At 42.2% G+C, this 288,358-nt stretch overlaps 1 protein-coding gene and 1 non-coding gene across 2 annotated transcripts; both read left to right on the top strand.

The window, feature by feature from the left end:
• The first annotated feature begins 13,831 nt into the window (after positions 1 to 13,831).
• On the top strand, positions 13,832 to 185,234 carry LOC126176347 (diuretic hormone receptor-like). The gene is made up of 9 exons (XM_049923499.1): positions 13,832 to 14,042; positions 29,083 to 29,272; positions 49,039 to 49,132; positions 63,405 to 63,498; positions 85,495 to 85,575; positions 138,927 to 138,997; positions 147,833 to 147,961; positions 179,062 to 179,247; positions 184,854 to 185,234. Exons 1-9 carry the CDS (start codon positions 13,832 to 13,834, stop codon positions 185,232 to 185,234), a joined length of 1,437 nt encoding a protein of 478 aa, XP_049779456.1.
• An 80,667-nt stretch (positions 185,235 to 265,901) lies between these two features.
• Trnal-caa (transfer RNA leucine (anticodon CAA)) lies at positions 265,902 to 265,976 on the top strand. Its single transcript has one exon. It is a non-coding gene; the product is annotated as a tRNA-Leu (tRNA).
• Positions 265,977 to 288,358: the final 22,382 nt, after the last annotated feature.

Below are 288,358 nucleotides of genomic sequence, written 5' to 3' on the forward strand. Positions count from 1 at the left end.
CCATGGAATTTTAGATAGCTTCTAACAATTACGTTTCACTGCTTCCTTATGGACACTGTTTCCAAATATACTCACAAAAGTATCATGAAATAATTTAAGTTCCAAATCCACATCTGGTTCCCTGTACACCTCGTCCAAATCTAACTGTTCCAAACTTTCCCCAAAATATGGAATTCTTAAATTGTTGATTGAACGCACTATTTTGGAGGACTATTTTGCATTAATGTGTGCCGTAGTGTCATATACTGTAAGTTGTACAGTAACTTAGTACGAACCAAGAATCATCTGAACAAATGACTTTCCTCCATTGCTCCAAAGTCCAGATTTTATGGCTTAGGCACCACGTTTTCCTGTTGCGGGCATTTTCATCATTGGTTCTCTTCTTATGGAAATCCCTTCGTCTTGTTTGGATACTGACAGGATGCGACATTCAATTCTGGTGTGACTTTTTCAGCTGTCTTTTCTTATATTATTCAATGATCGTCTGTCATGTTTAATCGAGACACACTTTTGTCCTCGTTGTGACGAAGCGGAACGGTATTTATTATCTGTTCTTGTTTTAAGTTCTTCGATACGATGCCTCTTGAAATACCAGGTGCTTCGGCTATCTTACGTTACGAAAGCATCAACTATTTGCCGACGTTCGAATTCACATAGGTCCAACATAACGCACGCACAACTAGGCAGAAAACTATTCCGACCACAACTGAGTCCAGCACCATAATGAGGACATTGCACAGCTGGTGTCTGTGGTCAAAAGCAATAGCGTCACCGCTATCCGACTTGGCTAGCATCTGCATTTATATTCAAGTATGCATTCCTCGCTGGTTTCTTCTCACATTTTTGATCAGCCTCTAAATTTTAGGAATTAATATTTAATTTAAATTTTCCCTACAGGGAGCAGAAGAGACCAGACTCTATTATCTCTATTTCTATAACGATTCAACATATGTCGTTACTTGTACAGAGCGGCTTAAATTTTACTTTTCTAGACTGTATGATAAAAAGCAAGACAAAAACGTCTGCAGAAATGGCACACAGTATCGTCATAACATTCAATGATTCAGTACATGCTCGTCGCTACGTTCGAGACTCTTCCTGTCCACTTATTAAACTCACGCGCCAGTTTCGTGTCCGGACGCCCAGTAACAGCCGCAATATTGAAAAATGAGAGACTCATTTACTTGGGATTGATCATTTTGTCCCATTCAAATTGACATGTTGAATATAAGAACATAAAGCGCAAGCTAGCAATGTAAAACAACGGAGCAATTCGTATGCTGGATGTGGTGGTGTATACAACAACTAGCAGCAAATTAGGACATAGAAGTCTGCAGGAAATCGACGCACACCAACAGGTAACTGTACGGGGACTCGAACCACTAACCAGCCCAAAAGAACGCTGGACTACGTGCGCTGACAGCCCGACATCACTAGATTTGTGACCCATACTTCATTCAGCATGAATTAAAACACCTCAAGACAACATTTCGAGCGAATGGATACATCAACAGAGACATATAATTAGGTCTCAGGTGCAGTGAAGACAAAAGAGACAAACGTACTGAAGGAACTCTTCCTGTTGTTCGCTTAACTTATGCTAGGGGCGTCAACAATTGCGTAGGCAAGCTTTTGAGTCGCGGAGGAATCAAACCGATATTCCAGAGAGGCCGCAATATCTAAGATCAGTCGTGGCCCACAAAGGATCCCATGGGTGTTCTCCACACCTTCAGGCGTCCACGGACTTTGATGTGAATAATGCGAAGTCTACATTGGAGAAACCGGGAGATCCATTAGCACTCACTGTCGAAGCATGAATGTTACGTTTGACTGGGGCAGAACAAGAAGTCAGTTATTGCTGAATACCGTCACAGATATGACCGAACTATTAATTTTCGGCAACCCTGGGTACAGCAAAGAAAAATAAGAGAGGCTCTGAAAATTAAAAAATAAAAGCCTAGCAGCCTTAACAGGAGGATGGCTACAAGTTACCTACCGCCTGGCAGTAGAGATTACAGCCCGGCGGACCCATTGTGTTCACCAGACAACAGCTACACTTCACTCGGATTTAACTGTATAAACAGCGGCCACGAGAGAACTGCCGTGGAACCTTAACGCTTCGCTGCAGGAAAACAATATCCCATGGATACTAGTTGCTGATTTGCTATTGCATACCAATCAGCAACGAGAGATGCCCACTAATCACCCACTAGAGAGCCATAGGCGACAACTTGCCGGTGCGGTGTTTCCTACCAATCACCTACCAGAGTTGGCTTTCTATCAGGCACCAGAGCAGCCCAGGCAACAGCCTACCGTACAGCCATCCCGTTCCTTAGCAACGTCTCCTCAATTTGTAAAGCGACGTCGCAGATAGATCACTGGATAAACGAATTAGAGAATATATAGGGGAAGACATTTAACGGTATCCAGTAGTTGTCCTCTAAAGAATACCACAGCAAGTCGGTCGAAAGGTCGATGCTTTCCTTAGGTTTTATAACGACGCGAACTATTCAAATATGCTCTTGTTAACATAGTCTAACATCACAGGCTCTTACTTTTATGTATATACCTAGTTTTGTGTAAATGAGCATGGTACAAAAACTATTTTAGTAGCACGTAAGGGAACAGTCCTATACAGGACGCCGAAAAAGTTATGGGCAGAACAGCGATCGAGAGACACAGATACAAGAAAAAAAATCTGCATTCATTTCATTGATAAGGTCTACACTGGGAGCCTCCAAGAAATGTGGAGTTATATCGAGTACCTGTCTCATGAGCAACAAGATTGGATGGCAGCAGAAATTTGCAGGAAGCAGTGATATATCCAGTGCGAATTCTGAATGAAACAACAAAGGCTGACGGTCTCTCTCTTCTATGTCAGAATCAAAGATGAAGAGCAGGATGGAGGGAGACCCAAAATACGATAGAAAGGGAGAGGCAGACGGTCAAATGCCGTCTGCTGCCCTGCAGCGCCAAAGCACAAGTGAACCGTAGCAAATGTCCTAAATTATACATTCTGAAGCATATTTAAAATACAAGAGAGCCATTCTCACATGCGTAGCTCTGTAGACAGGCATGAGTGGCAGTCAGGTGGTCTCTCTCTCACGCGTGATGATTGTGTAATGAAACAACGCCGGGCTTTCGTATATCTTGGTACACTGCCTGTATTCAATGATTTTTTTCAGTCATTCGAGCACATTTATAGCGACAGGTTTACCTGAAATGATAAAAAATATTAATTTCCAGCGATCCATATTGAGATTGCCAACAGAGGTTATATAATGCTGAGGTATTCACGTTTCAGTAACCTTATAAAAACAGGTCCGCCCATGCGGCAGACACATATTACGAAGAGCTATGCAAACTAGCCCTGGCCACTGAAAGTAACTCCCGTGGTATGGTTCCAATCAACTACGATTCCGTTCCTCCGCCCCCCCCCTGCAAAAAAAAAAAAAAAAAAAAAAAAAGTGCAAAGTGCGCTTTTATTATGTGTATGGTGCCTGCAACCAAACAGTTTCTGAGAAATCCAAGAATTACTTATCTCTATCCATTGCACAATTATAAATTCCTGTTATGGTCTTCAAGGGGTTTTAGAGAGGAAGTTTTCGTAACGAACCTAGGTTCGGAAATGTACCGTTTGGATATAAAGTAAGTTTGACGATCACAACACACTCAAATCTTCCATTTCTCGGTATGTACACGAGCTCGGAAGAGGGCGCCTTCGTCAGCCCTGTTGTAGTTATGAAATTGCATAACATCTTCGACAGATTACAACAACGGCAGGGTGAAATTGGTATGTTCGAAACTAGGAAGGTTCGTTCGCTGTGGTGCTTCACTGATGCGCAGCCCACTCGGCTTTGAAGAGAACGTTCTTCGTTAAATAGAAGAGAACCCTTGGACAAATACTGGGAACACTGCCCATGCCATGTGCTCCTACAGCACACAGGCCAGAGCTCAATGTCTCCACTTGGTTCCTACTATGAAGTAGGAGATTTGAAAGTGATCAGATCCTCATACCGATTTTACATCCAAGTGGTACATTTCCGTACACGAGTTCCTTATCACAACTTCGTCTGCTAAGTTTCCTCTACAACCCTTGGAACGCTGTAATAGGAATTTTGAATCATCCTGTATAAGTGGAGCAGAAACGAATGGGGATATGGCCCGCAAATAGGAAAACAGAATGATATTTGACAAAAGGCAGATTGTTAAGGCCCGTCACCTAGCAACAAATATGATGGATACGGTAAAGCTGGTCTTCTGTTCTCGTGTAACTGTAGTGAGCATCTGTGAGAACTAGTTGACCCAATGTAAAACAAAGAGTCGGTGACGATGAATTGAGCGTCCACGGCTCCGCGCAGAACCTCGAAGTCGGCGGCTTGCCAGCTTTGTGAAGCAGGATAGGCGGCGACCTGAGGTGGATCTAACGACAGAGCGTAACGCTGGTGGAGGTGCATCGCTACTCGAAGCTCACCAGTCAGCACAAACTGTGGAACGTTGGACTCTGTAACAGACGACACTTGCTTTTTACTATATTGATTCAAAGACGTCTTCAATTAATGAACTGAAATGTGTCACCTGATCGGATGAATCACTGTCTGGTTACAAATCGGTGTCAGGTCACGCCGTTATGTAGGCGAACGGCTGCCCGAGACAAGCACTGCACCACTGACGCAGGTCATTGAAGGCAATATTATGCTACATGGACATTCATCTGCGCTACCATGGGACCTGTGGTAGTAATCGATTGCACCTTGACATGTGGACTAAGTGTACAATATGGCGGTGTACCTGTATTCCAGACGGATGGTTGTGGGGAAGATGTAATTTCAATTAGAAATGCGTATTTGAAATGGAATTTCATGAGAACTTGGAGATGTGATCTTTTGTGATTCACAGATGAATAATATGAAAGCCTAGTATACGTGATGATTTATTTGCTTATCTGTAACGGAAGATGCCCCAGTAGTGGACAATCAAGCCTTTTTGAATTCTTGGTTGGAATATTCTGAAGGAAACTTTGTAAACGTACGATATTAATACTAAAATAACACAAAACTTCAATATCATTAATTAAATTTTAAAAACGTGTTTAAAGTGATATGCTCTAACAAACTGTTCCCAGGGCCGGTCATACTGTATGAGAAACACATTGAAAATGTGAACACAAAAATAAAATTTAATGGAACAGTAACATCGATGTTGATGCAGGCTTTCAAAATAACTTGTAACTGACCTCCTTTGTTTTTAGAACGCCAATAGCCGTGCATATAGTAAATAAAATTCTTAATGCATTTTCCCGAAAAAAGGAAAAATGAACAGCTAAGCCATAAACTACATTTAAATATTTTGTTTTGGTTGCAGGCAAAAAGAGATGTCTAAACGGTTAAGATTTTTGGATTAGATCATTATTCAATTTGTCAGTGAAAATGTTTTTAACTGTGCCATATGAAGGTACCATTGTTATATATCGAATATTTCAAGGGCGCTTGGCGACAGTAAAACATCCCACTGCTTCCCTGACGCCGAACTTTCCACCTAGTACACCATCGACAGTTGTATTTGTTGCCTCGTCCACCAATTTTGATTTCCTTGAAACTGTCATTCCGATAATAATGCCGCGAAAAGGGAAGCTTCAGAAAGTATAACTTTCTCTCTGCGCAGGGGGGGAGGGGGGGGGGACACAAACGTTTTGTCGGAGGCATGGACAAATACACTCCTGGAAATTGAAATAAGAACACCGTGAATTCATTGTCCCAGGAAGGGGAAACTTTATTGACACATTCCTGGGGTCAGATACATCACATGATCACACTGACAGAACCACAGGCACATAGACACAGGCAACAGAGCATGCACAATGTCGGCACTAGTACAGTGTATATCCACCTTTCGCAGCAATGCAGGCTGCTATTCTCCCATGGAGACGATCGTAGAGATGCTGGATGTAGTCCTGTGGAACGGCTTGCCATGCCATTTCCACCTGGCGCCTCAGTTGGACCAGCGTTCGTGCTGGACGTGCAGACCGCGTGAGACGACGCTTCATCCAGTCCCAACCATGCTCAATGGGGGACAGATCCGGAGATCTTGCTGGCCAGGGTAGTTGACTTACACCTTCTAGAGCACGTTGGGTGGCACGGGATACATGCGGACGTGCATTGTCCTGTTGGAACAGCAAGTTCCCTTGCCGGTCTAGGAATGGTAGAACGATGGGTTCGATGACGGTTTGGATGTACCGTGCACTATTCAGTGTCCCCTCGACGATCACCAGTGGTGTACGGCCAGTGTAGGAGATCGCTCCCCACACCATGATGCCGGGTGTTGGCCCTGTGTGCCTCGGTCGTATGCAGTCCTGATTGTGGCGCTTACCTGCACGGTGCCAAACACGCATACGACCATCATTGGCACCAAGGCAGAAGCGACTCTCATCGCTGAAGACAACACGTCTCCATTCGTCCCTCCATTCACGCCTGTCACGACACCACTGGAGGCGGGCTGCACGATGTTGGGGCGTGAGCGGAAGACGGCCTAACGGTGTGCGGGACCGTAGCCCAGCTTCATGGAGACGGTTGCGAATGGTCCTCGCCGATACCCCAGGAGCAACAGTGTCCCTAATTTGCTGGGAAGTGGCGGTGCGGTCCCCTACGGCACTGCGTAGGATCCTACGGTCTTGGCGTGCATCCGTGCGTCGCTGCGGTCCGGTCCCAGGTCGACGGGCACGTGCACCTTCCGCCAACCACTGGCGACAACATCGATGTACTGTGGAGACCTCACGCCCCACGTGTTGAGCAATTCGGCGGTACGTCCACCCGGCCTCCCGCATGCCCACTATACGCCCTCGCTCAAAGTCCGTCAACTGCACATACGGTTCACGTCCACGCTGTCGCGGCATGCTACCAGTGTTAAAGACTGCGATGGAGCTCCGTATGCCAGGGCAAACTGGCTGACACTGACGGCGGCGGTGCACAAATGCTGCGCAGCTAGCGCCATTCGACGGCCAACACCGCGGTTCCTGGTGTGTCCGCTGTGCCGTGCGTGTGATCATTGCTTGTACAGCCCTCTCGCAGTGTCCGGAGCAAGTATGGTGGGTCTGACACACGTGTCAATGTGTTCTTTTTTCCATTTCCAGGAGTGTATGATGAGTTTAAAAATTACTTACTGCTGGTCGATTACAGTTAAGGCTCCTAACAAAGGTATTCTTACTCTTAATTTATGCAATTTTAGCCAACAGTAGAATAAAGTTATTATTTAGAGGTGATGCACGTAGAGAACAAAGAAACAAAACTTGACCTACATTAAATATTCGAAACGCAATTTATTAATGTAGTTTTGATAGTGTACTTAATTTACAAACGGGAGAGACGGGAAATGCTTTCTCCAACGGTTTCATAAATATTTTTTAAGGTGAGCGTCAGTACGATGTATGTAAGCTGTTTGCATACACAACCCCGATGATATTGGTATTTTGTTTCATCATGTCCCCTACAACATCTCAGTGATACTACGAAACGGACGATGGTTCATTGCAGTCTGTTGGAGCCTTATACTTGTTTGCAGCACCAGAAAGTGCAGGGGAAAGCAGCTGGTGGGAGTTGAAGTTGATGTGATCGATATTACAGCCTTGGGAAAGGAAAGCTTTGGTGAATGGGAGGTAATTTGGATAAGTGGAACACAAAATAAGGTGATGCTGGTTTTAGGGGTAAGACCAAGATTTAATGTCTGAATAACTTTACTTGTTCATTTTATATCGTAGTGTGCTTTGTAAGTACATGTTTATGAAAGATTAACTCGGCAATGCTTAACTAAGTATTACATTCCTAACATTTGTGTGTTGTATGTTAAATTAACTGTAACATTATATTCACAACCGATGTCATCGGTCCTTAAGATCGACGGTATTATATATTATAATACAATGATACGCAAAACTAACGGACAAAAGTAACTTATGTATGACGCATCACTACCAAGTAACACAGATGGACGAAACTTGGATCATAACAAAGAAAGAACTGCTGCAGTGTATCATGGAATTTAATGGAACAAAGGAACAGAAGTGACATATTTACTGAAAGACAATTATTACACTCAAGTCACAGCGAAAGACAATCGATATTACAACAGAAGAGGCTCTTTTTTTGATACGGTGTGTGACCACCATGAGTGGCGATGAATGTTCTGCAACGTGCTCCCTTGCTTAGTGAGGAGTTTTTGTGCTAAGGTGCTCCATTCCTCTACCAGCGTGGTTGACAACCACTGAAAGATCCAACGTACGTCCAGCATGTGGACATGGATGTGTTGAAATACACTCATGTTCATAAAAACAACAGAACACCTTGAACGACTAGAGATAGGACGTTCATATTCAAAGGACGTGTACATTACTATGTTCTGCAGAAATGTTTAGCATATGTACCAAGTCGGCGAAGGTCAACATCGATACCGCAACGCGACACCACCTACAGGGAAAAAGTGCCTCCGGCTCTCGTTGTCGCTGTAACCCGAAGGTAATGAATCAGCGTGACTTGATCAGGTGCATAATATGCCTCACAGACGCATGCGCGAATCGTACCGTCAAATCAGAAAGTTTGAAAGGGGGCGAATTTTTGCATGAGAGAATGTGATACATCCATCCGATAAATTGCTGCTCGTGTGGGACGAAGTGTTCAAACAATGCAAAGCATATATGCTGAATGGTTCAAGGAAGTCCGTGGAACACGAGAAGATGGGTCAGTCGCACCACCCGGGCATCCTCCAGAGAAGATCGATACCTCATCCGAATGGCATTGCAGGACAGGTCTGCGTCTTCCTCGGCTCTGGCGCAACAGTCGAACAGTGTAACCCACCGTACATTATCGGGGGTGACAGTCCACCGCCGTTTATTAAGGCACGTGCTTCGTGCGCAACGTCCACTTCTCCGCCTACCTGTGACGAATTGTGTATGGAACGACGTCACTGGGGACAAGAATGGCATCGGACAATGTTTTCGGACGATTCCACGTTCTGTTTGTTTGAAAATAATGGCCGCATTTTGGTTCACCATAGTCAAGGTGAGCGGCATCAAAGTGACTGCATGCGCTCAAGACATATAGCGCAAACTAAAGGCTTTAGAGTGCTATTGGGGACAATCATAAATTACAGCTGATACGTGTCCAGGGCACTGCCATCAGTGAGATCTACATGAAACGCATTCTGCGGCCCGTAGCTGTACCCTCTGTACACAACATCCCAGATGCCATTTTTCAGCAAGAAAACGCTCGATCACCTTTTGCTGTGCAACAAGTGCCTTCTTGGTGTCACAGGATGTTAGCCTTTTGCCTTGGCACGCCGGATCACTAGAAAATGTATGGCATATGGTGAAACGGCGTGACCAAATGTCAACCGCCACAGACGAAGTTTGGAACTAGGTAAATGCAGAATTGACGGCTGTATCACAGGACGCCATTCGCTCCTTATCCGCGTCGATGCCTTCACACATGGAACACGTTATGAGCCTGCTAGGCAACATGACACTTGCTGAATCGAGGTGACTGAAATGCTAATCATTTCTGCAGAACATGCTAATGTATATGTCCTGTGAATATGAATTTCCTATCTCTAGTCGTTGTAGCTGCTCTGTATTTTCTGAAGAGTGTGCAGCTCCCCAGCGGATCCACACGTGCTCGATGGGTTTTAAATAGGGGCAACGGTCAGGCCAGTCAATTCGCCGAATATGCTCTCACTCCAAAAGCTCCTCTATCTGCGCTGTTCAGTGCGGTCGCATTGTCATCCATAATAACGAACTCAAAGTCGAAAGCAACCATGGGAAGGTACAAATGGGGAAGAAGCGCATCGTCAAAACAACGTTGACCGGTGAGAGTAAAATGTTCAAAGATTTGGAATCAGTACGTCCATGCCTCACCAGACCATAGCAACTGCATTAACAAAACGATGACCGAGCGAGGTGGCAATGTGGTTAGCATACTGGACTCGCATTCGGGAGGATGACTGTTCAATCCCGCGTCCGGCCATCCTAATTTAGGTTTTCCGTGACTTCCCTTAATCCTCTCAGGCAAATGCCGGGTTTGTTCCTTGGAAAGGGCACGGCCGACTTCCTTCCCCATCCTTCCCTATCCGAAGAGACCGATGACCTTGCAGTTTGGTCTCCTCCCTCAAAATCAACCCAACCCAACCAAAACGATGACGTTCGGTACTGTTCCTGCGTGCGTTACGTGTTCCAACCTCTCGCCGTATGAGTTCATACAGAATCACTACTCAGACTGAATCTGCTCTCATCCAATATGAGCCCGGGACCCTACTCCCGGTTTGTCACTCTCTAAGCTCTTGGCACCATTGCAGACGAAGTCGCTGAAGTGAATTAGACAACGGAACGCACCGCACTGTTTCTCAGGTAAGGAGATCGCATCCGTACAGGCGCCGTGCAACTGTGGAGCTCGAAATGGCGTGCCTTTTAGTCGTGTTACATCTAGTTACAACTGCGACTGCAGTTCAGCGTGACTCTCTTCATGCATGTTGTACAGTTTAGCCGTCATCTGATGCTGTAGCGGAAAATGATCGACCATCTCCTTGGGGCAGCAATGTCTGTGGTTCTGAACGCTCCCAATGTACATGAAACAATGCTGTAAGCAACCCAAATTCTTGCGCTACACTCGTTGTACTTCGTCCTTTATCCAGTTTCTCGATGATTCCCCCCATGCGACTTCATCTAAATGTTGTCTCCGGCCTTCGTTATAATGAAAACATCGCCATAGTGCGCCGGAACTGGTAGGACAGTCAAAAGAAATAGAGGCAGATGGAAAAGAAGTTAGTATACTGTTTTACTTGTAAAGTAATCACCGTAACTGTTATTACATTTATCCCACTGTGAGACAAAATGGTCGCTTCTCCCTTTCCTTCAACTGCCGGCCGGAGGGGCCGAGCGGTTCTAGGCACTACAGTCTGGAACCGCGCGACCGCTTCGGTCCCAGGTTCGAATCCTGCCTCGGGCATGGATGTTTGTGATGTCGGTAGGATAGTTAGGTTTAAGTGGTTCTAAGTTCTAGGGGAGTGATGACTTCAGACATTAGCCCCATAGTGCTCAGAGCCATTTAACCCATTTTTTCCTTCAACTGCCTCGTGTTGCTGGGAAGACTCATTTGCCTCTATAGGCATAGTGACCTCAAACCATATGGCGTCCAGCTATCTATACATGACTATCAACATGCTTCCAGATTTTAATTCCTTTCCAACTATTAGTTATTATGTTACGTTACTTTATCTATCTAGTCCTTAAATTTCGCCTAGCAGTGTAGTTTCGTCACTACAAGAGGGTCCAGAACTTCTTTGAAACTTTACTCCGCAACACAAGTAACTACCGAAGTTCAGTTAGCAGTAGATTTCTTATCAGTGAGAATGAAAAAAGTAAAGCTGTGTTAGAAACAACGCGCAGCTGCGTTCCTCTACAGCTGCTTAAGTGACAGCTTATGTAATCAAGTTGGCAAATTGATAAACAAAACAACTGGTCTGGCCCTGGGGATTCTCCACTACCGCGCAAGTTCCCCTATACGTGGTACAATCGATGACTTGATCAACATGTGCCGAGTAACTCCGTGTATGACACTATAGTTTTGTTGCAACTTGCGCGCGTGCACACACACACACACACACACACACACACACACACACATTGCGACAAATAAGCAATAAGTACCACTGAAAAAATCCCCTTTGAAAACGCGGTTACTTTTCGAAAACAGAAAATACCCCTCAGGTGCCAAATCAGGAGATGGTTGGTTTGTTGGTTTGAGGATTAAAGGGACCAAACTGCAGAGGTCATCGGTCCCTCAGGAGAATAGCATTGATATTCGAGTACGTAGATCCATTTTGCTGATAAATGCTGTATTACAAGTTCCACTGTTATGGAGAAGAGCCACACTCTTACTTTAGAAAAGATTTGTGTCGATACTACACACGCGAGCAAAGTGGCATTGCATAACTCCTAAGTAGTGCTTTCCGGTCACACTTGTGCCCGCCGGAAGATATTAACAATGAATCATTCCAGAAACGTAGCAAACACAATCACTTTTGTTTGATAGGTGTTTTCTGCAACCTGTGTTTCCTCTGTGACGATATTTCACGCCATTCCATTTTCTGACGTTTTGTCTCTGGGTCGAAGTGAAAACACCAAGAAGTGGGGATGAAGATCCCCATTTACAGTTCGTTTGAACAGATTAGAGTCTTCGTGAGCTGCGGAAATGGAACTGATGCAATATGCCGTTCATGCTCTCTCTGTTATTCTGTCAATAAATGTGGCAGAAACCGGGAACAAATCTTTCTCTAAAATGGACGTACCCATTCCTTACTGACATGAAGTTCACTACAAGCGTTCTGGTATTTCTTTGTCTTCCACTGACAACAGTTTCCTCCGCTTTTCAACGTTTTCATCCATCCGATCAGACGCAGGACGTCCGAGGGATGGTTCACCTTCCAAGTATCCATTCGTATACGCTGACAACCAGCGGAACGCTTGTCTGCGATTAAGTCTCTCATCCTTGTAAGCACGTAGCATGTCTTCGTAAATTTCTGATGCAGTTTTTCATAATTTGCACGAAAACTCTATCACAACTCTGTGAGATGCTTACCTTTGGTCGCCGCTACTTGCACGATGTTACTTTCTCGGCACCTGTGCGTGCGCTTGCTGAATAATCGACACGATCAAAGCTGTTGCGTGCTCATCACCATTTAGCGGCGGATGAAACGGCAACCAAATTAGACGTCTTTCTTGGAAGTTTTCCTGGAAACGTTATTTATTTGGCTTACTGTCCTCTACAGAGAGAGAGAGAGACAGACAGACGAAGAGAGAGAGAGAGAGAGAGAGAGAGAAAGGGAGAGAGAGTAGGGTGGAGGGGCAGGGGGCAGAGAGATATATATGAGGGTCAGACTTTAATAATGGCAACTATTTATTTACAATGCGTACAAGTTAGATACGTGTTTCAATGTTTTACTGATCTTCAAAGTATTCACCGACATTGTGTATAACCCGTGGCCAGCGATGTGGAAGTCAAAGGATACTCTTAGCAGTGCCAGTTGTGTTGACAGTTCGAGCGGCGCAGTCTATTTCCCGACGAATTTGTAGCAGTTTGATGCGAATGCCATTAAGTGCTACTTTCAGTTTAGAAATCGAGTTGAACTCACGAGGGCTTAAATCAGGGGAGTGCATTAGGTGGTATAGCACTTTGGACCCCCATCAGTCAAACAAATAAGTAACAGCTTGCACTGTACGTGTTTGAGCGTTGTCCTGCAATTTCTGTCTCTATGTTGTTCATTTTTGGGACACAACCTACGACCAGCTAAGAGACAGAAGTGATGACACTTTCTACAGGACCTGACCATCATTTTGCAAGACAATGCTCAAGCACGTACAGTGCAAGCTCTTACTGATTTGTGTGATTGATGGGGCTGTGAAGTGCTATACCACCTACTGCCCTCCTTGACTTAAGCCCTCGTGATTTCAACTCGATTTCTGAACTGAAGGAAACACTTCACGGCATTCGTTCCGAACTGCTACAAATTCGTCGGGCAATAGTCCGCACCGCTCGAACTGTCACACAACTGGCACTGCTAAGAGTATCCTCCGACTTCCACATCGCTGGCAACGGGTTATACACAATGCTGGCCACTACTCTGAAGGTCAGTAAGACTTTGAAACACGTATCTATTTTGTACGAGCTGTAAATAAATTGCTGCCACTATTGAAGTAGCAACTCTCGTGTGAGGAAGGAGGTAGTGATATTAATGTGTGAGAGTAAGACGAGTTTGTGCTGACAGTGTGCGCAGGAGGAGCGGCGCAGCAATGCAGCTGCGCTCGGACAGCGACAACGGCAGCATGCTGCGCGAGCTGGAGTGCCTGCTCGGCGGCGCTGGCGCTGGAGACGCGGCCGTAGACGGGCCGCGGTGCGCGCGCTCCTGGGACCGCCTGCTCTGCTGGCCAGACACCGAGCCCGCCACGCTCGCCACCCAGCCCTGCTTCTCCGAGCTCAACGGCATCCCCTACGACACCACCCGTAAGTCAGACGAGAAACGCTGCGCCAACTCACACACACGGTCCCTCTCTGTATTTGACTCATCAGTCTGCTCACTGGTTTGACGCTGCCCGTCACGAATTTCTCTACTGCGCGAACCCTTTCGTCTCACACCCACACCTCCACATGTCAGTCACTCAGATCGGTGCCAAGCGTATGTCGACAGAGCATCAATCAAACTACCGATTTAGTTCGTGCTGTGTGCTGTATGCAGTAGACCTTATCTAAACGATAATTAAAAGTAACGCCAGAGCTACGAAGCACAGGAAAAGCGCAACTGTAGTGGTTGTATTGTAGATCTCGGGTCGGTGAGAAGGTAGAGCGTTAACTGTTTACGCGTGAAACTGCTGTATGGAAGAACGTTCTCCTGTCATGTAACAGGAAATTTCGAAGTTTGTAGCAATGTTCTTTGAAAGTTATGTACCCATTATTGACATTATTCTTTTGTTTATTTTTGATTATTGTTATTACTATTGCCGGCCGGTGTGGCCGAGCGGTTCTAGGCGCTACAGTTTGGAACCGCGCGACCGCTACGGTCGCAGGTCCGAATCCTGCCTCGGGCGTGAATGTGTTTGATGTCCTTAGTTTAGTTAGGTTTAAGTAGTTCTAAGTTCTAGGGGACTGATGACCTCTGAAGTTAAGTCCCATAACGCTCAGAGCCATTTGAACCATTTGTTATTACTATTACCTCCGCCGAAATTGTTTCTTTATGTTCTGATTGTATATTCTGTGAAACTACATATGTGCTCTGTAGGTTCATTACTTTCAAAGAAACTAAGCAAAGCATACTGCCAGGACAACATTGCTGTGAACTGCAAACAAACATTTTACTTGTCGTAAAAGTTGTCCTATATAAAACTTTCAAGAACTATACAATAAAAGGAATTGTTGTCATTTGAGTTTTAACCCAGGACGCTTGGTATTAGTATACAACGCTCTACCAACTTCGCCACGGAAGCAAGAAGTATTATTTACTCACAGTTATGCTCTTGACGTATTTCGTAGTTACGATGTTACTTTGAATCAGCGTTTACGCCCGTTCCACTGGACGACAACACTTAGTACGAACTAAATCGGAGTTTTGGTTGATACTCTGTTGACATACAACGTATGGTACCTATCTGAATGTCTGACATCTGGAGGTTTGGGTGTCAAGCAACAATTGCAAACCACGACCACCTTCCCCTATATTTTAACAGGTGTCGTATCATCCAGTCCCTTCTGCTTGTCAATATTTTACATATATTCCTTTCCTCGTCGATTCTCTGGAGAATCTCCTCTTTCCTTAGTTTATCAGTCTAGCTAATTTTAGACATTATTGTGTAGTACCACACCTCAAATGCTTTGATTATCTTCTGTTCCGGTTTTCCTATTGTCCATGTTTCACTAACGTACAGTTCTGTGCTCCGAACGTATTCTCACAAATTTTTTTCTCAAATTAAGACCTATATTTGACGTTAGTAGACTTGTCTTGGCCAGGAATGCTATTTATGACATTGGTAATGTGCTTTTTATGTTCTCCTTGCTCCGTCCGTCATGGGTTATTTAGCTACTTTGGCAGCAGAGTTCTGTCACTTCATCTACATCATAATCCCCAATTCTGATGTTATGTTTCTCGATATTCTCATTTGAGCTACTTGTCATTACTTTCAGCTTTCTTTGATTTACTCTCAGTCCATATTCTGTGCCCATTAGGTTGTCCATTACATTCTACACTCCCTGTGAGTCTTCTTTTTTTTCCCCTGAGTATAACAATATCAGCCGCGCTTCTTATCATTGAGGTCCTTCCACCTTGAATTTCAATCCCGCGCTTGCATCTTCCTGTTATTTCCGTCACTGCTTCTTCGTTGTATAGATTGAACAGTAGAGTCGAAAGACTGGATCCCTGTCTTACACCCTTCTTTAATCTGAGCACTTCGTTCTTTGTCTCTCACTCTTATTGTTCCATCCCTGCTTATTTACGAACTAATTCACACGTAGCAAAGACAGTCACATTATTCCCTATTTACACAGTGTAACGGCCACCCCAGACTACATGCGTTGTGGACTGGTAGATAGTCTTGCTTAAGATGCTATAACATTTTAACTTCTGAAGACGCCCATTGCGCTGTAGCAACCAGTAGCAGTGAATACAGGTTTATTCGCAACTACCTATGGAGTTTCAGAAAACAAATGTGTGGAAACTAAAAGACAAACGTAAAATGACACATAACAGTGGACAAAAGATCTCTCCTAGTTTCGCCTCGTACCACGTGCCATGGCGAACAACCAGTAGCTGACAAGCGCGTCGGAATAATGGAACAAGTGGACATATCGTCTACTTCATTCTGTGGCTTAGACTTAGTTCACGCCTGCAAATAGGGAAACTCTGTGTACAGATTAGCAAAGCATGCTGCTGGTGCCCCATCCCAACCAATGCGAATCAGTGACTTCAATGAACCGCCTACACATATTGAAGTTTGATGCGTTAAAAATGGCGCTCATATTGAGGAGTCGTAAAATACTGGGAGGGATGCTCTGTCCACTGATAAGTATTACTTTGTGAGTGTCTTGTAGTTAATGTGCAGTCGTCTCTTGTAATCCTTGAGGTACTCATGAACAAACGTGTATATCTAATCAACACTTCAGTAAAAATGAGACAGATGGATAAAAAAGAAAACTGTCTATTACTTCAAAAGTAATCGCCATAACTGTTAAAACACCTATCCCACACTGAGACAAGGTGGTCAGTGCCTTCATCAAAAATGTTTGCAGTTGACTACAGAACCATGATTGTACCCGAGCACCTCTTCCTCCCATGCAAATGGCTGGCTCTGAGCACTATGGGACTTAACTTCTGAGGTCATCAGTCCCCTAGCACTTAGAATTACTTAAACCTAACTAACCTAAGGACATCACACACATCCATGGCCGAGGCAGGATTCGAACCTGCGACCGTAGTGGTCGCGCGGTTCGAGACTGTAGCGCCTAGAACCGCTCGGCCACCCCGGCCGGCCCCATGCAAATCTACGGTGACGAATATCCTTCTTCAGGGCTCTAAAAATGCGTAAATCGCACTAGGGAGATTTCGGAATTGTAATGTGTGAATTCTTAAGAGACCAAACTACTGAGGTCATCGGTCCCTAGACTTACACACTACTTAAACTAACTTATGCTAAGAACAACACACACACACACACACACACACACACACACACGCCCGAGGGAGGACTCGAACCTCTGGCGGGAGAGGCCACGCAATCCATGACATCGGAATTGTATGGAGGATGTGTAAGGGTTTCCCAGCGAAACTGCTACAGCTTAGTAGAGACCACCTTGGCAACATGTGGGCCCTTATGCATCCTATTCCTATGCGATTTCCACGTTTTTGGAACCCTGAAAAAAGCCATCCGTGGCCGTTGATTTACTTCGGACGAAGATGCGCATACTTCGGTACACTCATGTTTCCCCAGGCAACCACAAATATTTTTTCATGAAGGCAGTGACCATTTTGTCTCACAGTGGGATAAATGTAATAACAGTTACGGCGATTACTTTTCAAGTAAAACAGTATACTAACTTCGTTCCTATCTGCCTCTATTTCTTTTGACTGTCCTTTGTACCGGAGGGTTATAAATAAACTTTCCCTATTTAACACGTTATAACACGGAAACTAACTACCATAAGAGTATCAAAGCTGGTATAATTAATGCCAAGGACGTGGGGGAGAGAACCAATGCAGAATCAATTCAACAGAAATACTATTAATGTGCTGCTACGGTGCATCATGCATACCGGTGCCATTACTGTTAAAAAGGGGGGCTCAATATAGCACGCATCTGTGTCCAGAAGAGTCTCAAGGCGCAGAATTGCATTCTGCACAGCATAACGAAGCAAGTCCGTAGGTACGCTGGCTACCTCTCTTGATATGCTGCGCTTCAGATTAGCACATGTGTGAATGTTCCCCTGGTAAACCCTGTCCATCAGGTAGCCCCACAACCAGAAATCACAGGGAGTGAGATGGTGAATTCAATGCGTCTCTCTCCTGTAGGGCGGGTATGACATGCTGACGAAGCATATCGCAGGAACGCTGGCCAGTCACACTGTACGTCTTTGGTCCTTGAGCGCCAGCCTATTCAAAAAAGAATGGGCCAATGATGAACATAGCTGTGAAGCCACATCGTACGGCGACACGTTCACCATACAGAGAAACATCATGCACAGTGAATGGAGATGAACACGCAGTTCTGATTGTTCACCTCACACGTCAGAGGGAAGTGAGATTCGTCTGTCCACAGGACGGTCCACGGCCAGCTCTCGTCAACTTCAATCCTTGCGATGAAGTGGAGACCGAAGTGATCACGTCGTTGTGCGTCCTGTGATTGAAACTGCTGTACGATACGGATTTTGTGCGAATACAATTTGAGACTGGTTCGAAGCACCTTCCGTACAGTGGACAATGGGTTGTTCGACTGTCGTGACACAGCACGAGCACCACCCAACGACCGGGAATTGCGCGCATCGTTGTCTGCCACTGCTATAGCGATTTCATCAACCACCTGTGGGGCAACCGATCGTCGGTCTCTTCGTGGAGCGACAGCCAGTTCTCCAGTTGATTCGAACTTCTTCATCACGCTCCGCACAGCAGGTGGAGAAAGAGGTCTCTTCCGTGATCCTTTCGGAAGGCGATATTCTCGAAGTACAGCTGCAGCATTACTGTTTTTTTGATAACAAAGCTGCACCAATAATGCCCTGCTCCTTTATTCCAAGCTCATGTTGACACGTCAACAAGTGCACTGCGACTGGTCATGTGTGCGAGACTACGAATCACGATAAACTGGTCACGGTACCTGGTGGCCTTGGTACTGGACGGTGGTGCTGTGCCCTTGGTAATCCCCCCTACTCTGGACATTAATGTTACCAAGTTTGGTAGTCGTACGGTAATTAGTTTCCTTGTTATAACGTGTTACATAGGGAAAGTTTAATTATAATCACCCCTTATTTACTTTGTCAAGGTGACCACCGTTAAGTTACATCATATTATTAAATTAAGTTTCGAGACATTATTACTTCTTTACTTTTACTACTCCATTACTTATCTTTATTTTGGTGGCAAATCTGCATTTGCAGCACACGTATAAAGTGGCGGCCGTAGATCCATCGTAATATTCAAATGTTCAAGCTCCTTTGCTGTTGGTTTAAACACTGTATCAATACTGTGTTTTCTGGCTACTTTGCTGATGCGATCTATGACAGTTTTTACAAAACATCCGCCGCTTGCCACACCAGGAGTACACGAATATCCCTTGCAGTTGCGGCAAAACGTACAAATGAACTACAGGTAGAAACATTTACAGCCGACTTAAGGGAACAAGAGTAATTGTCGCCTGGGCAAGACGAATAATAAGCAGTAGTAGATCATGCGCTAGGACCGGAAAACCACCAAATTCGTTTCTCTGACACTGTGGTTTCAGCAAGCTCTAATAATTATCACACTATGATGTACAAGGAGGTTACAGAAATTCAATAATACGAAGATAACTTTAATAAGAAAGAAGGGCTGAAACAAGACAGTTTGTGAGCCTTAGTGCTAAATAAAACAAACAGCTCCAGCACTACAAGCTCCGTACAGCACGCGTAGGCGCGACTCTGCGATCTTACGCAGTGGTCTGATGGTGTCACGCTTCGACCGTTTCGTGGATGGATATAAACAGTTCTGCAGCCTCTTTCTGAGTCGTTGAAGCCACTGATGATGTCTCGAACATTTGAAGGCGAAAGGTTAGGCAGAGAATTATGCACTGGACAACGGCCTTATGTGCATAAAATAAATATCAGCAATCACGCAAATACAGACCGTGAAAACCTGCGTTCTGTAAACACTAACGCACTATTCTGGCCATTCTGCAGCTCTAACACACCCATAGTGTGTACGTCTGTAAAGTTACGGTCACATCTTACCATATCATCCGCTTCACTTTTTATTAGGCAGTGACTTCCTCAGCATTCTTCCAATGAATCTAAGCCGCGCTTATGCTGTTACCAGGATTTGATGTGATCGTTCCACACTATCTATTTATTTAACATGGCAAGATTAGGGCCATCAGACCCTCTCTTACATCTTTCCCGTTGTTCTACACGTATCACCTGATAAGTAACACCGGTACGTAAGGCGGAACTGGTCACTAGATGTCACGAGAGGAGGACCTTCTAGTGTAAGAGGAGGCAGAGAGTGTTGTGTTATGAGTAGGGAAGCAGTAACAGCAGAATGGATAGGTCAGGAGAGCACAGTGACTCCGAACTGGGATAGTCATTGGATATCACTTGAGTAAACATTCCATCAGGGAGATATTAGCCTATGTAAAGCCAGCCTACACTACTGCAGGTGAGATGATTGTGAAATGGAAAAGCAAAGGAATAGCCATAGCTAAGTCAATAACAGGCAGATCTCAAGTACTGATGCCAGAGACCACAGAGCATTGCGGTGAGTGATTGTAAAAAATAGCATGAGATCAGTGGAAGGAATCTTTCTTGAGCAGCAGTCCGGATGTCACAATGACTTTAGGCAGGAAGTTAAAAAAGAGTGCGATACAATGATGGAGCATCTATTCATAACCAACTTACTTCTGTAGTCAGTGGTAAGTGACGGCTGAGGTGGCTTAAACAACAACCACACTGGACATTGGATAATTGTAAACGAATGATTTCGAGCGATGTATCCCTCTATACGCCGTGATATTCCAATGAAATGGTTTGGGTTTGGTGAATGCCTGGGAATGTCATCTGCCTTGACATGTATTCCCAGCAGTGAAATATCGAATAGCTGCTGCTAATTGTGTGGGGGTGTTTTGCGTGGTCTGTGTGCACTAGAGGAACAGTTCGGAGACGGTGGTTATTTGTATCAGCATGACAATGCACCCAGTCTGTGAGACAGTGATTTGTGGACAATAACATTTCCGAAATCTAAAAGAAAACAGTAGGCTGTAGTATTCTTAATTAATTGTGTAGTCAGCCGATTTCGAAGTTTCTCATTGTCAAGCATGTGGATTTAAACTTGTTTAGGCTGTGCCCCGTAACAAAACTAAAGTGGGACATCTTTGGGACGAGTCAAGACGCCGACCTCGTTCCAGACTCCAGCGCCCAAAATCACTACCGCCTCTTGTTTCGGCTCTGCAGGGAGAATGGGCTGGCATTCCTACACAGACATTGAGACACCTCACTAAAAGTGTCCCTTGCAGAGTTAAAGCTGTTGTAAAGAACACACCTCATATTAATGTCTACTAATAGGTATCAGAATACTTTTGATCAGATAGTGTATTTTGCTTTAATACGGTATACTTAGCATGTTATTCGTTTCTTCTAATAGAATCCATCATTTGAGAGTTACTCCAACATAAACAGAGCACAGAAATCAGAGTTTCTATTCATTCATAAATAGTACAAAAATAACGACGGATTACTGGCAAGTAGTTTTAAACTGTGAGAGTTAATAGGAATTGGCACAAGAGAGGGGGTGGAAGAGGAGGAGGAACGTGATAAAACGTAATGAATGTAGGCACGATAAGGAACATGGCGTGACTGATTGAGAAGTGGTAACAAAAATGAGTGTTACTGGAAGTAGATGGTAGTAAAAAATTGCTGTTAGTCGGACATCCATAAGTGTTTCATAGAATGTTCGTAATTGAAACTCCCTGTACAGTTGACAAAACTATTGTTACTGAAGCCTTGTATAACGCAGTTTCGGGGTCTCAGCTCCATCTTCAGATCCAACGAAAACCAGCACAATGTGTAAACGTCCCAGTTAAATTAAAAGGTGATATATCTGCACGCATGACTCATCGTACTCCTTCTGATAGGCCACGGAAGGCAGATATGCTGCCTTTTAAGTTATCTGGGACATGTGCACTTTGCACTTGTTTTCGTGGGGTCTGAAGAGGAGCTGAGACCCCGGAAGTTTTAATAATCAACAATGTAGTTGGTAGCGTTTGATAGCGGATTAACTGAGCATATACGTAAATTTTGAGTAAACGTTTTGAAATTGGCGAAAGGAACTGCTTCAGTTTTTTCATAAAAGCAGCAGGGCATAGAACTGTGAGCCAAATACACGCTCGCAATGAATTAGGATGACAGCAGTGTCAGAGAAACAGTTGTCAATTGTTTTTTGTACATTGTTAGGAGCACCTAGTTTACAAGACAAATGAGATATTGTGTACCGATAATGATACGATGACATTTACCTCGTATACTGGATCTTGTGGCGTGTGTACGCCGAGGAACCTATGAAGTGGGCATTGCATAATCTCGTAACTTAGCTGTCGTCAGTATTGCGAGAGACATAATAATGTAGAAGGCAATAATATTGTAAAAAAAATCCCCTTGACGAGGGGATTAATCGTAAAGGGAAATCAGTAGACGTCATGTATATGTACAAGCAAATAAACGATTATAATTGAAGCATTTCAGTAACGCGTTGGTCCACCTCTGGTTTTTATGCAAGCAATAATTCAGCAGATTGACAGAACTGTTATGTCCTTCTGGAGGTCCTTGTGCCAAACTCTGTCCAACTGGCCGTTAGACCGTCAAAATCCCGACGTGGTTGGAGGGCCTGCCCATTATGCTCTAAACATCTACGTTTGAGCAAGGTAATGTCCGTCTATTGCTTGTCTTCGTGTGTGCCAAAGGATAACTTGGTCATCATGGTCGCCGGGTCTCTCCCAGAGTGAGGATTTTTGGCGCATGGTGGGCAAGGCTTTCCAGCCAGCTCGGGATTTAGATGATCTAACATGCCATTCGGACAGAATTTGGCACGATATCCTTCAGGTGCACATCCAACAGCTCTATTAATCAACGCCCAGCCGAATAACTTCTTGTACAGGGGCAATAAGTGGATCAACGCAGTACTGACTCGCTCAGATTATGAAGCCCTTGCCTGCAGCTCTTGCGGTTAGCGATGGTGACTCTCGACTTCGCGAGCCGGGTTCTATTCCAGGCCTCGTCAGGGATTTTCTCCGCTCGAGGTTGGGTGTATGTAGTTCTCATTATCATTTCATCGTCATCAACGCTCAAGTCACCGAAGTGGCTTCTACTAAAAAAAGACTTCCACCAGGTGGCCGAATTCTCTGGAAAGGGGTATCCTGCCACAAGTGTCATATGCACGTTTCATTTCATTTGTGAAGCTCTTTCTCTTGAATGAATCTTTCAACTTTTCTGAAATTGTGATCGTTTGTTTGTCTATAAATGTACATCACATATACCGATTTCCGTTCCCCGTCCCATTCAGGTAATTCCTTCGCGAGGCATTTTTTGTTCCTTTTTTTTATTAGTACATATTGCCAGGTTCCTTCTGGTGCCTATTGTACCTGAGGTATGAAGAGTTGGCAAGATCAAATAGACGGGTGTTGCTGACGTAAGTCACACAAGCTTTCCTAGTTAGTTCAGAGCGTCTTCACTTTTCACGAATCGTACCATTAATAACAGATATTAGATAGAACAATTGGTTACGCAATGAATTTCCTCACTGAAGTCCCTTCGAACGATTATTTGCATGTATTATTTTAATTCTTTATTCAGAAAACTACATGATACGTATTTAACTCACTACTTAAATACATTAGTGGGTCTTAATTTTATATTTGTATTACAAATACTGCAGCTTTTCTTATTATTACTACTGTATGTTAGTGCTACTACTATTTCCACTATGGGCATTGCTAAGTTTTACAGTTATCTTATGCTCCAAGTTTCTTTTACTACTGTGTTACTTGGGATTAGTTCACTACTGCTATTTCTAATTTATATGTTATCTATGCTTAAACTAATCTACGCTACCTGCAGCGTTACAGGTGTGCCAGCATGTTACAAACCTACGTTGTCGGCTGTGCCCACAAAGCTTTGGGTCTTTATCTGGACCTTTCTTAATTATTACAACATTTGCCTTTTACCAGATGAAGGGGAATTTCCTGAGCTGTAGGCACTCGTTGTATAACTTAGTGAGAGGTGCCACCAGCGACGGTGCCAGGAATTGTACCACCTCTGCTGTGATGCCGTCTGGGCCAGAAACTTTGGCCTTCTTAAGCGCCTTTATCTGGGCACGACCTCCTCTTCGGAGAAGGGATAAACTATGCTATTATCTTCGTAAGCCTGTTGGTTTTCTGTCCTGATTCGTCATTGTTCCTCTGAATCACCTTCTTCACTCTCGTCAGGCAACAGGACCCAGAGGAGGACCTTGGCAGTCTCCGTCCAAGATTCCATCATCCAGTCTGAGTGCTTAGCTGAGTGGTAAAGTGCTCGCCTCCCATGCAAGTGGACCTGGCTTCGATTGCCGGCCAGGTTGGCGATTTTCTCCACTCGGGGACTTCGCTTTGTGTTGTCTTCATTATTTCATCCTCATGACCGGTGCGGAAGTCACCCAATGTGGCGTCGACTGAAATAAGACGCACTTGGCCGCCGTGCTTCCCCAGATGAGGCCTCCCGGCCAACGAAGCCATAAGCTCATTTCCATTTCCGTCATCCAGCCCCCATTCCTGACGGTGGACAACACCTTATCTTTTCACGTAATAGCTTGTATGGGATACCCCATAGGTCTGTAGCCAATTGGCTTTGAACGTATTATGGCCAACTCTTCACCCTGACTGCCCTTAGCTCCTGTTGAAACTGTTCTTTCGCTTCCCTGTAAACATTTGCTTTTTTTTTTCAGTAGATACTTCACTGGTAGTACCTCCTCGCCCTCCTTACAAACTGGCGAATCTGTCTCAGTTCGGCTGACCATGGTGATGGAGAAGCTGCCTTTATCGCCCTGATGACTGCTTTCACCAGTTCCTCGGCATATTTCTCTACGTTCTCGTCACCTTGTGGTAATGTCTGTACGTCACACTCCCTCGCCAAGCGCTCCCAATCGGTCCTGTTGTAGCTGAATTGTATCTCACACCCCATCTCCCAGTGGCACACCCTACCACTCAATGAGAATGTTATTACTTTGTGGTTGCTAATAGTAATTTGGTCCCAGACAGTCCAATCAATTATCTTGGTTACGAGATGAGACGTTATCAAAGTAACGTCAATATTTGTGCCCTCACCTCCACCACCAGTTTAGGTAGGGGGGTGCCTTTGTTTATTGGCTACCCTTAACTGCAGCGCCATGATAGTTTCTTCGGTGTTTCTCCTCGGTCCTCTCGAGTGCCACGGAACCATAGTGGGGAGTTTGCGTTTATCCCCGCTGTCATGACGAATCTGCGCCCCTGCAACGCTGTGGCCACATCAGTTAGTTTGTCTAGAAATTCATCACTTCATCTACCATACCGGAGGTACTTATTGCCGAGGTACGCGCTCCAATAGGCGGCTGTAGTTCCACGACATTGCAGTGGTCATCGGAGAGCTGTGTGAAAACAGTAGCTCTCAGCACCTTATTTGTAACTATGGCTGCAATTCTTGGTTCCACTTCACTGTGGATTACTTGCCAGTTGGCTGCTACAAAGGATATCCGCCCAGCATGGGTGTACAGCTCCTGTGCAGAGCCCTTCCAGACTCCTCTCCTCCACCACCCTTCGGAGTTCCTGCATTACTAGTTGACTGTTGTGCGCATTTATTGTCCTATGTTTAACGGGCTCGTGGAAAGTATGTTCGGATGTGAGTATCTGGCCAGTTCTTCCACCATTCATGCGCTATCCTCTCATTTGTAACAACAGATTGGTTGTATAACTCGTCCAAATCAAATTTTTCATTTCGTATTTCGAACACTTTTTTGATTGAGTCTCGCAGGGCCCCAAAGTCAGTGGGGAGATTCATCGTCTTGACCTGTATCCTATCCACAGCCTCCATCACCAGGAAGGTGACGTCCCTACTGTACCCGTGACCGACAGGCCCCACATGCCTCAGAGCTGTAGTGAGGACAGCTGGCTCCTCCTACACCCTAGTGGGACCACACCCAATCCTCTCTGGAAAAGTGGGTCTATTGGCGAATTTGTACTACTCATAACGTTAACCTGCACTCGCTCTTTAGTGACCATATCATTGTGTCTTATCATCGGAAGACTCCCTACCACAGGATGCCCTTTCGGTCATTCATGTTCTTCAGGCTACCTTAGTCCCCGGCTTGAAGGAGAGGGAACATCTTTCTGACCACAAGGGTCTGTTTGAATACATACATCTTTCATTACCACTCTTTGACTTTTCTTCATGTTGAACTTTTGCATAAATTCCCTAAATCTGCTGGCTCTTAGTCCATCATTCAACCTTTTGCTTGGTGACTTTCTCTTAGGCTTCCTGTGTACGGGTATCGGCTCAGCCCTAATCAGTTCTGGCAATGAGCTTAGCTTCCTGTAAGTATGGCAGTTTCTTCTGGTGGTGTTGCGGGTTTTCTTCCCTCTTCGCGTGCAGGGGATGCATATCCCAGTTCTGCTGCAGTTTTTCCTTACATGGTCTTCAGCTCCACATCTGGAGCAAGGTGGCTTCCTTTCGCAGTCCTTATGAATATGGTCTAGGTCACCACAATTGTGGCATCGGCTGACTATTAAGTAATCCCTCACATTGAAGGCATGAAAGTCCATGTATATCCTGCCCGTAGTGGTGAGCCTGCACCACATTTTTCAGAGAACCAGGCAACGTGATGTACATCTCGTTCCCTGGGTCCGGTTTTAAAACGCACCTTAAACTAGTTTTTGAATGTTTCCAGGTTCATGTCCTCAAAATTCTGTTGACAGATTGTTTCGTAAATGTCAATTTATTTTTCGTGTGACTGGTGCATCATAAAAGATTACCAAAGGGTTCTGGTTCTTGGGCGGTTCGAACTTCATTGATTTGTTTAATTTTGAATGATTTAAGATTTTATTCCGATCTTCTTCAACGGCGAAATCCATTGTAACTACGTTTTTTGTCGCCTTTATTTTATTTATTTTGATTTTGTCTTTTGCAGTGTTTACGGTGGTTGTAAGAATCTTTTGCACTTTTTTAATGTCTTGACAGGAGAAGACCTCCGTGTCAGATATTTTTCATACTTTAGCCATTGTTTTTTTTGTAGACTGTGTCTTGGTGGCTAGTTGCACGGCCACTCCAGCCCCTTGTTTTTATTGGTTGCTTACGCAGTCGCTCGTTCTCTTTCTCAAATTCCTCCACTCGCCCCTCGAGCTTCGCACTAGCGATGGTCCAGGCAGTGAATTCATTTTTGATTGCCAGGACTGCTGCCTAACTAATTTTCCCATTCTTAACACTAGAATCTAGTATTTGATTAATTCTACTATGCCTTTCAATAACAGTTTCCTCATTCAGCCCCAGGCCTTCTTCTGAGGTATGAACAGTAAGCATCAAAGACCTCGAAAATGCACTCATGTCACTCGCCTCCTGATCAGCCATTGTGAAGTGTAGACGAATGAAAATATGGGAGCCCGTCTCTTACCCCAAACCAGCTTCTCTCGCAGGGGGGAAGGAGTGGGTGGGGGACTGCTGCAGCTTCCCCCCCCCCTCCCGTAGGAGAAGGGCATTCCTAAGATGCTGGGTGCAGCACACCGTCGCCAACGGACTGGTCCGCCTCAGTGGCCCCGTCATCGATGATTTCACTCAGTGCTCCTTGGCAGGTACACCCTGCACTCTGGAGAAGCAGATGCACTTCTCGCCCTTAGCCGTCTACTATCCCAAGCTTCATCTTACCGGCCAACGATCACTCCTGCTCAGATGGTGGGCCAGTCACCTAGTCGCTCAGCGATCTGGACCCAGCTAACCTGGCCCAGGTGATGTTGCCACCTCATGGGTTTGGCGGATCACGCCCCAGTTACCCACAGGCGCGTGGAAGCGTCTTTGCCGACTCGTTCCGAGGTTCTACGCCAACAAACGAGGTCGCTGGCATGCAAGGCACCTGGTGTTCGGCGCTCTGCTCAAGGACAGAAGGGTGCTGCAGCCACCCAGCACAGAGGAGTCGCACACAGGGTGAGCAACATCCTCCAGCGTAGCAGTCCAGCTCAATCCTCCCTCCCCCCCCCCCCCCAAGGGACCCATCTTCTGGTCCCTTGGGACAACAGCTCTCCCTGCTTCACGCACCCTTCGCTTTCACATCGGACTGAGTTGCAGCTCTCCTTTCTGACGCAGGCAGAATCAGGGCGGGCCCAGGAAATGCCGAGCATAACTTTTGGACCTCAGGAAGGCGGAAATAGCCACTTGTGAAGGAGAGGCTGTATGTGAGGCCCGTCGCCGGCATGCTCGACCAAGAAGCGATACGCTCTGTGCGAGATTCCGTACCTTACGACGCGCCGGCGGTGGGCGGGCCCGTACCAAGTGCACCGTACAAGTGACCGAGGAACTGCGAGCCTGCGCCCATGCTCAACTCATCCGATCTCACGCCATGTATTTTTTTAAAATCTTTATTCAATCCAATAATATCATGCATAATAACCCACCACCTTATACATTAGTGGGTCTTATCATCTACAATACAATTCAATGATGTTAGCAGATTTTTTTTTTAAATTCTAGTTCTAGTCTACTTACATGCTACAGGAAATTATGAGTTAATTACTTAATGGGTAAGATCTAGTCTCTACTCTAATCTAACTATTCTAAAAGCTACTTCCTGCACCGTTACAGCCGTACCTGTTGTATAAACCTACTATGTGGCCGTGCCCACCGAGCTAATCCCAGTGGGCATACCCCTGGCACCGGGCAGGTTCTATGTGGAGACGTCCTTTCTATTTCCTACTGAGAATTATCTATCTACTAGGCCGCTATCGGTGTGCAATTGTCAAGTTCGTGTGTTAGCGCACCTTTCCCCCTGTTCCTGAACGTGGCGGATTCCTACCGCCACGGTGATTGGCCAGTCCACGCCCTGGCGGAATGGGATAGGTCGCATTGAGTCAAGGCATGATCAATAGTTCATGTGTTTTCCCTACGATATTCTCGCAGGACTTTTGCCGATACCTCACTGGCAAGGCGGTTTATGGTGTCAAATGTAGTCGGTTTTCTGATTAAGTGATAGGTGCCATGTATTTTACTGCAGGTACAGTTTCCAGTGATTTGTCGCCAGTAGCGTAATCGAACCTGTACCGTAGCCGGTGTGTTGCAGAGAACGCGTCGCGGTGGTGCCACGCGAACGGCACGTGGTCCAGCTACAGCAACTACTCGCTGTGCCGCGACCTCAGCCCGCTGGCGGCCGACGAGCCCGGCGTCGAGGTGACGACGACGCTCTACTTCAGCGGCTACGCCCTCTCGCTGGCAGCGCTCGCCGTCGCCGTCGCCGTCTTCCTGCACTTCAAGTAAGCGAACTACGGGCACGATAGCTGTGGCAACTGGAGTCATAGTTTAGAGTCAGCCTACAGACAGAAAGTCGCGAAAGAAATTACAAATGAACAAGATCATATTCTACAAGGGGCGACCAAAAGAGTTACAGTTTTAAGGCGTTGCTCCAAGTTACATAATGGGGTAAATAAAAGTGGCCAGGACGAACGGATAAGATTGGACGTGAATTTGTGGCAGCATTGACGAAGGAGCAAAAGTCTTACAGTTACTTCCAATAGGATGGAGCAACTTCCCATACAGCCAGAACGAACCCTGGAGCACGTTTACCCAATCTCCACGCGTGACAGAACTGTTAGTAGAGGTCAGTCTGGCCGCGGCGCTAGCGGACCCTCCAGGTCATTTGATTTGTCGGTGTGCGACTCCTTTGTGTGGGGAGTCCTCAAGTCTAAGGTGTATCGCAACAGCCCACACGGTCTTAAACAACTGCAGCACAACGTTTCGGACGAGACTGAAGCAGTTTCAACAGTTCAGCTTCGATCTGCCTTCAGCAAATTGCTAACCAGACACAAAAGTGCCAAGAGATGAATGGTAGTCACTATCTACGTCTCGTGTAGTAAGGTTAGCACTGTACTTCATTTCCTGTGCTATGTTTCTTTGTACCCGGGAACCCTGTTCTCCGGGCCTATTTTATTTGTCCCGCCATGTATATGCAACATATCGCGATTTCGATGCGGCTACGTAAGCACCAACATGTCGTCAGTGGATTAGTGTGGCACTCGTGTCTTCCCGACGCGCGTGCGGTAAATGCGGAAACGTGAACTATGGCGAAGTCTTTATCAAACGCGTCCAAAACGGACCAACGTGATGTTATTCTTCTCATGGCTGCCGAAGGACGAACAGATTTAGACACCCTTCGGAGAATGTAGAATGTATATGGGACGGCATGTCTGTCGAAAACCACCGCCCAGAGAAACTGCGACAACGGGTGCTGCAGCTTCATGATAACGCACGTCCCTGTAATACCAATGTCGTAATCCAGAAGTAATGCCAACTCAAGTGTGAGGCATTCCATACCCATCCTGTAATCTTACCCCTCCCTACGCGATTTTCACGCCTTCGGAGCTTAGAAAAGCCTCGAAAGGTCGCCGAATCCATTCGGACACGCATGTGCAGCAAGCAGTTGCAGACTTCTTCAGTAGTGCAGGACACGGCGTTTTACCAGAAGTGTATCTTCAACCTGGTGCGTCCGTAGGATGATTGTCTCAATCTTCATGGCGATTTTGCCTTATTCGCGTACCTATTCTGGACTGTACAGCCTTCTATGGGGATCTTTTTGATCGACACTTGTGTGTACCTCTGTCCAGAAACGTAGAATTAATTTGTGTCATCACAACATGAGGGAGCTGAAAAACAAGGTAGGTGAGCTTGTATCCGTTAAAGATGTTGGAAGTTTTGATGTGATATGTGTTCTGTGCCTCTCTGGTTGCAATATAGCCACAGGGATAGAGAAGTTAATACCAGAGATTATACTTTAGCATGATTTTCATCTAGAATTTATATGCAAATATGAGAAGTCGCAATATATGTAAAACTTGAATATAAAGTCAAAATTATTATAACAAGCGGGTTTTCTGTAGATCACAATTTAGAAGCAGTTCTTACTAAGTATTCTGCAACAAAAATAACACTAGCGGACACGAAATGCCTTATATTCCACATACCGGTTTCAAGCTATATGTTATCCTTCATTTCATTCCTTTCCTGGAGAAACTTCGTCTCAAATGTATATACATTATCGTCTTCTAGTCTCAACATCTCACTCGTTATAGAGAGACGCTGACTCAGGTTTTCAGGCTACCAAATGGGAACGTGTTGTGCACAAAATGGTCCTAATATCACCTGATTGTGAGTGTTGCGAGCGTTGCAGTATGCCACAATGTGTGTATAGTGTGTGAGCGTTTAGATTGACTGGGAGTGAGAAATGAATAAGCAGCGCAGATTATCCATTAATCACTGTTAAATAGCTTATTTGTAAAACAGTATTGTACACTGGGTCTAAACAGTATGCGACAGCGCTGTTTTGAACAGAGTGGCTTTGCATTCTGGAAGGTGGTGGCTCCAATCTTTATCCACCACCTTGATTTCTTTTCCGTGGTTTCCCTAAATTATTTCAGGCAAATTCCGGGATGGGTTCCACTATAAGGGCTACCGACTAACTGTCCCAACACTGTCATTCTAGACAGGTAATAACAAGACATATACAGTATCTTTACAAAAGACATCTCCGGATAAATAAAGCTACTGCTACTACTACTACTACTACTACTACTACTACTAGTAGTAGTAGTAGTAGTAGTAGTATTTAAAATGTGCTGCTAAGGACTGTCAAGGATTACAACATCCATGATGTGTACGGGCTGGCCTGTTGTTCAATCGAAGGCAAAGAAAATACCTCTTGGTACAATGCGAAGAAGATACCAAGGTTGGTGATGGGGCGGAGATGGAGTAACGAGAGTACAGAAACTTTCAGTAAATGCATATTACACAGGGAGGGGATAACCGAACATAGAGACGCCAGTTAATGCCAGTAGATGAAGTGGCAACGGAGTCAGAGGTTAACTTGCAACCTGCAATATATTCTGTCTTGATATGGCTAGGAGCCAGACTTAAGTACAAGACGAGTGACTATTACCATATCATGTATCAAATATCCGGACAGAAATCTTACAGGCGGAGAATTGATATTTCATACAAGAGAGAAGCATTTAATGACAGAAACTGTGCAACTGTATGTGGTGTGCGACACGTACTACAGGAAGTAGTCAACTAAACACAGAACAGAACAGATCCGCAACAGATTTATGAAGTGGAGGATGTGAAGTAACTCATTAAGCTGGAACAGACGATAACGCTTATTACAGCATTAAGGCGTCTAATAAGGAACAAGCACCAAAATGTGAATAACTTTTCCTACAATTTATTTCGTAGACTGAATCCATCTAAAAGTGAATCGTCGGCGAATAGATCTGTTGAAACAGGTTTTCTGCCAGAAGAAACGTATGTAAGCATTTTGTGACGATGACTGATTGTATAGCATGGATTTATACACGAGGATGGCCAGATTGTGTAACATTTACTCAAAATCCCTAATGGATATAAAATAGGACAGCCTAATGCCATGGGAAAAGCCAACGTAGTGCATGAGACTTCATGAACGGTAACTAAAAACACAAAGAACCCAATATAACAGCTGCCCAAATGGTCACCTTGGAATTACGTCCGATGACAACAATAATGATATTTTACACGGAAATTACAGAGACACAAAAATAACAGTGTTGTTAACAATACGTAAATTGTATGAAAACATAATCTGGTTGCCACAGACTTTCAATTTATTGATGATATCGACTTATAGCTACTGAGGCTAAGGTATATTACTTCGTTGCAAACGCTATCGATGCACAACACGAAATCATTGATGCCGCATAGCCGTCTGACTGAGTCCGTGGAAGGCAACTAGAAGAGACTGTAATGGAACTCCAAATAGAGGTACTGAAAACGTCTCGCAATCCGCCAAACCATGGAGGGCTTGTGAAAGGCGAGACGATTGAGAGTGGAATGATATCGAGTGATCGTAGTATCATACGCTATACCATCACTAAGAGGGAAATCCAAGGAACCACAGAAAACCGGAGTATAAGAGCGAAATGCAACGTGAAGTAAGCTACGTGCGAAGAATATAGACAAGTATGTTTCATTGTCTACGAACTCCATCGCTGGCTGATAATGCAGGCTTTCAAGCGCAATTACTAACAGTGACTAGGCATAGAGAAATGGAGGCCTGGATACTTGTTATGAAAGGTCTTCTAGGCTATCATGCTGCCATTCCGGAAAGGCAGTATTCTCTACGAATGGAGAAAATGTATCTGAGATCGGCGACTACTGAATAAAAGAGTTTTCAGGATTTTCCATTGCGTTGATGGCTATGATTACAGCAAGGTGAGGTCTAAATACACTGATGGAAACGAAATCGCTACACCAAAAAATGGTTAATGTAGACTATGGAAATTTCTGGAATACTTAAGAATCATAGATTAACGTAATTGCAAGGTGCGTGCATTGTATTGTATAGCTGCCAGACGTCAGTTTATGGGATGAAATTGAATGTCTGTTCCACTTCGTCGGTTAGGACAGTGGCGGTTAATGCTGTTTGTGGAGTTGTCGTCCGGTGATGTCCCGTATGTTCTCCATTAGAGGCAGATTTGGTGATGGAGCAGGCCAAGGCAACATGCCGACATTCTGTAGAACATATTGGGTTTCGAAGCCCTATGTGAGCGAGCGTTTATCCTGTAGCAAATCACCTCCTGGAATGCTGTTCATTAAAGGTCGAACCACTATACTGACATACAAATTTGCAGTCAGTGTGTGTGGCTTAGCCACTAGAGTGCTCCTCCTGTCTTAAGAAATCGCACCCTTCACAACCCACAACTCCACAGACATGTCCACTATGTGTAGCTAGCAGACATGTTGGTTGCAGGCCATCAATTGGCCTCCTTCTAACCAACACACGGCCGCCACTGGCACCGAGGCAGGATCAGCTTTCATCAGAAAACACAAGAAACTTCCACCCTGCCCAACAGTCAACTCTCGCTTATCGCCATTGAAGTCGCAAATGGTGGTGGTTTGAGGTCAGTGGAAAGCATTCTACAGGGCTTCCGGCCCTGAGCTGTCGTTGAATAAACCATCTGCTACAGTTCATTGTGTCACTATTGTGCCACTTGATTGCTGCCATATTCCAAATACGATGCTCTTCCCTCTCGATAGCAACTCGTGGCCGTCTGGTGTCAGCCGGCCGCGGTGGCCGTGCCGTTCTGGCGCTGCAGTCCGGAACCGCGGGACTGCTACGGTCGCAGGTTCGAATCCTGCCTCGGGCATGGGATGTGTGTGATGTCCTTAGGTTAGTTAGGTTTAAGTAGTTCTAAGTTCTAGGGGACTTATGACCTAAGATGTTGAGTCCCATAGTGCTCAGAGCCATTTGATCCGTCTGGTGTCATGTCTTGTTGTGAAGGTACACTGTCGTAACCACCGCTGCCAGAAGTCCTGTACATTGGCTACATTCATGCCAAATTTTTCTGCAATATCGCTGAAGGAACATGCAGCTTCTCGTAGCCATATTACACGACCTCGTTCAAACTCAGTAGGATGCTGATAATGGCGTCTTTGTCACCTTAAAGGTATTCTTCAGTCATGCGAGCTCACTGTGTCCTATCCCTCAAAGGTAACCAACGCTCACGACCATCGCAGCGTGTGTTTAAAGCAAACGTGATTTACAACCTCATAGTGGTGTCAGTAAGGCCAGTCTTATGCGAATGGTGCGAAATTTGAACAGATATCATCTTTCAGATGTAGAAAAACATACAAGCTTTCGTTTATGTTGCACAATTCGTTGTTGTTGCGGTTTTTTTCCGTCACTGTACGGGTAGCCAATCGTGGAAAAGATTGTCGAGATGTTAACGTTGCTGACTCGCTCTCCTGTGCCCCACGATCCATCGGATAATGGCTGCAGTTCGATGTAGTTTGAGGGAGGATCCAGTAGCGGAAACTACCTTCCATATCATAATGTAGAAAACCGTACTGGAGAAACGGATACAGTGGCTTTCTTGTGGGTGTACTGGGTCCACAAGACCAAGAATTAGGCCACTGTAACCATGACCGGAACGTTGGGTTTTCCCGAGTTTTTACATTATGACACAGTACGCTACTCAGGAAGAAAAGTGTCATCTGACTCTAGCCGGGAAAGACCAGGCAATTATACCTTCCATAGTTTTTACGTAACCCCAAGGCATGAACAAAAACAGAATTCAGAATTTTATCGAAGATTTGTGGTACCAACAAGAGTATTAGTATTGGGTAGTTGTTTAAAGGGTCAATAGTAGTAGTCTGCATTGGTATCAATTAGTTTTTTCGTAGTATCCTGTGTTTTGCAGTTTTAGAAACTTTTCTGTAATGCTTCTAACTACCAGGTAAAGGTAATTTATCTATACCCATTCTATTATATGAAAAGAAATTGAACTGTGTACGTTTTTCAGATAATAGGCTGCAGTTGTGAATGATAACAAATAACATTGGTTAGTGACACGTTAAATAGTTAAGTACTCTGTATTTGGAGTCGTATTCTCGTAGTTTGACTTAAAGTTCGTCATATCATTCGAGCATTATTTGAATCAGGCTTTGTAGGAATGACGTTCTCCATGGTTATAGTTGTCCTTATGCATGAGCAACAAGTGACTGTTGTTTGTACTCCCAGACGAAAATGCTCGCCGCGACAGATCACATATTGCGAAAGCAGATCACCCACAGAAGATATTTTAACATCTTCCATGTCAGTTTCAATTATCAAGAACTGATTTGGGGATAGCAGTCCTTCTCGTGACATCATTTGTATGATGAAAACAGTTTAACCAGATAAATGACACTGTCATTCTATAACGGGCGCAGTCTGCAGAATCATGAGCATCTAACGTCTCTGTATGTGTTGTAAATGCTTTTCCATTGGATCTAAACAAAACATGTAATGGAAAGGATCTCAAGAGAGTGCTTTGAGGTATAAACGTGTGTCAAGAGACTATCTGGAAGAAGAGTTCCGTTGAAGCATTGTGTTTCGTTCGGCGTCCATCCAAGTACGAAGTGTGGCGTTACGAAATGCAGAACAAGGAGTAACTTTAGGAACATACATAATTTGGAGCTACAGTATATTGGAAAGAAAGCACACATGGAACTGTGTTTATAACAGATTCCCAATCGCCGGTGTCAGCTGAGCTGGACAGTTGAAGACCTGATAAATTAAAGCAAGAGACAAATCCTTCTCACTGTTGGACAGTAACCTGGCTTAAATTGACAATACCGCGCTGTTCTTACGAAAATGAAGCGAAAAATCCACCAGATCACAAACTACGACACGTGAGTTCACTAGCTTGTGATGTTGCAAGCGAAGTTTTCATATTACTATGACGGTAAGTGGAACTGGTGATGCCTTGTTGAGAGGTGTGCGCAACAACATTCCAGAAAGAAAAGCAATGTTTCACAATCCGCACAAATGCATGCACTTCACACAAATCAAGAGAGAAAGCCCAAGTTACCCTTACAATTTTATTACCACGCCAACGCACAATCATTTAAAAAATAGAAGGTTTGCACCACTTATACGAGTGAGTACCGAATTTACAATAATTTGAACTCTCACAATTCTTTACTGGCATGACAAAGATCAACGGAATTATTCTTGCGATCACAGGTTCATAACTTTATCTACGTATATTTCTTTTAAAACAACATCTGTATCAAAAACTCTCATATATATTCTCAAATACAGGTTACAAAAAACCAACTATAAACCGTAACAGTTAAGGCTGGAAGGAACACTTTACTTCCGGTAGGGGCTCAAAAAATACATAACAGTCAAAACAGTAACCCATAACTATAAACATTTTTCAAACAACCCACAGCGAGGGTCATTCAGTAGGTCGCGAAAATAAACACAGTATCTCCCACTGTCAATTAGTAATGAATAGGAGGCGCTAGTACCAAACACAATCACATTTTTGAACAAGACAAAAGCGAAGTTCACCAAATGTCTGTAACCTAGAGCACCTTGTAACGCTCTGGGCTACAGAGTACCTTGTAACGCAACAGGTTTCTAGCGAGTCCAGAATCCAATACAATTGGAAACCAAACAAATCAGGCCACGCCTGAAAATCTCATGCGACTGTAAAATCCGTTGAGGAGTCCCAATTGACGTCGAGACGAGACACGTAGCAATCTGAGTTGACGCGGCGCAGGTTGTCTGCCAGTCATTTGTTTGCTGGCCTTCAGGCAGGAACTGAGACCGCCACTGGTAGCGGCACCGCCAAAGCAGGCCACCAGAGTGCCCTCTCAGCAGTTGCGGCCAATGTCAACACTTCATTGGCGGTCACACCGGAACCATTTGGTGGGTATTCAAAGTGGCTAGGCGAAATGACGAAACTGAAGCGTCATACTAAGACTAGAAAACTTCCTCATTGCTTTACACACCACAATGTACCAATAAGTAGATAACATACAGAGTGATTATAATTAAAGTTAAACTTTCAAACCGTTGTAGAAATAACACCACCGGTAAGAATGACATGAAACTGTGATGTAATATTTTCAGAGAAGCGGCAAAATATATGGCAGAAGTAAAGTAAATAGTTACAAAATGTAGCAACAGATGGCACTGTAAGCATCATAATTAAATAGTGATCGGCTACAAATGACAAATGAATCATGTAACAATGCCTAAGGTGTAAGTTTGATGCTAAAAAACTGTACTACTCAGTGTACGTGGGTCTACAGGTGTGATACTTTTGGTTCGTAAGTCTATCCATGATAGCAAGGTCATATCATATCTGATGAAAAAAATCGGTTTTTAATTGTCCTGAGGCCAAAAAAGGGCAGAAAAACCATCACTTATAACAATTTTTAATTATCCTGAGACCAAAAACTGCATACATAGCATCAATCACGTTGGTTTTTAATTGCCCTGAGACCAAGAACCTCATAAACGGCAACAATCACATCGGTTTTATTTGTCCTGAGGCCAAAAAAACGCATGAAATGAAATGTGTGACGATGGCCTCCCGTCGGGTAGACCGTCCGTCTGGTGCAAGTCTTTCGATTTGACGCCATTTCGGCGACTTGCGCGTCGATGGGGATGAAATGATGATGATGATTAGGACAACACAACACCCAGTCCCTGAGCGGAGAAAATCTCCGACCCAGCCGGGAATCGAACCCGGGCCCTTTGGATTGACAGTCTGTCGCGCTGACCACTCAGCTACCGGGTGCATGATAAGCATCTATCGAAATCAAATCAGATTATTAATTTCTGTGTGGCTGGCGGAAAACATATTCAATACACTTTACACCGTTTCCTGCAACAAAATGAAACGTAGAAGTAGCATCTTCCACAACTGATCGCATTGTTTCCAGGGTCTCGTTCAGAATGTGGTGCACAATGCGTGCCTTCAGTGCATGTCAGTTTGCAGTTGGTATGCTGAACACAACATCTTTCAGATGGCCCCGCAGCCAGAAGTCACACGGATTAAGATCAGGTGATTGGGATGGCCAGGCTATAGGGAAATGGTGGCTGTTTAATTCTAGCATTTCCGAAATGGTGCTGCAGCAGCTGCTTAACTGGATTTTTGATGTGCAAAAGTGCGCCATCTTGGATACAAGTGACCCAATCCACATGTCCATGCTCTTGGAGACCTGGACTGATGTGATTGCACAAAAGACCCTCAGAGTGCTTACCACTGACGGTAGAGGTAACAGTACCAGAAGCACCTGTCTCTTCAAATAAATATGGCCCTATGATAAATGATGCCATAAACCAGCACCACACAGTGACCTTGTCAGGATGAAGTGGTACTGGTTGATTTGTGTGTAGATTTGAGAAATTGCAGAGCACTCTCAATTCTGATTGGGTGACATGTTGCTTAACGTTCTTAGGGAAGATGATTTTTATTACGATCTGACTTCATCCATATGGTGGGCAGTACTTGACGCTGTTCCTTGTGTGCTCTAGTGAAGGAATACCTTTACCTGCGTTCAACGAATAGGGTGCCGATTCAAACGAGTGCAGTAAAACCGTTCGGCGACTGAGGGCCGAGGGAAGTGCGTTTTTTTTCTGTGGAGCCCGGATGAAGACATTTCCAGACCGCCGAGTTCTGTTGTTTCATTCTGCAGACATGTAGGATGGCACTGGTTGGTTTTCGGTCGCGTCCAGGTAGGCTTACTAGCGCCGAGGAAACTCCGCTGCAGTAGGCAAAGCATTGAAGATTGGCAATAAAGCAGAGGATCGGCCCTTGTTAGGCAGGAAGCCAACAAGACAACTGTGGGATAGTTCACTGGCAGCCAGGCGTACAGACTCTGCTACAAAACATATTTGTGAAGGCACCAGGCATTTAGAAAGTTAGTGGCCAGTCTTCGGAAGCTTCGAAATGGATGCAACATGGGAGGTAACAATCTTTTTGTGGAGGGCTGTGGTTCCATCCTGATCATGTTGTTAGCACAAGACATGGCGTAAATGCGTGGGAAAGAGGCCACGAAGCTGAATTTTTCTTTTCTTTTCCTTTTTCTCCCAATCAACTTAGCGTAGCGATTGGTCAAATCTGTGTATGCAGCGCAAGGAGCAGTCTCCCAACTTCGAATGCGGTGCTCCAGCTCGTGATTGGCTTGTGCTAAAGTGGGAGTAGTCTAAGTTGTAAATGGGCTTTGCTACCGAGCTGGCTAGGAAAGCGGGGGGAAAGAGAAGAAGTCACTCTTGTACTGGCACTTCGCTAGTAAAGAACTGCAGGTCACTACCTAAACGGTGAGAGTTGTGTCCTTTGCTAGTGTGTCACGGCGCTGGCTCCAGTATATGTTTTTCAGCACCCTGTTCTTACAAACCATATTTTTCTTTTCGGAATAGTAGAGTATCGATCTTTGATAGTAGGGTAGTTTTTGTGCCATACCCAGCCCAGGATTCACGTGTATGAAGTCAGATAAAGCGATTAGTAATGTGGTTGGTGTCGTGTTTCAATCCCCAGCTGATCAGTCTGTCCACCATAGACCCCACATTAGTGAAAGCGTTTGTCAAATATAAATGTTTGTGTGAGGTTTCTTTATCGTTTTTTTTTTTTTTTTTTTTTTTGTCTTGAGATAGTATGAATGGATATGGAAATACCGTGTGGCTAGGGCCTCCCGTCGGGTAGACTGTTCGCCTGGTGCAAGTCTTTCGAGTTGACGCCACTTCGGCGACTTGCGTGTCTATGGGGATGAAATGATGATGATGATGAGGGCAACACAACACCCAGTCCCTGAACGGAGAAAATCCCAACCCAGCTGGGAATCGAACCCAGGCCGTTAGGTATGACATTTCGTCGCACTGACTTCTCAACTACCAGGGGCGGACAAGGTATGAATGAATAAATCTATTTTTAATTAGTTCACAACTACTCCCTGTGTTCTAATGAACATTACCTTTGCCATTTTTATTAAAGTCCTGATTACAAAAGGAAGTAGCACGCTTGCATATTTTCCATAGCCCATATTAGACAATTCTGCGTATTGATATATCCTGTCAGCTGGAAGTGGGCTTCAACTGTCCACAAAATCTTCCACGGCCAATTATTTTCCACTGCCATGCGAGCAAGAGTTTCTAAAGCGAAGGTCTCTCTTGCTGTTGGGGCAACAGAAAGCAACAGGAGGCTTATGGGTAATTTTGAATGGGTAACATAGAAGGATGATTCGTAGTATTTTACGTACCGTGCTCACGGGTATGTCCAATGTTCGGGCATTTCTCCGTGCACTCCCAGTTTGCACACCACCACTCGTCTCCGCCTGCATTGCTGTGGCCACTGCTTCCACTGACGTCACATGAATTCAATTCCTTTGCACACCCACTGAACTTGTCTCTTTGAATTTTCGAATCATTTTCTCCAGACCCACAGCAGTCATCGGACCAACGCCTTTTTTCAACCCTGTCAGTGTCCGAAACTTCTGCAGAGCGACGTGTGCACAGTCATCATCCTTGCGACACAGGTTTACTAGCAGAGCGCGATCCTGCATTGAGAAAGTAATGGCGAACGTCGCAGACGCGAAAGAAGGAAAAGCCGTATACTCGGCGTGTTTATACCCACTTCAATAGATCGTGCACGTGACACGTGTTTTCATTTACGTAGTCTGACACATACAGTGCCATCTATTGATCAATTTTCACACTTTTTTTTTTCTTCTGCCATACAATTCCCCCTTCTCCGATAACATTCCGTCGCCTTTTGACATCATTCTTTCCATTGGTGTCATTTCTACAGCGTTTTGAAACTATAATTATAGTCACCCTGCACATCTTCAGGTGACACACTGCATGCAGTTCCGTGTTTTATGCTTTATGCTAGAAGAATACCGTGGCAAAAATACGAAGGTGTTTGATCACCGAAGTACAGGGAACCAATTGATATTGTGCTGTAGTACCGCACTGGGCGCTCATCCTGGGTGCTCGTGGTTCAGATCCACTTTTAGATTTCCCACAATTCACGTTAATTGCTTCAGGAGAATTACAAGGCGTTTTTGTTGTAAAGAACTCACCCGGTTACGTCGTCTAGTATTTCCTAGTCAGAGCATGCGCTCCAAATTTAATGACTTCATTGGAGAAAAACTTGTACAGATTGACGCCTCTAATAAAGATCGTAAGGAATTACCGCGTCCAAGGCATAAATTACCCTCACCTTTTACACAAACGGAAGATGACCCACCTATATACCGCCTAAGAGCAAGATAACAAACCGTAACATTCCATTGTCGTTTTTCTCTCTAATAATCTTTTCTACCTCACAGTGTCTTTATAGCAAAAGGGGGGAATGGATGGCTCTATGGTGGTTGGTGTAATTGTAAAGTTGGTTTCAGGAAGCTGACAGTGCACCACTCTTGGCGGGGTAGCAGTGGAGCGAAGGGTGGTTGTATGGGTTCATTTCGACGTATCATGGAACATTATATTAATTTTATTAGTGATTAAAGTACAACAGACTTAGCGTCACTTGGCAATGGCAACGCCCACAAGGATGTTTCCCGTAGACAGTGGTTATGGAGGTGCTGAGGGAAGTATGCGCCCTGCAGCCTCTGTCAGCTTTTGGTGTCACAGAAGAACAATGACGTCAGCGAGGTACGTGCAGCTGCCTGGGCGACGTACGCCATAACTGGAAGTAGCTTCACAGCTAATGGCAGGCTGCACCTGAAGTGCGTGTACCTCGCACGGGAAGACACGTCTGCCGGCCGCTGTGGCCGAGCGATTCTAGGCGCTTCAGTCCGAAACCGCGCTGCTGCTACAGTCGCGGGTTCGAATTGTGCCTCGGGCATGGATGTGTGTGAGATCCTTAGGTTTGTTAGGTTTAAGTAGTTCTATGTCTAGGGGACTGATGACCTCAAATGTTAAATCCCACAGTGCTTACAGCGATTTCAACCATTTGAAGACAGCTCTGATTAGTAGTGGATGGTCCTGGAAACGGCGGCGGACACCACAGTGTGCCCGCACTGCAGTGGTTGGCCGAACTTCTGCCAACACCTGACCGCAAACAGCAATTCTTCAGGGTAGAAGGCGGGCAGCGATTGGAAGTAAGCTCGGAGGTGACCCCCACAGCTGGGAAGTGTTAAGCCCACAACCTCGGACTCAGAGCCAACAGTAGGGCTGCAGCATAAGGAATGTCATGTAGATTCATGTCGACTCGTGGACTCGCATAGATCTCCCCTCGAAGCTTTTGGCTGCCATATTGCATCCATCTGTGGAAAAATGAAGGTTATTTATACGGGATTGTGCGTATTTGTTTTGTAAGGGCATCGATCCACATCGTATGTCTGAACAAAGCCCACAGCTCAGATGTGGAACAGTGATGTAGTGGCTCTGCTTCTTTGCAGATTTTACAAATCGGCTCTTTCGGCTGGGCGGCGATGTGGTGATTGCTCTGCATCATAGAGGCACTTCATGTTGTATCAGCAGCCAGCCCCTGATGTAACAGCATCTGTTCGGCTCCGGTCTCACCTGCTTCCTCAACTTCTTGTATTGGCTATGGCAGCATCGCTACGTCATTCAGTCATGCCATTTTTGGCAACAAATCATGAACATCATAAATTCTTCATTTTCTCTTCCTTTTGAACTGATGTTAGCCAGTAAGGCCTGGTGATCAGCTACCGCTTTTTCTAATATTTCAGTGCAAGGTATTTCTTTTATTATGTAAGTTTAAATCTTTGTTGCAAATACGTTAAAATTATAGGGTCAACAGCAAGTAAATTAAATTTAGACTAATAACCACGGGGAAGGCTGTTCTTTAACTAGCGAAAATTTAACAATGCGTTACTATCGGCTGACAATACCAAAGTGAAGGCCTCCTTATAAAATCAGAAACGATGGATCAGAGCGCACTGTAAGAATGACACTACCGCTGCTCAAGAAATATTAACATGAAAATGTCAGTTTCTGACGATTTCTGTGACTAAATTGAAAAATAGTACGGTAACTTACAGTGAGGTGACAAAATTCATAGATTGCTATCGGACGTATACAGTTGGCAGCAGTATCGCGCACGCACGGTATAAAACAGTGTATTGGTGGAGCTGTAATTTGTACTCAGGTCATTCATGTGAAAAGGTTTCTGACGTCATTATGGCCTCTCGACGGGAATTAACAGACTCTGAATGAGGAGCTACACGAATGCAGAATTAGATTTCGGAAATCGTTGGGAAACTCAGTATTCCGAGATCCACAATGTCAAGAGTGTTCCGAGAATACCAAATTTCAGGAATTATCTATCACCACGTCAACACAGTGGCACACCGCCGTCACTTAACGATCGACCAAAAATGTTGAAATGTGTGTGAATTCCTAAGGGACCAAAGTGCTCAGGTCATCGAGCCCTAGACTTACGCACTACTTGAACTAACTTATGCTAAGAACAACACACACAAACACCCATGCCCGAGGAAGGACTCGAACCTCCGGCTGGTAGAGCTGCGCAATCCGTTATAAGGCGCCTCAAACCGTGTGGCCACAACGCGCGGGTAACGATTGACAGCAACGGCGTTTGCGTAGAATGTCAGTGCTAACAGACAAACAACACTACGTGAAACACCTGCAGAAATCTATGTGGTACGTACAATAAACGTACCAGTTAGGACAAAGCGAAATTTGGGGTAACAGACGACCGATTCGAGTGCCTTTACTTTCAGCATGAGATCGTGTGCAGCGCCTCTCCTGGGTTCTTCAGGATGTCGGTTTCACCCTACATGACTGGAAAACCGTGGTCTGGTCAGATGAGTCCGAATCTCAGTTGGTAAAATCAGATGGTACAGTAAGTGTGTCATGCAGACCTCACGAGGTCATGGATTCAAGTTTTGAATGAGCAATTGGGCATGCTGCTTGTGACGACGTAATGGTGTGGGTTGTGGGGTCCTCCATTAAGTTCGACTACTTGGAGACCACTGGCAGCCATTCATGGACTACGTGTTCCCAATAACGATGGATTCTTTATAAACGACAATAGGCCATGTCACCGGTCCACGATTGGTTGACGATTCATTGTTTACAATGACTGATTTGGCCACCCAGATCGCCCGAGATGTAATATATCGAGTATTTATTGGACCTATCGAGAGGTCCATCCTGCACTGGAAGCACTTCAGCAGTTATGGAGTACTGTAGAGGCATCATAACTCAATATATGTGCAAGAGACTTCCATCGACTTGTTGAGTCCATGCCTCTCCAGGTGATGCACTACTCCAGGCTATCGGAGGTCCAACACGATATGACGAGGTATTCCATGACTTCCGTTACAGTGTATAATGAAGGAAGAGAAGAATGATTCGAATAAAAGGAGCGATTTATTAAACATTCTGTATGGAAGTTACTGACAGCAAGCAACAGCATTTATTTACGTAGAATGGTCCTCTCCTCTCACCCGCACCCACTCTATCCCCGCCAAAAAGAGAACTTGTTATTACCAGAAGCGTTCCTGCGATGCTAGCCATAATCATTTAGCAGGAAACTTTGTTAATTAATCGGGACTTGGGTTGTAGGTACGTTAATGACCCAGCAGTTTCCTCGACGCGCCGTTCATTACCCCATTCCCTTTCATTCACCCTCCACCTGCTCGCCGGGCGGCGCTTTCAGCTGATACACTTTGGGCACGGAGTCTGCGAGATCATATCGTCAGCGCTGGCCCTATGGGGCCATTCTCACTAGGGGTGCGCCCTTTTGGAGGCCTGAAGGAAGCGCGGAGGAGGCTACAGGCGTGGCCGGGCGGAGGCGGGCAGCACCTGCAAGAGACGCGGAAGGGGTTTTCTCATTAAGGCGGCGGCGCCCGAAAACTCGGGCAATTACTCCGGTGAGCAGCGCTAATCAGCGCTCCTTATCTGGCGACGCGGCCGGCGCGAGTTGTTGGGAAATTAGGTTCCGATTGATTTCCCGACCTTGCCCTCCTGTGCGACCGCGCTGATTACGGCAGGGATGTGCCAGGGAGGCCGGTGGCGGTGGGCGGTGTGTGCACGGAGTGGGGGTGGAGGCGGAGGCGGAGGTTGGAGGCAGGGGTTGGACCCCGCAAAGGCCCTTCTGGAAGGACGCGGCCCAGCCGCAGACGCGCGGTTGCCCATTAAGGGCAGCCAGCAGACGGGCAGAGCGGACCGCCGAAGACCCCACATCTTAACCGCCATGCTAAATTCACCCTCCGGTGCGTCTTTGTTGCTCCTCTGCGATTCTCATCTTTGGGAACTTCACTAATTAGGACGCTCCCTTAGGTGGTAATCTGAATAACACAGTGAGCTGAACAAGCTTATCCGCTACGACAGAAGTCTCTTTGCAATTAAAGTAGACATGAGATTGCATAGTCTTAACTTTAGACGAACGCAAGCAGTGTCACATGCCCTTTCTCGTTGGAAAACTGCGCAGAAGTTTGAAATTAAACTCAGAAATCTTCCTTTTTTACGAAATTCCACTTTATTAAATTATTTTGGTCTCAGATTAGAGTCTATAACAGTTTACTCGTTTGGAGTGAACTGAATTACTATCACAACTATTACTTTCTTACGAAATAACAGGCCAAAAGGGCACATAAATGACTTGATTTCAAGTGACCAGGAATTGCGTTAGGTGCCTATTTGTCGTGTTACTCTCATAACAAGATACTTCACCTGACGGTGACACATAAGAGTCAAAAGCGATAAACGTTTGCGAGGTGCTGGGGTGGAGAAGAGATTGTACCTCTTTAATTTTCATGAAAACGAGCCATGCACTCGACCCCCTCCTTACCTACCAACTTATTAATTATGCACACAGTGGTAACGAAGGGAAATGATGGTCGACCCTGCTACTAGGAAAAATAAGGAGTGCACACACAATAATTTAATAAAAATCGTAATCTAATCAGAGAAAAAAGAGAGAACTTTATCATAATAAATAGGAAATGGTCTTCTGCAGATATCTACGAAATGACATGCAGAACAAAATATTACAATGAGATTTATTATACATCAGAACATAAATTCAGATAATTAACGACACAAAGAGTAGGTTAAAGGATAGGGTATATTAAGGGATAGGATATACTGAACTATTATGAGAATAAGAGTTGGCTCGAGAACAAGGGACTCCTACTCTCTGTGATGCAATAGATTGACGATAATGACTGAAGGTCCTAATGAATGAAATATTGATCTCCTGACTATATAGCAGTATCACAATTAGTGATACAAATGGGATCACATGGAGAAACAAGCAAGGTGGACTTGTAGCAAAGCGAGCGCGCGTGCTGCTGAGGGATTCAGTGTAAAATTGATAAGATCCTACAATGTCGGAGCCGCAAGATACTGTCCAGTACTGAAGTCTGCAGCACGTCCGCGGTAGGCAGCGTCCTGATCACGTGGGCGCCGACTTCTACCGTGCAGTAACTCTGTGTCAACCCCTGGCCTCGAAGGATGTCGGAGAATTCTAAGTTCTTCCGAAAAAGAGTGACCAAGTCGCAAGACTGTCCGACTCTGACGAAGATCAGATCCCGAATCCCCATTGCCCGCGCAACGCAAGAGCGACGCCAACATTGCTCAACTCCCTGCTCTCCTAGGAAACCGCGAATCAGCATTCAGTGCTGATTCCAGAATTCCCTCACACTGTCTCAGAACATAATTCGCGCCAATACGATCGTTCCCTCCAGTTTCGAGCAGGGCATTATGTTGTCATGTAGCCTCAGTTTTAAGTTGACCAATCATGCTTCTGCTATTCAGCCGAGGGCACTGAACTTGCCATTTGACCGGCTACGAAAACAACCTACCAGCGGCCATCCAGCGCCAGACAGTCGCACCCAGCTAGGCACGGTCCACAAGTATTTTCAGAATCAAGAGGACAGAGCAGTCAGTCAGTGCCAGGAGTCTTCGTTCCGGACGCGCTGGAACGGTAAACATATACACGGCGGCGACACTCGGACGTCTCTTAGGTCGTTTCGCCCTGCATACAATAGGCGAAACTCGACCGACGTCAGTCGTTCCGCCAGGCACTTAAACCCAGTGTACGAACCCCTCAGAATTCGGGGAAGTGCAGCCCCCAACTGGAAATGCAGTGTGCCGCGTCCTCCGATGCTCGCCTTGCACAGGCCACAGAGGGAAGTAACTCAACATGCATAGGAATCAAGTGAAAAGTAATTTTGAACCCTCAGTACAAATACTCTCATCAATAACCTTATTTGGTCTGTTACCACCGTGCAATGACATAGAACATTAATAAAATTGATGAAAATGAGAGGTGACATGCAAAAGAGGACATGGAAACTCTCACGCCTACAATTCATATACCCTGATATGGGATAAGTCTTGAGTAGTATTACAGAGTGTGAAACTCTGCTACAGGCCTGTGGTAGTGCTTTCAGATTACTTCACCCTTGGAATCCAGTGGGTCGACATCTATTTCGCAATGGTCTAGCACAGCTGTTCCCAATCTATAGTTCCCCTCTGAGTCCTGTCACACAGTGAATACACTTGACACTCCATATACATTAGGTGCAATAGCATCAACAGGAACTAATAAAACACAAAGATCGCTATCGGGTCGCGATCCGAAGTAAACAAAGTTAAGCCAAAATAAGTAAAAAATTAACTTTGTTACGATACTCACAGTCCATTTCAACACAGTACCTTATGTTAATGATTTAACATCTGCCGGCCTTGTGGCTCAGCGGTTCTAGGCGCTTCAGTCTGGAACCTCGCTACCGCTACGGTCGCAGGTTCGAATTCTGCCTCGGATATAGGTGTGTGTGATGTCCTTCGGTTAGTTAGGTTTAAGTAGCTCTACGTTCTAGGGGACTGATGACCTCAGATGTTAAGTCCCATAGTGCTCAGAGCCATTTGAACCATTTTTGTTAAATCCCATAGTGGTCAAAGCCATTTGAACCATTTAACATCCAACACTAAATGAGCTATACCAAGAACCGATTTTGGGAAGGAAAACACAATGCCAACCGAGCAAGGTCACTGATACAAAACATCGGACCAATGTTTTGCGTCACTATACTCACATGTGTCACGACTGCTAAAAACATAGTCTTGCGCGTCTGCTGATAACGAAGGCCTAGGAACAAATGTTTTTCCAACGGTATCGTCTCCAGACTGGCTCGCAGAATAAGTGCTCGAGCCAGCCATTTAACAGCTGGAACTTCTCTCCGTACTACCCTATGTTTTAGTATTATTTTTATAGTAATTGAGACTTTGAAAAGTAATTAACTCCACAGATAACTTGTAGGGAGTCACATTACTTTTACCTATATGCTTTTCATATTTTATTTGATGTTTATAGTAAACAGCACATACACAATTTAAATCCAGGTCTGTGATTCGTTGATTTCGTTTCCCGACGGATACCAGCTTTTTAGGCAGGCAAGGCAGCATGAAATGTTGCGGCCATTGCACCCGGCATCGTGGTAAGCCACCGGCTTTTATTGGCGTCAATCAGGCTGTAGAATTTGATCGAGTCGCCTTCTTTTTCGTCGTTTTACTTAGGACTTTTATGCTTCTGCATCCACTTCAACTATAGCTGGCGTTTTTCACTGATATCCATCGATTTCAACGTTTTCACAGCACCTGACATTACACTGACTGTCTCCTTATTTACTTTTTCTGGCCCATTACAACCAGTAATCATCCCTTAAAGCTCTGATGTGATAGATGATGACTCTTCATTTATGTGTGTTACAGGGAGCTGAGGTGTTTACGAAATACCATCCACACGAACCTCATGTGCACCTACATCCTAGCGGATTTCATGTGGATACTCACGACCACGCTACAGGTACGACAGACATTCACTTGAGCGCAAGCAGATAGGTGTAGCTCTAAGAATAGAACCTCGTCGTGAAATATTAGCGAAGTTCGTGGAATTAATTTTATGTTTCACTGTTGTGGATTCGAAGAACACTGGTTCACATCTAACAGTTCAAATTATCCTTCTAAGTTTACCGTGTGAGCGTTGCAAAATAACAGAAATTTTGCTGCCTGATTGCCGTACAAAGACCTCGATGGCTTCAGTGATTGTTGCATACTGATGTAAATTTCGATAATTATTGTATTTATGTTTTGATCTGTCTCTTCCGGTAATTATTTCTAAAAGTATTTGGTTATGAGTAATTTTTTACTATTATATACCGGTTTCGGAAGACTTTCCGGCATTGTCAGATGTCCAGTTTCCACGATTCCCTATCGTCCCATCAATATTATCTTAAATCTCTTGATCTCTGCTTTTACAGATCCCTCTACCCGAGTTTTTCTTTCTCGACTTTCCAAGCTTTCTGCGGTTCGATGATACCGACAGATTAGTCGCCTTAGGTAGCCTGGATCCGTGCATCGGCTGGACATGAGGTTACCATAGTAATGGTTTATATGCGATATCGGTAGTCAGTGTGTCTTCTACATCCATGTGGCATGTACTTGGGAGTTTTTTAAGACAGAACAACCATCACTTGTCTGCAAGATCGAAGATACATCTGCCACAATGTTCTCAGAGAATACCTGTCCTCGCAGATCCGATATAGAAACGATTAATATTATTTTAGCAAACTGCAAGAAAGGGACACCACCTTGTCGGAGACATCTTCAGTGCCGGCCGGGAGGGTTTACGTGCTTCATCGGAGCCAAGGGCTGTGCCGGCGGTAGCATAGCTGCCCCCACGATCACCGAAGCTGGGGTGGTCTTTACAGAGCAGCCAGATAAAGTGTCCCACAAGACAAAGCAGGGGGCCTTCGGAGGCGCGGTCAAGCCAATTTCCCTACAGAAATAAACCTGATACAATTTTTATCTGACCAAATATCTTCGAGGATAAGAAGATATCCTATACCAAATGTCAGGAGGCTTCTTGGAGATGGATCATGGAGTAGATGTTAGGACACGCTGTTGCCCTTGGGGCATGCAGGGGATGATCCCAGAAGTCGGTCCCAAGAGGAGCAACTATGTACAGAACATGAAGTTTTATTTTTTTCAAACTTCTTCCTAGAAGGCTTTACGCATGGACATCACCCACTGATAGCGAGGAGAAGAGCATCAGAAATCAGAATGATTTTATTCCATGAAGCTTCTCGTATTGAGAATTGAGGAGCGGTCTGTATGTTCTTTGAATAAATTTTTATAGCAAAACACGAGTTCGAAACTACAATTTTATTGACAGTCTCCACAAATACAATGTGATTTTTTGATCTTGAAAACCTTTTCTGGTTGTACGCCATATTCAACTGTGCGTTCATTACTTAAGCCATATTAATATTTTTGTAGAGAGTACGTTTCCCATTTTCGATAATCTTGTGTGAAACGTGAAATATAAAAGTTTCTGAATATCTGAAGATGATCGTTGTATCTGTAGGATACGGGCAGTAAAAAATTGTTATGAAAGAGAACTGAGCTACAAAAGAAATTTTTTTAATGATTTTTACCGGTTAAACAAAAACTAAGAAAATACGTGGAATCCATTAAAACATATCCTGATGCCAATATCAGTAATGACTATAGCCCTTAAGTAATTGAATTAAATGAATCATCTTAGGAACACTAGAAGGGGCATATAGACTTAAGGAATTAGAAAGTTCTGAAGTGAGAACAAATGTTGGCGATGTTCTTGAGGAAAAAATGAAATCAATAGAAGAGACTCGGCCTACAGAAGCAGAATCCACTTGGAACTATTTGAAAGACAACATCTCAGGTCCAGGAAAATTGAATTGCCCATAAAGTACAAAAAAACTGCACGGAGACATAAGCAGAAAATGCAGAGAAGTGAGGGAATTATGGGCTACTGAGAAATATAATGAAACTGAGGTACGTCAGGAGAAACAAAGTGAGCACATGGCTACCGAGGAACAGCTACGATTGGATGGCAGATGATCTCTACCAATCGACTAGCTATAAAGTGAGTCACAAAGTAATTTTAATTAGGATATAGTATCGTGCTGTGGCAGTTTTGGATGAGCACAACTCTCTTCAGTACGGGAGAATTGTGGTGTCAGCGCATTATACGCTTCGCGGTCTGTTCGTGATGTGGACGTCCACAGGCCCAGTGTCTGTTTGCACAAATCGTCATATACCTTTAAAATTAAATGGGAACGACAGAAGAGAGCTTGAGAAATCTCAAAATCTATTATGCAGTTGCATAGTAGGCGGTTACTGTAAACTTGATATGAATTGACCTTATAGTACCATGCAGACAGAATTTAGCAATGAAAGAACAGTAAATTAAAACGATCGGAAGATGATAATCATTGTTGTGTACATGAAGAAGCACTTCGTGTTAAATTAGCATGTATGGAGAACGTGAACAGCAACATATCTGAAGTCGTACGCAGTTACAACACCTTTCGTTAGAACTGAACGAAGAGTTTGGACATTTTATTGTACTGAAAAGTTCGCTGCTTAAGGCAATGGGAGTGCCTGAAATAATTTTTTGATTTAAGACCCCTATTGTGGAATTTATGAAGGAAAATGAAGTGTAGAAACGAGATTTAGAAAATTTGGAAGGGACAGCTCATTGATTTCAACAGATCTCCGTGAAAGCCTGGAGAATTGCTTTAGTTACTGAAATTTCGGTCATGCTTTAAGAGGGTATACAGCGTTTGTGTAGCAACGTCAATCCGTTCAATGTGACCATCTCTCCAGTGGCTTCTGGCCACTATGTGTAGGGGAAAACGTAAAGGCAGTGGTCGAAAGATGGGTTCCACAGAGATACTTAGAGCAAGCTATTACAAAAGTGACTTAGAAGCAGGAAATAAAAAAAGGAGAAGAAAAGTAAAGAAAAAAGAAGGAATAACGGAAAGCGGCCGTAGAGCGGAAAAGCAGTAAAAAGAAGAGTGCGAAGAGCAGGAAACCAAGCTTAGAAGTTTTTTTTATGACAACGATGAAGACACTTTGCACTTCGAAGAAAAATTTCAAATTTAAAGCAGGAAGTGCAATGTATCGATTGCCAACTATGCTCCCTCTGCGCTCATGATCTCTGTACAGAGAGTTCTTTGATAAAACAGTTCTTTAACCTGTTATTTTTTAGATTAGATCTAAGAGGCCATTTTCACACTTACGTGAGGTAAAATATTCGTTTTGGCATAACGTGGAAATTCAGTTGTTTGAAGTACTCAGTCCGATCCTAAACATATGGGTTGACTCCTCCACAGAAGATTACAGCAACCAGACACTTTTTACAATGCCAGTTATTTCTTTAAATAGCGCCGTTACCGGTTTCGAACCGCCAGGTACATCTTCAGACGGCTAGTTCACGTTTTACATCAGATTTCACTTTTATTTCCCCACCTGACGAAATTTCCTTCGGATAATGGTGTCCTACAATGAAAACAAGATTGAGGCAACCTCTTTTTAACTGTGACTGTGCTTCACGACAATTTTAAGTGATGTACACAAATTGTTATTACTAAAGGGAAGATGTGTCGGTTACTTACGATGAAGACTCCGCGCCATTACGTTCCACTGCAGGTTTCTCATCATCTTGCAGCAGCGAAAACTGTATAATGCACTTTTTGTGTATATACAGGGTGGTCTAATGAGCGTGACCGGGACAAATATCTCATGAAATAAGCGTCAAACGAAAAATCTACAAAGAACGTAACTTGTCTAGCTTTAAGGGGGAAACCAGATGGCGCTATGGTTGGCCAGCTAGATGGCGCTGCCGTAGGTCAAACGGGTTTTTTAAAATAGGAACGACCATTTTTTATTACATATTCGTTTAGTACGTGAAGAAATATGAATGTTTTAGTTGAACCCCTTTTTTCGCATTGTGATAGATGGCGCTGTAACAGTCACAAACTTATGGCTGACAATTTTAAACGAACAGTTGGTAACAGGTAGGATTTTTAAATTAAAATACGGAACATAAGTACGTTTGAACATTTCATTTCGGTTGTTCCAATGTGATACATGTACCTTTGTGAACTTATCATTTCTGAGAACACATCCTGTTTCAGCGTGATTACCTATAAATACCACATTAGTGCAATAAATGCTCAAAATGATGTCCGTCAACCTCAATGCATTTGGCAATACGTATAACGACATTCCTCTCAACAGCGAATAGTTCGCCTCCCGTAATGTTCGCACATGCATTGACAATGCGCTGACGCATGTTGTCAGGCGTTGTCGGTGGATCACGATAGCAAATATCCTTCAACTTTCCCCACAGAAAGAAATCCGGGGACGTCAGTTCCGGTGAACGTGCGGGCCATGCTATTCAATACCGCTTCAACCGCACGCGAGCTGTGTGCCGGACATCCATCTTATTGGAAGTACATGGCCATTCTGTCATGCAGTAAAACATCTTGTAGTAACATCGGTAGAACATTACGTAGGAAATCAGCATACATTGCAACATTGAGATTTCCATCGCTAAAATGGGGGCCAGTTATCCTTCCTCCCATAATTCCGCACCATACATTAACCCGCCAATGTCGCTGATGTTCCACTTATCACAGCCATTGTGGATTTTCCGTTGCCAAATAGTGCATATTATGCCGGTTTAAGTTACCGCTGTTGGTGAATGACGCCTAGTCGCTAAATAGAAATCTGCCATCGTCCCGTAATTTCTCTTGTGCCCAGTGGCAGAACTGTACACTACGTTCAAAATTGTCGCCATGCAATTTCTGGTGCATAGAAGTATGGTACGGCTTCAATCGATGCTGATGTAGCATTCTCAACACCGACGTTTTTGAGATTCCCGATTCTCGCGCAATTTGTCAGCTACTGATGTGCGGATTAGCCACGACACCAGCTAAAGCACCTACTTGGGCATCATCATTTGTTGCAGGTCGTGGTTGACGTTTCACATATGGCTAAACATCTCCTATTTCTTTAAATAACGTAACTATCCGGCGAACGGTCCGGACACTTGGATGATGTCGTCCAGGATACCGAGCAGCATACATACCACACGCCCGTTGGGCATTTTGATCACAATAGCCATACATCAACACGATATCGACATTTTCCGCAATTGGTAAACGGTCCATTTTAACGCGGGTAATGTATCACGAAGCAAATACCGTCCTCACTGGCGGAGTGTTACGTGATACCACGTACTTACACGTTTGTGACTATTACAGCGCCATCTATCACAAAGCGAAAAAAGTGGTCCAACTAAAACATTCTTATTTCTTTACGTACTACACGAATATGTTATAAAAATGGGGGTTCCTATTTAAAAAAATATCAGTTTGACATATGGCAGTGCCATCTAGCGGGCCAACCAGAGCGACATCTGGTTTCCCGCTTCAATCTAGACGAGTTTTGTTCTATGTAGTTTTTTCATTTGATGCTTATTTCGTGAGATATTTGGCCCAGTCACTATCACTATCACACTAAGAGGTTTCATCACATAGAGGTATGTATACAAAGATGACGATATTACAACCATAACAATACCAAAGACTTTCACTCTCAGAGCTATTTCATTATGTACATGTATGTGACAGTAGAAAATTACAAATTGCTAATTTTACATAACTTACTACTTACACTGAAAGAGAACTGATGAAATTAATATAAACAAATAAAGCAGTCAGTTATAAAGTGTTACTGCAGTGACATTACGTAAATATTATGGTATACAGAGAAACAAATGTAAATGATAAGGGCCAGCTGTACGTAAGTAAATATTACAACAGTACACGTATTATGGCGTACATGAAAGCGCAGTAGGTGGGTTGGGATGGAGGTGGACATACAAATATTACAACAGTGGACTTTTTGCTTTACTTTAAATTGGAATGTAGGTGAAAGAAATTTTGAAGAAAGGCTGCATTGGCTAACTCGGTTTGTTCATTGAGGAGATTTTGTGGTGATTTGCTTTTGTGTAAATACATTTCAATCTCATTTCATTTCCTCAAGCCAATTCTTATGGCTACCTTTCTCAGCATGGTGCAATACTTGTACGTGGTCTTCAATGTTCTTTATGCCATGACAGTTCGTAGTTGTGTGCACGTCAAATGTGGATTTTGAAATGTTGTTCACACGTATGGCATCTATATGCTCTTTAAACCATGTCTCAATGCTTCTTCCAGTTTGTCGTATATAGTAAGTGAGGTAACTTTGACAGCTGAGTTTGTGTATGCCAGATTTTTTGTATGGGGGGGGGGGGCTGTTATTCTTTAAGTTGTGAAGTGCTGACTGCTGGAGTTTGTTGTTTGTGTGGAAACTAATTTTAATGTTTGTGTTTCAAATAGCTTACATATTTTATAGGATATGCTCCCTAGGGAAGATAGTGCTATATATTTTCTGCTATTTTCTACTGTGACTTGTGTAAGTTGCATGTTTGTCTGGTATGCATCTTTGTTGGCGAATGGTTTTTGTTTTTTTGTAATAGTTTCTCTATTGGGAGAGGGCTGTATTCATTGTTTGAAGCTATAGTTTTAATGATACTGATTTATTTTTCTTTTTTAACTGGTTCAAGAGAACTTTGTGTAGGTGGTTCAGCGTGGATCTGGATAACAAGATGAGCTGTTGATACATATGTCAGTGAATGTTGGTTTTCTATAAATCTCAAAATCGTGCTTATGGTTTTTGCTGGTGATTTTTACTTCTAAGAAATTGATGCTGTTGTGCTTCTGATGTTCAATACTAAATTTGATGTTTTTGTGCATGCTACTCAGATTTTTTGCTAATGTGTCTAATTCCTCATTGGTGACATCAAAAAGTACAATTTTATCATCAACACATCTTTGTAGTAGATGATTTTTCTGTTGATGTGACTGTCAGCTTCAAAAAGTGGTTTATGTAAATATCTCTTAACATCCTAGCTAGACTCTACCCATTGCCGACCCATCTTTCTGTTTGTATATTATGTTATTGACACTGACGTAATTCTAAGACAGTACCAAGGTGAGTAACTCAACGAGCTCACAGATCTCTGCCACGGTTAGTTTCTTATGTTTCAGTAGATTGTTTCATGGTATCCTCTATATGGGTGTTAGAATAAAAGTTTACAGTGTCAAGTGATGTAAATGTGTCTGTTGGGGGAATGTAAACATCTATAATATTGTCAATAAGTTCGTATGTGTTGTTAGCTGAGAACTTGTTTTCAAATGTATGGTACGTATTAAGCAGATCAAGCAGTTTTTTTATTTATCCTACATGAAGAGCTGTTCCTAAAGTTCATGATTGGTCTGATAGGACAGCTATCCTTGTGGGTCTTAGACGGTGACCGGAGCCAAGGTGCAGTAGGGTTCATGGAAATGCAGTCACGCACGTCTCAATTAGTTAGCAGAAAGTTAAAATTCTTAAGTGTTTTCTTAATTTTTGTCTGAAATTTAGAAGTAGGATCGGAATGTAATTCCGTTATGTTGTTACTATTGAAGAATAGCATGGTTTTGTCAACATAATCTTTTTCACACATTATCACTGCGCAATTACTTTTATCAGCTTTCATTATTGAAGCTTTATTCTTAGATAGTTTGGAACTGATGTAATTTAGAACGTTTAGGTCACTGTTTCTGCGTGAACTGTTGTTTTTGAGGTGTCTTGTTGTTATGTTATTGCTTTGAAGGCCAAAACATTGACTTCCGTGGAATTTAATTTAGCAGCATCACATGCAAGTTTAGTAGATGCAGTAAGGCTCTTCAAGTTATTGGCATTAAGTCTTGGCTCTATGTTATGCTTTAGACCTTTGTTTATGAGAGCAAGCTCATTGTTTGTAAAACTGATGTTAGTTGAGTTAATAGTTCTGTCATGAAGCTGATGTAAGCTATCATATGAGTTTTGGAGGGGAGGTTCGCATTCTTCATTTTCAAACTATCTAGTTTTTTTTCTTATGCCTACACAATACTTTCTGCTGTTCTTTTTCAGTAATGTTCTCTGTGTTTTGTAATATGTAGGAGGATTGAAGGCTGGAGAGGCAATTTCCAAGTTGCAAGTGTAGACTGTACTCCTGCAGTTAAAAAGACGTTGCCTCGCGTCTTGTTTTGGTTGTAGGCCACCACCACCCGAAGCAAATTTCGTCAGATGGAGAAACAAAAGGCGAAATCTAATGTAAAACGTGAAATAGCCGTCTAAAGATGAACCTGGCGGTTCGGAACCGGTAACGGCGCTGTTTAAATAAATAAACAGCATTGTAAAATGTGGCTGGTTGCTCTAATCTTCTGTGTAGGAGTCAACCCATATTCTACACACAGCCGCAGGCTCAAAATGTCAGTTATTGACAAAATAGCGTGATCCTTAAGAGCTTAAACTATTCTATAGTGAGGCGACGAAAGTCATGGGATGCCTCGTAATATCGTGTCGGACCTACATTTCCCCGGCGTACTGTAGCATCTCGATATGGCATGGACTCATCAAATCGATGGAAGGCCCTGCAGAAATATTGAGCCAAGCTGCCTATATAGGCATACATAATTGCGAAAGTGTATTGCTGGGTATTGCAGGGTTTTCTGCCCGAATTGATCTCTCAATTATGCCCCATAAATGCTCAACGAGATTCATGTCGGGCAATCTTGATGGCCAAAACTTTCGCTCTAATTGTCCAGACTGTTCTTCGAACGAATCGCGAACACTTGCGGTCCGGTGACATGGCGCATTGTCAACCATAAAAATTACTTATTTGTTTGGTAACATGAAGTTCAAGAAAGGCTAGAAATGGCCTCCAAGTAGCCGAACATAACCATTTCCACTCAATGATCGGTTCAGTTGGACCAGAGGATGCAGTCCATTCCATGTAAACTACCATTATGGAGCCACCACCAGTTCGCACAGTGCCTTGTTGACAACATGGTGCATGGCTTTGTATGGTCTGCGCGCCACTCGAACCCCCACCATCAGCTCTCACCAACTAAAATCGGGACTCGTCTGACCAGGCGACGGTTTCCGGTCGTCTAGGGTCCAACCGACATGGTCACGAGGCCGGGAGAGGCACTGCAGGCCATGTGTTGTCAACAAAGCCTCTCGCATCGGATGGCTGCTCTCATAGCCCATTAACTCCAAATTTCGCCCCACTGTCCAAACGGATACGTTCGTCATACGTGCGACACTGATTTCCGCGGCTGTTTCACGCAGTGTTGCTCGTCTGTTAGCACTGGCAACTTCACGCAAACGCTGCTGCCCTCTGTAGTTAAGTGAAGGCCTTCGACCACTGCGTTGTCCGTAGTGAAAGATAATGCATGAGATCTGGCATTCTCGATACACTTATGACACTGTGGGTGTCTGAATGTCGCATTCCCTAACGATTTCCGAAATGAATGTCCCACGCGTTTAGCTCCAATTACCATTCCGCGTTCAAAGACTGTTAATTCTCGTCATGCGGGCATAACCAAGTCGCAAACCTTTTCACATGAATCACCTGAGTACAAATGACAGATCCGCATATGCAGTTCCCTTTTGGGCTTGTGTATACGATTGATTCTACCGCCCTCTGTATATGTATATAACACTATCCCATGACTTTTGTTACCTCACTGTATAGTATACTTTAGTAGTTGTAGATTATCATCCTGGTTTCTTTGCATATCTTCCTACTAATAATCAGGTAAAAATGGGAATACATTATGTTGGCCAATTTGGGCAGCTCTCTTCTACATGCTATAGATGTCACGTCAAGGAGGTGCTCTTAACTGCGTAGACAGGGCATATTCCTATGTGAGACAGTGTTACGCTATTAAGGCAATGGAAGTCGACAGGAATGTTGATGAATTTATGCCCTAAATAAACTTCCTTATTTAGCTGTACATATGAAATGTAACATTGTCAATCCAGATGTATTGGACGAACAATTTCGATATCGCGCTGCAGCGCTGAACAGAGTTAACGTTTTCAGCCTTCGCAGAATACCTCTTCCGCTACTACATAATTCAGTTTTAATCATTTAAAACTAATGGATCTGACTAATCGAAATCGAGCAGCGCGGCAGGCAAAAGCTGTTATAAATAACCCGCTTCGTGCGAAATGATGAGATTTTCAGTCTGCAGCAATCAATTTGCCACGCACAGAGCGCCGGCCTCCTGCAATGGCGTTCGCATGCGCGTGTGACCCGGTGGTATTTTTAGTTTTTTTTTTTTTGTCCTCTGCAGTGCTGTCGTTTTGTCTGCGGCCGGTTTCGGGATTCGAGCACACAGCCATTTGTCAGGGGCGACCGGAGACGTAATCTGGTCGGCGCCGGCGTCGCCCTAATTGGTTTACCCGGGGCGCTGCGAATGGCCACCTCGCCGCCCTAATTACAGCGCAATCCGTCCCGCGGGCAAACAGGTGCGAACCGGACCCTGCACATGGCTCATTTTCATTCGCCGCGAAAGGGGCATGATTTTCAAAGATCATCGCACCCACGTTAATATTCCTTTTTATGTTATTTCTTATATTATAAGGTATGAAAGGGAAATAGAGATTGACAAGGGAATGAAACAGAGTTGTGGCCTATCCTAGATGTTATTCAGTCTGTGCACCGATCAAGCAGTAAAGGCAACTAAAGTAAAGAATGGAGTAGAAATTTAAGTTCAGGGAGAAGAAGTAAAAACTTTTAGCTTTGCTGATGACATTCTAATTCTGTCAGAGACAGCAAAAGACTTGGAAGAGCAGTTTAACGGAGTGCGCAGTGTCTTGAAAGGAGGATGTCAGACGGACAAAAGTAATACAGTATAGTCGGATATAGTCGAATTAAATCAGGTGATGCTGAGGGAATCAGATTAGGAAACGAGACACTTGAAGTAACAGAAGGGTTATGCTATTTGGGCAGCAAAGTAGATAATGATGGCTGAAGTAGGGAGGAAATAAAAAGTAGACTGACAATGGCAAGAAAAGTGTTTCTGAAGAAGAAAGTTTGGCAGTATCGAATATAAAATTAAGTTTAGGAAGTCTTGTCCGAAAGTTTTTGTATGGAGAGTAACGGTGTATGGAACTGAAACATGGACGATAAGAGAAGATTTTGAAATGTTGTGCTCCAGAAGAATGGTGACGATTGGATGGGTGGATCACGTAATCAATGAGGAGACGAAAGAAGGGAAGGGATCGGTTGGTGTGACACATTCTTAAACATCAAAGGATGGAAGGAGGTAAATGTGGGGGGTTCAAATGGCTCGGAGCACTATGGGACTTAACATCTGAGGTCATCAGTCCCCTAGAACTTAGAACTACTTAAACCTAACTAATCTAAGGACATCACACACATCCATGCCCGCGGCAGGATTCGAACCTGCGACCGTAGCGGTCGCACGGTTCCAGACTGAAGCGCCTAGAACCGATCCACCACACCGGCCGGCTAAGTGTGGGGAGTAAAAATCGTAGGGGAAGACCAAGAGATGAATACAGTAAGCAGATTCAGAAGGATGTGGGTTGCAGTAGCTATTCGGAGATGTATAGGCTTGTACAGGACAGAGTAGCATCAAACAGGTCTTCGGACTGAAGACCACAACAAAAACAACAACGTATTGTAATTGTACTCGTTACTGTACCAATGTGGGCGCTACACTAACCGCCCAGGCGACGATTTTTAAGAGCGGGAACCTATTCGAGCATCGTTTACGAATATTGATACAACCAAGAACGTATACTGGATTACAGCTGAAGACACTGGAGAGGGGAATCGTAGAGGTTTCGTGGAAAGAGCAGAGTTTGAGAAAATGAAGCACAATCTCTTACAAAAATAAAACTTGTGAGAAACTGTGTTTATTAATCACTAAATGTATTAATGTGACCAGATTATAACTGGCGTCCTGCATAGCTGAGCGACGAGCTCGACTGACTACTGTTAGGGGGATTCATTTCAGTTACCGGTACTGTCAGGCGTTTTTATTTGCTGGGAGGGCTGGCAGGAGACCCATTCAGCCTTGTGATGTCCGTTTAGGAGCTACTAGAGTGATAAGTAGCAGCTCAAATATTTGGGAAGATGAGAACAGCCGGAAATTTCATGACCTTAGCAGTTAAGTCCCATAAGATTTCACACACATTTGAACATTTATTTTTTGCTCTATGCAGTATCTCATACTGCACGACTGATAACGCCTCTTACCACATCTGCTGACATAATGACTGGTTTTTGTGTATTTTTTAGTTATAAAATGTCACTTCCCCACACTACTTGAATATGAGACAAGACATAAAGTAAACACAGACACTTTTGAAGTTCAGCTTGAGTAATATCTTATTCATCCATGCCATTTAGGCGTGATCATATTACATATGCTTTATATTTTATAGAAACAGATATCTGTTGTGAAGTTATCGTCTTAAATTGTATTTCATTTGTATTATTACATTGTATGTATTAATAGTGTTTTCCTATTGGTATATTGAGCACAGAAGTACACTTAAAAGTGGAATTAATCATAAACAATACATTCTCTCACATTATCTAAAACATTCTGACAATGTTGAAGTGGTTAACCGATTCCACGCCTGTAGAAACCTACTGGTACTTAGTTAAAGACATCGTCATACCAAGTTTGATGTGCATTTTCATCCGGAAGGCAATTTTCCTGCCGGTTTCTCGGTAAGGATCCGCAAAGAACTTTTGATGGCTTACGGTTAGAGTTAAAAGTGTGTGAGGAATGGCTTCCCAAGCAAACTGCGGATGATGTTTTTATGAATTCAGCAGAATACATTATAGTGTACTTGCAACATGTGATGCAGTTTTGTTGGTCGTTTTACTTACATTGCAACTGTAAGGTGTCTCAGGTGTTGCAAAAGATACCAGATGCGATGGACACTTCCCATTTGGAGCGAGCAGATGCAAAAAATTATGTTCAAACTGCCGGTTGCTAGAGTGTGTGTCTTTTCATACGGATCAGCCATTAATACATTTTTAAGAAGCTAATATAAAGGTATCATAACTCGTCGCCAGTAACAATCTTGTGACGGAATGCTCAATGAGTGAACTGATGACAGTCACACAAAAGGCAGTAATAGTCACCCTTTTGATTTTTGGACTTGGCTGGACTTAGAATTCTGAGGGGTGCACAGCCTTATCGACCACCTAAACCGAACGTCTCAGAATTAGTCCCAACGGTCGTAGGTAGGTGGCCAGGTATTACGTCTAAGACGGTGTGTATGGTGTATTGAAACGAAGACGTTTACTGTCAAGTTAAAGATTAATTCTTCTGGTATGTTATTCTAATATTATCAACAATGTTCAAATGTATGTGGATTCCTAAGGGACAAAACTGATGAGGTCATCGGTCCCTAGACTTACATACTACTTAAAGTAACTTATGCTAAGAACAAGACACACACCAATGACCGAGGGAGGACTCGAACCTCCAGCGGGAGGGGCCGCGAAATCCGTGACATGGCGCCTCAAACAGCATGGCCACTCCGTGCGGCCTAATATAATTTTCGACCAGTGTTGCATCGCCTAGAAGAAATGTCTCACTTATTAGTACACTTTGATGCTGATTCGACTTCTACAGAGTTTTTAAGCTCTACTGATACTCTGTTAAGATCACATCGGACAGTGGTTGTAGAAACACGTTATCCGACATCTAATTCTGTGTCGTATTGGATCGTTACGTTTAACAGAACTAGCCTCTCGAATATTAGGCAAGAAATGAATATTGGTTATTTTATCCAAGTGGGATCTTGTGAAATCCGCGGCCGTTAATGATAGCTGGTGAATGGCGCAACCAGCCACAAATAAGTTTTGAAGTTTATTTTAGTGGCATAACCGGTTTCGGGCTACCATGCCCATCTTCAGATAGCCAATATTTTCGTTAGATAGATGTTTTCATCAACAGCATGTCGTCGGCTCCATTGGTTTGTTTTCTCACACATTTAATCTTGTCCAATCTGTTGCCACGAGTTACGTAAGCAGTATATCCCTCTAGATCTAAAGCTGCATTTCTTTGTTGGTGCTGCTGTTCCAACTAGTAATCGTCGAACAAACGGCTTTCGAATGTCAGGCATATTTCGCCTTGTGTCACCTTTGTCGAGCCAAATCAAAATTAGAAAAAGTAAAAACGAGTTTATGTTGTAATAAATTTTTTTTTTTGGCGGTAGCAAACCATAGCTGCTGTGAGTTCTTCCATCGTCATAGTGGTACCATTCCTCATAAACGTGTCAGCTTGAAATATTATCATAACAAACAACACAACGATAACTAATGTTTCGGTTCTTCTCAGATCGCTGTGCAGACTGATGCCACATCATGCGTCGCGCTCATCTTGCTGCTCCACTATTTCCATCTCACCAACTTCTTCTGGATGTTCGTGGAAGGTGAGTACTGCTAAATGAAGATCTAGTTTGCCTCGTAATAGAAAAAGAAATATACAGATTTCTTACAGAACAAGGTAGGTGATTCAATACGTCACACGCGAATGGCGCTTCATTCCAAAATAGACCAGTAAATGCATCTTAAACTTGGTGGATAGCAGTAAATCTAAAATGTTTTCAGACAGTAATATCGTAGGGGGAAACATATAACGCCATAATAGGCTCTGGAAATAGGAGTGTTTAATATGGCAAGCAGCTTACTTCGGAACGAACTTTTTCTCATGGATTTAACATGTATCCTATATTAGATATCTGTTTGTCTCACTCCTCTCTTTTAATGTAGATGGCCTTTCTTTTTTCAGAAAATGTATCATTGTGTCCCCCTGATAGATCTTCCTTTTTAGTTTACATGCGGGTGAATATTTCCTGTCGAGTAATCGATAACTATTTAAATATCTGGCTGTTCAAGTCAACAACACTGCCAGTTCAGCTGTGGAAATGCACATCCACGATGACTCACAGGCAGATAGTATGTGGGACATTCCTCCTCCTAGGTTCATATAACGTTGTAACACGAAAAGATACCATCGTCGAAATGAGAAGAGGTTCCCTATAAACTAGGATTACTCAAGTGCGAACTCTGTAATGAAAGGGCGAAAAATATCTAAATAGAAGAGGCTATGTGGCGGAAACATATATTTTAAATAATGAAACATTCTTCTGAAAATTATTTACGTAATTTAGCTTTCACTGAACATACCGAAAACATTGAAGAACTTAGTTACGTGTGTTTTCAGTGGATTATGCAACAACCGAACAAATATCAAGAACACCACAGCAGCAGCGAATGCCATACTTCCCTCGTCTGGTAAATTCATTCTGCTCCAAACGCTATACCCTTGAGGTTAACAGTGAGAACATTAATAAATATTAAAATCATTGCGATTATTACATGCAAATGAACAGGATATTCACAGTGTGACGTTAATACCACTGCTATTGCTACTATTTCGGTACTGACAAACATAATAATCAAGTGCAATAGGTATGTACTTGAGTATGTAAAATGCACTCTACTTGAATTTGAAACTGGCCAACGTAACAAAATTATATGACTGAATGTGTGCAATTTATCCTTTTGTGTTTGTTGACTATTAATGTTTGTTATCATTCTATTTTATGATTTACCTCACAGGAGTAATGATGCAGCATAGACTGTCATAACAATTCCTGTTATGCCTAATGAATAAAGAGATTCAGAAACGTAGATAGAAAGACTTGTAGACTTAGAGAGAGCTTTTGGCAATGTTGACTGGAATACTCTCTTTCAAATTCTGAAGGTGGCAGAGGTAGAATACAGGAAGGGAATGGCTATTTTCATTTTGTACAGAAACTAGATGGCAGTTATAAGAGTCGAGGGGCATGAAAGGGAAGCAGTGGTCTGGAGAATCCTATCCAAAATGCTCCAAACTTTCTCAATTGGAAGAGATCCGGCTACCTTTAGAAAGCACCAAGACAAGTAATAGAAACTCTCCTCGTGCGGGTGTGGGTATTATCTTACTGAAATGTAAACCTGTGGTGGCTTGCCATGAAGGACCACAGAACAGTGTATCGAATATCGTCGACGTACCGCAATGATGTAAGGGTGCCGCGGATGACAACCAAAGGGGTCGTGCTACGGAAAGAAGTGGCACCCCAGACGATTACTCCTGGTTGTCAGGCCTTATGGCGGGCAACAGTCAGGTTGGTATCCCGCCGTTGTCTGTGACGTCTCCCAATACATCGTCGCTGGTCGTCGGATTACAGTTTGAAGCGGTGTGACTGTGAACCATTCTACTCCAATCAGCAAGCTCCCAGGCCGAAGACGTCTCTGGAAACACCCAGGACAGTGGTGGAGTACTAACCTGACTGCCGCCATCTGTGCTGCCCGACTATCAGGAGTGATAGTCTGGGCTGCCATTCCATTTCATAGCAGGACCCCGCTGGTTGTCATCCTCGGCACCCTAAAAGCACAGCGGTACGTCGATGATATTTTACGCTCCGTTTTGTTTCCCTTCATGGAAAAGAACATGAGCTTGCATTTCAGCAAGATAATGCTCCCCCGCTCAGAGGGAGAGTTTTTACTGCATGTCTTCATGCTAGATAAACCATACCTTGAGCACCACAATAGCGGGATCTGTTAGCATTACAGTAAGTTCGGAGCACTGCGGCCAGGGCCTTCGAACCGTCTCGGGATTTTGTCGATCTCATGCGCCGGAGGACATCCAACACCTCCATCAATTAATTCCAAGCCGAATAATTGTTTGCATAGGGGCAGATGTAGACCAACGCGTTATTGACTTGTTGAACTTGTGGGGCTCATTTTCTTCAATAAATCATCCAATTTTTCTTGAAGTGTAATCACATCTCTGTCTGTACATGAACATCGTATCTACAAATGTCGGTCCCATTCCAAAGATTTCTTCCCGTGCATCGATTTTTTCTTTTCTGCGTTAGAGTGTGCATAAAGACGGAAAGAAATCATTGGCTGTCGACTAGTAATCACTGTTGGAGTCTCGTCTGCGTCATTACATTTTTCGTACTTTTCTTTCAATTTGGATACGAACGTCACAGAAACATGACGTTCATCTAATATATGCAGATTAACAAAAATCTCATTGTAATTTTTATGAATAATGTAAGTTTTATTACTTTTAATTACATTGTTGTTGTTGCGGTCTTCAGTCCTGAGACTGGTTTGATGCAGCTCTCCATGCTACTCTATCCTGTGCGAGCTTCTTCATCTCCCAGTACCTACTGCAACCTTCATCCTTCTGAATGTGTTTAGTGTATTCATATCTCTGTCCCCGTCTACAATTTGTACCCTCCACGCTGCCCTCCAATACTAAACTGGTGATCCCTTGATGCCTCAGAATATGCCCTACCAACCGATCCATTCTTCAAGTCAAGTTCTGCCACAAATTTCTCTTCTCTCCAGTTCTGTTCAATACCTCCTCATTAGTTATGTGATCTGCCCATCTAATTTTCAGCATTCATCTGTAGCACCACATTTCGAAAGCTTCTATTCTCTTCTTCTCTAAACTGTTTATCGTCCATGTTTCACTTCCATATATGGCTACACTCCATACAAATACTTTCAGAAAGAACTTCCTGACACTTAAATCTATACTCGATGTTAACAAATTTCTCTTCTTCAGTAACGCTTTCCTTGCCATTGCCAGTCTTCATTTTATATCCTCTCTACTTCGACCATCATCAGTTATTTTGCTCCCCAAATAGCAAAACTCACATACTACTTTAAGCCTCTTATTTCCTAATCTAATCCCCACAGCATCACCTGACTTAATCCGACCACATTCCATTATCCTCGTTTTGCTTCTGTTGATGTTCATCTAATATCATCCTTTCAAGGCACTGTCCATTCCATTCAACTGCTCTTCCAAGTCCTATGCTGTCTCTGGCAGAATTACAATGTCATCCACGATCCTCAAAGTTTTTAATTCTCCTCCATGGATTTAATTTCTACTCCGTATTTTTCTTTTGTTTCCTTTACTACATACTCAATATATAGAATGCATAACATCGGGGATAGGCTACAAACCTGCCTCACTCCCTTCCTAACCACTGTCTTCCTTTCATGCCCCTTGACTTTTATAACTGCCATCTGGTTTCTGTACATATTGTAAACATCCTTTCGCTCCCTGTGTTTTACCCCTGACACCTCCAGAACATGAAAGAGAGTATTCCAGTCAAAATTGTTAAAAGCTTTCTCAGAGTCTACTAATGCCAGAAACGTAGGTTTGCCTTTCCTTAATCTATTTTCTGAGATAGGTCGTGGGGTCTGTATTGCCTCACGTGTTCCAACATTTCTACGGAATCCAAAGTGATCTTCCCCGAGGTTGGCTTCTACCAGTTTTTCCATTCGTCTGTAAAGAATTCGTGTTAGTATTTTGCAGCCGTGACTTATTAAACTGATAGTTCGGTAATTTTCACATCTGTCAACATCTGCTTTCTTTGGGATTGGAATTATTATATTATTCTTGAAGTCTGAGGGTATTTCGCATTTCTCATACATCTTGCTCACTAGATGGTAGAGTTTTGCCAAGCCTTGTTCTCCCAAGGCTGTCAGTAGTTCTAATGGAATGTTGTCTACTGCCGGGGCCTTGTTTCGCCTTAGGCCTTTCAGTGTTCTGTCAGACTCTTCATGCAGTATCATGTCTCCTATTTAACTTTCATCTACATTCTCTTCCATTTCTATAATATTGTCCTCAAGAACTTCGTCCTTGTATAGACCCTCTATATACTCCTTCCACCTTTCTGCTTTCCTTTGTTTGCTTAGAACTGGATTTCCATCTGAGCTCTTGATATTCATGCATGTGGTTCTCTTTCCTCCAAAGGTCTCTTTAATTTTCCTGTATGCAGTATCTATCTTACCCCTAGTGAGATAAGCCTCTACATCCTTACATTTGTCCTCTAGCCATTCCTGCTTAGCAATTTTGCACTTTCTGGCAATTTCATTCTTTAGACGGTTGTATTCCTTTTTGCCTGCTTAATTTACTGCATTTTTATATCTTCTCTTTTCATGAATTACATTCAATATCTCTTCTGTTACCCAAGGATTTCAATTAGCCCTAGTCTTTTTACCACTGCTACCTTCACTATTTCATCTCTCAAAGCTACCCATTCTTCTTCTACTGTATTTCTTTCCCCCCATTCTTGTCAATTGTTCCCTAATGCTCTCACTGAAATTCTCTATTACCTCTGGATCTTTCAGTTTATCCAGGTCCTATCTCCTCAAATTCCCACCTTTTTGCAGTTTCTTCAGTTTTAATATACAGTTCATAACGAATAGATTGTGATCAGAGTCCACATCTCTCCCTGGAATTGTCTTACAATTTTAAACCTGGTTCCTAAATCTCTGACTTACCATTATATAATCTATCTGAGACCTTCCAGTATCTCCATGCTTCTTCCATGTATACAACCTTATTTTATGTTTCTTGAACCAAGTGTTGGCTTTGATTAAGTTATGCTCTGTGCAAAATTCTACTAGGCGGCTTGCTCTTTCATTCCTTAATCCCATTCCATATTCACCTACTACGTTTCCTTCTCTTCCTTTTCCTACTATCGAGTTCGAGTCACCCATTACTATTAAATTTTCGTCTCTCTTCACTACCTGGATAATTTCTTTTATCTCATCATACATTTCTTCAATCTCTTCATCATCTGCGGAGCTAGTTGGCATATAAACTTGTACTACTGTGGTAGGCGTGGGCTTCGTATGTATCTTGGCCACAATAATGCGTTCACTATGCTGTTTGTAGTAGCTTACCCGCATTTCTATTTTACTATTCATGATTAAAACTACTCCTGCACTTCCCCTATTTGATTTTGTGTTTATAACCATGTTGACACCTGACCAGAAGTCTTGTTCCTCCTGTGCCGGCCGGAGTGGCTGTGCGGTTCTGGGCGCTACAGTCTGGAGCCGGGCGACCGCTACGGTCGCAGGTTCGAATCCTGCCTCGGGCATGGATGTGTGTGATGTCCTTAGGTTAGTTAGGTTTAATTAGTTCTACGTTCTAGGCGACTGATGACCTCAGAAGTTAAGTCGCATAGTGCTCAGAGCCATTTGTTCCTCCTGCCTTCGAACTTCACTAATTCCCACTATATCTAAATTTAACTTATCCATTTCCCTTTTTAAATTTTCTAATCCACCTACCCGATTATGGGATCTGACATTCCACTCTTCGATCCGTAGAACGCCAGTTTTCTTTCTCCTGATAATAACGTCCTCCTGAGTAGTCCCCGCCCGGAGATCCGAATGGGGGACTATTTTACCTCCAGAATATCTTACCCAAGAGGACGCCATCATCATTTAACCACACAGTAAAGCTGCATGCGTTCGGGAAAAAGTACGGCTGTAGTTTCCCCTTGCTTTCAGCCGTTCGCAATACCAGCACAGCAAGGCCGTTTTGGTTAGTGTTACAAGGCCAGATCAGTCAATCATCCAGACTGTTGGCCCTGCAACTACTGGAAAGGCTGCTGCCCCTCTTCAGGAACCACACGTTTGTCTGGCCTCTCAACAGATCCTCCCGTTGTGGTTGCACCTGCGGTACGGCTATCTGTATCACGCAAGCCTCCCCACCAACGGCAAGGTCCATGGTTCATGGACCTACTTCAAATTGTACGCAAGAATCCTGTTTCCATTGAAACTATTATTTCTTAATTAGAGCTCTTTTGTACAAAGATTGCAAGTTCATGTTTCTTCTCCATTCCGTGTTTTCGCGTCATAGTAATGTTCATGGAACATGCACATAGTATTAAAATTTTACCATGGATCAGCATAGTGGGTTCGTTATAGGTCAACGTTTTACCACATAATCGTACGGCTCATCGGAAAGATGACTTTGCTGTAGTGTATTAAGGTAGATCGGAATCCTTCAAAGTCGATTTTCTCGTGAATTTTTTTTTTTAAAGTCGCATTAAACATCTTTGACATATTGAAATTTGCGTTCTGAACATCATGTACTATAAATATAAAAATATACAAGAAAACGATTGCCCTATGGTCTCCTAAGTCAAACACAGCGTTGTCCTGCTAATGGCTGCCTCAGTATGGGAACGCTACACTAGTACCAGTGATCGGTCTGGCTATTTTTGTGAGTCTGTGTTCGCGCTTTGAGAGACAGCGCACTCTACAGAGAATGCAAATTTATTTCTACCTCCATTACACAGGTTACTGTACGTGGTGATTGCCTGTGATCAAGTGACTAATTGAAAAAAAGATTTACGATAAAAAAATCACAAACTATGACTGTTATGAATATGGTAAAAAAGCATTTTGGAGCAATTTATGTCTTCAACTACTCACGTAGCATAGTACCGTCCACTGATGCTTAATGTGGTTTTTTGTAGTGCAGGTTTGATGCTAGGAATGGCAATCTTGTTACCAACGTCGATATGATACAGCGACAAACGTAAATCATTTTCTAAATCTGTTCGCCTCGATTACTCAGGTGCAACTTGTAGGAGTGATGTTCATATCACAAACCTGATACTCTAGTTTCGCCGAAGCTGCAATGGCTGTGTACTAGACGGGGCTTGTTCTTTTCCTTAGCCTCGTCCGTTCCAAGCTAGTGCTCGTCCGTATATTCGGATGTTTATTGCTTAAACGATAACACATAAATTTCCGCTGCCATTACAAACATAACTGGCGGTGCAGTAGGTTCGGTCCAGATGTATCTATGGCTCAAATACTGCGGGACCTCATTTGAAACAATTGACGAAGAATATAATGCTTTGAAATAGTGTGGTCAGCCATATGGTTGTGATCTGTGTTCTACTAGGATACATATTGCAGCCTGTGGCGTTGCACACGGTGGAACAGTCACTGTCACACATATTCCTGGGACGAATTTTCGATCTTTCAACTGTTTGCCTTCATTCAGTCGTTTTCGCTGATATTTACATGTACATCCGACGTTCCCCATCATTTAACTAGTGACGATGTACATGCATGACACTGTTAGTATATAGGATGTAACTTTTATAAGTGTAGATATTTTTCTTGGTGACTGAGGACATTGTACTAAACAACATTACTTCAGTATTTACATCATTTGCAGACTAATAACTACAGCTTTTAGGAGTAGTATGTTTTCAAAGTTAGTTAGTATCTCCAAGTACATGTGGTAATAACAGGCCAATAATGCTTATTTTCCCCTGGCTAAAACGTCAGGTACTGAAGTGTGAACAACGGTTAATCAACGCTGAATGCGTAGTCCACTTGAAAGTGCAGTTACGACTGTGTGGAAAACATCAGATTGTAAATTATATGACGTGTTTGCAAGAAGACTGTTTGATGCAAAGGAAAAACAATCAACACGTTGATGTGTGTAGTTGTATAAAAATATCTGCAATTATAACCATTACATTTTGTATACACTTTTCGAAAACTTGTCGAAATGATATAGTTGATGAAAATATATAAGAGGTTAAAAATAATCGATATATTCGATATGTCCGATGTATTATATATCAGAGAAAGTGACTTCGATTTTCTAGAAGTTATAGGGCTGTGCACAGGGAACTTTCTCATTTCAATTTGCTTTGTGAGATAGATACAAAATTTGTCGAAAAGATTTTTGTAGAAAGAGACACTAGTCCTTAAGAACAGGAACATGAATTCCGAAAAGGAAGTTGGAGAAAGTGAAGAGTGCAGTGTAAATTCATTCACTCTAAAGTGCAACAGTTTCTCACTGAATACGTAGCTCCTTAAACCGTCTGCGTCTATTGGTGACACATCATGGGGTAGGAAGTTGCGTAACAAGAACTGTCTGATTTTATAATTCTACATCTACGTGATTACTCTGCTGTTCACAATAAAGTGACTGGCAGAGGGTTCAATCAACCACCTTCAAGCTCTCTACCGTTCCACTCTCTAACGGCACGCGGAAAAAAGAGCACTTAAATTTTTCTGTGCTAGCCCTGATCTCTCTTATTTTATCGTGATGATCATTTCTCATTATGTAGGTGGGTGCCAACAGAATGTTTTCGCAATCAGAGGAGAAAACTGCTGATTGAAATTTCATGAGAAGGTCTCGTCGCAACGAAAAACGCCTTTGTTTTAATGATTGGCACTCCAATTCACGTATCATGTCTGTGACACTATCTCCCCTACTTCGCGATAATACAAAACGAGTTGCCCTTCTTTGTAATTTTTCGATGTCATCCGTCAGTCTCACCTGATGCGGATCCCGCACTGCACAGCAATATTCCAGAATCGAGCGCACAAGCGTGGTGTAAGCAGTCTCTTTAGTAGACCTGTTGCACCTTCTAAGTTTTCTGCCAATGAATCGCAGTCTTTGGTTTGCTCTACCCACAATATTATCTATGTGATCGTTCCAATTTATGTTATTTGTAATTGTAATCCCTAAGTATTTAGTTGAACTGACAGCCTTCAGATTTGTGTGACCTATCGCGTAATCGACATTTAGCTGATTTCTTTTAGTACTCATGTGAACAACTTCACACTTTTCCTTATTCAGGGTCAATTACCACTTTTCTGACCATACAGATATCTTATCTAAATCATTTTGCAAGTTGTTTTGAACATCTGATGACTTTAGAAGACGATAAATGACAGCATCATCTGCAAACAATCTAAGACGGCTACTCAGATTGTCTCCTATGTCGTTATATAGATGAGGAACAATAGAGGGCCTATAACACTTCCTTGGGGAACGCCGGATATTACTTCTATTTTACTCGATGACTTTCCATCTATTACTACGAACTGTGGTCTTTCTGACAGGAAATCACGAATCCAGTCGCACGACTGAGGCGGTATTCCGTAGGCACGCAGTTTGGTTAGAAGACGCTTGTGAGGAACAGTGTCGAAAGCCTTCTGGAAATATAAAAATATGGGATCAATTTGGCATCCCCTGTCGATAGCACCTACTACTTTATGAGTATAAAGAGGTACCGTAGCTGTGTTTCACAAGAACGATATTTTCTGAAACCGTGCTGATTATGTGTCAATATATCGTTTTCTTCGAGGTATTTCATGATGTTCGGATACAGTATATGTTCCAAAATCTCCGTTAGTATAAAGGCCTGTAATTCAGCGGTTTATTCCTACTTCCATTTTTGGGTTTTGGTGTGACTTGAGCAGTTCTTCAGTTAGTCTTGATAGTACAGCTAGGATGTTAACATGATGTGTACGGACGCAGAAGGAGCTGGCCGCAGTTTACAAACAGCTGAATGTCCTTTTGGCTACGTCATTCGCCTTCAGGCTGCTGCCTCGGAGTGTAGTGGTGGCGGAGAATATGGCACGTCGTATGGGACGCCTCAGGTGTTGCTTGTTTTGCCCATGGGCTCTTCTTCCAAGACGTCCCCTAGAGAACCCGACGTGACGGATCCGCCCTCACAGCAAAGTGAGTGGCGGGTGGTAACGCGTTCGCGTCGCACGAGGTGGAGGGCCAATGTGGAGACTGGCCACCTGGTCTCGCCCATTCACCCTTCAGCAGCGTCCGAGCAGGCACACGGGGGAGGGTTATTCGGAGCTACAACGTTAATGTGCGTAATGGAGCACCTCAGGCAGATAGCGATCAGGGCTAGAAAGAAAGCCAATGTGTAGTCCGTATGTTTGCCGGGGCCTAGCCCAAGATATGGAGGCGGCCTTCACTGTCGTTATCGAGCGTGCAGGGTGCAGTCATCGGGATGTTGTGGCTCACGTCGGCACCAACGACGCCTGTCGCTTGGGTTCTGAGGCGATTTACAGTTCGTACAGGCGGCTGGCGGAGGTGGTGAAAACTGCTGTCCTCGCGCCTGCAGTGCAAGCAGAGCTCACAATTTGCAGTGTAATTCTCAGAGTTGATTGGGGTCCTGTGATTTGGAGCTGAGTGGAGGGTCTCAACCAAAGGCTTCGTCTACTCTGTGAGGGTCCTGGCTGCGGATTTCTAGACCTGAGTTATCATGTGAGCATTTGTATGTCTCCCCTTGATAGGTCATGGATTCACTACACAAAGTAAGCAGCTACTCGGGTAGCCAAGTAGTTGTGTAGTGCACATGAGGGATTTTAGGCTAGACAGTAGGTTCTCTGACGAACACTCACAAGACGATATGCAGCAAGGGAGGTCAGAATAAAGACACTTAGTTTGTCACAATTTTATCAGTAAACTGCCGAAGTATTTGTATGTAATAAAGTTCCCGAATTTACTGCCCTCCAGAAAAGTTCTCACGTTCCAATTATTCTTGGGAGCGAGAGCTGATCGAAACGCGAGTTGGAAAGGTCTGAGATATTCAGAGAGTTGAACGTATATAGGAAATACAGATTAGAGGCAGTAAGAGTGGGAGTGTTCATTGCAGTTGACAAAAGTATTGTATCTATTGATATCTAAGTAGAGTGTGACATTGAAGTCACCTGGTGACATGTAACTGGTGTAGATGAAACCAAATTAATTGTTGGATGTATTTTACCGGCCAACCGACTCTGCTGCGACAGCTCTAGAGCCATTCATAGAAAGTCTATGGTCAATTGCTCGTATATAAACTGAGGCATTCAGTGCCAGATGCAGACGACTTTAACCATCCGAATATAGACTGCGATGTGTCTGGATTCATTGCGGAGGTACACACAGATAGTCATGTGAAATACTTTTGAACCCGTTTTCTGAAGATTGTGTTGAGCAGCTAGGTTGTCAACCCACACACAACGAAAATATCTTAGACCTTGTAGCTACGAACAGGCCAGACGTTATCGACAATGCCATTATAGCAACTATAAGAAAGTTAATAAATCAGTCACGAAGACTAGGAGATTGTGTTCGCTAGGCTGAGCAGATAATCAGTTATTAGCAGCTCAGTTAAACAGTGAATTTGCCCAACTTAGTTCCAGTAAAATGGGAGTAGAGGAATTATGTCCAGTAAAATGGGTGTAGAGGAATTACGGTCTAAGTTTAAAAGATAGTAAATAGTGGTCTGGAGAGTCACGTGTTATGGAAAAGACCCACCATGGTTAAGTACCGAAATTAGGTGGATACTGAGGAACCAGTGGCTGTTGCCCTCTCGGATCAAGAGGGAACGCCCAAACGCTGACAAACGAAGGTCAGTAGAGATTCGTGCGTCTGTGGAAAGGTCTATGCGCGAAGCATACAACTACCACCGTCACACCTTAACAAAAGACCTGGCACATAACCCGAAAAAAATTCTGGTCTTACGTAAAATCTCTGAGTGGTTCTAAGGCTTCCATTCAGTCCCTTGTTGACCAGTCTGGTGTGGGAGCTGAAGATAGCATAACGAAAGCCGAAGTTTTACATTTCACGTTCAAGAAATCGTCCACACAGGATATTCGTACAAACATACCGTTATTTGACTATCGGACACCATATTAGTAAGCATATCTGGCGTAGAGAAAAGACTGGAGGACTTTAAAGCAAATAAATCACCAGTTCCGGATGGAATCCCAGTTCGATTTTACATAGAGTACTCTACGGCACTGGGCCCTTATCTAACTTGCATTCATCGTGAATCTTTCACCCTGCACAAAGTCCCTAGCGACTGCAAAATACCGCTGGTGACTCCAGCGTATAAGAAGGGTAAAGCAACGGACCAACAAAATTATTGATCAATATCCCCAACTTCTGTTTGCTACAGAATCTTTGAACTTACTCTCAGTTCGAATATAATAAACTTTCTTTAGACTTAGAAGCTTATGTCCATGAATCAGCACGGTTTTAGAAAGCATTGCTCGTGCGAAACTCAGCTTGAACTTTTCTCAAATGATATACTGGGAATAATGGATGAATGGCAACAGGCAAATTCCATATTTCTGGATTTCCGGATAGCAATTGACAGGTGCTCCATTGCAGTCGGTTAACGAAGGCACGAGCACATGGAATAAGTTTACAGAAATGTGAGTGGCTAGAAGACTTGTTAAATAATGAAACCCATTATGTTGTCCTCAGCGGCGAGTGTTCATCAGAGGAGGGCCCAGGGTAGTGTTCAAATGTTCAAATGTGTATGAATTCCTAAGGGACCAAACAGCTGAGGTCATCGGTCCCTCGACTTACACACTACTTAAACTAACTTATGCTAAGAACAACACACACACACACACACACACACACACACACACCCTTGCCCGAGGGAGGACTCGAACCTCCTCCGGGAGAGGCTGGGCCATCAGTGACATGGCGTCCTAGACCGCGTCAACACTCCGCACGGCCAGGGAAGTGTGAGAGGACCGCTGTTGTCTCTATATACATAAATGGTTTGGCAGACAGAGTGGGCAGCAACCTGCGGTTTTTTTGCTGATGATACCATGGTGTACGGTAAGGTGTGGAAGTTGAGTAACTGTAGGAAGATACCAGACGTCTCAGACGAAATTTTCAGTTGGTGTGACGAATAGCAGTTGGCTATAAATGTGGAAAAAATTTAGTTAACGCGGATGAGTAGGAAGATCAAACCTGTAATATTCGGATACAGTATTACTAGTGTCCTGGTTGACACAGTTAGGTCGTTTAAAAATCTGGGCGTATCGTTGCAAAGCGATATGAGGTGTATCGAGCACGTGAGAATTGTGGTAGGGAAAGCAAATGGTCAGTTACGGTTTATTGGGAGAATTTTAGGAAAGAGTAGTTCAACTGTAAAGGAGACCGCATATAGGAGGCTGGTGTGACCTATTTTTGAGTACTGTTCATAAGTTCGGGATCCGTACCAGATCTGATTGAAGGAAGACATCAAAGCAGTTCAAATGCGTGCTGCTAGAATCGTTACCGTTTGGTTCGAACATGTCAGGTGTTACGGACATGCATGGGGAGCTCAAATGGGAATCCCTGGAAGAAAGGCGACGTTCTTTTCGAGAAAAACTATTGAGAAAATTCAGAGAACAGGTGTCTGAAGCTGTCTGCCAAACGGTTCTACTGCCGCCAGCTTACATGACAAGAAGTGGTACAGCGTACCAAGCCCCGAACGGTGGCTTGTGGAGTCTCTGTGTAGATGTAGATGTAGACGAAACACACTGGATATTATGAGGATTGCTGAAATAAGATAGGAACAGAGTGGACAAATTGTAAGTGACGAATTCCGAGCATCTTAAAATATATTTTTGGGTGGGTTCCGCCTTTAGTAAAACACAATTTTGTTTTTTGTCCAGACATTTTTCACTGCAGTTGTAGCATGATCAGCGGCTATTTTATAATTATGGCTTCTTACCACATGGTGTGGTATTATTGCTGTAGTACGTTTTTACAGTGTCTGTTTTTCATTACAGTTTGACACCTGCAATGTTTGCTTTTTCGTCATCTTCTTCATTGACAAGTTCTGTGTATTGAGTTGTCACTGTCACTGTCACTGTTTACCAGCTGTAATCATGTCTGGGACCAAAACAAAATTGTGTTTTGCTAAAGACGGACCCCATCCAGAAACATATGTTATTGTTAAAGCAAACACAGATAAATGAGCTTCAACCTCAATATGATTAGCCGAGCATCTTATCCTGGAACAGTATGTAACATTCGTGGCGTTGGCATAATATTAGGACTGAATGTCAAGGATAAAGTGATATCCCTCAGATATTTATGTACATACCAAACAGTAATCATAAGCCGTTCTAAAATGGTGATCGCATACCCTTCTTCACTGACAAGTATGTCCAGTTTCTCATTCGCTACAGTAGGTAACATTGGTACGCCCCTCCACATGAACGACGGCTAGTCCTGATTTTGGGTATATCAGAATCTGAACGCATAGTACTACAATCTCAGTTATCTCCATGTTTGTTAACGCTGTAATTTTGTAATATTATCTGCGCACGCGGTAATGAGTGGGAGGAAAGTAATATCGTGTGCAACTACATTGTCAGATTATAAGAACATTCGTGAAAAATTTGCACGAAATGTGATCTTAGAACAAATCAGTCCTGACAGTCGTAACAGTCTCTCACCAGTAATATGAAATAAGTAATGTCGTCCGAAGAAGTGACAGTGAAGGAAACGGTAACAATTCGGAAATATCTGCCCATTGAATTTGCAAAAGTGACGACAGGAACAAGAAAAACCTGGAATAAAGACAATACATGCCAGCTGACGCACAGAGGAAATTAAATTTCAGCATCTAATATGCTCTGAAACCGTTATCCTGCTGCATTTCGCAAAACCAGGCACGTTTTAAGTTTTGTGTCACGTCTGATAATACTTTGACGGGGCATCAGATTCACAGCGTGCTGATGACAGATGAATGACGGTTGCGAATGGATGTTGAATGAGTGTGCTGCGAATCAGTTCTGAAAACGGAAGCACCAGAAAAACATTTATCACCAGACTAAAGAGAAAGGAAATCGTGTAGTATTAATGGAACTAGAATCTTCGCAATTGCAGTTGTCATCAATAATTGCACATATCATTACAGACACGATAGATATCCGAGAGATGTGGGACATGTACATGCATGTTATTAGCGTGACAAACTTTCCGTCTTAATTGAGCAAACATGTTATCCGCTCCCTTCACATCCGGTTATCATGCATTTCTCGGAGATATGAAGAGTCACTTCATCGGAAAAACGAACTGTATTAAGGTAGTCACTGTCTACATCTGGCTCCAGCATGTTCCTAGTATCTGGCTGCAAAGCTTCTAGGAGGTGCATTTTGTACGGGTGGAAATGCAGCCGGATGTGGAAATATTCATCACAATGCTCTGAGGTACACCTCTTTCTCTGGAAGCACGACCCGCTGACCTCCACAGACTCCCTTGAAATGGCGTACGCACCATGTCAACGGTGTCGTCACTCACTTCAGGATTACCACGTCTTGCCTTGTTACCAAAATTGCCGGTAATTTGAAACTTTTCGTACTGTCTTTTGATGTTTCTCACATCTGGCGGATTTTGACCATACGCACATCGGAACATTCGCTGAATTATAATAGGCGACTGTATTTCATGAAACCACAACATTGAGCTTTCTTCTGCTTGGAAGACACTGTGACGTCAGCATTCGTAAACTACGCTGCTTGTAACAAGCGAGATAGAAAAAAAAATACTTTCGTTACACATTTAGCAATGTATCCACAAGAACTTTATGAATTAAGCTAAATTTTGTTGAAAAACCGGAAAGACGTGTGGAAGAGTGACCGTAAAAACGATATAAGTTAAGGTACCATTTATAGCACAGATTAGAGCTGTATGTAGCATGGTTTATTAGAATTAAAATTTTGTTACCAGAGACAGAGATCCTGCTCATGATCGCGTCACTCCATTGCCAGACTGCCACGTGTCACTTGCTGTTAATAACTGATGTAAAACCATCACTATCTGCACTTCATTCCAGTCAATTAACGAAATAGTCAACGCTTTGTAATTAATAACGTCAGTGGTTGCCACGACTAATCTGTAAGCGACCATATTAATTCCTTCTCTTCCCTGACGACTGTTTTGCGCGTAGTTTTCTCTGCAGTTTATGTGAAGCTATGTTAACGTAGCGTGGCGAAACACCTACACTCGTGGAGAGCCTCCGTTTTTACAAGCAGAACTATCAGGTCAAAACACGCTTCAAAGGAATCTTGACTTCTGCCGAAAAGTCGAAAAGTCACCTTCCTGGAATGCTATGCCAGCGGCAGTCAGTGATAGATAAAAGACTTCGGGGTTCTATGAGAAGCGATCGGCCCGCATTGTGAACGGTAATTATTTTCTGCCTGTAAATAGTCCAGAAAAATTAGCCCGAAATAAGGCCGCGCTGCCCAATAAATATGCACAATCTGGAAGTAATTTTAAACGACGTTAGGTATCCTAAATAACAGTTAAATGAGTCTACAACAGTTTCTGGCTGATGCTAAAACTTTGAAGGTCGAAAAACCGCTGAATTTTAGGAAGTTTTTCTGTTTTTCGATTATTACTCGACAACGATACATACTACAGACAATTTCCAAGACACCAAAATGAGTGACCACTAACTTACGAGTAAAATTAACTGCTTCGAACTTAAAATTGGGTCAGACGTTTAGTCACAACAAGGGGGTAATATTTACCAACTTGGCGGAAAAGGGAGTCATGCTCACGTTCCAGCGCCTCTAACTCAAAGATGGCTACTCTAAATGAAAAATGTCGTCAAGTAAGGTTGAAGAGTATCAAATTCTGTGTAAATAGCTCTCGTAATTCAGTGACTCCTTTCCAAAGCTACAAATAAATACGCGAAAGTATTCGTAGCCTTAATTTCTGGTAAGACTTTTATGTGAAGTCAGATTACTTTTGAATCCAAAATAATCCACATTCACATTTATGAGCAATGTTGTTCGGTACGTACCTATCTGTGTAGTTAGCTCTATTTGTTAATTTAATTATTCAAGTGCTTAATTTATAGTTTTTCCGTTAATAACTTGTGTTTGGATTAATCATAGAAGTAGTATCTAAAAATGGGAAAAAGTATGAAAAATATTCACGGGAAAGACTTTGGAGACGTGCACTGCCACTACGAGCCGTGATGCGTAGGGCAGAGGTGAATGGTGAACCAGATCCTGTTAGTTCAGAAACAATATTATGTCGAATCTCTTCTCACCACAACAATTCGAGTCACACTTGGCCTTTGCGTTAGCCCCATAACCATTAACTCTTTCTGATGCGACAGAGTAAGGTGCGAGACAAGAAAATCAGACCTCTCTAACTATTCAATCCAGCCAGTGTTAAAATAAGAAGCAACACATACTTCGTCCTTAACGGTGGGTTCCTCTTACACCGAGTTGTGTGAGAACTGACGATGTGTTTTCCTCCATCCATGAAAAGTACGTGAACGACATCAAAAATTCGATCCTGGTGATCTGACGGTAAAGTCCATGTACCTGGAAACCGTGATGTCGCGGGACTGAATATCGATCGAACGATGGGTTTTTCGGTTTTCTTCTTAACCTAGCCAGTACCTCTCAACTATGTAAGGAGTCCCCAAAAACAATGAATGATTTGGATACCTCGTTAAACTATGGATCCCCATTACGCGGTTGGATAACTGGGGTAGATTAGGGACACACAAGTCGCCAAAGTGCGGTCGAGTAGAAAAACCTACACCAAGCTACTGAGTCATACGAAATTATTGCCTCAAAAAACACTTTGTGTTCAGTTACACGATAGTGCTTGATGGATCCCTTGGAAGGGTGCTGAGTAAAGGATAAAATCTGTGAACACTGCCAGAGAGCGCAGGCTGTGTCATCCGCTTCTGAATTATTGAATGAGACACTGCTACATATTACGTCAAAAGGACGTTTCTTACTAATCGAACTTAATAAGAAATATGTTATCTCGATGCTGGCAGAAAAAAATTATTCGGTTAATACTACCAAGTCAAGCAGGCCATTGACAGCACAGACCATTAAACTCGAGTCAGGGAGTCAGCTTCTTCATTGACGGGAAAGATACTGATTTGTTGGTCCTGCTGACAGATCACGCAGGTGACAGTACTGAGCTGTATTAGCCCGTAGCCAGTATCTTCCTTATGAAGCCTGGAAACACAAGTCACATTCATCTACACCGACCACAGTTCCAAGCTCTCTGAACAAACCAAAGATCAACTGTTTTGTCTTCGGTGGCTGTGATCCCACCTCTATATTTTTCCGGCAGGGAAAAAAGTCAAATTTGTAAATATATTTCAAAAGAATGCAAACCTCCCACAAGCCACCTCGGAATTAGTGGATTCCAGCAGCAATCCGGTTAAGGACGCTGATGCGGGAGTGAAGTTTATTGTGTGCTTGCACACGGGTGGTGGCTCGGAGCATTTGTATGAAATTCGTCTGCAACTGATCCAGATAGCTCTATAGAAAAGTAATAACATCAGCTTGGAATCTTTGCCTCCCACCGCAGCTGCCGCTCGTCAGCACTCCTTCAGGGTCAACTTGAGGGTTCAGATCTGGAGAAACCATCAGCTGGATCCACTGAAATGCGGATGGAAGACCACCAAACACGACCTGTCCACTATTGCAACCAATAAACCACAGCGGTCCTGGAACTGCTCACGACAATATGCTGCACGTGCTGGAAGGTATGACCAGCAGCTTGTTCAGGCAGGAAAATGTCTATGAAATGACTGGCTGCATTTACCGATTCCAAGGGCGCTTACATGCTTTACGTCTCAAACAAAAGAGGTCATCTTTCTCGATTCGACCTAAATCGATGATGAGACTGACGTCGAGGAGATAATCAGTTTAGATCCTGTGCCAGAAGAAGACGAAGAATTGGAAGACGACGTTTCCTCCTTGGACCATTTTCCCCAAAATTCAGGGAAACGTCAAAACAATAAATTGTAAACAAATGTAAATAAAGAATGATTACTGGTAAAAATAAAGTCTTCAATTGAAGTATTTTTCCATCAATAAAAACTTTCATTTAAATGCTCTCTTTTTCATTTTTAAATCCATTTGTTATCATCTACGAGTGGTATGGTAATCAGTAAATATTAATTCACAGAGCAAATTCCTACGTAAGTACCTAACTAAACTACCCTCAGATTTAAATATTTAGACAAATTTAGATGATTTTGGGCTGAAAACTAAGTTGAGTTCGCAATAAAGCCTGTAATGGAATAGTAGTGGATATCTTCGAATACCTACACGCCATGTGTTACATTTATTTATGTTCAGAGACAAATGCAAGCCATGCCCCAATCATCGATCCTCCGTAGAAAAACCAAATATTAATGTGCTATTGATAAGGTGTAGGAGCGTCAGTCGTAAGGGACCAGAATTAGTCTTCGTTCGTAAAAATTATAAAAAACACTGTAATAGAAATCCGAAGTGAATAACTGTGAAATCGTCAAGTCAGACTGGAATAAGTACGGAAAGGATACATTATATGCCAGTGGTCGCTGCTTATTTTTTCTGTTAAGTGGTCGATATTATATAGTGAAGTTGTTATACATTCTGAATGTGAAGTAATACTAGCGAAGGTAAGCATAAAAGGTGAGTCAACGATAGTAATCGGATGCTTTTATAGACCACCTGCCACATGGACCACAGTAGAACGGAAGGGTCATCACGGATTTGAATGAAATTGGGCTGAACATTTTCTCTGAAAAAGACTTACAGTTTCAGGGAGCCGACTCGAGAGAAGAACGTTTTAGACTCCCTAGAAACTAATAGACCTGAGGGTTTCGAATTAGTTAACGCAGGTAAAGAAAACAGTGAGCATAAGGCTGTCAAATCATCAGTAGTAAGGTGAATGTTACGAAAGGAAAGAGACAGGAAACTAACTGTAGAGCACCTGAGCATCATCAATGGATAAATATAAAATACAGGGCCCGTATGTGCCAAATCAAAAACGAAAAAGAAAAAAAAAAAGGCCGCGCGGGGTAGCCCCGCGGTCTTAGGAGCCTTGCACGGACCGTGCGTCTCCCCCGTCGGAGGTTCGAGTCCTCCCTGGGGCATGGATGTGTGTGTGTTGTCCATAGTGTAGGTCATCGATCCCTAAGCGTACACACTACTAAACCTAACTTAAACTACAAGTTAGGTTAAGTAGTGTGTAGGCTTAGGGATCGATGACTTCTGCAGTTTGGTCCTATAAGACCTTACCATGAATTTCCAGTTTGCCGAAAAAATTTTGTACAATGGGAAACACCCATCGCTGTTCATTAGCCACGTCAGAAAGTTGGTACACAAGAAAACAGCGGTTCATCCAAAATTTAAGCTATGTAAAAGCGTTGGTGATAAACGGAAGTATACTGATATACAAAATGAGTCTAAGGAGAGTAATATGAGAACCGTTCAGTGAACTGAAAATTGTTATATTGCGACCACTGCGGTTAAGGATCACACGAACGTCACTAATCACATGGAAATCATCTACATAGTCTCTCACTGAAAATACCGGCACAGTACCTCAGAATGGGAGAATGATGGCCAAAATTTCGATGTTGGTTTTACGAAATTGTTTCTGAGCAGGAAATCGTAGAATTCTTAATCAGTCTTTGCAGCAAGCCGAATTGTCAGATACTGAAATCAGAGATGGCTGAATAGAAAATCATGAAATCACTCAATACCGAAAGGTATATACGCCGGATGAGAATGCACAGATATTACTTGTATCAGCTTCCTTTCGTAATAGGAGCAGTGATTGTAGCACCGAAGGATGCGAAGCCACTGAAAAAAGCGTCAGTCCCGTTTCCAAGAACTGTCAGACAAGTGCCCACAATTATAGATCTGTTATGGTGGTGCCAAACAGATGTAGAATTGTGGAACAAGTTTTATGCTCATGCCCTATACTATTCAAAGAAACCGAAAATCCCCTATGTATAATAATCAATGTTGGCTATTCATAGATCTTACGAAAACCAACTTGATGTGTTCGCCAGTGTAAAACGGGGCTCTGGTTGATGCTACGATCCTGTCAATCCAGAAGGAATTCGATACAATTCCGCTGTGTAATTTGGAGAGTAGGGAACATGTATACTATTTAGAACAAGCATATTATCTTATAGTCAGCTTCTTCCTCTCGTCACCAGTTATTTTCTCCATGTAACATAGTATCTGTTTCAGTATACACTTGGGTGCTGTATCGGATTACAGATTCTTATACGTTTAATCTTTTACTCTAACGTAATATAAGGTTGATTTGCTCATAGCTTCTTTGTGTATGTCAATGTGCTTGATTCTCATGAAGATACAACGGCGTATGCTGGTCACACATTTTTAGATAATCTGTCTTTGTACAACTATATTCTCTCACTGTTGTGTAGGCAAGGCATTCTGTTTACTCTGAAATTGTCTGAGGACAGTATGTTCTTAACGAAACATAAAATAAATAATATTGTTGAACATTAACACAGTGGATATCAAATTCTTATACATCTATGTTACACCAATGACCAACCGAATATTCCGCAAACGGTAACTATCTCAGTTCACAGAGTAATTCCATTACTCTAACAATATGAAGAATGACGTTTAACATATTTGAAACGAATTCGGTACAGAGAACGACGCAAAAGATGCAAAAACGTTTTATTTACTTAACAAAAGTTTCGGTACAAATTGATCCAAAGTTCTTCAAATTAATACTCCATGAGACACTGAAAAAAATACCAACGCAGCAAACATACAATATCAGACATACAAGACAATACCTGACAACGCATGTTTGCTGCTTACATATTAGTTTTTACTGTTCCTAATGGAATATTAGTTTTAAGAACTTGATAATGCCATCACGTAGTCCTGAAACAACTTGTTAAATAATTCAGACATATAGACAACTAGCACGTCTCACCCTGTGCTGATATCATGAGAGAGTTGTAGTATGGCATCACAACAGATTATGTGAAAACACCTTTATTCTCTAATGACAATGTAGATTGTATATGTATATTATTCTGTTCTTTTGTAATATAATATTGGTATATTAACTTATGACGCTTAGACCTTTTGGATGCAGACATAAGTTTCATTGAACAATGTCGCTTTGCAAATTTTGCCACCTAATTCTATTTTGGGTGTCTCTCACATTATGCACGTTGTGTAATTTGCAGGCCTCTACCTATACATCCTCGTGGTGGAGACCTTCACAGTGAAGAACATTGAGCTTAGTGCCTACGTGGCCATCGGATGGGGTAAGTAAGTAACATAAGTACTGGAGTGCATCGGAATTGATCTATTAAGCAAATTAGAAATTTTGTGTCAGTGTTGTATTTGGTGTGGGTTCTCCAGCAAGGATCAGAAAACCTGACCGATTAAAACCTGTATCGATGTTTTAATTCTGAATACCCGGCATTTTTCGGTATTTATTTGCTCTCTGTTATAATAACTGTTTTTGATTTTTTACTAATAATGTAAAATTTGTGCTATTTTGAAACATAGCGTCATAACAGAAAATGGGAAAAACGATCAGTGCTATTTTAGTAACACTACAGGCAGAAACGATCAACAGTCACATGGTGAAAGGTTTGGTACATCATTACTGAGACAATAACGTCCCTGTTGCCGTGTTCCCTAGCTTAAAGTACGTGTGTACGAGCAATGTAAGACTTGTTCTCACCTGAAACTGTACGGTAGTTTCTCGTTGCCGTCGTCGGACATCCGCTGTATTGCACAATGAAACCAGCCCTAAAGTGGAAATGTGTGACGTAACGATGAATTCCAACGCTTTATTTACTTAAAAAGACTAAAGATTTGGCTGCCTTTTCTGTGAAATAATAAAAGAAGATTGTGGCAACAGCAATAAGAGGAATAAGATTGTTGCAACAGCAATAAATTAAGAAGTTGACAAGTATTCATTCATAATGCACAATAAAAATAGAAGGCAGCTAATGTGCTGGCAGTGTCCACATAATATGCCTATATCTGCTTGTAGCTCTTGGAAACGGACAAATTAGCACAAAAAACAGACTTTCTTCAACCTCAGTTTTCACCCCCTATCACTGACTATTCGCCGTGCCCAAACTCTGATATAATCCCTGATTGCAAAATAACTCATGAGCAGAGTTTCAAAAGATGAAAACCAGTACGAGAATGCTGAAGATTTTTTTTTTTCTAGTATTCAACCACTTACGACTTTCGTTTGTTCGATTTGTGCATTTATTACAGGAGATAATATGGACAAAATACCAATAATCGGTTATTTCAGAACCCGGATATTCTGAGCAGATTTAACAATCAGGTTAATGTGTCGTGGAAAGAATAGATATAAACTAAAATCTATTGTTTCAGCGATAGACGCCGTCCGTATTCTGTATTACAGCGGCGGTTGCGGAGCTAACAATGCAAGAGCAATTTTACTTATTTATTGACCTGTGACACTATACATGCACACAGCTTTGCTGCCGTGGCGCGAGCTGTGTCCCACATGCTGTATGTGACGTCCGTAAGATGGACTGCAAAGGCAGTGCATCAGCAATTGGCGGCCGCTGCACCCTTGCCGGACAAATACAGGGTGGGAAGTATTTAAACCGACAAACTCTGGGAGGTTGTACGGGACATCAAAATAAATGTTTTTCCCTAATGTCATTTTTTCCTACGAGGATTATTTAAACCGGTGAAGACCATATCACGCTCTTCAGTTGCTCTAGGCCGTATTATGATTTTCAGTTGTTAGAGGGCGTATTACGCTCTTCAGTTGTAGGCAACGGCTGTCCACCCGTGTAGTAGTGCATTGATTCTGTTTACTAATGGAGCGATACACCTGCAGTGAGTACACTGATATGGTTGGTGCGTACTACGTAGCACACCACAACAGACGAGCTGCACAACGGGTTTATCGACAACAATATCCTAATCGCCGTACCCGCATCATATGACCTCCGCCGCTGTGTACCAACGTCTGCGTGAGACCGGGTCATTTAGCAGATTACCTGGACAGGGATGCCGTCGCACGGTAAGAATGCTGCAGTTTGATGAAGCTGTCTTGCAGCATGTGGAAGGGGATCCTTGAATCAGCACTCGTGCAATTGCACGTAACATGGGGACGAATCAGACGAATGTAAGAACAGTCCTCCGAGAGCAATTGTTAAGTCCATTTCACGTACAGAGTGTCCACAACCTGGAACCAGTTGATTATCCACCCAGAGCACAGTTTTCGCAGTTGTACCTGGAACAGTGTGAAATGCATCCTACATTTCCATCCTCTGTGTTGTTTACCGATGAAGCAACCTTCGGGCGTGATGGAGTCTACAACATGCACAATTCGGATGTTTGGAGTGAGGATAACCCACAGTTACTAACACTCATCAAGTGCGGCTCTTCGTTAGTGTGTGGGTCAGTGTTGTTAGGGACTGTTTAATTGGGCCGTATCTGCTACCTAGGCCATTAAATGGCAGACACTGTTACAATTTTCTCGCCAGAGCATTGCCAGAATTGCTGGAAGACGCCCCGCCCCCTACAAGACAACGCATGTGGTTCCAACATGAGTTAGCGCCGGCATATTTCAGTCGTCGTGTGCGTCGATTCCTGAATCGACTGTTCCCAGAAACGTGGATTGGCAGAGGTCGTCCTGCACCATGGCCTGCTCGATCCCCAGATATGTCCCCTCTGGACTTTTTTGTGTGGAGAGAGATGTGCAACCTTGTTTACGGAACTCCTCTTGCATCAGAAGAGGATCTGGTTGCCCGGATAGTAGCAGCAGCAGGAAAAATTCAGAATACTCCTGGGGTTTTTGCCCGCGTCAGACAGAACATGATCTGAGAGTGTAACTGCCGGCCGGAGTGGCCGTGCGGTTCTAGGCGCTACAGTCTGGAGCCGAGCGACCACTACGGTCGCAGGTTCGAATCCTGCCTCGGGTATGGATGTGTGTGATGTCCTTAGGTTAGTTAGGTTTAATTAGTTAGGCATAGGCGACCGCTGAGTTGCCTCTAACCATCGAATCCCGTTTGAAGCCCGGGAACGAGACCAGCTCCAACTAGTAGACGCAGCTGCTTGGTGAGGCCATGTGTTGACTATAACAGCACTTTGTCAGATAATTAACCTTCAGTACATCCAATGCGACAATTTTAAATTGTTTTCGCATGTCTTCGCACCCTCTACGCAGGCCCTTGCTTCTGTATTTCGTTCCCTAACAAAACACGTCAATGCGCTATTCCATGGAACACTGAAGCCACACGTGAACACACAATATCGGATGGGAACCATGACGCTGATGTACTTTACTGCCAACATTATGGCAACGAATCTCTGAGGCGGGCGAATCCCAGCTCTTACCCCTGTGAACTGCAGGCAGCGGGTGCGACTTTGACGTATCTAAATCGTGACGGCCACTCTAACTGTACATTTGACAGATGACAGACGGGGAAACTGCATCGTTAGAACACAAGATGCCGAATAATTCTGCCCTCTGACACAGGAGTATTTATACTTAATCTGGCTGCGTCTTTTGTCACAGCAGGCGGGGTTCCTATTACGTATTCGGCTCTGGAAATGTCAGGCTGTGCTACACTTGTAGCAATATGGCACGCCACCAACGGTAGAACGCCGCACAGCCGATTTTTCGGCGTACTAAAGTTTCTGCCACCATTAACAGCGTCCAGCTGTGGAACTGCCACTGTGGCTTACCTGCATGTAAATCCACTCGTTGCAAAGGCATACTTCCTGCTTTAGCTGCGACAAAAGAATGAAACTTCTTCAGTACTCTATTCATGTTTCTTTCCGCATATGTAATGAGTGTCTCCTCATTGCGGAACCAATATCTGGGTATGGGGTCAGAACCTGTTGCTGTCACGGTTGTAAAAATAGAGAATGGAGGTGGAAATGATAGAGATTTGTTTCTCGAGTTTCCACAACATGATCTTTACCAGTCGGACAGTTCCTTGTAGAGTGTGGAGTGTCACTTGTCCATCTAGATTAGGCTTTTACAACGCTGTCCGTGGGGCAAGGGCTTCATTGCCCGGGTGGGCAGGTGTAGCTAGTGTAGGCAACCCTCATAATGCCCTATTACGCGCATTCTGTACATCATCGTGCTGTTTGGCCACCGATGACCTAGTGTGCTCGCTCTGTGGAATAAAATCGGGTATAATACAGCCTAGCTGCATGTCCATCCACTTGTAAAACATTTGCCAACCCATGTCCACCTGTACATCTGCCCACGCGGCCGCCCTGGGCAGGCACATGAGCTGAAACGATAGCAACTAGATACATTAAACGACTGTGATTAGATAAAATTAAGTTTTCCACCTGCAATATCATGAGTGTCAGAAAATAAGGGATGTTCAGGGACAAACTCGATAGTGGCATACTTTATATTCTTGTATCGAAGGATCCAAAAGAGCCTACAAAAGATATCCTTTCAGTGACCAAGTTATCACAAAGACAGAACTGAAACTGAAATTCCGACACTGGTACACAACTTCATACCAATCAACAATTTTCAACTTTCTCTGTAGGTAGAATGATATTTATCAATGCCAAAGTGACGCTAGTATTCTAATAAGAAAAAAGTATTAACTCACAGTGGCGTTGATCACACTTGGCAGACTTTAACCGTTTACTTGGTTCCATTATTATGAACCATCATCGTAACTAACAATCGAGAACAGACAAAGTGAAAAGTTACAGTTAAATATAAAAAAATAGTTAAAATGTAGAACTGTAAGGGAGGACAAATGAAAACGGACCCAGAATCTGGTTACGAAATCAGTACATCAAACGGCCAGCTGACATGCATCATGCTCACTGAGAACTGAGCTGCCATCCGTGCTCGTGCATTGTGCATGGTGCATTGTACATGTAAAATGGGACAGTTATGTTCACAGAGGGAACGTGACACATTTTAATAGTGTGAGTGAGAACTGAAATTTAAACCATTATTTCTGTTTAAAAAATTGTAATTTACAAATTATTTTTCGTTTGTAGAAGTATAATCCAGTCATCCTGAGTAGTAGTCTCCGTTTAACTAAGTTTCTTTAAGAACTCTAAATTGTAGGTATACCACTGAAGTATCCGCAACAATATTAATCATAAACTCATAGAATTTCCTTTAGTCTCAAATGGCCTTAAATTTCCCTTTTTACCGCTTCAAATAATACCCTTTTTCCATAATTTGTAATTCTGTTCCCTTCTTCATGATTATGAATCTGTGAACATTATCTATTTTGACAGGGGATTTTCCTTCCGGTATGTGACTTCTAGATAATTTTTCCTCCCTGTTCTACTGTAACTGTTATCTTCGTATCCCTCACTTTATCTCACGTTGGTGTATTTTTTTGTTGGACTGGGTGAGGGCTGTTTTCCTCAACCGGTTGCAACCTGCTGGAAATCATTAAGTGCCTCTCGTTCTTTCCCCGCAATTAGTGCCCTCTAATTATTCTGACTCCTTTTGTTTTCCTTATTGTCCTTCCCTATCACGTAAGTTCACTTAAATTCCACAGGTATTCTACTTCTCCCTCATCAGCTGATATTATGCACATGAGTAATACGTGTGTACATCGACTGGGTTGCCTACAGGAACCAACTTCGTTAACTACGCGTATAATGATGACAACTACTGTTATTACCCCATCGTCAGTGGATCAGATATATGAATACTCTTTCCACGTCACCGTTTTCTTTTTTCTTTGTTTTTTCTTTGAGCCGTCAGTCTTCTGATTGGTTTGATGCGGCCCGCCACGAAATCCACTCCTGTCCCGACATTTTCAAGACCAGAGTAGCGCTTGCAACCTACGTCCTCAATCTGCTGGATGTATTCCAGTATCTGCCTTCCTCAACAGGTTTTGCGCTCTTCAGCTCCCTCTGATATCATGGAAAGTCATTCCCTGATGTCTTAACGAATGTCCTGTCATCCTGTCCCTTCTCCTTGTCAGTGTTTTTCACATATTCCTTTCCTCTCCGATTCTGCGCAGAACCTCCTGATTCCTTACCGTAACACTCCACCTAATTTTCAACATTCGTCTGTAGAACCACATCTCAAATGCTTCGATTCTCTTGTGTTCCGATTTTCCCACAGTCCATGTTTCACTGGCATACAATGCTCACCTCCAAATGTACGTTCTCAGAAATTTCTTCCTCAAATTATGGTGTATGTTTGATACTAGTAGACTTCTCTTGGCCAGGAATACCCTTTCTGACAGTGCTAGTCTGCTTTTGATGTCCTCCTTGCTCCGACCGTCATTGGTTATTTTGCTGCCTAGGTAGCAGAATTCCTTAACTTCATGTACTTCGTGACCATCAATCCTGAAGTTAAGTTCCTCGCTGTTCACATTTCTGCTATTTCTCATTACTTTCGTCTTCCATCGATTTAACATCAACCCATATTCTGTACTCACTAGAATGTTCATTCCATTCAGCAGATTATGTAATTCTTTCTACATTTTCACTCGGGACGGCAATGTCATTAGCGAAATGTAGCACTGATATCCTTTCCCCTCGAATTTTATTTCCACTCCTGAACCTTTCTTTTATTTCCATTATTGTTTCTTAGATGTACAGATTCAGCAGTAGGAGCGAAAAACTACTGCCATGTCTTACACCCTTTTTAAACCCAACACTTCGTTCTAGGTCGTCCACTCTTATTATTCCCTCCTGGCTCTTACACTTATTGTATATCACCCGTCTCTCCCTGTAGCTTACCGGTATTTTCCTCAGAATTTTGAACATTTAGCCCTATTTTGCATTGTCGAATGTTTTTTCCAGGTTGAGAAATCCTGTGAACATGTCTTGCTTCCATTAACAACCTCAACGACAGAATTGCCTCTCTGGTGCCTTTAGCTTTCATAAAGCCAAACTGATCATCACCTAGCACATCCCCAATTTTCTTTTCCATTCTTCTGTCTTTTATTCATGTCAGCAACTTGGAGGCTTGAGCTATGAAGCTCATTGTGCGATAATACTAGCACTTGTCACATCTTGCAGTCTTCAGGATTGTGTTGATGATATTTTTCCGAAAGTCAGATGATATGTCACCAGCCTCATACATTGTACACGTCAACGTGAATAATCGTTCCATTAACACTTCCCCCAATTATTTTAGAAATTCTGATGGAATGTTATCTCTCCCTTCTATCTTATTCGATCTTAAGTCCTCCACAGCTGTTTTAAATTCTTATTCTAACACTAACTGCCCTATTTCTTCTAAATTGACTCTTGTTTCTTCTTCTATCACACAAGACAAGTATTCCCCTTCATAGACGCTTTCAATGTACTCTTTCGACCTATCCGTTCTCTCCTCTGCATTTAACACTGGAATTCCTGTTGCACTATTAATGTTACCACCCTTGCTTTTAATGTCACCGAAAGTAGTTTTGATTTTTCTGTAAGCTGAGTCTGTCCTTCCGACGATCATTTCTTTCTCTGTTTCTGCATATTTTTCATGTAGCCATATCATCTTGGCTTCCCTGCTCTTCCCATATATTTTATTTCTCGGCGACTTGTATTTCTGTATTCCCCGGTTTCCCGGAACATTTTTACACTTCCTCCTTTCATCGATCAACTGAAGTATATCTTCTGTTACCTATGGTTTCTTCGAAGTTACCATCTTTGTATCTATGTTTTTCTTTGCTACTTCTGTGATGACCATCCATTCCTCTTCAACCATACTGTCTACTGAGTTATTCTTTATTGCCGTATCTATAGCCGTAGAGAACTACAAGTGTATCTCGTCATTCCTTAGTACTTCCCACTTCTTTGCATTTGGATTCTTCCTTATTAATGTCTCAAACTTCATCCTACTCTTCATCACTACAACAATGTGTTTTGAGTCTATATCTGGCCCTGGAGACCCCTTACAATCCAGTACCTGATTTCGGAATCCCTGACTAACCATGATGTAATCTAACTAAAATCTTCCCGTATCACCCGGCCTTTTCCAAGTATACCTCCCCCTCTTGTGATTCTTGAACAGAGTATTCGCTGTTACTAGCTTAAATTTATCACAGAACTCAATTAGTCTTTCTCTACTCTCATTCCTTGTACCATACCCATATTCCCCTGTAACCTATACTCCTACTCCCTCCCCAAAATTGCATTCTAATCCCGCTTGACTATTAGATTTTCATCTTCCTCTACGTACTACATTACTCTTTCAAAATCCTCATGTACCTTCTCCATCCCTTCATCTTCAGCTTGCAACTTCGGTATGTATACCTGAACTACCGTTGTCTGTGTTTGTTTGCTGTCGATTCTAATAAGGACAACCGTATCACTGAACTGTTCACAGTAACACAATCTTTGCCCTGCCTTACTATTCATAACGAATCCTACTCCCGTTACACGATTTTCTGCTGCTGTTGATATTACTCTGTACTCATCTGACTAGAAATCTTTGCCTTCCTTCTCATTTCACTACACTGACCTCTACTATATCTAGATTGAGCCTTTGCATTTCCATTTTCAGATATTCTAGGTTCCCTACCACGTTCAAGTTTATAACGTACCACGCCCTGACTCGTAGAGCATTATCCTTTAGTTGATACTGAATCTTTTTCTCATGGTCACCTCTCCTTGGCCATCCCCTCCCGGAGATCTGAATGGTGAACTATTCTGGAATCTTTCGCCAATGGAGATATCATCATTACACTGCCTAGGTAGCAGAATCATCTACTTCGAAATCAACGATCTTGATGTCAAGTTTCTCATTGTTCTCATTTCTACTACTTCTCATTACATTCGTCTTTCTTCGATTTGCTCTCAGTGCATATTCTGTACTCATTAGACTGTTCATTCCGTTCAGCAGATCCTGTAATTCATCTTCACTTTTACTGAGGACATCAATGCCAGCAGTGAATCTTTTCGTTGGTATCCTTTCATCATGAATTTTAATTACTCTCTTGAGTATTTCTTTTATTTCCACTAATATCTGTTTAATATAATATCAGCCTGTATGAATTACTAGTTTCCCGGTAGTTTCATGACTTTGTTACATTCTGCCGTTATCCATAGTTGCCTGCGAGAAGATTAACCTCTAACTGCCGTCTTTATACTGGCCGTTGGTGGACTGAGAGTGATTTCTAGTACAACTCGCAAGATTTTGGCCTTCATCGTCCATTATTTTTGTTCAGAAACTAAGCAGTAGCTGAAAGCTAACCTAGGGTCGGTTACATCACTAGACCTTGGTGTCACTGAATCTCGCAACTGAATAGAAAGTATATTACTCTTACAGGACTACAGTTGGTGTTTAGCATATTCCCCCTCTTTCATTTTCTCTCTCTCCGTCACTCTTTTCCAGATGCTCTCTCATTCTCTCCCTCGCTTCCTCAATCTCTGTCATTTTAGAACCATTTCAAACTCTTACATCAGCCTAATTCTCGTTTCGTGATCTCTCATAAGGGAAGTGCATCTCACCATTTAGTACAAAAGGAGTTGTTTCATCCGATGTGTATCTAAAATATTGCAGTATTGACCACACAGCTCTCTTCGTAAAATCACTTTCTTGAAACTGAAATGATGACTAAAAAGTTGCTAAAAAGTTATTTACTAGTATGAAAACCTTATTCTGCTTTTTCGGAAATTGGATAGACCATGGTACATGAAAGTTTTTTGTATCGTCAATGCTTACACGGAACTACATCTACATCTACATCTACATTTATACTCCGCAAGCCACCCAACGGTGTGTGGCGGAGGGCACTTTACGTGCCACTATCATTATCTCCCTTTCCTGTTCCAGTCGCGTATGGTTCGCGGGAAGAACGACTGTCTGAAAGCCTCTGTGCGCGCTCTAATCTCTCTAATTTTACATTCGTGATCTCCTCGGGAGGTATAAGTAGGGGGAAGCAATATATTCGATACCTCATCCAGAAACGCACCCTCTCGAAACCTGGCGAGCAAGCTACACCGCGATGCAGAGCGCCTCTCTTGCAGAGTCTGCCACTTGAGTTTGTTAAACATCTCCGTAACGCTATCACGGTTACCAAATAACCCTGTGACGAAACGCGCCGCTCTTCTTTGGATCTTCTCTATCTCCTCCGTCAACCCGATCTGGTACGGATCCCACACTGATGAGCAATACTCAAGTATAGGTCGAACGAGTGTTTTGTAAGCCACCTCCTTTGTTGATGGACTACATTTTCTAAGGACTCTCCCAATGAATCTCAACCTGGTACCCGCCTTACCAACAATTAATTTTATATGATCATTCCACTTCAAATCGTTCCGCACGCATACTCCCAGATATTTTACAGAAGTAACTGCTACCAGTGTTTGTTCCGCTATCATATAATCATACAATAAAGGATCCTTCTTTCTATGTATTCGCAATACATTACATTTGTCTATGTTAAGGGTCAGTTGCCACTCCCTGCACCAAGTGCCTATCCGCTGCAGATCTTCCTGCATTTCGCTACAATTTTCTAATGCTGCAACTTCTCTGTATACTACAGCATCATCCGCGAAAAGCCGCATGGAACTTCCGACACTATCTACTAGGTCATTTATATATATTGTGAAAAGCAATGGTCCCATAACACTCCCCTGTCGCACGCCAGAGGTTACTTTAACGTCTGTAGATGTCTCTCCATTGAGAACAACATGCTGTGTTCTGTTTGCTAAAAACTCTTCAATCCAGCCACACAGCTGGTCTGATATTCCGTAGGCTCTTACTTTGTTTATCAGGCGACAGTGCGGAACTGTATCGAACGCCTTCCGGAAGTCAAGGAAAATGGCATCTACCTGGGAGCCTGTATCTAATATTTTCTGGGTTTCATGAACAAATAAAGCGAGTTGGGTTTCACACGATCGCTGTTTCCGGAATCCATGTTGATTCCTACATAGTAGATTCTGAGTTTCCAAAAACGACATGATACTCGAGCAAAAGACATGTTCTAAAATTCTACAACAGATCGACGTCAGAGAGATAGGTCTATAGTTTTGCGCATCTGCTCGACGACCCTTCTTGAAGACTGGGACTACCTGTGCTCTTTTCCAATCATTTGGAACCTTCTGTTCCTCTAGAGACTTGCGGTACACGGCTGTTAGAAGGGGGGCAAGTTCTTTCGCGTACTCTGTGTAGAATCGAATTGGTATCCCGTCAGGTCCAGTGGACTTTCCTCTGTTGAGTGATTCCAGTTGCTTTTCTATTCCTTGGACACTTATTTCAATGTCAGCCATTTTTTCGTTGGTGCGAGGATTTAGAGAAGGAACTGCAGTGCGGTCTTCCTCTGTGAAACAGCTTTGGAAAAAGGTGTTTAGTATTTCAGCTTTACGCTTGTCATCCTCTGTTTCAATGCCATCATCATCCCGGAGTGTCTGGACATGATGTTTCGAGCCACTTACTGATTTAACGTAAGACCAGAACTTCCTAGGATTTTCTGTCAAGTCGGTACCTAGTATTTTACTTTCGAATTCACTGAACGCTTCACGCATAGCCCTCCTTACGCTAACTTTGACATCGTTTAGCTTCTGTTTGTCTGAGAGGTTTTGGCTGCGTTTAAACTTGGAGTGAAGCTCTCTTTGCTTTCGCAGTAGTTTCCTAACTTTGTGCATGTGAAAATGCAGCAGTACTCCACTAGTTCCACTTTCAGCAGTACATTCCCTCATTAGCGATGGTTTGAACCTATTTACAAAGGGAACGAACAGGACTGTGGTCTTAAAAATTACATTAAGATTGATGATTGCTTTACTTTACTTGCAAGTGACTACTCTACGTAAACATAATCTCTATAAGATGACAATATTTGCAGTTTTAATCACCATAACGATTTTTAGTACTGGTGGTGTTGTGCTGTAGTTGTGTTCAGTTATATGCAGAAAACTGGCACCGAAATATAAACAGATTTTACAAAGAATATGGGAAGTGGTACCGGCTGTTTTGACCTCTTGTCCGCCACGAGTATCGATCCTCTGCGGTCATCAGCTTCGGTCCACCGCATCCCCTGTACACAGGATGACGCATACGTCTGTGTATTTAAGGCTGAATTTTTGACGTGTAATGTTCCCTGTTTGACAACATGTCGATCATAGAGACTGTAATTTTACTGTGATATGAATCAAAGTTTAACACTGAATCCCATGAGACACGTATTTCCAGAGAGACAAGTGTTGTTGCTGCCCAACGTTACTGAGACCCGCTGGTAAGCGATTCCGTGTGTCTCAAGCCCTGGCTGTTATTGGTTCATCTTCGCTTTGATCAACTAAGACGCAGAGTGGCTTACGTTGCAAGATGAAAGCACTAGCACCTGTGGCTATTCTCTGTATCTCTCGTTTGTGTTTTCAGTGGAAAGATCTTGGGAACTACATTCATCAGATATCAAATCTTATCAAAGGAAGACAAAATAAGTGCTCTTGATTTATAATTTTGTAAGCAAAGCAGTCTAGATCAGAGCTTTCGTAATGGTGCATTTCTTCTCACGTGTCACTCACTGCTGTAAATGTAATTTGTACAAACGGGACTTTTATTACGCATATTTGCTTGTGTAGACACTATGACCACAGTCCTTGTGATGATTCCCTGATGAAGTCGATACTCAAGCAAAAATAATGATTGAACTAGATAAATAAGATATTAAAGAACAAGATTAGAATGGTGATGAAAACACCAACAATGGAAAGAAACAGAAAGAAGTGAAAAACAAAAAAATTCACTATTAATCTCAATCTGAATGTAACAAAGGATATATTACCGAAGGATGGAGAAAGGAAATTTTTTTGCAATAAGGTGGATGTGCAACAAAATAGGTCGTAACATCGCTTAATTTCCGTCAATAGTTTTTCCACAGCATTCCCAGAGCTCTGAAGACTTGGGCGACATTTTCATTTAATGGCCATCACTGTTGAAAATAACGACTGAAACGAATAAGAGGAAGCAAATAGAGTAAGATTCTTCGTTGCTAAAGCCAGCAATATCAAAATTCAATGTTGAAGTCAAGCCCAGCATATATCTTCAATTATTTGAGCATTTTACATAGTGATTGACGTGGGAATGAGAAAAACCGATATCGGTATTTGTTCTAAATAACCGGTATTTTTTCGTTAGTTGATTGGTTTCGGATATTTTCTTTAATTATAAAAATCAAAATATCTGTTACCCAAAGCAACAGTGCTAAAATTTTTCATATTTAAATAAATCGTTTTTAAAAACAAATAGTTTTTATTCGTGGGATATAGATTGGTTTGAAGTATAAATGGTAAAAGAGTGCAGTGCTTTTTTAATGACAGTCCTGGCAGATCCTAGGACTGAACACATGTCATAAGAAATGATACAGCATTGCTGAGACAATGACGTCTCTGTTGCCTTATGTCGTAGCTCACGGTGGCCTGTACGTGCAGTGTGCAAGACTTGCTCCCATCTAGTCTACACAGTAGTCTCTCGTTGTCCTCGCTGACATCCATTGTATTGCAGAATGGCATCTACCCTAATCTGGAAATACTTTTGCGAAGTGACGTAGCAATGAAGTACGGTGCTTCTTGTAATTTGAAAGATTAAAGATTTGTCTAGCATTTATACGAAACAATAGAAGAGGAAAGAAATTATGGTAACAGTAATAAACTAAAAACTTAAGAAAGCGCAAAAGAAACTGGCATAGGCATGCGCAGTGAAATACAGAAATATGTAAACGGGCAGAATACGGCGCTGCGGTCAGCAGTGCCCATACAAAACAACAAGTGTTTGGCACAGTTGTCAGATCGGTTACTGCTGCTGCAATGTCAGGTTACTAATATTTTAGTTATTTTTTTATAGTCGGCACACGAGCGATGGGTCACAGCATCTGCGAGGTAGCGATGAAGTGGTACTATCCCGTATGACTATTTCATAAGTGTACCGAGAATGTCAGTAATACGGTAAAACATCAAATCTGCGACATGGCTGTAGCCGGAAAAAGATCCTGCAAGAATGGGACCAACGACGACTGAAGAGAATCGTTCAACGTGACAGAAGCGCAACCCTTCCGCAAATTGCTACAGATTTTAATGCTGAGCCATAAACAAGTGTCAGCGTGCGGACCATGCAACGAAACATCATAGATAAGAGCTTTCGGAGCCGAAGGTCCACTCGTGCACCCTTGATAACTGCACGACACAAAACTTTACTCTTGAAAGACTTCTTGTTTACGCCAGTGACTGTTAAACTTTTTATCTCCATTGTTGCAATTTCGGCCTTAGGCCATTATCAAGTGCAGATGTTTTGGCTTTAAGCCATGTCTACTTTGTACAAGCTGACACATTTATATGTCGTTGTCATTTGCTGTTATATACAGTACACCTGGCACTTGATTCAGAGCAAGACGTTGTTGAATGTGGGGCTCCGCAGCAGGTAATCGCTGCCTCCTCCCATATTGGCTGAACGACTCCGTCAATTAAGACTGCAGTGGACACAGGACCATTGAGGCTGGACCGTCGATCAATGTAAACTTATTCCTTGGTATGATAAATCAGGTTTCTTGTTACACCAAGCATACGGTCTGGTTTGAACACGCGGTCATCCAGGTGCATCGCAGTTCGAAACATGCACCGCGCCAAGTACGTAGGCCAGTAGTTGCAGTATTATGGTTCAAATGGCACGAAGCACCATGGGACTCAACATATGAGGCCATCAGATCCCCTCGCATTCGGGAGGACGACGGTTCAATCCCGCGTCCGACCATCCAGATTTAGGTTTTCCGTGATTTCCCTAAATCGCTCCAGGAAAATGCCGGGATGGTTCCTTTCAAAGGGCACGGCCGACCTCCTTACCCGTCCTTCCCTAATCCGATGAGACCTATGACCACGCTGTCTGGTAAACCTTCCCCAAAACAACCCAACCCATCAGACCCCTAGACTTAGAGCTACTTAAACATAACTAACCTAAGGACATCACACACAACCACGCCCGAGGCAGGATTCGAACCTGAGACCGTAGCAGCAGCGCGGTTCCGGACTGAAGCGCCTAGAACCGCTCGGCCTCAGCGGCCGGCGTAATATTACGCTGTAGGACTATTCAGCTGAGTCCTCACGAGCCTGAGATAATAATCACATGCAAAATGACTGTTATGGACTATGTGAATGTTATTGCAGACCACCTACACCCTTTCATGCTTGACGTCTAACCCGACGGCTATAGCATCTTCCAGCAGGATAACTGTCCGTGTCACAAGGCCAGAATCGCGCTACAGTGGTTCGAGGTACATGTTGTGAACTCGTGATGAAGTCTCGGCCACTAAATTTGCCTGATCTGAAAGCAAGGAAATAAGCTATCAGGCGACAGCCAGCTTAAGGAAATTTCGTAATGTGTGCGTAGACATCTGATGCTACATACCTCTGAAAATCTACCAAGGATTCGTCGAACCCATGCGACGCAAAACTTACGCTGTATTGCGTTCGAACACACAATTAAACAGGTGGTCATAATCTTTTGCTTCGTCAGTACGTGTTTGTACGTAAAAGTTTTGCTTCTCGAGTTTCTCGAATATATCTAACAGGTAGCATAATTTCCACAGCCAATTTTTTCTGTGGAAGAAACCGACCTATTCTTAGTTAATCTGACAAAAATAATATTTCCATTTCTTTCCTATAAGAACCAGTTCAGAGCTTATTTCCTTGAAAACCATTGCACTCGATGATGACCTCGATGTTGAGCGCCCATAAGCCCCAACCTTTGCACTTTTGAATCTACTAATTTTGTTTTGAAATTGTATTCCATTTCATCAAATAAGTTTGCGAAAAGAAGAAAGCTAAGTACGTGTCGTCTAAGCTGGTAACTTTAACTACAGTTTGTAATACAGCATCAGACCTGAAGATTTTCTGGTTGCTAAGGGCTTACGACGAACCATCCAGTGAACAAAAGTAGGACCACTGGTTGCAGATCAACTTTAATAACGTGAAATCCTGTTCTTTTACTGTCATTGCCACAGCGCCGTTGGTTTGTACTCCAACACATTTATTCAGTAGAAAGAGCATTATTCGAAAGCTTCATAGGTTTTGAAAAGCCTCACCTTCAATAACAATTTACAATAATGGCCGACAAAATAGTAAATCTTCGTTCGCAGTATCGGAATGTCGATAACTGACACATATCACAAGAGGCGTGAAATTTTAAGTATCAGTCGATTCATTCTAAATTGACCACACCTATTTTTTATTTTACTTGATTCCAATAGCCGTTCAAAAACTTTTACATGTTTATTGGAATAGAAACCCTGATGTCTTGTAAGTAAACATCTTTTTATGTTTTAGGTTTCATGCCTTCACTAGCTAAGCTTTCACTACAAGTTAAGACATTCAGTAGTTACTGAAATAAATGTAAATCTACTAATGGCCTATTTTCTAGAGTTCAGCCGAGTTGTCGTTTTTATTTTTGTACGCGACATTTTGACCTCAGGTACTGAGAGCAATATATGTACTTCTTGCCGTGACTCAAACCAGCATTTGAAGTATCGCTAGCGTCGCCAACCTGCTTGCAGTGGAGTTCGACATCCGGCAACTGCTGCGGCCTTTGATGCTCGTATGTTTCTCGGAACCCGCAGTGTTAATGCGTGAAACGTAACGTTCTTTCAGCGATTTCCAGCTGTGATAGATGAGAAGTCTGACGAGATATTAATAAATCTAGTTCCGGATCCCAAGCTTTGCGTTACTTGAAATGTCCGTCCAGGTTTATTATGTTCCCAACAGCTTTATTTTTATGGCCTTCTTAATTACCTTGTCCAAGGTATGTAACATTTCTACCACAGTTCTGATGTCGTCACATTACGTTTCATGATTATAATCTAGGCAGCGCTCGGAGACAGTTGGTTTGCTTCGCTGCTTTAGTCGGATGTGTCATTGATGTTTCTTGCACCTCTCGTCAACTGCCCTAAAGTCTGCCCCACATGCGACATCTCATTTTCGCATGGAAAACAGTACGCAGCCGGCTTTCGGAGACCTTGTTATTCTTTGAAATCACAAAGAATTCTTTTTATCATTGTCAACAGGAGCTAAATACATTGAATGTCATGTTTTCGTAGAAGCCTACAGATCTTTCTGGATACTCGTCCAAATAACGAAAAAAGAAGAAAAAGGAAAATAAAACACTCTGGGCTTTTTTTCTTTGTTTCTCAGTCTCAGCCTCTTCCTCAGTCGTTGATTTTACTACTCTTTCCTTCGGCACACATTTCATAAGTCTTAAAATTCTTCGGTGATAATTTCTTTGTCAAACAATGATCGAGACCTGTAAAGCAAAGCCTCTAGCATGGAATTTCTTGGTGACCCATCATCATCCAGTCTTCTTGATAACGACTCGAAACACTGGAATAATACAAAGGAATAGGTTATACTAGCCGCTTTCGTTAACAGATACTCTGAATGTTTTTCTCAAGACATGTAGTCTTGCGTTTCCTTTCCCTGCTGCTACTGATATCACGCTTTCCAACTTACAACATATAGACATTCATCCGATGTGAAGATGATCCAGATGCTTGTAATCGAATACTCTTAAGTTATTTCCCCCTGCTGTGGGGAATTATCAACATTTATAGTTAGCTGGCATTCAGTTCATTAAGTGGAAACGATATCAAAGTGATTCTGCACTGTCTTATTGAAACCAACCAGCGACGATTCCTTCCGTTAGATAGAAGCACAATGCCTTAACAGTGTGAGAACATTTGATGCATGACTTTCAAATGCGTGGACTTTAGGAATTTTCATCCACCAGTCTGTGAACCCTCCCGTCTGATCTAGTCACCAGCAACGACCTGCATTCCTTTCCAGTTGCACAACACTATGCCTACTGTAAGACTCGTAACATCTATGAGCGACGAAAGGCGTGAATTCCTCAGTATATTCCTTATAAAATTTCCTGTGTATCTAGTTGGAGCCAAATACCTTATTCACATAGAGTAATTTGCGTTTTTCTTCACTAGTACGAGTACTTGTACCTGTATCTGATAATTGTGATTTTGTAAGAGGTTCAGTCGCTCATCGCGTATCAGAAACCTCATACACAAATGCATTATCAAAAGTAGAATTTCATATGTAACCTTTCTGTTCATTGCCTTGAGTTTCAAGACAGCTTTGATACAAGAGAGAAATATTGTGGTTCCGATCAGTTAACCGTATTTATAAGATCTATATAAGATTAATTGCCTACAGCTGTAAGATAACTGAGGTAAAGTATCTTTAGCCTTCGGCTGTACATGAGAAAATTTATTTCTCAGCCGGCTTTACTTATTACAAGTATCATCACTGGAGGAATAGTTGTACAGTGAAAAATTGTTGTTAACATCGTTTCGATTTTTCGATGTGTAGCTGAAGTGATGATGCTTGTAATAAGTGAAACCGACTGAGGAATAAAGGTTCACGTGTACAGACGAGGACTCGGAATGCTTTACTTCAAGCAATCACATTTATTTATTTGTTTGAAGGGCATATTTACCGTGAATTTCTGAAAGATATTTCGATAGAAAAAGCCTGTGGAACTTGTTCTTTATTTATTTGTTTGAAGGGCATATTTACCGTGAATTTCTGAAAGATCTTTCGATAGAAAAAGCCTGTGGAACTTGTTCTGAGGATGACGCACAGCCCTGTACAGGCAGTACAGGTTGTCTAACAGTTTCCTTTTTTCATTGCACTTCTTTTCCTTAAATATTCTTTCCTGAAGGCTTCACACAGCGATTGTGCACGCATTGTTCGGATATCCGAAGCAGGTGCGCATATAATACATGTTTCAATTTCGACGGTTTACAAGTCCCTCATTACTGCCCTTCTACCGGAATTCAGTGCTGTTGGCCTTGGAGGACAGTGATTTATTATTCACTAAATCTGCATATAATTTCAGCAACAAGTTATCTTCCCATCATCACCGGTCGGATTCAGGTCATAAGAGGATGCAGTAGTTCACTCACTGTATCAGGTGCTCTCAACGTGTTTGTGAGGAAAGTACTGTTTTGATGTTGATGTGACCGATGACTGCCGAAACCGCAAAATTTTTTGATGAACATTGGAGTGGTCATGCCGGAGAATAAATAATTTTTACGGTTCCGTGTCTCAATCGGTGAAAACAGAATCCTCATAGGATCACTTTGTTGTCCGTCTGTCTCTCTGGCCTTCTGTTAGAAACCATTTATTCTCTGGAAATTACGAATGTATCACGTTGACATGTATTCCACATACTAAGGTCTACGGCTCCTTGGTGGTGTAAAAAGCTGAAGCTCCTAAGACAATGTAATCAGAAGATACAGCGGTTTATATCACATATATTTAAAGTCGCCAAATCACTCACCAAAATCTGCAGCGTACTTCCTGTTGACCTGGGACCATGAAATTTGGCAAGAAGCAAAAATTCACAGCACAAGTAAGACAAAAAATCAGAGAACTGTTAATATCTAGCCATACAACACAAAAATATTTTTTTCGTTTATTATCCGACTTCCTGCAACTCCGTCTGTTAAGACACCTTTTTTCTCATGAACCGGTAGACGTACCAACTTCTTATTTATGTCACATACGATGGGTTATGGTATGTTGGCGCGGTGTAAAAAGTTCAATCTTACGTGTCAATGCACTCGAAGGATACATCCATTTGCCGGCCGGGATGGCCGAACGGTTCTAGGCGCTACAGTCTGGAACCGCGCGACCGCTACGGTCGCAGGTTCGAATCCTGCCTCGGCCATGGATGTGTGTGATGTCCTTAGGTTAGTTAGGTTGAAGTAGTTCTAAGTTCTAGGGGGCTGATGACCTCAGAAGTTAAGTCCCATACTGCTCAGAGCCGTTTGAACCATTTGGTACAGCCATTTATGTCACATATTTTGACCCCTTGCGAGTATCGATCTCGATAACAGGCAAAAAAGTCCAAGTTCCCGATTTCCGGAATGGATGAACTACCTGTAAACAGAATTAAGTTTGTGTGGAACCCTCGGTGCGTGAGACCTACTCGCAAGTCTGTAATGTCTGTAGAGACGTTCTGGTGTTGCGAAGTCAAACTCCCTCCCCGTTTCTATCCTTGGAGACTTTTTAGCTCGGGAGTCACTGATACACTATCGCTTGCATAGCCATCGACCTCGTGAAAGCGCGCAAGCACTCCGGCACTCCGCGGTGATCTTGAAGGTGTCCTGTGGGAAAAAGAATGTTATGCGTGCAGTTTCCGAAAGGATCGCTAAAGATTCGTGGCGTCAGAACGCACAAACTTATGGGTAGAAATTAAATGAATATCTTATATGATTGTGACAGAATTTTGAACGGATGTTGGAAATGAAGAGTGGAGGAATATATATAGAAACAAACATTAAATATGCTTTCAAGGGGACCGCGACTGTTCGACGTCACTAATATCGTCCGAATTTATTGTATGTATCGGGCTTCTTGGTCATAAATAAATGCAACAGTGGTGCGAGCTCCAGGGGGCCAAGTGCTTATGAAAAAATGCATTTCAGCGGCGATTGTCAAGGCATGAGTCATGTATGCTAGCATAGCTTTCTGGTAGCGATTAGCGCAGCGGGAAGAATGCAGAACGATAATCAGAGGAGCGTGGAATCGAATCACTAAACAAACACTTTTTTAATTCTTGTATTTTAGATTTTTACGTTACTTACACTACAGGTAAATAATGTCCAGTACCCTGTATTCATTAATATTTCCATAAAAGGTATGAAAAGAGAAGCCATAGAAAAGTTTGTAATTACAAATAAAAATTAGGTACTTTTATTATTTTACTGAGGCGATATCGGACAACCAGGCCTTGCAGTAATGTTTTGTAAACCGCCGGATTTTTACAATTGCATTGTTCATATAAGTTTCTACAGAATAACAAATTTGGTTTAAATTCATAAAATATTCTCTATCATTACACAGTTTGACAGCATGAAACTTACCCTTTGTATGTAAAAAAATGACAGTGATTGAAAATCTCTTACGTTACTTGATTTTCAAACAGCTGAGCAAAAGTGAACGTACTCAGACAGTTTTCTCTTTACTTATTCTGATCATCACTAAACTGTCACACAATATTTTAGCGCATTACAGACTTTTTGACATTTAGTTTCGGTGTTAAGTAACTCAGCAGTTAAATCTTCGCGTGTTTTTTCAAGTGTTGTGTCTAATTTTTGAAGCTGTTTATGTGTTTGTCTCTGATTTTGTTCCATTGTGTCTATCTTTTGAAGCTTTGTCCCATTTGTTTCTGATTTTGTTCAAGTGTTGTGTCTAACTTTTGAAGCCTTTGTCCTATTTGTTGAATTAATTCTAATAACAACCCACTGGTGTCTAAAGCATGTTCCTCAGTGCTATTCGGCAGTGCACTTGAACAGGCTACATTCGCATTTTGAAAAGCAGAAAATGTATCTAGACTTGATTGAGAAACGGGTAATGATGCAAAACCAGATTCTACAGTATTAGCAACATTTTCTCCTGTCATTTCGGACTCCTGAGGCGAGCTTTTGCCTACCGATCGATGGATAATACTACCCTGTTCACTATCTGTTTCACTGTTTACACCATTATTTATCGCCTGGTCCATTTCCCTATGAACAAATACCAAATTACTATTTTGAATGTCTGTTAATTCATTACACGGTGATGCTGATAAGCTACGCTCGTCGTTACTATCATTTCTCAATTTACTTTGCAGCCTAGTGTTACGTTTTTCACACGCCCTAACTGTCACGTATTTCACACAATAACAGAGAAAAGCACAATCTGAAGAGCAAAATAAGAAAACAAATTAAAATAACACTGAAAATAATATGAAATTAATTGCAAGCGCGTCTGCGAAATACTTTGTGAAAATCTACACGCATACCACAACCGTTTTACTGTACAACAATGATAAACTACAGCTACAAAGGAGATTCTCTCTACAATTACGCGCTAGCAATAAATAAAAACTACACCAATTACTGAAATTACAAGAAAAAAATCAGGTTATTCCAGTGAGGTATCGTCGGCTAAGGGTCGACATATGAAACTTCTCATTCGCATGTAAAAAAGTGATAGTGCTGGAAAAACTCTTACGTTATTTGATTTTCAAACAGCTGAGGAAACTGAACGTACTCAGACAGTTCTCTCTTTAATTATTCTGATGATCACTAAACTGACTCGATATTTTAGCGCAACGCAGTCTGACTTTCAGTAATCCCTACAAAAGAATGGCCCTGACTAATAAAACCTATACCCTTGATGAATCACTTACCTCACAAAAATATTCGTTACTCGAACTACTGCAATACAGCGAACGCCAACACTGCCAGCTAAATAAAAGCTTCTAACTAATGAAGGCACTAACTACTGATACACATAGTTGATAGAGAACAAACAATGTATTTACCTTAACAGTGTTGAAAAGTCGTAATATATATATTAATATATGACATGCAGTGTCACAAATTTCCTTTTTCTGACGGACACACGTCCAGATAGTCTGCTCATAGTAACCTTTCAAAACTCTGGCATCTCTCTCTCCATTATCCACCACTGCTGGCGGCTCACCTCGAACTGCCCAAGGCTATGCGCTGTTGACATCCAACTGCCCAACACTACACAAGCGAATATTCCAACAATGAGTCCAACCAGCCACAGACTGCACACAACACAGTCAGCGATTTTCATACAGAGCGTTACCAACATAAAAACCTAAACAGCCTACTTACAGGCAAAACATGCATAACGCATTATCTCTCCAAATATCGGCGAGGATAGTTGGAGATGGACAATGGGACGTGTTTTGATGCAGTATCGCCGGAAAATGATTTCTTTTAATCTCTCGATGAGATAACAGTAGCTTTGAAGACTTTGGGTAAAATTATTTACCTGGGGAACGTTACCCACGTGTGTTGGAACATGACATAAACGGTGAAATTGGCCGATCGCAAAATTAATAAAGAATATTACAGCCCACTATAGACCATGTTTACCTTTACACAATTTTTGAGCCTGTGGGCCACGCAAATCAAAATTATGATAAAATCCGATATCACGGTGTTACTGAGAATTATTTCGATTTCTTTGCTGTGTAAGTAACGCAAAAAGTGAAAGCAAACAAGGAAAAGAAAGTTTTCAGCTAGGAACTCGACCTCACGACCTTCAGATTACCGTTCTGTACTCTTTCCGCTGCTCCAACTACTGCGTGGAGTCTACACTAACGTAACTGGCTCATGCCTCTCCCGACCCGCGCCGAAAAATGTAACTATTTATAAACGCTAGATCGCCTGGTGCGCCACTTCCGTTCCTTTCACTTCTGGCCAAGCCCTGCACGTGCCAAAAATCTGAATGAAGTCGACGATGACAAGTACGTGCAGTGTCCTTGTTAGGTGTTGCATATTTATTGTTAAACGGGTATTATTTGTAATCTGGCCTTCGACCTTGTCCTATTCTTTTGTCTCGTTTGTATATCACCTGAACAGTTATGTGGCCTTATAAACTGCGGATGTGTGGTAGAGATTTCTCCCCGCTAAATGTTTATACACTAGAAATGAGGGGCACAAAAGTATTCTGAAACTTAGCGACTACTGTTGCTATACTGTTATTTCATTTTGCAGCTTTGCACCTCTAATGAATTTTGATTTAAACTCATTATGACAGCCCGTTACCATTTAGTATACTGTAGATGAATATTGTTTACAGTTACAAATAAACTGAAACCAAACCATGGAACACAAGGCATATTTTTCTCTGGCTGCAATTTCTAAGGAATCTAGTTCTCATAAAAGTATCGGTAAACTTTAAATTCTAGCTAACATAGGCATAAATTGATGCGTGTGTGAATACGTGCGTATGTGGCGGTGGGGGGGGGGGGGGAGGGAGGAGTAGAGGGACCAGGTATTCGGCCAGAGACTAACATGAGAAAAGTGATGTTGACAGACACAAACGCAATTTTGGAAATTTGGAAATTTGTGGTAAGTTCCTATGGGACCAAACTGCTGAGGTCATCGGTCCCTAGGCTCACAAACTACTTAATCTAACTTAAACTAACTGACGCTAAGGACAACGCACACATCCATACGCGAGAGACGACTCGAACCTCCGACAGGGAGAGCAGCGCAAACCGTGGCAACAAACGCAATTAGAAGGACATTCTGAACGTGAAGAATTCTAGGATATCATAAAAAATCGATCTCTAATTCGACGTGTTGTTGTGGTTTTAATGTACGTTTGTATTACACAATATGCGATTAAGTTAATTTACAATCAAATCTTCTTTTCTTACTCTGTTTAGGTAGAAAACAGTTTATGATCGTTCGCCCTCATGCTAACGCATAGACCGGTGAGACATACAGGCGAACAGGCTGTTCCTGTGGTCGACGAAGGTGAAGTTCATGAAGCGAACGGCTAGCCAGAAGCAATGCTCAGAGTGAACCAAAAGTCGTCGTAGGCGTGCACAAACAGTCCACGGGGATATACAAATCGAGAAACGTAAACACAGACAAGGTCAATCAATCTGCTCCAAATAGCTCTTATCGAAGACTTCAGAGAATTGTGAGGAAATGAGCGGCAAGTTCGGGCTTGCGTTACTTAATAGCACTGGCCGAACGCAAGTGACATGTCCGCGGCCGCACTTTGAGTCGATACACGGGATGTGCGGGGATTCTGAATCATTGTCGGATACTAAAGAAGTACCAGCGTTACATTCGTTTGGCTAATGTTATGATCTCAACCCATGGAAAGTTAATGTTTCGTACATGTGGATTTCTGTCTTTGCAAAAACATGAAAGCAGGCTCTTTGCCTTCGCTTCTACTCTCCTGGAGTATCACTTCACATATTTGAAGTAACCATTCCTGCTTACTGGAGGGTAACGAGACATCAAAGACGGAGCATCTCCCTTTCATAATTCTGAAATACCTACAGTGCAGATCTTGACCTGGCATCTTTCAGTTTGGCAAACATAGGGGCAGATAACAGATCATTGTGCATCATTTAATCTCGAAACTCCCTTACTCATTAAATCAAAACTTATACAATTTCTTATGCTAGAGAAAGTACTACAAAAGCTAAGAGGTTATCTTCCAACGAGGACGGTAATATTCACTTTTTTAAACTGCGTCTACAGAGCAGCCGGGACTGCTTAGAACATTATGTTATGTCACGTGCGAAGACTAAAACCCGGGCCCTGAATTCCCACGGACAGAACTTGGAAGGTAACAGCGAACTAGTTCAAGTTTTTTTCAGTCCTTCGGGAGAGCTCAGACAGTGAAAGTAGTAGCGTCCTGTCGAAACAATCTTTCTTCATTCAGTTACGTCTTTCGTTACATAACCTGATTATTATACATTAGGAGGAAGAATATGTACTACATCCTAATGAGCGAAGTCAGTCTGTTTAAAAAGATAAAACGGTAACACCATGTGAACCTAATGCCAATAAGCATATGTAAAGAGTGATCGCAGTAGTACTGAACATTGTATGAAACTTCCTGGCAGATTACAACTGTGTGCCGGACCGAGACTCGAACTCTGGACCGAGTTCCAGTCGCGGTCCGGCTCACAGTTATAATCTGCATGGAAATTTCATATCAGCGCACACTCCGCTGCGGAGAGAAAATTTCATTCTGTACTTATGTATGTTCCCATAAACTTTCTGTGAAATATATAACAAATCCTGAACGCTACCTCCTTTCGAATACAGTAAATTTCTTCCAGAGGAAAGAGCTACTCTTAAAAAAATCAGCGTGAATTTGGAAAACACCACTAGTTCGAAAGTCGGCTCGCCCTTTCGTCGCGCGATGTCCTATAAATAACGAATGAAAAGCAATGTGCAAATTCCGTGCTCTTAGATTTCTTGAAAGCTGTTGACTCAGTGCCAAACGGTAGATTTTTAATGGAAGTCCGAGCAAACGGTATGGGTTCTCCGTTAAGTGAGTGACTCGAAGGCTGTTCGAGAAATGGAAAGCAGTATGTTGTCCAGGACACCTAGCGTTCATCAGAGAGAAGGCTATCGTCAGAGATGTCCCAGGAAAATGTGTTGTCTGTTGTCGTCCACACACATAAACGACCTAACGGATAAGAAGATGAGCAACCAGCAATTGTTTGCTGATTGAGGTGATGAGTGGGAGCTCGTTCTAAATGTGGAAAACTGTAAGTTAATGCTCATGAGTAGGAAAATCGATCATGTAATTTTCTATTACAATATTAGTGGTGTGCTGGGTGACACTGTCACGTCAATAATTATCTAGACATAAAGTTGCAAAGCGACAAGAAATAGAACGAGCGCCTACTGTTGGCTTTAGGGGAGGCCTATGGTGGACTTTTGCAAATTGGGAGAATTCTATGAAAATGAAGATCAACAAGTATAAAGGAGACCACGTGGACAACACTTGCGCTACTTATTATTGAGTACCGGTCCAGGGTTTAGGATCTTCGCTGGCCGCGTTAAACGAAGACATGGAAGCAATTGACATGCGTACAGATCTGTTACCGATAGGTTATATTAACACGTGTTTCTGAAATTGATGAACTCTAATGGAAAGTTTTTCATGGAAGACGACGGTGTTTTCACGAAATATAATTTGAAAATGTAGAGAAATTTCTTTTCCAACAGACGTGAGAATGATTCTGCTCCCTACAACGCAGATGTAACTTAATGACAAACGAAGACAAGATAGAAGGAATCGTGACTAGTTCGGAAGTATACAGTCACTTTTCCGTGCCTCCGTTTGCTTATGGAACAGCAAAGGGAATGACTTGAAGTAGATCAAGGTACCCCTCCATCGTTCGTTAGGTGGTGGCTTTCGGAGTATAAATGTAGATGTAGTTACGTTTAAGAGAGCAATAAGCCTAGAATTTTCACAGAAAGAAACCTAAAGAATGGATCTTAGAACACCGAACAGGACTGGCATCGAATCAAGATGTTCTCATTCTCTAACGTTTCAGTTACTTCACTGATTCTAATAACTACGAAGTGTACCGAGGTTGCGCTCATAGAGCTTCCTTATCGCAAGGTGCCTGTCACAGGTTATCTCGCACTTTATTGCTGTCCAAAGCCATACTGCAGCTGAATGGACCTAGTGCGTATACAACCTTCCCCTCCACGTAACCTCCCCCTTATGACTCTACTACCACTATGCATTCCTCGCGCTGCGTCAAGCGTTTGGTGTGAATGGCGATGGAACTGGGAGAAAGAGACAGGGCTAATTCTGATGAAGAACAGCGTAAGCGACTATTAAGACAGTCTTATTCCCTCATTTCACAATGTAAGTAGGAGTATTGTGAAATATATAAAGAAACCTCGGACAGATACTCTACACCGTATCATTTCAAGCGTTTGACGCCAAAATTCCTTTCACCACAGCATTCTAACTGGCTGTCTCGCTGAGAAGAGACTGATAGTCACTTACAGATAGGAAACTAGAATTTTGAGCTTGAATCTCTCGTTTACACAAAATACCCTAGGAGAGAAATCGCGTTTTTTAAAATTAAAAGTTTATATATTTTGGCCTTAGACCACTCAAACGGTATCATTACGGGTTTTTGACCCGCTACCAAGTCATCGTGAGATGACCAGTTTTCTAAGGAAAGGAAAGAAAAAGTAGGAAATTAAATTACAAATTATACTGACTTGTATACAAAACCATGCATACTTGAATATGTTAACCTAGTAAATCGCAAGTATAAGACAAGACATTCTCGGATAAAACTCACTGTGTGAGAAAGCCTTCTCAAAATTAAAGCAAGTCAAAAATTACTGAATTACTTCTGAATGTGCACTATACATCGAGAATGGGACAACTATAAAATCAAGCCTCTGTTGAAGGTCGTAGCATTATGATGTAAATATTGTTTCAGTCCAAACAGATGCGTCAGAAAATCTAATTCCTTACTTAATGTGATTCTACGTACGTAAATTGCAGTAATTCCTCTGATGCTCACTTAGTAATAGTTCTGAAGCCCTAATGATACCATCTGAGCAACCTCAGTTTGAAATATATATTTCACAAAAACATTACACAGAAATTGTCACGAAAGGAGAATCGAGTGAAGCAGGGTTCGACCAGAGCAACACGTAGATCCATCCACTTCATGTCGGTGTGCAGCAAAACGTTGTCGTAATAACATAAGTCTTTCAGCCACCAGCTGTCTCTATTTTCAACGTACAGTGATCCTCAAACGAAAGCGAGTTGGCCTGGCGCGGTGCGTCCAGCCTGCAACTGAGAGCGCTGCTGACGGCGGAGCGCCGACGTCGTGCAGTCTGCAGGCCGACAGGCGACAGTTTTTTCCAGTCTCCCTCCCTCCTCGGAAACAAATTGGCTGGACTTGGCCCCCTGACACTCGTGACGCTTTCCGCTTGGCCGGCTGGAATTAATCAGATCGCGCGCCGTCCGCGCCGGAAACGTGCCGCCCTTATAAAGGCGATACGCGAGGCTGCAGCCACTTTGCGTTCCGACCGGTGGTAGTCGCTGTATTTCACGTTCAAGCCAATGTTGTGCTTGTGTATTATGTTGTTCTGCAGTACCATTCCACTCTTGTTTCCTATAACATGTTTGAAAAGTTACATCAGGGAGAAATATTTCTCCCCTCTCTCTCTTTCTGTCTCTCCTGTACCAATGACGGTGTTACCATTACCTTGACCAATAACACTGAAGATAGCTTATTTACAGTCATAACTGACATCTGTAGCCCACATACGGGCCAAAAATAAAGAACAGAGTTCAGCTGTTCATTACAAACTACGAGGCCAATTCGGAAAGTAAGGTCCGATCTGGGGCGAAATGGAAAAAACTCTGAATATCCGATGAAGTTTTGCACAGTTTTGTTTCGCAGTATTTCCAGTATTCCCGTCGATGGCATCAAGTCGCTCCTTTCAGTTCTGAGCGCACAGTGAGCACGTAGAGATGCCTAAAAAATTGAGTCTCCCACCAAGTATGGGTACCCGTTGAGAGGTTTCGCTTCAACCTATGCAGCAGACGTAACATAACTGTCATGTGTTTGCTTCATCATGGCAGTTCTAGGCCGCACACTGCAGGGGCAGTGAAGACGTCCCTGCAGCGTTTTTGTAGGGATGTCTTTGATTGCCCACCGTGCAGCCCTGACTTGGAATCCTCTGATGTTCAGCTCTTCTCACATGAATCGCTGGCTATGACTACAAGACTTTGGCACAGACAACGAGCTGCAGACGAGCACAGAGAAGTGGCGCAAAGCACAGGTGGCTGCTTTCTATGACGACGGTACTGGAATGTTGCTACAACTCAGCGACAACTGTCTACGTCGGAGCGCCAACTGTGTGGAGAAGTAGCTGTATGATGTAGCTAACTGTTCCACATTAAACATTTTTTATTGTTACACTGGTTTCTAATCGTATATCATGACCGATCGAACATAGCCGAATAGCCGTCGTATAAAACGTTTGAAGACATTGCTCCTGTCACCGGAAAGAAGAAGATTAAACGTTTTGACACATCTGCGCTGTTATTTGCTTTGTAGCAACGTGGCGACCACACCATAAAAGAAATGATTTTATGTGTTGGAATTTGCTCGAACTCAATCCAGTGTTTAATGAGCTTTCCGCTGTCGATTCAGCAAGAAGCCAAGCTCTGCACAAGCAGATTTCCGATCGACATGCAAAGTTTTTGAAATGGTTGCATATGCGAAGAGATGAGGACTGGTCGGCCCCGCATGTCCGATGAAGAAGTCCAGCGTATCAGAGATGCGTTCACACAGAGCCCTCGGAAGTCCACATGACGGGCAGGCAGGGGACTTCAGCCTCCGAAATCGGCGGTGCGGCCTGTTCTGAAACGAAGCCTGCTTATGAAGGCTTAAAAGTGCAGTTACTGCAGCAATTGCGGCCCGGCGACCGTATTATAAGGCATGAACGTTGCATTTCAATTCCTCCGGGGTATGGCAAAGGACACTTTCACTGAATGACTCATCTTTACGGACGATTCTTCTATCGACTAAAGTAAATGGCCGTAATGTAGACATTTGAAGGTCACAAAGTCCTGGCGTCGTCGACTAACATAGAACAGACTCATTGTCACCGAATATGTCTTGTGACGTTTCTGTTCACAGTGTTTATGGATATCCCGTTTTTGTGGAGAAAACTGTGATGGGAATGTGGTATCTGGACTTGCTGCCAAATTGGTAGTTTCCACAACTTTACGAAGGTTCCAATGTTTCCATTTTTATGTAAGTCGTAGCTCCGACGCAGTTTTACTATGAAGTGCGGCGTTATTTCAAAAACAATGTTAACAATACTATCGCACAGCTTTCGACTGGAAAGGGGACCACAGTATCTTGATCATTGCTTTCGGCCTCTTAGGTCACCAGACCACAGAGCCTTGCGATTTTTTTTCTGTGGGGGTACATAAAAGACATAGTTTTTGTCCTACCAATGACAACTATTCTTCAAGAGCCGAGAAACTGAACTACTGAACCTGTCGATTCAACAGACAGGGACTTATTGATTCGTGTGTGGTATGAAATGGACCAAATCTTTGATATTTCTCAAGCAACGCATGTTACTTATGTTGAGTGTATGGTATAGGTATCTACGAAAAAAATCTTCCTCTGTCTAGTGATATGCGCAATGTGTTTCTATCTTTCATAGTTTCTATGTAATGTACAATCGAAATCCTCTCTTTTTGAATAACCTTGTACATTGCGAGATAAATCAGCAACTTAACTGGTATTAAAAAACTATTTCAATACATCGTTTATTGTTCAGTTCCAGTTGCACATCTTTCTTACTGCGTGACTGGTATCGATGTCGCTGTATCATCACCTTTATATCTGTGTAGTTACGTCAGCAACCTGTCGTGTATGTATCAGGACAACACATCTGAATACTCTATTGCAATCATTCGTTACACGGAAACTGCACTACAACGACAAAATCGAACACGACATGAGTACTGAAAACATAATAGGGCTATAGCTGGCCATGAATGGTTTTGTCCATACATCTGCAGAATCCATATTTTAATCACCTAAGAATTAATGATTTCGTGCGCCCAGTTACGATGATTTGGGCCAGAGAAGTTGCGTAACTCTCTGGCTTGAGTGCACTTCAGTACCACATACAGGGGACTCGACAACTGTCATTACATCATTACCGCAACAGAAAGTCTCGCTTGTCTAACGTCCTAGCTGAGGGTATCCATAAAGCAAAAACACCAGCCTCTGGAACAAGATATTCTCGCATAATTCAGTGCCCTATGGCATACAAGAAAAAGCTGTTTCGTCAACGTCCTATGTGTTAACATATGGCTAGCTTTATCTGTGCCAAGGAGTAAAGCAAATATCTACATCTTCTTCCAACTATATTTCTTTCACTTTTCGTTTGTCAGTCATTTACGCCACTTCTTTTTCGATTCTCTTCATTTCGTTTGTTTTTATCACGTACCTCTTTTTCTCTTTTTCCACCCTTCCTCATGTCCATTGCTGCCAATGAACTCTGCTTAAATCTACGTGACTGTGACCAACCTGTATTACTCTATTATTGTGATTGACTAACGCAAACTTCGTTCTTTTTCTTTTCTGCTGTAGCAGCTACTTATCTTCCCCGATTTACATTATAGTTACTTCTGTTGCATGCTGCCTGAAATGAAGAACTTGTACAACATCTGTGCAGATACGTGTATATGATTTGGAACATGAAGAATACCTGTTAGGATGTAAGGGACTGATGACGCTGATCTTCCAAGGGTAAACAAAGAAATAAAATATGTCGATCGACATTAGGTACAGAATTCATACCTGTTTGAACTCATTAAGATTTAATGGCGTACTCACCAAGAGATGCAGAAATAATCTTACGGTGTATGTACATGGTGTTTCAAAGTCTGTACGATAAACCTCTAAGGATGACAGATATCGTCGTGAGGATCAATTTTTGTTGGAGGTACAATGTTTGCTGACACTTCCCGGCGACGTTACTTGTCCTTTTATATTGGTTATGTCTCTTAAACGTGGCAGGAAGTAAGTTCATGTGTGTTGACTATAATCTACTCATCTGCACCGTGGGTGCCCCACAAAAATTCTCATTCGTTTCTAAAATATCGGTCTCAACTTAGAGACACTAATTGACAGGTCTTTTTGTTGAAACTCGATGGTTTTAGTGGTGTAGTTAAGATGTAGCAGACACTGCTAGCTCGGTGAAATCTCGTTGCCGCAGTGCAGGAGTATGCTAAAGGGCGCCTAGCTTCGCCAGGAACTTACTGGCTCTCAGAAAAGTTGTTCCGCATGAAGTGATCTATCACCACCAGACGTTTGATGCAAACACTCTGAAACTCCAAGAACATAATCTGAAGTGAGCTAATACTTATTTCAGTAAATTTCTTCTGGGTGTGTGACCTCAGTGTCAGTGAGTAAAACTTCCGCTTTTCGACCGCTATTGTATGTGGCCTTCCCCAGTGCGGTCTTTTGCAATAGTGACCGAAAGTCCCGAAATCTCACACATTGACAATGCGGTCACTGACCCGGAAGAATTTTATTGACTCCGGCAAAAGCCCGGAAGCCTTTTACATTTACTAGTAATACTGATTTATTCCAGTTACGCTTAAGTAAATCAATCGTAATCTACGTGAAGACAAACATTTGTAACCCTGTGTTCAACTTAAAACTGCAGAGACTTAAGGAAACGTTCTCTTTTTATTTGCTTTACAGAGTATAAGCCACGAATAATTCTGTAATTATTGTTCACGATTGTCATTCCCTTTGGATTTTTATAATTCCTACCTCTCACATTTTTTTGAATAGTTCTCACAATTCCTAGTAATTAATATGGGTTTTTGAACTGGCAATTTTCCGTACCAAAACCCCAGTCAGAAAACATCTGGCTTGGGCTCATTGGAGCGCAAAAGTTTCAGATAGGCGATACCCAAGCTCTGAATTTTTGCGAACTTGAGTATCGACTAGGAAAACATTCAGTTTACTGTTCTATTCTAAATACGAGGGGCATTGAATAAGTAATGCAACTTATTTCTTTCAGAAAGCGGGTTCGCTTTATTCAGAATTCCCCACTCTTTTGGCTACAAAACAATATTATTTAACATAATCTCCGTTCAATGCGACAGCCTTGCGCCACCAGACTGTATGCCCGGAATGCACCAGTTTACTGCTCCACGTCGGAGCCAATGTGTTGATGCATCAATAATCATCCACGTACTGCCTGCCGCGGTATGCCCCTTGATTGGGGCAAATTGATGGAAGTCGGAAGCAGCGAGATCCGGGCTGTAAGATGGATAAGGAAGAACAGTCGAATGAAGGTTTGCGAGCTTCTCTCAGATGTGCAGGACTTTGTGAGGCCTTACGTTGTCACGGAGAAGGAAAAGATCATTTGAATTTTTGTGGTGACCAACACGCTCAAGTCGGTTCTTCAATTTCCTGAGAATTGCACAATATACTTCCAAACTGATCATGAGGTAGAACATCAAACAGAATAATCCATTCAAAGTCCCAGAAAACCGCCGCCATGACTTTAGTGGCTGAGGATGCGATGCTGAACTTTTTGTTCTGAGGGGAAGTGGTGTGGCGCCACTCCATTGACTGCTGTTTTGTTCCCGGTTCGAAATGATGAGCCCACGTTCCATTGCCCGTGACGAAGCTCCATAAAAATTTGTCACGATCAGTCTTGTAACGCACAAGAAATTCCGCACAGATGGTCCTTCGTTGCTCTTTACGATCTTCTGTAAGACGACGAGAAACCTAGCTGGGATACACCATTGACTACCCCAGCCGGTAGACCAGTGCTTCAGCACTATCAACAGAGACGTCCAGTTGAGCAGCGAGATGTCTGATCGTGAGCACCTTGAATGAGAATATCCGCACTTCCAACATCGGAGAAGTCACAGCAGTGTGCGGCCGGTTGGCTCGCGGGTGATCCCAAATGTTTGTACGACCTGGTTGCGCTGATGACATACGCGTCGCTCAAAGACTCACCGTGCTTTAGTTGACTGCCGTCAAGATTATGCAAGCGCCTATTATTAAATGCGATGCTCTGGTTTTTCGCCAAAGGAATCTCAATTACAGCTGTTGACTTGTAACGCACTTCGGTTGCAGACGCAAATTTGAAGGCTAGTTACAGCACCGTCACCCATCGGAAGTTCATGAAACTATAGAGGCTGAAGCGGAAATATTCCACGATGTCCCACAACAAAATCCGCATTTTTTCAACCGAAATTAGCCAAGAGAAACAAATGTAGCATTATTTATTGAACGTCCCTCATATCATGCTCTCTATAGGCACTTTATGCGTGGGTGTTTACCCTGGTGACTGCCTACTAGAAATGGGATGTGCTGGAAGGATCTTCTTGTGTATAACACAAGGCATCTTTCTTTTAGTCATCAATCTCCTGACAGTTTTGATGCATCCACCACGAATTCCTCTCCTATGCCACCTTTTCACCTCAGAGTAGCAATTACAACCTGCGTCCTCAATTACTTGCTCGACGTATTCCTCTACAGTTCTTGCCCTCTACAACTCCGTCTAGTACAATGAAGGTTATTGCGCGATGTCTTAACAGATGTCCAGTCATCCTGTGCCTTCTTCTTTTCAGTATTTTCAATATCTTACTTTCGTCGCCTATTCTGCAGATAATCTGCTCATTCCTTACCTAATAACGCCACCTGCATTCGTCTGCAACACTACATCTCGCATGCGTCCATTTTCTTCTGTTCTTGTTTTCTAACAGTCCATGTTTCACTACCATACAATACTGTGTTCCAAACGTATATTCCTAAAAATGCCTTGCTGAAATTAAGGCCTATATTTGATACCAGTAGATTTCTCTTGGCCAGGAATGCCCTTTTGTCCAGTGACAGTTTCCTTTTTATGTTCTTGTTCTGTCCGTCATGGGTTAGCTCGCTGCCTATGTAGCAGAGTCCATGACGACATCTGCTTCGTGGTCTTCAATTCTGATGTTATTTTTCTCAGATCTGATCTATTATAAATGGTTCTGAAATCCTGCGACAGTGAAAACAATAGGTATGTTTATAAATAACTCATCTGCTATCAGTCACGATTTTCTTTATTTTATTTTTCGCACGACGCGTTTCGGGAAATGATTCCCATTTCCAAGTGCGTTTTTTGTGTTTGTTATGTCACTCCTATGTGATGTTGTCGATGTGTAAGATTCTGCTTCAATTTGTTGACATTACTGCAATATATAATAAAACACGCGATTTTTAGTTGGTTGTCGATTTTTTTGTGAAGTTAGTGGCGAAATTTAGAAGAATTTGTTTCCTCATAGTCCATTTGTGCAGAGTCTCACACGCACTAAACATCACACATAACTTGTACACTTCTACATACCGAAAACATTTTCATAAGCAAAACAGTGACACAGATGTTCTTACAAGTAGTCAACAGAGAATGACATAACAGGCCTTCCACAGAGTATGATATGTTTTTGCACAGGGTTTATTTACCTTAACAATTTGGAATATAATTTACTTACGTTAATTTTATTATTGTGCTTATTTCTATGTGTTACTATTTTTATTTAAATATGCTGTCGAAAGATCTAAAGAAACACACTGATTCACTTTCAAGTTTTTCATTTCATATTTTATCTTCATATTTTCTGTAATGCGAATATATCTCCAGTTCATCTAGCAAATCCATTTTTTGTCCTTTATTTAGTCAGTGGAGAACTTTTTCTGCTCTTTTTTTCCAAATGGGTGTCCTGTTTTATGAACATGTGTTGTTATGGCTGATGTAGTGTGTCTGTTGTGTGTATAGACTTTTATGTGCTCTGTGTAACTGGTGTTGAAATTTCGGCCTGTTTATCCCAGCTTGAACAGGGAGCATTCCTGGGATGTGACCTTGTATATTCCAGAGTCTGAGTATGCATCATGCTTACACTTTATATTGTGTATTATTCTTTGTTGTAGTTTATTAGATGCAGAAAATCCAATTTTTACTTTGTGATTTTTGAAAATATCTGCAATCTTCTGTGATTCATTTCCAATGCGTGAGATACCAGACATACAGTTGTTTTTCTCTTTTTCTTCTGTGGCGCATTTTGTGACTGACTCTTTCTTCACTTTGCCTAAGATTGTGTGAACCATGGAAGCATTGTACCCATTGGCAACTTCAATCTTTTTCTCTGTGTTTATTTTTTGTTGCATGTTTTCTTGGAGGAGGAGGAGATTAGTGTTTAACGTCCCGTCGACAGCGAGGTCATTAGAGACGGAGCGCAAGCTCGGGTGAGGGAAGGATGGGGAAGGAAATCGGCCGTGCCCTTTCAAAGGAACCATCCCGGCATTTGCCTGTAGCGATTTAGGGAAATCACGGAAAACCTAAATCAGGATGGTCGGAGACGGGATTGAACCGTCGTCCTCCCGAATGCGAGTCCAGTGTGCTAACCACAGAGCCACCTCGCTCGGTCATGTTTTCTTGGTTCAATGGGATTTCAGCCATAGCAATATATGTACATAGTACAGGACACCCATCTGGAAAATAGAGCAAAATGTCAAAGTACTCAACCAACTAAATAAAGGACATAAAATGCGTTTACTAGAAGAACTGGAGGTATCTTCGCATTAAAGAAAATATGAAGATAAAATATGAAATGAACAACTTGAAAGTGAATCAGTGAGTTTCTTTAGATCTTTCGACAGCATATTTAAATAAAAATAGTAACACATAGAAATAAGCACAATAATAAAATTGACGTAAGTAAATTATGTTCCAAATTGTTAAGGTAAATAACCTCTGTACAAAAACATATCATAATCTGTGAGAGGCCTATAATGTCATTCTCTGTTGACTACTTGTAAGATCATCTGTGTCACTGTTTTGCTTATGAAAATGTTTTCGGTATGTAGAAGTGTACAAGTTATGTGTGATGTTCAGTGTGTGTGAGACTCTGCACAAATGGACCATGAGGAAACTTGTAACACTACCGCCCTGTCGGACGTGCGTTAGCTCAATAAAGCTTGTACTGTAATAAGTTCACGGGCTTCACCTTGTAAACAAGGATTTAGTACATAAGTTGACCGCGTGTACCTAATGGAAGCAATTCGGACTTATATTCAGTCAGTAACTACAGTGATGCGTCAAGCAAATGTAAAGTACAATTACGCGTTCGCATGGACAAGAAGTACACACAGTAGATACTACCAACGATTAATAATACGGTCGCCAGCCTACTTAGGCATTGAGTGAGTTTTTCCCTGTACAAGTGTGTACATGTACAAGCATAACAACACGTAATACTGTTACGTTATAAGACAAAGTTTGGCATAGGAAAAATCCACTGAACTAAAGTTCTCTCCTTTTGTATTAATTTGGACGAGCTAAATTACACAACACCACACAGCAATGATTACTACGCACTGCATTTTGTATATTGATCAGACTGAAATCGGGCATAGATTACCCTAGAATTAGCAATTTTGAAAACACACATACAATGTCACTATTAAAATTGGAAAAAACACTAATATACTTAGGTTTGATATAGAAATTTACTTTACTGTTCAAATCTGATCCGTACACTTCAAAATGAGCAAGAATGGGCAAGAGAAGGGGGGGGGCCCTGAAACTTTTACGGTCGTTATATTGAAACTAGTAAGTCCTGGAGGTAAATTAACACTCAAAATTATCAATCTGTGGATAACTATACTTTTCTTAATTTTGAATTAATTAGTTATCATTATTTCAGTCACAAATGAATAAAATAACATTGCTAGCTCAATTCAAAATTTATCTTTCAATTTAATCACACTGTAGTTCTTTACTAACATTTACATTGGCACTCCTAACTTTCAAACTGCTTTATAGCTTAAATTGGGCTGCAGATAATTTAGTACTAACTGTAAACTTTCAATTCGGGATACCCGGGTTACACAATATGTGGTAAGGACCCTGTCTAGGTCAATGATAAGGATAAGTGATGGCTAAGGCAATTCTGGTAAAAGTCGCGTTATTATTGAACAGTCAGAACAGTTTCAACACTGGTCCACACAGATACACTTCTAAAGATGAAATAAATGTTTAACCTGTGCACGTCGTTGCGGCGGATGGCGGGCAGCGAGATAGCGGGCAGCACAGCACACATACAAGCTCGGCTAAGGCTCACAGTCTCGGCGCTTTCATTCTTCTTAGCGTCGTAATCTTTCCAGTTTTGTGCCTGAGAATATAGCCATGCCAAGTAGTCGTCGGAATCGGTCCATCCGAGGCTCAATGGAATCCACTTTTCCTAGATAGCCTCCTCGGTACAGTACATGTTCCTCTGACCGATGCTCAACTCCGACTGTTTTACTGAGCCCGTTGTGCCGAACCGCGCCAGTGTGCGTTTTCCCGCACTCGCCTGCATCCACCTTTTCCCGCGCCCCTACAGGTAGGGTATTCACCACAGGTTTTCTACTACACATATTCTAATGCATTACCTACGTATGGACCAAGTGTTTAAATTACAATTTTCACATTTTGCAATAGTTTTAACATTAAATACATTTCCTTTTGGTTATCAAATCGCTTGAAATCTAACATAAATAATAACATTCATTTCAAAAGTTGTGTACAGTTTCTTTAACATGACACGAAAAGGAAAAAAATCCAAAATAATATTTACATTATTTTACATAAATTCAGAAAGAAACATTTATCTAAATGCATAAAGAAAAAAATTATTATAGGTACATTATTGTTACACATGCCCCTGTTTCCAGAAAATTTTCTTAAGTCCAAATTTTATGGGAACACTAAATTTAACAATAATACACTGGTTCTGAATCTTCACGTAAATGTTCAAGAAGATTTACACTACATATTTCCTTCCACTCACTGTATATAGGTTCACACTATTTTAACATATTAAGACCAATTTCTTGTTATTTACTTGAGTGCCTTTTGCACAGTCCAACTTCCCACTTTAACATTACTAAAATAGCAATTTAATCATTTTTTCCCAAATTTCTTAAAGAAATAATTTAAAATTCTGGAATGCAAACATTTAACTACAAAAAACAAATGCATATTTCTTATACACTATAAAATAATCTGTCGATGCTCGCTTTGAATAGTAGTCCATTTCTTAACTTATTAAACAAAACACACGCACAAAATTTTCAGAAAATTATTTACACATATTTGCTACCTATTATGAGGAGTTGGGCAGTCCATCTCACTTCATATTGTCACATCCTCTGGATCACATTTACAATTTTCCATCGACTATTTATCTGCCCTCATTGGTATTTGGCAGTCCTTCATATTATGGTTCATACACTGCCCATTTTCATTTTTGACAGTTCCATCTTTTATCTGGCTGATAGCATTATCCTTTCTTTTCAGTCCTTTCCTCCATACATTTTTACAGTTACAGTACAATTGGTAATCTGAAACTCACATAACTACATTAGCACACTTTCAATGGTATACAGACATTTACAAAGATTAATTACATCTGAAATAACTTGGTTTCAGCATAAGATACAGCACAATTACTCGTTCCTGGGAACATACAGTTTCAGGTCCACAATATTTCTTACACCTAAAGGTCTTTTGGATTTTGGGTAGATTAGGTAGTAAGCATTGTCATGTGGAATATTCTGTATTATATATGGTCCATTATAAATATATTTAAATTTTGAAATCTCATGGTTTAGTTCACTAGATTTTTCGTGGGTTTTTAAAAGAACATAATCTCCAATTTTAAATTTTGAAACTTTTAGATTTTTTTTGTTTCTTCTAGATCTAGATTCGGCTTTTTGCTTTGCCCTTTTTATTACCAATTCTTTCTTTTGATTCAATCCCAAACTTGTACAAGGTGGAAACTCTAATTTTTCTTCAATTAAACTTTTACTACTTTTACCTAACAAAATTTCTTCCGGTGGGAACCCTGTAGTTTCATGATGTAATGTGTTCATGACATTCTCAAAATCCGATATGAATCTGCCCCAGACTCTATTTCAACAAAACAATAATTCAATTTCAGATAACACTGAGCTACAGTAATAATAAAGTCATACATAATATTAATAATATCTACAAATACAGCATCCTGCCCCTGCTCGTCTCTTTATTAACAAGACAGTCTTTTATGGTTCATAAAACAGTCACTTAAGTCCGGTGGCTTCTTAGGCCTCTGGAGTTCAAAGTCTTTGCTTACTTGAACTCTTCGCAAAATGAACACTGAGTCGTCAGGCGGCTCTTTCTTTCTTTGTTCAGTCACAACATCTGGATTTTGTTTTGACACTTCGTCGTCGTTAGGTACAATATCGTACTTAACTACATCCCCTTTAATTTCACTGATTTTTTCATATCCTCTTTCAGTAAAAGTATATTCACTTTCTTTTACCCGAAAAATACATCTTCACTAGAGTCATCACTACTCTCTTCCTCCACATCAGATTCATTTAAGTACGCTACTTTTGCACAACAGGGAAAGTTAGTATATTCAATTTTGTCTGTATTAGCGTATCTTTCATCATCTAAACTATCGTCGGAATCCGACCATTCTGGATCGCTTTCAGGTTCTAACATAAAAGCTTTTCTGAGACAGGCACTAAGTTCCTCCTCGGTATTGTCGTCAGGCTTAGATTTTAATTCAATCTCCTCTTTTGGCGAAACGGCCTCATCATCAGCTTTATTTACATCTACTATGACTTCATATTCGGTGTAATCCTCGTGGACTTTAATTACTTTCATGTAATCATCTACCCCTTCTCCACAGTGCCTCTCGGTAGCAGCTTGTACTATTGGCGGATTGTTAGCAGAAGTTATTTCTTCGTCAATGCTGAGGATTTCATCCTCCAAATCCTTCCTATCATTAACCTTCCTCTTATCGGCAGCACGCGTACTTTGTGCGGCTCTATTTATTCTCCCCTCTTCAAATTTGGGCCACGTCACTTTATTGACGCCCCTATCATTTCCTTTTCTATTAACTAATTTCTTTGCCTCATACTCCTTCTTAAAATCCTCCCACTCACATTGCTTTAGGACCTTGTACAGATCGTCGATCTGCAGACGCCAATCAGTTACTTCTGCTAATTCATTACCGCCCTTTACCTCATTGCAAACACTGCTAACCGCACCTCTCTGTGTACTCACAGTCTCATTTATTGTTTCCTTTGCCACGAAATTATCACTCGTAAAATTTTCATTATCTCTTACGGCTACGTTCGTACCTACTGCTGCCATATTGCTAGCGGCTTCTCTCTGAACAGATGTTCCGCTAGGCTGGGCCGTTGCCCTCTGATGCTCCACTCGCCTGTTAACCTGGAGTATTCTGTACGGCCGAGATGACTCATGCTGGCTCGCACCTGACGCTTGTCTCGCCACAACACGTTGCGTCGTTTCACTCCTGTCTCTAACCTGTCTCATTACATTACGGTCGGTCCGATATCTTTTCTTAAATCGGGGCCGGTATGTATTGTCCGCTTCCGTTTGGCCCGCAACGTTCGCGGAAATTAGTTTCCCGCGTCGTTATTATTTTGCGCGGCATACCCTCTACCGCGACCTGGATTATTTCCTCTGCCTCTTCCTCTTCCTCTTCCTCTCTGTATTATATTGACGCGAAATCCATCGCCGTCATTTCGTTCGTCATTGTGTCGGTTATTATGGTTACCAAAGTTTTGATAATTGGCACGACTTGCGCGCCAATGGTCTTCGTCTTCGACCCTTTCCAGAAATGCTTGGAAGCTACGATGGTTGCTTCCTACATACCTTTTTGAATCTTCTGGGAGCTTTTTATACAGTTCCCAGATAATTTCTGAATCTGATCTTCGGCCTCTTAAATGCGTCAATTTCCGGTACCAATACTCGCAGAAATCTTTCAAAGACTTCCTGCCCCTGTTATCATGCTGTTTGGCCATGATAAACTCGCGCCATAAATGGTCCTGCTTTTGTTCAGACCAATATTCTTCTGTAAATCTTTGCCTGAATTCTTCGAACGTCATTCGTTCGGTATTTAAATTTATTCCCCAGTGCTTAGCGTCACCTGCTAAGGCGCTAATTACAACGTTTGTCTTTTCCTGATCAGACAAGTGCTCAGGAAATACTCTCTCGCAATTTTTGATGAAATCTAATGGATGCCACCCGTTATGTTTCTTGGCGGGATCGAAGCGTTCCTCACCTTCTAATAGCTTCGTAATTGGTGTGCCATTACAGACAACACCAGGCCTATCTTTTATTTTTCTCTCCAGATCGAAAATTCTGCCTTGAATTTCCGTAGTATTTTGTTCACAATTTTGAATACATCCGGTTACTATTTCACCTAAATCTCTTCCAGTGTCCGAAACTACCTTTTTCAATTGTGATATTCCGTGTTGACATTCGTTTACGATCTCAGTTTTAAGACCGAAAACTTTTTCGTCTACCTTAGTTACAACCAGAGGTTCTACTTTCTCTTGGATGTTGAGAATTTCAACATCGAATCTACCGTTAATGTTACCAATTTCCTCCTGCATAGTATCCATATTTTTGTTAATGGTGTCAATTTCAAATTTCATATTATTTACCACAGAACTTAAATTTCCCACTTTTTGTTCTACTTGCTCTATTTGTTTACTAATTCTAATTCCTTGATCTTTGACCTGTGCTTTAATTTGATCAACGTGTGTTTTAAGCTACTCATTCTGTGTTTGGAGCTGCTCGTCAACGTGTATTTTAAGCTGATTAACCTGATTGCCGACTTGTTTTTGAAGCTGATCATTCTGTCCTGCAATTTGTTTGGTTAATTGTTCAAATAAGTCGTTCATGCTTAAAATTTTTACACTGTTTTGTCCTACGAAATCGGTGTGTTCCGATTCTACTTCAGAAATTTCTTTCGGTTCTTTCTTTATCTGTGTTGAATCAAATATGTCAGTGGATTCGTTCACGTACCCACTATTATCTACAAAGTCACCCTCTGCTTCCTGTTTTGTCCCTTGCTGTGTTCGAGACGATCTCGATATTTCAATCTGTTCATTGACGTGTTCATGGTATTGTATGTACGCCAATTGTCTTCCGCTAACGCCATCTGTTATCTGGCCGCGTAAACTCCGGCTACTGCCAGCCGCATTCTCCATTTCACTCGGCACATCTACCCTGTCTACGTTTCTGTCCATTTTAAATGCCAACTGTACCCCACTATTATACTTGACTCACACTGCAGTTTATTTTACTAAACTTTATTGCTATTCGAGCCACTGAACATCCACTGTTCGGTCTTTACATTAATTTGTAACCGACCACAACTGGATGTCCTGTCACCGGGAAGCCACTTGTAACCCTACCGCCCTGTCGGACGTGCGTTAGCTCAATAAAGCCTGTACTGTAATAAGTTCACGGGCTTCACCTTGTAAACAAGGATTTAGTACATAAGTTGACCGCGTGTACCTAATGGAAGCAATTCGGACTTATATTCAGTCAGTAACTACAGTGATGCGTCAAGCAAATGTAAAGTACAATTACGCGTTCGCATGGACAAGAAGTACACACAGTAGATACTACCAATGATTAATAATATGGTCGCCAGCCTACTTAGGCATTGAGTGAGTTTTTCCCTGTACAAGTGTGTACATGTACAAGCATAACAACACGTAATACTGTTACGTTATAAGACAAAGTTTGGCATAGGAAAAATCCACTGAACTAAAGTTCTCTCCTTTTGTATTAATTTGGACGAGCTAAATTACACAACACCACACAGCAATGATTACTACGCACTGCATTTTGTATATTGATCAGACTGAAATCGGGCATAGATTACCCTAGAATTAGCAATTTTGAAAACACACATACAATGTCACTATTAAAATTGGAAAAAACACTAATATACTTAGGTTTGATATAGAAATTTACTTTACTGTTCAAATCTGATCCGTACACTTCAAAATGAGCAAGAATGGGCAAGAGAAGGGGGGGGGCCCTGAAACTTTTATGGTCGTTATATTGAAACTAGTAAGTCCTGGAGGTAAATTAACACTCAAAATTATCAATCTGTGGATAACTATACTTTTCTTAATTTTGAATTAATTAGTTATCATTATTTCAGTCACAAATGAATAAAATAACATTGCTAGCTCAATTCAAAATTTATCTTTCAATTTAATCACACTGTAGTTCTTTACTAACATTTACATTGGCACTCCTAACTTTCAAACTGCTTTATAGCTTAAATTGGGCTGCAGATAATTTAGTACTAACTGTAAACTTTCAATTCGGGATACTCGGGTTACACAATATGTGGTAAGGACCCTGTCTAGGTCAATGATAAGGATAAGTGATGGCTAAGGCAATTCTGGTAAAAGTCACGTTATTATTGAACAGTCAGAACAGTTTCAACACTGGTCCACACAGATACACTTCTAAAGATGAAATAAATGTTTAACCTGTGCACGTCGTTGCGGCGGATGGCGGGCAGCGAGATAGCGGGCAGCACAGCACACATACAAGCTCGGCTAAGGCTCACAGTCTCGGCGCTTTCATTCTTCTTAGCGTCGTAATCTTTCCAGTTTTGTGCCTGAGAATATAGCCATGCCAAGTAGTCGTCGGAATCGGTCCATCCGAGGCTCAATGGAATCCACTTTTCCTAGATAGCCTCCTCGGTATAGTACATGTTCCTCTGACCGATGCTCAACTCCGACTGTTTTACTGAGCCCGTTGTGCCGAACCGCGCCAGTGTGCGTTTTCCCGCACTCGCCTGCATCCACCTTTTCCCGCGCCCCTACAGGTAGGGTATTCACCACAGGTTTTCTACTACACATATTCTAATGCATTACCTACGTATGGACCAAGTGTTTAAATTACAATTTTCACATTTTACAATAGTTTTAACATTAAATACATTTCCTTTTGGTTATCAAATCGCTTGAAATCTAACATAAATAATAACATTCATTTCAAAAGTTGTGTACAGTTTCTTTAACATGACACGAAAAGGAAAAAAATCCAAAATAATATTTACATTATTTTACATAAATTCAGAAAGAAACATTTATCTAAATGCATAAAGAAAAAAATTATTATAGGTACATTATTGTTACAAACTGTAAGTACAAATTCTTCTAAATTTCGGAGCTAACTTCACAAAAAATCGACAACCAACTAAAAATCACGTGTTTTCTTACATACTGCAGTAAAGTCAACAAACTGAAGCAGAATCTCACACATCGACATCACATAGCAATAACATAACGAAGACACATAACGCACCTGAAAATGGGAATCATTTCCCGAAACGCGTCGTGCGAAAAATAAAATAAAGAAAATCGTGGCTGGTAGCAGATGAGTTATTTATAAACAAACCTATTGTTATTTTTCTCGCTGTTCTCATTTATGCTACTTCTGATCACTTTAGTCCTTCTTCAGTTTACTCAAACCATATTCTATACTCATTAGACTCATCTTTCCGCTGAACGGATTCTGTAACTGTTTCCCACTTACGACAACATAGTCATGAACGAAATTTGTATATTACTGACATCGTTTTACCATGAATTTTAGACCCACTCTTGAACTTTTCCCTTATTTCCATCATTACCACTTAGACTTACATACTGGATAGTAGGGGTGAAACACTGCATTCCTGTATCACACCGTTTTTAATCCGAGAACGTCGTTCTTATTCTTCCAGGCTTACTGTTCCTTGTCGGTTCTTGTACATATTGTATATTACACGTCCTTCCGTACCGCTTACCCATATTTTTCTTAGAATTTCGAACATCTTGAATCATTTGATGTCGTTCTGCGCTTTTACAAGTCGACAAATCCTATTAACCTGTCTTGGTTTTTCTTCAACCTTGCCTCCAGTCCAACCGTAATCTTAGAACTGTCTCTCTCGTCCCTTTACGTTTCCTAAGGCCAAACTGATAGCCATCGAACCGAAAACCTTTTGATAATTATTTGGTGACTGGCCTCTGTCTCTCTTGAGAAGGGTTGTGCTAACGCTATTAGTTCTGCATCTAAGTGGCCAGTAATGGAAAGCATCTACCGGTTGACGATGATCTTAAATTCCAGAGCAGAATATTTTTCAAGTGGTTCGTTATCTTAAAATAATGCGGTAACGTAGCAGTTTTATTGGTATTCTGCTGCTAAACATCTGGTAGATGTATGGGACTGTTGTACGAGTAGTTACTCCATGATCCGATGCGATCATATCACACATCGGCTATGACTGCGTTTACAGACTAGTAATAACTTTTGAATGTGTGTTATCTGAGACAGTAAAACAGTACATGTCACACACAATAAATTTTCGTTGCGGACTGTTAACAGCTAGCTCCAATACGAACAGATTACGGAACTGAAAATCCAGTTCTTCGTCAGAATCTCATTAATGCAGTAGCTCAATTTTTTTTTCAATTTGAATTACATTTTTGTGTTTTTCGATAGTGTTTCAGTCGGTCACATCCCTTGGACAAGATACTGTCTCTATAAAAGATTAGATGGCGTACATTTCGAGGGACGGGTGCACTCTGGGTGTCGCAACTTGCAGACGCCGGGAGAATGAGATTATTCTGCATTCGCGCAGGGTGCTACTGAATAGTGGGAACGTGTGGGAACCTGAAAGGATACAAGGCTGTGCAGCACACCCTTTTCGGACAGCATTCAGCATCCACGCTTTCAAGCCGCACTGATGGCCGTCTGCGATAAGCCCTTTCGTTGCTGTCGGACTGTGTAAGTAAGGTTACACTTCCTCCACAATTCCGTGTACCATACGGTTTCTGTAATGCTGTACATAATTAGAAACATTTTACGATGTTGTGTTACTTTAGAGTATTGTTAAATACCTTGCGAACATTTGGAATGATAATTTCTCAAATGAGATCTAATTGAAGTTACATGTTGGTTGTTGTCTTCTTATATTTGCATATTGGCATATACTAGATTGGTGCGTAAGTTTGTAGGGTCTTTGATTTGTATGTTGATATTCCGGTTGCTGTGGGTTCATTTATCAATTGTCATTTTCTATTGGTAGTTCATTATTGCTATTTGAGTTTACATAGTGTCGTGTTTTCGTTTGGACATAGTGAGTGGAGATGTAGAGCCTAGAAAATTTAGTGCCAAGTGTATCAATCTGACGTTTCCGACATATTCTGCTGTTTATGTTCAATAGAGACGTGACCGCAGCGAAGGCAGTCAGAAACATTTGCGCCGTGTATGGGGATAATGCCAATGGACAAAGCACGGCAAGAAAATGGTGTTCTCGTTTTAAGTAGGATCGTTTTGATGTTAGTGACACTCTCCGCTCAGGAAGACCTTCTTTAATGAAAATCGTTTAAGCGCATTAATCTACAATGATCGAACTCAGTATACTCGAGAACTGGCAAATGTGATGAAGTGTAGTCACTCCACAATCGTGCAACATTTTCATGCAATGGGAAAGGTTAAAAAATCAGATGTGTGGGTACCGCATGCTCTAAGCCGAAATCACAAAAATCAGCGGGTGGCCATATGAGCATCTCTGCTTGCTCGTCACCAGTTGGCTGGTGAACAACCACAAAACTGTCCTGTATCGCTACTGAGGACGAGAAATAGTGTTTTTATGCTAACATAAGGAAAAGAGGAATGGTTGAGGCCAAACAGTGCACCAACTAACTGTACAAATATTTGCGCGCATCCACAAAAGGTAACGTTATGCATCTGGTGAAGCAGCGACGGTGTAGTGTACTACGAATTGCTTCCCCAAGGTGTAACCATAACTGCTGAAGTTTATTGTGCCCAACAGACACGTCTTGAAGACGCAGTCCCAGAATAACAACAAGGAAGACTGCGTTCAGTGATGCAACTCCACGATAATGCCCACCCCCGTTCCCCTAGACTGACAAGAAACACTATAAGAGAGTTGGGTTTGGAAGTCATCCGCACCCAACTTATTTTTCTGCTTTTCCCACTCAGATTTTCACCTGTGAGGCTCTCTATCGAAAAACCTGCAAGCGGCTTACTTTCCTGATGGAAAGATGAAAATGAGCTCCAAAAATGGCTCGACGAGTTCTCGTCACAATATCACGTGATTTCTAGAGTCGCGGAATCTAAAAATTACCCCATCGTTGGCAGACTGTTGGACGTAGTGAGGAGAATATGTTATCGAAGACTAAAGTCTCTGTCATGTGTAATTTTTGTGTTTATTAAAAGATTCTGGACCAACTCAGTAATTTAATTTGATATTTTTCTGTCACCGTACGCTGTACCTGATGACCGTGATGTTAGTTTTCTCAGTTGGCGACTGTAGTTACCATATTGTAGCAGTGGTCATCACATGACGCTTGTACAGTGTACAAAAAAGAAATTACGATGAGTGCGATGAGTACATTTAAAACAATTTGCTAATATTAATGCTTGGAGCATAAGATTCCGTACATTAATCTTAATGGAGCTTGGGAATAGGCCAACCTCTGACGCTCGACTAATTTTGTCAGCCTAATATCCTCTCTGTTTAGAAACAGCAGACAGAATAAGAGACAAATTGAGGGTATGCTCCTCGTGCTAACGTCGTAAGACTTCCATTACTTTGGTGTACCGAATACCAATTCGTCGCGTGCAGTTACCAATTGATATGGGTAGCTTGGCAACAAACTATGCCCTAGTGCTTTCTAAAGACTGAGGTACATGGCGCTTTGTCCAAAAGGGTGGCCTCGTTTTCGGAATAATCAAGTCTTACTTTCTTTTCTTCCTCTGATTCTTATTTGTGTTGCATAGCGAAGAACAGATTGGAAAAGATTGCGTAGGTTGTTGTATTGCAGGAACAATCGGCTTTTACTTCTGTGTTCATAACATCTTTTCTGTACGCCAGATGTGTCAGAAAATGATCGCAATAAATCAAAAATACTATCAGTCAAATAAATGCCTGAGACTTCAAGCAGATGTGAAGGTCATCATTAACGAAAGCTAAAAGACGTTGACATATATCACAAGGCGAACCTCAATGAAAGTCCAGGGTCGCAGCTGTTCTATGCTTTAGATACTCTCGGTTTTACCTCCTTCCTTTCCATTATAAATTGTTTTTATTTTAGATTGTAAAAAGATCTGTCATTAAAAATATACAAAAATTCAAAAAATTCACAAGTATGAAAATTGTTCCCTTTTTTCCGCCGTTATGCCCTCTTAAGAGAAAGATTTCGAAAGCAGATGTTAAGCTGTAATCAATATCCTGGAGCCGCTGTTGTCTCTGATCATATATTTTTGGTTATTAACTGCAGATAAAAACTGAAGAAGTTACGAATATGTAGTAAATGAAGATCATAAGATCCGTCAAAATCTAAGGAAGCATAGCAAAAGTGAGAGTGTAGATGGGAGGATCAGCTAATGATCGACAGAAACAGGAGAAAGGAATATTTTAGAACACGAAGGGAGTAGCTTAGAGAAATGAAAAATGGACGGCAGCTGAGGATTAGAGACGCAAAAGGCAGAGCCTAGTGAAAATCTTCAAATAGGGGTAATGCAGGAGTAGGTTTAATAATGAATAGGAAAATAGGAATGCGGGTAAGCTACTACAAACAGTATAGTGAACGCATTATTGTGGCCAAGATAGATACGAAGCCCACACCTACTACAGTAGTACAAGTTTATATGCCGACTAGCTCTGCAGATGACGAAGAAATTGAAGAAATGTATGATGAAATAAAAGAAATTATTCAGATAGTGAAGGGAGACGAAAATTTAATAGTCATGGGTGACTGGAATTCGAGTGTAGGAAAAGGGAGAGAAGGAAACGTAGTAGGTGAATATGGATTGGGGCTAAGAAATGAAAGAGGAAGCCGCCTGGTAGAATTTTGCACAGAGCACAACTTAATCATAGCTAACACTTGGTTTAAGAATCATGATAGAAGGTTGTATACATGGAAGAACCCTGGAGATACTAAAAGGTATCAGGTAGATTATATAATGGTAAGACAGAGATTTAGGAACCAGGTTTTAAATTGTAAGACATTTCCAGGGGCAGATGTGGACTCTGACCACAATCTATTGGTTATGACCTGTGGATTAAAACTGAAGAAACTGCAAAAAGGTGGGAATTTAAGGAGATGGGACCTGGATAAACTGAAAGAACCAGAGGTGGTACAGAGTTTCAGGGAGAGCATAAGGGAACAATTGACAGGAATGGCGGAAAGAAATACAGTAGAAGAAGAATGGGTAGCTTTGAGGGATGAAGTAGTGAAGGCAGCAGAGGATCAAGTAGGTAAAAAGACGAGGGCTAGTAGAAATCCTTGGGTAACAGAAGAAATATTGAATTTAATTGATGAAAGGAGAAAATATAAAAATGCAATAAATGAAGCAGGCAAAAAGGAATACAAACGTCTCAAAAATGAGATCGACAGGAAGAGCAAAATGGCTAAGCAGGGATGGCTAGAGGACAAATGTAAGGATGTAGAGGCGTATCTCACTAGGGGTAAGATAGATACTGCCTACAGGAAAATTAAAGAGACCTTTGGAGATAAGAGAACCACTTGTATGAACATCAAGAGCTCAGATGGAAACCCAGTTCTAAGAAAAGAAGGGAAAGCAGAAAGGTGGAAGGAGTATATAGAGGGTCTATACAAGGGCGATGCACTTGAGGACAATATTATGGAAATGGAAGAGGATGTAGATGAAGATGAAATGGGAGATACGATACTGCGTGAAGAGTTTGACAGAGCACTGAAAGACCTGAGTCGAAATAAGGCCCCCGGAGTAGACAACATTCCATTGGAACTACTGACGGCCTTGTGAGAGCCAGTCCTGACAAAACTCTACCATCTGGTGAGCAAGATGTATGAAACAGGCGAAATACCCTCAGACTTCAAGAAGAATATAATAATTCCAATCCCAAAGAAAGCAGGGGTTGACAGATGTGAAAATTACCGAACAATCAGTTTAATAAGCCACAGCTGCAAAATACTAACACGAATTCTTTACAGACGAATGGAAAAACTAGTAGAAGCCGACCTCGGGGAAGATCACTTTGGATTCCGTAGAAATACTGGAACACGTGAGGCAATACTGACCTTACGACTTATCTTAGAAGAAAGATTAAGGAAAGGCAAACCTACGTTTCTAGCATTTGTAGACTTAGAGAAAGCTTTTGACAATGTTGACTGGAGTACTCTGTTTCAAATTCTAAAGGTGGCAGGGGTAAAATACAAGGAGCGAAAGGCTATTTACAATTTGTACAGAAACCAGATGGCAATTATAAGAGTCAAGGGACATGAAAGGGAAGCAGTGGTTGGGAAGGGAGTAAGACAGGGTTGTAGCCTCTCCCTGATGTTATTCAATCTGTATATTGAGCAAGCAGTAAAGGAAACAAAAGAAAAATTTGGAGTAGGTATTTAAATCCATGGAGAAGAAATAAAAACTTTGAGGTTCGCCGATGACATTGTAATTCTGTCAGAGACAGCAAAGGACTTGGAAGAGCAGTTGAACAGAATGGATGGTGTCTTGAAGGGAGGATATAAGATGAACATCAACAAAAACAAAACGAGGATAATGGAATGTAGTCGAATTAAGTCGGGTGATGTTGAGGGTATTAGATTAGGAAATGAGACACTTAAAGTAGTAAAGGAGATTTGCTATTTGGGGAGCAAGATAACTGATGATGGTCGAAGTAGAGAGGATATAAAATGTAGACTGGCAATGGCAAGGAAAGCGTTTCTGAAGAAGAGAAATTTGTTAACATCGAGTATAGATTTAAGTGTCAGGAAGTCATTTCTGAAAGTATTTGTATGGAGTGTAGCCATGTATGGAAGGGAAACATGGACGGTAAATAGTTTGGACAAGAAGAGAATAGAAGCTTTTGAAATGTGGTGCTACAGAAGAATGCTGAAGATTAGATGGGTAAATCACATAACTAATGAGGAAGTATTGAATAGGATTGGGGAGAAGAGAAGTTTGTGGCACAACATGACCAGAAGAAGGGATCGGTTGGTAGGACATGTTCTGAGGCATCAAGGGATCACCAATTTAGTATTGGAGGGCAGCGTGGAGGGTAAAAATCGTAGGGGGAGACCAAGAGATGAATACACTAAGCAGATTCAGAAGGATGTAGGTTGCAGTAGGTACTGGGAGATGAAGAAGCTTGCACAGGATAGAGTAGCATGGAGAGCTGCATCAAACCAGTCTCAGAGTGATGATCACAACAACAACAACAACAGTGAAAATCTCTGGATAGCACAAGTGATACTGAATTTAACTGACCAAAGTAGAAAATATGAAGACGCAGGAAATACAACTAGCGAAAAGAACACAGACGTCTAAAAATGATTGACAGAAAGTGCAAAATGGCTAAGCGGGAATGGTTAGAGAACAAATGTAAGGATTTAGAAGCATTATAATAACCCTCTGAGAATTTTTACCTGTCACGTACTTTGAGTGCCAGTTAAAATGGTTTTTCATGACTGGTTTTCAAAAGGATGTCAATAATTCTCCATGCGTCAGTTCGACTTAGCCCTTTCAGCGGTAAGAATGAATTAACAGAGCAATATCGCATTTAACCACCGACAGCAGACTAGCGACTTCCCCTCTATTGGAATTACAGTAAATGTACAAGTGCAGGTTAATGACACATGGACGACATATAGAAGTTTGGGTCTGACCACGGGGCGTGCTCGCAATTTTGGGGAAATCCACGTTCGATTTCCAATCCGGCACATGTTTTCAATGCCGTGATTGTATTCTACAACTGGAGATTGCACTTATTCCCAGCTGCGAGTACATTTCCTGAAAATAATTTCCGCTGAACATACAGCTACGTTATTGGAGGTTACATGGACCAAGCTACTTCTTTGCTTCACTCCAGTGGATAAGAGAGGTACGAGAGGATACTTTATTGGAGTGTGAACAGACTGCATCAGAAAACAGCCAGAGGCAGCGTAGACGAATGTAAGTTACTACTAACTAGCGAATTTTTGTCGTAGAGGCCTATGGCCAGCTGTGTATATCATCTGGCAGATAATCTTAATGATGACCATGATTATTCTTATTATTGTTATGAGCAACGGGTAAACAACAAGATTTCTTAAGGGTTAATGAAAATGACGGAGAATACTTTTGCAGTTTGCTAGGAGTGTGTAGAACAGAAACGGTGAAAAGTTATAAAGATCAGCTCAGGTGGCTGTCGGCCGGAAACTGTCGATGTTGGGAGATGCTTAACAAGACATCATCGAGCAACTGGCACAGATGCTGACACAAACCGACATCTGTCGCTGAGACTGATATCGATGTAATTATGGGTTTGTGGGACGGAGTTGACAACGTCACTCATAAATAATTCAGTACCTAGAATACTATTCTGGATTTTCACTAACAAGAATGGACATCAGAGCAGAAAGTAACACGGTGTAAGTTGCTGCCAACAGTGCTGCCAATTCTATCCGGGGTAGCATCGCCAGCAGTTACGCACAGCTGTCTGCATCACACTTAGTCTTACATCCAAAGATGTGTGCGTGCTGTGCTTCAGTTAACTTTGACGGAAATATTAGGTTGAAGTTTACAGCTGTTAAATCGAAGTTGAACGGGAAAATAACTTGGAAAATATTAAAGGAATATTCGGCATTACCCCTCTTTGAGGGTTAAATAAATACTCTGTTTGCAGTGTATTAATCTTTGTATTATATCTCTCTGGCTAGTAACGTAAATAAAGCTGTAAGAACGATATATGTTGTCCTGCAGTTATTATACAATACGTAAGACCACTCGTTTTGTTTTGTTTATGATTCAGCAAAGGTTCACGTTGATTCCACCCATTTGCAGGAAACTGTTAAGAGGAAGGAATTCATTTCCCTTCTAACACGTATACGTTTCATACATCATTGCCATTCATTCTTGCTACTGTGTTTCAGGCTGCCCTGCTCTCTTCGTAGCGATGTGGGGTCTCGTGAAGACTTTCGCGCCAAGAGAAAAAGACACTCAGGTGAGCAAAAATAAAATAAAAAGACTGAAATATACATGAGACAAATGTTTATGGCACCATTATTTGAGATACGTACGTTACTAGTACCACTTTTGTAAACAGACCACCACACTTTGGTTTACCTGAAAAGATTTCACGCTTATAATATGCAATAGCTGTATGGGTTTTAATTATCTATCTGCAGGCGTTACAGAAATCTAAAGGATACAAAACGTGTGTGCATATCCTTATTATCAGGTTGCTGTATAAGTTCGTAGCGTTTTTGTTTTGAATGTTGATACACGGGTTACTTTTTTTTTTTTTTTTTTTTTTTGAGCCATCAGTCTTGTGACTGTTTTGATCCGGCCCGCCACGTATTTCTCTCCTTCTCTCCTGTGCCATCCTCTTCATCCCAGAGTAGCAATTACGAGCTATGTCCTCAATTATTTGCAGGCTGTATTCCAATCTCTGTCTTACTCTACAGTTTTTCCCTCTGCATCTCCCTCTAGCACCATGAAAGTCATTCCGTCATGTCTTAACAGACGTATTATCATCCTACCCTTCCCCTTGTCATTGTTTTCCACATATTCCTTCCTCTCCGATTCTGCGCAGAAACTTCTCATTCCTTATATTATCATTCCACCTAATTTTCAACATTCGTCTGTAGCACCATATCTCAAATGCACCCATTCTCTTCTGTTCCGGTTTTCCCACAGATCATCTTTCACTGCCATACAATGGCAGCATACATTCTCAGAAATTTCTTCCTCAAATTAAGACCTATGTTTGATACGAGTAGACGTATCTTGGCCATGAATACCCTTATTTCCAGTGCTAGTTGGCTTTTGATGTCCTGCTAGATCTGTCCATCATTAGTTACTTTCCTGCGTAGGCAGCAGAATTCCTGAACTTCATCTACTTCGTGACCATCAATCCTGAAGTTAAGTTTCACGCTGTTCTCATTTCTGCTATTTCTCATTACTTTCGTCTTTCTTCCACTTCCTCTCGATCCACACTCAGTGCTCATTAGACTGTTCATTCCATTCAGCAGACCATGTAATTCTTCTTCACTTTCACATAGGATAGCAATGTCATTCGCGAGTCGTATTATTGATATCTTTCCACCTTGAATTTTAATTCCACTCCTGAACCTTTCGTTTGTTTATATCATTGCTTTTCCGATGTACAGATTGAACAGTAGGGGTGAAAGATTACTGCCCTGTCTTACATCCTTCTGAATCAGAGCACTTCGTTCTTGGTCGGCCTCTCTTACTATTCCCTCTTGGTTGCTCTTGTACATATTGTAGCTATATCATCCGCCTTTCCCTACAGCTTACACCGATCCTTTTCAAAATTTCGAACACCATCCACCGTTTTACATTGTCGAAAGCTTTTTGCAGGTCGACAAATCCTATGATCGTGTCTTGCTTTTTCTTTAGTCTCGCTATCATTGTTAACTGTAACTTCAGAATGGCCTCTATGGTGCCTTTACCTTTCCTAAAGCCAAACCGATCGTCTTATAACACATCCTAATTGTGTTTTTTATTCCTTAGTGTCGGATGGTACGTTACCAGACCTACACATTCTACACACTAACGTGAATAGATGTTTTGTCACAACTTCCCCCAAAGATTTTAGAAACTCTGATGGAATGTCAGCTATCCCTTCTGCCTTATTTGATTTCAAGTCCTCCAAAACTCATTCCAATTCTGATTATAGTACTGGATACTCTGTCTCTTCTAAATCGACTCTTGTTTCTTCTTCTGTCACATCAGACAAATCTTCCAGCTCATAGAGGCCTTCAATGTACTCTTCCCTTCTCTCTCCTCTGCATTTAACAGTGGAATACCTGCTGCATTCTTTATGTTACCAACCTTGCTTTTAGTTCCACCAAAGGGTGTTTTGACTCTCTAATATGGGGAAGCAGCCTTTCCGACAAACATTTCTTTTTCAAGAATGAGATGTTCACTCTGCAGCGGACAAGTGGGGCCAAGTGCTCTACCACCTGAGCTATCCAATCGCGACTCACGACCCGTCCTCACAACTTCAATTCTGCCAGTACCTCGTCTATTACCTTCCAAACTTCCCAAGTTTCGAGTCTCGGTCCGGAAAAAAAGTTTTAATCTGACAGGAAGTTTAATTTTTTTTTTCGATTTCCTCACATTTTCATGAAGCCATTTCGTCCTAGCGTCCCTGCACCTTCTATTTATTTTGTTCCTCAGTGACTTGTAGTTCTGTATTCCTGCTTTTAACTAAATTTTTTGTACTTCCTTGTTTCATCGATCAACTGAAGTATTTCTTCTGTTACCCGTGGTTTCTTCGAAATTACTTTCTTTGTACCTACGTTTTTGTTTCCAACTTCTGTGATTGCCCTTTTTCCTAAGATATCCATTTCTCTCCAATTGAGCGGCCTACTGAGCTATACCTAATTGCTCTATCTATAGCCTCGGAGAACTTCAAGCATATATCGTCATTCCTTAGTGTTTCCGTGTAATACTTCTTTGCTTGTCGATTCTTCCTGACTTATCTCTTGAGCTACAGCCTACTCTTCATCAACACTTAATTGTTATCTGAGTCTATATCTGCTCCTGCGCACGCCTTACGATCCGGTATCTGATTTCGGAATCTCTATCTGATCATGATGTAATCTAAATGAAATCTTCCCTTATCACCCGGCCTTTCCCTATTATACCTCCTGTTCTTGTGGCTCTTGAACAGAGTATTCGCTATTAATAGCTGAGATTTATTAGAGAACTCAGTTTGTCTTTGTCCTCTCTTATTCCTTGTGCCAAGCCCAAGTGCTGCTGTAACATTTACTTCTACTCCTTACTCTACAACCACTCCTCAGTCCTCCATACTGACTGTTAGTTTTTCATCTCTACCTGCGTATCCCTTTAATATCCTGATACACTTTCTCTATCTCTTCAGTTTTACCTTGCGATGTCGGCACTTATAGCTGAACTATCGTTCTAGATTTTGGTTTCCTGTCGATTCTGATAAGAGCAATCCTATCGGTGAACCGTTCACAGTAACAGTCTCTCTGACCACCCCCCTCCCCCCGTCCATCGTATCCTATTCATAACGAATCCTACTCCTGTTATCCAATTTTCTGCTGTTGCCGACATTACTGTATACTCATTTCACTGACTCCTAGTATATGTACATTGAGCCTTTCCATTTTTCTTATCAGATTTTCTAACTTTCCTGCCACAATAAAGTTTCTGACATTCCACGCCCCGACTCGTAGAACGTCATCCCTTCTTTGGTTATTCAATCTTATTCTCATGGTCACGTCCCCTTGGCAGTCCCCTCCCGGAAATCCGAAATGGGACTATTCCACAATCTTTTGCCGATGGAGAGAGATTATCATGCCACTTTTTCAATTACTGGCCACATGTCCTGTGGATACACGTTACGTGTCTTTAAGACTGTGGTTTCCATTGCCTTCTGCATGATCATGCCTTTGATCATTGCTTATTCTTCCGCCTTCAGGAGGAGTCTCTCACCCCAAGGACAACAGAGTGCCCTGAAACTCTGCCTTTGGCAGAATGAGGGTGAATTCTTTTGTCGAAAGACTTCGGCAGCCACTGCTGATTATTAATCAAAATTTAAGCGGTGGCGTGTTTCGAACGCGTGACCGAGGACATTTTCTGGTTTGTATGGTTCATTCAGCGATTGTAATTTTTTATTTGAAGTCCACTGTTGCTGTTTGATTTTACATATTGTCAGTTTATCGTTTGGAGAGAGTGAGTGGAGCTGTGGACGTTAGAAAATGGAGTTTCACGTGGATTTCAGTAAAGGGAAGGTAGCAACAGTTACAGGCAGAAACATTTGCGCCATGTATCGGGCTAATGTAATTGGACAGAGAACAGCAAGAAAATGGTTTTCTCGTTTTAATGGAAATGGAAATGAAGTAAATGCTTCTTGACAGAGCGTACCGGAACGATGCGAGAGACCCGCACCTCTGTACTAGGCAAGGTGGTTTGCCGTTGCCGTTGCCGTTGCCGTTGCCTTGCTCTGACCGTAATGTGGATGAATGATGACGATAACGAGGACACAATGACACCCAGTCATCTCGGGGCAGGTGAAAATCCCCGACCTCGCCGGGAATCGAACCCCGTGTTCGGGAAGCGATAATGCGACCGCGAGACCACGATCTGCGGCTTCTCGTTTTAAGGAGGATTTTTTCCATGTTAGTTACAGTCTGCGTTCTGGAAACCTTCAGGCTTTGATGAAGATCGTTTCAGCGCATTAATTTACAATGATCGAAGTCAGTGTACTCGAGACATGGCAAATGTGATGAACTGTGGTCACTGGACCTCGTGCGAGATTTGCGTGCAGTGAGGAAGGTTAAAAAATCTGGTGTATGGATGCCGCATGTTCTAAGCCAAAAGAAAAAAGGCCAGTGGATGGCCATATGTGCATGTCTGCTTCTCTCGTCCTCAGTTCGGTCGTGAACACCACCGACCATTCCTAACCTGTATTTTTATTGTTGACAACATATGGTATCTTTATGCTACCGCAAGAAAAAAGAAAGGAATTTTTGATCACAAGCAAAGCAGCAACCCACTGTACAAAGCCCTTAACGCCTCCACAAAATATTTGGTGGAACAGCGACGGTTTGGTGTATTAGGAAATGCTTCCTCGGAGTGTAGCCACCACTGCTGTCATTTATTGTCAACAACTAAGACGTCCTGTAGACGCGGTCCAAGGACGACGACCAGGAAAACTGGGTATAGTGATGCTACTCCACGACAACGCACTCCAGAATTTTTCTTGTCTGACAAAAACGTTGTACAGGAGTTTGTTTGGGTAGTCATTCCGCACCCACCGTAATCACCTGACCTTGCATCCTCCGATTTTCAGCTTTTCTGCTCTGAATCGAACTACCTTCAATGAAGTTCCTTTATGGATGAAAATGAGATTCGAACGTGACTGGACGAATTCTTCCGCTGAAAACCCACGTGATTTCTACAGTCACTGAATCAAACAGTTATTCCAGAGTTGGAAGACTGTTGTGAATAGCGAAGGAGAATTTATTGTTGATTGCTTAAGTCTCTGTTATGTGTATCTGTTGTGTTTGTTAAATTTATGAATAAATGCTACGAATTTATCCATCAACCTAAAACTAATCATACCCCTTTTTATGAACTACCCGCCCTGTGTTGGAGTAACAATAAGCATAAATTAAATATGAAATTTTTATCCATCCACCATAACGCAGATAAATACAGTTAGACGTGTAGTTTGTGAGTAGTGTAAGAAAGCTCGATACTTTGGAATGTCGATCCACCTCTCATAAAAAGAACGTTCGTAGTATGCTTTATCAACGTGAAATAGTTCCATTGTGCTAATTTCTATATGTAATTAGAGCATTACATAGAAATAATCGACGACCCTATGAAAATTATATCTTGAAGATACCCTCCAACCCTGCGACGATCGATTCATTAGAAGTGCCCTTCGAGTGACTAGTAGTGTTAGACTTTACGCTGGAGTGTGTCTGTTACGAACTCGCCTCGATCAACCCAGTTACTCTTTTGCTTTGTTTAGTTGCAACTAAAAACTGCAACTAGATCTTTAAGAAAATAAAATCCTTCTCCTCGTTTTTCGCGATGGTGGCAACACATTTTATGATAATCACTAACTACTCTCCTTCTCTAAATAGCAAAAGATCTTTCAACTGACGTTTAGGAAAGTGGCTGTAGTATGTTGAAAAAAATAAATGCAAATTCATTAAGTGGTGTGGCCAGACTAGCAGGTCCTACCACAATGGGTTTTTGATTCCAGTCACATTCTGCAGAGATTTCACTCATTCAGTCGAAATCACAAATATACTGTGTGCCTTGTTTAAGAGTGGATTTCTGCCTCGAAGGAAGATCCAAGTACTACGTCTGCAAATTGCGCTCCTTTAGCCTGACAAGTATATTACGATGGCGTGCTGAAAAGTAACATCTCCGAACTTTTTACTCTGTTCTCAGTATCGGTTGAGGTATTTCATGTCACACATATTACCGGATCGACTTCACGGCTTCGCTGAGGCAAGTCGCAACCGTGCGTCGCTAGAGGGCTCCGAACTGTAGCGCATAACACGGCCAGGGCTGAGTGTAACGTAAATAAGTCGGTAAGTGAGTAACAGTGTGCTGTAATCTAGTTTCTGAAATCGAAGAGTTCGTCCACACATTAAGTTCCCTCTTCTTCAGCATCGCAATACCAGACTACACACAAGCGCAGCGACATATGCAGTTATCCAGCCCCTGGCGTTCACTATCATCGATCATCCTCAACAGTCGTGGGCTGGCCCCATCCGCTATTCATCTCTCTCCAAAATTTAAAGGAGAAATTATATGACTTTACTTTGGTAGTGTTGAAGCGGTGCAAGGAGAGGTGAGGTTGCGTCAGCGTAAACGAAGTCAAACATTATATAGTGACGGTACCAACGAACGTGCGTGTCGTTGGGAGAAATATGTTCATCACCAGGGTGACTATGTTGAGAAATAAATATGTATACATGAAGAATAAAGAGGCAGAATGTTAATAAAGTTGGGTTTATTCAAAACATTTAATAGTTTTCATATAAAAGATTCGGAGGCATTACGTTTAAGAGCGCCCTCTTATTTTAGTCAAAACTCTGCTTAAAGTTTCATCTATTTTTTCGAATGTGGGCCCTAGAATGGAGTGAATACCTATTCGGACCAACATAGTTCACTTTCAGTTATACTTACAATATATGGTAGTCAAGAGAATCGTAAATATCACTGAAGAGACACATAAAAGATGATGATATGATGCAAGAGAAATATCATGATTCTTATCATTAACAACTCCACACAACAGCTGTGAGTTCTCGACATGGAACGATGAGGGATATTCCTCAGCGGCGAGGAAAAAGTTACTTGCTAGGCTATACTGACATACTAGTCTGCAAACAAACAGTTAAGGAGAAACAATTAAAAATGTGGCCACCTTATGATACTTTTGAGATCAACAGCGATAGTAGGGAAGGCAGGGAGAGAGAGAGAGAGAGAGAGAGAGAGAGAGAGAGAGAGGGAGAGTGAGAGACGGGATGGCCTAGAGTCTAGAGAGGGATGGGGGAGAGGGTGCGTTAAACGATCGTAAGGACTCAAGCATTTCGAAGAATACACTTTCCCGTCAACTATAAATTTATGAATGCAAACGCCGTACGATTTACATAGTGTGAGCTACATCACAGATCATCTTCTGATTTGTTGAGAAAGGTTTGGGTATGCTGATGGAGAGATCTGGTGGGCATTTCTCTGCTCTGCAAAGAATGGAGGCGTTGCATATTTTATAGGTAGTGAAATTCAAATTTACAATTTCAGTAGCATTGCCTCTCAAGTACCCAATTTGTAGATATCTTTAATTGCTTGCTAGACACGAGTTTTTGTTGTAACATACCTACACTGACGAGCCAATACATTTGATGACTTGCTTAATGGTGTGGTACTGAACTTTGGAACGAAATACAGCAGTGATAATAATTGCAATAGATTCTACAAGTAATAGGTACGTTTCCGAAGGTATGTGGCGTTAGATGTCCACATGCAGATAACGCAATTCCCTTAAACTACGTGCCGATATTTAGCTGGAGCTCGGTAGCGTTCCATATGAGTTCTATAGCATTCACATCAGGTGAATCTGGTGGAGAAGCTATCAAAGTGAATTCACTCTTATGATCCTTAATCCATTCTAGCACGATTGTGGTCTTGATTCACAGACAGTAATCGTGCTGGAATATGCCATCGCCATCATGGGTGGCATCAAGCATAGAGTAATGCAGGTGGTTCAAAATAATATACGTAGCTGTACCTTCGTTTACTACCAAGGTGCCATGGAAACCCAGGTGAATGTCCGCTGTTGCATAATTACTGACTGCACAGGCCTATGTCTTTGACCTGATTCACGTCTGGAGCAGCAGTTTACCTGGATGACCATCGACCTGATGCAACAACCAACGTGATTCATGCAATACTGCAACAAGTTCGCTTTGATCCGCGGTACAGTGACCATGATTTCGTGACCATTGCAGTTGTAGTTGATGATGTCTTTAGATCGACATGATCACACGTATGTGTGGTATGCTGCGGAGTTTATTGTCAAAATATGTGAGATGGGCGGTGTACTAGGAAACACTTGGTCTTGCTCCTGCAGCGCCGTCGTTCTCTGTGGTGAACTCCGCTACAGATAGCGATGTGTTTTGGAAAGCAGGCCAGTGTCCAGCCTCCAGGTTCTGTGGTGAGACGTGGACGTTCAACAATTTGTGCGTTCACCGTCCTTTAACTACCTTCCAGAGATGTTCATGTCTGTACCACTTGAACTGCCGACCAGCTTCGCACTTTTCCGAGAAGCTTGTTGCTAGTGGTCTGCCATATAACACTCTGCTCTCCCTCAGAGCCACTTGGGTCATAAGATTCCACATTTGCGGAACGAATTTGTCTCAGCCTCACTTTTACACTTTCATTACCTCATTAGGCACCCACAATTCCAACAGGCGTCACTGTGTCTCAGGGTGGGCATTGACCATAATGTTTTGGTCATCAGTGTGCTTGCTCTGTTTCCCTATATTTCAGAGGCAAGTTTGTGTGAGACGTTTCATAGTAACAGCCACGTACAGTTTTCAGCTAGTAGGTGGATGTGGTATTATTTTAGTGAATGTCCTTCTTTGCTGCTATTCGGTAATTTATACAACGAAAAATATATCATTCTTACAGATTATCTAAACTTTTTAGTCACACTGATATTCTCCATAAAAACTTGATACAACATAAAACCTTGTATTTTCTCGACAGCACAACGATGAAAGTGGAGGGGTTTATTATGTATTGTGTGACACAGGTGCAGACGACGGAACCACTCATGCGCCATTGCCCTTGGATGAGTCCCGACAGCTACGACTGGCTGTTCCAGGCTCCAGCCATCGCCGTACTGGCTCTCAACCTCATCTTCCTAGTCATGATCATGTGGGTGAGTATGCCGCGCGTCTGCAGGTAAACTGGCCACAGATTTGATAAAAAAGGAAAGGAAGAGAGATTATGATTTAACGTTCCGTCAGCGACATCGTAAGAGACGGAGCACAAGCTTCAATTTGGTAATGACGGGGAAGAATACAGAATGCGAAATTTTTGATGCAACCTACACGGTGTTTGCCTTCAGCGATTTTGGAAAACTGTAGAAAACCTAAAGCTTTGCTGAAACTTCTTGATATATTAAACTTGTGTGGCGGACCGAGCCTGTCGCAGGCAAGTGTTCTTCCCGGAGTGCTTGCCTTGCAAGTTGGCTGGAGAACTTCTGTTAATTTAGGAACTTAGGAGACGAAGTACTAGTGAAAGTAAAGCCATGAGGACGGGTCGTAAGTCGTGCCTGGATAGCTCAATGGTACAGAACTTGCCCGAGAGAGGCAAAGGTCTCGAGTTTTAATCTCGGTCCGGTACACACTTTTAACCTGCCAGGAAGTATCACATCAGCGCATATTCCGCTGCAGAGTGAAACTTTCATTCCTAAAGCTGGAGTGCTGAAAGGTTATTTCAACCACCGTCCTGAGGCACCCGAGTTATTGTATATTTTCAATGTGTCACCTCAGTCGGTTTTGCACAGATTATCGGTTGATGAATCGATCATGAATATAAAGCTATGGTTTCTGTCACAGATATATTTTGTACAAGAATCAGCGTATCAGCTCGCAGTGTATGTGACAGGTGCATACTACACAGTCACCTAAAATAAGTAAAACCAGGAACACTGATACTTGACTAGTAAGGCGCAAACATTTCCATGCTATTATGGTACGAATTCTGTCATCATGTTACGTCCATAAAACGTCTCATGCGGACCTACATCGCTGGACATTAATACTGAAACATGACGAAGGTTATCAAAGAACAAAATTTTACTTATTGTGTGTGTAGTAGGGAAAAGTACATGATTAAATTTGTAGGTGGTTTAGAGGTTTAGCTAGTGACGGCTTGGGAAAGGTAAGGTGGTGGTAAATGTTAAAGAAAATTTTGTTTAATTTTAACATGAGCTAATTTGTATTTATCCTTTCGTATTAGCAACATCAAAAGAACACGGTGACTCCAAATTTACATGTTCATTACTACACTAGGCTCAGCTGATAAAACTTCACAGATTATCCCAAAGGCAATCTCATCATAAAGGGAAGGTCTAGTATTCACAAACAACTATTACATAGATTCCATTATTTACATCCACATGAATGCAATAAAAGCGTAATTTGAACACACATTAGAGACGGCGTACTAAATTCTCAGATACCCTGTAGTTAATCCGCCAGAGGAAAACAGAAAACTTAATCAGGTATACGCTGAAATTTGTTCTGCCAATACTAAGGCTTAATCTTCAATAATTATAATTTCGACCATCTAAGCTTTACACAAAACAATGAATGCATAGTACGCGATTTACACACTTTTGCAGTATAAGTCGTCCCATGCAGTTTCATGAGCCTCTGGTCTAGTTAGCATGAACCCATTCTTTTGCTTCTTGAAGCGTGCAATAGTGCTCATATCCCTTGCCCAGTTCCATCAGAGAATTGTAACCAAATAAATTCAGAGGCTGTGGCGAGCGTAAATAAGATCCAACCTTAAACAGAGACGGCAACTATTACACATCAGTACTCAACAGAATTTGGTTAATCAATTCTATAACAAAAAAAAGTGGCCCAAACCAAAACTTTCGCCGCAATAACCTTCAATAATTACGAAATACAGACCAATTTTAGCAGTTCACACTTGTTAATAATTATGCTTTTAGTGACTTTGAACGCAGTACCTCAAAGCATGCTTCCGGGACCATTGATTATACAACACCACCGAGATGAACAAAACAGTTAGTACTATCAAGAGAGGAACACAGACAAGCAGATGATATTTAACACAAACGCACCCACATCCGTGAGGAAGAAACAACACCACCACGAAGCAGATTTCGCAACGGTGTCAAACAAGAATGAAAACCCCCGATTAATTATAATAATCTTCCTCTTACTGCAACCATAAAACCTGTAATACACATAACAGGCAGTTAAGGTGAGCTCATATTATGGCTAGTGTCACGTGAAATATTTACTTAACTAAACGGCGTAGTAGTTCTTAATTCATGAGCACTTCACGAATAGGACACACTAACTGGTAAGGAACCTGCTAACTGCATTCACAAAATGGCAAACAAGCCGTCCACCATTCGCCTTGTAATTGAACCTAAGGTTCAAATCGTATACTGTTATATTAAATTGAAGGAATGATATCCGGCGCGAAAGGCACCACACTGTTCAATGGGCAATACTAGACGTTCAACCCCTATACGCAGTGCTTACTACTGGGAGCTTAACGCCACTGACATTCACTTGCCAGCCTTAGCAAGAGAAGTAAAGCTTAACAACACCAGCTAAATTAACGATCCTGACTGATGTACCAGCAGCAGCAGGTCTGTAAAGTGGCACAAATGACTTCAGCTTGTAACACGCCCAGGAGTACTATTGGGGGTGGGGGACCCTTAAACTGGTTGTCGGTTCTGCTTATCTTGACCCGGTGGTCGTACTGTTCTGCTTCAAACTGCTGCTGGCTTGCTGAAATTATCTATCTAAATATGCAAGTGGGTTTAGGGGAGCCACGCAACGTCAAGCACAACACTGTCCTACGTCTTATATGCACATCTGTATTCTGAGACGATAAGAGAAATCACAGGTTGCACTGCTTACAGTCTAAGTCATAAGTTTCGATGTCAGTTGACAGTCTTGATGATTATCTGGCCACAATATCACTTGGACGAGCGTACGCGTACCGAACACGGCGCGGATGATTGTTGATAATGCGAAAGCCGAATAATCGAAAGTTCTTACGGTCACCACGCATACACAGATTTCTTTAGGTACCATTCCTCCTTGACACTGTCCGCAAAGTTAATTTTTCAGATCTCAGCTCTCATTTGTACGAGCGTGCGCGTAACCGTCTCGGCGCTGCTGATTGATGATAATGCGGAAACGTGATGATCGAACGCACGTTCTCACGCTCGCTACAAGACACTGGCATTTGACTGCACTCTTTTATGGTAACTAATTTCTACTGATTCACATCAGTTCATTCTGGGAGACCGAACAGGGCGCGGATGATTGATAGTTTACGGTGCGACACACTGCGAGAGGATACACAAATACGTTATCGGCGGCACTGTTCATTTTTAATTACTTCTTGACGCACTTTCCTCTGAGTCATTCCCATATTTCATTACTTTACTGTAATAGCACTTGTAGCAACACTTCAACTTCCATACAAACAATGCTTCTCACATGCAGAGCTACCCACAACACAACATAACAGATCCGTGTCCCGCGCTCGACTCTCTACAGACGCGGCTGCCCGCAAAGATAATCCATAACTAAGCCTGTGATATGACAATACGCTTACAAGCTGAGTCTTAATCAACATATGCTGGGCACACACCCCGACTATTAAAGCCGCAACCTAATCGAGTGGCACACAGTCAGATTCAAAAAACGAAGGGACGCTCTTAAAGGAAAATACGTATCTTGAATCACCGCAATTCTCACCGTGTTCTCGATACTGAACGGAGTACAGGTTCCTCAGCAGTTGTCACTGCACTTACGGCCTCACGTATGAAGGTCAACTAGCCACTGGCCCCGACAGCAGGGACACCGGAGAGCAGCGTCGCCGGGTTCCTCGCTAAACCCGGCCTGCTCCGCGTCAACACCGCCCTGCAGCACACTCAGTCTACGAGAGACACGAGCTATTATTTATTGGGTTTGACTTCTCTCGGCAGCCGGAGTGGCCGAGCGGTTCTAGGCGCTTCAGTTTTGAACCGCGCGACCGCTACGGTCGCAGGTTCGAATCCTGCCTCGGGCATGGATATGTGTGATGTCCTTAGGTGAGTTAGGTTTAAGTAGTTCTAAGTCGAAGGGACTGATGACCTCAGATGTTAAGTCTCCTAGTGCTTAGAGGCATTTGAACCATTTTTTCTTTCATTCGCCTCGAAGCCCCCACACTGATCGCTGTGTGCATATTTTGTTGTACCCCAGATGTCAACGCAGTGCCCATACGGATATTCGTCTTGTTGCAAACAAAGACATTTTCTTGACGATACCTTCTAGGGTTATGTTATAGCACAGAACAGTAAAGGAGTAGAAGTCAGGAAATGTTATTAAGACTCATTTGCACTACCACTAGCAAATTCAGTCGTATCAGAGACCGAGGTGGAAACAGGGAGCGAGCCAGTCACAAGTGGGTTAGGTCTACGACACATTACGACACCGTCTGCCGAGTGAGTTAACGCATTCAGCAGAAAGTAAACAGCAACAGAAAACCGTAGGGCGCGAGGCAAGCATATTTTTTAGCTCTTAAGATGTATTGCAAGGAACTCTAACTCTTTCACAAGAGCACTAGCGGAAATCTGACGCAATAGTCAACAGCCTGTTCAGAGAAGATAACAGACTAGGAAGAGCACATGCAGTCATTACGAACCGAGGCTTGCGTCTTAGCCTCACGTCATCTCCATTTATACAGACCAGCTCTCCGGCTGCCGTCATGAGTTGATCATTGGAATCGATGGTGCTCAATTCCAAGATTACAATACTACAGTGGAACTATGTACTAGATGGCCCAGCACACACTATGAACTAGCCGAAAATGTATTCAAGACAGTGCCCTTCTGCTGCTCGTCACCTACAATCAACTGACAGAGAAACTAACTGTCTTCCGACAACACCACATCACAGAGCGCTGCCAGTACAGGACTTGAACGTAGAAACTATCAACAGGACCTCTTTGGGTCCACATTGCTGTTCAATAGCCATGCACCTCCGGTTGCTGAAACCTACCAGGGTTAGAGAGGAGATCAACCGACCACATGACTAACGACACCCGGTACATCGCGCATCATAGAATTCGGAGGGGGACCGAAAACACTCCAGCACTCAGCAAGAACTGGTTACCGCTGGGCAACTGCTCCACCTGCTCGTAGGAGCATGCAGTGACCCCATGTTCGCTGACAACCACATTTGGGCGTGCAACGGTTCAGCTGACTGGACGGACGTCAACTAGAATCCAATACGCATCTGAATGAGTAACAGCCGAGGCTATCGCGGAAGAACAACGACTTGTAAACATGAGAATAGAACAATGAACTCTAGTTATGTTTTACCAACGTCTTTGACGCTTCACAGGTTCCCAACACCTATCCTGACGTCATGCAGAGGTGTCTCGGCTCGTCTCTCTGTAGTGTAGTTGCAACGTTTCGACGAACTTCCTACTCGCCATCTTCAGGAGGAGTGTCCGGTTTAGTTCCAGTTCAGTTGCTTTATAGCAGCTGGGTCGCAGATTCCTCTTTCGAGGGTGTAACAGGTGGGCCAATCGAGTGTCCCTAGAAGAAATATCACTACTGGTTGGGAGTGCTGATGCCTGACCAGACGGGCACTGGCCACGAAATCTCCTCCGGTGGCAAGCGACAGCCCCTGTCATTTGGCTTTCAACAGAGGAGTTTGTGATTCAGTGGGTGTAAAGGAACAGAACTGGACGTAAACTCGACATTTAACCCGGAGATTACGAGTAGAAAGATTGTCGAAGCGTTGCAACAATTTGATACCGTGACTCGGCTGATAACAAGAGAAGTTATCATCAGTGGAATTTGCCAAGAAGACCTGAATTCCCATAAAACATCTTTACTGACTTGCACGGCCGAGTGAACGATGTCTGTCCTCTCGGGCCCCTGTCATATGCTGCCGTTTCGATCCTACATGGCGCTCAGTGTGCGCCCCCCCCCCCCCTTCCCCCGTTAGCTGTGCTGCGCAACAATTAACTAGCTACTGAATGACACACGCAGGCAGACATGAATCATAACATGACATCCTCACAAAAAAACAACATTCGAATGCGATTTATGAATGGTAAATCCCGTGCATAAGCTTCCTTTATACATAATATAGATGTTGCTACTTCTTACCAATTTTTATATGATCGAACTCAAATAATAATCACTTGCATATCCAAAGATGTACCATGAAAATATGCTGTTTGTTCCATGCAGCCTTCATGAATGTTACTAATGTTAAATTTTAGTGAATAGCGTTTTACTTTGGTTAGTTGTCCTACTGTGTATCCTTCAGGTTTTTATGCTGTGAAGCTTCTCCATTGTCATAGATCCTATAAATGTGTCCATATAGCTGTGTTCAGGGACGTGTATTGCGCCCAAGAATGATCGTCTGCTGTCCTACGATTCTGAATTCCCGTTGGTAGCGACATGTATTGAGGCGACAAAAGTCATGGGACACCTAATATCGTGTCGGACCTCTTCTAACCGCGCGTAGTACAACAACTCGACGTGCCATGGACTCAAAAAGTCGTTGGAAGTTCACTGCAAAAATATTGGCATGCTGCCTCTTTAGCCACCCGTAATTTCTAAAGTGTTGCCGGTGCAGGATGTTGTGCACGATCCGACTTCTCGGTTAAGTACCATAAATGTTCGATGGAATTCATGAGGGACGATGTGGGTTGCCATGTCATTCGCTCGATTTGTCTAGAATATTCTTCAATCCAAACACGTATAGCTATGGCCTGGTGACATGGCTTCGTTGTTTGGCAACATGAAGTCCATGATTGGCTGTAGATGGCCTCCCGGTAGCAGAACATAAGCATTTCCAGTCAATAATCTGTTCAGCTGCACAAGAGGACACAGTCCATTCCATGCAAACACAGCCCACACTGTTATGGAACCACCACCTGCTTGCACAGTGCCTGTTGACAACTTGGCTCCACGATTCGTCGGATCTGCGTCACACTCGAACCTTATCAACTGAAATGTGGACTTATCTGACCAGGTCACGGGTTTCCAGTCCTCTAGGGTTCGACGAATATGGTCACGACGCCAGGAGAGGCGCTGCAGGCGGTGTCGTGCTGTTAACAACGGCACTTGGGTCTGCCATACCAGATTAACGCCAGATTTCACCGTACCGTCCTAGCGGATACGTTCATCGTACGTCCCACATTGATTTCTGTGGTTATTTCACGCAGTTTGCTTTTCTGATAGCACTGACAACTCTACACAAACACTGCTGTTCTCTGTTATTAAGTGAAGGCTGTTGGCCACTGCGTTGTCCGCGTGAGAGGTAACGTCTGAAATTTAAAACTGAAACAAATGAGCCCTCGGTCACTATTATTTGTAGTCTTATTGGCCAGTAGTCAACACTTCTAGGAGCGCCTTCATCAGAATTGAAACAATTAAAATGGCCTGATGAAGGCACTCTTAGAAGTGTTGCAATCTGGTCAGTAAGACTAAAAACAACAGTGTTTCAATTTTAATTAAGAAACGGTTACTGAAGAAAGCAGTCATGTTTAAAATTTTGTCAGAAATGTTGTATTCTCGACACACTCTTAGCACTGTGGCTCTCAGAATATTGAATTCCCCTCCGATTTCCGAAATGGAATGTTCCATGACTCTAGCCCCAACTACCATACTGTGTTCAATGTATGTTAATTCCTGTCATCTGAAACCTTTTCACGTCAATCACCAGAGTACAAACGACACCTCTGCCAATGCACTGTCCTTTTGTAGTGTTTGCTGTACTACCACCTCTTGTATATGTCTGTATCGCTATCCCATGAATTACGTCAACACAGTTTATTATTGGCCTACGATGGGAACACTCAGTGCCTCCATCATAACGGGCACTGTCATTCAAGAATAATTAAATTTAGGAGATAAAAATTTCATTTGACCATTGGACTCTCTGTAGTAGGTGTGAATAAGTTTGGGGGATAACACAGTTTTGTCAGCACAGCAAGAACAACGAAAGATCTATGAGATTTTGCGGTATCAGTGATTAGGAAACTACTTGATTAATTACGCGAAAGGTTGCCTTTCGTGGTATAACACTTCCGTACTGGAAATCATTATTGAGTTATTAAACGACTTAGTAAAAGTAATCGACGTCCCAGTACTGCAGAAATGTAGTTCGTAATTCAGCAGAAAGTCGTGCCAGTGAAGTTGAGATTACAACGTCTACTGCACAGCGTCGTGATGAAGGGAGAAATTAGTTGCAGAATCTGAGTGGGACGTGCTCTGTATTCAGGAGTACGCAGTCTGTTTGATATTCACGCTGGATGTGCCCATTTAGGTTGCTGCAACAGGCGTTCTATTAGGAACTAACTCACTGTGTCGCAAAGGCACCGCAAGCGTCCCACACAAAATTGAAATTTGGTTGATATTAAGTCCTGTAACAAAGAAACAAACTATGCCAGCAGTGAATTAGGAAGTTAGAATATTACCTTTCATCGAAACTGGAGCTGAACGTTGTTTCATGCCATGATTTTGATTTGGTGATGACAACAGCCGAAGTTCAGTTATAAATGAGGAAATATACTAAGAGTTTTAGACGACTTTACTCACAAAAGTACTTTTCACTAGTACTGCTTTTCGTCTGGAAAAATACTTTCTTATTTTCGACATTCTTTCATTTCAGATTGCAAATATCTACATCTTACCAGGTTTTTAAACTCTTAGTGAGAGTTTCTCGTTGCCATAAATAGCCGAAGTAGATCTCTTTAATTATAGCTCCTACCAACAGTTTCCCCTGCTCCAAGACTCTTCAGTAGCCCAAAAAATTCTCAAACAAACTCTCACAAGTTACATTGTATCACATATTACTTGTCTGTAATAGTGCAGCGGCCAAGCGGCCAGAAGATAGGTTGAGGAGTGGTGTGGGGCTCGATTGTGGGGCTGGATTAGCTAATGAACACATAACACTGCGAAACACATTTATTGCAAATGAAATTGCCCAGATGGTGAACGGTCTGTTTATTATAACGTTAATTGAGCATGTCCACAATGAACATAAACAAGCATGCACTGCAGATGAAAACTTAATTGTAACTTCTTATTTAAATCTTTAAACGTTCAATTAACTTTGAACTCCATAAAAAACTGCGGCTGCAAGCCGAAGAGTCCTTACAATGACAAAAATTACTTCTGGTCGCAAACAAAGACTTGGCCTCTATCGATACATGAGGCAAATATGATAATCACTCAAAGGTAAATAGTACTGCCGCGCCACTGCTCCAAGTGTCATAGGGGAAAGGAAACTATTGTAAAAAGTAATATCGGACATTTGACAGACATAACGACCTTTCATCAAAAGATGCAAGTCAATAAAAAAAGAATTACAGCAGTCTGAAGTTTATGCACACTCTATGAATTACACAGTAGTTTCTGTCACTGAACATTCCTGTAGAGACAGAAATAAAACATGTCATATTGTCGCTGTGTAAGAGGGCTGATACTGTACCAGAAAAGGAACACCGTTTAAATCAAGGCATGACCTTAGTACAATAAGTGAAACCTAACACTTTGGGATATCAGCCATTAAATTAAATCACCAAGAAATTAATGGCACTGGGTGTATGTCGATCACCCAGTGACATTGTGGGCACTTTTCACAATAAATCGACAAGTATTGTCCCTGTTCCGCGCTCGTAGGTACCATACCGTGCCTTTTACACGTCTTTCCCGGCGCTCGGGGGTCACGGCACCAAGTTACGAGTCCTGAAGATGGGCTTATAAAAGCCCGAAACCGGTCGTGTGATAATAAAAGAACTTTACAACTGTAGCGGAATTTTCAACCTCTGCTATAATGCGAAGTTGTGGATGTTCCTCCATCTTGATTGTTTGTACTTTTAATGCAGTTTACTCCTCCTCCAACCCTGTCCCCTCTCCGCTTCATATCACTCATCACTTCTTAAAACCCCGTCTCTTTCTTTTAGTTCCTTTTACAATATGTTGGTGCATTCTATATATTGGATTTTAGTCAGAAATGATTGTTATTGGCATGGAAACAATATCCTAAACGTGTTGTTGTTGTGGTCTTCAGTCCTGAGACTGGTTTGATGCAGCTCTCCATGCTACTCTATCCTGTGCAAGCTTCTTCATCTCCCAGTACCTACTGCAACCTACATCTTTCTGAATCTGCTTAGTGTATTCATCTCTTGGTCTCCCTCTACGATTTTTACCCTCCACGCTGCCCTCCAATACTAAATTGGTGATCCCTTGATGCCTCAGAACATGTCCTACCAACCGATCCCTTCTTCTGGTCATGTTGTGCCACAAACTTCTCTTCTCCCCAATCCTATTCAATACTTCCTCATTAGTTATGTGATCTACCCATCTAATCTTCAGCATTCTTCTGTAGCACCACATTTCGAAAGCTTCTATTATCTTCTTGTCCAAACTATTTACCGTCCATGTTTCGCTTCCATACATGGCTACACTCCATACAAATACTTTCAGAAATGACTTCCTGACACTTAAATCTATACTTGATGTTAACAAATTTCTCTTCTTCAGAAACGCTTTCCTTGCCATTGCCAGTCTACATTTTATATTCTCTCTACTTCGACCATCATCAGTTATTTTGCTCCCCAAATAGCAAAACTCCTTTACTACTTTAAGTGTCTCATTTCCTAATCTAATACCCTCAAAATCACCCGACTTAATTCGACTACATTCCATTATCCTCGTTTTGCTTTTGTTGATGTTCATCTTATATCCTCCCTTCAAGACACTATCCATTCCGTTCAACTGCTCTTCCAAGTCCTTTGCTGTCTCTGACAGAATTACAATGTCATCGGCGAACCTCAACGTTTTTATTTCTTCTCCATGGATTTTAATACCTACTCCGAATTTTTCTTTTGTTTCCTTTACTGCTTGCTCAATATACAGATTGAAAAGCATCGGGGAGAGGCTACAATCCTGTCTTACTCCCTTCCCAACCACTGCTTCTCTTTTATGCCCCTCGACTCTTATAACTGCCATCTGGTTTCTGTACAAATTGTAAATAGCCTTTCGCTCCCTGTATTTTACCCCTGCCACCTTTAGAATTTTAAAGAGAGTATTCCAGTCAACATTGTCAAAAGCTTTCTCTAAGTCTAAATATGCCAGGAACGTAGGTTTGCCTTTCCTTAATCTTTCTTCTAAGATAAGTCGTAAGGTCAGTATTGCCTCACGTGTTCCAGTATTTCTACGGAATCCAAAAGTGATCTTCCCCGAGGTCGGCTTCTACTAGTTTTTCCATTCGTCTGTAAAGAATTCGTGTTAGTATTTTGCAGCTGTGTCTTATTAAACTGATTGTTCGGTAATTTTCACATCTGTCCACACCTGCTTTCTTTGGGATTGGTATTATTATATTCTTCTTGAAGTCTGAGGGTATTTCGCCTGTTTCATACATCTTGCTCACCAGATGGTAGAGTTTTGTCAGGACTGGCTCTCCCAAGGCCGTCAGTAGTTCCAATGGAATGTTGTCTACTCCGGGGGCCTTGTTTCGACTCTGGTCTTTCAGTGCTCTGTCAAACTCTTCACGCAGTATCGTATCTCCCATTTCATCTTCATCTACATCCTCTTCCATTTCCATAATATTGTCCTCAAGTGCATCGCCCTTGTATAGACCCTCTATATACTCCTTCCACCTTTCTGCTTTCCCTTCTTTGCTTAGAACTGGGTTTCCATCTGAGCTCTTGATGTTCATACAAGTGGTTCTCTTATCTCCAAAGGTCTCTTTAATTTTCCTGTAGGCAATATCTATCTTACCCCTAGTGAGATAAGCCTCCACATCCTTACATTTGTCTTCTAGCCATGCCTGCTTAGCCATTTTGCACTTCCTGTCGATCTCATTTTTGAGACGTTTGTATTCCTTTTTGCCTGCTTCACTTACTGCATTTTTATATTTTCTCCTTTCATCAATTAAATTCAATATTTCTTCTGTTACCCAAGGATTTCTACTAGCCCTCGTCTTTTTACCTACTTGATCCTCTGCTGCCTTCACTACTTCATCCCTCAAAGCTACCCATTCTTCTTCTACTGTATTTCTTTCCTCCATTCCTGTCAATTGTTCCCTTATGCTCTGCCTGAAACTCTCTACAACCTAAACGTAGAAACACAAATTTGTCTTACATTCACTTTTAAAATGTTACCTATAATCCCATTCTCCTTCACCCACCCTTTCGTTTCCCACCCTCTTTTCATTCTTTACTTTTAATTCTGGAAATTTATCATGTGTATAACTCCTGAGAACCACAGTGCTAGGAGTGCGCCGAGAATACAACATTTCTGACAAAGTTTTAAACATGACTGCTTGGTTTAGTAACCGTTTCTAAATTAAAAGATTCGTTACATCGTTATATGTAATTATGTGGAGTTATCTCGGATTCCTGTGAAACACTTTAATATCTAATATGTGAAATGGAAAGCAATTATGTAATTTAGTACCATTATCAATTCATCATTCCTCTTATCATTAATTTTCACTGATTATATGTAACTGTAGCTTTGGATGATTCAACTGATATTTGGCGGTGGGAGAGCTTAAGTTATGTAAGAAAATCTGGATAGTTGCTATGTACTACGGTGATGTTGATGTATGGCATTTTCAAGGCTGCGTCTTCGCAGGATTTTTATTTTATTTTATTTTATTTTGTTTTATTTTATTTTATTTTTTGCATTTTCCTACCTGCGAGGAACTTATTCATCTCATCCTAAGTTTTGCTATTATTGACGGTGTGGTAATGTATGAGTGCTGCCTGTTCTTCGATAGTAACTGCTGCAGTCCACAACAGATAATTTAATATTTTGTAAAATACACTGACCGAAGGAAAATTGCAACAGCACGAAGGAATTGTGCGACATAAACGAAAGTTGGTAGGTGTATTTCTACATCTGAAAGATGGTAACTGTTGAAATTTCGCGCATGTCGCATAACAGTGGTGCTAGTAGGGCGACTCTGGGAATACAAATCAGATTTACTTTAAATACACTCTGTAACGGCCGAGAACGTTGGTTACCTTTGAGATCGGACGTGATGGGCTGACGTTAGTAAGAATGCCTTTAAACCGACATAACCTCACTGAGTTTGAACGAGGTCGTGAAACAGGGCTACAAGAAGCTGAATTTTCCTTCCGCGAAATTTCAGTACTTCATAGGAATGTAACCACTGTACATAATTGCTGGAAATGGTGGTCACGAGATTGTACGGCCACAAGAAGATCAGTCTCCTGGCAATACCGAGAGGGATGACCATCGTGTTCGGCGTATGGTTCTCGCGCATCGTACTGCATCTGAAGCAGCAATTTGAGCAACAGTTGGCATCACAGTGAAACAACGAACTGTTGCAATTCGGCTAATTCAAGGACAGCTCCGAGCGGGACGACCCGTAGCCTGCACTCCACTGGCGCCAAACCACCGCCATTTGCGACTTCAGTGGCATCAAGCGAGAGCTCATTGGAACGAAGTGTGAAGGTCTGTATGTTTTATAATGAAAGCTTGTGCTGACCGACCAAGTCTAACAGACGTGGAACTCCATCCCACAAACCGACATCCGGCACCTGTGCAATACAATGCTTTCACATTTGCGACTTTGAATCCAACATTCTTGCTGTTACACCGATTTGTAATGTATCAGTATTACATATTTGCAGTGGCTTACCTTGCACTTACATTAACTTGTGATCTTGCAGTGTAACTCTGTTAAAATTATCTAGATAATTGTATTCTCTAAATGTCATTACCTTAACTACTTTTTTGGTCTAGCTATTTTTTTCATCAGTGCATTATACAGAGTGTTTGCTTTAACTAGAGACAACTGAATATCTCGACATTGACGAATCGTACGTATAATTTTTCTGTGAAATTTAGTAAATGGTATGCCTGGCTATGCTGTAAATGGCCACCTCCTCACCATCCCCCTTGCGTGGGCGTGATCAACTACGTATTTTCAAATGGAAACTCCTCATTTTTGTCGCATATTCGTATTCTGCGCCAAGGAAATACGTGCAGTTTACTTAAACAATTGTTTCCCATTCGTAGAAGATGGAGCTGTAGTCGACAAATGTCAGGCGTGCTTATGTTTGAAATTAAGAAACAACGAATTTGATTCTGTACTTCATTTATGATGGAGCTGTAATCGACAAATATCAGGCGTGCTTATGTTTGAAATTAAGAAACAACGAATTTTATTTTGTACTTCATTTATGATGTACACTCCTGGAAATTGAAATAAGAACACCGTGAATTCATTGTCCCAGGAAGGGGAAACTTTATTGACACATTCCTGGGGTCAGATACATCACATGATCACACTGACAGAACCACAGGCACATAGACACAGGCAACAGAGCATGCACAATGTCGGCACTAGTACAGTGTATATCCACCTTTCGCAGCAATGCAGGCTGCTATTCTCCCATGGAGACGATCGTAGAGATGCTGGATGTAGTCCTGTGGAACGGCTTGCCATGCCATTTCCACCTGGCGCCTCAGTTGGACCAGCGTTCGTGCTGGACGTGCAGACCGCGTGAGACGACGCTTCATCCAGTCCCAAACATGCTCAATGGGGGACAGATCCGGAGATCTTGCTGGCCAGGGTAGTTGACTTACACCTTCTAGAGCACATTGGGTGGCACGGGATACATGCGGACGTGCATTGTTCTGTTGGAACAGCAAGTTCCCTTGCCGGTCTAGGAATGGTAGAACGATGGGTTCGATGACGGTTTGGATGTACCGTGCACTATTCAGTGTCCCCTCGACGATCAGCAGTGGTGGACGGCCAGTGTAGGAGATCGCTCCCCACACCATGATGCCGGGTGTTGGCCCTGTGTGCCTCGGTCGTATGCAGTCCTGATTGTGGCGCTCACCTGCACGGCGCCAAACACGCATACGACCATCATTGGCACCAAGGCAGAAGCGACTCTCATCGCTGAAGACGACACGTCTCCATTCGTCCCTCCATTCACGCCTGTCGCGACACCACTGGAGGCGGGCTGCACGATGTTGGGGCGTGAGCGGAAGACGGCCTAACGGTGTGCGGGACCGTAGCCCAGCTTCATGGAGACGGTTGCGAATGGTCCTCGCCGATACTCCAGGAGCAACAGTGTCCCTAATTTGCTGGGAAGTGGCGGTGCGGTCCCCTACGGCACTGCGTAGGATCCTACGGTCTTGGCGTGCATCCGTGCGTCGCTGCGGTCCGGTCCCAGGTCGACGGGCACGTGCACCTTCCGCCGACCACTGGCGACAACATCGATGTACTGTGGAGACCTCACGCCCCACGTGTTGAGCTATTCGGCGGTACGTCCACCCGGCCTCCCGCATGCCCACTATACGCCCTCGCTCAAAGTCCGTCAACTGCACATACGGTTCACGTCCACGCTGTCGCGGCATGCTACCAGTGTTAAAGACTGCGATGGAGCTCCGTATGCCACGGCAAACTGGCTGACACTGACGTCGGCGGTGCACAAATGCTGCGCAGCTAGCGCCATTCGACGGCCAACACCGCGGTTCCTGGTGTGTCCGCTGTGCCGTGCGTGTGATCATTGCTTGTACAGCCCTCTCGCAGTGTCCGGAGCAAGAATGGTGGGTCTGACACACCGGTGTCCATGTGTTATTTTTCCATTTCCAGGAGTGTATATACCTTTTTTCAAAAATGGCTCTGAGTACTATGGGACTTAACCTCTGAGGTCATCAGTCCCCTAGAACTTAGAACTACTTAAACCTAACTAACCTAAGGACATCACACACATCCATGCCCGAGGCATGATTCCAACCTGTGACCGCAGCGGTCGCGCGGTTCCAGACTGTAGCGCCGAGAACCGCTCGGCCACGCCGGCCGGCTATACTTTTATGTTCTAACGGTTGATAATGATGCCCATAAGCTATTTGAGCGTTGTAAATGTGGTTGTATAGTATAAGTAATATGCCTAGACAAAATTTTTGGGGACATTGTTCCAGGAAAAGAGTGCTCAAGTAATATCAAAATTTAGTTAGTAAACACAGTGGTGGTCGCATATGAGCTTTTTCATTTTGATGACCGGTTTCGATTTGCTAGAGAGAACATCATCAGATCTACATTCTATGAAGAGGAATAAAGAATAATGCTTTAGTTACAATGAACATTAATATACAATAATGTAGTAAAAAAGCGCAGAATGTTTTAACCTTGGTGATAATACGAATCGCTGGTGTGGAGCAAGCGCCTCCGTGCTGGCATGGAGAACACTGCTAAATACGGCTCGGCTGCCGGTAGTTAAATAGTGGCAGCCCCTACAATTTTCTCCGGCATAAAATCATTGGTAGCCAATGGCCGTCAGAACTGATTACACTGTGTATTAGATGCATAATTATTATGAGTTAGGTCTATGAGAGAAAAAGAACGATATTTCAGTTTTATAAATAAGAAAATCCATGATATAAGCGGCTAATAGAAAAACAGTCATTACCCAATGACCGGGCTGTTTTAAACGTGTGCTGCTTTCTACAGGGCATTCTGGTAAACGTAAACATATCAAAGGTGGTTGGCAGGATGCCAACATGGTTACCAAGAGGACGATATGAATTCCACCATTAATCAAAGATCTTGTGGAATCTGATTGGCAAGGACGACAACTAGTAACCACAGAAAGAGAGGCGTAAACAATAAGTAACATACGTACATAACCATCTGCAGCTAGTATAATATAGTTATGTAATGCGTATTTTCCGTAAATTAGCTGTTTGTTACGTAAATAAGTTTCTTGTTATGACGTTATGTTTATCCAGATATAATTAATACTTTTTTTTTCAAATATCACTGCTTACGAGAAAAATAGAGACCTAAAGCCTGGATTACAAGACATACAGCGACTTTATACTGGTCCAAGGTACATTTATACATCAAGAGAGCATCATATTCCGAATCGAAATAAGTTTTTTAGTCGCGAAGAGTGACAAAACCAGTAACAACGATAAGGCGTCATGTCAAGGGTTATCCTGTATGGCCACTTGATAAATATTTACATATATACGTATAATAGCATTAGCTTTACATAGACATAATATTTATCATTTAAATGGCCACGTCACAGTTTGAAATTATAATAATTCCAACTTACAGTGCGGATGGCGACATATACCTGTAACTTTTATACAACCTACGATAGATGCGTATATCAAGAACGCGAATGACTTTAGATCGTCGATAAGTCGTAGCTACATAGAACGATAAAATTAATAACAATGATGACGCTGTATAGCAAAAGCTGTGATGCCTAACATAAGGTGTATTTCAGATATTACAGGCCACAATGTTGTAATGGAGGAATTATAAGAAATAGTAATGTTTGCTAAATATTCGATGTATTTAACTATCGGCAGCCAAGCTGTATTCAGCAGTGTTCTCTACGCCGGAACGGACGGGCCTCCTCCGCGCCAGCGATTCCTGCTGTCACTAAGGATATACGAGTGTTGTTCGGAAAGTAAGGAACGATCGGTCGCGAAATGGAAACCACAGTGAAAATCAAAATTGTTTTCTTTGGACATTTAACTACACCTTCCAGGTACTTCTCTACATAGCCGCCGCTCCAACTTAGACATTTGTCGGAGCTTTATCCCAAATTTCCAACACCATCGTCATAGAAGGCTGTCGCCTGTGCTTTCCGATGATTCTCTACGCTGGTCTATAGCGCGTAGCCTGCGCCCAAGTGTTGTCTCCGTATCAAGCGTTTCATGTGAGAGAGAAGATACTCAGAACGAGCAAATTAGGGCTGTGTTGTGGGTGATCGAACACTTCCCATCGAAAAGGCTGCAGGAGCTCGTTCACTACCCCTGCAGAGGGCGGCTGAGAATTTCCATGAAGAAGGTGGTGCGTGCCAGTTGTGTTTGGTGGGCCGCATTCATTAGGGCGAATCTCTCAGTGGGCCCTCCTACTTCTCGGGTGACACTGATGTTCTAGGAACCTTTACCCACTCACAGTGCGTTCACATCTGAAAAGATCGTCTTGATGCGATCGACGGGCATACTAGTTGTTGTTGTGGTCTTCAGTCCTGAGACTGGTTTGATGCAGCTCTCCATGCTAATCTATCCTGTGCAAGCTTCTTCATCTCCCAGTATCTACTGCAACCTACATCATTCTGAATCTGCTTAGTGTATTCATCTCTTGGTCTCCCTCTACGATTTTTACCCTCCACACTGCCCTCCAATGCTAAATTTGTGATCCCTTGATGCCTCAAAACATGTCCTACCAACCGATCCCTTCTTCTAGTCAAGTTGTGCCACAAACTTCTCTTCTCCCCAATCCTATTCAATACCTCCTCATTAGTTACGTGATCTACCCACCTTATCTTCAGCATTCTTCTGTAGCACCACATTTCGAAAGCTTCTATTCTCTTCTTGTCCAAACTATTTACCGTCCATGTTTCCCTTCCATACATGGCTACACTCCATACAAATACTTTCAGAAATGACTTCCTGACACTTAAATCTATACTCGATGTAAACAAATTCCTCTTCTTGAGAAACGCTTTCCTTGCCATTGCCAGTCTACATTTTATATCCTCTCTACTTCGACCATCATCGGTTATTTTACTCTCTAAATAGCAAAACTCCTTTACTACTTTAAGTGTCTCATTTCCTAATCTAATTCCCTCAGCATCACCCGACTTAATTTGACTACATTCCATTATTCTCGTTTTGCTTTTGTTGATGTTCATCTTATATCCTCCTTTCAAGACACTATCCATTCCGTTCAACTGCTCTTCCAAGTCCTTTGCTGTCTCTGACAGCATTACAATGTCATCGGCGAACCTCAAAGTTTTTACTTCTTCTCCATGAATTTTAATACCTACTCCGAATTTTTCTTTTGTTTCCTTTACTGCTTGCTCAATATACAGATTGAATAACATCGGGGAGAGGCTACAACCCTGTCTTACTCCTTTCCCAACCACTGCTTCCCTTTCATGTCCCTTGACTCTTATAATTGCCATCTGGTTTCTGTACAAACTGTAAATAGCCTTTCGCTCCCTGTATTTTACCCCTGCCACCTTCAGAATTTGAAACAGAGTATTCCAGTCAACATTGTCAAAAGCTTTCTCTAAGTCTACAAATGCTAGAAACGTAGGTTTGCCTTTTCTTAATCTTTCTTCTAAGATAAGTCGTAAGGTCAGTATTGCCTCACGTGTTCCAGTATTTCTACGGAATCCAAACTGATCTTCCCCGAGGTCGAGGTACTTTTTCGATTCGTCTGTAAAGAAGTCGTGTTAGTATTTTGCAGCTGTGGCTTATTAAACTGATAGTTCGGTAATTTTCACATCTGTCAACACCTGCTTTCTTTGGGATTGGAATTATTATATTCTTCTTGAAGTCTGAGGGTATTTCGCCTGTCTCATACATCGTGCTCACCAGATGGTAGAGTTTTTTCATGACTGGCTCTCCAGAGGCCATCAGTAGTTCAAATGGAATGTTGTCTACTCCCGGGGCCTTGTTTCGACTCAGGTCTTTCAGTGCTCTATCAAACTCTTCACGCAGTATCCTATCCCCCATTTCGTCTTCATCTACATCCTCTTCCATTTCCATAATATTGTCCTCAAAGACACTGCCAAAAACGTCTGTGAAAAGCCTCTTCGGATTTTCACAGAGGTTTCCATTTCGCAACCGATCGTTCCCCACTTTCCGAATGGCCCTCGTATCATGCTGTAAGTTTCTCCTACGTTATTGTATACTAATGGCTATATGGATTGTAACTAAAGCAATATGTTTTATTTCTGTTCATGGAATGTAGATCTGAAGATGGTCTCTGTAGCAGACCACAAGCGATCATCAAAATAAATACGTAACAACTCATATGCGACCATGACTATGTTTACTAAATAAAGTATCATCTCTGACATATACGGTACTTATATGGTAACGCAGGTTTCGGTTCCCAAGGGGCTTGACTGTGATAAGACACCACACCATCAGGATGATTGACTTCGGTGGCCGCCCTCGAAACCCTCCATCAGGGCGACTGATTCGGCCGTGTGTTCCATCCAACAATAGCAACTCTCGCGCGCCATCGATACTAACCAAAATCAAGCGCTCCACTGATTAGAGGCTAGGGGACTCACGATATCAAGCTTCCCGATTGAACAGAAAAGTATTACATCTAATTCATAGTTTATAGCCACAACGCTAACCATCTTATATTGTAAAATCAAATTTGCAACACTAAAGTAAGTTTCAAAGATAAGTATCAACCGTTAGAACTGCAAACGTTTACATGAAATGTATAATCCAATGCATCAGCTGTTAGTTGCAAGAACAGGCACATTTGATATTTGTCGATTTCGGCGACATGTACTACGAACCGGAAACAATGGTGTCAATAAGTGAGATGTACACTCCTGGAAATTGAAATAAGAACACCGTGAATTCATTGTCCCAGGAAGGGGAAACTTTATTGACACATTCCTGGGGTCAGATACATCACATGATCACACTGACAGAACCACAGGCACATAGACACAGGCAACAGAGCATGCACAATGTCGGCACTAGTACAGTGTATATCCACCTTTCGCAGCAATGCAGGCTGCTATTCTCCCATGGTGACGATCGTAGAGATGCTGGATGTAGTCCTGTGGAACGGCTTGCCATGCCATTTCCACCTGGCGCCTCAGTTGGACCAGCGTTCGTGCTGGACGTGCAGACCGCGTGAGACGACGCTTCATCCAGTCCCAAACATGCTCAATGGGGGACAGATCCGGAGATCTTGCTGGCCAGGGTAGTTGACTTACACCTTCTAGAGCACGTTGGGTGGCACGGGATACATGCGGACGTGCATTGTCCTGTTGGAACAGCAAGTTCCCTTGCCGGTCTAGGAATGGTAGAACGATGGGTTCGATGACGGTTTGGATGCACCGTGCACTATTCAGTGTCCCCTCGACGATCACCAGTGGTGTACGGCCAGTGTAGGAGATCGCTCCCCACACCATGATGCCGGATGTTGGCCCTGTGTGCCTCGGTCGTATGCAGTCCTGATTGTGGCGCTCACCTGCACGGCGCCAAACACGCATACGACCATCATTGGCACCAAGGCAGAAGCGACTCTCATCGCTGAAGACGACACGTCTCCATTCGTCCCTCCATTCACGCCTGTCGCGACACCACTGGAGGCGGGCTGCACGATGTTGGGGCGTGAGCGGAAGACGGCCTAACGGTGTGCGGGACCGTAGCCCAGCTTCATGGAGACGGTTGCGAATGGTCCTCGCCGATACCCCAGGAGCAACAGTGTCCCTAATTTGCTGGGAAGTGGCGGTGCGGTCCCCTACGGCACTGCGTAGGATCCTACGGTCTTGGCGTGCATCCGTGCGTCGCTGCGGTCCGGTCCCAGGTCGACGGGCACGTGCACCTTCCGCCGACCACTGGCGACAACATCGATGTACTGTGGAGACCTCACGCCCCACGTGTTGAGCAATTCGGCGGTACGTCCACCCGTCCTCCCGCATGCCCACTATACGCCCTCGCTCAAAGACCGTCAACTGCACATACGGTTCACGTCCACGCTGTCGCGGCATGCTACCAGTGTTAAAGACTGCGATGGAGCTCCGTATGCCACGGCAAACTGGCTGACACTGACGGCGGCGGTGCACAAATGCTGCGCAGCTAGCGCCATTCGACGGCCAACACCGCAATTCCTGGTGTGTCCGCTGTGCCGTGCGTGTGATCATTGCTTGTACAGCCCTCTCGCAGTGTCCGGAGCAAGTATGGTGGGTCTGACACACCGGTGTCCATGTGTTCTTTTTTCCATTTCCAGGAGTGTATCTTTTGGTGTAGAATCCGAAAATGCAATAAAGATTGGGCGTTTCGATTTGAAAACAGACAGTTGCCCCATCCGTGCTAGAGGGGTGGTTTGGAGGTGGCCCATTGTAGCACAGACAGTTGTTCCGTTTACTGCTATTGTCTTTCCACCTCGAACACTCTTTTCGTTTCATGCATAATTTTGGAGATATTTAGTTATTTCAAATTTTAAAAAAAACCTTGCAGAATGAATTTATATAATTTTAGTGATGCAGTTACTTTACACTTTGTAATTAGTTACAAATTTATAATTGTCTACACACAATATTCCTCTCGGACCCTAGCTCGGCCTAGAAGTTTCTTCCATTACATTCATTTCTTAGCATTGTTAAACGAAACAAAGTAAGCATTGCGTACAAAATCGCTGTGTCCAGTGATCACTTGTCTGGCTCGGTTTTTTTTTTTTCTTTATCAATTTCAGATTCTTCTAACAAGTTGAGAGTACACATGTTACTCTCAATGCTCCCTATAGAATTAATAGTTTCCGTGAAATACAACCGCAAAGCAATTTTTCTACTTGCCTGCGAATTCTCCTTAAACGTTTCGTCAAAGAAGCGGCCGGTTTGACCGATATAGTGTCTATCATACTTATTGTAATCAGTTCTGTACACTCCAGAGCCATCACAATTGTTACAAGTCTCTTTCTGTTATGTTTTACTATCATTTTTAAGGTGTTGTTAAATTGAAAGCCACATCAAACCTTAGATTTTCTAAATCATTTCTCTGTTTTCTGAGACATATTGCATAAAGGTTCAATGGAATTATTTTCTTACGTTCTTTATTGGTGCTATTATCTGGGTGAGTGTGCGTTTCCTTGTTGATTAATATACCTCTCTTTAGCCTATTGCAAGGACAGATCACATCATAAACAGAAACACCATTAGCTATTGCAGTTTGCTTCATAATGCTGAGTTCTTTCTGTATCTCGCTTTCAGCCAAAGCCAGACGAAGGAGACGGTCAATCATTGAGATGGAGAAGGCTTTCTTATATCGAGAAGGATAGCATGAACTGGCACTGATGATTGCACATGTAGGTTTCCTGAAAATCGACAATTTATGTTTGTTGTCAACTATGTTATTAGCGAGGTCAAAATAATTAATGGAGTTCACTTTTTTAGTTTCTGTAGTAAAAGTTAATTTTCGGAGGTGGTTGCCTATTGCTTGAGTAAATGCGTCAACCTCACACTACATCAGTAACAAAAAGTCTTCAACATAACTTTTGTAGTTAATTGTTTTCTGTTTTATCTTTGGAAACTTGGCGAAACTTTTAATTCTAAATCGTTCACAAAAACATATTCTAAAGTATCATCAGCACTATTGCCCATTCCAAGCCCATCTTTCTGATAATATATTTTGTCATTGAAATTTAAAAAAAACTGTAAGCTAAAAGAAAATTTAGAAATTCAATTATTTCCGTACACATTACAACACTGATCTTGTTATGCGACATGAAATTACATCTAATATCTACAATAGTTTCTTTCATCGGAGCATCACCGTAGAGGTTTTTTATTGCATCCAAGGATGCTAATGTTGCGTTATTTGATATATCCATATCCTTGACTGCATTTGCATCCTCAGAATTAATTTTAACCGCAAAATTAGTATCAAATGTGTAAACTGATTATTACGGTAATGACTTCCGCACATTATAAGCCCACTGCAGGCTTTATCGATTGTATTTTGCTTTTTACACCATATAGTACAAATATCATAATTAAACAACATGTATACGCCTACAGCAGGTGACATTTGGCGTGCTTGTGACAGAAATATTTTTGGACAGTGTACAGCAGTTTGTTTTGAACAGTAGCGCTGTTAACGAAATTACTCTAGTGTCTAACGTACTTTACTTATATGTGACGATGCTGATCTGATGTTGTGTATATTTGTTGACGATGCCACTAAGGCTCCATTAGGATACGTTTTTGAAACAGCTATGCCTCCTCATATTTTAATCGCATGATTTTCACATGTATGTCAGTAATACTTTTCATTATTACGTATTTTATAGTTTTAAGCTCTAGACAATCCATTGGTTGTATTTGTGTTTTTCCTATGTTTTGCTGCAGATGTGAAGATAGTCATTGCTGACGGAAACCAATAGTCTCAGGACCTAAATAGTTGGTAATCATAGACGGATGTAAAGAAATTTATTCTAACATATTTCGCATCTTTTGATCCCAGTTTTGTATTGTATTTAACAGCCTTTGAGAATATCGAAACGCTTACGGCTATTTTAGAAAAATAAAAAGTGTTGTCAAGACGTCTGAAAGCTGTAAAACCAAAAATTAAAAAAAATTAAAATGCTTAGATGAAGTACCAGTGAGTGTACTGAAACAGTGAATACAGAATATACGAACCTTCTCAAAAAATAATAATACATTAATCATTCAGATCAAGGAAATTTCCAGATTATTTAAAATAGGCAATAATAGTACCACTGCTAAACACTCGTAAACAGAAAATATAAAAATTACCGGCCCATTTCCTTGTTCTCATCAGTCTCTAAAATACCACTGAATTATGAATGACGAATTAATGAATTGCTTGAATTAATACACTCTCTTAAGTGGATCACAGTTTGGTTCCTGATGCGGTAGATGTACAGAATCAGCCACAGTAGATTTCAGAAAATTGGTACTTGATGCTCTTGACAAAGATGAGAGTGTCAAAGGCTAAATTTTAGATTATCCTAAGGCTTAGGATGCTGTTTATCATAGGTTTCTACTAAATAAGCTAGAAGCTTTAGTAATAAGAGGCATAGCTAAAGACTGGTTCCTGTCATACCTCGCAGATAGGGTACAAAGAGTGGAGATAACACTTCTACATCTACATCATATTCGCAAGCTACCTAATGGTATGTGCTGGAAGGTACTTTTTGTACCAGTAACTGAGTCCTCCAACCCTGTTCCACTCGAAAACAGCGCGAGTGAAATATGATTGTCGGTAACCCTCTGTATTGTCTCTAATTTCTTGAATTTTACCCTCATGGTCATTACGTGAGACGTATGTAGGGGAAGTAATACGTTGTCCGACTCTTCTCGTAAAGTGCTCTCCCGAAATTTCAGTAGTGAATCTCTCCGTGATGCACAACGCCTCTCTTGTAACCTCTACCAGTGGAGTTTTTTTAGCATCTCCATAACGTTCTCGGGCCGACTAAACTATGCCGTGACGAAATGTGCCGCTCTTCGTTGGATCTTATCTCTCTCTTCTATCGATCCCAGATATATGAACAATACTCAACAATGGGTCAAACAAGCGCCTTATAAGCCACTTCCTTCGTGGATGATTTGCATTTCCTTACGATTCTTCCTATGAAACTGAATCTGGCATCTGCTTTTCACAATATTTGTTTTATGTGGTCATTCGTCTTAAGATCGCTCCGGATAGTTACTCCTAGAAATTTCACTGCAGATCGTTTTGTCATCAATAGTGTAGCTATACATTAGTGGAGTTCTTTTCGTATGTATGCGTAATAGGTTACATTTATTTACGTTCGCGGTCAACTGCCAGAGCCTTTCTGACATGTTCTACATCCTGGAGGACCTCCTCAATACGGATCAATTGGAATGAAAGTAAATCTAATCTAATTTAAGCCTGCACCATTCATCAATTCTCTAGAGGTCATTCCGAAAATCGTTACTATCTTCTGGCGTTGCTACTTCGTTACAGACGACCGCATCATCTGAAAGTAGCCTGAGAGAGCATCCGACGCTTTCTACTGGATGATTTGTGTATATTGTAAACAGTAAAAGTCCGTTCATACTTCCCTGGGGCAAACCGGAAATTACCTTAACATCTTCCGATTTTGTTCGGATAAGAGCGACGGGTTGAGCTATGTCTGCAAGGATGTCTTGAATCCAGTCGCAAATCTTCTCCGATAATCGGTAAGATCATTTGTTTTTCTTTTAGACGGCAATGGCGGACGGTGTCAAATGCCTTCCTGAAGTCAAGGAACACGGCATCAACGAGAGCGCCGTTGTCTACGGCACTGGATCTCATGGAGGTACAGAGCGAGCTGAGTTTGCGGAATACATGTTGATTTTTATAGAGATTTTTCCTTCTCCAAGAACGTCATAGCTCTTGAGCCTAAAATATGTTCCATTGTTCTACAACCGATTGACGTCAATGATATAGGTCTATAGTTGTGTACATCTGTCCTACGACCCTTCTTAAAAACGGGAATGACATGTTTTGCTGAACTTACGGTGGCATTAGTGATTCGTTATTCTATTTCCTTACTTGTCAGTAGTTTCTGTGGTTTTCGTCGTTTTTCATACTTTGCATTAGAGTTTATTTTTCTGTCAAGCTTCGAAATTTTTTCTTGTTTCCCCATTATTTCAATGTGGAAAACGTATTTAATACGAATAACATTATTCATTTCTTGAACTGTAATAACAAGACATGTCCAGTATCCTAGTATAGATAATCCACTACTATCGCTAGTGCTACTAACTTCCAGTACAGACTGAGATGATTTAAGCATTGCATTCATCACATCTTGCTCACATCAACAATGCATTTATGGATGGACTTAAAGACCAACTGAAGTAGGACCCAGTAAGATTCTCATATCGTAACATGTATAACGCTGCTAGATATTGCGCAACCACAACATTTCGCAAATATATAAGACATTCCGTGCCCTGTACCCCTGGTGTATTCTCGATGGGATACTCACTACTTTTTTTTTCCATGGAGGTTAGTGGGTTACTGAAGTATTTTCATGCTGTACAAAAATTACATTTCTTGCTACCAAGCGAAGTACTGGCAAGTACCGGAACTGATAACCATCTCCCATTTATTACCAATTGGAAATCCTTAAGTCTGGTTTCTGGCTCAAATAGACTAACAGTCAGCCAGATCTTAAACAACCTGCTTTACCACTCGGAACAGAAATAAAATAATCTAAAGAGACAGATTTGTGTTGATGTGGGAGGAGGTAGAAGCAGCACGCGGGCACGCAGCACACGTCGAGTGAGTCAACGAATTTACTCTGGTGTGCACAGAAACATATTCTCAGTTAAATACTGAAACTTCATACTTTTGTCTGCAGCTCACAGTCCTAGGAAAAATTAAAGATCAGATTTAATTTCTAAAAATTCCCTGGTTGCGATCAATGTTTGTTTCTAAGGAAAATGCTCGAATTAGATGCCATCTTCCCAACATTTACAAGTGGGACCTTCCGACCTTAGGTGACTGTTCACCAAATATTTAGCTGAAAAGAACCGAGCTGTTTAATGAATCGGATCAGTTTAAATAGCTGTTACTGGCAGACAGTGTTACGCAAGGAGGGAGAGAGGGAGATGAATGATTTATTTGCTTTAATAACTGAATAGTATGTGTTGCAAAAATTTCGTATATTGCTATCGTTTGACAGCTGAATGTTTATTCTGTTTGTGTGGGTAGGGAACATGGACTTGCACTATGCTGTAATGTCACTATAAAATGTTGCTTATTACGTCTGAATACAGAAAAGTATTTAGCCCAAAAATTCCTGAAGCAACACAAATCAAACATAGCTATACGGCAAATAACTGAAGCTCTCCCTCGTCAATTCGATGATGTGGCAACATGGAAATGGATTACTCTCAGAACTAAGGGAGCCTAGGGTTCCACTCCCACGTCAAATAAAGAATAATAAAGCATTTCTCTAATCTTATTTATTTGAGATAGAAAATTTAAAATATTATGACAAATCTATATAGCTCAGCATTTTAGTGGTTGGATCGAAAAGTTTGACGACTTAACAGATCTGTTTCCAATACTTTTTGTAAAGAAAAATTTAGTATTACAGAATAGTAGTATGTGAATAGCCATTATGGATGCTATGATAATAGCAAAATAGTCACAGGTATTTTTGTGACCAATATTCTTAATGAACTGTGGCCATTTTACTATTATCATAGCATCCGTATTAACTATTCCGATATTCGTATCTAGTATTAACATGGGCGCACACATCATTAACGATTTCAAATCGCAAATGCAATTTAATATTATTTCAGTATTCGTAAAGTAAGAAGTTCCCCATTTTTACTAGTAGTGAAGGAATGTAGTTTAGTTATTTACACAAAATTTTCTATGAGATGACAGTCACATATCGTTGAGCAATATTTGATTTCTTTCTCTTCATTTCCTTGGCTATTTTTGAGGAGTTCAGTTAAAAAGCTCCCAATTATGTGGTTCAGAAACTAGGAGGCCCAGGTTTTCGATCCGTGGTCTGGAGTGACAACAGGAGGCCGGTCACACAGGCTCTAAAGAAGGGGAGTGGGTCCCTAGAGCACTGCAGTTCGTGGCTCCTAAGCAACTGCAAGTATCTAGAGTATAACTGCACATAACAAACTCTCCTCCCTGTACCCACGGGTGTGCTTGGCACTATTACAAAATTCATTGCCTTTCCCTTCTGATCTTGTTATCCAAGCAAATGAGCGAAAGACTCGAACAATGAGCATTTGGAGAAGCTGATACAATCCTCAGCATGTTAAGATTCGCTCGGTAAGTCAGGAGTGGGAAATTTCTGCAGGTTTCTCCTACATTCATGTAAAAAAAAGCGGAATTTTCAATGGACGCTATGGCAGTGAGTGGGTGTTATCCCTTCCACTTAGAGATTATGTTCTTTTTTCATAAGTGGGGACTTAGATTTACAGAAGAGTGATTTTTGGGAGCTTGCCGTTCTGCCGTGGAGGGAGACTGACTTGAGGTCCTGGTGCAGGGACAGAGAGATCTGGTCATGGTGCCGACAGGGGCTCACATTTGCGAATTTTGACTAAGTGACGCATTTCGCACTAGTGCTATTCTCTTTCTCACCATCTCAGAACTAGCATGATTCGATACGTAACTTGTGTTCCCTGATTACTGAAGAAAAGGCAGAGTATCTGGTCATAAATAAGAAAATCCGAAGTAAAGCACCTTCGGTTTTAGATGGATTAACTTTTAAGACAGTTGACCGCTTCAGGTATTTAGGGAGTGTTTTTAGTGGTAACAATAGGATGGATATACACACATCAAAAAATGTTTTGCATCACCTCGGTTCAGAGAGTTCCGAAACCTGTACAGAAAACTGGAATAGAGGTCAACATAATCATCATTTCCGCCCTTTTAATAGCTCATGAAAACCACACATTGCATCTTGTACCACCATACAGCGAGACCTTCAGAGGTGGTGGTCCATACTGCTGTATACACTGGTACCTTTAATACCCAGTAGCACGTCCACTTGCACTGATGTATGCCTATACTCGTCGTGGTATACTATCCACAATTGTACAAAGGCACTGTTGCTCAACATTGCCCCACTCCTCAACAGTGATTCGGTGTAGATCCCTCAGAGTGATTGGTGGGTCACGTCATCCTTAAATATCCCTTTTCAATCTAACCCAGGCATGTGCGATAGGTCTGCAGAACATGCTGGCCACTCTAGTCGAGCGAAGGCGTTACCCTGAAGGAAGTCATTGAGAAGATGTACACGATGGGGGCGCGAATTGTCGTCCATGCAGACGAATGCCTTATCAATATGCTGCCGATAGGGTTTTACCAACGGTCGGAGGACAGCATTCACGTATCGTACAGCCGTTACGGCACTGCTCATGACCACCGGCGGTGTACGTCATCCCCACATAATGGCACGGCAAAACAGCAGGGAACCTCAACCTTGCTGAACTCCCTTGGCAGCCTGACCGGGCTGCCTCCAAACACGTCTCCGACTATTGTCTGGTTGAAGGCACATGCGACACTCAGCGATAAAGAGAACGTCAATTCTGAGCGGTCCATTCAGCATGTTGTTGGGCTCGTCTGTACCAAGCTGAGATGTGTCGTGGGTGCAAAGAAGGACCTCGCCATGGACATCGGGAGTGAAGTTGCGCATCATGCAGCCTATTGCGCACAGTTTGAGTCGGAACATGACGTCCTGTGGCTGCACGAAAAGCATTATTCAATATGGTGGCGTTGCTGTTAGGGTTCCTCCGAGCCATAATCCGTAGGTAGGAGTCATCGACTGCAGTAGCAGTTCTTGCGCGGCCTGAGCGAGGCAGTCGACAGTTTCTGTCTCTCTGTATCTCCTCCATGTCCGAACAAGATCGCTTTGGTTCACTCCGAGACGCATGGATACTTCCCCTGTTGGGAGTCATTCCTGGTGCAAAGTAACAATGTGGACGCCGTCTAGGCATGGCTGAACCACAGTCAACACGAGCTGTGTACCTCCTTCATGGTGGAATTACTGGAACCGATCGGATGTCGGACCCCCTCCGTCTAATAGGCGCTGCTCATGCATAGTTGTTTACATCTTTGGGTGGCTTTAGTGACATCTCTGAACAGTCAAAGTGTCTGCGTCTGTGATACAGTATCCACAGTCAACGTCTACCTTCAGAAGTTGTGGGAACCGAGGTGATGCAAAGCTTTTTTTAATGTGTGTATAAGTACATGTCCGTCTAGAAACAGCGAATAGAGGAATCTTGTCTTATCAAAATCTTAAAGAAAAGATCACTTAGCACTAACTTCAAACTCCGCTTTCATGAATCTCCTGTTATACCGTTAACGTCATATAAATTTCAGGCATTAATATTTGGAAACGAAGTTAAAAAATAATTAGTTAAGTTCGAAAGAAAAATACTAATGAAACTTTTCGGGTCGGTGTGTGAGGAAACTGACATGGAATGGAAGATAAGTAAAAACGAAGAATAAAGGGGGGTGTACAAACATCGTAATACTGTCAAAGTCCTAAAGAAGAGAAAGGTGAACTTGGAATGCCGTATAGAAAGGCTGGCGGAAAGTATGCTACCTAAATTAGCATTTGGCAGTACAGTAGATAGAACGAGAGGAAGTGGAAGATCCAGAATTACGTGGCGTCATAGCATCCAGGAGGACACAGCTGCGATGAACATCACCACCGAATGGTCAAACAGCGCACTCTCAGACAGAAATGGAAGAACTTCGCGGAGTATTAGTATGGTCGATAAGGCCCTTGCCACAAATAAACGTAAAGTAAAAGTAAGTAAATGAGTTACAAAATTCAGAGTTGATTTGAATCTCAAAACCAAGATACAACCCCACAACTGGTCATGATTAGAGAACCCTGTAAAAACAAATATAACCCCTGCATTCCTAATTTGTTTTTCTTACTGTGACGGTGTTCCATTGCAAAACAGATGTCGACCCTTAGTGTTTAAATATTAAATATGAGACAGTAGAGTGAAGATGGGTAGGGCAGTTTCTGCTCATTTCATTTATATGTTTAAAAAAGGCAATTTTTTATCATTTTTAATGACTAAGTAGTGTAATCACCAAATAAAAACAAAAATAAAGTCACATTGTTGTCTACAAAAATGTTATGTTGCTTACACTAATTTGCTTTTACTATTTGTGCTCGATCTGTAAAAAACCTTTGACACGCCCGGGACTTTTTCACTCAGGTGCTGATAACGAAGCTGCGGTCTGCGAACACGGTGGAGACGCAGCAGTACCGGAAGGCCAGCAAGGCGCTGCTGGTGTTGATCCCGCTGCTGGGCATAACCTACATCCTCATGATTGCAGGGCCCACCGAGGGCTTCTCCGCTGAGGTCTACGGCAATATCCGCGCCGTGCTCCTGTCTACACAGGTAGGGAGGTTATGGGCAGTAAGAGACGCTGTCAAACGACGGAGGATCCCAGTGGTGCCTGCTACATATTCATAGTTACTGGCATTTTCTTTGCAAAACTTACTCCAGTCGAGGTCGGATGACGTCACCTAGATGAGCATTGTCATATTGTATGAACATTCTAATACCTACTGGGTGGTATAGAAGAGAGGCGAGAATGAGAAAAAAGGAAAACGTCAGCGTGGTGATAGGTCTTAAACGAAGTAACGCAAGCCTGGATTACTTGTTTTATTTGACATCTACATATGTTCTCTGCAAACAGGTCTGAACTGGATAGCAGAAGGTTGTGCCGCAAGATGGGATATCTTCTCATTGCAGTCGCGTCTGTGCCTGCTGTAATTAATTTTTTTCTTCAAGAATGAAGCTGAACAATGTTTTCAGACTATTCATTTAATACTGGTTAGTCACATTTGTAAATGGGGTGCCAGCGCATGATTTGATTCTATCTTCAAGAGCGTGCCAGTGCAGATTTTTAGAATTTCCGGCACGCTCTTCTTTGTGCCAACAAACCTGTGACCATTCACTCTGTCGTTCTTTGTACAAGTTCAATAACGCTTGAGCCGGCCGTTGTGGCCGAGCGGTTTTAGGCGCTTCAGCCTGGAACCGCGCGACCGCTTCGGTCGCAGGTTCGAATCCTGTCTCGGGCCGTGGATGTGTGAGATGTCCTTAGGTTAGTTAGGTTTAAGTAGTTCTAAGTTCTAGGGGACTGATGATCTCAGATGTTAAGTCCCATAGTGCTCAGAGCCATTTGAACCATTTGAACAACGCTTGTTAGTTATGTTTGGTGCTTGTACCACAATTTGAACGCAATTTGAAGATGTATATACAAATGATTTATATATACAGGAAAGCATACGCAGTAGCGAATACGGGCAACCTCCAGGTGTAGAAAGGAATGACGATATTGAAAATTTGTGACTGATCGGAAATCGAAACGGCATTTCACGCCTGTCGCCAGCGGTCACCCACACAACGTCGGCTATCCGTGCAGGCCTCAAGTCCAGGCCCAAATTTTTGTATGTCGCAGTCCATGAGTGATTAAACTGTCCTAGTACAGATGTAATTTCCGTACAGCAGAGACATCAGATCGACAGTCGTTACCCTGGTGTGGCGGATAAATGTCCATGAGTGATTAAACTGTCCTAGTACAGATGTAATTTCCGCACAGGAGAGACATCAGATCGACAGTCGTTACCCTTGTGTGGCGGATAAATGGTTCAAATGGCTCTGAGCACTATGGGACCTAACTTCTGAGGTCATCAGTCCCCTAGAACTTTGGACTACTTAAACCTAACCAACCTAAGGACATCACACACATCCATGCCCGAGGCAGGATTCGAACCTGCGACCGTAGCGGTCGCGTGGTTCCAGACTGTAGCGCCTAGAACCGCTCGGCCACTCCGGCCAGCTGTCGCGGAGAAATACTTTATTGCAGTCCATGTGGCGCCGGCCGGTGTGGCCGTGAGGTTCTAAGCGCTTCAGTTTGGAACCGCGTGACCGCTACGGTCACAGGCTAGAATCCTGCCTCGGGCATGGATGTGTGTGATGTCCTTAGGTTAGTTAGGGTTAAGTAGTTCTAAGTTCTAGGGGACTGATGACCTCAGCAGTTAAGTCCCATAGTGCTCAGAGCCATTTGAACCAGTCCATGTGTTTGTAGTACAATGGAATGTTCCTTGGTTACGCATGTATTTATGGAAGAGTGTTGCATGTTACTTCTTACAAACACAGGTACTGTAATATCGTATCGATTTATAAATGATTTTGAATACTATCGTAAAATGTAGTCTACGATACTAGCGGTCTCACTGACCTAGGCATTACCAGATGAAATAAAATATCTGACAAACAGCAGTAACAGTTTTAAAAATAAAATGAAATCATACCTCTTTGACAGCTCCTTTTATACTATACATGAACTTTTGAATAGGAATACTTATATATACTTATAATATGTGTATTTTGTGCCCTTTAAGGACATGGGGTAGCTATAAAAAATTTATAGCTTAAAAAGAACAACAAAGTACCTTTACTCCTGTGTGCATTTCTTATGCACTTGACACGTTCCACATAAGAACGGTTACCGTGAGGCTGATCAATGTAACACGTAACTAACTAACTCCTTCATTATCACAAACAATCCTGTTGGACGAACATCCGCAACTGAGCATTATACTAGACGTTGAAAACACCGCTTCAGTTGTAAATTTATTTTATTATCACTACCGGTAGCAACCCACGCCTGATACACGTCCACTGCGACGCTCGGGGGCCACAGCACAGTTGCGACCCCTGAGGATGGGCTTATGAGAGCCCGAAACCAGTCGTGATAAAAAAAAAAAATTACAACTGAAGCGGTATTCTCAACCGCTAGTCCTGTATTATCCATATATTGGACGGTGTTTACTACGAGCATGCCTTGTGACCGTTTTCCAGTAATGTAGACCTAAACATATCGCTGCCGCAGCGACACACCGCGAGTCGTCCAGTATCAACAGCAGCTTCGCTCAGTTTGTATTCAGCACTGCAGTAACTTTCCACGTAGAGGCATACAACACTTTAATGGTGTCAGGGTAGTGGCATTACTTTCAGAAGGTCACACGTAGTAAGATACTGTCGATCGGTTATGTGGCACTCAGAGTATAGTGTCTGACGTTTGTAGAAATAACAGAGGGACGGGGAATGGTCGTCTTCGTATGACAGCACCAGAGAAGGATCGTTTCCTCCAAGTGTCGGCTCGCAGGAGCCCACCATCAACTGCCAGAAATATTGGAAATAACTTCTCCCGGGCAACAGGGTTTCGTATCTCAAACCGAACAGTGCACAGAAGGTCACATCACGGTGGTCTTCATTCCAGACGATCTATGAGAAGTTTTGCACTGAACCAACGAAACCGACGGATATCGATAATGGACCATTGTAGAATGGAGTAATGTTACATTTCCTGATGAGACCAGGATTCGTTTGCGGGCGGACACTAGACATCTTAGGGTTTGCAGAAGCGCTAAACGATCCCTAGAACCCCGAAACGTTCAGAATGGTCATCCGTTTGCAGGTGGAAGTGTAACGTTCTAGGCGGCAATAATGATTTGGTGGCAGACCCATCTAATTCCCATCTGCGGCAATTCGACTGGCCCCCACTCTCCTCAACAGCTCCTACAAACGACCGTAAGATCCTATAGACGTGAAATCTGTGACAACTTCATCCAAGTAGATGACAATGCGAAACCACAGCTTACTGTAGCTACGTCTCGGTACCTTCAAAGATGCAACATCAACCGAATGCATTGACCAGCACAATAGGCAGACGTGAAAGCAGCTGAGTATGCATAGTACTTGTTGAAGGTGGTCATTACACTGCGTCCGAATCCACCTGACAATCATCAGGACGCCACTGAAACTGCCGGTGAAGAGTGGGACCACATTCCCCAAGATAAGCTTGATCGCCTCACCCACAGGCTACTTCGCGGCGTGGAAGAACTCACCCCTGCCCCGGAAGGATATACTCACTACTTAAGACTGACAATCAGCGTTCTGAAATATAGATTTCCACTGTGTTTGTTTTCAAGACGTAGAATTAGGAGAGAGCCTGCTTTGTTTCATAATGACTTTTTGTAACTAAACAATATCTTTCTTTTTTTCAGGAGGAATTATGCTCACTTTGTCAATAAAGTATTGTACAATCCTCAATGGGTGTTCTACAAGAGGTCATTGTAGTAAAGTCTATCTCATTCCAGGCTATTGTTGAGGTGTGTAGTTTTCTTTGTGAAGTAAGTGCATTGTCTCGGAGCGAAGTCTGACACCTCTTTACCGACAGTTGAGTTTTAATGATCATTCCAAATCATATCCATAGTTTTGTAACTATCAGCTGTTTCTATGAGTTTACTGCGTATAAACGTGTAAATTTAAAGCAACTTGCCGGTACTTGCACCAAAACTGGCAATGTAACAAAGACTGTGTTGTGTGATTTTGGGCTCTCCCAGAACATCAAATGTACCAGAACGTACCGGTTACAGGAGTAACCCGTCCAAATCCAGTAACTTTCACATGTTGCGTCACGTAAAATTGGTTGGCAGAATGCACGTCATTTATATTAATTATAACGCAATTACCGACAGGTGGCATCTGGTACATTTGTTACATTCCATATGCAGATATTGTAATCAGTAGATTTTTTTGATTAACTTTTATCTCCAAAAATACTTTATCAAAATCTGTAGATGTCAAGGTTAAAATCTGTATTTATCAATATTAAACACAGTAACATTATCATTTTTATACGATCTAAAAAACATAGGGCGATTTCTATATCTATGGGGCTGGTGTGGATTTGCTTTCCTCTACGGTCTGCTTCCGTGGTTCCCGCCATTTCGGTGTCGTGCCGCGATCCGCTCAGTTGTCTGATGTCCATCGCCGTGGGCAAGAGGGCCGCGCAGGAGGGCCCCATCGACGACGCCAGGAACTGCAGGCATCTTCCAGCTTCTTCATAGCGCACCATCTCTCATCCCTCGGCCTGGACCTCCACACGCAACGGTTGTCATCTTAATAAGTCGCCATAAATGCTAAAATAGGCGTTATGATTGAACTCACTTTGTTCGTTGAGGATTAAATCCGGATCTTTCTTTTTGTGGGTGTATATTTCAATTTCTTCCAAAATGTTAAGAAACCGTCCCTTATGAGCTCTATGCAGGATGTCTAAATTGTGTTCAATGTTCGTGACTGAGTGCATGTCACTGTGTTTAATTGATAAGTACAGATTTTAACCTTGACATCTACAGATTTTAATTAAGTATTTTTGGAGATAAAAGTTAATCAAAAAAATCTACCGAATACAATATGTGCATATGGAACGTAAAAAATGTACCAGACGCCACCTTTCGGTAATAGTGTTATAATTAATGTAAATGACGTGCATTCTGCCAACCTATTTTATGTGACACAACATATGAAAGTTGCTGGATTTGGACGGGTTACTCCTGCAACCGAAATATCAGGTACGTTCTGGTACATTTGATGTTGTTTAGATAAGATGAAAAAGATTAGCATTCGTGAAATAGTAAATTAGTATAATTATCATTACAGATGTGAAGATGGTTCTCGATGAACGGAAACCGGTCATATGAATAAAAATTTTGTGATCAAGACGGATTATAAGTAACTATTTAATTGAAGCCAGAAAGAGGCGTATTACTGGTCATAAAATAATTGAACTATAAAGTTCCATTTAAGGAAATATAAAGCCAATATTAAAGCTGATAACTTTTTGTATTAGCTATCGACATCGGATTTACCGTACCTTTGTGCGGAAGAAGACGTATGTGGCTACCACTCGAATCACGGTCTACAACCTATGTGTCACCACGGGGGAGGGTGGTTACGTGGCTGATAAAGAGGAGGCATGTCTATGTAGTGTGATTTAAGCTCTTCAATTATGGCGTGAATGGATCTTTACACAGACATATTTGGGATCTGAACTCACTCGAGGCTCGGTGCTAGTCCATACGTAGAAAGCCAACTGACTCACTTGAAACGCGGTGTCAGAACGCGGCGGCCTGTGTGTTGTTGGGCAGGGCTTCACGGTGGCGCTGTTCTACTGCTTCCTGAACTCGGAGGTGCAGACGGCGGTGCGGCACCGGCTGGACAGCTGGCGGACGGCTCGCAGCCTCGGCGGCGCGGCCCCCGGCGCCCGCAGGCTCAAGCGGTGCAACAGCCGCGACGGCTCGCCCAGGTCCCGCACCGAGAGCATACGGTCTGTGTCGCCCGCACTCGTCGCTAGGGGCAAGCACGCTGGCGCGCGCGCGGAGCACCTTCCTTCTACTGGCGCTTTATTACATAAATACTTGCAAGCTGCTGAGTGTTGCTATGGTCTCTGCTACCACTATGCGCTCTCCAATAACGCTGCGGCTGAAGTCTTAAGGGGTGCATGTTCAGTGCCTGAAGGCCAGAACTAGAGTCTAGCTTCGAATTGTCAGTAACGTATTATTCTTATCAAAACTTAATAGTACTCGTTCCACACGCTTAACTAACGTTGCCGTATATTTATTTTTTTATTCACACGTCTAGTTCCGTAGGACCAAACTCAGGAAGAAATCTGCAAGGCCATGGAACGTTTCAGTACATGAAATTACAACGTAAAAGTAACAACGGAAATAATGAAATGTTTATGAACCCAAAAAAATCAAGCCATAGGTTTAAGTAAACGCAATCAACAACATAACAGAAGAAACAGCTTAATTTTTCAAGGAACTCCTCAACAGAATAGGAGTGACCCATGAGGAACTTTTCAGTTTCGATTTGAAAGCGCGTCAACTACTGCTAAGGTATTTGAATTCTTGTGGCAGCTTATTCAAAAGGGATGCAGCACTATACTGCACACCTTTCTGCACGAGAGTTAAGGATGCACGACCCAAATGCAGATTGTATTTCTGCATTTGGATCGTGAGTGAAAGCTGCCAATCTTGGCAATAAACTGATATTGTTAACAATAAACGATAGCAGAGAATATTTATATTGAGAGGGCAATGTCGAAGTACCCTTTCTAGTGAAAAGGAGTCGACAAGAGGTTCGCGAACTTACACCACTTAGCTAAAAATATCAGCTTCAATGGGAAGAGTTACCTAAAAATATAACACCATACGACATGAGCGAATGAAAATATGCAAAGTACACTACTTTTCCTGTCGAACGACCACTTGCTTCTGATGCCGTTCGAATAGTAAAAATTGCAGCATTAAGTCTTTGAACAAGATCCTGGACGTGGGCTTTCCACGACAGTTTACTATCCATCTGAACACCTAGAAATTTGAACTGTGCAATTTCACTGATGATATGCCCATTCTGTGAAACTAAAATGTCCGGTTCTGTTGAATTGTGTGTGAAAAACTGTAAAAACTGAGTCTTACTATGATTTAGCATAAATTTTCTATAAGCCATGAACTTAAGTCATGAACAGCACTATTTGAAACAGAACCAACGTTGCACACGACATTCTTTACTACCAGGCTAGTGTCATCAGAAATATTTTAGAATTACCCGTAATACTAGAGGGCACATCATTTATATAAACAAGGAACAGCTGTGGCCCCAACACTGATCCCTGAGGCACCTCCCATTTGACCATACTCCACTCATACCCCACATCACAGTCATTATGAACACTGTGAATAATGACCTTTTGCTGTCTGTCGTTAAAGTAAGAGGTGAACCAATTGTGAGCTAATCCTGGTATTCCGTAATGTTCCAACTTCTGGAGCAGTATTTTGTGATCAACACGATCAAACGCCTTAATTAAATCAAAAAATATACCTAGCGTTCGAAACCTTTTGTTTAATGCATCCAGTACCTTACAGAGAAAAGGTAATATAGCATTTTCAGCTGTTAAACGACTTCTACAACCAAACTGTACATTTGATAGCAAATTATGTGATATAAAATGATCAATTATACTTACATGTATAGCCTTTTCAATAACTTTAGCAAACACCAATGGATAGGAATAGGTCTAAACTTGTCTACATTGTTTCTCCCTTTTTATAAAGCGGCTTTACTACTGAGTACTTTGATCGTTCAGGAAACTGACCATTCTTAAAAGAAAAGTTACAGATACGGCCAAGTACAGAGCTAATATTCTGCTAAGGCACTCCATGATATCCAGGAGAGTCCTTAGTCTTCATTGATTTGATCGTTGACTCAATATCCCCCTTGTCAGTATCGCAGAGGAGTATTCCAGCACTAGTCTCGGAATGACATTTTCCAAGAGTTATGTGATTCCCTGTGTAAACTAAGTTTATTTAATACACCAGTAATGCTGAGAAAATGATTTTTTAGTACTGTATTTATCAGTAACAGAAATATTTTTATTACGAACTGACTTTATATCGTTGACGTTGTGCTGCTGACCAGGCATTTCCTTCACAACTGACCACATGGTTTTAATTTTATCCTGTGCATTAGCTACTCTGATTGCGTACCAATACTCTTTTTCCTTTCTAATAACACTTTACGCACCTTACAGTACTGTTTGTAATGGACTCACTGCAGCTTGATTGTGACTACTTCTAACATTTTGGTATAAGTCCCGCTTTATTCTACATGATATCCTTATACCACGAGCCAGCCACCCAGGCTGCCTTTTACTGCTAGTACTCCGTTTAGAACGTTCAAATAGAAAGCAATTCGCAAAGAGCTTGAGAAATGTGTTAAGGAAAGCATTATATTTGTCATCTATGTTATCGGCACTATAAACATCCTGCCACTCTAGTTCCTTAACGAGGTTTAAAATACTCGTTATTGTCGTTGGATTAGCTTTCCTACATAGTTTGTAATTATATGTGACATTTGTTGCAGTACGGAAGCCTTTTAGTGTAAAAATTTGTGTATCATGGTCTGAAAGCCAGTTCATCCCTTTATTAACAGAATGTCCATCTAATAATGAAAATGAATAAAAATATTGTCTATGGCTGTATTACTGTTCCCCTGCACCCCAGATGGAAAAAACACAGTCTTCATCAGCTTATATGAGTTTAAGCGGTCTACCAACATCCTTTTTCTTTCACAGTCATATACAAAATTAATATTGAAGCCATCACATATAACTAGTATCTGGTACTTCCTATAAAGTGAACCAAGAACCCTCTGTAGCTTGAGCAGAAATGCTCTGAAGTCAGAGCTAGGGGACCGATAAACAACAATAATTAGAAGTTTAGTTTCATTAAGTTAAACTGACCCTGCTCAAGATTCAAATATCTGCTCAATGCAGTGCCGTGATACGACTATGGACTCAAAGGGAATACTGCTTTTTACGTGCATGGCCACTCCCCCACCCTGCAAGGAAGTCCTTGAATTTCCAAGTGCTAAGCAAAGTTATAGAGACAGGACATCGTGTCTTACTTCCACTGTCACTGCGTCTACATAAAGGGTCAACGTTCTCGATGTATCTTTCAAATCATAACCTTTCAGGCTGGCTTCGGTTCAGTTTCGGTTGTATAGCTACAATCAAGCAACATACAGACTATCTGTACTCAACATGCCGCAGAGACCCACACCTAAACATTAACCTGATCTGTACTGAATATGAGCAGCAAGTCTGTAATACCCGTCGGAGACCCATGTACAATGCAGCGCAAGGACGTATTTGACAACCACCCATTGGAGAACCACATTTTTCGACATTTAGACCTCAAACTTATTATACCTTTACATGCATATGCAAACTCATTGACTCTTCAGACATAAAAGTTTTCTGGGTTTGGTACCGCGTCATAATGTAAAATCTACTGCTGCTATAGTTTTTACATTATGACGCGGTACCAAACCCAGAAAACTTTTTTGTCGACTGACTCTGGCCGCGGAAGCCTACGCAATTATATCATTGACTCTTGTTCTTCATCCTTGGTTCCCAGAATATCTTGAGTGAAAAGGGGAAGCTGAGTTTCGTACCAGCATTTCTTTGCAAATACGTCTTGATTTGTGGGTAGAAACTTTATCCCCTGAAGGAGCTTTACTTTATTTTAACTTAGAGTATAAACAATCATTCTGCAAGACCGACGTTAAGGATATCGACCTGTAATTACGTGGGCCCGTTTTGTACTTTTCTCATATACAGCAGTCAACCTGCTCTGGGCAAGGGATTGACGATAAATGTAACTAAAAATCAGAACACTTTCTATAAAACGAATTGGGAACTCCTTCTGGACCTCGCGTCTTGTTTGCTTTCAACTCTTTCAGCGACCGCATCAGTAGACGAATGGTGCGAAAGAATCAGAGCTACATTCCCGGTACCTCCTCGTATTTTTCTGATTTTAGTAAAGTCTGCAACGGGGTCTAGTAGTCTCGTAAGGCCAAATAACGAGTTGCTTGAATACAGAAACAGTACCATCACCAAAGTTCAGTTATTGGTACTATGGTATAGAGGTATTGGTGATCACGTGTCGTAAGAACGTGTATCGCGTCTCTTATTTCCTTGTACGTAGTAGCCGCTAGTCGGAATAGGTGTAACGTCTAATCCCTTAGTGCTGTTCTCGATTACTGTTTCAGCTAATTTTCAACACCAGTATTGCCAGACTGCCACACCAGACCGGTTTACGTGTGAGTCAACAGAAGTCTTCGACCTGCTCAGTGATTTGTCATAGGGTCAGAATTTTCTGGGATCCTCGGCAAGATCTACCGGTAATGTGTGACGTTGGAAGTTGTTGTCTGCTTTGCACATCGATCTCTTTGTAGACCCACGCATTTCTACAGACGTTTGCCTGTTCACTGTTCGGCGATATAGCTGAATATGCATTAAGAGTATATCAAACTAAAAGTAAGTAGCGGCAAATTTATCAACATTGATGGTCCAAAAAGTAGGAGAATTGATAGAAAACTGCTAACTTGGAAGAAACTAACATTTGAAAAACGAAGAACGGAGGACGTGAAAGCAGTCTGTTACAAGCAAAGAGGGTTTCAGATGAAAAGAGGACTATTAGTATAAAAAATCGGCCTTAATACGAGGAAATAGTTTATGACAAGGTAGCTTTGGAAGAGGTTCATGGACTGAGGGTAAAGTGGAATAGAAGAGAATCGAAGAGTTTGAGATGCGGGGTATAAAAGAATGTTAAAAACTAGGTGAAGAAGAGGAAATTAGGAGATTCTCCTCAGAATCGGTGAGCCGAGCAGGACAACTTCTCGAAAACTTTGAGAAGAAGAAGGACCGGGATGAAAGGACACGTATTAAGACATTCGAGAGTAACAAAATTTCAACATGCTCTTGATGTAAGACCAGCGACCCTTTTATTTCATGAAGAGGTCATCAGAAGCCTGTCACAGTAGCGATACATATGCAGGGTGAACATTAGTAAAACCGAGAAACTACAGAGATTCCTGAATGGAAATGGTGGAAAGGAGGTCCTATGAAGATGTATCCGGAAACGAACCGTTGCCACGCTAGATGGCGTTGGCGAATTACAGTTCCTCTGGCCGCGCGCCGTGTGTTCCTTGTGTGTTGCAGGCTGTGTAATTGACGCAGCGTACTGTAAGCGGCAGAATGGTCCGATATTTATGCAGGATCAAGCCGAGATGTGTATTGTGAATCAGAAGGAAACGGCAGAGAGACAGCACGGCTATACCAAAAAAAGTACCCTCACAGGCCCCAGCTACACTACACAATATTTCAAGCCGGTGATATGAATAGTAACTGTCCTCGTGCAGGATACACATAATCGAACTTTGGTTACACTACATTGGCAGGCCACTTGCCCCGATCTTGTCCTAGGGTTCGTGTCAATATCTTGTTGAACCCGGTCCTCCAAATCTGTTATGCGAACAGTCAGCCCTCTGCCTTCACGTTCGCGTGATAAAACAAACGCCAAAAGAGGGCTTGAAATGTTGTGTGGCGTCGCTGGTATCGTGATGATACTTGTTTTGGTATAGCCGGGCTGCCTCGCGACCGTTTCTATCTATTTGGCCGTAAACAAACACCATCTCGGCTTATTCCCGACATGAATACTGGACCATTTTACCGCTTACAGTACGCTGCGTCAGTCATGCAACCTGGAGCACACCAAGAACATACGACACGTGGTCAGAGGAAATAACTTTCATGAGCCCCATCTAACGTGGCAACGACGCATTTCCGTAGACGTAGACACAGGACTTTTTTCACCCCATTTCCAATCAGGAATCTATCCCAGAGGTTTTTGGTCTTCTTAATGTGCACCCTGTATTTTAGCTTTTAGTTTCGCACCGACTGACTCGTTTTCAAGCCTGACCTACTGAAGCTACAAAGAAGGTGCCTGATCCTAGTGTCAACCATCTAAAATTGGCAATACAGGCATCATACAGAGGCGGGAGATCTGTATCACAATATACATAGGCTCTATATACAAATAAGAATCAAACTCTGGTAGTTTGAGTCTAACTCGTGTAGTTGGCAGATAGGTGGCAGTTCGCTGATGCACCTCGAAGGATACGTCCCGCAGCTGGAGACGAAACGTGAGGGGCCTGGCAGCCCAGAAGTTTTAAGTGAATTTGCATGTAGAGGGTAGGACCTATAGCGGGACAAGGTGATTGGAACACATGCAAACAAACAATGGAGGACTTACAATACAAGTTAAAGATGAAGGCGTTGACATAAGAGAGGAATTAGTAGCGGGCCGCATCAAATGAGTCAGAAGACTGATGACAAAAAATGTGCACTTCAAAATAGGTTTATTCGCAGTCACATCCAACGATAAACAGCCAACCAAAAGCGGCCGTGTATAAACGGTAGTCAAACGAAAAGGAGATAGATAGAGAAAACCTTAGTAAAATTTGTTTTATATGACTTCGTACACAACGGTAAGGATGAGTGGGATACAGAATGGTATGGCAACTGTCGTCTGTCGTCATACGAAAACTGAACAGGAGCAGAAATGATTAGCGAACAAGTGAATACAGTAAACAGAATAGTCCGCAGCTCGTGGTCGTGCGGTAGCGTTCTCGCTTCCCGCGCCCGGGTTCCCGGGTTCGATTCCAGGCGGGGTCAGGGATTTTCTCTGCCTCGTGATGACTGGGTGTTGTGTGATGTCCTTAGGTTAGTTAGGTTTCAGTAGTTCTAAGTTCTAGGGGACTGATGACCATAGATGTTAAGTCCCATAGTGCTCAGAGCCATTTGAACCAAGTAAACAGAATATTTACTATTATTCAAAACGGTTCAAATGGCTCTGAGCACTATGCGACTTAACAGCTGAGGTCATCAGTCACCTAGAACTTAGAACTGCTTAAAGCTAACTAACCTAAGGACATCACACACATCCATGCCCGAGGCACGATTCGAACCTGCAACCGTAGCGGTCCCGCGGTTCCGGACTGAAGCGCCTAGAACCGCTTGGCCACCGGGGCCAGTTTACTAGTATTTCTCCATCCATACGAAAACTCGTTACAGTTAGTGTAGTAAGAAACAGAATCGAGCTTTTACAACAGCAACAACGATGGTGATGGAGCCGTGACTAGGCGGCGTCTGCGTAGTTTCCTGTAGCGTTGTGTCGCCGAGCGCGAGTGTGTCGAGTCGCTGCAACCGTCCGGCCTAGTTTGCGGTGGCAGGGAGCGCTCGAAGTACCGAGATGGATCTGCGTCAGACAGAAACTTGCAATTCCGTTACCAACGTAACGACGCGCGTGGCGTGGTATCGATACGCCATACTACAAGGTGTTTATTATTTCAAAAGTGTTCGCTTTATCTATTAAAACATTTATCCCTCTGTGAGACAAGAATGCCACAGCATTCAACGAAAAAATGTTCGAGGTTGTCTGAGGAATCATGCACCTCTTCGTCCGAAGCAAATGGACAGTCACGAATGTCTTTATTCACGCCACAAAAATATGGAAATTGCATGGGAAAGTTTCGGGCTCATTTGGAGGCTGTGGAAGAGCATCGCAGCGAAACTAATGCAGCGTACTCAAAACTTTGGCAATATATGGTGGGCAGTTAAACGAACTATCCCAGCATTTACTACAAGGGATTTAGGGAAAATACAGAAGGACTCTAGCGTCGAAAGGATATTACAACCGCCATCCACCCGAGTATGAACCCAGTGTCTTACCAATGTGCCACCTCAATTAGCGACCACATCACCTATATTGTTAACATTGCCGCTGAGTAACGCAATGAAACTGTGCGCTTACGACCGTATATCAATACCACCCTCCATGAAACAAAAAGACACCAGTTCGTGAAAAAAAATGAAATTTACACACAGCCGTCATTCTATTCGCAAGAATACAACAATTCTGTTAACAATTTAACGGATTTGCAGTATAAACAGGTAGGAGCAAGTCATTTACTTTCGTTCCCTAGAAAATACGTGTATTATTCTCTAAGACATACGGTCCAATAAATAAATGACATTACATCGTATCACTCGATTCTAGGTTTTCCGAAGGTTCTCCTTAGTTGTGAGGTATTTGTCGAAACTGTATATACCCTCCTAGATATTTGCAACTGGGTTTTCTCTTCCTCATCATCAACGCATCAAATACCTTACCGAAAACATTTCACCTCTGCAGTGGTTTCCATCTGAAACTACGCGCTGTTACCTTTGGTGTGGATAATTGAATGTATAAAGGAAAGGGGCCTTCAAAAATATAAAACAGCAAGAAGCTGTTCAAATTGGTGAGAAACAGTGAGTGCAGGAGTCCATCGATACTCCTAGTTAGTTCTTCCGATTCAACAAGTTTTCTCTGGAATACGCCATTTGAAATCCAGGTACGAGAGTACTTTCCAAATTGACGTAACATTGCTCCTCAGCCAACAACCTCGCCAGCGCTTTGCAGCCGCTAAAATTCACTTAACATACCCTTAACCCTCTGCCTTCCGGCAACACTACAGTGGTGTCATGGGCGAAATAGCGGTCAACGGCCGGCGACACCACAGTGCTGTCGTGACCATAGTATCGCGCAGTGGCCGGCATTTGTTGATGTTTTGTTTAGGTAACAGTAAGTTACACATTTCAACAAGTTTTTTTTGTTTTATAAGTACTAGGGCCCTTTCATCATAGCAGACGAAAGAGACCTTACGATTATTTACGATGAATGCGCGTACTTGTCTGACGTTGGAGACGACTTAGCCGATTGATAAGAGGACATTGGATATCGATGAAATGAAAGTGAAGCAAAAGATAGTGAGTTACGTCCAAGAAAAATTCAGCGAACGCTACGGTTACCAACTGATTCGGATGAATCAGAGGAAGAACACAGTGCACAGTGGTCAGACTTTGATTTACCGAGGACCAATAATAAATTTGAAGGATCTGCGGGTCCAAACATATTTCCCAAAGATACACAGAGCGTCGAGGATATCGTCGATTTATATACTGGAAACGATCTATTTGAATACATTAGCAATGAAACCAACAAGTACTGCAGTAAGAACTGCAATAGAAGGAAGTGGTATAAAAAAAATGCCAAATTTGCTGACGTTATGGGGCCCTTGTTATCCTTAAGGGAATTGTAAAAAAAGCAAGGATCGATAATTATAGGTCAACGAATCCGTTCACAGACACAACGATATTTCGCAAAACAATGTCCTGCAACCGATTCAGACAAAAATTATCATTTATCCATTTTTCCGGCAACAACAATAAACCGGATAATGCCGACAGCCTTTCCAAAGTGCAATTCGTAATTGATTATTTTTCCAAAACGTTTAAATACACAAATATTTGAAACAAACAAATTTTGAATTTATTTGCTTATATATATCTTCGAAATTTCATGACAGTAAGGGAGTAGGGTTGAGAAAGTATGCGAACTAATGATGAGATTAGTTATAATTTTTATTATTATTATTATTATTATTTATAATCTTCCGATAATGTCAGGAACGGCCGGCGACAAGCCAAGTAATCCGAATTAGCGCTGCCGACACCAAGCGAATCAATTTGTACGAGACGCGTGGACGGCAAAGTGTTAATATTGAAACTTTCCATCACACAGTTTTAATCTGCCTGGAAGTTTAATATCAGCGCACACTCCGCTGCAGACTGAAAATCTGAATCTGTACCATTAATATTATTTATAAAATACTGTCATTAACGCAGTATCTCTATTCCTCTTCACTCGTCTCCTATAAACTCTTACGACCCGCTGCTAATTGCCATCCAGAGCTAGTATGACTTAGAACTCCTTCTACAATTACCTGCCTCTGGCATCCTTATGTCAGAACTCGTGGAATTCCCTCACACTATCATTTATTTCCAGCTCTGCTACTAAATTTCTGTTTACTTCAACCCTTGCAAATTTTTATCATTGTAGTTATAGAAACTATGTTCTTAACATAATTACTGACATTACTGTCGTCAGAAATACGCTCTAGGACAAAAAACCATGCACCACAATGGAATTACTCCAACTGGAGCAGCCGCGCGAATGGTCGCGCGGTTAGAGGCGCCATGTCACGAATTGCGCGACCCTCCGCCGGAGTTTCGAGTCCTCCCTCGATCTTGGATGTGTGTGTTGTTCTTAGCATTCGTTATTTAAGTTAATTTAAGTAGTGTGTAAGTGTTGGAACTGATGACCTCAGCAGTTTGGTCCCTTAGGAATTCACACATATTTGAACATTTTCGAACTGGACCGGAGTCAGTAGATTTGACGGACACTTACAGAGAAAGAAAAGATTACCATTGCATAAGGCCCACAGGTGGGCCAATTAGTTATTGACGTGCTCAATTTGTGAAGAACTTTCTCTTGCATAAACCACCCAATCTTTCTGAAATTATAACGATTTGTATGTATGTGCATATACAGTCGTGGACAAAACGAGCGAAACCCCTCGCCTGTTCGTTATGCTGATGCGCACAGCCTTAAAAGTCTGCTACACAGCATAACAGGCAAGGCGACGAAGTGCTACCAACATACTATGCAAGTTCGCTCAGCTGGAGAAACTCGCGCTTCGAAGACGCCACAGCATCGTCTGCCACCACTTCGTGAGAAACGAAATACCTCAAGTATATGTCAATGTGTTGTGTTCGCATATATGTGACTATGACTTGGATCTAAAGTGTGGTTATGGATAGTACGTATGCTCAGATTGCGAATCTAACATCACGAATAAAGACAAGGGGAAATGAATTAGGCACCCTTCCCCTTCTGTAACATCAAATATATTTTAGTTATTCTTTCTTTAATGGACTGCGCAGAGAATCATTCACCAGAAGTGAATAACTTTTTAGTAACACCTTGAGATATTAACAGCTTGCCGGCGCGGGTTAGCCGTGCAATCCACGGCGCCATATCGCGGACCGCGCGGCTCCTTGCGCCGTCAGTTCGAATCCTCCCCCGGGCAAGGATGTGTGTTAGATTAGGTAGGTAGAAGTAGTTCTAGGCCTAGGGGACTGATGACCTAAGCAGTTTGGTGACATAGTTCTTAGAGCCATTTTTGGACCTTTCGCGTAAATTTTCTTTACATAAACGGCCGTATCTTTTGATTATGTTGACATAGCTCACTTTTCTACACCACCAAGGGACCGTATACCGCAGGAAGTGCGATACATTTCCACTTCTTATGTCTACCTGTACTGGAGTTAAACGGGTTTTAAGGGTTGGGTAGACACACAGACGGTCAAGAAAGTGAGACTAGTAAGGTTTCATTTTTACCGATTTACGTGACGAAATCCTAACAACGAAAATAGCTACCACAGTTACTGAAGATGATGGCCGCATAATAATTTCCCGTACTCTTTATTCGACATGTTCCACTTGCAGTCGATACATCAGCATATTAATCGTTGCTACGCTTTCGATCCAAATCATGTTTACAGGAATGAAAATAAAATCCATTCGCCTATACACGTGGTAATTCAGATCCCGCTACGAATGCCACCACGTTTTAGATGTGCGAGCATTCCCATTGCTAGCTACCTTAAGGAACACTTCGGTTAATGAATGTTTTCTGGCTGTGGCACGTCTAATGGAGAATTCTAAACATTGTAGAATACGTTTGACAGCTACTTCGCCGTTTATTTCCTGGCGTGGTGCAGAATTATTCTACTAAATTTACTCGCTAATAACAATTTTTTTGTTATTTCGATAAACATCCCAATTGATTGTCACATAACTGGTGACATAAAGGTAGACAATTCATGTTTTTGAGTCCAGAAAGCTCTATGCAACAGAAACTGAAGATCATTTTGCCATTTTCATTGCGAAATTGCCGGCTTATTCACGTCTGGGGTAATAATAGAGGGCTGTTTGCCTGGGTTGTTTGTAGCGTAGTGAAAGGTGTTTCCTACTTCAAGGGAGGTCTGGCTCGTTTTCGGTTCTAATCTCGATGGAGGCAGATAGACTACCAGTAAAGTAATTTTAAGAAATTCCAGCGCCCCCAATACGTTTTATTCCTACCTTTATTCTGTACCGGCGCCCTGTGGATGTCGATGTGAAACTCTTGTAGAATTTCATACTTGTTACTGCCTACGTTTTTCCGCTTCTGTCAGTAATTGAACTGACTTAACTGTGGCACTGAATGATTTTTAACTGAATTTCGTTATGAATCTTCACGCATTGCTAAATTTGCACCCTGGTAAATCAGCGACGGTAATCCAGTATGACTGGTCTGAACATTGACACAGACCATTTTGCGGCCGAATGCGCATAATATTTAGCTAATTCGTAACGATCTGGGTTACTTTGTCTTGCTAAAACAGTTATGATATTTCGATAAGCTGAAATTCATTTTTATTAATACAGTTCGTACTAATTAGCGTTTCTTCTTTCATTTATGTCTTATATTTAGGTGTTGTGGTTAACACACTAATCAGCATTAATATAGTCTTACATATGACTCTAAACAGTCTGACAAATTTCGGATAGTTTTTCAATTTCACGCCTGTGCATAGTATGTTGGTAGCACTTCGTCGCCTTGCCTGTTATGCCGTGTAGCAGACTTTAAAGCTGTGCGGATCAGCATAACGAAAAGGCGAGGGGTCTCGCTCGTTTTGTCCACGACTGTACATCACATCGAACGACTTACGTCCCATTCGGACAATTCCTTCATGGGGCGACGATTTCTTTTGTCTTAGAGTGTATAATCATCGAGTTTGAAATTTGTTTTCGTGTCGCAGGGGAGTTTACACAAACCACTACACCACTACTAGTCTTTTTTTCAGAAAAAAGAAAGAACTTGCCAATCCATAACAGGGGCATTAAGAGAATAACATCCAGTATCGTGGTTGTATATTTTGAGACTATTCATCGCAAAATAGTTTAGACAAAGGCTGTTGCCCTTTCTTTTCTAATAATCACTTGTCTCATCCATAGGTTGAGAAAAAGTCATGGGATAGCAATGGGATATGAGACAGTTTCTGGCTGCTAAAGTCCATTCCTGAATTTGCCTTCGAACAGTCCTGGCAGAAATTAGTTACAGACACCCCATATGCAATGTTACTCATAGTACACCGTCGATCACACCGTATGAATCTGCGAAGGTGACGTGATGTCCGCTCCTCAATCACTTGTTGTCATCATGTGAAGCAGTTTACACTTGTACAAACATTGTCTCTACCGTATTCCACCCCAGACATCGTTGACTTCAGTAACAGAAATTCTTATGCAGTCTCCGATATAATACTTTTCATACATCTCGCATTGGTTATCACCCCATGTTCCAAGCCTGTGAACTGCCTTGTTAATTTCGTACTTGTCTGTAAAAGACTGCTCGGATATGGGGTATATACACGTGCCATTCGGAACATCTAACGGCAGTACTCGGGAGTCATATGTGACAACCAGTCGAGTGGAGCAACCCTACCACTAACTTTTACCCTCTCTGTCTAGGTCACAACATCAGATCATTACTTTTAATTTTCAAACGACACGCATTAATATTATTATTCTTTGAAGTGTGATATGTATTAATTTCCTTTTTAAATCTTCGTACACGTCTGTCTAATGATTAGCCAAAGCTTTTATTTGCTTAGCAGTGTGATGGACCACTTTTGGAACAGGAAAGTTTCTGTGCTGTATGAAACTGACAGACCCTTGGTATGTTTCAGAAGATATGTGTCACTGTATGTCTAGGCACACGTAAGGCCGGTGAAGCCGATGGTTAGTGGGCGCGAAGCTAGACAATGTTATCAAAAGCATCCGGACACCCCCAAAACTTTCCGTTTTTCATGTTAGGTGCATTGTGCTGCCACTTACTGCCAGGTACTCCATATCAGCGACCTCAGTAGTTATTAGACATCGTGAGAGAGTAGAATGGGGCGCTCCGCGGAACTCACGGACTTCGAACGTGGTCAGATGATAGGGTGTCACTTGGGTCATACGTCTGTGCGAGAGATTTCTACACTCCGAAACGTCCCTGGGTCCACTGTTTCCGATGTGTTAGTGAAGTGGAAAAGTGGAGGGACACGTACAACACAAAAGCGTACAGGCCGACGTCGTCTGTTGACTGACAAGAGACGGCCGACAGTTGAAGAGGGTCGTAATGTGTAATAAGCAGACATCTATCCAGACCATCACACAGGAATTCCAAACTGCATCAGGATCCACTGCAAGTACTATGACAGATAAGCGGGAGCTGAGGAAACTTACATTTCATGGTCGAGTGGCTGCTCATAAGTCACACGTCATGCAGGTAAGTGCCAAACGACGCCTCACTTGGTGTAAGGAGTGTAAACATTGGACGATTGAACATTGGAAAAACGTTGTGTGGAGCGAGGAATCACAGTACACAATGTGGCGATCCGATGCCAAGGTGTGGGTATGGCGAATGCCCGGTGAACGTAATCTGCCAGCATGTGTAGCGACAACAGTAAAATTCAGAGGCGGTTGTGATAAGGTGTGGTCGTTTTTTTCATGGAGGGGGCTTGTAATCCTTGTTTTGAGTGCCAATATCACAGGACAGGCCTGCATTGATGTTATAAGCACCTTCTTCTGTTCAAGAGCAATTCCTGGATGGCGACTACATCTTTCACCACGATCGCGCACATGTTCATATTGTACGGCATGTAGCGGAGTGGTTACACGACTATAACATCCCTGTAATGGACTGGCCTGCAGAGAGTTCTGACCTGAATCCTAGAGAACACCTCTGGGATGTTTTGGAACGCCGACTTCCTTCCAGGCCTCACCGACCGACGTCGATACCTCTCCTCAGTGGAGCACTCCGTGAAGAACGGGCTGCCATTCCCCAAGAAACATTCCAGTACCTCGACTGAACGTATGCCTGCTAGAATGGAAGCTATCATGAAGGTTAAGGGCGAGCGAACACCATAGTGAATTCCAGCATTACCGATGGAGGGCGCCACGAAATTTTAAGTCATTTTCAGCCAAGTGTCCGGATATTTTTGATGACATAGTTACCTCCTGATGCCGTCTGATATTTGTTACATTAAGTTCAGGTACGGCGAATTTGTGGTCGAGGTATGAACTTGACTTCAATATCATTCTCCTCGAACAACTTCAGCATTATTCTGGCATTGTGACATTTACCCTGCTGGAATATGTCATCGCCATCGGGGAATATATCAGGCTTTAAGAAATGCATGTGGTTCACAGTGATGTTAACGTTGTCTTCATAGGTAAGGGTGCCTTAGATTACTACCGCTGGTCTCACGGAAAACCAGTTGAATGTCCCCCGTAGCGTAACACTGCCCACTTCGGCTCGCGTCCATGGCATGGTGCATGTTACGACAACTTTTGTCCGGGTGACAGCTTCCACTGATGATACATGATGTAATAAGAAACTTGGATCATGTCCCCAAGGGAAACGTTTCCACTGATCCACGCCTATCTCTAGGATACCGTACCTTGCTCACTGAACTTTTAATTGACGTTGTCGTTGTGTTGACATGCGAACTGGTCATCTGCTGCTAAGCTCGTAGTTAAAAAATGCGCACTAAGCGGTTTGCTGCGAAATACTTGTGCCTGTACGAGCATAGTATGTCGTAAGATGTACCATAGATCGCCGTCTATCTTGCTTCACAAAGCGGCCAACCCTCCGAACATTACTCGGACGTTTGACATGTAGTCGCTAATCGTGGTTTCACTCTCCTTTAACCACTTTCCGTAGATGCTTACTACTGTATCCCTGCCGTACCAAGTTACCAATCGCTAGAGTTTTAAAGTCCGAAGAGCTGAACCAATCTACCCCGAACACAAGCCAGAAGGTCAAAGTGACACGTAACGTGAGAAGAGACCAAACCTCAAAAGAAAACTCCCCTAAACATACAAACGTCTAAATGTGACAGAATATCGGCAGGTCCGGCTTCTAAGTTAGCAAAAACACATCTGACCAGATTCTCCTTCCAGCAGAGGCGATAGGGGAAAGTCCTTTCGCCGGCCACTGTGACCAGTTCACTGGCCACCAGCTTCGCTGGTTCCACATTCTCCAGTCCCGTGCGTTATCGACAGTCGTGTATACCAACCTAAGACAGTAGGAGACAGTAAGCCCGTTCAGCTTCGCCGTTTCTGAGATGCTAGTTGGCAGCTGCCGACTGTACCGCATGCCTACTATCAAAGTCACTTACGCCCTTTTACTGTCCTCATCGTCACTGGAATGGTTCGCCATTCGTTTTATATCCGCTTATGTACTATTCATACCTGGTCACGTGCCCGTCTCTCCAGAAGGTGGTAATGAATCTCAGAGAGTTTAGTGGTCATAAAGTTTAGCCTCATCAGAGAAAGTAGTGAGTATGTACAGACACTTGAAAAGCAATCTAGATGAAGATCAGAACCCGCCTTTCTGGAGCAGTCGCGTAAATAATTAGGCAACTCCACGTCTGACTCAAACTTTCATTGCTACTGATGCCTTCTCCTATGATTTCCGTACGCTAAAACCACAAATTCTTTTACAGAGAACGCGGGAATTGCACAGCTGGGGGAACATGTGTGGTAGACGATAGTGATTTATCTTCCCACTAGGTACGTTTACGAATTGAACTCGCTGACTTGATTTTAGTATGCAAGTAAGTCATTTCTGACTTGTATCATTGTTTGTTACAGCATGTTCATTGACTTCATCTGTTGACGCCATTTTAATTTCATTTAAGCTGATAGTAATCTTTGGGTACCACTCTTATTTCATTCGATGAATGTAGAGCACACATATTTAAACTCGTAGTCATGCTTGAGACCCTCGCTTATCGAAGTATTTACTGTGTGGTCACCGAGTCTGGCATTCAGTAATTTTTACAATCTTCTGAGACACTATGCCGATGGAGCTGATTGTATTATTTGTCACAACATATCACCTGCTCGTACATGTTCTATTCTTTATTGAGACGTTCTGTTCCACTCTTTTTTCGAGTTCCGCAACTCAGCCGACTTAACGGAACAGTTATAGTATCCATTTTTTGTCCGTCTGTCTGTTTGTCTGTCGGTACGACTGTTAAAAACATTTTTTCTCATGGACAGACAAAAGTTCCAAGCTGAAATTGGTGCCCCATACTAGCGTCTATGGACCCTTGTCAGTGAAAAAATTAAGGCTTCCGAGTCAATGCAATCAAAAGATGGGGCAGTTTATGTCAAATACTTTGATATTAGCAAACTCACTCATCAAAACCTGCAGAGTACTTCCCGTTGACCTAGAGTCAGGAAATTTGGCAAGAAGCTAGTTTTCACATTAAAACTAAAAGAAAAAATCCGAAAAATATAAATTTGTAACTACGTAACACGACATTTCTTTCTGATTGATTATCCGTCTCTCTCTGTCTCTCTCCCTCTCTCTCTTTCTCTCCATCGCTCTGTCAAGCCTCGTTTTCCCCAGGAACCGATGGACGTATGATATTGAATTTTATGTCACATGCTGAGGTAGTAATCTCTAGAATTATGTATAAGCCCTAATGAAGTGTAATCTCTAGAATTATGTATAAGCCCTAATGAAGTGTTATGACGCGAACTGTGACATTCATTGGCACCTCTTCTGCTAACGTCATCTCGTGACGCGGACTGTAGTGTAAGAACAGAGCCGGAGCTGCGGTAGTACCTAGCGTGCGCTTGTATGTGATGCAGACACTTAACGTTTATGGCATCTCTCTTGGACGCCTATGGTGCTACTCACGACAATTTTGTAAGGCCTGCGTGTAATAGGCAACTACTGATATCATCATTGTTTGCCTTGATGTTGTAACCTGTATGTGTCCTAAGGTATGTTACTAAATTTATACGTATACGTGTTGTATAAGTGGAATCCCAGCCCACTTTTATAGTGTTTTCTGTCCTCCCTAGATCCGATGATGCCGGCTTTAGTTTCGTCGAAACCGGTAATCATGGAATAAAAAGAATTTCTGCGATCTTGGCTACCAGTTTATTACAAGCATCTAGATCACTCCCACATGAGCACAATGTGCTCCCCACTAAATTGTTACGTCTGTACATAACCATCAGACCACGAGTCCTTCTCGCACTTTGCCAATATTTTTCTTCTCTTTCCGCTCTGTAGCCAAAATGATTCCGCGGCCACGAAGTAGCACCGTCTACCATCGCCTTTACAGCCTGTGTTGCTGACGGAGATAGACGCGACACGCCGTCAAAGCTCGTCCATCCAGACGTGTCCACGATAATCCGCAACGATGCGGTTGCGATAGATGTGGGAGGCTGACCGGCAGAGGTGATCCATCAGCGGTCAGCGGTCATTGACGTCAGTCCTCGGCTACGGGGGTGGTGCTTTTAGAAATATGAAGCTGTTCCTGCCGCGAGAGATAGCAGCAGCTGAAGTAACGCACAGAAACATCAGTAACATATTGAACCATTGCCTGTTGAATGAACTTGCATGTCGCCTGTTCCTATGATATTGGCAAGACAGACTCTGGAAGTGAAAGACAATGAACAGAATGTGGGAACTCATTATCGTGGATATTACATGTGGTATAAGTCCTGGCGTTGAAGAAAGAAAAACACTATAAGAGAAGGCGATCTGCACCTAACGAATAAACATTTCAAAAAATTAATTATCTATGGAACTATTACACCTAAGTCGTATCTTTTAGGTATTTTACACTGAAATATACACTCACAAGCAAGTGGTGTGAGCAATAGTTTCGAAAACAGAGCATTCTAACCACCACGGTCACTTTGGCGTGTGACGTCGTTGCTGAGCCCTTAACACTATGTAAAGCACACCATCCTGTTTCAGGTACAATCGCTGCCATAAATAGAAATCTTGAATAAGAACTAATTGGCTGCTGTTGTAAATAATATATTTAACGAACGGTGTCTTAGGTCAGAGGCCACATCATCCTGTTAGATATGATAAAACATGACATTAAACTTGTGACATGGACGAGACCGAACATTCCTTGCGTATAAATAAATGACACAATTTGCGATTCGTCAGGTGAGCAGAAAGAATGGGTCAACGTTCCTCATGCGTGCAATGAATCCTGAAGGGACCACAGTAGGCCGAAAATAACCGGTTAATCATTAGATCAGGGTCAGGATCCATCAAAAGTGCCTTAAGTACAGCAGACCGCGAAGGATGGAAATACCGGCGAGGGATTGGCCAGCTTGATGCGCTGTCTAGAATAGTCAAATAGGTGAAACATTTCTGAAGAAACACGGGAATACTTAACATAACGCTAAAGGGAGCAGTAAAGGCCAGGCGCGGATACAAGAGGTGAAAGGCGCTATCGAGTCTCACCCCCCTCCCCCCCCCACACACACACAAAAAAGAATATTAGTTTTTTTCAGTCATCAGATTTATGATTGGTTTGGTGTGGCCCGCCAAGAATTCCTCTCCTGTGCCAACCTCTTCATGTCAGAGTAGCACTTGCAACTTATGTCCTCAATTATTTGCTGGATTTATTCCAGTTTCTGTCTTCTTCAACGTTTTTACCCACTACAGCCCCCTCTAGTGCTAGGAAGTAATTCCTTGACGTCCTAACAACGTTCTACCGTCTTCTTCCTTCTTCTTCTTGTCCGTGCTTTCCCCATATTCCTCTCCTTTCCGATTCTGGGGAGAACCTTCACATCCCTTACCTTATCGGGCCGTCTAATTCTCAAAATTCCTGTGTAGCACCACGTCGCAAATGCTTCGATTTTCTGTTCCGACTTTTTCACGGTCCTTGCTTCACTACCGTACTATGCTGTGCTCCAAACGTAAAATCACAGAAATTCCATCCTGAAATTAACTCCTACATGTGATACTAGTAGACTACTCTTCGCAAGGATGCCATCTTTGCCAGTGCTAGTGCTAGACTGATTTTGATGACCTTCTTGCTGCTTAGGTAGTAAAATTTCTGAGCTCTTATTCCCTCTTGGCCCTTTTACATTTCTATATTACCCGTCTCTCCCTATAGCTTACCGCAACTTTTCTCAGAATTTCGAACACCTTGCGCCATTTAACATTGTCGAACGCTTTTTCCAGGTCGACAAACGTTATGAACGAGTCTTGATATTTTTTGTCTTGCTTCCATTATCAACCGTAATGTCAGAATTGCCTCTCTGTTGCCTCTACCTTCCCTAAAGCCAAACTGATCGTCATCTAACATATCCTCAGTTTCCTTACCTATTCTTCTGTTCCTATATTATTCTTCTCAGCAATATGTATGAATGGGCTGTATAGCCGACTGTGCGATAGTTCTCGTAGTTTCAGCTTCCACTCTTCGGAATTGTGTGGATAATATTTTTCCGTAAGTCAGATGGTATATATTCATACCGATATATTCTACTCGCCAACGTGATTAGTCGTTTTTTCCCACATCCGACAACGATTTTAGAAATTCTGTTGTAATGTTACCTATCTAACCTGCTTTACTTGATCTTAAACCTTCAAAAGCTCTTTTCAATTCTGATTTTAATACTGGAACCCCTGTCTCTTCTAAATAGACTCCAGTTTCTTCTTCTACCACATCAGTCAAGTCTTCCTCTCACAGAGGCTTTCGTTGAACTTTTTCCTCCTCCCTAACCTGAATTTAACAGTGGAATTTCCGTTGCACTCTTAATGTTACCACTCTTGCTTTTAATTTCACCAATGGTTGTTTATACGTCCTCTTCCGACAACCTTTTTCTTTTATTTCTTCACATTTTTAATGCAGCCATATCGTCTTAGCTTCCCTGCAATTCCTATTTCTTTCATTCGTCAGCGACTTGTATATCTGTATTTCTGAATTTTCCTGAACATTTTTGTATTTCTTTCTTTCATCAATCAATCAACTGAAGTATTTCTTCGGTTATTCATGGTTTCTCGCAGTTACCTTCTTTGTACCTATGTTTTCCTTTCCAACTTCTTTGATTGCCCTTTTTAGAGACAACCGTGTAAAGCTTGCTGAGCTATTCCTTTTGCTGTATCTATAGCTTTAGAGAACTTCAAACGTACCTCGTCATTCCTTAGTAGTTCTGTATCCCAGTTCTTTGCGCTTTTATTCTTCCTGATCCATCTCTTGAACTTCAGCCTACTCATCACCACTACTACATTGGGATCTGAGTCTATATCTGCTCCTGGATACGCCTTACAATCCAGTATCTGACTTCGGAATTTCTGTCTGACGCTGATATAATGTGTACCTACTCCCTATACCTCCTCTTCTTGTGATTCTTGAAGAGAGTATTCGCTGAGACTAGCTGAATTTTGTTAGAGAATTCAAATAGTCTTTCTCCTCTCTCATTCCTAGTACCAGCCATATATTCTCCGGTACCTTTCTTCACGTACTATCGAATTCTAATACTCTAAGATTATTAGATTTTCATCTTCAGTTACATACTGTTTTACCCGTTCAATATTCTCATATACTTTCTCTATCTGATAATCTTAAGCCTCCGACGTCGGTATGTATACGTGAACTGTCGTTGTTGGTGTTGGTCTGGTTGGTCTGCTGTCGATTCTGCCGAGAACAACTGCATCATTGATCTGTTCACAGTAACTCATTCTCTGCCCTACATTCCTATTAATAACGAATCTTACTCGCGTTACACCATTTTCTGCTGCTGTTGATATTATCCTACACCCATCTGACCAGAAATCATTTGTTTTCTTTCCATTTCACTTCCCTGACCCCCCCACTGTATCTAGACTGAGCCTTTGTATTTCCTTTTTCAGATTTTCTAGATTCCCTTATCACGTTCAGTATTCTGACAATCCACTCCCCGACTTGAAAAAACGTTATACTTTGGTAGCTTATTGCCTCTTTTTTCATGGTCACCTCCCCCTTGGCAGTCCCTTCCCTGGGATCTGAATGGGGGACTTTTCCGGAATCTTTAGCAGCATCTAAATTGTCACATAAATATTTCACTTCGTCTCACCAAGAAACGATTTCCCAACTTTCTTACTAACTTAAGCTTAATACTTGAATATTTTACCCTTCGGGACACCTAAATTCCCTATGAGAAAATTTTGTAAGCTCTGACCTCGAAGGTTACAAAATTTTCGTCATCTACTACCATGTGCCAGTGGACCTTGCAAGCTTTTATTTTCAACATTATGTTCCACATTCCAGAGTTTATGGGTTCTTTATTTCACACCAATTCTTATGAGAGTACCCAGTTTATAAACAGGATTACATATTGGTTGCACTATAAGGTACATTTCAACGAAACTCTGCTATTAGAGGTCTCTGACCTCGTTTCGTTGCTCGGTGTGTGTACACTACTCACATTTCACCTTAGGTCGGCTGTAGGTCATACTTTTCACTTCACCGCATGGGTATTCAAGGCATTACATATTTACACATCGACTGACACAAATATAGGTACCTAATGAACTAGATTATTGCACATTTCACTTATAGCTAAGGGGTTGGTGATAATTTATCTCCTGTCAGACCGTAACACTAGCGACTCCAACATAGGAGTATTTGCCTCCATCATTCTGGTGAGTGGTGGCGTCTACGTTCCTTCCACTACACTCGGTTGGAGAGAGGGATGCGTTGTACGGGCCTGAATTCGTACTCTGCTATATCTTCCTCTTCACCGCACTGTGCTAGGGAGTGTGCCCCACACGCCCTTAGGGTTACCATTTGTTACCACTGTATTCGTCATACACACTCTGGTACAACAGTTCCCTCCCACTTCACAAAGCCGTATTCCGCACGTTGTACAACACTTACAATAAACACACAAACTAGACAGATCAGTACCAAACCAGGGTATACCCTCATGGAGTACACACTCCTCGACCATCCCCTGAAGGTCGTTCGTTGTTGGTACTCTATTTCATCTAGTAAGTCTTCTGTCTCACAACCTGCTACTTTTATATCATCTAAATGCCTAATTATATTCTCTAATAGTAAGAGTATGGGGATTTGAGTCATGTTTTGTTTTTCGTCGTTTATTATACAACAATCTGTATCTGAGGTTAATATCTTACCGATATTTGTACGAAAGATATGATTGGCCTGAAACATAATCTGTGCACCATATCTCTTACATTTACTGACGAAACTTAACTTCCAGTGCTCTGCATAATGACGTCACTGGGTGGCGAATCATTGCGTAATATTGTTACGCCTTCGTCATTTGGGCTGGCTAGGTACAAACATTCGTTGTCTTGTATCCTCGTCCAGATACTTTCATGTAATACAATGTATTTAAGATTGCTAACTTCGGAAATTCCTCTTACTGGTTGTAACATACGAGCCTCATATCGCATGGGATCGTAATTGGACGTTGGGACGAAATGGTATTTCAGATCTGGTTTCTCAAAGTGACCGTTTTACAGCATAGCTGGTCACTGGACAGTTGCGCATACAGTCGTTTCACTTCGCCTATAATTAGGAATTTCCTTTCTGGAGCTATGTCTCCGCCCGAACAGGCCTTGGAAGCCCAATGATACCGACCGGCCGCCGTGTCGTTCTCACTTCACAGGCGTCTCTGGATGCGGCTATGGAGGAGCATGTGGTCTGCACACTGCTCTCCCGGCTGTATTTCAGTTTACGAGATCGGAGCCGTTACTTCTCAATCAAGTAGTTCCTCAGTTTGCCTCACAAGGGCTGAGTACACCGCGATTGCCAACAGCGCTCGGCAGACCGGATAGTCACCCATGCAAGTGCTAGCCCAGCCCGACAGTACTTAACTTTGGTGACCTGACGGGAACCGGTGTTACCATTGCGGCAAGGCCGTAGGCTCTGGTGCTATATAAACGAGCAATTTCTGGGTCTTAGCGTACACAATTTGTAGCGGCCATACCTTACATAGTGCATATACATTACTGTGAACTAGATGTGCATTTAATGCATAAATTAACGTATTTCCAGCTAAAAATACGTCTAAATTTATGAGAAGAAGTAACAGACACCCTTGTGTTCAACTGGGAACTTTTTGTCTTTTAATCCTCCTTTTATTAGTTCCAGATACTTAACTACCTGCACAGCACTTATTAAGTGTGGTCCTAAGAGATCTTTCTGCTCGTTCACGATGACAGAAACCAACGATTCATATTCTCTTTCCAATTCATTAAAAATGGCCATGATTTGCACTAACTATTCCTTGATAGTTATTAGAATTAGGGCCTGTTGAACCTTCTTGCTGGTACTTTTATCGTAATCTTCCACATGCTTGCTTAATTTTCCGATCACATCAACTATAATTTGAGCATTTTTGGTTACTGAATTCAAGGGTTGATTTACCTCAATCAGTGACGCCCTTACTTTCGTCACTTGCTCTTTGGATAACCGCATCAGCTCCCTCTGTTGCTCCTCTAAAACATCTGTTTTAGTTTGAAAGAACGCTGCATCGTCTTCATTTAATGTACCGAACAGTATATTGCTCTTCTCACCAAAAAAGTTTAACATTCCTCGTTTAGACCTCGTTGGCTCGTCCCTAGCTAGCTGCTCAATTAACCCTTTCGCCCTTTTACCCGAATGCCATTTTAACTTTTTCTGAACGTTCTCCAGTGTTCACTTTGCTGAAGCCACTTGCTCACACAATGCGATACTGCTCGATTGGGCAACACTTGCGTTTGTGCAAATTTTTCGTGCAGTTCTCGTACATTAATATAATTCACTATTCTTCAAGTTGTACTATACAGACTAATTATATAATGGTCGTCGTAATACATCGACAGTGCCGATTTAAATTGTTGCACGCATACGTCCAGCGGTGGCGTGTCTCGTTCCGTGAGGCAGGCCGGCAACGTACTCCCCTAAGGGTTGTCACCCACAGTGCCTTCACTCCTCGCATCTTTAATAGAAAAGGCGTTCTCAACGTCCCAGTCCTATTCTCGCAAACCCAGTTTGCTAAACACTAATCCACTCTGTCATGCATTACAATTTTTACTGCCTACTCAACTGTGACTGTCGTCCGTATACTTTTGTAACTGTCCCCAGGACTCAAAAAAATTCTTTCAAGTGATTTGCACGCACTTTCACACACTTCTGTCCTTTCAATTTAATTATTACATTTGGTCCCTGTACATTAACCACAGTGAACGGTCCTCGTCATTGACTGCCCAGCTTCTTACTGCGTCCTCTGCGCACCCTCTCATCGTACAATAACACGCGGTCATGCTTCCTACATTTTTCTGGGTTTTGACTTTTGTCGTAATTGTCCTTATTTCTCTTCTTGATTGCCCGAGTCGCTAGGTGGGCTTCCTGATGCAGCATCTGCATACGTTGTCGGATCTCGGTCACATAATCCTCGTAGTTATAAACTACGTTCGCTGGGTTTGTCTGAGGCCATTCGGATAAGTTGCACTTTATCCTGAAAAACAATTAGAACGGAGTGTACCCTGTGGTACTGTGAGGGGTCATGCTGTAAACGAATGTCGTGAAGGACACCCATTACTCCAAATCGTCTTGCCTTCGGCTAACATAGTGCCGTCGAAATTCGGTTAGTGTACGATGTATGCCCTCTAGGGCTCTGTTTGATTGAGGATGGTAAGTGGCTGAGTGCACTTGGTCTATTCCCGACAAGCCTGCTTCATACTGTCGCTTATACAATTACTACCCATATCAGTGAGCAGGGCCGTAGGGACTCAATATTTCAGAATCACATTTTCCACTAACTTACGCGAAACCATGTCGGTGCCCTGTCGCTTTATTGGCTGGGCAAAGACAAACTTTGTGAGTCCTGAAACGTCAGGATATATCTGTTTCAGGAAGGCCGGGGTGGCCGAGCGGTTCTAGGCGCTACAGTCTGGAACCGCGCGACCGCTACGGTCGCAGGTTCGAATGCTGCCTCGGGCATGGATGTGTGTGATGTCCTTAGGTTAGTTAGGTTTAAGTAGTTCTAAATTCTAGGTGACTGATCAGCTCAGAAGTTAAGTCCCATAGTGCTCAGAGCCATTTCAACCATATCTGCTTCAGGATTTAGTTGGCGGTAATGGATCTACGATATCAATATCGCATCTTTTAAATATGAATTCCGTGATGGAGTTAATTCTAAGAATTGCTTCGTCTTCGCTTGGGTTATTTTGTTTTTCTCAGAACTCTCGCATGATTTATTAATTTATCTATATCCATCTTCATTCCAGACCTGGTACAGTACTGTTTACGCGATCATAAGTTCTCTCCATCCCCTGGTATCCGTCTATAGTGGATATATGCGTTTGCGTTAACACTGCCAATTTGTCCGTGGGACTCATCACATTCTCTCCTCTTACCTGTGCTGTGTCGTTCGTCCCTTTCCTAACCGGCGCCTCGGTGGCCGCATCTAACAAGTCACACGTCACGTTACCAAGAAATGATTTCCCAATTTTCTTACTAACTTAAGCTCAATACTTTGCTACTGAATAGTTTAAGATAGACATGAAGCTCACGCCTACCACAGTAGCACAAGTTTATATGCCAACAGCTCCGAAGATGATGAAGAGAGTGAACAAATGTACGATGCGATAAAAGAAAATTATAGTTAAGGGAGACGAAAAATTAATAGTAATGGGAGTCTGGAATTTGACTGTAGGAAAAGAAGAAAGGAAAAGTTGTAGGTGAATGCGGACTGGGGTAAGGAAGGAAAGGGGAAGCTGCGTGGTAGAATTTTGCACAGAGAATAACTTAATCATAGCTAACACTTGGTTTAAGAATCATGAAAGAAGGCTGTATACTTGGAAAAAGCCTGGAGACGCTGAAAGGTTTCGCATAGATTATATGATGTTAAGACAGAGATTTAGGAACCAGATTTTAAACTGTAAGACATTTCCAGGGCCGGATGAGGACTCTGACCACAATATATTGGTTATGAACTGTAGATTAAAACTGAAGAAACTACAAAAAGATATATATTTAAGGAGAGGGGACCCGGAGAAACTGAAAGAATCAGAACTTGCAGAGAGTTACAGAGAGAGCATTAGAGAACATTTGACAAGAACAGGGGAAAGAAATACAGTAGAACAAGAGTGGGTAGCTTTGAGAGATGAAATAGTGAGAACAGCAGAGGATCAAGTAGGTAAGAAGACGAGGTCTAGCAGATATCCTGGGGCAACGAAAGAAAATTTGAATTTAACTAAGAAAAAGAGGAAACATAACAATGCAGTAAATAAAGCATGTGAAAAGGAAAACAAACGTCTCAAAAATGAGATCGACAGGAAGTGCAAAATGGCTAAGTAGGGATGACTTGATCAAAATGTAAGGATGTAGAGGCACATTTCACTAGGGGTAAGACAGATACTGCCGACAGGAAAATTAAAGAGATCTTTGGAGAAAAGAGAACCACTTGTATGAATATAAAGAACTCAGACGGAAAACCCGTCCTAAGCAAAGAAGGGAAAGCAGAAAGATGGAGGTAGTATACAGGGTGGTCCATTGATCGTGACCGGGCCAAATATCCCACGAAATAAGCGTCAAACGAAAAAACTACAAAGAACGAGACTTGTCTAGCTTGAAGGGGGAAACCAGATGGCGCTATGGTTGGTGAATATTAACTGTGTTTTTTTTTTTAAATAGGAACCACCATTTCTTATTACATATTCGTGTAGTAAGTAAAGAAATATGAATGTTTTAGTTGGACCATTTTTTTCGCTTAGTGATACATGGCGCTATAATAGTCACAAACATATGGCTCACAGTTTGAGACGAACAGTTGGTAAATGGTAGGTTTTTTAAATTAAAGTACAGAACGTAGGTACGTTTGAACATTTTATTTCGGTTGTTCCAATGTGAGACATGTGCCTTTGCGAACTTATCATTTCTGAGAACGCATGCTGTTACTGCGTGATTACCTATAAATACCACATTAATACAATAAATGCTCAAACTGATGTCCGTCAACATCAATGCATTTGGCAATACGTGTAACGTCATTCCTCTCAACAGCGAGTAGTTCGCCTTCCGTAATGTTCGCACATTCAGTGTTAATGCGCTGACGCATGTTGTCAGGCGTTGTCGGTGGATCACAATAGCAAGTATCCTTCTACTTTCCCCACAGAAAGAAATCCGGGGACGTCAGATCCGGTGAACGTGCGGGCCATGGTATGATGCTTCGACGACCAATCCATCTGTCATGAAATATGCTATTCAATACCGCTTCAACCGCACGCGAGCTATGTGCCGGACATCCATCATGTTGGAAGTACATCGCCATTCTGTCATGAAGTAAAACATCTTGTGGTAACATCGGTAGAACATTACGTTGGATATCAGCATACATTGCACCATTTAGATGCCATCGATAAAATGGGGGCCAATTACCCTTCCTCCCATAATGCCGCACCATACATTAACCCGCGAAGGTCGCTGATGTTCCACTTGTCGCAGCCATCGTGGATTTTCCGTTGCCCTATAATGCATATTATGCCGGTTTACGTTACCGCTGTTGGTGAATGACGCTTCGTCACTAAATAGAACGCGTGCAAAGAATCTGTCATCGTCCCGTAATTTCTCTTGTGCCTAGTGGCAGAACTGTACACGATGTTCAGAGTCGTCGCCATGCAATTCCTGGTGCATAGAGAAATGGTATGGGTGCAAGCGATGTTGATGCAGCATTCTCAACACCGACGTTTTTGAGATTCCAGATTCTCGTGCAATTTGTCTGCTGCTGATGTGCAGATTAGCCGCTACAGTAGCTAAAACGCCTACTTCGGCATCATAATTTGTTGCAGGTCGTGGTTGACGTTTCACATGTGGCTGAACACTTCCTGTTTCCGTAAATAACGTAATTCTCCAGCGAACTGTCCGGACACTTGGTTGATGTCGTCCAGAATATCGAGCAGAATACATAGCACACGCCCGCTGGGCATTTTCATCACAATAGCCATACATCAAGACGATATCGACCTTTTCCGCAATTGGTAAATGGTCCATTTTAACACGGGTAATGTGTCACGAAGCAAATACCGTCCGCACTGGTGGAATGTTACGTGATACCACGTACTTATACGTTTGTGACTATTACAGCCCCATCTATCACAAAGCGATACAAGTGGTCCAACTAAAACATTCTTATTTCTTTACGTACTACACGAATATGTAAAAAAATAGGGGTTCCTATTTAAAAACGCATTTGATATCCGTTTGACCCATGGCAGCGCCCTCTACCAGGCCAACCATAGCGCCATCTAGTTTCCCCCTTCAAGCTAGACGAGTTTCGTTCCTTGTAGTTTTTTCGTTTGATGCTTATTTCGTGAGATTTTGGCCAGGTCACTATCAATGGACCACGCTGTACAGCGGGTCTATACAAGGGTGATGTAGTTGAGAGCAATATTATGGAAAGAGAAGGGGGCGTTGAAGATGAAATGAGATGTATGAGACACGCGAAATACCCTCAGACCTCAAGAAGAATATAATAATTTAAATCCCGAAGAAAACAGGTGTCGACAGGTGTGAAAATTACCGAACCATCAGTTTAATAAGTCACTGCAGCAAAATACTAAAACGAATTCTTTATAGAAGAATGGAAAAACTGGTAGTAGCCAACCTCGGGGAAGATCAGTTTGGATTCCGTAGGAATGTTGGAACACGCCAGGCAATACTGACCCCACGAATTATCTTAGGAGATAGATTAAGAAAAGGCAAACATACGTTTCTAGCATCTGTAGACTTAGAGAAAGCGTTTGACAATGTTAACTGGAATACTCACTTTTAAAAATCCTGCTGGCCGCAGTCACCGAGCGGTTCTAGGCCCTTCAGTCTGGAACCGCGCGACCGCTACGGTCGCAGGTTCGAATCCTGCCTCGGGCATGGATCTGTGTGATGTCCTTAGGTTAGTTAGGTTTAAGTAGTTCTAATTCTAGGGACTGATGGCCTCAGATATTAAGTCCCATACCGCTCAGAGCCATTTGAACCATTTTAAAATTCTGAGGGAGACAGGTGTAAAATACAGAAACCAGATTTCATTTACAAGAGTCGAAGTGCATGAAAGGGAAGCAGTGGTTGAGTAGGGAGTGTGACATGTTTCTAACCTGTCCCCGATGTTATTCAGTCTCTATATTGACCAAGCAGTAAAGGAAACAAAAGAAAACTTCGAGTAGGAATTAAAATCCATGGAGAAGAAATTAAAACTTTTATGTTTGGTTACGATACTGTAACTCTGTCAGAGGCAGCAAATTACCTGGAAGAGCAATTAAAAGGTATGGACAGTGTCTCGAAAGGAGAATATAAGAGGAACATCAAGAACAGCAAACCGAGGCAAATGGAAAACAGTCGAATTATATCAGGTGATTCTGAGGCTATTAGATTAGGAAATGAGAGATTTAAAGTAGTAAACGAGTTTTTATGTTTTGGGAGCAATATAACTGATGGTGGTCGAAGTATAGAGGATATAAAATGTAGACTGGCTATGTCAAGGAAACGGTTTCTGAAGAAGAGAAATTTGTTAAGATCGAGTATGGATTTAAGAGTGCGGAAGTTTTTCCTGAAAGTATTTGTATTTATTGCAGCCATGTATGGAAATGAAACATGGACGATAAACAGTTTAGACAATAAGAGAATAGAAGCTTTCTAAATGTGGTGCTACAGCAGAATGCTGAATATTACATGGTTAGATCACGTAAGAAAAGAGGAGGTACTAGAAAGAATTGGCTAGTGGAGGCATTTGTGGCACAACCTGACTAGAAAAAGGGATCGGTTGGTAGGACACGTTCTGAGGCACCAAGGGATCATCAGTTTAGTACTGGAGGGAAGCGTGGATTGTAAAAATCATAGAGGGATGCGAGCTAACATTCCCAAAGATATTTGGGCTCAAATGCAGTTCCTCTTCGTCGAAATGTCTTGGCTAAAACTCGTCTAGGGGGTGAACCGCATGTGTCACATTACACGCCCTAAATTAGACACTTATGACCCTTTGGTTAAAGTGTCTGGCTGATGGCAAGTTTGCGAAATTCAAAGTTAATATTACATATAGTAACAGTAATATTATCGGGAACTAAATTAACGACTCATAAATGATGTAGGTCCCACACAGTTGCGATTTGGTTAGAATAATGTTTATTCGGAAAACAAACTAATAGCGAAAGTTGTCGTATTTAGAGTTACCGTTACACTCAAGCGCATATCTGTTTAATACAGTTCGATTATTCACAGTCTCATCAAGAAACACAACTGCAATAGTCCACCTCCGTAACTGCACGAAAAGTAAGAGATCACACCGGGCGCCCTGCTTTTCACCTTCTCAGAGACTAAGTCCCGCGATACCACACAACGCGAAATTTTCTAATTCGTTTCACTTCCTAGCTACCTAAGGACCGACCGTCCGCTTTCGCGTCTCTATCCGTACCGTCCCCTTTGGTGTCTCGACCAGAACTGTTGTCTTTAGTGTCTAGACCAGAACTGCTCTCTGCCCGTCTCCCGTTACGTTCCCCGCGCGCCGAACGTCTTCGCTCATCTCACTAGTGCAGTTCCCTTTCCTGAATCCGTCCATATGACTTGACACGGCTTATTCTACACTATTTTACATGTTAACATATTTAAATAATCAAAGCTTGATCACTTCCACGTTCTAAATAAAGTAACAATAATACCCATTACATAATAAGCGTTAAATTCCTTTACGTAGAGACAATACAATTTCCTTCTTAACTTTAAATGTCACGGCCAGTAGCTTTGCACCAATGTGCTTTGTGATAAATAAATAAAGAACAAAAGTAACTGATATGCGCTAAACTTTACAACAAACATTCTGTTACCTAATGATTCAGTAAGGTGTCATGCTGTCATCGTTAAATGTGTTTTGTGTGGAGGAAATGATAATCTGATGCTTAACTGAAAATACTGATTATTTAAATTTACTATATCTTTTTCATAAATAAAGTTACAGAGTTGATATTTACAATGTTTGTCATTTTAATGATGCGCTTCTATATGAAATGTCGATCATTAAGATCGACCAAATCGTTCAGATTTTAGCATTCAGGTCTTTGTTACAAAACTTGTTAATATCACTATAACAGTAAATCCTAAACTATTATAGATATGATCAATATTCAAGTTTTATTGGGATCACCATGAAACTTTATGGAGGATGGCAGATTAAAATTACTGTGGCTTGATTGCCTGCATTATTTCAGAATTAAATATTTGCCAACAATGTTTCCCTAATAGCCGATGTCAGGTCCGCAATATTTCATACTGCTACGTCTCCTCGGCCACAAAAGGCTTCTACTGGGTTTCCCTATGACGTAGGTTCTTGTCTGTCTCACTCGCGCACTACAGCGCTTAGGCCTCAATAGACAATAGACGTCTGTACGTTTCCCCATCTCGTGGTGCATCTGCACCCTTTGAGGCAAGCAGTCCTGGACGATAGAGTTCGTTTCACAATTGCTGTAGGCTGACTCTTTCGGCCATATATTTAAATGAGAGCGCAATGCTCGTTAACTCACAGAGAGACCAAGAGATGAATACGGTAAGCAAATTCAGAAGGATGTAAGTTGCAGTAGTTATTCCGTAATGAAGAGGCTTGCACAGGGCAGAGTGGCATGGAGAGCTGCATCAAACCAGTCTCTGGACTGAAGACCACAACACAACATTTTGCACTTCGCTACATCTCGCCATCTGGTATTATCTGGTTCATACTCATTGCTAAGGGCATTATCTTCCATTTTCTCCACCTTCAAAGAAACCGGTCATTGATTGAAATTAGCAGTGATTCTGTGTAGATGTTGCAGAATTTCCAACAGTGATACCACACTGCAGACAACAGCATCTTAGCGATCAACCTGGGTCCAGCTGAATATATACGGGAAATCTTTTGTGTTTAGTTAGAACACTAACAGGTGTATTATTTTCCCTTGGAGTGCACACACGGTACTCAGTCAGCTATGCCTCTTGCTATTTGTTACCGCATCGCGCTGTCCAGTCCAACCCCTCGCTCCATAGTCGACTTTTTTGTATTTCTGATATTACTTCCTTGTTTCGCCGATCACGTAAATGAAAAGTTTAAAAACGCTGGAATTGTTCTGTTCTAAGATTTAGAAAATATCAAAATGTTTCCCCTTAGTGTGTAAAGAAAGGCGTACAAATACAGTAATCACCATCCGCTCCTGTTAAAAGAAGAATAAGACGATCTCCAACAAGCTGTGCAGTTCTTTATAACTTTCATTGACGATATCAACGTCACCGCGGTTAATTTTAATATCACTCTTGAACTGTTTTGTTATTTCCATCATTTCTTCTTCGATGAGTGAAAAGAAACGCCGGAAGACTGCATCCCTATCCTATGCTTTCTTCATTGCGAATACTTCGTTCTTTGTCTCCCGTTCTTATTTCCTCCCTCTTAGTTCCTTAGCGTTATCCGTCTTACCTAACACTTACACCTATTTAAATGCGAATTTAAATTTTTATAACTTGTTTTCTAGGCCGACAAATCATATGAATGTGTTTCCAGTAAAAGAAAATCGTTGGGGAGAATCACTGTCATGAATGGTAAAATGGCAGTGGCTATAGGTGTCAGAGCGGCATCTTTTTTAAGATAGCGAAGACAGAAAGAAAGAAATTTTTAAGAGAGCCTTGGATTGGTAGATACCTTCAGTGTGAGAAAGTAGCTCAATAATCTAATTCTGGCCTACTGCATCACTACAAACTACAGTCGAGTAAAGTTTTCAGCAACCAGAAGGAATTTTATCTTGGTCAGTGTGAAATGCAGCTAGCTAACTTTATTAGAGGACTAAGATGTAAAATTAATAAATGACTCATCTACATTATGTCTGGACAGCATATGACCAGTATTATAGGTGTGTTAAAGGTTACAAGATTTGGTTCTGCATCTCATTTGTGTAGAGCAGAAATACAGAAAGGAGGAGGTGATATGAGTTTAAGAACACAGACTTTCATGAATTTTGCTTAGAGCAGCATGTAGAAGCATACGCGGTAGAACTAAGCTTTCGTAATAAATCCCTCATGGTAGCAGATGCACATCGAGCCTCTGCAGGTATTTTTGATGTTTTCTTTCGAATCTGTACTGACCTATTTAACAGCAAAAAACAAGGAAGTGTAGGTCGCTGGGGATTTTAATTAATATTTCCTTAAAAACTCTTCCAATAAGAATTTATTACAGACAGAAATATCGTTACTCAACTTAATTCCTAAAGTAAATTTTCCATCTAGGGCAACTAGCCCATAAGAACAGCTGTTGAAAACATGTTTATAGAAAGGTTTTACGAAGAATATTATGTTACAGAACCAACAGTCAACAGTCGCTCAGACCATAACATGCAGTTCCTTTTGTTAAATGTTTACGCTGGTCAGGATATATAATTCATGAAATATGCGTTCAAGAGGGTAGTCAGAAGCCAAAAATTGGTTATTTTGAGAAACTTCTCATCGACTTGATTGGAGTGAAGTATACAGTACTCACAACATGATGAAAAATACAACACTTTACCATGTTTTAGAGCTGTTTCCCTGCAAAACTAATCCAAATTAAACCGAAGGTCTAATTTCGCTTGTGGAATAAAGGTGACTTCTAAGACAAAAAGGTAACTGATTATGTCAGTCAGAAACAATTCTGACTTTAATAATATAGGTTATCAGCTGTGCAGCAATAGGACAACTGTATCACCTATAATCACCGAGAAAACGCCTCACCAGCCGTCGAATATATTCAATTATTTATCATAACATGTTTCGGAACCACACTAACTCACTTAATACAAGAAACCTGACAGTGAGACAATGGCATCCGAAAAATGTTGTGAGCAAATTAGACATTTACGTTACACTTACACAGTGCGTAATTTTCTCAGTGCTGGCTGACACTACAGCTCATATTACAACGCATACTGCAAACTATTGAAGATAGTAATACAGACATCAAAGCAAACACATTACGAGATGAATAAAGTCTGATCAGATGAAAAGATGTACACAATATGGGATAAAAATGAAGGAAGAGTCAGAAAGAACCACATATTAGTAGGAGAAGATATCAACAATAGTAAATTATATATCGGTTAAGAGATGTGTGCAGCCTTATAAAACGTTTTATTAAGAATTTCATAATTGTTACAGAAATGATTGCGTTGTCAGGCTCAGTAGATGCTGCCATGAAGTAACTCAGACCAGTCGTTAATAACAACTTCAGGAGTGTGAATATGACGCTCACTATAACAGCAGGTGTAATGACGGCCATAATAATTTTAAATCAAGAAATACTAGTAGCTATGATAAAATGATAACGATCTAAATTGGGAAAATGCTTCTAAACTGAGTAACATATAAAGCTATTTGTGTAACTAGTCATTTCTCAGTGGAATATTTCCTGAATGGTTGGAATACGCTGAAGTTAACCATTTGAATAAGAAAAGATCAAAATGAATTCTACCAAATTTCTATCCAATTTCACTTCGCAGCATTGTCGAGAATGGTAGAACAGTCAAAGCGAATCATCTTCTTAACCATCTTAAATAATACGTTGTCAAAGACACCATTCGGACTAGTAAAAGGTTCCATCGTTGAGGAGGCTATGTACTCATACAGCGAGACTGTACTTAATTCAATAGACAGTAAATAACATGCTGGTTGTGAGTGTTGTGACAGATGAAAGGTATTTGACTGTGAAAATTATAGTATCCTTTTTTATAAATTAAGCACCATGCCATTAGCTATCGTATCTTCGTGACAGGGAAAAGTGCCTTTACGAAACAGACCTGTATGAAACTATCTGACATCATCCTACTGGGAATTAATTATAACTTGTCTCCCACGAGGTCCCATCTTAGACCCCTACTTTTTCTCGAGCGTATCAGTTTCCTTTCATCGCTAACACTACCAGATGTCAAGTTAGTGTTCTTTGCAGATGATACAAACATTGGACAAGGTAGTAAATCAGATATAGTTTTAAAAAAAATTGGCTAATGAAATGTTCATGAACATTAATAGTTGGCTCCTAGAAGGTTATTTGACACTAAACTTTGAACAAGCACGCTATATGCAGTTTAAAAGTCAGAAGTGGTTTTCTTCCAAGTATATGCCTAAAGACAGTGCTAAATACTTAGGATTGCAGCTTGATAATAATTTCGACAATGAGGAGCGTACTACAGAACTGGGGAAACGCCTAAACATACCTCTGTTTGAAACGCGGATATTGGCAGACGTAGGCCATATAAAAAGAACAAAGCTAGTATGCTTTGCTTACTTTCATTCCATAATACCATACAGGATCGTTTTCTTGGGGTATCCATTAAGAAAAGCAAAGGGTTTTCTGGATCCAAAAACTTTTAAGAAGAATTATGTGTGCCATGAACTCAAGAATTTTGGCTGGAGACCTATTAAGGAACTAAGATCACTGATTACTGGTCCAACAGTTCATTTCGTAGAACCAGTACAAGAAATAATAATAATAACAATAATCTTCAAAATGATTATTAAGTCATACTTTGGACAAGAAAGATTCCCATTAATCAGGAATACGCATTTTTGATAACTTACCAGCAGCCATAACTAGTTTAACTACTAATTAAGTTCAGTTATACAGGAACTTAAAGGATTTACCGGTAGAGAACTCCTACTCTACAGCCGAATTTGTAATTGGACCGACTAATGAGTATACATTATTAATAACAGCGGATAATTTGAGTAGCACGTTCGTACAACTTCAGAGGAGTCGTGTGATCAATGTAAACACAGGTAATCAGAAATTTTTCTGTATTATCACACATGGTTGCAGTAGCCTAAAATTCGTCATATTTATCTAACTGTGCTAAACATTTAAATTGGTATTACCATTAAAGGAAAATATGCTTACGATTTTTTGGACTTATTCCACATGCATGAGGAACATTTCACTTGCGGTATGTGGTAGTTATATTGGCACGCCTTTTCTTTCTCTGTAAATATTGACTGTGTATTCTTGTTTTCTGACATGTTTTTCATCCTGGAGAATCTTCTCATTATGGGTCTACGAAACGAAAAGTACATCCAATTTAGTATAATATAATGATTTTTCTTAAGTCTTGCTTCCATTATTAAGCGCTACTTCAGAATATTACAATGCTTTTACGCTCCCTAAGTTACTTTCGTTGCTGTTGAATATTCGCCGTCTAACATAGCATGTTGGGTTCTGTCAGCGAATAATTCCTCGACCACTTCCACATATCTGTGGCAAACTATCTACGGTCGTATATTTTTATTTGTCGGCAATGTGTGACCTCCGGATCGCGTTATGTAATTTGCTAGGATACAAATATAACGGTTCTCCTGCGCGTGCTATTTGCAAGATATTGTGTGTGAGAACTATCTATTGCGTTTTACAAGACTGTCATCATCTAGACGCTTGCTGATTGAACGAGATTTCTTTTCCAAGAGGAATTTTATTATGTTCTTGCCTAGAGATTATTCAAATACTTCTCTGTTCACATAAACAAAATCAAGATCACGGTTACCTAAACAAGATCCGTTGCGGCTGTGAACGGAGCTAATATCAAAGGACGGAGGTGGGGTCATCGGGAATGCCAGCGTGCATCATTCTGTGGTGGATCGGGGGCAGAGGCGGGAGGGGGGATATGGTCATTAGCGTACTAACGGAAATGTCACAGCGCTGGGTGGCCAACCGCAGCCCAGTGGGAGCGAATACGCATGGGCGACAAAGGGCTTGTTGTGTCCGACCTGACAGCACCCCTAAATCACCCGAAGTTGCCAATTTTCCGTGCTGCACACAAAATTTATAATTTTAATAATTTCTTCCACCAAAGGAGCTGAATGATTACTAAAGCTTTCAGCGTGATTAGTAAAAAAAAAAAAATAAAGTTCTTGTCTGAAACACAGGAATTAACGTGTTACATCTTTCTCTGAACTACTCTCTCTTAAGTCTAAAAGCTTCTCGGCAGACATCCTTATGAATAAGACAACCGCAGCTACGGGTAATCACCTTGAGTATTAATAAACCGCTTCAACTGCATCACCGCTGGTGGACAACGAATATTGAGTACAAAGTTCCGAGATTTATAGCTCTAGTAATTTAGCTGTATGTTCGCCTGAAGATGTGAAAGTGCCACGAAACCGGTAGTGATCTAAAAATAATGGATTCAATACAGCTGAAGTGGTTTATTAATACCCAAGATAAAAGTTACCCATTTTTCCACTTGGTCTCCAGCTGACCTAATGTTCCAGCGTCCTGTTTTTTTGCGAACTGTTAAATATGTTGTTACATTCCTCTAATTCGTGTTTAATTATAAGATTTGCACACTGTATATGGTGTCCCACATAACGTTATTACGCAAGCTGTTCGAGATATACAAACGACGTCATTAAAATGGAGCAGTTATTTTACTGTACGTTTATCACAGTTAACTCTTGACTATGTCGAGAATTAAAGAGGATTCTCTTATTGTGAAGTACTCTGCAGTAAAAACAAAGTTCAGATAGCTCCTGGAGGGAGAATACAGATGACAGCGCTTGAAAGTGTTCCGATTTATTTGGTGGAAGTAACTGAGATCTACCAAGAATTAAACTGGCCAGGACGTGAAGAGTTGGCTGTCTCACCATCAGTGTCACTGAAACATCGTCCGAAGGGGCCGATACCACTCTGCTTCCCCTGAATTCGATTACAGACGTAGGATAACTTACAGTTATCCGTATTAGAATGCATTATGTCATGTTATAAGTATGAAATATAACCCAATGTCTCTCCTAAGAGTCATCAGGCACATTTACCCTCGTATTTCAGCAGATATTTGCTATTTCTCTTTTGTATTGTTTAGATGGAAGTGGCCCATACAATTACAGCTCATCATACATTTCATGCGAAGCTCGCTGCCAACAGAAAGCTTCAGTTTGTTCTCGTTACAAACAAAATGATTATTAAAGCAGGATTTTATGTGGCCACTGGGTAGAGAGGTCCCACATTAGTCTAGGGCTGTGTGTATTAACGGGAATAGTAAAACACGAAGAATAACCAATACCCCAGCAGAGACCGAGTAGCGTTGCTTCTTGGAGATAGCTGACAGCATGGGCCAGGGTGGCATGTGCCGACTCCATCAACACATTGCAAAAACAGAACTGAATGTATTTTCCTAAACTACGGAAAAAATGCCCCTGAAAACACTTAACGGATATATCCTGTATACATATATAATACACAACGAAAATTCGTAAATATGGGAAGTTCAATTTTACAGAGATGAATGAAATGTCAGTACATTTAGAAACTGACCTATTTATGTAGGTAACAGATACTTTAAGAGATACGTAATCCATAAATTTTAAAGTACTGTGCAGTCTAATTTTCTTTAAACAATTGCTTTCTCACTTTTTATTAATAAATGCACAATGTTGTCTTGAGTCTGATATGCTTTCAGTTTGGTAAGGGATTTAATTTAAAGAAAAAACTTCTCCAATTATTGGTACCCGTGTGAACCGTTCTTAGTTTATCAACACTAAAGATATATTTTGTCGTTAGCACCGAGTTGAAAAACATAGGGTGACATGGAATCTCTAGCTGTATCGCCATGCTCGTTAACAATGTCGGTTCCATGTTTGCTTATGTTGTGAGTGTCCTATGAAAATCACTGTACGACAGGGGTAGCTCGGTAATGAATGTCCTTTCTCTTCAAACGAGATCGTAACTGTAGAAGTGCCCTATACTTGGGCGAATTACCGAATGTTTATATTACTTTCATGGAAATTCTCTTTCACCTGGTCGCGAATGCCTTCGTTAAATCAACATCGAATTACATCGCTCTTAACCCTTTAAGAACTGAGATAACAGCGCGATGTTGCCACACGTGGTACCGAATCGTTCGCGCGACTCGCCATTTTTACTCACGTAAATATTGTGTCTGAGAACGAATGCACGACACTATGCTAGCTACACAAAATCAATTACCTATTTCCCATATTTCTCTTTGTTTTTTGCTACGCGCTGGCTAAGCTGTCTGTCGATTATTATGCTATACCTCATAAATTATTCCATGTTATTAAATTTCGCAGGTAATAAATTACTATTTTTTATTTTTGTATAAACGCTACATATGGTTACTGAAATAGAACAACCAGCTATGTTCAACTATGAAAAATGCTGTTCCGTATTATGGGAGCACTATTGAGTGGCTTGTGAGGGCACATTCTCGTAAGCAGAGCACATATTGTTTGGTCTCACATGTGACAGGTCTCCTAGGGAAGGTATACTTTCATTGATATTTTGCCATATGACAGGCCTCGTACTTAGGGTTAGTTTCATCCATCCATCCATTCCATCGTGTGATGGAGTTCAAAGTAGGTACTAGGTTTCCTGGTTTTTCACCTGATGCACCTCATAGTAAGAATTTATTTTCATTGATACGTTATGTGATGGTCACCATAGTATAGGCTCAGTTTCATTGGTTTGTCATACGATGCACCTCATAACCAGGGGTAATTTCCATTGGTGTATCATGTCATAGACCCCATAATGAGGACTCAGATTCCTTTGGTTTGTCATATGATGGGCCTCATAGTTAGGAATCAATTTCGTTGGTATGTCATGTGATGGACCTCACAATGAGTGCTAGGTTTCATTTAGTTTATCTTATGTTGAGCCTTGTAGTTAGGCCTTAGTTGCATTGGTACCTCGTGTGACGGTACTCGTAGTAAGTGCAAGCTTTCATTGGTCCTTCATATAATGCACCTTGCAGCAGCAGTGTACTTTCATAAGTATGTCATGTGGAGGGGCTTGAACCAGAACACATAGAAATTGTCTTTCATCTGATTGCGACTGCCTTTGTACAACCAACATCGAACTACATCGAACTTAACCCTTTACGAACAGTGATAACAGCGTGTGGTACAGAATCGTTCGCACGAGTGAGCATCTATGTTCACGTAAATAGTGTGTCTGAGAACGAGTGAACGACACCATGCTAGATACACAAAATCAATTACCTATTTTCCCTATTTCTCTATGACTTTGATTTTTGCTATGCGCTGGCTAAGCTGTGAGTATGTCTGTCGATTATTATCCTATACCTTCCAAATTATTTCATATTATTAAATTTCGCATGTAATATATTACTATTTTTTCTTTTTGTGTAAACGCAAAATCTTATTACTGTAATAGAACAACCAGCTGTGCTCAACAATGAAAAATGATGTTCCATATTATGGGATGCGCTATTGGTCCGTCATATGACCAGTCTCGTAAGCAGAAAATACATTCTTTTGTCTAACATATGATGGGTCTCCTAGGGAGTGTATACATTCATTGATATATTCCATATGACCGGCCGTGTACTTAGGGTTAGTTTCATTGGTACATCGTGTGATGGAACTATGTAAGATGTTATTTTGATACATACATTATGTGATGGACCCAGTTTCATTTGTCATACGATGCACCTCATAACTACGGGTAATTTCCATTGGTGCATCATGTCATATACCCCATAATGAGGACTCAGATTCTTTTGGTTTGTCATATGATGGGCCTCATAGTTAGGAATCAATTTCGTTGCTGTGTCATGTGATGGACCTCACAATGAGGGCTCGGTTTCATTTAGTTTCTCTTATATTGAGCCTTGTAGTTAGGCCTTAGTTGCACTGGTACCTTGTGTGACGGTAGTCGGAGAAAGTGCAAGCTTTCATTGGTCCGTTATATGATGCGCCTTGCAGCAGGGGTGTACTTTCATAAGTATGTCATCTGGAGGGGCTTGTAACCAGAGCACAGTTTTATTTATTTGTGTTATAATACGCCTTGTAGTTGGGGCACGGTTTCATCGCTCCTCCGGAGACGTGCATTGTCGTAGGTGAAGATCCCTGTTTGTCCTTCAAATGATAGCTCTAGTAGTTAAAGGGTTTAAGACTTTTTCATATCGAAATTCTTCTTTTCTGTCAGTTCTAAACCTACGTTGCCTTTGGTTTACACAGCGACCAACACATTTATGAAACAATGGACCCTAACCTCCTCTGCCAGTTCGCATTCCTGACGCTGTGACGACTGTATGCGTGTTGTGTTGCAGGGTAGGCGACGTGATGCCGACTGGAGGCCCCAGGGAGGTGTCGGACAGTCAGCTCTGAGGCAGCCGGCACTGCAGGCGCCAGCCTTCCACAACCAGCGCGGGGCACACAACACCTGCTGCTCACCGCACATACATAACTAACTTTAAGACTATACTTGGCTCATTGTGATACATGCTCCGAGAAGACTTCATGAGGAGAACTCATAGGAAGTAGTCTAATTCACTGATTCTGAATACAGTTCAACAGTAACGAACAGTTTTCCAAGTGTCTATGACAGTCTCGTTGGCGAACAACCACTTGACAATCTCAGTAGTGAACAAATAAGTCATTCCGTCATTGTGCCCCTTTTTGGATAGAAATCAATAACGTTTCGTTTTACTTTAATATTTCCGTTGTACAACAAGTACAGGTAACTAAAATAAGATATGTATAAACTATGGATTCAATGTGTGTATGTTTTGGTGACACTTTCTGTTGGGAAAATTGCGAGAATAATCAGGAAGTTAAACCACTAATCTTTTATATTTGTCACAAGGCAGGAATGTGAAGACATCCATGAAGATAATGAATAGCTTCAGTGTCTGAGAAACGTTCATCGTAAAATACTGACGCCTCCTTCTTCCATATTGCGAAGACCAAGACCATTAATATTGTCATTCTGCAAATAACTAACAAATTATTAATTGAACTTCTTGTTTATTATTCAACGATAGTGTACCGAAAGCTCTCATGGACTGATTTCTGAGTACGTCTGAGAAAACAAGGGCGAGAAATGTGTACCGGTTGTATTACATACCCTAGAGAACTGCTTAGAGAATAAATTAAACAATTTACTCTTAACAGGGATTAAGAACAGCACTGATTAATTTCACATTCTACTGTGCTATAGAAGATGAATTCCACATGTAACACAGTCATCTCTTCTTAGTGACAGATTTTTAATGAACAACCAAGTGTAATCCATACCTTAAGAGGAGTTACTGTTTGGTCGGCACGACGCAACAGTTGCCATCCACTTTCATTAAAACGACCAATTGGCTTCCTAGAACAGGCGTCAATTCAAACCATTTTTTAAATATTTTTCTTTTGGTTAATTTTATATTGACATGTTCATCAACCAAACTCATTTGTCGAATGTCACTGGCAGGTCATGGGTAAGAAGATTTGCCTCAGCTTAGGATTATTTTAGTGTAATACAATTAGCAAATGCTAACGGTGTATGCCATTGAACCGTTTATCTTTGTCTTCTGAAACTTCTGTTTTACGGACAAGGCTCCCATCAGTGGTAACTGATTGGGCCAACTGCTGTTTAGCTACCACTAAAATTGATGGAGAGTTAACAAAAGTCACTGAAAATTACTCGTTATAAAACAGATGATTAGAGAATCGTTGTGAGACGTGAAGACGATGTGTCACACTGCGATTACAATGCGAATACCGGACTTAACGTGGGCCGTTGATGATCATGCCTCACGTCCTGACACAAAGCTTCAACTTGCTACATTTCATTTCTTACTTCTTACTTTGGACACATGAGCTATCCAAGCAATTCTCAGGGATTCAGTTTCAATTGGCGATGTAGTGCACGCCAGCCCCCGAATGGCACAATTTTATAACAGTTATCTATCACAGTGTATATTCCGATAACGAATATAGTAATATAATCTCAAGAAAAATTTGCGAGTTAGATGCATTACGTAGTTATGCATGATGAAAACAGGTCAATATGGCATTAATAGTTTCTAAAACACTGCACAGAAATGTAGGCAAACATATGACAGGGAAATATTAATCCTCTCGCCGAATCATGAATATTCGGATTATGGGAATATAACCTAAGCGGATGTAAACTTCGTTTTAAAATTCTAATTTATCTTCGTTGAATGACAATCATACGGGAAGAACGCGAAGTTAGTGTAATATAGGAACTATTACTGACGCATTATAGTATTTTTTTCTTAATTCTACTAAAATACGAGAATTCTTTACAACAGAATGGATATTTTATACAGAGTAAAAACTAGGGACAATTTTTAATGCCTTTCTATAACTCTTTTACAGTTATTAACCATCCTCTCTTTTGTTGGCCATAAATGTGATGTTACGACTGTATTGTTTTACTGTTTCCTCTATCACTGTAACACTAAGAAAGATGGGTTGGCAGCAAGATCTCAGTTGGAAAACTTACTGGAATGTCATTTATTTATCGAATGCATTACATACAGATACGACTTGTTAAATATTTCATTACCACAAGTGATAGGAATATTATCAATAAAAAGAGAGCTGCGACAATAATCTCGAGAACCCGAAATAGTAAAGAACCAAGGAAGAGCTACACAAAAAAATTTTTGACTACAAATACCGATGAAGATTATTAATAAAATTCGTTTATTGGTGGTTAATGTTGTCACCATTTACTGCTTCATTGTACCATAATGTTAAGCGTGAAGTATGCTTCACTACCAACATATGATCCGTTTTCATCCATGATCTACAACAGTGTACAGCATGATTCATGTTTTCCACCAGAAGGCTTGGCTAAATGACGTCATCATGCGACACAGTTATTTTGTATTGTCGACATAATATTTACTAGAAGAACTGGGTATATTTACGTACACGAAATACAGCTGGGGAACAATTTTACGAATTCAAGATTTGGTTAATCCTAACTTTGATAGTGAAGATCAACAGCGAAAATTATTCGGTCTGACGGTGAACGATCTTTCCACAGCCTCAGTTATAATATTTTTATTCATATGATGTGTGTCGAGACTAAATCTGAATCTCAAATGTTTCGTATGTGATTTTGCCAGATAGCAGAAAGTTAGACATGAAGGTAAAACAATAATGAATCAGGCAGCAAGTGATTATTTAGTAAATCTGGTTAATCAGTAACATCGTTTAGTGCATATCAATGGCCGTAACAGAACTCTGTGTATTGCAAAAAGGGCATGCAATGATGGGGTAGTAGCTGTAAAATACGACAGGTTGAGTATGAAGTAAGATTACCTTAATAGTAAAATTTTTGTGGTTTTTATGAGAGAAGTGCACATACGAAGTGTGACAGCCTTAAAAGGAGCACAAAACACATGTCCATTTAATATCTATTAGATTGTGTAAATGGGGAAAAAATACTTAAACATGTTGTGCATCGCAGAAACTCTGTGAATTCAATGTTATGAATTGATGGACATTTTGATTTTGGAATCTAAATGGTAATCAAATTTTTGTGTGCATACCTATCAGAAAATGGGACCAGAGAAAGTAAAGCAGTTACAGTGAGACATTAGACTAATCACTCATAAAATATTGGTGAACCTCTCTACGAAGCACGTCAGGAGTAAAACTTAAGGTATAAAGAAAGTAATTCGCTGTAATACACGTTTCAATTAATCAACTGATACATATTCCAAATATGAAAATAAATATTATGTTTAATACTGTTCTAAGATAAATAACTGTAAATCAAGTAACCTTTAATAAATGACTTATTTCAAGTAACATTTCCTAACTGAAGACGATATAATGTAATTTTCAATTGCAGAACTTCTACATTTCAGTAATGGAGACGTTTTGGGCGGATCATCTGACACTGGAATGGAGCCGTTGTCTTCAATCAGGTGAATACCCAATTATTGGAAGCTTCTTACGGAATACGTTTGTTACCGAGCTATTACCATCTAATTAAAACTGCATTACAAAATTTAAATAATGTCTATGTACCGTTCTATAGAGGGCACTCTAATTATTCGCTGTTATTACATTAAAATGATTAGGTTGAGAGAAATTCTTAGAACCACTACCGAGAAAGTACGATGCACACATTTAACACAAGAAGTAATACAATGGAGTACAAGTCGAAGCACGCCCACTTCCCACTGTATATATGTCTATTTGCAATCTATCTATGAACCACACTTAGTTGGCAAGTTACATTGCCTTCTAAGCACAAGCAAGCGTACGTGTTATCTAACATCAAAAGTGCAGTGAATGTAAGATCATTTCCTTACCGCCTTTATTGCTTTTCACTTTTCATAAACGATATATTGTGACATTATTTTAGGATTAATGTGTCACACGTTGTGCGTATATTTCAAAGATAAAAGCCGTTTTCTTTGTAAACAGCAAAGAGTGGTCCCCTGTTCCGTTGCTCGAAGGTAGCACAAATATGGTTGCAAATGGATTTGAACTTGATCTGCACAAAGAAACGAAGATTTCACAACAGGGTGTGAATCCTTCGTGAACTGCTTCGACTTGCTGCAACTGCTTTCAATGGCAAACACACGAGCAGAGTAGAAGAACTGAGAACACATTTTACTTTTTCTCTGGGTAACATATGAAATGCTTGTTAACACATCTGATCTTTGTTGAAAACTTCTTCTTTGTAAGTGCTAGTTTCCGTAAATGACATGTAATATGCCCCCATATTTTCAAAAGTAAATGTGGTCTACCAGTGGAAGATTATGTAATTAGCATTCGATGTACGTAACTGTATAATATAAGTATTTAAACTAATTCTTTCTAAGAGGCAGAAGCTGACCCCGAGAAAAATCTTGATTTTGGAAAAATGTGGCAATACTGACGTTAAGACACATACAGCGTAGAGAAAGACTAATCTACGTTTAAAGCATTTGTAGATCTAGAAAATCCGTTCGCAGTGTTGACTACAAAGCGCTATAGGAAACTGAAGACAGCATTGACAAAACACAGGAAGTGAGAGGTAATTTGCGATATGTACCGAAAACAGACAGCAGAAATAAAAAGTGAAGGCTATGAAAGGGAAGCAGTTGTCGAGGGGGGAACGAGACAGGGTTGTATCTAAAGTTCTGTAGTAAGTTCTGTCAGAGATGGCAGAGGACTTGGGTGATTAGTTAAATGGAATGGATAGTATCTTTAAAAAGGGTTATAGGATGAATGTCAACTAGAATACATGAAAGGTAATGGAATGTTATCAAATTAAAGCAAGCGGTGCTGAGGGAATGACAGTAGGAAATGATACACTAAAAGCGACAGGTGAATGTTTCAATTTGGGCAGCGTAATAAATGATGAAGGTCGATGTAGAAAGGGTAGATAAATTATATTAGCAATAGTAGGAAGAGTTTCTCTGCTAATATTGAATATATGTTTTGGGAAGTAATTTGTGAAGTTGTTTGTCTAGAGCGTATCCACGTACTGAACTGAGACGTCGACGACAACCGGTTTATGGAATGAGAATTTTTAAAGTTTTGAAACCTGTTGCTACAGAAGAATGCTGACGACTGGTTGTGGAGATCGTGTAACTAATAAGGAGGTCCTAAGTCGAATTTGGGACGACTAAAAGAAGACTTCTGTGAATGGTACACTTCCTGCGGTACTAGGGAGTCGTCGATTGAGTAATGGCATGAAGTGTGTGTGCGAGGGAGGAGGGGGGGGGGGGTTGGGGTAAAAATCGTAGAGGGAGAGGAAGGCTTGTCTACAGCAATCTGGTTCAAATAAATGTAGGCTTTTAGTAGTTATGCAGAGATAAAGAGCCTTGTGCAAGGTATTCTAGCGTTGAGAGCTGCAACGAAACACTCTTCGAACTAAAGACCACAACCATGACTGTAGTTGGTTAAAATAACAGTCGAGATCTCAGTCCGCCTGAAAGTCTTCAGATCTCCTTGTACCTGTCTCGGTAAAATGTTCATAATTTTACGCAACACCGTCTATAGGAAAACAGCGATCTGATACTGTAATTTTGTTAAAATAACAGTCTAGACCGCCATATGATCTTCTTGAAAGTCCTTTGATCTCCTGGTAGCTGAGTCGCTAAAATGCTCAGAAACTGGGACAACAGCGTCCATTGGAAAACAACGTTGTGGTGCTATATTTTGGTTAAAATAGGTCTAGGTCGCAATCTGATCTTCCTGAAAGTTTTTAGATCTTGTAGTAACTGTCTCGGTAAATTGGTCTTAAATTTAGATAACACTGTCCACAGGATGTTGTGCTTTAATTTGGTTAAAATAACAGTGTAAATCTAGTTCTAGACTGTACTAGACTGTACTTTATATGTAGATCTGGACTATTACTTTTACCAAATTATAGCACCGCATCACTGTTCTGCTATGGACAATGTTGTCTAAAGTTATAGTGACTGTAGTGTTGCAGATACTGGATTTATATTGTAAGTGGCTTAAGGCGATAAATTTCTGTTCTATTTTTAATTTCCACTAACATTTCTGAAACGCTGCACAGATATTTATGCTACACAGTAACTTCTTTCCAGAACTAATTTATTAATGATTGTATCAGGGTAAGATACTTGAACTTATGTGAACGACTCAGTGGCATACTTTTGTCCACCGGGAATCCGTATTAAGGTGAAATCTTTATTAATAAAAATGCATTACGTCTGTGTGTAAAACGCACAGATGAAAAGAAAAATTGACCAGATGCAAGTAGAACTCGCGCACGAAGGGTTCCGTACGGAATTAATTAATTATATATATATATATATATATATATATATATATATATATATATATGTGTGTGTGTGTGTGTGTGTGTGTGTGTGTGTGTGTGTATGTATATATATAGACAGTTCATCCACTCCGAGAATCAGGAATCTCGACCATATTTGCCTGTTATCGACATGCTACTAGCAAGATCTCGGTCCCACAGTTTGCAAGATTTTCTAGAATGTTTTATCTCAAGAATATAAATGTGATAAATTCATGCAGGAGGTGGGCGACCATTTCTGTACTTCTCCATTCAGGCCGATCGGGTAGCAATGGTAAGAGTCAGATATCAGGGAACGAATAGCTTTATTGCTCATATGACTCGTTTCGGAATTTATTCATTTTCATTAGATACCAGGAGCGAGTACTGCACGCAGATATGGCGTTTCATATTATATGTGAAACAGACATTCGCAGACTAGTCCTTACTTGTACTATGAAATTTTCTTTTTTACCGTATTTCATGACCGTAGGCCAACGGTAAGTATCCAATAGTCTCTGATGAGTGAGTTTGCGAGTGTTAAAGTATGTGACATAAATGGTCGTATCTATCGACTGCATTGATTTAAAAGGCTCAGATTTTTACATCACTAAGGGAACATAGACTTCGGTATGTGACACAGATTTCAACCTCATATGTCTATCCGTTTCTGAAAAACATGATTTTCAACTGGCGGACAGACAGGCAGACAGGTAGACTGACAATAAAGCTATCGTATAAGATTTCCGTTTTCACCGATTGGGGCAGGAACCCTAAAAGTGACGGAAATGTAATCCAAAAATTAATCTGCAGGGTTTTGACGAACATCTTCCCGGAGCACGGTCAGTTGTTACAAAGGCTGTCAAATACGGTAACAAATAGTTATCATGAGACAGACTAGAAGCAGATTTTCAAGTAGATGGCTATCTGCCAACTCCACAAAAAAGTTCGTCTTCATTATCTGTCAAAATTCAACGTAGCCTTTTTCCTCTCTTTGTTTATATGGCACCGAAAGCAAATCTTCATGTATTACGAAAAATGTTATCTGACAAACTTCACCATCAGTTTCGTCACAGAAACAAGAGTGCTACGACGTAGAAAAAGCCGTTCTTTAAACCTTTTGCTCTGAAAAATGATAAAATTAATCACACAATTACGATAGAATTTCACTCCATATTGTGTAAACTTCACGGAAGTATCAAGTAAGAGTAATACAGAAATATCTAGATAAATAATTCCGCCTTTGTCGGTTTTCTGGAACTGAGGAGTAGCCAGTGTTTCAGAATTAGGTTATTACACAAATGCTGTGATGATACTTCTTAATAATTCATGAAGACAACTGGGTAGTGAACCATAAATTTTTATTTCGCGTTCCTTTTACGGCTGGAATAAAAGTGACATAAACCTTGAATCGCGAGGAAACAGACATGTAGCTGCGAAGGAGAGGCGTGGCGTGGCCCAAGTTAACGTGAGCACAGTAGACGTCATTTTTCAATCGTTGATCGTAAATCTGTAAATACAATAGGAGACTAGTAACATACATTACGATTTGTGATGTTGAACGTTGTTCTCAAACTCTACTTTCATACCAAGTCTATTAAACATAATCGCGTTTCCTTTCGATGAAGTACATCATTTATTTCTATGTGTCTCTTAACAACTGATGTGCTTCGTTTCGAGACATTACTAATGTGATCGTTTAGTGACATGAGCTGTATCCAAGCAGAGAGTGTGTAGGTGTTTTGAAATTTGCTGGTAAACATGTCAACAATACTGCAGTATGTCCGTAGTTAAGATAATGCTTCATTTAAATCGTTAACCGCTATGGCTCTTTTATAGGTACCAAAGGCATTTAAATAGAAATGTCTCAGATATATATAAGTGGTAGATAAAAATAATTGTCGAAACAGACACTTTATTTACAGTTTCTTGAACTTTAATGGGAAGCTGTACAATTCTTTCCTTTTCTTCTCATATTCAGTTACGAATGTATCATCGTTATAAAATGATGATGAGGAGAAGAAAGCACTTTATATTATAATAGAATGTGTGGTGATTGCGAGTGAACCTCAAAATATTTACCTGAACTACCTTCTTATAAATTACGCATAGACAGCTTGGTACTTACTGCACAGAACTTAAGCTCCTCGTCTCACCGTTATATTAGAGGAGCCAGTGATTAGTTAAAAAGTCCCACAATGGATGAAATTAAGAGACAGTGATAGTACCGGCATCATTTTAGACACATTCAAAAATTACGTTATTAATGTTTAAAAGAAGTTCTGGGCCATATTTTTATTGAGCCGAAGATGAGTTCTATAAAGACTGCAGCAAAGAATTTAAAAAATAATGGTTACACGTTATGAAAAAATTCGTAATGAACTTAAAACGCTTTGATCATTGTTAGTAAAAAGATTGAGGTTCCTACTGAACATTATGCTGTTAGAATAAGTAGGAGAGGGATTGAGGCAGCTCGAATATCAGGGTTTCAGGCTGCTTAAGACCGTCTGAGTACGTATGCGTTTCCATCTGAACCTGTACTTAAAGGTATAGACATATCTTTCATAGGTCTTTGTGGTCCCCTTAAAACAAACCTTTTAATTTACCTGTTGTGAAGCAATCGTACAGCTTTCTCGTGGATCGGTACTGAGAATGTTACGCATAAATCGTCAAACGTGTCGTGTTTCCACCAATAAAAGTTTCGGGACTATCTTGTCCCATTATCAACGGCTTAAACCTAATTGGTGGATGCATGTCTGGAGGACATTGTACCGTACAGACATAGAAATTGTATAAATATATGCATTGTAACCACCAGCGATCTTTTCATGGATGAACGGTCTAAAATGAAGATAAAATATTAGTCTCTCCCTGTGCGGGAATCACGCATTGTTCAAGCGTAAGCGTTGAGGACTCCCTGACGTATAGAGGATTGGCTCGATCCTGGAGGTGTGCTCGGATACCCGAAGTGGTGAAGGCGACCGCTCGCGTTAAGAGGGAAACCCGGATTCGAATCCCCGTCCGCCACAAATTTTCATCTGTCACACACAGCTGACATCCAGATGGATTCGCAAACGAACGACAATGCAATCCAATCCCTATTCGAATTCCTACTGTCGTATGGAATATTTGAATCGGACGTGCTCCTCATTGGCTACGGGAGCGGAATCTCGACAAAGATGCACACACGCTTCAGTGCGCGCAGAGAGACACTTCAAAGAGTCTGACTCCTCAGACTGCAACTGTGACTATAGGCCGTCTACGCTGTATATGTTCAAGGTAAGTTCGCGATTTTCAAAAGAAGTTCTGGTGGAAATCGAAGGGCAATTTGACGGGGAACTTTCACCTTGCGCTGTTAAGTTGACTTTGCGACAATTCTTGCAGTTGACTGCCGTTGCGAACTTCGAAACTGTGTGGATAATGTTATTCCGAAAGATAAAGTAGCAAACTTCAGGAAAAATTTCATTCACACCGTTCCGAAAACAGTTTATGGGCTCTACCTGAATTGTGGTTTCGTTGCCATTCCACCAAATGGTTTTCGAACCTCCGAAGGAGTGTTAATTATACCTTCCGCCTTACTTAACTGCAAGTCCTTCAGAGCTCTGATTATAATATTCTATCTCCTACGTCATTCAAACAGACTTTCCTTTTTTCTAGCACATCCTCAGACAGTTTACCCCTATTAGAGTCCTTCGACGTATTCTTTCCATTTATAAGCACTCTTCTGCACGGAACAGAAGAATTCTTGCGGAATTCGTAATGCTGACCACTCTCGTTCAACAGTTCATCGAAGGTAATTTTTACTTTTGTGTATGATGAATCTATCCTTCCGACGAACATTGCTTTTTCGATTTATTTACATTTATCCTGCGGCCATATGCTTTAGTTCCCCAGTAATTCATATTTATTTTCTCTATAAGGAACGTATACTGCTGCATTCCAGCCTTTCCCGGAACAATTTATTTTCCTTCCTTCGGTCGTCGATCAGCTGACATATTTATTCTAATTACTCCATTTGCTTACTCTCTTAACTTCAGAGGAAGGTGGTCTTTAGCACAAACTAAAAATTTTGATAGCTCACCCATTTGTATAACATGTCTTACAGATAGCAAGGTAAAATTGGAAAACCAACTGAAAAAGCTTCTTCTTGACAACTCTTTCTACACACACAAAATATGATTTGCATCACCTCGGTTCCGAGAGTTCCGGAACATGTACAGAAAACTGGAATAGAGGACAATTTAAACATCATTTCCGCACATCGCATATTTTACCACCATACAGCGAGACCTGCAGAGGTGGTGGTCCAGATTTCTGTACACACCGGTATTCCTAATACGCAGTAGCACGTCCTCTTGCATTGATGCATGCCTGTATTCGTCGTGGCAAACTATCCAAAAGTTCATCACGGCACTGTTGGTCCAGATTGCCCCACTCCTCAACGGCGATTCGGCGTAAATCCCTTAGAGTGGTTGGTGGGTCACGTCATCCATCAACAGCCCTTTTCAATCTATCCCAGCATGTTCGACAGGGTTCATGTCTGGAGAACGTGCTGACCACTCTAGTCGAGCGGTGTCGTTAATCTGAAAGAAGTCATTCACAAGATGTGCACGACGGGGGGCGAATTGTTGTCCACGAAGACGAATGCCTCGCCAATATACTGCCTATATGGTTGCACTATCGGTCGGAGGATGGCATTCACGTATCGTACAGCCATTACGGTGCCTTCCATGACCACCAAAGGCGTACGTCGGCCTCACATAATGCCACACCACAACAGCAGGGAACCTACACCATGCCGCATTCGCTGGACAGTGTGTCTGAGTTGTTCATCTTGACTGGGTTGCCTCCAACTACGTCTCCGACGACGTGAAGGCATATGCGACATCCATAGGTGAAGAGATCGTGACGCCAATCCTGAGCGGTCCATTTGACATGTTGTTGGGCCCATCTGTACTACGCTGAATGGTGTCGTGGTTTCAAAGAGGGACCTCGCCGTGGACGTCGGGAGTGAAGTTTCCCATCATGCAGCCTGTTGCGCGCAGTTTGAGTCGTAACACGACGTCCCGTGGCTGCACGAAAAGGATTATTCCACAGGGGGGCGTTGCTGTCAGGGTTCCTCAGAGCCATAATCCGTAGGTAGCGGTCATCCACTGCAGTAGTAGCCCCCTGCGCGGCCTGAGGGAAGCCTGTCATCTATAGTTACTGTCTTTCTGTATCTCCTCCATGTCCGAACAACGCGCTTTGGTTCACTCCGAGACCCCTGGACAGTTCCCTTGTTGAGAGCCCTTGCTGGCACAAAGTAGCAATGCGGACGCTATCGAACCGCGGTATTGACCGTCTACATACAAAACGAGCCGTGTACCTCCGTGCTGGTGGAATGACTGGAACTGATCGGCTGTCGGACCCCCTTCGTCTAATAGGCGCTGTCCATGCATGGTTGTTTACATATATGGTTTGGTTTAGTGACATCTCTGAATAGTCAAAGGGACTGTGCCTGTGATACAATATCCACAGTCAACGTCTATCTTCTGGTCACTTGGATGATACAAAACTTTTTCTTGATGTGTGTATTACGTAGAAGAACTTCCGTTAGTGTAATTTGTAAAAGGTGGTGAGTATAAATTATTAATTAATATCAGAACTACTAGAAAAACTCTTATGAATTTCTAGTACGTAGCAAAATTTTAAAACAAATTTGCGATGTGTTTGTACAAGATTTGTGTGATGTGATAGGAGAAAGAGCAACAGTCGATTTTGAAGAGACAGGGGATCCAATATTGGAATCAGAATTTAAAAGAGCTTCGGAAGATCTATGATCAAATAAGGCAGAAGGTGTCTATAACATTCCATCAGAGTTTCTAAAGTCAATGTGGGAAATGGCAACAAGCCGACTATTCACGCTGATGTGTATAATGTATGAATCTACCGATATACCACCTGCCTTTTGGAAAAATATCATCCATAAAATTCCGAAGACTGCAATAGCTTACCAGTGCGAGAATTATCGCACAATCAGCCTATCAGCTCATGAATCCAAGTTGTTGACAGGAATAACATACAGAAGAACGGAAAAGAAAATTGATGAAGTGTTAGATGACGATCAGTTTGGCCTTAGGAAAGGTAATGGTAGAGGTAATTCAGACGTTGCGGTTGATAATGGAGGCAAGACTAAAGTAATATTAAGACATGTTCGTAGGATTCGTCGTATGAGCTCTCGACCTGGAAAAAGCATTCGACTATGTCGAATGGTTCAAGATGTTCAAAATTCTGAGGAAAATAGATGTAAGCTGTCGGGAGAGACGGGTAATATACACCATGTACAATAGGCAACAGGAAATATTAAGAGTTTACGACCAAGAACGAAGTTCTCGGATTAGAAACCGTGTAAGACAGGAATGTAGTCTTTCATCCCTACTACTCAATCTAAATATCAAAAAAGGAATGATAGAAACACAAGAAAGGCTCAAACGTGGAATTAAATTTATAGGTGAAAGGATATCAATGATAAGAGTAGCTGATGACATTGCTACCTTCAGTGAAAGTGAAGAATAATTACATGATCTGCTGAATAGAATGAACAATCTAATGAGTACAGAATATAGATTGAGAGTAAATCGAAGAAATACGAAAGCAGTGAGAAGTAACAGAAATGAGAACAGCGAGAAACTTAACATCAAGATTGATGATCTAGAAGTAGACGAAATTAAGGAATTCTACTGCCTGGGCAGCAAAATAAGGAATAAAGGACGTATCAAGGATGGAATTCAAAAGCAGGCTAGCACTACCAAAAGGGACATTCCTGGCCAACAGAAGTCTGCTAGCATCAAAGATAGGCCCTTAACTTCAGAAAGAAATTTATGAAACTGTACGTTTCGAGCGCATGACTGTGTGGTAGTGAAACATGAACTGTGATAAAACCGGCACAGAAGATAATCGAAGCATTTGCGATGTGGTGCTACAGACGGATGTTAAAATTAGGTGGACTGACAGGATGACGAATGAGGGTGCATAGAATGAGAGGAAAGGAATATGTGGAAAACACTGACAATAAGAAGCGACATGATGATAGGAGGTCTGTTAACACATCAGTAACTTCCATGCTACTAGATTGAGCCGTAGAGAGTAGAAGTGTTGAGGAAGACAGAGATTGGACCACATCCAGCTAACAATTGAGGACGTAGGAAGCAAGTGCTAATCTTAGGTAGTTGTCACAGGAAAGGAATTCGTGGTGGTGGGCCACATCAAATCGTTCAGGAGACTGATACCTCTAAGAATAAGTAACATGACTCGATCCAAATCATTACAATTCATCTTGATAATGAGCCATGGGACTAACTGTTCTGTTTCTTCACACTCACCTTCCTGATGCTTACATTTGGCTGTCCAACTCTTGTGATTGGTCTTCAACTCAATTGTCTACTGTGGTTGTCATTCTTACAGTATCTGTAGCGTTAGAGATCTTAAAATTCACATCATCATTCCTTAGTAATTCAGCATAACATTCCTTTCACCGCAGATTGTTCCTGGCTTTTCTCTTAAACTTAAGTCTACTCCTCTTCATTACTAAATTATGGTCTTAATCTATATTACATTCACTTGGGTATGCCACACAATTCAGTATCTGATCTCTGAATTCCTGTCTCGCTATTCTCTATCATGTTGGTATTTATTCGTATCCCCAGACCTTTTACAACCATACTTTCACGTCTCATGACTTTTGAACAGTGTATTTACAACAATCAGCTGTAATTTATTGCAAATCTTCAATATTGTCTTTCGTCTCTCATTTCTGCTACCGAACTCATAATCTTCCGTTTGACTATTTTCAGTTCCTTTGCATACAACTGCGTTCCATTATAAGAGTACCATCTGTCATTATATATTGAGATAGCTACAAAATGCTCTCATGCAAGGGGTGTTCTATATCTACTGCCACACATCATTTTTCTCAGCGATTACTTTTAAAAATTCGGAATTTTTTGTCGGACCTCTTGGAATATTCCAGCTTCACCCCTTTAGTTTCATGAAGTTCTGACAGATACTGGAGTTACACATAGCCCTCAAAGTCGCGTTTGCAATGGGCGTGCGTTCCAGGCAGAGAGCTGTCACTGCTAAGTTTCTTTCGGCGGAAAACCAGAACGTCACAAATATTCACAGGCACTTGCAGAGTGTGTGCGGAGACGTGGCAGTTAATAAAAGCACGACGAGCCGTTAGGCGAGGTGTCTGTCATAATCACAACAAGGCCGCCCAAACCTGTCCGACCTGCGGTGTATTTGCCGGCCGCAAGCAGCTGTGACTCCTGCTACGTTGGAACGTGCCGACACTCTGATTCAGGTTGATCGACAAATCACAGTCAAACACATCCCTGCACAACTAGACGTCTGTTAATACCGACACACTCGTCCACCAGACGGGGTGCTCAAAGGTGTATGCCCGCTGAGGTTCTCGCCGCCTATCAGAAGACCAACGAAGTACCATATGCGTGGCATTACCTGCTCGTTACGAGGCTGATAGATATAATTTACTGTCTAACATCGTTATAGACGATGAAACATAAGTTCATCTGAGCACCGGAAACAAAACCACAATCAATGGAGTGGCTGCACATCACCTCATCGAAGAAAAATTCTAAGCTGCACCCTCAGACGGAAAAGTCAAGGCGACGGTCTTCTGGGACTCTGAACGGGGTATTATGCCTGATGTCCTCTGTCATGGTGCAACGATCAACTCTGGCGTATTGTGCAACCCTCACGAAATTGATGAAACGACTTCAGCGTGTTCGTCGCCACAAAAGGCAAAATAGTTTCTCCTTCTTCAAGACAACGTAAGGCCTCACACAAGACTGCGCAGTCGAGAGGAGGTCACAGAACTTCATGGAACTGTTTCTCCTCATCCACTCTACAGTGTGTATCTTGCACCTCCCGGCTTCTATCAGCTTGCCTCAATGAAAGAGGCACTCCGCGCGAAGCAGTACGTGGGTGACGAGGAAGCTGTTGATGCAGCAAGGCGTAGGCTCCGACGTCGGTAAGGAGAGTGGTAACTTGGAGGCATACAAGCCATCCCAGTAATGTCGCACTGAACAGAGATTACATCGAGCAATAGTGTTTAGTAGGAAATAATTCGTGTATTGGAATGCTTACCAAAGCCAACCTGCTTTCACAAAACAAATTAATTGCTTTACTTATTGAACGCCCCTTGTATGTCATTTCTACTGCATCTCTTCATGTTCATCTAGTGACTGTCGTTCTTTGGCTATTTTTGTAGCGTTGGTTTCCTTTTGACTCGGATATGAACAGTTTTATCACCGCGGAGTTCAGTGTAACTGACTCTCTGACCTATCATCCCACTCAAAATGAGTGCTACACCCGAGAACTATTTGCTGCAGCTGTTCGTATTGAAATATATTCGTCTGATCAAAAAGCCTTATCTTCTTTCAGATGGCTCTGAGCACTATGGGACTTTACATTTATGGTCATCAGTCCCCTAGAACTTAGAACTAGTTAAACCTAACTAACCTAAGGACATCACACAACACCCAGTCATCACGAGGCAGAGAAAATCCCTGACCCTGCCGCGAATCGAACCCGAGAACCCGAGCGTGGGAAGCGAGAACGCTACCGCACGACCACGAGCTGCGGACCTTATCTTCTTTCAGTTTCACTTAACTGGCCCCTACTATATTTAGATTGAACTTTCGCATTTCCCGTTTCAGGTCATCTACCTGATTTGGATATCTGACCTTCCACGCTCCGGCTCGCGGAATGTTAATTATCCATTCGTGGGCAGTTTAATCGTTTCCTCGTAATTACCTTCCCCGAAATCCGACACTTTATTCCCTTATAGTTCATATGTCCAGTGGATAAACGATAATTTCCGTGGTTTCTGTTGCCTTCTGCATACCTGTACCGTTGATAAATGCTAATTTTTGCGCCTTTTAAGGGTAGTTCCTAGTGCCAATGGCAAGTAATTGTCCTGAACTTCTTTCCACTCCTACTTCCTCAGTGACAAGGCCCTTGGCAGAATGATTGTGACTCCTTGTGGAGGAAATCTTCGGCCGCCTTTGCTAATGTTCTCACGTAGTTCTGTAGCTAACCTTCACTTTGCCAGTATCACAGACCAAAACATTTAATCTATAATTTTCTGGCAGACATCTGATCTATTACGTAGCTCTTATTGCTGTTTATCACACTACTTGTGTTCACAGCACATTATTTCTGAGACTGCCCATGAAATAACGTCATAGGTAATATAATAATCCGTACAGGGTTTTCGTTTGGCATTTATTAACATCTGAATGATCCTTCAATATATTATGTCTTGAGAATTTTTTCTGCTTTGATAGGATCGTATTTTCTTGTTGTTATTCCTAAATAATTTCTCTTGTGGCCAAATATTTTGACTAGTTTCACATCTCTGAATATTCGCTTTCGTGTTAAGAGACCAGGCGAGTGTGTGAGTTATTGGATACTTATGTAAGGTACGCCAGTGGGGATGAAAGTTTATAAGTCACGTTCATACATACATGGACAGCATACTTACCTACTAGTAACTTTTAAAATACCAAAAAGAAAGCGATTATATTAAACAAACGTTTATCGAAACTGTTTCTAGAGTTTTCAGAAGTAACCGAAAAATTTGTTTGGGAACCTTACGAAAAGTTGTTTCGAGCTGTTGACAATATATGTAATTTCAATTCGATTTTGTTTACGATGTGCAGAATCTGATCTACAATCATTGGTTGCAGACTTCAAATACCACTCACGTTGCAAAAGTCAGTCAGGTAAGTTCGTGAATACAGCAGGAATATCCTTTCATATAAATTTGATACTCTCAATGTGTTTCCAACTCATTAAAATATTATCTTATAATATCGCTCTGACAAGATTACTTCGCCACTAGCTCCGAACCTTATGTATTTTCTAGCAGTAAGTATGACTTACGAACAACCAAATACGTCTTCTCATCACGCTTTCTATCATGGCTTTTCGACATAAATAAAATATTCCAGGTTGTGAGTTAACATAAGATCTATATAAACGCCCGAGTGCAGAGTTCAAAGTAACATCACATTAATGTATGTGCTTCATAACTTTAGCCTGACGCATACTGCCTGTAGTAAGAATTGCACACACCTTGTACATCACATAAAGAATAAGAGTGGTACTGAAGCGGGCCTGCTTAATTGCTATTTATTTCTGTGTCCTACTGCTGAGTGTGCTCTCTGCCGCCGCTGGATAAGCAGCTGCAGCAGCAAGTCGTATACTCTTAGCTCTCTCATTTGTTACATAGTTTAATTCTTATTTTCTTTGCGTGTTTTTGGTACTTGCATTGTTTAATTCGTAAATTTCGGGCGTATTATAGTATTTGAGAGTTGTAGCATCGCGTTTTAGTACCTGAATAGTGTAAATTCGCGTAGTCGTTTGTCTTCTGTTTTTGTTTTGAACGGCCAGTGTCGGTTGGTCACAGTCAGTGTGCTCCCTGCCGCCGTTGGATAAGCAGCTGCAGCAGAAAGTCGTATACTCCTAGCTCACTCATTTGTTACATAGTTTAATTCTTAATTTCTTTGCTTGCTTTTGGTATTTGCATTGTTTAATTCATAAATTTCGGGCGTATTATAGTATTTGAGAGTTGTAGCATCGCGTTTTAGTACCTGAATAGTGTAAAATCGCGTAGTCTCCTTCCGCCGCCGAGCAGTGTGTCAGCAGTGCGCAAGTAGCAGCATTACTGCATTTACTAGGCAGTCTTGTATTTTAATAACCGTTTAAATTTTGTGTCGATTTGCTTGCGCTCTCTGTAGATTAGTTCAGACGTTCTTTGCACAACAGTTTTTAGCATGGATAAGGACTGCAACTGCTGTGTTCGGATGCAGGCTGAGTTGGCATCCCTTCGCTCCCAGCTTCAGGCAGTGTTGGCTTCGGTCCCACAGCTTAAGGCTGTTGCCAATGGGCATCACTGTAGGGGTCCGGATGGGGGTTTGTCGGGGACGGCCAGCTCGTCCCACGCATCCCCCGTTCGGACTACGACTGTGGTTGCCCGGGATACTGCCGGCATTGAAGCTGATCCCTCACCTGTGGTAGAGTGGGAGGTCGTCTCAAGGTGTGGCAGGGGGCGAAAGACATTCCGGAGGGCTGAACGGAAGGCCTCTCCAGTTTGTCTGACGAACCGGTTTCATGCTCTGTCTCAGGCTGATTCTGATCTTCGGCCTGACATGGCTGCTTGTCCTGTTCCAGAGGTGGCCCCTCAGTCTGCAAGATCCGGGCGGTCGCAGGGGGTGGGCTTACTGGTAGTTGGGAGCTCCAACGTCAGGCGCGTAATGGGGCCCCTTAGAGATATGGTAGCAAGAGAGGGGAAGAAAACCAATGTGCACTCCGTGTGCATACCGGGGGGAGTCATTCCAGATGTGGAAAGGGTCCTTCCGGATGCCATGAAGGGTACAGGGTGCACCCATCAGCAGGTGGTCGCTCACGTCGGCACCAATGATGTGTGTCGCTATGGCTCGGAGGAAATCCTCTCTGGTTCCGGCGGCTATCTGATTTGGTGAAGACTGCCGGTCTCGCTAGCGGGATCAAACCAGAGCTGACTATCTGCAGCATCGTCGACAGGACTGACTGCGGACCTTTGGTACAGAGCCGAGTGGAGGGTCGGAATCAGAGGCTGAGACAGTTCTGCGACCGTGTGGGCTGCAGATTATTCGACTTGCGCTATAGGGTGATGGGGTTTCGGGTTCCGCTGGATAGGTCAGGAGTCCACTACACGCAACAAGCGGCTACACGGGTAGCAGGGGTTGTGTGGCGTGGGCTGGGCGGTTTTTTAGGTTAGATGGCCTTGGGAAAGTACAGAAAGGGCAACAGCCTCAACGGGTGTGGGGCAAAGTCAGAATATGCGGGGACCAAGCAGCAATCGGTATTGTAATTGTAAACTGTCGAAGCTGCGTTGGTAAAGTACCGGAACTTCAAGCGCTGATAGAAAGCACCGAAGCTGAAATCGTTATAGGTACAGAAAGCTGGCTGAAGCCAGAGATAAATTGTGCCGAAATTTTTACAAAGGTACAGACGGTGTTTAGAAAGGATAGATTGCATGCAACCGGTGGTGGAGTGTTCGTCGCTGTTAGTAGTAGTTTATCCTGTAGTGAAGTAGAAGTGGATAGTTCCTGCGAATTATTATGGGTGCAGGTTACACTCAACAACTGAGCTAGGTTAATAATTGGCTCCTTTTACCGACCTCCCGACTCAGAAGCATTAGTGGCAGAACAACTGAGAGAAAATTTGGAATACATTTCACATACATTTTCTCAGCATGTTATAGTCTTAGGTGGAGATTTCAATTTACCAGATATAGACTGGGACACTCAGATGTTTAGGACGGGTGGTAGGGACAGAGCATCGAGTGACATTATACTGAGTGCACTATCCGAAAATTACCTCGAGCAATTAAACAGACAACCGACTCGTGAAGATAAAATCTTGGACCTACTGATAACAAACAGACCCGAATTTTTCGGGTGCAGAACAGGGAATCAGTGATCATAAGGCCGTTGCAGCATCCCTGAATATGGAAGTTAATAGGAATATAAAAAAAGGGAAGAAGGTTTATCTGTTTAGCAAGAGTAATAGAAGGCAGATTTCAGACTACCTAACAGATCAAAACGAAAATTTCTGTTCCGACACTGACAATGTTGAGTGATTATGGAAAAAGTTCAAGGCAATCGTAAAATGCGTTTTAGACAGGTAAGTGCCGAGTAAAACTGTGAGGGAAAGAAAAAACCCACCGTGATTCAACAACAAAGTTAGGAAACTACTGCGAAAGCAAAGAGAGCTTCACTCCAAGTTTAAAGGCAGCCAAAACCTCTCAGACAAACAGAAGCTAAACGATGTCAAAGTTAGCGTAAAGAGGGCTATGCGTGAAGCGTTCAGTGAATTCGAAAGTAAAATTCTATGTACCGACTTGACAGAAAATCCTAGGATGTTCTGGTCTTACGTTAAATCACTAAGTGGCTCGAAACAACATATCCAGACACTCCGGGATGATGATGGCATTGAAAGAGAGGATGACAGCGTAAAGCTGAAATACTAAACACCTTTTTCCAAAGCTGTTTCACAGAGAAAGACCGCACTGCAGTTCCTTCTCTAAACCCTCGCACAAACGAAAAAATAGCTGACATCGAAATAAGTGTCCAATGAATAGAAAAGCAACTGGAATCACTCAACAGAGGAAAGTCCACTGGACCTGACGGGATACCGATTCGATTCTACACAGAGTACGCGAAAGAACTTGCCCCCCTTCTAACAGCCGTGTACCGCAAGTCTCTAGAGGAACGGGAGGTTCCAAATGATTGGAAAAGAGCACAGGTAGTCCCAGTCTTCAAGAAGGGTCGTCGAGCAGATGCGCAAAACTATAGACCTATATCTCTCACGTCGGTCTGTTGTAGAATTTTAGCACATGTTTTTTGCTCGAGTATCATGTTGTTTTTGGAAACCCAGAATCTACTATGTAGGAATCAACATGGATTTCGGAAACAGCGATCGTGTGAGACCCAACTCGCTTTATTTGTTCATGAGACCTAGAAAATATTAGATACAGGCTCCCAGTTAGATGCTATTTTTCTTGACTTCCGGAAGGCGTTCGATACAGTTCCGCACTGCCGCCTGATAAACAAAGTAAGAGCCTACGGAATATCAGACCAGATGTGTGGCTGGATTGAAGAGTTTTTAGCAAACAGAACACAGCATGTTGTTATCAACGGAGAGACGACTACAGACGTTAAAGTAACCTCTGGCGTGCCACAGGGGAGTGTTATGAGACCATTGCTTTTCACAATATATATATAAATGACCTAGTAGATAGTGACGGAAATTCCATGCGGCTTTTCGCGGATGATGCTGTAGTATATAGAGAAGATGCAGCATTAGAAAATTGTAGCGAAATGCAGGAAGATCTGCAGCGGATTGGCACTTGGTGCAGGGAGTGGCAACTGACCCTTAACATAGACAAATGTAATGTATTGCGAATACATAGAAAGAAGGATCCTTTACTGTATGATTATATGCTGGCGAAACAAACACTGGTAGCAGTTACTTCTGTAAAATATCTGGGAGTATGCGTGCGGAACGATTTGAAGTGGAATGATCATATAAAATTAATTGTTGGAAGGCGGGTACCAGGTTGAGATTCATTGGGAGAGTCCTTAGAAAATGTAGTCCATCAACAAAGGAGGTGGCCTACAAAACACTCGTTCGACCTATACTTGAGTATTGCTCATCAGTCTGGGATCCGTACCAGATCGGGTTCACGGAGGAGATACAGAAGATCCAAAGAAGAGCGGCGCTTTTCGTCACAGGGTTATTTCGTAACCGTGATAGCGTTACGGAGATGTTTAACAAAACTCAAGTGGCAGACTCTGCAAGAGAGGCGCTCTGCATCGCGATGTAGCTTGCACGCCAGGTTTCGAGAGGGTGCGTTTCTGGATGAGGTATCGAATATATTGCTTCCCCCTAGTTATACCTCCCGAGGAGATCACGAATGTAAAATTAGAGAGATTAGAGCGCACACGGAGGCTTTCAGACAGTCGTTCGTCCCGCGAACCATACGCGACTGGAACAGGAAAGGGAGGTAATGACAGTGGCACGTAAAGTGCCCTCCGCCACATGCCGTTGGGTGGCTTGCGGAGTATAAATGTAGATGTAGATGTAGAACCTTGAATTTCGCTCTCCGACAGTCTGAGAGTCCTGTCAGCCAATTATTCTTCCACGTATGGTCCGTATCTCCGGGTGGGGACTACTTAGGATGACGCCGTTATCAGGAGAAAGAAAACTGGCGTTCTACGGATCCTAGAGTGGAATGGCGATTCCCTTAATCGCGGAGGTAGGTTAGAGAATTTGAAAAGGGAAATGGATAGGTTATAATTAGATATAGTGGGAATTAGTGAAGTTTTCTGGCAGGAGGAGCAAGATTCCTGGTCAGGTGAATGCAGGACTATAAATACAAAATCAAATAGGGATAATGCAGCAGTAGGTTTAATAAAGAATAAAAAGATAGGTGTGCGGGTAAGCTACACGAACAGCATAGCGAACGCATTATTGTAGGCAGGATAGACACGAAGCCCATACCTACAACAGTAGTACAAGTTTATATGCCAACTAGGTCCGCAGATGACGAAGACATTGATGAAATGTATGATGAGATAAAAGAAATTATTCAGATAGTGAAGGGAGACGAAAATTTAATAGTCATGACGGACTGTAATTGGACAGTAAGAAAAGGAAGAGAACGAAAAGTAATAGGGGAAAACGAAAAGGGGGGTAAGAAATGAAAGAGGAAACCGCCTGGTAGAATTTTGCACAGAGCGTAACTTCATCATAGACAACACTTCGTTCAGGAATCATGAAACAAGGTTGTAGGCATTAAAGAGGCCAGGACGCACTGTAAGGCTTCAGATAGATCCAGGAATAAGGTTTTAAATTGTAAGACATTTCGAGGGGCAGATGTGGACTGTGACCACAATCTATTGGTTACGAACTGCAGGTTAAAACTAAAGAAACTGCGAAAAGGTGGGAATTTAAGGACATGGGAAATGGACAAACTGAAACAACCAGTGGATGTAGAGAATTTCAGAGAGAGCATTAGGGAATGATTGAGGGAAAGAAATACGGTAGAGGGAGAATAGTTAGCTTTGAGAGGTGAAATAGTGCAGGCAACAGAGGATCAAGTAGGTTAAAAGACGAGGGCTAGTAGAAATCCTTAAGTAACAGAAGAAATATTGAATTTAATTGCTGAAAGGAGAAAATATAAAATAAAGCAAATTAAGCAGGCAAAAAGGGATGCAAACATCTGAAAAATGAGATCGACAGGAGGGGCAAAATGGCAAAGCTGGGATGGCTGGATGAAAAATGAAGCATGTAGAGGCATATTTCACTAGGAGTGAGACAGATACTGCCTACAGCAAAATTAAAGAGATCTTTGGAGAAAAGAGAATGACTTGTATGAATGATAAGAGCTCAGATGGAAAACCAGTTCTAAGCAAAGAAGGGAAAGCAGAATGGTGTAATGAATATATAGAGAGTCTATACAAAGGCAATGAACTCGAGGGCAATATTATGCATGGAAGAGGACGTTGATGAAGATGAAATGGGAGATATGATAATGCGTGAAGAGTTTGACAGAGCACTAAAGGCCCTAAGTCTAAACAAGGCCCCCAGAGTAGACAACACTCCATTAGAACTACCGATAACCATGGGAGAGGCAACCCTGACAAAACTCTACCATCTGATGAGCATGATGTATGAAATACCCTCATACTTCAAGAAGAATAGAATAATTCCAGTCCCAAAGAAAGCAGGTGTTGACAGGTATGAAAATTACCGAACTATCAGTTTAATAAGTCATGGCTTCTAAATACTAACACAAATTCTTTATAGACGAATGGAAAAACTGATAGAAGCCGACATCGGGGCAGATCAGTTTGGATTCCGTAGAAAAGCTGGAACACGCGAGGCAGTACTGACCATACGACTTGTCTTAGAAGATAGATTAAGGAAAGGCAAACCTACGTTTCTAGCGTTTGTAGACTTCCTCTAAGCTTTTGACAATGTTGACTGGAATACTCTCTTTCAAATTCTGAAGGTGAAAGGGGTAAAATACAGGGATCGAAAGGCTATTTACTATTGGTACAGAAACAAGATGGCTGTTACAAGAGTCAAGGAGCATGAAAGGGAAGCAGTGGTTAGGAAGGGAGTGAGACAGGATTGTAGCCTGTCCCCGATGTTGTTCACTCTGTATATTGATCTTTAAAATAGAGAGGATATAAACTGTATAATGGCAGTAGCAAAGAAGGCGTTTTTGAAGAAGAGGAATTTGTTAATGTCGAGTATAGATTTAAGGGTCAGGAAGTTGTTTGTGAAAGTATTTGTATGGAGTGTAGCCACGTATTGAAACGAAACATGGACGATAAATAGTTTAGACAAGAAGAGAATAGAAACTTTTGAAATGTGGTGCTACAGAAGAATGCTGAAGATTAGATGGGTAGATCACGTGGCTAATGAGGAGCTACTGAAAGGAACTGGAGAGAAGAGAAATTTGTGGGACAAATTGACTACAAGAAGGGATCGGTTGGTAGGACATGTTCTGAGGCATCAAGGGATCACCAATTTATGGCTGATCCCGGCGGAGGTTCTAGTCCTCCCTCCGGCATGGGTGTGTGTGTTTGTCCTTAGGACAATTTAGGTTAATTAGTGTGTAAGCTTAGGGACTGATGACCTTAGCAGTTAAGTCCCATAAGATTTCACACACATTTGAACATTTTTGAACATCACCAATTTAGTATTGGAGGGCTGCGTGGAGGGTAAAAATAGTAAAGGTAGACCAAGAGAAGAATACACTTAGCAATTTCAGAAGGATGTAGGTCCAGTAGGTACTTGGAGAGGAAGAAGCTTGCACATGATAGAGTAGCATGGAGAGCTGCATCACACTAATCTCTGGACTGAAGTCCACAACAACAACAAAAACAAGGTTCTTAGCCGAACACTTTGGCTAAACACAAAAAGGAATTGTTAATTTGAGGCCTGCTGACTTCCCTGAGACAAAGGTAGGCTGTAACTAAATATGGCCCGGAATTTTGCATAACCACCGCGCAACATAAAACTGTTGCACAACAGTAGGTACCAAACAATCATATTGAGACCAGCACCACCTAAACGTCGCTAATCTAGACCAGATACCCGAATAGAATTAACTTTCCATCGAGGTTATTTAAATATAAAACTTACAGGACCAAGATCTGGTAAAGACTTGAGGAGAACGATCATAGACTGAATCATCTATAATGAAAATATGTTATCCAGTTCACCCTTAGTGATAACACAGACTGAGAGGAATACGATTAACAGTCACTGCAATGGATGATACGTTGGAGCTTTGCACGTGCATGTTCTGTCGTGGACTTAACAAGAACCTGCAATGTTTTCATGAGATATCGGCTCATATGACTGTAATTTGCACACAAGAAGCATAGTAAACAGTTTCGAGGCTACCTAACGGAATGTGGGAATGAACACTTGCTCATGGTCAGGCACAATCAGAGGAGACAACATTCAAATATGCCGACTACATAGTGCAACATACAAAATAAGAGAAAAATTCTCTATATTTATAACTTAGAAGGATTTTATCAACCCAACGGATCTCAAGAATATCCCTATCCCGGCTAATGGCTTGTGGCCTCAATAATCAGTCCAGATGGGGTAAAATCTAAGAAAGGTATAAAATCGAATCAGTAATACGGTTATGAACCAAAACAGATAATTCCATGAAATTGTTGGAAAGGATATATTTAAAGGCATTCATTACATGGGAATTGGTATAAATATACATTGTAAGCTAATATTCGCGTGGTATTCAGCAAACAACTAACTTGTGCTAGCACACTAAGCGCTTGTGCACGGCTAGACTTGATACTATCTTCCATAGCGAACTCAGTCTCACACATTACTGAGTACGTAAACCAAGGGCATGAGAATAGCACCAGCATACCTCACCTACAGAAGATATTTACTGATGGCGAGCTACAAATCACTACAGAGAAACTAGCTTATTTGAGATGCGAATTCACGAAAACGAAAATAAATTTGAGAGCTCATTTTATCGACGAGCTGTAATGGACTAAGCGGATGTATAGCACATGAAGAACCCTACTCTTCGTGGAAGAGTACTGACATGTGTTGGAAAAGAAATCATTACAAACCAGAAAAACTCGAAATATTACCAATTATGAGCTTTGCTGCTTGGTATCGAAATACGAACAAGCAGTTCTGCCATTTTATCGAAACAATGAAATAGGTAAACATAATCCGGTAATAAAAACGGCTGTAACACACAAGTCACACTAAATAATCTAAAACCTGTTGCGTAAGACCAGTGGAGGTTCAAATAGTTCAAATGGCTCTGAGCACTATGGGACTTAACGGCTGAGGTCATCAGTCCCCTAGAACTTAGAACTACTTAAACCTAACTAACTTAAGTATATCACACACATCCATGCCCAAGGCAGGATTCGAACCTGCGACTGTAGTGGTCGCGCGGTTCCAGTCTGTAGCGCCTAGAACCGCTCGGCCACCCCAGCTGGCACCAATGAAAGGTATGGTTCTTATATCAGAAGTTGCGCCATTGGCGTCGAGAGCGTGCTTAGAACTGCGTTCAGCCGCGAGACATGTGACTGGTGAGACAGGTCAGCTACCATAAGCTAGCATCAGTTACTCACGATAAGTGCATAATTGTGGTGGCTTTCCAATAAATACACGAGTGTGGAACAGCTAGCATAAACCTGCTGTATTGCTAAAGTGGAATACAAAGGACATTCCCAGTGATCAAGCTCTCGGGGCTTTGTTAATAGTACTAGCTGAAGATCAGGATTCCCACGGTATGTATTTGTTCTAGTCTTCTGCTAGTCCATTTCTTCGTTCCCCTCTCTCTGTCCATGTCGTCATTCAACCACTTAGTGTTCATATCCTGTGCCTCAGTCGACCTTCTCCACCTCCACTCTCAGTCCATCTCCTCCTGCTCTGCTCTTTGTCCATTTCCTCTTTCCACTCTCTCTGTCAATCTGTTGTCCCCCCCCTCCCTCCCCCCCCCACTGACCATCTGCTCCGCCTCCATCTTTCTCTGTCAATATTCTCCTCTCCCCATTTTTTCCGCTCATTTCCCTCTCCCTCTCTCTCTCTCTCTCTCTCTCTCTCTCTCTCTCTCTCGCTCTCTCCCCATCTCCCCCTCCACTCTCCTGCCTCTCCACCTCCTCCTCCTCACCACCTCTCAATCCACAACAAAGGGCTGGTGATTCTTAGCCTCAGAGTATTTCTTTCCAGATTGTCACTAATGTACGAGTGTGTACCAAATTTGGTTGAAATCGTTCTTTAGGTTAAGGATGAGTTTCGTACGCTTTCTTTTTCCCGCGTAAGCACTTCCCAAATATATTTCACATATATTTACCACATTTCACACGTATTTGTACACACAGATCACCTCTATTTCGAGCGAAATTTCGCCTGTAGTTTCATTTTCGTGAATCTTAATGTTTTCACGTCCTATCTCCAGAACTATGTGTCTTATAATAATATAATTTTCCATGGACATCCAGTGCTAAATTTGGCTACCGTATGCGAAATGTGTTGTGAGGAGAGTTAGTGGTAAAGAGGTAATAAATAAGAACGTCATGCTTCAAGCAACAGTTTTACTTCATGGACTGCGGAAATGTAGTAAGCCATAATTTTTTTTTTCATTTCTTCGTTTTGTGGTGATCTATAGCGACAAAAAGTTTCGTTAATGGTTGACAATATGTGTAAAGCTCGTTGCAAGCAACTTAGTTCCTTCATTCCCAAATGCTGGATGTCTAAAGTGTGGGTATTCTCACGTTTTAAGGTACGCTGCTTTTTCACCTCCACCGCCACCCCTCTGATAGGTGGGTGGTTCTTAGCACAAAAGTAATTCTTTCCGCATAGTAAACGACACCTGAACCGAGTTTGGTTGAAGTCGGTCCAGTGACTTCGGAGGGAGCTGTGGAGCATATATCCATACATACATTCGCACATTCGTTTTTATAATTTTAATGGATAATATCAATGAAACTGGTATTACAGCCGTGTTTCGTTCGTCTTTTGGCTTCGACAAACCGAACGTCGGTTTCGGCGAAATGCGGAGCTCACGTTAAGCAGTGCCGCCACGACTTGCCACCTGAGAGACGTATAAACGACGGAGGAAGTCCGGCGGGCTTTAAGTACGGTCTGGCCACCAGGTTTATGCTGGCCGGCAATAACCTCGCTGCCTGCTCGCGGCGTCCACCGCCTCGCTATCGTCGCAGTGGACGCCGTTCACCCGTTTAGGGCTTGCCCGGCCACGCTATCTCGACTCTGAGCTAGAAGGTTACGGCCCCACACCTGCGTCAGCACTACAGCACTTTATGTGACTTCCAGGAGACGGAAATCGCGCAGTCGAAGGTACCTACGCGCTATTTACAACCTCGAATCTTTCTTCCGCAGATTAACACAGAGCAAGGGCGAAAATATTTCGATCCGGCATGAACATGGTGCTGGTGAAATTATTCTCCGTTTACGTCACGCGAGCACCTGTTACTAAATAACACTCATTTTCTGACTTTAAAGGAAAACATAATTACTTATTATTCTTTCATTGCAGATAATACAGATACCACATATTCTTTAGGATATCGTTAACATTAAAAAATTATGGTTACGATGATATCTGCCTACTTGCTGTGTCTGTCAGAACAACTTAGACTCCTGTAGTCGAGCAGCTGGGATTTTGAAGAAAAGTGAACCATGACCACATTATGGTTCAAACGGCTCTGAGCACTATGGAACTTAACTTATGAGGTCATCAGTCCCCTAGAACTTAGAACTACTTAAACCTAACTAACCTAAGGACATCATACATCCGTACCAGAGGCAGGATTCGAACCTGCGACCGTAGTGGTCACGCGGTTCTAGACTGTAGCGCCTAGAACCGCTTGGCCACCCCGGTCGGCGGGTGAGCAGACATCTGGGAAGCCTTCTCATGGAGAAATTTGTTTCCATTCGTTGATCATCCTGAATGACAGTTTCCGAACGCTGCAACACTGTACGTGACACAGATCTATGAGGCAGACCGGCACGTGTGTTATAAGGTTCGTTTCCACGACCTTGTTGTGACAACGACAGACGCCTCGTACAACGGCTCACCGTGTTTTTGTTCATTGCCGCCTTCTGCAAGCGCCTATGAATATCTGTAATTTTCTGGTTTACCACCAAAATAAACTCAATGACAGCTGTCTGCTTGGAACGCAATTCCGTTAAAGATGCCATTTCGAAGGCTACGTGTCGGAACTTCGTGAAACTATACGGGATGATACGGAAACATTCCACGAAATTTCACGTAAAATTCAGCATATTCCGAATGTAAACTGACCGAAAAAAAATTTGTTGCATTACTAACTGAACGTCCTTCGTGCCTTAAGTAAAATGGTAGTACATCGTAGTTTGTTAAGTATGTTACCACTTGGTGCAACTTTGCATGCAAATACGATGGAAGTTGTCTGTTTATTCGAATGTTGCCACTTTAAACACCTTTAAATGCTAAGTACATGAGCGATATACCATCTCTGGTACTTAGTAGAGCGCATGCAAACAAGTAGATAATAGTCGAGTCGAGTCGCAGCCTTGAATAATAGCAGTTGTTGAGTGGTGGAGCGAGGCTGTTCTATATGGCAGAATGAGCAGCTTGGATATTGGCAGAAACCGATATCATCCACTTATTTTACTCAAGCATTCAAATCAGGTTACGCCTTTTTGTGTACCATTCAAATGAGTGAACTATAATAGGCTACACCGCGGACTGTAAACGTCGGGTAAAGCTTAAGCCTTCAGAAATTACTAGATTAGCAAATGAGACAACACAAAAACCAAAACAAACTAGTCATATTCCATCATAATTACGCAGCTGCTCCGAACGGTGCTTTCCCAATTAAAGGCTGATATGCTGCAAGGACTAATTACTGGAAAATCCACGTATTACACTAGGTTTAGCGCACTCCAACGCCAATTTACTCCAACAATTAGAAAGAAACGTATGAGTGTAAATCGTTTTGGTGCCAGTTGCGACACTGTAGTAGTAATTTACAGAAAAACCAAAAACACATGTTAACGATGGAATGTAATTAATGAAGATAGAGACTGCCTTCAAAGAAATACATCAGCATAAGTGCCAACAAGATCGAAAGAGATTTGCACTCCTATTTCGTTTTTAGCTGTTAAACTGTCTTTTCAGCTACCACACCGAGAAGTTTTCACTTTTCCCCAATAGTCTGCAGGACGTGTGTAAATATTCTTGACCCCCAATGCTGCACTAGGAAAAAGTGAAAATACATGCAAAGTAGTATCAATAACTGTAAGACTAAAGATTTTTTACACATTATAGTGTTTGTGGATACAAAGTAATGTGTATCAGAATGGGTTACATATCTGCAAGCCGGCCGGCCGCGCGGGATTAGCCGAGCGCTCTAGCCGCTGCAGTCGTGGACTGTGCGGCTGGTCCCGGCGGAGGTTCGAGTCCTCCCTCGGGCATGGGTGTGTGTGTGTGTTTGTCCTTAGGATAATTTAGGTTAAGTAGTGTGTAAGCTTAGGGACTGATGACCTTAGCAGTTAAGTCCCGTAAGATTTCACACATTTAGCAAGCCGGCCGGAGTGGCTTAGCGCTTCTGGGCGCTACAGTATGGAACCACGCGACCGCTACGGCCACAGGTTCCAATCCTGTCCCATAGTGCTCAGAGCCATTTGAACCATTTGAACATATCTGCATGGACCTAAAGACGAAGAGGCAAACAAAGATGCCGTACTATGGGCCCCAAGCTATACTGCAGGGTTTAGACAGGCCAGATGCGCGTGAATTATATGGTTTGGCTGAAGACTCATTTTTACAATAAAGGTGTTAATTGGTATCAGAAACACTCATAGCTCGATAAGGCATACATTCTGTTAAGTAAGAGCATGGTCAGTGTTACACACAGGTGGTAAAAGATACCGTCCTAGTTCTTTCGCAACTCAACACAGGGAAAATGTGTCCTTCAAGCAGTGTCCGTAAAGCATTAGCTTTCTTTGAATTCTTGACTGAGATACAGTTTACGCTTACATTTATCAAAGTTGTTTGACGCCGCCTGCCAAACTTTTGTTCATCGACGAAAGTGAAGACCGGTTATCACAGGTGGACAATGATCTGAAGCATCGCAGCAGCCTTTGAAGCGACTGGATGAAGGAGAATGGTGTGCAGGTACTGTATTGGCCTTGGCAGTTACCTGACACTATTCCAATTGAAAATGAATGGTCTTGCATCAAAAGGAAGTTGCAAGGGCAATGAGTCTTCAATCTGAAACGGCTGTCAACGCAAATTCGACGCATTTGGAGGTCTCTTCCATGTGAACACGCGGGAAACTTGATTCCAAGCATGCCTCGGAGAGGCCAAGCAATTATTGACGGTGCGGATGACAGGGCACAGTATCAGCTGTAATTGCATATTTCTTTCGTTCGTAGATGATGTATGTACAGTCGTGGACAAATCGAGCGAGACCCCTCGCCTTTTCGTTATCCTGATCCGCACGGCTTTAAAGTCTGCTACACAACATAACCGGCAAGGCGACGAAGTGCTACCAACATACTATGCACAGGCGTGAAATTGACAAACTATCTGACCTTTTTTAGGCTGTTTTCAATAATTTGTAATACTATATTAATGCTGATTAGTGTGTTAAATACAACACGTAAATATAAGACAGAATGAAGGAAGAAACGCTAATTGGTATGAACTGTACCAATAAAAATGAATTTCAGCTTATCGAGATAACATAACTGTTTTAGTAAGACAAAGAACGCCGGATCGTTACGAATTAGCAGAATATTATCCGCTTTCGGCCGCGAAACGGTCTGTGTCAACGTTCAGACCAGTCCTACTGGATTACCGTTGCTGACCTACCATGAAAGTGTGCAAATTTAACAATGCGTGAAGATTCGTAACGAAATTCAGTTAAAAATCATTCAGTGCCACACTTAAGTCAATTCCATTATTGACAGAAGCGGAAAAAGTAGGCAGTAACATGTATGAAATTCTACAAGAGTGTCATATTGACATGCACAGGGCGGCAGTACAGAATAAAGGTAGCGATAAAAAGTATTGAGGGCGCGAGAATTTCTTAAAATTGCTTTACTGATATTCTACCTACCTCCATCGAGAGAGTGTCATATTGACATGCACAGGGCGGCAGTACAGAATAAAGGTAGCGATAAAAATTATTGAGGGCGCGAGAATTTCTTAAAATTGCTTTACTGATATTCTACCTGCCTCCATCGAGATTAGAACCGAAAACAAACCAGACCTTCCTTTCACTACGCTAGCAGACAACCCAGGCAAACAGCCCTCTATTATTACCCCAGACATGAATAAGCCGGCAATTTCGCAATGAAAATGGTAAAATGATCTACAGATTCTGTTGCATAGAGCTTTCTGGGCTCAAAAACATGAATTTTCTTCCTTCATGTCACCGCTTATGTGACAATCATTCGGGATGTTTATCGAAATAACAAAATACTCTTATTAGAGGGTAAATTTAGTAGGATAATTCTGCACCACCTCAGGAAATAAACGGCTAAATAGCTGCCAAACATATTCTACACTGTTTCGAATTCTCCACTAGACTCGCCACAGCCAGAAAACGTTCATTAGCCTAAGTGTTTCTTAAGCTACCTAGCAATGGGAATGTTCGCACTTCTAAAACACGGTAGCATTAATACTGGGATGTGAATTACAACGTGTATAGGCAAATGGATTCTATTTGCATTCCTGTAAACATGATTTTGATCGAAAGCGTAGCTACGATTAATATGCTGATGTATCGACTACAACTAGAACATTTAGAATAAAGAGTAGGGGGTGTTATTTATGCAGCCCTCATCTTCAGTATCTGTCGTAGCTGTTTTCGTTGTTAGGATTTCGTCACCTAAACCGGTAAAAACGGAACCCTACAAGTCTCACTTTCTTGACCGTCTATCGGTCTACCCAACCTTTAAAACTCGTTTACCTCCAGAACGGGTAGACATAATAAGCGGAAATGTATCGCACGTCTTGCGGTAAGCGGTCCCTTGGTGGTGTAAAAAAGTGAGCTTCTATGTCAACGCAATCTAAAGATGCGGCCGTTTATGTAAAGAAAATTTACGCGAAAGGTCAAAAAATGGCTTCAAGGACTATGCGACCAAACTGCTTATGTCATCAGCCCCTAGACCTAGAACTACTTAAACCTAGCTAGCCTAAGGACATCACAGACATCTATGCCCGAGGTAGGATTCCAACCTGCGACTGAAGTAGCCGTGCGGTTCGTGACTGATGCACCTGGAACCTCTCGACCACAGCACCCGGCGGAGCCCTATTCACCTCATGTATAATGATAAACTGTATTCGCCAGCAACTCAGATCGTTTGATCACGGAACTTTTACGAAGCTACATTCAAACTTTGTTCGAAGTCGTCTGCAATATCCATTTATAAACACCCTAGGAATGTCGTATGCGATATCCACTTCTGAAGACGCTGGCAGATACTGCAGTACCATAACAAGTAGGTAAGAATTTATTGTTATTGGTCCATGCATCACACTTTATTTCAATATCAATTTAACGCGCCTAGGTGTTCATATATGGCTGAAACTAATGAACAAAAAGTAAATAAATAGCAAACAACTTCGATGTTCAAATCAAATAAAAGTCACATGTTGCAATTACAACATAATTTCGTTGTTACATCTACATGACTACATCAACAAGATTTCTTTGCAATCCAGACTTACGTGCCTGGCAGAAGGTTCGGACTATTTCTCTACCGTCCCAGTCATTAGCAGTGTGCGGGAAAAAGGACCACTTAAATCTTTTCTTGCGAGCCTTGAATTACATTACTACTATGGTTCCTTCCTGTGTAAGTTCCCGAGGATTGACATTCAGAACAGATGTTGGTGATTGAAATTTCGTGAAAAGATCTCGCAGCAACGAAAAACGCTTTTGTTTTCATGAATGATACCCCAACTCGATTATCAAACCTAGCACCCTCTCTCCCCTATTTCGTGACATTACAAATCGTGCTACCGTTCCTTGGACGTTTTTGCGAGCGCAGTCAATCACTTCTGTCAAGGATATTATAGCAGTGGACGGACAAACGTAGTGTAGGCAGTGTTTTCAGTTGGCCTGTTGCGTATTCTTAGTGTGCGGCCAATAAAACGCAGTCATTCGTTTGCCTTCCCCACAAAAGTATGTTTTCGATCGTTCCAGTTTGAGTTTTACTGGGTACTGAGATGAACTGACAGTGCTTCGACTTGTGTTTTGTCATGTAACCGAAAGTTAATTATTGTTATTGAACGCAGCTTTCGTGTTTAATGTATTCCTCATTCAACAGAGTACACTCCTCCTACACCACATATAACTGTTTCAAAGTATTAAATTGTTACTGATGTTACCAAGTTGCAGTGGTCATCTTAACTTGCCGTTTTGAAACCAAGGAAAATATTATAGCGAAATGTAGCAACTAAGAAGCGGAGTATCCAAATAAATAAACATTTCCGGTTTAAGAAGTTGCAGTAGGTCTACTACACAGTAACGTAAATTAGGAGCAAAGTCCATTACTAGATCGTTATCAGGAAAATCAGCCCTCATAATGCAAAGTGCCACTACAAGAAAGAAAGTTTCCAAACATGTCAATGAGTAGTCGAGGAAAGTGGACGCATTCTGTCTACTGAATCCCAACGCACGCCACTTACGAGGGGACACGCCAAGCGTCATACCCCGATCTTGCTGAAACTTCCCTCAGTGAAAGAGGGGACAAAATAAGCGAACACGTGTCTTAGCTTATCTGCTTACGCTCTACCGCTTCTGAGAAAACGACGGTCAAAGTTTTCAATGCGCTGCTGCTATAGTGTAGATACCTCTTAGCGGGTAAGGATTCAACTGAAGCGGTGGCTCTGCGGCTACCATAGCGACTTCGGAACTTTGCGCTGCGAGTTCGAAACCCGGTTTTTCCTTCCCCCCCCCCCCCCCAACCCTCACTCTCTGAATTATCTACGAATGTTTATCCCAATTTATGTTGAAACACTGTTGTCGTTATTCGTCAGTTAATTTACTGTGTAAAGAAATAAGTTAAAAAGGGAACACATAGTGCGTAGTGGGGCGATCACTCTGTTGTAGAAATAATTCAGAAGCCAAGATCGCTTAAATACTGTTTACTGGGTAACCGGGTTCAACACACTAAAGGTGCCGTCATCGGATCTGAATGTAGATTAACATTTATAAACCATTTGGATATAACGATACATGAGGCAGACCAGATGATTTTAGATCAGCTTGTGTCATTCGTTTATTATTTTTTTAATTAATTTATTACACATAAAGTTAATTGGCGAATAATGACAACATTATTTCAACATAAATTAGAAAAAAAAAACATTCGTAGATAATTCTGATAGAGAGGCAGGAAAAAGTAGTAATAAAAAAACCCAATATGGTCTCGAACACGGGAATCAAAGTTAAGAAGGAACGACGGTTGCCACTGAGCCACCGCTTCAATTGCGTTCTCGGCTGCAGAAGGTATCTACACTATAGCAAGAGCGCGTTGATAACTTTGACCGTCGTTTTCTCGGAAACGGTCGAGTGTCTGCAGATAAGTCGAAACACATGTTCGCTTATTTTGTCCTCTCCTTTACTGAGCAAAGTTTCCGGACAATCAGCCTATGACACCTGGCGAGTTCTCCTCGTTAGTCGAGTCGCTTCTTACGCCCGGCCTAGAATTATGTATGCCTCAGAGAAAACTGCGCTACTTGGAAACACGGCGAGCGAGGATAAACACGTTTTCCTTCTTATAAGGCAACCTTCTACAGCTAAAATTCACGAAGTGTTCTTCAGGTTGCCTCATATATTTCAGAAATGTTTCTTGCTTTAGGCCTGCCGCATATGCAAAACGTAAACATTTCATTTCATGTAATATTTATCAGGATAAGACATGACAAGAGTGGATCAGTCCCTTCTGAGAAAAATTACAGATTCTAAGTTGCTCCACTATGTAATGACACGGGTACGGGCTTGCGACCTCTCGTTTATGCCATCGATTTCCGTGTTACACATACTTGGCCACTGCGTTGTGGCTGCCGTCGTGGAGGAGGCAGTCTGTTTCCTATTAGCGCTGTTTCCGCAGCAGATATTAACCGCGACGAATCATTCAGTCAACGCTAAATGGCCCATCTGGCTGAGGAAGACAAGGGCGCTATAATAGCACTCCATGCAGAGGGATCTTCAAGTGGCTATACAGCACGAACTATGGGTCTTCCCAAGTCGACGGTAGCCAGGTGGATCAGACGAAAGGAAGAGAGTGGTAACCTGAATGGGAGGCCTCATGGGCGTCGCCGCAAAACAACAGCAGTTCAGGATCAGCAGATACGCCGTTTCAGTGAGAACCACCCATTTGTCACCCCACGACAAATTCAGCAGACCTTGGGTCTCAATGTTAGTAGTAAGACCTTCACTCGTCGTCTAAGGGAAGGTGGACTGAGAGCAAGAAGCGCTGCTGTGAAAGAGACATTGACTGTTTCCCACAGAGAAGCTCGCCTTGCTTTTGCTGCTGAAAATGTCGACAAACCTCTCCAGTTTTGGAGGCGAGTGATTTTCACGGACGAAAAAGTTTTCTCTACGGCATCAACCGGAAAAGTACTTGTTTACCGGCCTGAAGGTGCTAGGTATAATCGAAAATATATTACAGTTGCCGAAGGAATGGCAGGGAGTCGGTAACGGCATGGGCATGGATATCGGGCGAAGGGTGTAGGCTCCTGTGGGAAGTGGAAGGAAGATTCGATGCACGCAATTACATATCAATTCTGGAGAACGTGATGTAGCCTTCTGTGACAGCAAGATTTGGCGATGATCAGATCATGTTCCAACAAGATCGCTCGCCTATTCATATGGCACGTGTGGTTAAGAGGTGGTTCGACGACCATAGTAATATTACTGTAATGGAATGGCCACGTAAAGGAGCTGACATGAATCCCATTGAGAATATTTGGGCAGAAATGGTCAGAGTAATACGAGAAAAGGGGCAGTCACCGTCGACTCGCCGACAGCTTCCTGATGTGATTCATGACGCTTGGAATGAGTTACTTGAATCTCCTAGTTATGTGGCTCGAGTTGTGGGCTCAATGCCCAACAGACTTCGAGCTGTTGTGGAAGCCGAAGGAGGCTATACGCGATACTAAGCAGCATCAGCGGAGGTGGGTTTTTTTTTTCAGCCCTTCACCAATCAGCTGCAACAGCTGTTTCAAGTTTTTTCTTTATTTACAGACGTATATTTTATATAATTTCAAGGAAACGCAGTAAGTGGAATGTGGACAAACAAATTAATTCACAGCAAGATATGTAATATTTAATTTGACAAGAGAAGAAATACACACCTTATATATTCATACAGTCTGTAAAAAATACATGACACACGTCTATATGCAAGAAGGGTACAAAACAATTCAGCACAAATGAAAAATATTGAGGAGAAGCTCGCCGATTAAGGCGTAATTGGAGAACAAAGGTTGGGCTAGAAGGAGAGGTAATGAGGCCCGAGAAAGCAGAGAAAAATCAAATACCCAGTAGACTTTGAGTCGTTGTCGCTGCAGAGGGCGGTTGGTATATGCGATTCGGAGCAACAGTAGAAGAATAGTTTTATTTACTGATTTTTGAGGCTTTATTTTGTGACGGCTAAACAGTGCTGCATCATAAGACCCACTATTTGTCCACATGTGGCTAAATATCAGAGGTGTAAAAAATTTTGAGAGATGCCGAAGTTCTCTGGGAGAGTAACGTGTTTTAGACAAGAAGATGATTTTTAGTTCATTTCATTTTAACCATTCACACTATGCTTTTACATTCTAATCTTTGATTTCATTTTATTATCATGTATCTTTTCTTCAGTGAAAGTCAACGGTAGTAAGTTTCAAGATATGAAGAATAACTGGAAGTTTTTAATTTGTGGAATAGCGTATTTAACAGTTAATATTTTCAACAAATCTGTAGTTATAGGACATATTAAGAAGCAAGTCAAAAATGGCATTGTGGAAAGATCAGGTTGGTTTCTAAAGGGTAACGACGGTAAAATAGCAAATACGAAACTATGGGTAACAACTATTATTGATGGTGAGGAGCAATAATCGATATCCAGAATGAGATTTTCACTCTGCAGCGGAGTGTGCGCTGATATGAAACTTCCTGGCAGATTAAAACTGTGTGCCCGACCGAGACTCGAACTCGGGACCTTTGCCTTTCGCGGGCATGTGCTCTACCAACTTTTTTTTATCTCATTTTGTTCGTTTTAGTTCGTTGCAATTGTTCGTGGCGGACGTCCCCTGATGCCCATTGAAGTTCGTTATTGATCGCTTCACTCAGTTTTTTTGTTACAGAGGGCAGCTAACCCTCTGACCGAACACGCTGAGCTACCGTGCCGGCTCAACTGAGCTACCGAAGCACGACTCACGACCGGTACTCACAGCTTTACTTCTGCCAGTACCTCGTCTCCTACCTTCCAAACTTTACAGAAGCTCTCCTGCGAACCATGCAGAACTAGCACTCCTGAAAGAAAGGATACTGCGGAGACATGGCTTAGCCACAGCCTGGAGGATGTTTCCAGAATGAGATTTTCACTCTGCAGCGGAGTGTGCGCTGATATGAAACTTCCTGGCAGATTAAAACTGTGTGCCCGACCGAGACTCGAACTCGGGACCTTTGCCTTTCGCGGGCTGTGGATAAGCCATGTCTCCGCAGTATCCTTTCTTTCAGGAGTGCTAGTTCTGCAAGGTTCGCAGGAGAGCTTCTGTAAAGTTTGGAAGGTAGGAGACGAGGTACTGGCAGAAGTAAAGCTGTGAGTACCGGCCTTGAGTCGTGCTTCGGTAGCTCAGTTGGTAGAGCACTTGCCCGCAAAAGGCAAAGGTCCCGAGTTCGAGTCTCGGTCGGGCACACAGTTTTAATCTGCCAGGAAGTTTCAATAATCGATATGCCACTACTCTGTAATTGTTTTTCTGAAGTTTATCGTCAATCCTAGGACTGAAACCGATACTCTGTTTTACGTAAGGAATATAACCTTCAAAATTTATTTAGCAGCGCAGAATATTAAATGGTTCAAATGATTCTGAGCACTATGGGACTTAACATCTGTGGTCATCAGTCCCCTAGAACTTAGAACTACTTAAACCTAACTAACCTAAGGACACCACACACATCCATGCCCGAGGCAGGATTCGAACCTGCGACCGTAGCAGTCGCGCGGTTCCGGACTGCACGCCTAGAACCGCTAGACCACCGCGGCCGGCTATTAAATCATAGTTTATAGATCAGGAACCTAATCCAACTGCCTTTAATTTTATTCTCACGGATGACATTGAGACAGTAAATAACAAGAGAAATATCAAAACTCTCAGAATCAATATAGAGAATTCAAGTGTCCAGTGGATTCAAAAGTTTGCTATAATAGCGAATAATTGCTTTTACTGACTCCTTCATGCCTACGTCTTCTGTCAGACAATATTTGAAACTAGGACTAGCAAGGTAAACAATTTTTCCACAAATTGTCAAATTGGAAGTCGGAGAGCCAGTTACATAAATTACGATGGTAACAAACGTTTTTCAAGTAAACTGATCACAGGAGGCATCCAACACATTTATTGTGTGTTACATGCACAGTATGTAAACTGGCAACGCCACCAACACACAATACCACTAACAAGGGAACATCCCCATCGCACCCCCCTCAGAATTAGTTATAAGTTGGCACAGTGGATAGGCCTTGAAAAACTGAACACAGATCAATCGAGAAAACTGGAAGAAGTTGTGTGGAACTATGAAAAAAATAAGCAAAATATACAAACTGAGTAGTCCATGCGCAAGATACGCAACAACAAGGACAGAGGGAGCTCAGGAGCGCCTGATCCCGTGGTTAGCGTGAGCAGCTGCCCAACGAGAGGTCCTTCGTTCAAGTCTTCCCTCCAGTGAAAATTTGAATTTTTTCTTTTCAGACAATTATTATCTGTCCGTCCGTCCGTCCGATGCGAGGTAACTGCGCCGTAGTATGATGACGCTACACCGAAACAAACATCGAAACACATGACGTCAGTCGACTACAGCGCACGGAAGAAAGAGTATTCCTGCTGACGAGGCTCCATGGCTGGCAGTTGACTGTTCGCTACTTTAGAAGGGAGTGCATTAAATACGTGAGATGCATTCCGTGGGCAATATGAATCCAGCAAATAGAGCTCGCGACTTCAAATAACACTGTCAATGAATATTTTCCGAACTGGAAGACATCGGAAAGTTCCTTAAGGGAACGAACGATTGTCGAACATTTGTATGATTATTTCCTACATTTGTTGATAAACAGTACGTGTGGTGACGATTGTCTGAAAACAAAAAATGAAACGACTCACTCGAGGGAAGACTTGAACCAAGGACCTTTCACTCCGTGCTGCTCACGCTAACCACGCGACCACGGCGCTCCCGAACTCACACTATCCCTGCGCATGGACTACTCAGTTTGTATATTTTGCTTTTTTTTCATAGTTCCACACAACTTCTTCCTGTTTTCTCGATTGATCTGTGTTCAGTTTTTCAAAGCCTATCCACTGCGCCAACTTATAACTAAATCTGAGGAGGGTGCGATGGGGAGGTTCCCTTGTTAGCTATGAAACAACTGTAGCAAAACGGAGCATCCTCGTTATCCATGTGATGGATAAGACGACTAATTCGCAACATAAATGTCAGTGTAAGCATCAATTTATGTTGGAACGAGCTTCCTGGACCAAATAACATACGTTTCCTACGTCTTCAATACAAATCATGAAGCAAATGTAATTTAAAGGACATAAAAATATCGAGTGATTTTACTAACATAATTATAAACCACCCACGAACATAAATCGATGATCACATAGTTGTCAAAAAGTATTCTACAGTATTGCCATTGTACGCTCAGCTGTGCTGAGACATCTTGCACTGACGAAGCTCGCGCTTCGAAGACACCACAGCATCATCTGCCACCATTTCATGGGAAACGAAATATCTCAAGTGTACAGCCTTAGACATAAAAACACCGCCGGCGCAAGCACCGTGCGATCCGCGATATGACGCCGTTGAAAGCACGGCTAACCCGCGCCGGAAAGCTGTTAATATCATCTGATGTTGCTAACAAGTTATTTACTTCTGGTGAATGATTTTCTGCGCAGTTCATTTAAGATAGAATAACTAAAATATATTTGATGTTACGGAAGACGAAGGACGCCTAATTCATTTCCCTCTCTTTACTTATGATGTTACATTCGCAATCTGAGCATACGTATTATCCATAACCACACTTTAGCGCCACACAGATACGTGAATGAAACACATTGGCGTACAGTTTTAGACATAAAAACTGACCGCCGGCCGCCTGCCACAGAGACTAAGTCCGAGTCTATTCACTTAACGTAGCCAATAAAACTGACCGGCCATCTGCACAATCTGGCAACACTGTAAGATGCGGAAGCGTTAGGAGGAAGTGTTGTCTACTTCCGAGATGTTCTCGGATTGTGTGAGCCCGTGGTCTAGTGCTATCCGGCACGGTAGCTCAGCGTGTTCGGTCAGAGAGCCGGTTGACCTCTGTAATAAAGAAACTGAGTGGAAGGATCAACCACCGAACTTGAACAGGATGTCCTGCGACGTCCGCAACGACCAAACACAACTATCAATAATGAACAATAAGAAAAAAAAGAAAAGAAAAAATGGTAATCGTCATGCATTCTAAGCTTATGGACGCCTGTTCGTGTCCAACTATTTTTTTTTTTACCACATTTCGGTCTAAAGTTATGATTCTGATTGAGCATCGAAGATAATTCGCTTAACATTCTACCCACCAGCAATGACAAGTATTCCAGAAACAACTGTCATTTTCGAATTTGAAGTTCTAGTTATCATCTTGCAGTTAAGCACTGGATTTTGCATACTTGAAAATCATGAACTACAGTTAAGCATTGTAAAATTGAGTCGCAAGTGGAAAAAGGTGTAACACCTGAAACACAACGTTTATTTTTGGTATAACAGAGGGGTGAATGCAGAGGAGGCAGCTAGAAAGATTTCAACTGTGTTTGGAGCGAGTGCTTTTGGTAAAAATACGCCAGAAAAAGATATTCGTGTTTCAACAAAGATCGTTCTGGCATGAATGATTTTCCACATTAAGGAAGTCTCGACTACTGATATATGTGATAGATTACTATTTAACCATCATGCGAAGTTTGCATTCAACAGGAAAAGTTCAGAAGTCTGGTGTAGGAGTACTGCATGCTCTAATTCGAAACAACAAAAATCAATGGAGTGACTATTATTGAACGTCATCAGGTCACTCATCGAGCATTCCTATTCAGTACTGTTACTGGTGACGTATGTTGTTGCCTTTATTGTCAACTTCCTAAGAAGAAATAAAGGCTGTGCCCCACCAAAAGACGTAAACTCGAGGAAAGAGTAACGTGAACATGATATTTTACATCTGATAATTCCAAAAGTGTGTTTTGGGCTACGAATTCTGCCCCCAGGGTGTGTGCAACACAGCTGGCATTTGTTGCCACAACTGAGACACCTTTCATTCGCAGTGTAAGAAAATCGAGCAACAAAACTACATCACCTGTGCTACTGCATGATAACGAACTATGTTGATTTGAGAAACAAAACAATCCAGGAGATTGATAGAAAAGTCGTCTGTCAGGCACTTGTATTGATAGGGAAGTCCTCTCTCAAGCACTTGTCCCTCTCGTCATATATTTGTAAAATTTTACCTTTCCCGCTCTTGATCGATCAACCGTCAAGGCAATTCATTTCTAGACGGAAATACTCTTAAAACTGCTCTGGTTTAATGACATCGTTAGAACCAGTAAGTTTCTACAGGCGTAGAATTTGTAAACAACTTTAGCATTGTCAGATCGTTTTAGATATCGTGAAAGAAAATTCTGCTGCTGATTAATTTCTCTTTGATAATTACTGTTGCGTTTAGTAAACTAATGGAAAATGCAATTAAAATATTCACTGTGCTAATACAAATTAAATTCAGCTTACTACAGAAACGTCACGACGGCAGTCTATCTTAATAAAGCATTAAGAGTCTGTGAGACGATTGAACCTATTTTGATACGAATTAGTAGGATATTACCAACTTTTGACTTCGAAAAGATCTGTATTTATTTCATTTCCTGTACCATTCGCAAGTATTATGAGAATGTGACATTTCATAGATAAAATTATGTATTCACAACAGTAAAAAATATGTCGGCTGAAAACAAAAGTGGCATTATGAATTTGGCAGTACCGTAAGGTTTTCGCTCTGACACTAAGAGTTACTGAAAGTAGCAAGACGAATTTTGCTCGAGCGTTGCCTTACGATTCCCTTATTGAGTTTTTATCAGCCTGCTTGTAGCTGTGCTACAAAAAATTTAAAAAATCTGGCTTTCAGCGAGTCGCGAATGGCGAACGAAAGCAACTTGCACCTGTTAGCTAAGCATGTTACCTGGGAACTGGTTTGTCCCTAAAGTGGGAAGACGTCCTTTTGTGGTTCAATTGTTGGCAAATGTCAGTCAGACGTGTGCCGTTGGTCTAAGCGTTTCAGTGTGTTGAATTTGTACCAAAGATTTTTCTACAGGTTTTTTCTGCCCAAATATAGAGTTGAAGTTTCCCATTAGTATTTTCACGTCATCCTGGTGAACTTTGATCATAGTATTTTCGACTGGGTTCCAGAATTTTTCCCATGCACTTCTAAGCGCTACAGTCTGGAACCGCGCGACCGCTACGGTCGCTGGTTCGAATCCTGCCTCGGGTATGGATGTGTGCGATGTCCTTTGGTTAGTTAGGTTTCATTAGTTCTAAGTTCTAGGCAACTGATGACCTCAGAAGTTAAGTCGCATAGTGCTCAGGGCCATTTGAACCATTTTGAACCAGAATTTTTCAACATTTTCGGTGTTTTTCTTATTTACGATGTTGGTGGGGACACGTGCATTGATGAGTGTATATTTTTTACTGGGGCTCTGAATGAGCATAGTACCTAAGCTTACACACTACTTAACCTAAATTATCCTAAGGACAAAGACACAAACTCATGCCCGAGGGAGGACTCGAACCTCCGACGGGATCAGCCACACAGCCCATGACTGGAGCGCCCCTGACCGCTCGGCTAATCCCGCGCGGCTACTAAAAGTATACTCGTCCACAAAACCCATGTGGACAATTATCTGATAATCGGTCAAGCTTCGCTTAGTCGCAGCTCTTTAGCATACAAGTCCATTTACTTTCAGGCTCCTCCATACAATTCTTGCAATGCAAGGTAATTGAAAAATCACATCCACTCGACGCCAACTGAGGAACTGACGGGTGCATGTGTTGTTCAACACACAGTAGTTGTCAGCCTCACTAGAATCAATGACTGTGTGACTGTGTGTCTGTGTGTGTGTGTGTGTGTGTGTTTTCGTTTTCATGCACAATCTGAATCAATACTATTAACATTAGAGAGACAACCAACAATAAATAATTCATCAAATATGACTGTAAAGTATTTTAATGCGATGGGAAGTTACTAACTGAATTTTCACCCAACCCACGACCTGCATATTACGTTAAGTAAGATGTATTAACTCCATAGTATTGTTAGCAGAGACAGTGCGCTCTTGTTGTCGAGGCTCGCGACAAGCGCAGCGATCAGCAGTGCCCAATGCCGCCGCGATTTGTTTATGTTGGCTGAGCGTGGACACTGCAGCAGACGCTTCGCCATAAACAGACAGAAATCACCTTGTCTCTGACCGCAGTGAGCGGATATCACTGCCTGCGTGTTCTTATAGTAACCAACGTGAGACTCTACTCACAGGAGCCATGGAGCAATTGCAACGGGTATCATGTCATTAGTCATCAGAATATTAACCAGTGATGAAATGTCCACTGTATATGAATCCCAAGAAAATAGGAACCTTCTCACAAAGGAATGTGAGGTGATATCAAAATTTATCCAACATACAAAAATTAACTGCAGGGCTTTCATGTATGCAGTAGTAGCACACAAGGAAATATTATGTCTTGGAAGCGTATATTTCATTTCCTCTTCTCATATTAACACCCTTGTTTTAGTATGAAGTGGGAAAATAAACACGAGAAACTTAAGTTCCTGAGAAGCATATAAGTCATTTCCTCTTCTCATATCATAACTTTTGTTTTAGTATGAGGTAAAAAAATAAACAGTTTAGGGTTCTAAAACATAATATGACACCAGATTCTTATCGTAGGCGCTATCGGAAACGCAAAAAGTAGGGAGCTGTCCATTGCTTTGTCCAAAAGTCTGTTTCCTTTCATGCATTACTCACGTTAGGAGATTCTTATTGAAGGACTTGTGGGCATCAAGTTCTTCAGCAGAACAAGCCTTATGTTATTGTGCTAATTACGGTATGGAACAAATGCAACAAAGACGAGTTCTCCTGGAGCACATGTCTGTATTCAGCAATGACCGCCAGCTGCCACAACACTTCACAGAATCCTTGCGGCGGGCAACACAACTGTGCGTGCACTTCTGACTTCATTCAGTAAGACGTCAGGAGATGGATGGAAACGTCAAATTAACGTTTGTTTCCGAGTCGTATACAACCCAGAATGAGGTGTTATTAAGGTAGTTGAACGTTCTAGCAATTACACTTATATAATTCCAATATGAGTATTCAGATAGCCAAAAGAAACCGTTAGTGCGAAACCATCTGGAACTGCATTAACATCAAACTGCAAGAACTTGAGACAATACGTGGACTCTTCTCTTCGCTAGGTGACCTATTACTGATATTTAGGATTCTCTCCGTCCTAGGCGTAATGGAAACGGAACTTCAGAGGCGCTTTCAGCTATTCTTGACAAACATGAGAAACTTGTAATCACTGCGAGTTACAACTGCGTGATGATAATGGTTCAGGTTGTCAGTAATTGTGGTGGTGTTATGCTGTCAAACTGCTTACGGCAGCGTTAATGGTGGCGCACATAATTTAGCGCTGACTACCTACTTAAGTAAACATAGTGTTGTGGCGTCGTCGCTTGTCTTTATTTGGCCTCAGCTTGAGTAATCCGATTTAACGAACATAGTACTACATTCGCGGGCTACTAATGATACAGTATGACTACAGAGATCATCGTGCGGGTATTACATTAATTCTGCAATGAATTGCTTAAAAAATGTTACCCTCAGCTACGCAGCTGGAATGACTCATTACACAGGTACTCTATGTTGCATTTGGTTAAGTGATCAGTTCGCTGCAATCATGCTTCTTCTGTTTGTTAATGCTTGTTGTTGTTGTTGTGGTCTTCAGTCCTGAGACTGGTTTGATGCAGCTCTCCATGCTACTCTATCCTGTGCAAGCTTCTTCATCTCCCAGTATCTTCTGCAACCTACATCCTTCTGAATCTGCTTAGTGTATTCATCTCTTGGTCTCCCTCTACGATTTTTACCCTCCACACTGCCCTCCAATGCTAAATTTGTGATCCCTTGATGCCTCAAAACATGTCCTACCAACCGATCCCTTCTTCTAGTCAAGTTGTGCCACAAACTTCTCTTCTCCCCAATCCTATTCAATACCTCCTCATTAGTTACGTGATCTACCCACCTTATCTTCAGCATTCTTCTGTAGCACCACATTTCAAAAGCTTCTATTCTCTTCTTGTCCAAACTACACTCCTGGAAATTGAAATAAGAACACCGTGAATTCATTGTCCCAGGAAGGGGAAACTTTATTGACACATTCCTGGGGTCAGATACATCACATGATCACACTGACAGAACCACAGGCACATAGACACAGGCAACAGAGCATGCACAATGTCGGCACTAGTACAGTGTATATCCACCTTTCGCAGCAATGCAGGCTGCTATTCTCCCATGGAGACGATCGTAGAGATGCTGGATGTAGTCCTGTGGAACGGCTTGCCATGCCATTTCCACCTGGCGCCTCAGTTGGACCAGCGTTCGTGCTGGACGTGCAGACCGCGTGAGACGACGCTTCATCCAGTCCCAAACATGCTCAATGGGGGACAGATCCGGAAATCTTGCTGGCCAGGGTAGTTGACTTACACCTTCTAGAGCACATTGGGTGGCACGGGATACATGCGGACGTGCATTGTTCTGTTGGAACAGCAAGTTCCCTTGCCGGTCTAGGAATGGTAGAACGATGGGTTCGATGACGGTTTGGATGTACCGTGCACTATTCAGTGTCCCCTCGACGATCAGCAGTGGTGGACGGCCAGTGTAGGAGATCGCTCCCCACACCATGATGCCGGGTGTTGGCCCTGTGTGCCTCGGTCGTATGCAGTCCTGATTGTGGCGCTCACCTGCACGGCGCCAAACACGCATACGACCATCATTGGCACCAAGGCAGAAGCGACTCTCATCGCTGAAGACGACACGTCTCCATTCGTCCCTCCATTCACGCCTGTCGCGACACCACTGGAGGCGGGCTGCACGATGTTGGGGCGTGAGCGGAAGGCGGCCTAACGGTGTGCGGGACCGTAGCCCAGCTTCATGGAGACGGTTGCGAATGGTCCTCGCCGATACCCCAGGAGCAACAGTGTCCCTAATTTGCTGGGAAGTGGCGGTGCGGTCCCCTACGGCACTGCGTAGGATCCTACGGTCTTGGCGTGCATCCGTGCGTCGCTGCGGTCCGGTCCCAGGTCGACGGGCACGTGCACCTTCCGCCGACCACTGGCGACAACATCGATGTACTGTGGAGACCTCACGCCCCACGTGTTGAGCAATTCGGCGGTACGTCCACCCGGCCTCCCGCATGCCCACTATACGCCCTCGCTCAAAGTCCGTCAACTACACATACGGTTCACGTCCACGCTGTCGCGGCATGCTACCAGTGTTAAAGACTGCGATGGAGCTCCGTATGCCACGGCAAACTGGCTGACACTGACGGCGGAGGTGCACAAATGCTGCGCAGCTAGCGCCATTCGACGGCCAACACCGCGGTTCCTGGTGTGTCCGCTGTGCCGTGCGTGTGATCATTGCTTGTACAGCCCTCTCGCAGTGTCCGGAGCAAGTATGGTGGGTCTGACACACCGGTGTCAATGTGTTCTTTTTTCCATTTCCAGGAGTGTATTTACCGTCCATGTTTCACTTCCATACATGGCTACACTCCATACATATACTTTCAGAAATGACTTCCTGACACTTAAATCTATACTCGATGTTAACAAATTTCTCTTCTTCAGAAACGCTTTCCTTGCCATTGCCAGTCTACATTTTATATCCTCTCTACTTCGACCATCATCAGTGATTTTGCTCCCCAAATAGCAAAACTCCTTTACTACTTCAAGTGTCTCATTTCCTAATCTAATACCCTCAGCATCACCCGACTTAATTCGACTACATTCCATTATCCTCGTTTTGCTTTTGTTGATGTTCATCTTATATCCTCCCTTCAAGACACCATCCATTCCGTTCAACTGCTCTTCCAAGTCCTTTGCTGTCTCTGACAGAATTACAATGTCATCGGCGAACCTCAAAGTTTTTATTTCTTCTCCATGGATTTTAATACCTACTCCGAATTTTTCTTTTGTTTCCTTTACTGCTTGCTCAATATACAGATTGAATAACATTGGGGAGAGGTTGCAACCCTGTCTCACTCCCTTCCCAACCGCTGTTTCCCTCTCATGCCCCTCGACTCTTATAACTGCCATCTGGTTTCTGTACAAATTGTAAATAGCCTTTCGCTCCCTGTATTTTACCCCTGCCACGTTTAGAATTTGAAAGAGAGTATTCCAGTCAACATTGTCAAAAGCTTTCTCTAAGTCTACAAATGCTAGAAACGTAGGTTTGCCTTTCCTTAATCTTTCTTCTAAGATAAGTCGTAAGGTCAGTATTGCCTCACGTGTTCCAGTATTTCTACGGAATCCAAACTGATCTTCCCCGAGGTCGGCTTCTACTAGTTTGTCCATTCGTCTGTAAAGAATTCGTGTTAGTATTTTGCAGCTGTGGCTTATTAAACTGATTGTTCGGTAATTTTCACATCTGTCAACACCTGTTTTCTTTGGGATTGGAATTATTATATTCTTCTTGAAGTCTGAGGGTATTTCGGCTGTTTCATACATCTTGCTCACCAGATGGTAGAGTTTTGTCAGGACTGGCTCTCCCGAGGCCGTCAGTAGTTCCAATGGAATGTTGTCTACTCCGGGGGCCTTGTTTCGACTCAGGTCTTTCAGTGCTCTGTCAAACTCTTCACGCAGTATCGTATCTCCCATTTCGTCTTCATCTACATCCTCTTCCATTTCCATAATATTGTCCTCAAGTACATCACCCTTGTATAGACCCTCTATATACTCCTTCCACCTTTCTGCTTTCCCTTCTTTGCTTAGAACTGGGTTTCCATCTGAGCTCTTGATGTTCATACAAGTGGTTCTCTTATCTCCAAAGGTCTCTTTAATTTTCCTGTAGGCAGTATCTATCTTACCCCTAGTGAGATAAGCCTCTACATCCTTACATTTGTCCTCTAGCCATCCCTGCATAGCCATTCTGCACTTCCTGTCGATCTCATTTTTGAGACGTTTGTATTCCTTTTTGCCTGCTTCATTTACTGCATTTTTATATTTTCTCCTTTCATCAATTAAATTCAATATTTCTTCTGTTACCCAAGGATTTCTACTAGCCCTCGTCTTTTTACCTACTTGATCCTCTGCTGCCTTCACTACTTCATCCCTCAAAGCTACCCATTCTTCTTCTACTGTATTTCTTTCCCCCATTCCTGTCAATTGTTCCCTTATGCTGTCCCTGAAACTCTGTACAACCTCTGGTTCTTTCAGTTTATCCAGGTCCCATCTCCTTAAATTCCCACCTTTTTGCAGTTTCTTCAGTTTTAATCTACAGGTCATAACCAATAGATTGTGGTCAGAGTCCACATCTGCCCCTGGAAATGTCTTACAATTTAAAACCTGGTTCCTAAATCTCTGTCTTACCATTATATAATCTATCTGATACCTTTTAGTATCTCCAGGGTTCTTCCATGTATACAACCTTCTATCATGATTCTTAAACCAAGTGTTAGCTATGATTAAGTTGTGCTCTGTGCAAAATTCTACCAGGCGGCTTCCTCTTTCATTTCTTAGCCCCAATCCATATTCACCTACTACGTTTCCTTCTCTTCCTTTTCCTACACTCGAATTCCAGTCACCCATGACTATTAAATTTTCGTCTCCATTCACTATCTGAATAATTTCTTTTATTTCATCATACATTTCTTCAATTTCTTCATCATCTGCAGAGCTAGTTGGCATATAAACTTGTACTACTGTAGTAGGTGTGGGCTTCGTATCTATCTTGGCCACAATAATGCGTTCACTATGCTGCTTGTAGTAGCTTACCCGCATTCCTATTTTCCTATTCATTATTAAACCTAATCCTGCATTACCCCTATTTGACTTAGTGTTTATAACCCTGTAGGCACCTGACCAGAAGTCTTGTTCCTCCTGCCACCGAACTTCACTAATTCCCACTATATCTAACTTTAACCTATCCATTTCCTTTTTTAAATTTTCTAACCTACCTGCCCGATTAAGGGATCTGACATTCCACGCTCCGATCCGTAGAACGCCAGTTTTCTTTCTCCTGATAACGACATCCTCTTGAGTAGTCCCCGCCCGGAGATCCGAATGGGGGACTATTTTACCTCCGGAATATTTTACCCAAGAAGACGCCATCATCATTTAATCATACAGTAAAGCTGCATGCCCTCGGGAAAAATTACGGCCGTAGTTTCCCCTTGCTTTCAGCCGTTCGCAGTACCAGCACAGCAAGGCCGTTTTGGTTATTGTTACAAGGCCAGATCAGTCAATCATCCAGACTGTTGCCCCTGCAACTACTGAGAAGGCTGCTGCCCCTCTTCAGGAACCACACGTTTGTCTGGACTCTCAACAGATACCCCTCCGTTGTGGTTGTACCTACGGTACGGCTATCTGTATCGCTGAGGCACGCAAGCCTCCCCACCAACGGCAAGGTCTATGGTTCATCTCTTTGTAGCCCACATAAAGCAATAGATAAAAATTTTTTAAAACATTCCTTATATTTGTTATTCTTCTTCAGCTTAAAATGTTCTCATGCAATATAAAAATGCACTCTTCTAAGTTCTGAGTTTTGTTTATTACGACGTACAACACAAACTGTCCCAGAAGCCACGAATAACTGTTATTCTTTGTGGACGGGTAACATTTCCAGTCGGGTTTAAAGCTTCAGTTATCGGTATATGACTTTCTGCGGTTCTGTGGATAGTGCTAATTTCTTCGTAGTCCAGTTCCAAATTCTGATTCACATAAGAAGGTGTGCGCTACAGTTTCTACAAGCCCACATTTGTCGCAGTATGAAGATGGTCTCAATTTGATTTTTCATAATCGTTCCGCTGTGGGTATGGTTTCGTTTACAACGTCGCACCATACGGCACTGACTCTAGTTGGTATAATTTTATTGTTGATATTTTTCCAGACGTTTCTCCTGTTTTTTGTAGGTTAATTCACCGGAATTGGTTTGTGTAGACGATGTCTGGTAATATAATCATAGACGGTTCTAGTGTTGGTTTGTGCTGGTGGAAGTCTTATACAGCTCCAATCGCCATAGTACTTTCGGACGTAATCTAGGCTGGCGTGCTACGTTAACAGGAGCGTTCCTATCTCCAGGATCTAACGACGGGAACAGAAGTTTCGTGATGCCTGTCTTAGTGACGTGTATTAGATTAAAAGCTCGTCTTAATTCCAAGTCCCGTGTTTTGCCTCTGCAAAGTCGCCGTGTGGAAGGGTACTTTGAAGATATTTTGTTTCCACACATACCAAGAGGCTACAGCTAATATTTTATGTGCAGTGACCTGCAGTATCGGTAAGACTGCTGCGACATGATAAATTTTGCCAAGTATGTATGTATTTATAAACTGAACTTTCTGCAGTCAGTCTAACGATCGCATGTCATGGTCCTTCAACACGGTTCCGATGACATTAAGTTTCCGCTCCCAACTGTTCGTGGCCATTCGCTTGGGGTTCGCCCTTAACCACAATCCGAGATCGAGACTCACTTCAGTTACATCTAACCAGTGCGCTCTTATGGCACTATTGTAGGAACCGAGATGCAGTATTTTGGATTTAAAATTTTGTAAATTTGTGGTGAGAACGTATGGGACCAAGTAAGCTTACACACTACTTAATCTAACTTAAACTATGGACAATGCCGGAGGGAGGACTCGAAGCTCCGACGGTGGGCACTGTCGGGACACAGCAACCAACCTCTCTGCAGCACATATCTACACACGCTCCTCATCAGACGCGAATTGCCGTCTTTGCCGTATACCACATGCGCGGTACTCCCCCCTCCCTCCCCCCCCCTCCTCACCGGCCATTATTCCACTCGCTCGCGGCCACACTGTATTCCCGCGAGGGTTCGGACGACGTCGTGCGTCAGGGTTCGGACGATGTCGTGCGTCTAGCACTGAAAACTTTAGATGACCCGTCGAGAGCCAAATAATTATACAGGATGTTTCAGGAGAAATAGTAATTATTTTAGGAGATGGTAGTATAGACAAATTGCAGAAACAATGACATGTAACATGTGTCCAATTTTTATTGAACATACATATAACTGGGTTGTAATGTATCTAGAGGTAGCCCTGGATGGAAAAATATTATGAACACCTCACATAAATAATGTGTTCCACTGCGAAAGACAATCTTATAAGCAGTAGAAGCTGCTGTAGGGTAAAATGTGGTCTAAACCCAGTACTTACTGGATATACACCTCTGTAAAAAGACCATTGGTAATTTATAGGCCTATAATATGAACAAAGTCGAACAGAAGGTGGCTGCTAGGGAGTCTGGCAAAGTGCAGAGACTGATCTGCTTTCCCAAACAGATGGAATTAGCAGGACATCCACTCTTGGGATTGATATTACGCTAGACATGCCAGCCTTACACCTGTGGCTTAAAATGGAGACAGCGGCAGGGACATAAAGGCTAAAAATTGTAATTAGCTGGATATAGTTAGAATTACGGAATCCCAAATCAGTATGGATCTGGCTCGGGAAATGCCGACTAACTATACAATAACTTGTAGCTGTTTCAATAAACCTTGCCATGTAACAGTTGGAGACAGGGAGCAGTGGAAGAACGAACCACTAAACCGTGCAGGAGACATAATATAGTGGTTTGCTGACAGGTCGAAAACAGATGAATGTACCGGGTCTGGTGTACTGCCTAGAATCTCTTTAGGGAAGATGGCCACAGTATAACATGACATCTTCTATCAGCAAGTGCACGGAGGAGAATTAGAGTAGACCCTACAAAAATCGTAGCATCTACTTTTATTCAGACAGCCAAGCAGCTCTGAAATCTCTATCAGCCCGTACAACTAGATCGAAGGTCGTTGCAGAATGCCATGAAACATTTTCTTTCGAACATGTCCGAAAGAACAGACACCACACATATATCCATATACAGAGTGTTTCAGGAGGAATAGTAGATATTTTAGCAGGTGGTAGTACAGACGAAATGCATAAAAAAATTCCATATAAATGCGTCCACTTTTTATTGAGGACAGAGATACAGCTGTTAGTACGTAACCCTAACAAACTCAAATCAAAGGCAAATGAGGACGTTCAAAGTTGATTTTCAAAAAATTCCGCACCAACTTCAATGCACATTTGACTTCTCTTGATAACACCACGTGTAGCTCTTCTGAGGTCGTCTTTGCGTTCTTTTATGAGGGCTGCACTATTCATAATCCGAACGATCAAATCGGCTCTTGGGTTTACTTTTTCTTTGTAGACTTCGCCTTTAACCATCCCCACAGGCAAAAATCCAAAGAGGGAATGTCCAGGGACCTTGAAGGCCAAGATAAGTGCCCATATCTAATGATCCATCTTCCAGAAAATGTTAGGTTTGGATAATGTGTCACCTGACGACTAGAATTTGCAGGAGCCCCGTCATGCTGGAGGAACATAGGCATTCCTGTAGCCAAATAAACCTCTTCCAATAACGCTGGAAGTCATTTTCAAGGAAATGTAGACAACTGGGTCCTGTAAGGACCAACATACGAAACGTAAATGCATTGAACCCAGCTGTATGTACGAAATAAAAATTGGATACATGTTATATGGCATTTCTTCTGCAACTTGTCTATACTACCACCTCCTACAATATTTACTATTCCTCCTGAAACATCCTGTATAATTATTTGGGTCTCGGCGGCTCATCTAAAGTTTTCAGTGCTAGGCGCACGACATCGTCCAAACACACGCGGGAATACAGTGTGGCCGCGAGCGAGTGGAATAATGGTCGGGGGGCTTGGTCTCATAAGTTCTTATCACAAATTTACAAAATTTTAAATTCAAAATACTGCATGTCGGTTCTTACAATAGTGCAGTAGCTGCGCACTGGTTAGATGTAACTGAAGAGAGACTCCAACTCGGATTGTGATTAAGGGCGATCCCCAAGCGCATGGCCACGAACACTTGGGAGCGGAAACTTAATGTCATCGGAACCGTGTTGAAGGACCATGACATGCGATCGTTAGACTGACTGCAGAAAGTTCAGTTTATAAATACATACATACTTGGCAAAATTTATCATGTCGCAGCAGTCTTACCGATACTGCAGGTCACTGCACATAAAATATTAGCTGTAGCCTCTTGGTATGTGTGGAAACAAAATATCTTCAAAGTACCCTTCCACACGGCGACTTTGCAGAGGCAAAACACGGGACTTGGAATTAAGACGAGCTTTTAATCTAATACACGTTACTAAGACAGGCATCACGAAACTTCTGTTCCCGTCGTTAGATCCTGGAGATAGGAACGCTCCTGTTAACGTAGCACGCCAGCCTAGATTACGTCCGAAAGTACTATGGCGATTGGAGCTGTATAAGACTTCCACCAGCACAAACCAACACTAGAACCGTCTATGATTATATTACCAGACATCGTCTACACAAACCAATTCCGGTGAATTAACCTACAAAAAACAGGAGAAACGTCTGGAAAAATATCAACAATAAAATTATACCAACTAGAGTCAGTGCCGTATGGTGCGACGTTGTAAACGAAACCATACCCACAGCGGAACGATTATGAAAAATCAAATTGAGACCATCTTCATACTGCGACAAATGTGGGCTTGTAGAAACTGTAGCGCACACCTTCTTATGTGAATCAGAATTTGGAACTGGACTACGAAGAAATTAGCACTATCCACAGAACCGCAGAAAGTCATATACCGATAACTGAAGCTTTAAACCCGACTGGAAATGTTACCCGTCCACAAAGAATAACAGGTATTCGTGGCTTCTGGGACAGTTTGTGTTGTACGTCGTAATAAACAAAACTTAGAACTTAGAAGAGTGCATTTTTATATTGCAGAAGAACATTTTAAGCTGAAGAAGAATAACAAATATAAGGAATGTTTTAAAAAATTTTTATCTATTGCTTTATGTGGGCTACAAAGAGATGGACAGTTTTATTGATTAGAAGCAGAATACTATTCTTTCACTTTTTTTTATTCCTGGAATATTCTTTTACGTCGGTTCTTAAATCACAACTGTTCTAATTTGGCAAACCCCCTCCGGCTCCGAAACTTCTTCCATTTGTTGAAAAATATATGGCTTCCTTATAGACTTCATATGCATCCAGTGCATAATAACTTAAATTGTGAATATATTTCTGAATGAATGTTTGTTATTTATTTTTCCGTCACCCTGTTCACTGTTATAAGTTATGTTCCACAAGGAACGCACGCCATTGGAGGCGACAATCTGTAATTTATTTTACCTTAATTACTACTTCAATTTTGTTCAACAATTTAAAGGAATATATGGGTGCAAACATGGAATACATGTGAATAATGCAGCTGCTCAGTGACAGGTACGGGGGAGGCACTATGGCCAGGCCTCGGATTTTCGACCCCTGCCCTCTTTGCCTCCGCTTACCTGGTGCTGAAATTCTTCTCAAACTTTAAAGAAAAGTAATAGAGCAGTGGTCAGAAAGTCTGTCTAGTAAGCAGCAGGTCTAGGTTCGAAGCTCAGTCGGTCACAAATTTTCATCTGCCGTCGTTGCTGTATTTCAACGCGCTGTGACAGTGTGGACGTCGGTCCTTCGATATTTAAGATGCAATTGTTTTTTGAGGCAATAGAGGTGATTTGCGAACATTTGTCTTGCCATCCAAATAACGGGACTCCAATGGAATCCAATCCTTAGTCATACCTTCGTGCCGGAGCTAACCCATGCCATATACATGCGAATTAGATTGTAGTTCATATTTAGTCAAATAACGTATGGTCAGTATACAACTATGCCGGCCAGGTTGGCCGAGCGGTTCTAGGCGCTACAGTCTGGAACCGCGCGAGAGCTACGGTCTCAGGTTCGACTCCAGTCTCCGACATGGATGTGTCTGATGTCCTTAGGTTAGTTAGGTTTAAGTAGTTCTAAGTTCTAGCGGGGTGACCACCTCAGACGTTAAGTCCCATAGCGATCAGAACCATTTGAACCATTTTTGAAGTATTCAAGTATTTACAAACAGAAGAAGCAGGATTGCAGCGAACTGATCACTTAACCAAGTGCAACATAGAGTACCTGTGTAATGAGTCATTCCAGCTACATAGCTGAGGGTAATATTTTTTAAGCAATTCATTGCAGAATTAATGTAATACCAGCACGATGATCTCTGTAGTCATACCGTATCATTAGCAGCCCGCGAATGTAGTACTATGTTCGTTAAATCGGATTACTCAAGCTGAGGCCAAATAAAGACAAGTGACGACGCCACAACACTATCTTTACTTAAGTAGGTAGTCAGCGCTAAATTATGTGCGCCACCATTAACGCTGCTGTAAGCAGTTTGACAGCATAACACCACCACAACTACTGACAACCTGAACCATTATCATCACGCATTTGTAACTCGCATTGATTACAAGTTTCTCATGTTTGTCAAGAATAGCAAAAGCGCCTCTCAAGCTCAAAAAAAAAAAAAAAAAAATGGTTCAAATGGCTCTGAGCACCATGGGACTTAACTGCTGAGGTCATCAGTCCCCTATAACTTAGAACTACTTAAACCTAACTAACCTACGGACATCACACACATCCATGCCCAAGGCAGGATTCGAACCTGCGACCGTAGCGGTCGCGCTGTTCCAGTCTGTAGCACCTAGAACCGCTTGGCCACAAGGGCCGGCACCTCTGAAGTTCCATTTCCACTACGCCTAGGACGGAGAGAATCCTAAATATCAGTAATAGGTCACTTAGCGAAGAGAAGAGTCCACGTATTGTCTCAAGTTCTTGCAGTTTGGTGTTAATGCCGTTCCAGACGGTTTCGCACTAACGGGTTCTTTTGTCTATGGGAATACGCATATGGGAATAATAGAAGTGTATTTGCTAGAACGTTCAACTGTCTTAATAACACCTCATTCTGGATTGAATACGACTTTGACGTTTCCATCCAAGTCCTGACGTCTTACTGAATGAAGTCTGAAGTGCACGCACAGTTGTGTTGCCTGCCGCAAGGATTCTGTGAAGTGTTGTGGCAGCTGGCTGTCATTGCTGAATACAGACATGTGCAAATATCCTCACTGCTCCAGGGGAACTCGTCCTTGTTTCATTTTTTCCATACCGTAATTAGCACAATAACATAAGGCTTGTTCTGCTGAAGAACTTGATGCCCACAAGTCCTTAAATAAGAATCTCCTAACGTGAGTAATGCATGAAAGGAAACAGACTTTTGGACAAAACAATGGACAGCTCCCTGCTTTTTGCGTTTCCGATAGCGTCTACGATAAGAATCTGGTGTCATATTATGTTTCAGAACCCTAACCTGTTTATTTTTTTACCTCATACTAACACAAAAGTTATGATATGAGAAGAGGAAATGACTTATATGCTTCTCAGGAACTTGAGTTTTTCGTGTTTATTTTCCAACTTCATACTAAAACAAGGGCGTTAAAATGAGAAGAGGAAATGAAATATACGCTTCCAAGACATAATATTTCCTTGTGTGCTACTACTGCATACATGAAAGCCCTGCAGTTAATTTTTGTATGTTGGATAAATTTTGATATCACCTCACATTCCTTTGTGAGAAGGTTCCTATTTTCTTGGGATTCATATACAGTGGACATTTCATCACTGGTTAATATTCTGATGACTAATGACATGATACCCGTTGCAATTGCTCCATGGCTCCTGTGAGTAGAGTCTCACGTTGGTTACTATAAGAACACGCAGGCAGTGATATCCGCTCACTGCGGTCAGAGACAAGGTGATTTCTTTCTGTTTATGGCGAAGCGTCTGCTGCAGTGTCCACGCTCAACCAACATAAACAAATCGCGGCGGCATTGGGCACTGCTGATCGCTGCGCTTGTCGCGAGCCTCGACAACAAGAGCGCACTGTCTCTGCTAACGATACTATGGATTAATACATCTTACTTAACGTAATATGCAGGACGTGGGTTGGGTGAAAATTCAGTTAGTAACTTCCCATCGCATTAAAATACTTTACAGTCATATTTGATGAATTATTTATTGTTGGTTGTCTCTCTAATGTTAATAGTATTGATTCAGATTGTGCATGAAAACGAAAACACACACACACACACACACAGACACACAGTCACACAGTCATTGATTCTAGTGAGGCTGACAACTACTGTGTGTTGAACAACACATGCACCCGTCAGTTCCTCAGTTGGCGTCGAGTGGATGGGATTTTTCAATTACCTTGCATTGCAAGAATTGTATGGAGGAGCCTGAAAGTAAATGGACTTGTATGCTAAAGAGCTGCCACAAAGCAAATCTTGACCGATTATCAGATAATTGTCCACATGGGTTTTGTGGACGAGTATACTTTAAGTAGCCGCGCGGGATTAGCCGAGCGGTCTGGGGCGCTGCAGTCATGGGCTGCGTGGCTGATCCCGGCGGAGGTTCGAGTCCTCCCTCGGGCATGAGTGTGTGTGTTTGTCCTTAGGATAATTTAGGTTAAGTAGAGTGTAAGCTTAGGTACTGATGACCTTAGCAGTTGAGTCCCATAAGACTTCACACACATTTGAACATTTTTTTATACCTTTAGTAACCAATCCACCCACGATCATTACGTAAGATATCTCGAAGGCTTAGGGAATTGATTTCATTAAGTCGTCGACAGTGTAGCGTGATGGTTTACTTCCCAACATATGTTTTCTATATTTGTCCAAAGGCCGCTTGCTTTTGTAGATCCACGTGGCAATGGCCTTGTTACCTCTGCCCACATATTCTCTATCTGGTTGATGTTTGGTGATCGTGGAACAAACGGCAAAGGCTTTATCCTCTGTTGGGCCTGAAACCAATCTCGCACTGCTCTGCTATGATGGATGGGGCTCTGCTCCTGTAAATAAACTATTATCTCGTTAGTCCATGTATTTATATTTAAATAACGTATTTGTAATAAGCACATTGGATTATTATTTTCCACAGTGTTTAAGAATTCAGGCCCTGTCATAGATAAGTGATCTATATTCAACAGTCCGATTAAGAATGTGATTTTCCCAGTCCATCACATGATGAGAGTCGTAGTCAGTTATCCACATTAAGACTGCCTAGCTAAATCCGGTTAGAACTATCTGGTATCGAAACGAAATTACAGAAATCGGATAATTTGAACGTCTGTATTGCAACAATGCTGCGCACATAAATTCCTATGATGGAGTAACAGGTAGCAACTGTCTAAGAAAAAGTGAGAAATATGTCTTCTACCAGCAATGTAACGTAATTATAACCCACATTTATGTGATGGAAATACTGAATCGAACAATACACATCTATTTCAGTGGTGGGAAGATACACCATATCGGATTTGCTGATGACATAATGACAATAATAATAATAATAATAATAATAATCGCGTGTGGCGGATAGGGGAAACACTCCCCCATATGGGTGATACCGAGGAAATCAAATACTAGGGATGTACCAAATACTAACACAATCCTGAACGGCTACCAAATCCGTTGAACCCAAAATCCAGACACTTCTGAGTGAAAATCACCGCTACTCTGGTCACCGTCTCTTAGGTCAATGAGCTTGGCTGAAAATATTTGCTTTCAAAGGCTTCAACACCCTCTGGTCCTGTCCGGTCCTCGTATCACCCAAGCCAAACCAATGAAACACAAGCAAACATGAACTATGCAAGCAAAGTCAACTTTACCCCAGGTGGTACACAACCCGGCTGTCGACAGGCGGCAGTTGGATTTTCGGATTCTGGGGAGTCCAGGTTAGCACGGCAGAGAATATCGAAGATCTCTGGTAAATTTCCCTACAAGGAAGAAACATGCATTTAAAAGTAAACATCCATACATTGATCCAAACACGAAAACTAAATAATCTCACAAAAGAAATCCACCGACAAAACATTCTCATCCTAGCTCTTCAAGAACCACGACTAACTGACAATGAAACCTTGCATTAGGGAAACCATTGCGTCTTCAAAAGCAAAATACAACAAAAGGTAGCGAAAGGCGTACCAATCTTCAGCATTGCATTTCTCGAACACAGATCTATCATCAACTCTGTCAAAGAAATCACACCCATCAACAATGAAAAGGTTCAAATCACTCTGAGCACTATGGGACTTAACACCGGAAGTCATCAGTCCCCTAGAACTTAGAACTAATTAAACCTAACTTAACCTAAGGACATCACACACATCCATCCCCGAGGCTGGATTCGAACCATCGACCGTAGCAGTCGCGCGGTTCCGAACTGAAGCGCCTAGAACCGCTCGGCCACCGTGGCCGGCCCATTACAAGCGACTTATGACTATGCTCATTCAGAGCCACAGTAAAAAATATACGCTCATCAATGCACGTGTCCCCACCAACATCGAAAATAAGAAAAACTCCGAAAATGTCGAAAAATTCTGGAACACACTCGAAAATACTATGAGCAAAATTCACCAGGATGACGTGAAAATACTAGTGGGAGACTTCAACTCCCTATTTGGGACAGAAGAAACCTGTAGAAAAATCATTGGCACAAATTCAACACACCGAAACGCTTAGACCAACGGCACACGTCTGACTGACATTTGCCAACAATTCAACCACAAAAGGACGTCTTCCCAGTTTAGGAAAAAACCAGTTCCCAGGTAACATGCTTAGCTAACAGGTGCAAGCTGCTTTCGTTCGCCATTCGCGACTCGCTGAAAGCCAGATTTTTAATTCTTTTATAGCACAGCTACAAGCAGGCTGATAAAAACTCAATAAGGGAATCGTAAGGCAACGCTCGAGCAAAATTCGTCTTGCTACTTTCAGTAACTCTTAGTGTCAGAGC

Source organism: Schistocerca cancellata, chromosome 3 (genome assembly GCF_023864275.1).
Source record: "Schistocerca cancellata isolate TAMUIC-IGC-003103 chromosome 3, iqSchCanc2.1, whole genome shotgun sequence".
NCBI classification, from domain to species: domain Eukaryota; kingdom Metazoa; phylum Arthropoda; class Insecta; order Orthoptera; family Acrididae; genus Schistocerca; species Schistocerca cancellata.

Coding starts and splice junctions, on each gene's coding strand:
- LOC126176347 (XM_049923499.1), top strand. CDS start 13,832: ATGCAGCTGCGCTCGGACAGCGACAACGGCAGCATGCTGCGCGAGCTG. Junction 14,043..29,082: donor CATCCCCTACGACACCACCC/GTAAGTCAGACG, acceptor GGTGTGTTGCAG/AGAACGCGTCGCGGTGGTGC. Junction 85,576..138,926: donor CTACGTGGCCATCGGATGGG/GTAAGTAAGTAA, acceptor ACTGTGTTTCAG/GCTGCCCTGCTCTCTTCGTA.